General features: G+C 45.3%; 5 protein-coding genes and 1 long non-coding RNA gene across 13 annotated transcripts in view; 1 reads left to right on the top strand and 5 right to left on the bottom strand.

The window, feature by feature from the left end:
• Nucleotides 1–3,598: 3,598 nt before the first annotated feature.
• On the top strand, nt 3,599–97,513 carry BICDL1 (BICD family like cargo adaptor 1). 2 transcript variants are annotated; one of them, XM_081287432.1, is made up of 10 exons: nt 3,599–4,167; nt 11,240–11,455; nt 70,883–70,999; nt 73,762–73,908; nt 80,699–80,878; nt 81,428–81,646; nt 82,930–83,073; nt 87,865–87,995; nt 93,265–93,385; nt 96,264–97,513. In XM_081287432.1, exons 1-10 carry the CDS (start codon nt 3,730–3,732, stop codon nt 96,423–96,425), a joined length of 1,875 nt encoding a protein of 624 aa, XP_081143558.1. In that variant the 5' UTR covers nt 3,599–3,729; the 3' UTR covers nt 96,426–97,513. The 2 variants fall into 2 exon arrangements, with proteins under 2 accessions (XP_081143558.1, XP_081143557.1); XM_081287431.1 differs by lacking the exon at nt 82,930–83,073.
• Nucleotides 85,533–91,803, bottom strand: LOC308645376. Its single transcript, XR_014021185.1, has 3 exons — nt 91,695–91,803; nt 86,996–87,228; nt 85,533–86,418 (listed from the first exon to the last, which is right to left on the bottom strand). It is a non-coding gene; the product is annotated as an uncharacterized lncRNA (long non-coding RNA).
• A 1,449-nt stretch (nt 97,514–98,962) lies between the features above and the next one.
• RAB35 (RAB35, member RAS oncogene family) lies at nt 98,963–114,767 on the bottom strand. Of its 2 annotated transcripts, XM_081284445.1 has the most exons (6): nt 114,519–114,759; nt 109,278–109,328; nt 106,409–106,532; nt 101,846–101,970; nt 101,644–101,768; nt 98,963–100,574 (listed from the first exon to the last, which is right to left on the bottom strand). In XM_081284445.1, exons 1-6 carry the CDS (start codon nt 114,568–114,570, stop codon nt 100,446–100,448), a joined length of 606 nt encoding a protein of 201 aa, XP_081140571.1. In that variant the 5' UTR covers nt 114,571–114,759; the 3' UTR covers nt 98,963–100,445. The 2 variants fall into 2 exon arrangements, with proteins under 2 accessions (XP_081140571.1, XP_081140570.1); XM_081284444.1 differs by lacking the exon at nt 109,278–109,328 and having other exon boundaries at nt 114,519–114,767.
• A 9,454-nt stretch (nt 114,768–124,221) lies between these two features.
• GCN1 (GCN1 activator of EIF2AK4) lies at nt 124,222–187,085 on the bottom strand. Of its 3 annotated transcripts, XM_081283944.1 has the most exons (59): nt 186,802–187,084; nt 181,376–181,478; nt 176,984–177,047; nt 175,637–175,768; nt 175,080–175,188; nt 171,448–171,546; nt 171,225–171,359; nt 170,330–170,398; nt 170,081–170,189; nt 169,415–169,489; nt 168,801–168,929; nt 168,226–168,276; nt 167,813–167,911; nt 167,403–167,576; nt 165,086–165,238; nt 163,362–163,454; nt 161,658–161,733; nt 161,354–161,513; nt 159,927–160,116; nt 159,705–159,829; nt 158,722–158,900; nt 158,331–158,424; nt 157,042–157,155; nt 156,725–156,923; nt 155,567–155,722; nt 155,002–155,183; nt 153,752–153,832; nt 153,312–153,455; nt 152,224–152,351; nt 151,870–152,059; nt 151,611–151,681; nt 150,495–150,660; nt 149,972–150,166; nt 148,715–148,961; nt 148,174–148,295; nt 147,713–147,827; nt 146,682–146,861; nt 142,782–143,002; nt 141,302–141,370; nt 140,983–141,121; nt 140,697–140,893; nt 140,408–140,550; nt 138,549–138,666; nt 138,232–138,447; nt 136,834–136,998; nt 135,341–135,502; nt 134,981–135,073; nt 134,574–134,717; nt 134,206–134,475; nt 133,858–133,971; nt 133,176–133,406; nt 131,044–131,237; nt 130,803–130,917; nt 129,017–129,031; nt 128,125–128,221; nt 127,577–127,725; nt 127,002–127,109; nt 125,473–125,691; nt 124,222–124,939 (listed from the first exon to the last, which is right to left on the bottom strand). In XM_081283944.1, the coding sequence occupies exons 1-59, from the start codon at nt 186,865–186,867 to the stop codon at nt 124,814–124,816; spliced, it is 8,079 nt and encodes a 2,692-aa protein (XP_081140070.1). In that variant the 5' UTR covers nt 186,868–187,084; the 3' UTR covers nt 124,222–124,813. The 3 variants fall into 3 exon arrangements, with proteins under 3 accessions (XP_081140070.1, XP_081140071.1, XP_081140072.1); XM_081283945.1 differs by lacking the exon at nt 129,017–129,031; XM_081283946.1 differs by lacking the exons at nt 124,222–124,939; nt 125,473–125,691; nt 127,002–127,109 and having other exon boundaries at nt 127,587–127,725; nt 129,017–129,027; nt 186,802–187,085.
• Nucleotides 187,086–188,740: 1,655 nt separating this feature from the next.
• RPLP0 (ribosomal protein lateral stalk subunit P0) lies at nt 188,741–193,082 on the bottom strand. The gene is made up of 8 exons (XM_081286813.1): nt 193,035–193,082; nt 192,635–192,736; nt 191,410–191,585; nt 191,212–191,299; nt 190,950–191,096; nt 190,651–190,836; nt 189,520–189,660; nt 188,741–188,964 (listed from the first exon to the last, which is right to left on the bottom strand). The coding sequence occupies exons 2-8, from the start codon at nt 192,686–192,688 to the stop codon at nt 188,803–188,805; spliced, it is 954 nt and encodes a 317-aa protein (XP_081142939.1). The 5' UTR covers nt 192,689–192,736; nt 193,035–193,082; the 3' UTR covers nt 188,741–188,802.
• A 3,424-nt stretch (nt 193,083–196,506) lies between these two features.
• PXN (paxillin) overlaps nt 196,507–243,793 on the bottom strand; it is a 48,054-nt gene continuing 767 nt past the window's right edge. The window contains exons 2-15 of one of the 4 annotated variants that reach the window (XM_081283933.1): nt 208,311–208,537; nt 207,882–207,997; nt 207,310–207,446; nt 207,019–207,220; nt 206,147–206,282; nt 203,799–204,668; nt 202,234–202,509; nt 201,670–201,969; nt 200,972–201,067; nt 200,532–200,702; nt 200,272–200,445; nt 199,343–199,424; nt 199,069–199,217; nt 196,507–198,628 (exon numbers count right to left, since the gene is read on the bottom strand). In XM_081283933.1, the coding sequence (XP_081140059.1) occupies nt 198,362–198,628; nt 199,069–199,217; nt 199,343–199,424; nt 200,272–200,445; nt 200,532–200,702; nt 200,972–201,067; nt 201,670–201,969; nt 202,234–202,509; nt 203,799–204,668; nt 206,147–206,282; nt 207,019–207,220; nt 207,310–207,446; nt 207,882–207,997; nt 208,311–208,537 (3,203 nt within the window). In that variant the 3' untranslated portion in view covers nt 196,507–198,361. The remainder of the gene's footprint in view (nt 198,629–199,068; nt 199,218–199,342; nt 199,425–200,271; nt 200,446–200,531; nt 200,703–200,971; nt 201,068–201,669; nt 201,970–202,233; nt 202,510–203,798; nt 204,669–206,146; nt 206,283–207,018; nt 207,221–207,309; nt 207,447–207,881; nt 207,998–208,310; nt 208,538–243,793) is intronic. The other 3 variants (XM_081283934.1, XM_081283935.1, XM_081283936.1) reach the window with 3 other exon arrangements.

Below are 243,793 nucleotides of genomic sequence, written 5' to 3'. Positions count from 1 at the left end.
GCTTATAAGGAAAAAGAGTTTATTTCCCAGTTTTAAAGTTTTCCATACATCATCAGTTGGCTCCATTACTACGGGCAGGCAGCACAGCATGGCAGGAACGTATGGAGAAGCAAAACTGCTCACCTCAGTGGAAGAAAAAGAGAGGAGAGGGGAAGGGGCAAGGGTCTCAAAATCCCCTTCAAAGTCACACTCTCAGTGGTCTACAGATCTCCCGTTAGGCGCCACTGCTTAAAGGTTCCACAACCTCCCAATAGCACAGCACTAGGGACCAAGACCTTACCACATAGATCTCTGGGGGGACACTTAAGATCCTAACTATAACAAGTACCAAAGTGCACTGGTAGACACGTTGTTTGTTCTTTACGCCCACATGCTCATGGAAAGAAAAGAGAAAGCTAGTATCACTTACGAACATCCTCTATTTGCAAAAATAAAATAATACAAACCTTCTCATTCATTTGTTTAAAATTTGGGGATATACCATTATCATTCAAAAAATATCTTCATACATGTAATAGGCTGATTATAAATCAATATTTTTAATTCTTCCATATTTTAACTTTGGTGTGTGATATTGGGGATTGAACCCAGGGCCTTGTACTTGCTAGGCAAGCACTTTACAACTGAGCTACATTCCCAGCACTGTATTTTAACTTTTTATTTATTTATGTTGATACCAGGGATGGAATCCAGGGGCACTTATCCACTGAGCCATAACCCCAGTCTGCCTTTTTTTTTTTTTTTTGAGACAGAGTATTGCTAAGTTACTTAGGGCCTTGCTAAATTGCTGAGGGTGACTTTGAACTTGCAATCCTCCTACTTCAGCATCCCAAGTCACTGGAATTATAGGCATAAGCCACCATGCCTACTATTTTAATTTTTTAAAATATTTTAATATTTTAGCTGGACATAGTGATGCACACCTACAATTCCAGTAACTTAGGAGGCTGAGGCAGGAGGACTGCAAGTTCCAGACCAACTTCAACAACTTAGCGAGGTCCTTAAGGAGACCTGTCTGAAAATAAAACATAAAAAATAGGTTGTGAATGTTTAAGCAAGTGTTTAAGCTACCTTGGGTTCAATTCCCGGTTTAAAAAAAAAAATCAAATATCAATATCTACAGCTATGTAAAGTAAAATTTTTTGATGTCGTCAATAATTTGGGGGAATGTAAAGTGATTCTAGGGCCAAAAAGTTTAAGAACCATTATTCTAAATAGTTGTCCAAACAAACTGATCCTCCTTTGGCCATTCTCAGGAATATAGTGCTTAGGGCCAAAACTACAGTAAGAAATGCTTGTTTCCTATTCAGTGTAGGCAGTAGAAGATTGTTAGGGAAAACATTTAGGAGCTAGAGTTAGCATGCTAATAGTTCATTTTCATACCATGTCTAATAGATCAGGACCACTGAGTTAAAGGGAGTCAAGCCAAGGTCTCTTTTGGAAAAGCAGGCTGCCTGTCTGCATGAAGGAAAAAAACATCAACAAATAAACAAAACTGAAACCCCTACTGATAAGAAACCATGTTTCTTCTCCATATATTTGTCTTCTTATTAAGACAGACAGAAATGTGTCCTTGTGTCATTCAAACAAGACAAAAGGAAGTAGCAACTGGATCTCCCCAGGGCCCACAATTTCTGCTCAGAGGAGACCATAATAAAAAAGTGAGAACATTCCAATGTTTCAACAGCAAGGGCCTGTGCACACATTTAGCCCTAAGAGATGTGGCAACCCCTCTGTTCAGTCTATCTCCTTTCCAAAGCCAGCCCTGAGGCTCAGGACCTTTTGGATTCTTAATTTTCCATCAGAGGACAGATTGTGATACCCAAATATTGTTTGGGTTCTGCATTTAATAAGAAATAAGAACCACAGAAACCATTTGACCCACTTCAGCTTCTTGGTATTCTGAAATTTCCACCTCACTGGAACAACAACAACAAAAATCTACCTATGATATAACTAAAAAAACGTGTTGTCATCCAAAAGGAAAAAGAAACAATAAGGACCAATACTGGCTTCAGATGGAATTGTTTCTGAAAACAGGCGACACAGAGCATCACCAATGAGGTAAAAGCAAGAGCAGACTGGAAGTCAGCCAGTGGACTCTTCAATCCTTTAGATCCTTGCAAAAAGCTTTGCTTCTATATTGAGCCAGTCCATCTTGGTCATAAATTACCACTATCTTCTTGAAGACCGGTCATATGTGAAGAAAGTAAAGGATAGTGATCTCTGTGAACCCTAGAATCAGCCATCCTGGATTCAAATTTTAGGCCTCAGTTTCCCCCACTGTAAATTGGGGAAAGCAACGGTACTTTAGATAAAGCCCTTGTGAGGATTACCTAATGCATAAATGCATAAAAAGCACTGAGTACGACACTGGCACACACGAAGTGACAAAAAAGGGGGGCAGCTATTATTAGGGGGATTCTTTGCTTCGTATTCCCATCTGTGAGCAGTTTTTTTCCGTTATGTCTCCACATGAACCCTTTCTCTCCGAAGCATCTGGTCCTTCATATTCCTGAGTCATCATCATTAAGATGCCGGGTTTCCGAAGTCATCCCTCCTCCTACTGCTCTCTAGGGCTCCCTCTCTTGACTGCTTAGCTCTCGTGGGGGCTCAGACCTAGATTCCGGGACTGCGAATCTCTCGGGGCTTCGCCACCTGTCTTGGAGGAATGTCCCCAGTCTCGCTGACCCACAGACCACATAAGCGACTAGAGTGGAACCTGGCCAGCCGTGGGAGCGAGGACTGGGAGGGGGCGCGCCGGGGTGGGAACGAGGCCGGGGGCGGGGCCGCGCTCGGCCGAGGTGAGTGCGGGACCAGGGTGAGGCCACACCCCAGGTGAGCGTACGGGGCGGGGCCGCGCCGCAAAGTGGGGCCGCGACCGGGGGCGTGGCCGTGCCCGAGGGCAGCCGGGACCGTTAGGGGTGGTGCGCCCTCACCCCCGCAGGCGGCGCGCGCAGCCGGCCGCGGGCGGGAGGCAGCGCAGGGGTTACGGCGGCCGGCGCCACCTGGGCGCTGCTGAGGAGACCCGCGAGCCGGCGAATCCCGCGCGGGCGCGGCGAACAGGTGCCCGCGCGCGTCAGGCGCCGGCGAGGGGCGGGGAGAGGGGCGCGGCCGGAAGCCCGGGGCGGGGTGCTGGCGGCCCGGTGAGCTAGAGGAGCGGGGAAGGCAGGAAGGAGCTCCCTGGGCTGCGCGGCGCGCGATGTGGAGCCGCCGCCTCGGCCCCTGCAGCAGCAGCCGCCGCCGTCGCCGCTGCTGCTGGGGCTGCCGCCGAGTCGAGGGACATGGAGCGCGGCTGCAGAGAACGGCCGCCGGCAACAGCAGCGACAGCGGAGCGCAGCCCGCCCCGTGAGACGCCGCCTGTCCGGCGGCGGCAGCAGCAACAGGGCGGCTGAGAACCCGGTGGCGGCGGCGGCGGCGGCGGCGTTCCTCTCGCAACCTCCCCTCCCGCTTCGGCCCCTCGGCCTTCCCTTCCTTGGCCTTCCTGTTCTTACCCCCCATCCTCGTTTTCCCCCCCGGCGCGCGCGAGCAGCTGAGCCCGGAGGCGGGGGCGCGTGCCGCCGGCGCGGGGGAGGGGCGGGCCGACGCGCGCCGCGCCCAGGGCTCGCGGGGACCCAGGGGGCGCGTGCCGCGGCGCGGGGCGCGGGGCGGCGCGGCGGGGCCCCTCCCCCCTGCAGCCTGGCGCGCGCCGGCCGGGCCGCACCGCTGCGGGCTCCGCGCGCGCGGGCCATGTCCGCTTTTTGCCTGGGCTTGGCCGGCCGCGCTTCAGCACCCGCCGAGCCGGACAGCGCCTGCTGCATGGAGCTGCCCGCCGCGGCCGGGGACGCAGTCCGGAGCCCCGCCGCCGCCACCGCCGCCGCCCTCGTCTCCTTCCCCGGGGGCCCTGGGGAGCTGGAACTGGCTTTAGAGGAGGAGCTGGCGCTGCTGGCGACCGGGGAGCGGCCCTCCGACCCCGGGGAGCATCCTCAGGCCGAGCCCGGGCCTCCGGCCGAGGGGGCCGGACCACAGCCGCCACTTGCCCAGGACCCTGAGCTGCTGTCGGTGATACGGCAGAAGGAGAAGGATCTGGTGTTGGCGGCTCGTCTGGGCAAGGCACTGCTCGAGAGGAACCAGGACATGAGCCGGCAGTATGAGCAGATGCACAAGGAGCTGACGGACAAGCTGGAGGTGAGGATCTCTCTGAATGGGTGGGAAGTAGGAGCAGGCCAGGTACCTAGGTACCCCTAGTTCTAGGCAGTTTGGGGAGCCACTCACTCTCTCCCCTTCCATTGCTTACGCCACCTCAAAGAAAATAATCGGGTACAGGAGGTAGGATAGAGGGTTTCTAATTATTAATTCAGGATATTCATTGAACCAACCTGACTTTCCCAGCCCGCTCACGGCAAATGGGTCCGTGCATGGCTTCACTGCCGTTCTATATATGTACAGTACACAGTATCTAAAATAGAGCTTACAGTATGACTAATTTATACAGCACTGAGATGATGTCTGCACACAGAGAAATGAGAAAGTCGGTAAGCATTTAAGACATGCTCCAGGTTTTCAGGGAAGTAGTTAATCTCTAATCGGGGTGTTAGCCTAAAGCTTTCCAGTTTGAGCATTAAGGTCTCCAGATGCCCTTGTCTTAACTTCCTGGCAGGTCAAAGTTATGAGAAGCAAGTGCCCATACAGAAGCTTTATATAGCCTTCAAACACTTGGGGATTAGGAAATGTGGTTCCATTGCAGAAACCAGGCAAGGGGTTCAACATGTGACTGCTGGTAGTGGATTTAATTTGGGCCTCAATATTTATTTGTAAAAAGCCATACTTTTCCGTGGTCTAGGTCTCAGGCTTGGAGTTGTATGCCATGTACAACCTATGAGAACTGTATTACTTGTAACTTTTATAAATAAATATCTTTTAAAGTATCTGTAATGTTTTTGAGTTTCCTAGACCAAAGTCTTTAAGAGCTATGCTTGTTTGTTTTCTTATTCTTAACCAGAAAAGAGCCTTAGATGAAGTACAGAATATTAGCATTGGCAAATATTAGCATTTCTGAAAATTACACTTGCAAAAAAAAAATGGAGAGGGGTTGTCATCTACAATAGTGGAGACAAGTTTTTCTTTTCTGACTGCATTTGCTATTGTTACTCAGTTACTGATTGCTGCCAGTTCTTTCTTTATTTACCAGAGAGAGGGGAAAAAAAAAAAAGTACAGACCCGAATAAGGTCTGAAATTGACCCTAGTTGGGTTTCATGTACATCACTGCTACTGGTTGAACAGTCGGTGGAATCAGAAACATTTCTATAATAAGATTTTTGTGTGTCTAGTCCAGAGGCATATCAAAAGTAAAATCAGGGAAAAAAGGAAACTAGTGAGTGCCCTGTGGTTCAGCTGGTCTGTTAACTGGGTCTGCCTGTTATGAACTCAAGATTCATCTCTGAAAAGTTGTTTGTGAAAGCTATGTGGAGACTGCCAAAAAGCAACCTAATGAATTGAATTGTTTGATTTCACTTGAAGTAGAGGTCTAGAAATAAAAGAGTGTCTTCTTTTCCCTAAAGAGATTCAGTTACTCGAGTCTGTAAAGAAGTACTACTGCTGAGATTTATACTTGAGATTTGAAATTCCTTCAGTGAGGTAACTTGATTGAAGAGACAGCTGACTTGAAAGGAACATCGTATCAGTTTGATTAGTGATAGATTTCATAGTAATCCTGAGTGTACAATTACATCCTGTTTTCCATATGGAGTCTTTATATGTTTCTTCAAAAGGAAAAAGATTTCAAAATTCCACGCCAACAAAAAGTGTTATTGTACAAGAACAAATTACCTTTGACATTTTGTAATTGGTTTGATGGGCAAAAATAAAAACGTTTTAATCTCTCAAACTATTATTTAAGGTCTTTACTCTTCTGCGAGTCAGCATATGAACAGTAGTGATAAAATTTTTTTTAGATTCTGGACATTGGTGCAAATGTCATGAATGTACTTAACACAATTATATGCTTAAAAATGGGTAAAATGGTAAATTGTATATTTTACCACAATTTTAAAATAACCAAATTAAAAATTTTCAAGTTTATTTATGTTAGTTCTTCTAGACATAGTTGAAATTATGAAAGTATTCTAAGTTTTTTTGTTTTTTGAAACAGGGTTTTGCAGTGTTGCCCATGCTGGCCCTGAACTCCTGGGCTTGAGCAATTCTTCTTCCTCAGCCTCCTGTATAGCCAGACCTACAAGTGTGCACCACTGCACCCAGCTCTAATTTTTTAGTGAATGTTTTAAAAATCATTTAAAATATATTAACATTTAAAAACATATTAACATTTAAAAATATTGCCATTAGTTGCTTTTTTTTTGTATGTGTGTGCACATGGTGCTGTGATTAGGACCCACAAGCTCTCTACCCTGAACCATACTCCCAGCCCTTGTTAATTCTTTTAATGTTAATCAATTTTGCTACTCTCGAATTTACATTGGACTGTTTCATTTGATAACTGCAAATGAGTTTTCCCCACGGTATAGTTTTTGAAAACACAGTTACTGTGTTTTCAATCAAATTAAACATTTGGGAGTAAAGAAAGAGCCCTTTCTTTAAGAAGGATTTATGATTTTTCCCAAAATTTATACATTGGAGTCAAACACATTTTCTCACAGGTTGGTTTGAAAGATATATTTGAGTGGAGACTGGGCATGAGGGCACACACCTATGCTACTAGCTATTAGGGAGGCTGAAGCACGAAGATGAGTTCCAGGCTGCTTGTGCAGCAACAATTGAAACCGCATCTCAAAAACAACAACAAAAAATGAGTGGACTCACAGAATGGTAGTTTACTCTTAGATGGGTTTTATTTTATTTTTTAAAAAATATTTTTTAGCTGTTAATGGACCTTTATTTTTATGTGGTGCTGAGAATTGAACCCACTGCCTCACACATGCTAGGTAAGAGCTCTAACACGGAGCCACAACTCCAGACCCTAGATGGGTTTTATTTTAGTGCCATCTGTTTCCTTGCTACTTCAGAATTGGCACCTTCCTGCCAGATATAGTGGCAGGAAGGCTTGGGAGGCTGAGGCAAAGAGGATCACAAGTTCAAAGCCAGCCTCAGAAACTTTGTGAGGCCCTGTGTAACTTTTCCAGACTGTTTCAAAATAAAATATCAAAAATGGCTGTGGTTTTGGTTCAGTGGGTAAGCGCCCCTGGGTTCAATCTCTAGTACCCCAAAAAAAGCCCTCAGGACAAACAAGCCTTTTTTAAAAAAATATTTATTTATTTATTTTTAAATTATTTCTATGTGGTGCTGAGAATCGAGCCCAGTGTCTCACACGTATGAGGCAGGCGCTCTACCAGTGAGCTACAGCCCCAGCACCAAACAATCCATTTTCAAGATTTTTCCTACTTATTCATGAATTCATAGAGTAACTCTCCAGTTCTGTGCCAAACCCAAGATTTTGTTTCATTTTAAATATCAAGTACCTGAGCCTACATTTCTCTAATTAAAGGTATACTGTTTAAAATCTTTAATGGTTTAAAGGTTAACATAGAAGTTGTTTAGCTGTACGTCTCTCTTAAAATGAAAGTTCAAGTTAACTAGAAACACTGTTAGGTTTTGGCCATTTTTCTCATCCTCAAATCAACAAGACTATATTCTTTCATGGAATCATATTTTCATATGCTTTAAGTTCTAAAGACTTTTTGTTTCTACTGCATCTATAGCCCCTTTGATCTTAAAAACATATCTAACCAAGTCCTTAATTTTTTCCCCAGAATATGAACTAAGAAACTAACTTGTATTTCTATACTTGTATTCTTTAGGGATTCAAATATTTGTTGTTGTACAGTACCCAATTTTTTTCTCTTATGGCTGAGAGTGGATCATCCCTTACCACAGAGGTAGTCTCTTCCTTCAGTTATATTTTCCTTCCTCCACTCTCAGCCAATTCTTATGATTATAGTAGTTTTTTGGTTTTTTAAGGGGAAGATGGTTGAAAATGTGTATCTGGGAGTCACTACCAGATCTAGAGGCGCAAACCTCGGGGTACTGATTTGCACTCAGTGCTTGCTCTTCTTAGAGAACAATTCTTTCTCTTTGTATTTTTCAAGAACCATGTCCTGGACTTATGATCATAGTGACACTTTTTTCTTACTCCTTTTTAATTTTTTTCAGAGATATTTTGGTAAAGATGTATTTTATGTATGCTAATGATATTTTTGGTTTTGGGGAGTTTTAAGTAGACTGTTAGAACAGTTGGTTTTAGATTTATGGGAAAATTGGAAAGAAAGTACAGAGAGTTTCCATGTACTCTGCATCCAGTTTCCTCTTGCTAACAATAGTATGATACATTTGCCACAATTCATGATACCCCTGAAGTCCTTACTGTATTCTGATTTCCTTAGCCTTTGTCTAATGTCTTTTTCTGATATAGGATACCACATTACATTTGGTTTTTGTCTTCTTAGGCATTCCAGGATCCCATCCAGGGTCCCATATTATATTTAGTTTTGTTTCCTTAGGCTCTCCTTAGCTGTGACAGTTTCTTGGACTTTCCTTATTTTGATGAACTTGACAATTTTGATATTAACTTTTAAAATACTATATAACCCCGAAAAAGGGGAGAGCATAGGTGACCCTGATATCTATGCTTTCCAACATTCTGCTTAGAATTTTCTGGCTAATTTAGCACTTAAATATATAATTCCCGAAGAAATAGGGAGTTTGTCTCCTGTTAAAGGACAGTTTAGACTGATCAGCACCACCTGTCCTCAGCCCCTCCCCCCACGTGGATTGGATTGTTTTAGTTGCTTGGTTGGGCTGTTCTCTAGCAGCTGTTTGCTGAATATTTTTAAGTCTCTCTGTTCTTTTAGAACACAAGCCCAATTTATCTGGCCTCTCAGTAACACTGATTACTGAGTTCTTGCTGTTGCCTTCTGCTCGATCTTTCATTTTGGAAAAATTCAATAAACCAAGTATCACAGTTTTAGTATTGCAGTTAGCATTTTTTTCTGCATTCTATCTTTATGAAATTTCTATATTGACTAAATCATTCTCAGTTTTGTAAGTTTAGCAGTGTCAGGGAAACACAGAGCAAAAACTTCTCAAGCTGGTGAGTAGAAGCCCATGCCTTGTTCCTTTTTCCACATGCTCCAATCTGAGATTGTATTATGTATAAAAGTAAAGTGATGTGACTTTTTCAACAAATATACCAGCAGTAACCAAACGAGTGGTCTCCTTAAAGTAGTCATCTTGGAAGCTCTCAGAGAAAAATCTTTGCTAATGGGCTCAGAATTTTAATTTTGGGTTGCTGTTTTTATCTTTCAACATATTCTTTTTGCTGCCCTCAATTGTGGCACATTTTCCTCTGGGAGGGGGTAAATTTGACTTTCAGAAACATTCATAAATCACTCAGAGCAAAGTAAGGGGAATTAGATAGCAGGGTGAAATGGGATAATTTCATTTTTAGACAGACCTCATATGTAAAACAATGGGAATGATTTTCTTACATGAGGATAAGCTATCCCTGAGGCTTCCCAAAAGAAGCATTCCAAAAATATTTTGAAAGCTGAGAACTTCAATCAAGTAAGAGTGTAGCTGTCTAAGAAGAGATGACTGAGTACTCTAAAGGAGAATGCATGTGCTCATTTTAGGTTGAAAGAGCACAACAGCTCAGGGCAGCAGAATTTCCTGTAAAAATCAAATACATGTACCTGTGTTTATATTCATACATAGATGTCTAGACCTCATTTCATTCCCAGCTGAATTACAATCTTAGGAGTGGGGATGTGGTGTGGGGTGTGTGTGTGTGTGTGTGTGTATATGCATATATATGTCATATACATACACATATATATTTGTGTGTGTGTGTTGCTGGGGATTGAACCCAGGGCCTTGTGCATGCAAGGCAGGCACTGTACCAACTGAACTATATCCCAAGCCCTGGTGTGATATATTTTGAACAATCATTAGAACTTTTCTGAGAGCACCAAAAGGTGAGGATTCTTACTTTAACTTGCTTGAAGTATGCACTCTTTTATTGTACATAACATGCTTTTTAAGTAGGAGGATATACTTGTGTCTGAAAAGAGGTATCCGTATTTGTCTCACAGAAGCAAAATATTTCCTGCAATCCACAGGGATCTTTTTTATTGAGTTGCTCCTTAAACCATCTGTACTTTTCCTGCATACCCTTTATCACACACAGTTTATTACTTCTTCAGTCTCTCCCATTGGAATTAAAACTCCATAAAGGCAAGAAGCTTGTCTGTTTTGTTCATCACCATGTCCCCAGGAACATAGCTCTCAAGAATGGATGAATGGACCAGAAATAAATATGCAAGGCTTATTAATAGGCCACAATTTAAAGTAGACCTGAATCTGAACTTGTCTTAATGACTTTGAAATATATAACAATACAGAAATACATAAAATACAGAACATATATTTATTAAGCTATAATTTAGAGCACTAGTCATGCGACTTGGACACAAATCCCAGCCCTGCTATTTACTAGTACTGACCTTGAACTAGTCACTTAACTGCTTCTGTTGCCTTATTTGTAAGAAGAAATGATTAATCTGAAGCATCTTTGAAAATTCTGCAGTTGTAAGGGTCTGATATTAAGGCATGCATAATAAATAGTTCCCAAGAAGACCCCTTTAAAAAGCAATGAGTGGTCGGGCATGGTAAATCATACCTGTGATCCCAGCGGCTTGGGAGGCTGAGGCAGGAGGATTGAGAGTTCAAAGCTAGCTTCAGCAGAAGCGAGATGCTATGCAACTCAGTGAGACCCTGTCTCTAAATAAAATACAAAGTAGGGCTGGGGATGTGGCCAAGTGTCAAGGGGCCCTGAGTTCAATTCCTGATTACCTCCAGCACCCCCAAAAGCAAAAGAGAAAGTATATCATCCCTGGTAAAACTATGAATATTTTGTTATAGGACTCATTTTTAGTCGTTTAAATATACAGTTCACCAAATCATGAGTTGACTTGTTGAATCCCAAGTGAATTCCCAAGTCTAGAATCGCATGCCAAGGAAAGTAAACATTAAGTATTTCTAATACAAATGATGTTTCCCCTGTGAAGCCAGCTCCTCCCTTGCTCTGAAGGAAGGGAGTATTTATGTAGCTGTGAATTGGGCAACTAATCCTCCGTGGCAGGTGGTTTGTTGTCCTCACTGACTGCGAGAGGAAAAGTTAAGAATATGAAAAGACAAAAAAGACTGGAATTTTTTTAAGTTTTTAATCCTTTTTTGCTTTTCACCTAGCACTTAGAACAAGAGAAACATGAACTGAGAAGACGGTTTGAGAACCGAGAAGGGGAGTGGGAAGGGCGAGTGTCAGAGCTGGAGAGTGATGTGAAACAGCTACAGGATGAGTTGGAGAGGCAACAAGTTCATCTTCGGGAAGCAGATCGAGAAAAAACACGGGCTGTCCAGGAGCTATCTGAGCAGAACCAAAGGTTATTGGATCAACTCAGCAGGGTGAGTCACAAGTTAAGAATTTATGATCTAAAATATTAAAAGCAGAAACAGTTTCTTTGTATTATACATTCTGATTTTTACTACCTTTGGTTTTGATACCAGCAAGTTAAGTATCATCCATCTCAAAGAATTTATAGGAGTCAGGAATCAAGACCCAGGCCTGTGGTTAAACATCTGTAAGACTTTGCGAGTCTTAACGTTAGCATCTTCTCATTTTTAAAATGAAGCTGTTGTGCTTAATGACGTCTGACTTCCTTATAACTCAGAGTATATGATTTATGATTCCTTTGCTAGAGAAAGTCTATCATTCCTGGTAAAACTATGTAAGTTCATTTAGTTCAAATATTGAAAGGTGCTATCTTTAAACTGAGTAGCTCAGGGAAATTTTCTAGAGCAAGTAATTTTTCGTTTATATTACATTTGTGAATGTGCATTTTGAAAGAAGACATTGTATCTACATTAAAGTTTTTGTTTTATTTCCACATCAAGTAGAAATTCTTATGCCTTTGTAAGGTGGTATCATAAAGAATTAATTAACCAAGGTCAAGACTATAAAATCATTGCAAAAAAGAAGGCTAAGGACTGAATGTGTAGAAATCTAATTTAAATTCTTTCCATGTTTTTTATTGGTCCATTATAGTTGTACATAATGATGAGATTCATTGTTATATATTCATACATGCACACAATACAGAACATACCTTTTTAACAAATCCAGGAATGTTATTAATGCCTTCATCAATAAATCCACCTTCTTCTGAAAATCAGTACCTCAGTCTTCCTTGGGTTTTGAAAATAAATCTACTAATTCTTCAGTTATCAGAAGAATTGATAACTGAATTATCAATTCAGTTATCAATTCTTCTTACTTCATCCCTAAGTGCTACTTACTTTATCCCTAAGTGCTACTGCTCTCATGAGCACTGCCCGGTCCATGTGGTGGTAGTTAGTGTGTTGGTCTTGGAGAAAGGCTTAGCTCTAGGGCAGGGTATGGTAAATCCCTGGATCGTCCACTGATTTGATGAGTGACACTGTATGAAGTAATTTCATTTGTGTCATAGTTGCTTCCTGTTGGAATTCTGAGAGAGGTGAAAACTTTCATGCCTCACAAGGAAGTGGAAAGTATGCTTCCAGTAGAGGAGGGAGGAAAAAAGAAGGAAAACGATGCTTAATAATAACTTCAAAAACATCTAGTTGCATGGAAATATCAGAATATGTGTGAAAGGTGATGATTCCAGCACTGAAGGTCTTGCCTGTGAGTTTCTCATCTAGAATATCCAATCACCATTTGATTGGTTGGAAAGCAAAAACTGAACAGTTCCAGAAATAATTTCACAGGTCCACTGAGTAAAAGCATTCCTGAGTCAATTCTAAAACCTTTTTTAGCAACTGGAAAAGGAATCTCTATCCTTATAAAAATCTTATGAGTTTGAGTCTTTTCATTCATTATTCATGAAAGATTAATGAGAGGTCTGGCCAGATTGATTTATTTGCTGAAAAATATTTGTTTAATGCAACCATCAGCAAGAATTTCTTATGGAGACTTACAGAATGAATGCAACCAATCGAAACAAGCAAAGGGGAGATTAAGAATTCTTGGGGGCCAAGTTCATGTTGTGAAAGCAGACTCAACCCTTTTTTTCTAATCTGGTAAAAAATAGGTACCAAGATGGATGAAGAGAAAAATGCTAACAAGGCATGGTATAAAACCACAGAACTTGGAATTGACTCTGCCTCTCATTAACTGGATGACTTTGTTTCTTTAGTTTCCTTATCTTTAAAATGGGGGTAAAAATTTATACTATATACGAGTACTATTGAGGTGAAAATGAATAGTGTGTTTGTTGAGCACCACATGAAGGTAAGGGTTTGTTTTGGTGTTGATGGTTATTTTATTAAAGCAATATCTTATAGTTGTTCCATTACCTGATTTCACTATAGAAAATCCTGATAAGCTGCTCCCAGAAGAATATAGGAAGAGGTGGGTGTGGGGGTGCATGCCTGTAATCCCTATGGCTTGAGAGGCTGAGGTAGGAGGATTGCAAGTTCAAAGCCAGCCTCAGCAACAGCAAGGTACTAAGCAACTCAGTGAGACCCTGTCTTTAAATAAAATACAAAATAGGGCTGGGGATGTGGCTCAGTGGTTGAGTGCCCTGAGTTCAATCCCTGGTACCAAAAAAAAAAAAAAGAATATAGGAAGATAGCACTTCCACTAGATCTAGAGTCTTATTATCCTCTCTGGCCTTGATTATAGGCCCTTGGTGGTTTTATGGCTTCTTTCCCTTTCTCTTTTAAAGCAGGACAAGTCCCTGGGGTTTCCATCAGCAGAAGTTTAGATTGCATTTTATTATCATTTTATTAACTGGGTATTCAGGAACTAGAGGAGTTAAGTACTTTGAAGTGAATTAAGATTCTCCTAGGACAAGATGGCAGCCAAGCAGAGATAGTAGAAGGCCATGCTTTTGTGCAGTGTATATGATGTATTTTTATAAGCATAAGCATGAAATGCGTAATATTTAAAATGTAGTATAATATGTTTGTGAAACTTTCATCCAAAGTATTTTTACATTTAGTTTGGCTAATTGTTCTTTAAAATATATTTTTAAAAACTTTATTGAGCTTTATTCACACACCCACCATAATCCTCACCTTTTAAAAGTGAAAAATTCAGTGATTTTTTTTTTTTTGCTGTATTTACAGAGTTTTGCAGTCATCACCACTATCTAATTAAAGCACATTTCACCTTCCCCCAAAAGTAACCCTGCACCCATGAGCAGTCACTTCTCATTCCTTATTACCCAGAACCCTCACGTCCTAACCCTGACAACCACTAATCCACCTGCAGTCTCTATGGATTTGCCTATTTTGCACATTTCATATAATTGAAATTGTACATGGATGACCTTGTGCACATGACATTTTTAGCTTAGAATCATATTTGCAGTATGCATCCATGTTGTAGCATATATCAGTACTTAATTTCATTTTATAGCTGAAGAATATTCTGTTGTGTATATATAACATATTTTGTTTATCCGTTTACTAGCCAATGGACATTTGGGTAATTTCCACATTTTGGCTAATGTGAATAAAATTGTCATTAATACTCATACATGTTTTTCTGTAGCCATATTTTTTTTAGCTCTAAAATAGGATGCTGTTTGTATATATCCATGAGCTTCTGGATCCTCATCAGGATGAAGAAAGGAATAAGCATTGTTCTTCTTTCGCATCTGAAAAAACTTGAGTAACAGAAAGATACATGATTTGATTAAATATCTTTCAGTTCAAGACTAATCAGATTTTCTGTGCCTCAATTTCAAGCTTCTCAGGCAGCAATTAAGGTCACAGGCTTTGAAACCATACAGCCTGGGGATCAAACACCAATTCTGCCATTTACTAGCTGGGCAAATGTGGGAAAGTTATTTTACCTTTTGCTTCCTCCTGTATTTACTGGAAAGAACTATATTATTAAAATTGCCTGATAGCATTATGAGGACTAAATGAGATAAACCATGTAAGACTCAAACCACTGTGTCTAGAATACAGTAAGTGCTTGATAAATGGTGGTTATCATTATGATTACCATGTCCTTTTCATGTAAGTGGATTGCTGTATCTGGTCATTCTTTGATTCTCTTTTTGGGAAGTGGGGTAGTGGGGATTGCACTCAGGAGACTCTACCGCTAAGCCACATCCTCAGCCCTTTTTTTTATGTTGATCAGAGTCTTGCTGAGTTGCCCAGGCTGGTCTTGAGTTTGTAATCTTGCCTCACCCTCTGGGATTACAGGCATGCACCACCGTGCCTGGCTTGATTCTCTTTAAGAGCATAAGACTCTAAGATGCAGAAGTAAAAAAAATATTTTATTCTAAAAATTCATGTGAGTTTTGCATTTTGGGGGGTATTTTTTTAATTTATTTATTTTAATTAGGTATATATTACAGCAGAATACATTTTGATTCATTGTACACAATTGCAGCACAACTTTACACTTATATGGTTATACATGATGTAGTGTCACATCATATGTCCAGTCATACATGTACCTAGGGTAATGATGTACATCTTATTCCACCATTTTTCCTGCCCCCATACCTCCTCCCTAACTTCCCTCCCCTTTGCCCAAAGTTCCTTCATTTTTCCCTTGCCTCCCACCTTGAGTTTTGCATTTTAATCCATATGATTTATTTGTTTTAACACATCAGTGCACAGTGTTTTGTTTACCAGTTAAACTGATATTCTGAAATACTTACATAAAATTGGCCCTCCCAGGAATTGAGTCAGATTTAGTCTATGATATCTAGTATCCACTGAGTTCTCCTGCATATACTCTGGGGTTATCTTTATCCCAGTTTATTTGCTCGTTTAGACAAATTCTCTAAGTTGTCTTTCAGTTACTAAGATTTTGTATCATTTTCTGAAACTCAGGCTGACATTTTTGGGGAAAGTATTAAGTCACTTTCTAAATTAGAAAGTAATAGGACTATGGCATTGACAGTAGAGTTTGGTAAGACTTGTTAGACATGTCTTTCTAACTATCAAAAGAGTACAGTAGGACTTGCTTTCAGGGAGAGGAGAGAGACACAGAACCTTGCTTGTTGCCTAAGATTGAGTGTCTCCATATAAAGATTAAAGTGGAGGATTTGTCAGAATCCTGATATATAACATACCTGTCTGCAGCAGAAGTATGGATTCTGATCAGTGTTGGTAAATCCTCAAGTGATTTTATGGCTGATGTAACCCCCACATCATGGAAAGCTTATAGAGTCTATTTGTGCAGCTGCAAGCCAAAGCCATGATTTGAATGATATAGAAACAGTTTTGTTCATAAGAATGATAGCAGTAAGACAGGCTTTTGCTTTTTTTTTAAATTTACCATCTTGACCATTTTTTAAAAATCTTTGTTTTTATGTGGTGCTGAGAATTGAACCCAGTGTCTCATGTATGCCAGGCGAGCACGCTACCACTTGAGCCACATACCCAGCCCCAAGATAGGCTTCTTATTTAGCCTTTTCCACAAGCAGCTGGAATAAGGTGGCATTTTCAAAATGAATCTCAGTGATAAAAACTTCAATAGCAGGTAAAAGAAGGCATTTTCACAGTTCTTACTATTAAAACACTGCTCACATAATCTTGGAAACATTAAGGGCAGACTTGAGCACCAGTTGACCAAAGAATGGGAAAAACCAATTGATTTCTAGTAGAGAATGAAATTTAAAATTGCTTGGGGACTTCTGAGGTTTTCCTCCTGCAAGATGCACAGTTCTAGAGTTTGTAGAAACTGGTAAGGACATTTTCTTACACTTTTCTCAGGTAGTTTTTTATGTGATATCAGCCACATCTTTCCTTTTCCTTCCCTCACCATAATCCACCAGCCGAAGAATTATGTGTTTGGTTCTAATCCCATTTTCTTTCCCAGGACCAGGGCTTTGGTTTCCTACAGCACTGAATATATACAGTTTTAGTGACTCTTGGAGATTATTAAGTAGATTTTCACTTTGTCTGTTTGAAAAATCATGAGAAGCAGGATGTGGTAGCCCATATTTCTAATCCCAGCCACTTAATAGGCTGAGGCAAGAAGATCCCAAGTTGAAGGCCAGCCTGCATAACTTAAAGATACCCTATCTCAGAATGAAATAATAAGAGCTGGGGATGTAGCTGAGTGGTAGAGGGCTTTCCTACATCTATAATTACATAAAAAATAATGATAAGATATTTCAAGCATATAGAAAACCATATATAGAGAATAATATTAATCCAGGTTTTAAAGTATTGTTTTGTCCTAGTTCAGATTTTTAAGGGATATAAAATATTATTTAATAGTTGAAGCTCTCCTTTCATTTGTATCCATTTTTCTTTTTTTTTTTTTTTTTTTAGAGAGAGAGGAGAGAGAGAGAGAGAGAGAGAGAGAGAGAATTTTTAATATTTATTTTTTTTAGTTCTCCGCGGACACAACATCTTTGTTGGTATGTGGTGCTGAGGATCGAACCCGGGCCGCACGCATGCCAGACGAGCGCGCTACCGCTTGAGCCACATCCTCAGCCCTGTATCCACTTTTCCAGAGTTAGCTTCCTTCCCATTCATGTTTTTGTACTTACAGTATGTATATGTATGTACATGGACATATATCTCATGTATCTACATGACATATATCTCATGTATCTCATGCATCTATTAACAATGTATAATAAATGGCAGTATAATATACATATGATTCTGCAACTCATTCTCTTTGACTTCATGCTGTATTTGAGTTCTACTCATGTTAATAAATGCAGTTTCAGTTCATCCATATTAACTCTTGTTTAGTATTCTATTGTGTAAATATACTATTATATATTTATGTATATATTTCTTTTGTTGGTAAACATTTTTTTTTCTAGTTTTCACTATTATAAACTTCCCTTCAATGAATATCTGTGTGTGAATGTGAGTGAGTAAGAAAGAGACAGAGACAGAAAGAGACAGAGATACATTAAACTCAGGGTCTCGGGCATACTACCACTTAAGCTACAACCCCAGCCCTTTGAGGCAGTTTTACTAAGTTGCCCAGACTGACCTCCAACTTGTGATCTTTTTGCCTCAGCCTCCCAAATAGCTGGGGTTACAGACATGCACCACCATGCCTGTCTTGTAATGAATATTCTTGTGCCTTTTCTTCTTGTGTACTCTGGGGATAAACCTAAAAGAGGCATTGGCCGAGTCCAAGAGTATATATTTCTTAAACTTTTTGAGATAACAGCCAAATTATTCTTCAAAGTAGTTGTACAGATTTATATTCTTAACAATGCTGGTTAACCAACAGTGAGTGTAAGAGCTAGTGCTTGTGTTCTTCACATTACCTACACTTTGTTGCTGTCAGATTTTAAAAATTCTTACCAATTTGAGATGGAATTTTTTTTTTGAAAAAAATTTTTTTTAGTTGTAGATGGACACAATACTTTTTTTTTTTTTAATTTGGTGCTAAGGATCAAACCCAGTGCCTCACACATATGAGGCAAGCACTCTGCCACTGAGCTACAACCCCAGCCCTGTGAAATGGAATTTTTATTGTTTAAATTTCCTTTCCATGAATTACTAGTGAGCATCTTTTATTTGTTTATTGTAAATTGCCTGTTTATATTCTTCACCTATTTTATTGGTATGTAAGAGGTTTTTTTTTTTTTTTTAAAGAAATTTAGCTCATGCTTGATACTACTATAGTTTAACTTTGTAGAGACTTTTGCTAACCCAAAGTATGTACTTTTAATGAAATCAAATTTATCATTCATTTCCTTATGATTTGTTCTGTGTTTTGCTTAATCCTGTCCTCTAGATCATAAGGATATTTTTCCATATTCATTAAAAAAACTTAGTTTATTTCTTATATTCAGATATTTAGTCTATCTGGAATTTATTTTTTAATATGATGTAGGAATTCAATATGCTTTGTTACATGGATTACCATCAAAACTATTTATCTCTTCACTGATTCTTAACACTATGGATTTTTTTTTCTTTTGGGCTGTACTGGGTATTGAACCCATAGCTTTGCTCTCCTAAGCAAGCATTCTACCACTGAGCTACATCCCCAGTTCCTAGCCCTTTTTATTTTTTATTTTAAGAAAGGGTTTCATCTCTAGCTAGAGCAATTAGAAGAGAGAAATTAAAGGGGTACAAATAGGAAAAGAACTCAAACTATCACTACTTGCTGATGACATGATTCTATATTTAGAAGGTCCAAAAAATTCCACCAGAAAGCTTCTAGAACTAATAAATGAATTCAGCAAAGTAGCAGGATATAAAATCAACACCCATAAATCAAATACATTTTTATACATCAGTAATGAATCTACTGAAAGAGAAATTGGGAAAACTACCCCATTTGCAATAGCCTAAAAAAAAAAATGGGGCAGTTCATCTAACAAAAAAGGTGAAAGACTGCTACAATGAAAAAACTACAGAACACTAAAGAAAGAAATTGAAGAAGATCTTCAAAGATGGAAGATCTCCCATGCTCTTGGATAGGCAGAATTAACATTGTCAAAATAGCCATACTTCCAAAAGTGTTATACAGATTTAATGCATTTACTATTAAAATCTCAATGACATTCTTCATAGAAAAAGCAATCATGAAATTCATTTGGAAAAATAAGAGACCCAGAATAGCCAAAGCAATCCTTAGCAAGATGAGTGAAGCAGGAGGTATCACAATCCCAGACCTCAAACTATACTACAAAGCCATAGTAACAAAAATGGCATGATATCAGAACCAAAACAGACACATAGACCAATGGTACAGAATAGAAGACAGACAAACCCAAATAAATAACAGTTATCTCATACTAGTCAAAGGTGCCAAAAATATGTAATGGAGAAAAGGTAGCCTATTCAACAAATGGTATTGAGAAAATTGGAAATCCACATGTAACAGAATGAAATTAAACCCCTGTCTTTCACCCTGTACACAACTATATTAGAAGTGGATCAAAGACTTAGGAAGTTGAACAGAGATACTACACCTAATAGAAGAAAATGTAGGCCCAAATCTTCATTATGTAGGCCTAGGATCTGACTTCCTTAAGACTCTTAAAGTGCAAGAAGTAAAATCAAGAATCAATAAATGGGATGGATTCAAACTAAAAAGCTTCTTCTGAGCAAAGTAAACAATCAACAACGTGAAAAGAGAGCCTACAGAATAGGAGAAAATCTTTACCATAAGCACCTCAGAGCATTATCTCCAGGATATATAAAGAACTCAAAAAAACTTAACACCAAAGAAAAATAACCCAGTTAATAAATGGTCTAAGGAATTGAACAGACACTTCACAGAAGAAGGAATACAATAAATCAAAAAAATATATGAGGACTGGGGTTGTGGCTCAGTTCCAGAGCACTCGCTTAGCACATGCAAGGCCCTGAGTTTAATCCTCAGCATCAAATAAAAACAAATAAAATAATAAAGGTATTATGTTCAACTGCAACTAAAATATACATATATGAATGAGTGCTGGGGTTATGGCTCAGTGGTAGAGTGCTTGCCTAGCCTGTGTGAGGCAAATCAAAACTACACTGAGATTTTACTTCACTCCAGTCAGAATGGCAATTATCAAGAACACGAGCAACAATAAATGTTAGTGAGGATGTGGGGAAAATGTACTCTTGTACACTGCTGGTGGGGCTGCAAATTGATGCAACCATAATGGAAATCAGTATGGAGATTCCTTAGAAAACCTGGAATGGAACCAACCACCATTTGACTCAGCTATCCTACTCTTCAGTTTATACCCAAAGCACTTAAAGTCAGCATACTACAGTGACACGGCTACATCAATGTTTTTTTTTTTTTTTTTTTTTTTTTAAAGAGAGAGCGTTAGAGGGAGAGAGAGAGAGAGAGAGAATTTTTTAATATTTATTTTTTAGTTATCGGCGGACACAACATGGTTGTTTGTATGTGGTGCTGAGGATCGAACCCGGGCCGCACGAATGCCAGGCGAGCGCGCTACCGCTTGAGCCACATCCCCAGCCCTACATTAATGTTTATAGCAGCCCAACTTACAATAGCTAAACTATGGAACCAACCTAGGTGCTCTTCAACAGATGAATGGATAAAAGAAAATGTGGTATATATACACAATGGAATTTTACTCAGCCTTAAAGAATGAAATATTTGCTGGTAAACAGTAAATGGTTGGAGCTGGAGAATATTATGCTAAGCGAAGTAATCTAATACCAAAGAACCAAAGGCTGAATTTTCTCTGTTATGCAGATGATAATTCACAATAAGGAGTTGTCTAGGGAAGAATAGAGGTGCTTTGGATTAGATGGAGGGGTTGAAAGGAGGGAAGGGGGTATGGAAGTAAGAAGGACAGTAGCATGAATTGGACAGTTTTACCCTATGTGCATATATAATTACATGACCGGTGTAATTCTGTATCATATGAATGAGAAGTTATACTCCATTTATGTATGATATGTCAAAATGCATTCTACTGTTATGTATAATTAATTAGAACAATTTTTTTTAAAAATGGGGATTTGGGCCTGGAGTTGTGGCTCAGCAGTAGAGCACTTGCCTAGCACATGTGAGGCCCTGGGTTCAATCCTCAGCATCACATAAAAATAAATAAATAAAGGTTAAAAAAAAGGGGGGGGGTTGTTAAGTGGCTGAGAGTAGCCTCAAACTTAGTATTCTCCTGACTCAGCCTTCCAAGTAGCCAGCATTATAGGCATGCACCACCATGCACAGCTCTGGATTTTTAAAAGATTTATTCTAATTTGTTATACATGATGGCAGAATGCAATTCATTTCATATTATACATATAGAGCACAATTTTTCTTTTTTAAAAAACATTTTTTAGATGTAGACGGACACAATATCTTTATTTTTATGTATTTATTTTTATGTGGTGCTGAGGATCGAACTCAGTGCCTCACACTTGCTAAGTAAGTGCTCTACCACTGAGCTACAATCCCAGCCCTAGAGCACAGTTTTTCAAGACATTGATTGTATACAAAGTATTTTCACACTATTCCCGTCACATGTATTTAGGTGAATGATGTCTAACTCATTCCACCATTATTCCTACCCCTTTGCCCCCTCCTTTCCCCTCCCTCCCTTTTGCCCTATCTGAAGTTCCTCCATTCCTCCCATGTTCTCCCCACCCCATCGCCATTATGAGTCAGCATCCTCATATCAAAGAAAACATTTGGCCTTTGGTTTTTTGGAATTGGCTTGCTTCACTTAGCATTATATTCTCCAACTTTGTCCATTTACCTGAAAATGCCATGATTTTATTCCTTTTAATGTTGAGTAATGTTCCATTGTGTATATATGCCAAAGATTCCCTATCTATTCATCTACTGAAGGGCATCTACGTTGGTTCCAAGTTTAGCTATTGTGAATTGTGCTGCTGTAAACATTGATGTGGCTGTGTCTTTGTAGTATGCTGTTTTTAAGTCTTTTGAGTATAAACCAAGGAGTGGGATAGCTGGGTCAAATGATGGTTCCATTCAAAGTTTTCCAAGAAATCTCCATACTGCTTTCCAGATTGGCTGCACCAATTTGCAGTCCCACCAGCAATGTATAAATGTGTCTTTTTTTTCCCCTCACCAACACTTACTGTTGTTTATATTCTTGATAGCTGCCATTCTGACTGGAGTGAGATGAAATCTTAGAGTAGTTTTGATTTGCATTTCTCTAATTGCTAGAGATGTTGAACATTTTTTCATATGTTTGTTGATTGATTATATATCATCTTCTGAAAAGTGTCTGTTCAGTTCCTTGGCCCAATTTATTGATTAGGTTATTTGTTTTTTGGGGGATTAAGGTTTTTGAGTTCTTTATAGATCCTAGAGATTAGTGCCCTATCTGATGTGCTTGTGGTAAAGATCTGCTCCCATTCTTTAGGCTCTCTATTCACCTCACTGATTGTTTATTTTGCTGATAAGAAGCTTTTTGTTTGAGTCCATCCCATTTATTGATTATTGGTTTTAATTCTTGCGTTACAGGAATTTTATTAAGTTGGGACCTAATCTGACATGATGGAGATTTGGGCTTACTTTTTCTTCCATTGGGTGCAAGGTCTCTAGTTTTATTCCTAGATCCTTTATCCACTTTGAGTTGAATTTTGTGCATGGTGAGAGAGGTTTAATTTCATTTTGTTGCATATAGATTTCCAGTTTTCCCAGCACCATTTGTTGAAGAGGCTATCTTTTCTCCAATGTATGTTTTTTGGTGCCTTGTCTAGTATAAGATAACTGAAGTTATATGGGCTACTCTGGGTCCTCTATTCTGTACCATTGGTCTACAATCTATTCTGGTGCCAATATCATGCTGTTGTTATGATTGCTCTGTAGTATAGTTTTATGTCTGTAATAATAATGCCACCAGCTTCACTCTTGCTAAGGATTGCTTTGGCTATTCTGGGTCTCTTATTTTTCCAAATGAATTTTATAATTGCTTTTTCTATTTCTATAAGGCCATTGGGATTTTGATTGGGATTGCATTGACTCTGTATAGTGCTTTTGGTAGTGTGGTCATTTTGACAATATTAATTCTGCCTATCCAAGAATAAGGTAGATCTTTCCGTCTTCTAAAGTCTTCTTTTTCTTTCTTTAGCGTGTTGTAATTTTCATTGTAGAGGTCTTTCATCTCTTTCATTAAATTTGTTCCCAAGTATCTTTATTTTTTTTTGAGGCTATTGTAAATGGAGTGATTTTCCTATTTTTACTTTCAGTGGATTTGTCACTGATGTACAGAAATGCCTTTGATTTATGGGTGTTGATTTTATATCCAGCTACTTTGCTTAATTCATTTATTAGTTCTAGGAGATTTCTGGTGGAATTTTTTGGGTCTTCTAGGTATAGAATCATATAGTCTGCAAGCAGTATAATTTGAGTTCTTTGTTTCCTATCCCTATCCCTTTAATTTCTTTCATCTGATTGCTCTAGCTAGAGTTTCAAGAACTAAGTTAAATGGAAGTGGTGACAGAGGGCATCCTTGTCTTGTTCCAGTTTTTAGAAGGAATGCTTTCAATTTTTATCTATTTAGAATGATGTTGGCTTGTTGTCTTAGCATAGACAGCCTTTACAATGTTGAGGTATGTGCCTGTTATTCCTAGTTTTACTAGTGTTTTGAACACAAAGGGATCTAGCTCTTTTTAAATGAAAAAATTCCTTTGATTGAAGAGCCAGTATAACTTAAAATTTTCAATAATTTTTTCTAATTAAATATAAAATTTAAAAGAATACTAATAGGGACCAAAAAAAGGTTAAATTTAGAAGATTTTAGAAAACTGTACTATTTGCTAATGCTGCACTTAACCAACAGAAATTTATTGTCTCACAATTCTGGACTGGCAATCCAAGATCAAGGTGTTTAGGTTGGTTCCTTGGAAGGGCTGTGAGGCCTGTCCTAGGCTTATAGAGGGCTGTCTTATGTTTCTTTACATTATCCTTTCTCTGTCTCTGTTTCCACATTTCCTCTTATGAGAACACAAGTCATATTCAGTTAGGGCCCTCCCTAGTGACCTCATTTTAATTTGATTACCTTTAAAGAACCTGTCTCACATTCTGATGAGTGGGGTTTGGACTTCAATATATTAACAGGGGAGGAGGACACAATTTTTTAACCCATAATAAGAATCTTGCCAGTAGGGACAAGGGATCCTAGCGAGTGTTGTCTATGGGAGGTATTCACAGTGGTGCCATTTCATTGGGATCCTTTACTATCAATAACATCCACACGCTGAAGATATATATGTCTAAGGGCTGCAGTGGTCAATGGGAAGACATTAGAATCCTTTATTTTATTCTTTGAAAAACTCTCAAGTCTGCCTCTCATTATTCCTTTCTAATGCCAGATCTACTTTTCATTCTTCTGAATAAAATAGTGAAAACCTTTATGTTTGTATGTACTTATTTGCTTATTTATATGTGGTACTGGGGATTGAATCCACAGGCCCTCTATCACTGAGCTATATCTCTAACCCCCTTTTTTTAAAAATAATATTTTTATACCTTTATTTATTTATCTATTTTTATGTGGTGCTGAGGACTGAACCCAGTACCTTGTACATGCTAGGCAAGTGCTCTACCGCTAATCCACAACCCCAGCCCTCTAGCCCTTTTTTTGAAAGTTCATTTTGAGATGAGCTCTAAGTTTCCCAGGCTAGTCTTCAACTTGGTGATTCTCCTGCTTCATTCTCCCCAGTAGCTGGGATTACAGGTATATACCACTATGCCCAGCTATTGTTTAATCTTCAACAGTCAGCAAGGGGCTGGGGATGTGGCTCAAGCAGTAGCGTGCTCGCCTGGCATGCGTGCGGCCTGGGTTCGATCCTCAGCACTACATACAAACAAAGATGTTGTGTCCACCGAAAAAACTAAGAAATAAATATTAAAAAATTCTCTCTCTAAAAAAAAAGAAAAGCAAATATTTACCGAGCAAGTCACTGCGAATATAGTAAAGAACACAAAACCTCTATTTTATGAAGCCATTAAAAAGAGATTCTATAAATAAACCCACAAGTTGTAGGTGATATGAAGGGTGATTTATGGAGACTAGAAGAAGGGGGAACAGGGAAGGCTTCTCTGAGGAGATCACATTAGAGATGAGACTGGAAGGGTGCTTCCCCATTTCCTCACACCCAAAACTGGTCACTTTGGCTTTGAGTGCTTCTAATTGTGTCAAAGTGAAAATCTGTTTTGGGGGCAATATGGAAGAGTCAGGGAACCCACATTCTTTTTTCATTTTTTTAATATTTATTTTTTTTAGTTGTACATGAACACAATATATTTACTTCATTTTTTTATGTGGCGCTGAGGATCGAACCAGGGCCTCACATGTGCTAGGCAAGCACTCTACCACTGAGCCACAACCCCAGCCGCCTTTTTTCATTTTTAAAAAATTTTTTGTAGTTGTAGATGGATAGAATGCCTTTATTGTTATGTGGTGCTGACAATTGAAAACCCAGTGCTTCACACACGCTAGGCAAGTGCTCTGTCACTGAGCTACAACCCCAGCCCAGGGAACCCACATTCTTAAATGAATACTATTAGATTGTAAACTCAGCAGAGACTACCTCTGTCTTTTTCTTGTAAATTGTTATCTAGCAGAATCGGCAGTCGATAAAAGATTGTTGAATTTGTGTGTGTGTGTGTGTGTGTGTGTGTGTTTTTAGCAAATGATTATTTTTAAGGTACTTAATGTTTGGAAATGATACATTTCTGAAATACATGTGCTGTTTGAAAACCAATAGCCAGAGATACCGTGGATGTCTGCCTTAGCAAGTAAACTGTAGATAATGGTGACTCAGTTGCCCCCAGAGCTAGTGTTGCCTTCATGGATCCTGGAATTGCTTAAAAACCTCACCTTCCACGAACTGAAAAGAGTACAGGTAGAGCCCTTGTACCCTGACTTAAAACCTCAGGTCCTTTTGTGTTGCATGATACTGTATTTCAGTGGTCTGTGGGTTGAGCAGGTACCGAGTGACTGGCCGTATGTAGTCTCACCTTGCTGATGGATGTGAAAATGAGTATTTTAGCTTTTATAAAAAACTCTCATCTCACGGGTGTGTTGGCCATTATTTGGGCATTATTATTGCTTCCCCTCCTTCCTGGAAGCACACACTGGACAGAAGAACTCCCTGTCTCCGACTATATGTCATCTTTTTTGTTTTTACAGACCAGAATGGTCAGAAGCTGGGAAAGGAGGCAGCCAGAGCTTCTCCTTTGAAAAGCTGAGTAGTGACTGCTGCTGAACAGACGCATCAAAGATATATAGCTGCTCCCTGTGTGACTCTGATGGCTTCTTCCCAGAGTAAAACTCTTGGGAATCCACCTTAAAATCATATTTTACCCCTTAGCTGGTTAGATATTATGCTGTATTCTTTTTGCCTTTATTTTCCTAGGTACCTCTCCATTAGTCCTATTTTTCCCCCTTTGTCTCCCTACAGGTGCGTCCCCATTTCCTCACACCCAAAACTGGTCGCTTTGACTTTGAGTGCTTCTAATTGTGTCAAAGTGAAAAGCTGTATTTGGGGCAATATAAGAAAGTGCTGTTCCAAAGGCTGAGTGAAGCCAAAAAGGGCTATCACTGGAATCACTGAGATGGGAAAGGGTAAAAGCCTTCAACAGGAACTTAGGAGGCTTAGGTCCAAGGCCAGGAGAAACCAAAGCCTGCATTTTAAACTGGAAGCACTTAGATCAAGAGATACCTGGAGGGACTGTGTAAAGATCAGTGATGGAGAGATTGAAATAAAGATCCATTGTGGTTCAGGTGAAGCCAGACAGTTTGACATCGTGAGAGCTTGGTGCCCAGTGGGAGGTTGTTCTTGTGAGCTTTGGTTCATCTGGCTAGGATGGGGTGGCTTCTCAAGGAACTAAGCTCTTTGTAGAGATTAAGAAATCCTAATTTTGCCTCTATCCCACGTTTATTAAGTTTTATATATTTTTAAGTTAAAAATGTGTACCTTTATTATTTTTTTCTGATTGCAAAAAAACTCATATGCACAATAAAGTAAAATTGAGATAGTACAGAAATGTTTGATGTAAATGGTGAAAATTTCCCATGACTCTTTCCTAAAGAAAAATTAATGACAGTTTACTGTAAAATTTTTATGTGTTTCCATGCATGATACACATGTACACACATGCATAATTTTTATTTTTTTCATTTTTGTTGCAGTACTGGGGGAACCTAGGGCCTTGGGTGTGCTAGGCAAAAGCTCTACCAATGAGCCATGTTGTGGCCCTCAGGCTTAATCTTGTGTGTGTGTGTGTGTGTGTGTGTGTGTATATATATATATATATACAATATTTTTAGTTGTAGATAAACATAGTACTGTTATTATATTTATTTTTATGTGATGCTGAGGATCAACCCAGTGCTTCACACATGCTAGGCAACAAGGCATAATTTTTCTATTCTTGCTTTCCCCCAAAAAAACAAAATGGTTTTATTTTTTTTACATACTTGATCTTGTACTTTTTTCATGCTTTTAATGGTTGTATAAAATATTCTATACAGTGTATATGGATGTGCTACAGTCAGTATAACTATTTGCTTTTGAGGAGTATATGTACTGTTAATAGTGACTTGGTGTCACAGGCACTACTGCATTGAGCATCCTTGCACTTTCTGCACTCTTATTAGCATTTCTCTAATAGCTTCCTACAAACTGAGTGGCTAGATCAAAGGATACACATGTTGAAGTTTTTAATAGCTGCTCTCATATTGCCCTCCAAGAATATTTTAATTGTCTATACTCTTGTCCCTGATGTCTCTTGTTAAGACTGAAAAACCTATCATTCTGCATATGAAAGTAGTATAAAAACAAAGAGAACAGGTCATTATTATCACAAAATTCAGCAAGGTGGTTACTGGGGAGCGTGTGTGTGTGTGTGTGTGTGTGTGTGTGTGTGTGTGTAGGGGATGATTGTTGTCAGGAAATGAGCCTGGGAAGGAGGCTCCTGGAGAGCTTGCAATGTTCTACTTCTTGACTTTGGTGATTATTTTATGGGTATTTGATTTATAATTATTTGTTAAATAATATATTTTATATATTGACATGTTATATTTTACAACAAAAAAATATCAGTCATTCTTTTTACAATATTTGTAATGTACACCTACTATGTATGTTCTGGCCAAAGAGAGATTGCAGTAAAGAAGGTAAATTCCATGTTCCAAAGGGAGGGTGACAGTAAAGAAGGAAACACATAAATAATACTAATCAGGTAGTGATAAGTACTGTGAGTGAAATGAAGCTGGGTAGGAGGCAGAGAGTGGTAGCTGTAGGAATGGCTGGTTTTTGATAGGGTTGTCAGGAAATTTGGGTGGAGGTGAAGTTTGAGCAGAATAAAAAGGGGGAGAGTATTCCATGCAAAGAGAACAGGATGTAAAAGCCTAGGAATGAATAGAAAGGTTGTTGTGACTAGGGTGCTGTCAATTTGGAAGAGGGTAGATGAGGTCATAAGGACTGGCAGTGGCTGCATCTTGTAGGGCCTTGCCAGCTGAGATACAGAGCTGGGCTTCTTTTGGGGGTCTGAGTGCTGGGAATCAGCAGTGTGTTTGGGGCAGAGGAACATTGTGACCTGATAAATGTTATGAAGGGGTTATTCTAGCTTTTGTGGGAGAATGGATCAGGGGGCCGAAGGTAAAAGCATGAAGATCTGTGAAGCAGCAACTCTGCAAGTGGAGATGATGGTAGCTTCGATCTCGCAGGTGTTGAGAGCCATTAGATTGGATATGTTTTGACAGTGAACCAGCAAGTTTTCTAATAGAACAAATGGGTGTGGGAAGGGGGATTAAGGAAAGATAATCAAAATGACTCTTAGATTTTTGTCTTGAGTTGCTGGAGGAATAGGGGCTTTATTAACTTGAGAGACAAAAGACTTGAGGAGGGAAGAGGGGTAGGCTGAGGTATAGAATCAAATAATTCTTTTTGGACTGTTTGGGCTTCCCTTTAAACATTCATTTTAGTGTCAAATGAGTCAAACAATGAGAATTCTGTTGCATGGAGGTGGAATATTGAGTTAATTTCTACAACATCTGAGGTCTTTCAGGAGCTCAGACTGTTCTGGTACTCCCATTAGTTTGTTACCCAAGAATTTACTTACTCAGAGTCTCTGACTACAGATCAGAAGAACCCCCACTCCAGCTCTGCCCCAACCCCTACACTCTTAGCTCCTAGAAGAGCCACTCTTTTGGGATCCTGTCTGGGAGGTTGATGCAAGCAGGTGCCTTGTTTCCTGCCTGTTGGGTGCTGTCTTGACAGAGAACATGGTTTGCACACTAGCTGAAGTTAATCTGTCCTGAGAAGACTAATTTTCCTCTGAAGAGTAAACAGCTCATTTTGGATTAGCAGCTTTGCATTGGGTGCACTCCTTGAAGCAAATCTCTAGGGTTCCTTTTTCAGGGTTAAAGGCTTTAACAGTGTTACTTTTCCTCTGTTGGGAGACATGTTGCTCTCCTTGTTTCTGGGACAGTTTACAGTGAACAACAAACAGCTGCTTATCAAAAGTGGTGTTAATTGCTAAATGGCCTTTGATGCCTTTCCAGGTGGGTGCCATATTACTTGTTTTCTTAAAGCTCACTTCACTTACAGATGATATTGTAGGAAAAGACATGATAATTTTCAGCCAACCTATCCTTGAAAGAAGTTATGGAAACAAGTTTATAAGCCCTGGGGATGCAGCTCAGTGGTAGAGCACTTGCCCAGCATGCATGAGGCCTTGGGTTCCATCCTCAGCACTGCTCAAGAAAACAGATTATTTTCTAACCAAATAATGGTGACTTTTCCAAAGGTCACTCACATATATGACCTTCTCTGATCTCATCACCACCTGCAATGGAAGGGGTGGTAATCATTATTTAGCAGATAAGGAAACTGAGGATCAAAAATTTAGTGACCCTTTCCCAGGGCCTTACAATGGTTACAAATTAACTACTGGCTTGAAAATTGGTTTTTGTACATTTTCAAGGATGGGTAGTCAATCAGAATAAAATACCTCTTTGTGTGTTTTTTTCTATCTTGTTGGTTTCACTGTTTTTTTTTTTTCAACCAAGAGATTTTATTGGGGGGCTGCCCAAAGGAGAAGTTGAGAGCAGGGGGGGGGGGCAGAAAGAGAGAGGAGAGAAAGAAGAGGAAAAGGGCAGAGAGGAAGAGGGCAAGTTTCATTGGTTTTTTAATTGATATTTGCTGTGGGTGATACTGTTTTGGACGCCCTTTAACTTCAAAGTCACTGGGTAAAAGGAATATAGAGGTTTGGGATTTTGTTTTAGCAATTTCTGTCTGATGTCAAGGTGTGCCAGAAGGATTAAAAGCAGTGTGCTGAGACAGTCTCTTCAGCTGAAACACAATAGGGGCTTTTGTGAGTGGGAGTGTCCTCTGAAGATGGCACTCCAGTATTGCTAGACTGGAACTGTTTTTAATTAGTAGTTAAACACACTGGCTGGTAACTGCTTATTCTTTGAGCATGTAGGTGTATTTATTGGTAGAGTCTTCTTTTTTTTTTTTTTTTTTTTTTTTTTTTTTTTTTTTAAAGAGAGAGTGAGAGAGGAGAGAGTGAGAGAGAGAGAGAGAGAATTTTTAATATTTATTTTTTAGTTCTCGGGGGACACAACATCTCTGTTGGTATGTGGTGCTGAGGATCGAACCCGGGCCGCACGCATGCCAGGCGAGCGCGCTACCGCTTGAGCCACATTCCCCAGCCCTGGTAGAGTCTTCTTGATTATGTGAGCCTGTTCTTAATTATTTACCCAGGAGAGCCATGCCTGATTTGAATCTTCAGGTTGGTTTTATTGGTTATAGCTGTATATAGTTCTGCTTTTCTTTTTTAAAAGAGGAGAGCCTAAAGTTTAAACATATTAAGTCTTAATTTTGGAGGGTATAAGGCTGAAGATTCCTCTAGAAATAGATCTTCATGTTGAAAATATCAACTTAATACGATGGCAGTTTGCCTTTTTGACATTGAATACCTAAGTCCCTGTGGACAGCTCAATGGATCATATCAGAGAGGTAAAACAGTTGAATGAGCTGCCCTTGCCTGGTGTAAGGTGGAACCCCCAAATTTTGAACTTGCCAGTTGGGTTGTAGATGGTAGGAAAGTTGGAGTTTATAGTCAGAGAAAAAAATATGGGTAGCAGACCACACACTGTTGGGTTACCTACTTACGCTGGTCAGCCTCTAGATCTGGTCCCTAAATATTATTGCTTTGAATAATAAAATATTCACTGAATAAACAATCTCAGCAGAAAAGCAAGTGATACTTTGACACTGACTACATCTTCCCCATTTTTCTTCATTAGTCTGAGACAATGATCCAGTGCTATCTTACAATTTAGAGTTAAAAGAGAAATTCTAGTCTATATCTGGATCAGTGATATGTGAAATGTTATGCAAATTTATTGTTTTTAAAATTTGTAACACTTTGAAGAATCATACCAAAACAGACATCCCGTGCTCCCTGGTGATAGCGGCCACACATTCACTTAGCTCGTGAGAGATTTGTCTATGGCTCAGCTTGCCCTGTTTGTGGCTCATCTTGCCCTTGTGGAGGCCTCTGCCATCTCTGTTAACTAGAGAGTGTCAAGTTGGGCTGGGGTTGTGGCTCAGCGGTAGAGCGCTCGTCTAGCATGTGAAAGGCCCTGGGTTCAATCCTCAGCACACATATAAATAAATAAATAAATAAAGGCATTGTGTCCACACAACTAAAAAAATAAAAATTAAAAAAGCATATTGTTGGGCTGGGGATGTGGCTCAAGTGGTAATGTGCTCACCTGGCATGCACGGGGCACTGGGTTCGATCCTCAACACAACATAAAAATAAAAAAATAAAGATGTTGTGTCCAACGAAAACTGAAAAAATAAATATTTTTAAAAAATTATCTCTCTCTCTCTTAAAAAAATATTGTATTGTGAGCATTACACAACTGGTTGCATCTGAATTTTTAAAAAATTGTTTTCAATGTTTAAAACCAAAACTAAATCCATAAATATATCAGTAATAAGATTGCCACTCATTATCATTGTCCTTCAATTTCAAATCAACTTGAAAAGGCCTCTTTGCTTTTATTGAGATTATAAACTTTATTCATTTAAAGTTTTTAAATACTTAACATTAATATAAGATTGATTTATCTTTTCTGTTTATTGAGGCTTCTCATCAGATTTCATATGGAAAAGGGCTGGGTTGCCAACAAAACAGCCACATAATTTAGAAAACCATTGGTTTAGGTCAGTGGTTCTTGGGAGTCATAGGTCTCCAAGAGGTGCCTCAGGAACAGTTGTGAGAAGCTGAAGGAGACTTTAAGCTGGCAAATTCCTGCTCCTTTCCCCATTTTAATTTCAGCCTGACCCTTTTTATGTTTTATATATTGAAGTTCTGCTTAATATTTTATTTGGGGAAAAGGGTAGTTTTTCAGCTATGTATTAAAAGGAAAAACTGATTTGCAAATCATTAATCTATTACTAGTTAAGGAAGATGAGCCCCCAGGGAAGTTAAGTGACTTGCTAAGTCCGCAGTCCTAGTCTTTTACTACTTCCAGTGGGGCTTTTATTGGCTCAACAAGTAAAACAAGTCATCTCTGTGGGAATAAATAATTCTGATTAAGAAAAAGGGTTGTATTCATGGGGCTGGGGTTGTGGTTCAGCGGTAGAGCGCTCGCCTTGCATGTGTGAGGGCACTGGGTTCGATCCTCAGCACCACATAAAATAAATAAATAAAGGTGTTGTGTCCAACTACAACAAAAACCAAAATATTAAAAAAAAAAAAAGATGGGCTGGGGATGTGGCTCAAGCGGTAGCGCACTTGCCTGGCATGCGTGGGGCACTGGGTTCGATCCTCAACGCCACATAAAAATAAAATAAAGATATTTTTAAAAAGAAAAGGGTTGTATTCATTTTTTGTAGAGAGGTAAGCATAGTTATGGTTTTGTCAGTTAATATTGACATTGCTGTAACAGATAAATAACCAAATCTTAGTAGCTTAACAAAGGAATTAAAAATGATATTCCTGATTGATGAGCTGTGCTCACTTCAGGCAGCTCTCCCCTTCTGTCTTGTGACTGCCATCTTTAACAGGTGGTTCCAAGGTCATAGAAGAAAGGAAAAAGCTTGGAAGGTATCTATGGGCTGTGCCTGGAAATGGTGCACATTGCTCTGATCCTTGGCTGGTTAGGTCTCCATCACAAGGCCATACTCAGTTATGAGAAAGGATGGGAAATATAGGCCTGCTCTGTGTCCTGGAGAAGGAATGGATAGGTGAACAACCAGAACCTCGGCTACATCAGTTTCAGTAGAGTCCTGAAATTCCCTTCCTGGGCTTGAATTTTCTGAAGGGGTTAGAGTGGCAGGTTACAATATCTTTTCATTTCTGACTAGGTAGGATTCCAAGGCAGACATAGTGTATGTACACATACACTGCTCTATCCCAAATAGAGAAGCCTTTTAGTCTTCTATACTCAGATAATATCCGATAATCACAGAGTTGGATAAATTCCTTGGAAATTGATCCAGAATCCCTAAAATAAAAAAGTAGGTATCTTTTTCAGATTGCCTTAGGGTAGGATAGACCTATTCATAGTTACGTTAGGTAGGGTAACACCAACTGTCATGATAGCTAAGCCCTACCATCTCAATAGCTTCACATAAAAGGAGTTTATTTCTCATTCCTATTAAGAGTTTCTGTTTAAATATAAGAAGAAAAGTAGCATTGTGCTTTAATGGAAAGAATTAGCCTGGAAACCAGAAGACCTGGGTTTTTGCCCCTGCTTAGTCACTAGCTTTCTGACTTTGAATAAATCCTCACTCTGGACCTCAGTTTCCCTGTCTGTGACCCTCCAGACATCCGAATTTTGTGCTGCTTAGGAGAAAGAAGAAAGAAGATTGTGGAGGGCTGGGGTTCTCATGTGATATAGTACATTGTAAATCTTGTCAGGTTTGTGATGCCACTTTCTTTGCATGCAGAACATATTCCAACTTCTCTGTGACTGGGGTGTCTTCTCATCCAAATTCACTGCCTCTGTAGATGGAGAAAGTAGAGGTTGAGATGACTGTGTCTCACCAAAATTTATTTTCCATTCCACTCATGACACATAAAGTACTTTCCATGCATATGATGGGTGGTATTGGGAGTGAGGAGGTGTTGCTATGCTTTTCCTGTTTGAAGCTGTATGTCTTAGTTCTGAGGTTTTGTGAGGCTGACACTCCCCAGCTATCCACAGGTAAGTGATTTTCCACATTGCCTTCATATGATTAGTTGCATTCAGTGCTGTATGTTTGTCATTTGCAGAGCTGGAAGAATTCCCCTTACACACCTCTTGTCATCAGTTGCTAGGTTACAACTTTCTACATGGTTCCCTTCTGGTGATGTTGCTATGGATACCAGTTATTCCTTCTCCTGTGACACTTCTAGTCAGGTTCAGAGTGCAGGCAAGACGTAACTATGATGTCAGAGAAGTCATAGCAGGTCTTTCCTTTTACATTAATGATTAAGGCAGATATTGCTTCCATATATTCTAATATATAAATTAAAAGCCTGAACTGAATTCTTAACACAGTTTATCACTTAGGACCTGTTTTCCATCATTATTGTACAGAAAAAAAGACTAATTATAAGATATGAATATGAGACCTGCTGTACTGTGTGTCCAGCTCACGGTCCCCACAAACCAGCATCCCACCACCTACGGTAGTGGCAGTACATGGAACATAATCATTATCCTTGACATTGCCCACCAAAGGTAGGATATTTGGGGATGCTTTATATCAAACTCTTAATTTATCTAAATGATAGAGCCTATGGTCTGAATTTTTGTTTGTATTTTGTTTTTGTTGTCTAAATTTTTTTGTCACTTAATGTTGTACCTCATGTTTGTTTTCCTCCTAGGTTTTTTGTTTTTTAGTACTGAGGATTGAACCCAGGGTTGCTTAACCACTGAGCCATATCCCCAGCCCTTTTTTATATATTTTATTACGGTCAGGGTCTCACTGAGTTACAAGTGCTTCACTGAGTTGCTGAGGCTGGCTTTGAACTCCCAATCTTCCTGCCTTAGCCTCCCAAGCCACAGGGATTACAGGTGTATGCCACCATGCCCGGCTTCCTCCTAGGTTTTAGATAACCTGAAGGGCAAAGACTGTGTCTTTAACTGGTTTTTATCCCCAACAATGCTTAGTGCCATGCATTTGGCAGGGATCCAAAAAAGGCTATGAATTTATTCTGAAGACTGAAAGAGTAGGCGATTACTAATTTGACTAAATTTTAAGGTGAGAACCCAGAACCCTTGGTATTTTGGTTGTTGAAGGATGAGGTTAACCTGTGTAATCTAGCCTGACCCTTTGATCTCACAATTGAAGAAAGAACTAAGGCCCAAGAGGATATGATTCATCAAAGGTCAGAGAGCCAGGGAAACTATGGTCAATGCAAATGTGTTATGAAAATCTTTGTCAAATAACAGGGTTAACAGTTTTTTCAGTAAAAAAATGTTTACTGAAACAATAGGTTTTGTTTTATACAGTCTGTTTACATAAAAGGCTGCAGACAGACATATATTATTGAAGAGGAACTTCAGTGTTTAACAGGAGCTCTTTGAAGAGCATACCAGTTATTATTTCAAGTCAACTCAAAGCCTTGCCTTCTACTTAAATATTTGACTTATTTCTCAAAACTAAATTGAAATTGAACACAATGTGGTAGAATTGAGGCCAGTCTTTGAAAATTAACATCCTGTTTCAAAACTGACAGAGTTTGAATTTAAAAGCCTTTCTTTTCCTGTGATGGTTTATCCTTAAAGTGAAAGGAATTTGTGTATATAATAGTCTTTTTTTGTTTAAAAACAAAAAACAAGAATGAATGAATGACAATGTGTCTTCCAAAACATGGGGCCCTTTAAAGGTGTTTGTTGGGGAATTAAACTGTCAGCTGGAGAGACTGACTTATTAGGGTAATTCAAGGTGAACTTCCCCACCCACCCAGGGCCAGAGAATTGAAGAGTCTGCCCCCTCCCCCTTCCCTTCTCACTGGCATACTTCTTTGCTGAAGGATTGATTGATTGATTGATTGATTGATTTTTTTAGACAGTTTCTTGCTAAGTTGCTGAGGCTGAGGCTGACCTGGACCTTGCAATGATCCTCCTGCCTCCTCCTCTCCCCACCCCCCCAGTACCTGGTAACAGCCGCCCTCTTCCGAAGTTCCCTGGGCCCCCAAGGCTAAGCTCAGTTTCCATTTCCTTCCTGTGGCCTTTGTTCTTCTGCTAGCACCTTTCTTTTGTTTTTTACACTCTGCATCTGTCCTGTTGACTCTGCTCTCTGGGCACCTCCTTCTGAGGACTCAGCACCTTGTCTCAAAGTTCTGTAAGAATTAGAACTAGACTCAGGAGTCAGAAAGCGTGTATTACTTAGTTCTGTAGTTGAACTGTGTAGTGCACTGGACTGTTTACTAAAAGGTTTACTCATCAGAGAATTAATGTTTTACTTCCTTTAACACATACTCACTCACTGAATTCCTTTGCCTTTCTCTCCATCACTGATTCCCAGTCTTTCAGCATAGACTCCCTGCTTTTTAAAACTAATTCAATGACTTTTCACAATATTTTGAAACAGCCTTATTGAAGTATAATTTAATTATATTACAACTCAGCAAATGTATAGAATTGTACAGCCATTGCTGAAATACAGTTTTAGAATATTTCAGTCACCCCAGAAAATTCCCTCGTACCTCTGCAGTCAGTCCTCACTCCTGTCCCCACCTGCAAATAATGATATGCTTTCTGTCTGTACTGATTCCCATTTCTATTTCATATAAATGGAATAAGGCAATATGTACTCTTGTAGTCTTGTGTTTGACTCATTTCACTAGTGTATTTGTGAAATTCTAGGAGTGGAATTACTGTATGGTATGTCTTTTTAGTATTTTTTTTAAGTTGTAGTTGGATACAACATCTTTATTTACTTCTATATGGTGCTGAGGATCAAACCTAGCACCTCACACTTGCTAGGCAAGTGCTCTACCGCTGAGCCACAACCCCTGTCTCTTAACTTTTTTAAGATACTGCCACACTGATTTTCAAAGAAGCTTGTACCATTTTACATTTCCACTAATAATATATGAGGTAATTTTTTCACAAAAGAACATTTAGACATAAAAAATTGTAGACTTGATATTTTTAATAGATGTGTTAGCATTGATAGATTGATTTTAAAAAAAAAAAGTGCCAAGTGATACATTGTTAGGGTATGTTCTCAGTAGGATTTGTATTCTGTAACCACAGCAGCATCTGTCGAGGGGGTGTGCTCAATCTGCACTACCTTCACTCAGAGCAGCTTGGTATCGCCAAAGGATCCATGGCTTTTAAATTGTGAACCCCTGATAGATGACTTGTTTAGAAATAAATGTAAGGTATCTTAGGTCTTTTGGGGGGGAGGGCGGGTACTGGTGATTTAACTCAAGGGCACTCAACCATTGAGCCACATCCCCAGCTCTTTTTTGTATTTTATTTAGAGACAGGGTCTCACTGAGTTGCTTAGTCCCTCGCTATTGCTGAGGCTGGCTTTGAACTCGTAATCCTCCTGCCTCAGCCTCCCAAGCTGCTGGGATTACAGGCATGCACCACCTTGCCCGGCCTCTTGTGTTTTTTTATGCATCATCTGTGTAATAGAAACCTATATTGGGGGTTGGGGATATAGCTCAGTTGGTAGAGTGCTTACCTCACATGCATGAGGCCCTGAGTTCAATACCCAGCACCACCAAATAAAGAAAAGAAATCTACATTGTAAAATTGAAGACTACATGAAAATGTGTCAAGCCTCCTGACAATTGCTTAGTCAGTGGTGGCTATTGTTGGTGAGAAGTGTGGGCTGAGAAGCCATCAGGTACATTCTTTCTGACTACCTGAGTCAGACTAGACCCATAATGATCTCTTTCCTCAAAGCTCTCTTGGAATGGAGACTCATAGATACCTGCAAATACTTGTTTCTATGCTTGATCCCTCTGACTTCAGATTGCTGTTTATATCTACTTATTTTCACCTTTTTTTTTTCTTAATAAGAATCTTTTCTCAGTCTATTCAGAGTGACTTAGTAAATAATAATTCTTTATTCTAAAGCTGTAATTCTCATTTCTGATTGCTCAACAGCTGAGGAGATGTTAAGCCAAATACCCATCACTGGGGCCAACCCAGAGAATTGATGTAACTGCTCTGGGATGTGACCTGGGCATTGGGATTTTTAATATCAGGTGATTTTATATCTTGTAGCCAAGGGTGGGAGTTACTATTTTAGTATGAAACCAGGATTGGGGTCAGCTGTTCTTGCCTGATTCAGTTTCAGCAGCTGATGTTACAAGTGTCTTATTAATTCCTTCATCTGTAAGGAACAAAATGGACTCTTGGATTTTTTTGTTAGATTGACACCATGCCATGGAGGACCCTCCCAAGTAAACTTTTCTTCCTCCTAAGTTCCACAGTCAGTGTCTGGCCAGGAAGTTGTGTAGAATAAAAGCAAAAACCTTAAGCCTTGCTGAAATTAGGGCGTATTTCATCTGTCACTCTTTCTAAGAGGCAGTCTAGCATAGTGAAATGGGCACAGGTTTGAGTACAAAATGAATCAGGGTTTACTTTAGCTCTTTTGTTTACTGACTGTGCTGGTTGAGGTTCAGGGAGCTTGAAATTGTATATTTTCCTCATCTGAAAAAGTAGGAATCATAAAAAAGTAAAATAATCATGCAGGATGACTTTCAAGGTTGTTAGAGTTGTGGATGGTATAAGTACTTACCTGGTTTAGTGAATAGTAACTGTATTTGAGCTACTGTGTTGCATCTCACCAACTAGGTATTAAAGCTCAGGGACTATGAAACTAAGGACTGTCTTAGACTTATTTGTATCTCCAGTGCTATTCATTGTATCCTGGGCTCAGAATGTTATAAAACTTGATGGTGATGTAGAAAGCAGAAAATTAATTTCTTTTTTTTTTTTTTTAAATCCAACGGATAAGTAATTAACAGAGATAGCATTATAACAGTGGTGCTCAGCAATTAAGTGATACTACCCATTGTTTTAATGGCATTATAACTTCATTTTTGTTTAATGAAATTCATTAATTCATTCAAAGTTATGTAATGTCATGCAACCTGGAACAAAAATAGTAGTACCTTAGTATTTAGCAAGAGATGCTTCAGTAGTGACAAGTATGATATAAGTAAGAGAATGACTATGAAGGATAGCAGGAGGAAATACCCTCAAAAGTAAAGAGGTCAAAATGGATTAGGTTGGATATAGTAGGAGTAATGGGCATCTGTAGTACCAGATCTTAAATTCTATTTATTCCTTACTGAAAGGAGCTAAGGTTGCTCACCAAAACAGCTAATTCCAGGTCTGAAACAGGAATTGAGCCTTAGCTGTCATGTGTGTCAGACGCAAGGATGCTTCCAGTCTAATGGAATAATCATTCCTCAATTTAAAACAAACTAATGAGATTGTGTCAAAAGAATACAGAAGCCAGTTTAAAGAGATTTTATTGGCCAAAGGGGGGACAACTGGAAAATTGGCTGCAATTGATTTAAACATACAAATGTAGAAAAATCCAAAAGTTTATAATAATATTCAGAAAAGAGAATGTTCCCCTAAGGCTGGAGGTATAGCAGAGTGGCAGAGCACTTGCCTAGCATGTGTAAAGCTCTGGGTTCCATCCCCAGTACAACCAAAACAAATATAGTAAACCAAAGAAGACTATGTGAAAGAGGTAATCTATGGCCCACAAAGCTAAATGTTTATTTTCTGTATCTTCCCAGAAAGCTTGTCAACTCCTAGGTTAGAGACACAAGTCTATTGACTTAACAGCAATCAAACAAATCCAGAAAGTGGACATCCCATAGGACAGGCACCTGGGTCTGTTCAGTTTTCATAGAAAAAGAGACATAGGATGGGAATTTAAGAAGGATTTAAGAGACATGAAAGCCAAATACAATATGTGGATCATTGTTTGAATAAATTAGCTTCCAAAGATACATTGGGGACTTTGACTTCTAGCCAAGCTGAACTAACAGACCAAATTTGCCTTCCTACCAAAACAACAACAAAACCCCAGAACCTATATGAGACAGTCTTTTTAAGGCACTAGGCATTGGGCAGTGAGGGATAGTGATCCCTGAAATAAGAGGTGAGGTGTACAGTTTCCCTCAGCTTCTTAGGCTTTCCAGGCTGAGGCACCAGAGGCAGGGTCTAAAGCAGAGCCCAGTGGACTCCCTCAGCTGATGTGGAACTGATTTTTGGGCATAGAGCAGGGTACCAGAATGACAAGAAACAAGAACCCCAGAGACCTGCAGAAGGACTCTCTTGAGATGCTGATCAATAAATCCATGTAAGCAAATGACTCAAGACTGGGAACTCAAAGGGAATAAAATGGTGTCCAGTGCTCACGGGGTAATAACAAAAGTACTTGTTGCTATCAGCCAGATAGGAAAATTTCATAATTCATGGGGCATTGGGTAGAGAATACTTTGGAAAGTCTTGCCTTAGTTGTAGGAAGTAATTAGATCCAGAATGAGCACTTTCTCTGGGCCAGCCTGACAAATCTTTATTTTTTTTTAAACATTTATTTTTTAGGTGTAGATGGGCACAACTACAATGCCTTTATTTTTATGTGGTGCTGAGGATTGAACCCGGGTCCCGGACGCCCGTTCTAGGCGAGCGCTCTACGGCTGAGCCACAATCCCAGCCCAGCCTACAAATCTGAAGGATCAAACTAAAGTAGTTTAACTGTATCCCATAGGAAAGGTCAGGAAAAGCTGTAAGAACACAAAATATCCAACACCCTACATAGTAAAATTTGTAACAGCCAGCATTCAAAGATTATCAGGCATGGAAAGAAGCAGAAAAATGTGATCCATGAAAAGGAGAATAGTCAATCCACTGAAACTGACCCAGAGCTATAGATGGTAGAATTAGTATAGAAGAATATTAAAGGAGTTATTATAATTGCATTTTTGTATGTTCCGAAGTTAGAAATGTGGAATACATAAACACAGACCAGCTTCTAGATGAAAACTACAGTGTCTCATGAAAAATTCACTGGATGGCATTAGTGGCAAGTTAGATGCTATAGAAGAAAATATGAGTAAATTTGAAGGCATAGCAATAGAAATTAACCACAATGAAACACAGAAAGGAAAAAAGAGGGGAGAAAAATGTCAGTGAGCTATGGAACAACTTCATGTAGTCTGATGAGTATAATTAGAGTCTCAAAATAGAAGGGGGAACAGAATAAATACTTAAAAGAAGTAGTGGCTGAAAATTATTCAAATTTGATGAGAAATATAAACCCATAGATCCAAGAAGTTCCATAAACCCTGAACTCAAGAGAACTATATTATGTCAGTTATCAGTTTTCTACCCCTTAGCTCCTGATGTATGCTCTAAAATATCTTCAGTATGTGCTCTAAAATAATTCCATGTAAGTCATGATGTTAAATTTTCTTAGTGCAGGTTGCTGAAGAGAGCCTCTAGGAAACAGAAGCTCCTATTTCTGCCTTTTCTGGTGCAGGCTGAGGTCAGAAGTATGTATGTAAGGACATCTGGTGGAACATATCCCAGAATGTGGCCCCTCTGCAGGGATTGTACCCTTGTCCTTTCTTCTCTCTCAACCTGTAAACTAGAGCACCCATATCACTCTGTGCTCTGAAGACTTCTTTGCTGCACTGACACTCAGACCCCATGCCATTGATTGCTGATCACCTCTGCCACCTGTGCTTTAAAGATGTACAGTTTATCGTGTATCAATTATATATCACTGTTTTTAAAATAAGATATAGTAGTATAGTGGAATACTCACTGGGTATCAGGATATTAAGGAATTTTTTTTTTTTACTTTTTATAGATTGAAATGGTATTATAGTATATGTCCTATAGAAACCACATTCCTTTTTCCATATCTGTCTCTTAAGTCTTCATATTAAAGGATTTTTGTAGAAATTCACAAGTGCTGCTTATCAATTTTTTTCTGAAATTCACATGAATATGCATTTGTAGAGACAACATCCTAACTTGATTATGTAGAGATGATATCCTTATTATGATTTATTTTAGGAAAAAATGACAAAGCAAACACTGTAAAACATTAACATTTAATACTTTGATGTGTTGGGCATGGCAGCACTCATAGAATATTTTCCCTAGTTTTCTATATTCTTAAATTTTTTTCCTCATCAAAAAATTTTGATGAATTTAAAAGAAAATAGTATCACTTAGAGCAGTGGGTTATAAGCTAAATAGGTGAGAATGTGGAAGATGATAAATAGAAGGCTTTGCCGAGTCTAGACCAACAGGAACTAGGGACTCTTGAGGAACAGAGTAAACACAGTAGATTTTTAAATGCCTATAACAAGGAAATATAATAACAACTGAGGCAAAAGCTATGTTTGGCTCAGAAGGTTTTATGGGCACCTACAGAAGGAAGGCCTAGTCACGGTTGCAGCTTCCCAATACTCCCAGCATGTGTTGGTGTGTCTGCTTTGCTTCCTCGATGACTCTGTGGCTGAGCTCCACCTACCTGCCCAGCGTGACTGTGGGATCCTGTGCTATAGCATGACAAAGATCTGGAACTACAGAAAGTAAGCACCCCCCACCCCGCCCTATCCAGCTAAGTTGGAGTTGGTGTTAAATTGAGGTGGGAATTCCATGGGGAACTGGAATTACATAAAGAATTTTAATTATTGGCTCTTCCGGCTTGAAATGAGAGAATTGGAATGGTGATGTCATCTTACATCCCTTTGAAATGATGTTGAATCTCCCTCCATTCCTCTCAAGGTACCACTTTGTCTTGAAAATGCTTAGTAATACGTATATTTTTGTGCTTTATAACTTGAGCTATTTTCATATATTATCTCATTTGAGACTCATAACTGTATTATTAGTTAGATATTATCATCCCTTATTTGCAGTAAAGAGACTGAATTAGGTGTTGTTATCCCACTGGTAAAGGCAACGACACAAGTTGATCAGCTATCATGACTGTTTTTCTTCAGACTTCTTTGAGATCTCTAAAAATCCAATTTGTATTCCTCAGGTACTGTTGAAAATATGACTTTTCTTGTAGAACAATTTATATCCTAGAATTTTCTCTTGGGTATAATGTAGTAAGCATCCAAAATATCTTTGGTCCCCATAGGACAAGTTCAGCTGTTTTTATCTTAGAGGCTGACAACAACATTCCTAATTAGCAAACCTGTTTACTTTTAATTTGTGTTTATAATACAAAATAGATGAACAGAAAAAGATTCAGATTCAGAGGCACTAAAATGTTGATTGTCATGTTCCTAAATGTTTTTTTTCTTAAAGGCAAAGTTTTAATTGAGGCAGCGGTTGGTATTAATTTCATCCTTTCCTTCCATCCCCTTATGCTGTTAATGACTCAGAATTCATCCAGGAAATTTGCTATTTGAAGACTAGCTATCCATTGGCTTTGTTCTTCTCATAATGTTTGATCATCAGGGTCCTGACTGTTTAGTCAAGGATCTGGAATTGGAATGTAGCTCTGTCATTATCCAGGACTACAAGCTTTATTAGAAATACATATGGAAGTCTCTCTAAGTCTGCTTTTCACTAGAGTTTTAATAAGAAAACATCTCTGATGTTATGTGTTTTGCTCTTTACCTTTTTTTTTAATCTTTACTTTGTTTATTTTTTTTTTTTATGTGATGCTGAGGATCAAACTCAGTGCCTCACATGCACGAGGCAAGCGCTCTGACCCTGAGCCACAACCCTAGCCCCTCGCTCTTTACCTTATTAGAAAGGCCCATTGTCAAATACCTATCCAGGAATTGCCCCTGCTAAAACAAAGAAGGACAGGCCTATTTTGTGTGTGTATACAAATACTAACAACAAATCCCACCATTATGTACATCTATAATGCACTCTGGAAGAAAAAATAAAGCAGAAGGATGGATACTGAAAATTAACAAAACATACTAGCTTATGAAATAGGCATAAGTGGGTCAGGACTGGACAGGAACCTAGTTATTTAGGCAGAATCTCCTGATCCCATGGTCATAGATAGGCAGGGAGTCAAGTTGAAAGGTAGCAGCTGACTTAAAAAAAAAAGCATGCTGCAAAAAGGATGATTGAGTTTAGGTCTAAGATGTCCATGAGGAGGCTCTCACAAGGAACACATGTGGAGCAGAAATCACCCCTGTGCTGAGGATGTGGGGACCCTAGAATGTGGCTCTTGATGCTTGTGGTAGAGACCCAAAGTGGATCCTGCTCTAAGACTGCAAGTGTGCATGAGTGAAGATCATTTCAGGTGCACACAGAATACATTGTGGAATCTCAGGACTCTATCTGCTCCCTGCTCTGAACTACGTAGCTGTCTTTTTTTTTTTTTTTAGGTGAAGGAATTTATTTAAAAATTTTTAAAAGAACCTTTTCTATTTATTATTTTTAGGTATGCATGACAGTAGCATGTATTTTGACCTATTTTATTTATTTTTTTATATATATATATATATATGGAGTTACTTATTCTAATTAGGATCCTGTTCTTATGGTTGTACATGATGTGGAGATACACAGGTCGTGTACTCATATATGAACATAGGAAAGTTGTATCTGATTCATTCTACTGTCTTTCCCATTTCCATCCCCCCCATGGAATATCATTCAGCCATAAAGAAGAATGAAATTATGGCATTTGCTAGAAAATGGATGGAACTATAGACTATCATGCTAAGTGAAATAAGCCAGTCCCAAAAAAACCAAAGGCAGAATGTTCTCTCTAATATGTTAATACTAACACACAACAAGGAGGATGGGGAATAGAGTAGAAGTTCATAGCAGTCACTTTGCTTAGAGGTTAGCACCATTTTCCCCTCCATAGGCAGGACAAAGATCCCTTAGTTTCATTCTGTGACTTGGTGATTATTACAACTAAGTGTTCTTTTTATTTTTAACTTGGTTGCCATTCCTAGATCCTGAATTGAAATGTAGGTCTATTTAGAATTTTCAAAAGTGTTTACAGCAACTTTCTTCAAACTGTGCTCCTTGTAGCATCAATCTCAAGAAACTGAGAACAGAAAAGGTTCTGTTCTTGAATGAATCCAGGAAACACATGTAACATTCTATACCTCTCTTGGAGATTTGCAGTACATATTTGTATACTAAAAGCTTTTGTAACCCAGTGTTTTCTGAAATTTTTGATACTTTTTTTGTTGCTAATTTGTTGTTCTTATTGTTGTTGCTAATACCTACTAACTTAAGTTAGGGTTTTTTCTTTCCAGCTTTATTGAGATATAGTTGAAAAATGAAAATTAAATTAATACATGTATACATATTTAAATGATTACCACAATCAAATTAACACTTCCTTCATCATACTTAGTTACCATTTGTGTGCGTTTTTGTTTTGTGTGTGTGTGTGTGTGTGTGTGAGAGAGAGAGAGGGCACCCATTATTTAGAGGAAAGTTCAAACTCTTTTTAGGGCAATAGATAAACCCCAGAAAGGCACTGATAATGACTGTCTGCTGTATTTTCCCAAAGAGATGGTTGTATTTTGGAAAATGGAACAGGCCTGTGTCATTTGGAGCTAGCATGATGTTGAGGTACCTCCCATTTATTTTATGCTCTAAGACTTACAAAACTTACTGTTCTTTGGTCAGAACCTGTGCAGTAGAATGGTAGATATTGTTCCTGTTCGATAAGAGAGGGACTTCAGAGTAAATGACTTGCCCAAGCCCAATGACATGGCTAGGAACAGTAAAGCTGGTGTATGCGGGACTCCGGGCTCCATGTTCCAAATCCAAGTTTTATACCCACATCACATTTATGCCAGGGGCTTTTCTCTACGCTGTCTCCCATTTACTTTCTTTTCTCCCTCCTGAGTACTTCTGGTTGCTTCTCTACCCTAGGTTCTGTTTGTTTTGCTACTTCTGTGAACAATGAACATGGTCTGTATATAGCAAATTCCCAGCTTGTCTCTAGGCTAGAGTTTTGTTTTCAGAGGATTAAAATTGTTGGACTTGACTAAATTTAAAATTTCTTTTAAAGAAGATGCTTCAAGGCATGAGTTGATTGATTGATTGATTGATTGATTGCAGTACTAGGAGTTGAACCCGGGGGCACTCTGCCACCAGGCAATGTCCCCAGTCCTTTTTTTTATTATTTTAAATTTGGAGGCAGGATCTCGCTAAGTTGTTGAGGCTGGTCTTGATCTTGGAATCGTTCTGCCTCAGCCTCCTGAGTCCCTGGCCTTAGAGGCATGCACTACCACGCTTAATCAGGCATGCATTTAGAACCTTCTGTGTTTAAACTTTTTTAGTTTGGGTTTTCATAAATTCAGCAAATATTTATTGAAGAGTATCAGCTATAGGTAAGGTATGAAGCTATATTTATTTTCCCCCAATACTTTATTCTGAAATTTTTCAAACATACTGAAAACAAAACAAAACAAACATACTGAGAAAATGAAATAATGAATAATGAATATCATGTGCCCATTCCTGTATTTTACTTTATTATTTTTCTCACCTGTATTGTCTATCACTTCATCATACTTTTGCATTTCAGAGTAAGTTGAAGATATCAGTACTTGTCACTCCTAAATACTTTGGAATGTATATCATGAGCTAGAGCTTGATGTTTGTTTACAGTTTCCTTTTTGTTTGTATGTTTAACTCTTTTTTCTTTTGTGTGTGTATGTGCTCTGGGGATTGAACCCAGGGCCTTGCAAATGCTAAGCAAGCACTCTACCACTGAGCTACATTCCCAGCCCTGTGTGTTTAATATTTTGTGTGCCAGACACATGGTAGAGGCTTATCAAATATGAGAGAGACAACTGGAGCCTATACATTTATGAACGTGGCAGGACACTATGTAGTTTGAAAAGGCCATTTCATGTCTGCTGTCTTAACAGTCTCAAAATAAAATTCCTTCCACCACACCTTCCCTTCACTTCATTCCATATACACAGGACTCCACACATACCTGTGTTAGAACATTCCATTCTCAAAGGCAAAACATTCCATTCTGAGGAGCCAGGAAGAAGAAATTTTTTAGTAAAATGAAGCCAGAATACATTGCTGCTTCTTTTCATGGTAGTAATGAAAAGAAGTTCTGGGGTCATGAACAATGATAGAAACAGAAGTAGCTGGATAGGACTAAAAGGAAGATTAATTTCCTCCCTCCCCCACTGGCCTAAATATCTCATGGCTAGCCAACCCATTGTTCATATAGCCCTATGACTTTTAGACTGACTGGTGGAATAAAGAATTTTTAGTTTCTACTTGCCTGAATTTTACCCATTTTCCAGAGTCAGCTAAAATTCCTCTCCTCCATGAAGGCTTCCCTCACTATTCTAGCACACAGTGATAATTGCTTCATTTTCTGAACTCATCATTTACTTAGCACTAGTCATATGCTACTTGGAGAGATTTTGTTTTATTTAACTAACTTTTAAACCTGTTATTACAAAAACCAGTACATATGCACTGGGGAGGGGGAGACACATAATTAAAAAATAACAGCATCACACTTAACACCTTCTCGAGATCACTACTGAAGCAGCTCAGACTAGATGTTTAGGGACTTTCTAGCCATAAAAATACATCTATGAATTTTAAAAACAAACTTATATAATATGTTGCGTGAACTATTTTGTAGTCTGCGTTTAAAATAGTGACCTCCACCTTTCCATTTCAGTAGTTTTCGTGGTTTTAATTCTAAGTTATATCCAAATTTCTCCTGATGGACCTTAGGAAGTCCTGTGTAGTTTTACATATCAGACTCTAATCCAGAACCAAGCATTGTGTCTAGTGCATCCTGCCTGGTCCCTTAAGTATTATTCTAGGACAACCCTGCTCCTTTTCTGTGCCCGGTGCATGTTGAAGTAACTGGTCCAGTTTTCCTGCAGAGAGTTACGACGTTTCAGTTTGCCTGTTTGCATCCTCATGGTGACATTTAGCTTATTCTTCTGTTCCCTGGTCCTTCCAGTTAACTAGAGATTTGTATGTGAGGATTTGTTGGATTCAGATCAAACATTTTTGGCTAGAAGCTGTGAACTTTCTGATAATTTACATCAGAGGACAGGTAGCTGATTGTCCCTCAGTGAAAGTAAGATTAACCCCTGAACTATTGTGATGATGTAAGAGTCTCCATTGTTCAGTTTCATTATCCCCCTTTTGATAAGAAGAGTTAATCTATGGAGCATTCAGGTGTTGGCTTTGAAAGATTCTTCTTTGAAAAACCAACAAATGCTGGAACCCAATTTCTCATTCTTTCTTGTCATTGAGCACTTTGGTAATTTGGTTAGTGAAATGTAACTTTACTACATGATTTTGGTCCATGTAACTTGCTGGTTCTGATTTTAGAAAATGAACCAGAATTATAGACTAGTAGAAATTATGCTTAAATCAATTTGGGAAAATTTATAAAATAAATCTGAGATCTACCATCTTTAGAAATGACAAACCAAGGGGCTGGGGCTGTAGCTCAGTGATTAAGCACTTGCCTTGCATGTGTAAGGCACTGGGTTCGATCCTCAGCACCACATAAAAATAAATTAAGATACTGTATATTCATCCATAACTAAAAAAAAAAAAAAACATTTTAAAAAAAAGAAATGACAAACCAAGAATTATCATTTAATGCAGACTTAGGAACATTCAAAATACAATCAAGATTACTTTGTAACTCAGAAAGGCATGGCTAGACTATATTTAACTAAAATTATACGCAAATTAACCCGAACACTAAGGAGTTTGAGAGCTACTGTCTGGCAGTGGGTCTCCTTTCCTGGAGTGGGAACACTGAGATTGCACAGGGGCATTAGGTCTTGGAAAGGGCAGCACCATGACTTTATGATCTGGCACAGCTGTCTGCTGCTTTCTCGGGGCCAGCAGGAGCACAGCTTTCTGCTATTTCCAGTGTCTCAGTTTCACTTAACCTTTGACCTTTGTTTGAATTATTGTCTGTCAGTTCTCTGGAAATACACTGGAACTGTGTGGATTTCCCCATTTCTGCTTTGCCTATTTGTGCTTTACACAAAGAAGGTGCTCTTGGTTGTGTTGTTTCTGTAGCTGTTCATCCAGGGTAAGAATAACAGCAGAAAAATATTGCATAGTACCACACACTGTGGTAGACACTTTCATTTGATTACCATGTCATCCCTGTGTGGTGGGCATTCTTCTCCTATTTCTTCAAAACAAGATGCAAAAAGTATTGCCTAAGCACACAGCAAACAGTGGCTGAGCTGGGATCCACATCAAGGGCAGCTTGACCCTGAAATGCTGCTCTTCAACCCTGACTAAACTGCTTATTGTAAGGAATGCCCTTATGCCTAAATCTTTTTTTATAAAACCTATCACAACTGTGAAACATACAGAGGGAGCATAAAACATACACATACATATTAATGAAATGCTGCAATAAAAGCAAACACCCAAGTAACCACCACTCAGGTTGGGAAATAGAGCATTGCCAGCCCTTGAGAAGCACCTCCGAGAGTACAGCCCTCTTCTCCCCCAACTTCATGGGAATCATTTTTCTCCTTTGCTGCATAGAGTTTCACCTGCTATGTAGCCATAAAAAATGCCATCTTTTTGCCTGTTCTGAAATTTTATGTACATAAATCATGCAGTGGGGATTATTTTATTTCTGTCTTCTTTCACTGAACATTTTGTTTTTATGGTTCATACATGTTGATGCATGTAGCTTTGTTAATTTATTTGCTTTGGTGTGTTATATTGTTTTATAAATATTAACATGCCTGTTTCACTGGTGATAGGTATTATAGGTTTTAGCTATTAACAAATAACATACATAAGACTTCAGGTCCACTTTAGCACACATTTATATAGGTTATACACCTTGGAAATTTCTAACTACATAATCAGCTTCTCTGATTATTTCCTTAGGATAGATTCCTAGTAGTAAAATTAATGAATCAGCTGTAATCATGGCAGAGTGCAATGGTGCACACCTGTAATCCCAGCCACTCAGGAGGCTGAGGCAGGAGGATCGAGGCCAATCTGGGCAATTTAGACTGTGTCTCAAATACAAAAAAAGGCCGGGTTATAGCTCAGTGGTAAAATGTTCCTGGGTTCAATCCCCAGTACAAAAAGAAAAGAAAGGAGTGGGGAATAAAGGAAGGAAGGAAGGAGTTGTAACCATGGAAGATGATTTGAGAACTGTGAACTTACTCCATTAATAAAGTAGCCTTTATTCTAGTTTAATTCTTTCTGCTGCAGTGTAAACCAGCTCCACTGTAGAAACAAGCTGTAGAATCAGTAATCAGTTTTCTTGTACTGGGAGCATTAGATTAACTCCCTCTGAATTTCATCTCTAATTATATGGGGTGGGGGCAGCACCAGGGATTGAACTCAGGGGAACTCAACCACATCCAGCAGTGTTGTTGTTTTCATTGTTGATTTTATGTAAATCATTTTTTTGTTGGCTGATTGTTGTGATCTTTTTGAATACTAGAGAGTTCACAGAGTAAATTGAGCCACTCTTACCTTTTGAGGACATAAATCATCCCTAGCCCTATTCTGTACTTTTTTTAGAGACAGGGTCTCACTGAGTTGTTTGGGGCCTTGCTGTTGCTAAGGCTGGCTTTGAACTCGCGATCTCCTGCTTCAGCCTCCCGAGCAGATGAGATTACAGGTGTGCACCACCGCACCTGGCTGGAATTGTATTTTATGTTCCCTAAAACCCATTCTTTTGAGTTTATGTAGTAATTATGACTGACTGCCTCAAAAGATTAGAATTATTGGTGGGTCTCATTGTATAGAAATATATCAAAATTCACCATCATCAAATGTATAATGAAGGAAATTTTTTTAAAAATATATTATGCTTACATTTTTTAATACCTTTAATTAATTAATTAATTAATTTTTATGTGGCGATGAGGATTAAACCCAGGGCCTCACCCATGCTTGGCGAGCGCTCTACCACTGAGCCCCAACCCAGCCCCATGAAGGAAATGTTTTAATCAGCTTTCTCGCAGTTCAGTGTTTTAATGTATGTGCTTCTGAGTTGTTGCTTTTATTTTGTCAAGTGTGATCCCTAATTTGTTCACTTAAGTTTTTTGGGGTCCTGATTCAAATGTAGTGCTGTGTCTAATTTGGTGGCCAACGTGCCTTTGCCTTGCCTAAGGTGTTCATTAATCCTGTTTTTTCAATGGTGTTGGTTCATTATTTGGAATGGTTGTCTTTGTTGTGTCTAGTATGTTAGATTTATTAATAATCATTTTTATTTATAGAGTGCCTTCTTTCTCATCTGGGAGCTCTGAGGTGACATCTTGTTTGTCACTGATTCTTTTTGGCTTGAAGATTATTATTCTGGCGTTTAAATGAGCCTTAGTCTGGAGGCTCCAGATTTTCATTTTTATCTTTTTAAGCTTCCCTGCTCCTGAGAATTTTCAGGCTTATGAGAATGCAGTTCATTAATATTCTCCATCATGACATCCCAGATAGACATGGAAGTTGACTGACAAAATGGAAGCAGAGGCAAGATTAAATAGAATGGTGTTTGGCAGTGAGACAGCGCCTTATACCTGATAGTCTGCCCAGACGTTAACTAGTCAGTTCGACAGCACCTTGGAAAAGTAGGAAATGGGTTTTTAGTTTTTATTTAATAGCTGAGAAAATGAGATGATTTTAATCTCTTAATTCCTCCTGAGAAGTTGATGTTCACTTGGAAACAACTTTAAGATCATGGAGACATTCTGGTTTACGTAATACATTTCCACCTTTTAACTGAATTTGTTTGAACATTTCATTCTTTGGCCTTCCATTTTTCTCAGAAAACACCTGAATCAACATCAAAGCTTATTAGTTTCATGTCCACAAAGCCAGTCCACAAGGCAGTTTCCAGAAGGAGCAAGCTGCCCCAGTTCCCTCACCATCCTTGGAGAAACAGGAAATAGAACAGTGCAGCCCAGAACACTAAGCAGCATCTTGCTGCCCCAAGAGTGAACTGGCACCTTTCATCCTGCACTTCTGAAGGCTCGAGGAGGCAGAGGCCAGATTGCTTAGCACCTTGCTCTTGTCCACCCAGTGAGCCAACAGCAGTAAGGAATAGATTCCAGTAATTCGGGATCCCTGTCCCAGTACTTTTTCCTTATATCAGCCCCTCTTTTCCTGTTTTCTCTCAAGATGGTGCTCAAAATGCTCTGTAGTATTCAGTTTGCTCAGAGGGCTCCCTGTAACTACACCTTCTCTCCCCCATTGGAGAAAATATAGTAAGCATTCTGAATTTGCTTAGTAATTTTTTTAAAGTAGAAGATTGACTTCATTACTTTATTAGTAGAAACAAATGACTTGTGATGTATCTCACAATTGATCATGACCAGACACCAGTATGTTCATTATTAAAGAGTTTCAGATTTTTTTTTTCTTGAGAGAGAGAGAGAGAATATGAATCTTTTTTTTTTTTTTTTTTTTTTTTGGTAGATGGACACAACACAACACAATGTCTTTATTTTTATGTGGTGCTGAGAAGCTGAGAATCAAACCCGGGTCCCGTCCGTGCTGGGCGAGTGTTCTACCGCTGAGTGTCAATCCCAACCCCAACATTTTCAGATTTTTAAAAATAGTATGTGGACATTGTCCACATTCTTTTAGTACATTTGAATTCTTATGCCAAAAAAGAGGGGTTAGGGACATAATTCAGTGGTAGAAAGCTTGCATATCATGGGGAAGGTCCTGGGTTCAGTCCCTAGTACTGCAAAAACAAAAACAAAACAGTGATCTCCCTCTTCCTATCTGATCACATCCAGTTTTTTTTTTTCATTGTTGATTTTGTTTAAATCATTTCTTGGTTTTTGTTGACTGATTGTTGTGATCTTTTTGAGTAGTAGAGAGGTCACAGGGTAAATCGAGCCACTCTTACCTTTTGAAGAACCTACAGATTAATGTAAGTGAGGAGGCTTATTGGAAAATGTTGCAATGAGAAGTCAGTTGATCTCTTCAAAGTTCAGTTTCCTCATCAAAATAATAGGTTGGAAAATAAAAATAAATAGTGGGTTGGTAATACCTGTCTAACAAGTATTATTATGAGAATTTCATGAAATACTTTAACAGCACTTGGCATGGGTGCCTGCTCAGGGTAAATGTTCAGTAACTGATAATTCGTTTTGCATCTAGAGAACCATGCAAAACACTATCATTAGATGCTTAAATTATAGGAAGACCTTTTTTTTTAACTATGAATTGAGAGAAATGAGAACTGGAAGCTGAAATTTATAAGCAAAGGCTTCATGCAAGATGTAGGGTTTAGCCAAGTATGGTGGCTCATGCTTTTAATCCCAGTGGCTTAGTAAACTGATGCAGGAGGATCACAAGTTCAAAGCCAGCCTCAGCAACTTAAGCCCTAAGCAACTTAGTAAGACCCTGTCTCAAAAAAATAAAACGGGGTCTGGGGTTGTGGCTCAGTGGTAGAGCACTTGCCTAGCACATGTGAGGTGCTGGGTTTGATCTCAGCACCACATAAAAATAAATAAATAAAGATTAAAAATAAATAAAAAGGACTAGGGATGTGGCTCACTGGTTAAGTGCCCTGAATTCAATCCCTGGTACAAAACAACAACAACAACAAAAAAAAACCCCTAGGGTTTAAAGGACAGAGGCTTGAGTTTAGTGGCAGCATAAGGATAAGGAGTGGATGAGATTGATCTGTTAGGAGGAGTTTGGGCTCTCCTACTCTCAGGCAATCTCTCTGCCTTTTTAAAATTCCCACATACTGTCTGTGTTGCTTCCCCAGTGACTTCACAGGAAATAATTCTGCACCAACCCTATGGGGCTAATCCTTGCTAGCATTACTATTGTTTCCAAGGCAACCATCAGATGAACCATAATCTGTGTGAGGCAAGATGTTAGAAGTATTTTCATCAATAAATGCCCACTTTTCCTGGAAGAATGTTCCACTGGGAGATCACCAGGCTACTTAGTTGCCATATCCAAAATCTAAATTCTGCTTTTCCATATTTCCATGTTTGAACATTTAGTAGGAAATACTTTTCAGGGGAAAAAAAATCATGCTGTAGATTTTTTTTCTGTAAGGAAATGGCATTATGCTTGAATTCTGTTTGAGTAGTTTATGCAAAATGAACATAGTGAGATAAATCTGATAGGACAAAAAGGATTTTTATCTAATTTGAGTAGAGTTTTCATGATTGTAGGTAGGTAAATGGGTGAAAATGTAAAAAATTGAATGATTGATCTTTAGCCCATTTTACTTAAATTATGGGGAAGATTCAAAGATAAAATTCTTAACATTTAAAAATAAAAATTTCCTGCTGAAAATGGAACCCATTATGTAATATGGGTATTTTACATAATTTGTTCCCCTTTTTAGACAACCTTAAGTGAGTTCATATATACCTGTTTTCCTGTATTCAACAAATTTGTCTACTATAGGCCTTGTGTGGTTTTGAGTACAGGAGATATGGCAGGAAACCAAACAAAGGCCCAACGTTTTGGAACTTATATCAAGGGCAAAGAGAGAGGCAATAACTCAGTTAACACACTATATATCAAGTATGATAAATGGTATGAAGAAAAATTAAACAGAAGGGAATAAAGATTGACACAGGTAGGGATAGGGTGAAATGTCTCAGTTCATTTTCTGTTATTGTAACAAAATACCTTAACTTGGGTAATTTATAAAGAATGGAAGTTTATTTGGCTCACAGTTCTGGAGGATGGAAGTCCAAGAGCAAGGTATTGGCCCCTGCTCAGCATCTGGCAGGGGCCTTCTTGTTACTTCGCGTGGTGTGGCAGTGCAAGTGTCCCCGCTCAGCTCGCTCTCCTGCTTTATTTTATTTTATTTTATTTTTAGATGTTGATGGACCTTTATTTTATTCATTTATTTATATGTGGTGCTGAGAATTGAACCCAGTGACTCACACATGCTAGGCAAGCGCTCTACCACTGAGCCCCAGCCCTGGTTCTCCTTTTTCAAAAGCCACTAATGCCATTGTGGGGGCTCCACCCTCATGACCTCAGCTAATCCTCAGTATTTCCCCAAAGCACCACTTCCATAAGAATTTAGGAATTACATTTCCAACACATTAAAACTTGAGCAACACATTCAAACCATAACAGTGAACAATGGAGGCCTCTTTGATGAGATGACGTTTGAGAAGAGCCCTGAGTGAAGTGGGAACAGGCTTCTGGATACTGAGGGAAAAGAGGCCCAGGCTGAGGGATCCTGGTAGAAGATTACATTGCACAGGGCTGAGGACAGGAACCAAGAATGTGGTGGATAAAGCAGGATAAAGATGAGGTACAGTGGGGGAGGAATCTTGTAAACGCAATGAGCCATAATAAGGACTGTACTGTATTTTGTTCTGAGATAGAAAGTTTCTAGAGGATTTTGAGCAATGATGTGATCTTACTTGTATTTTAGAAGACTGTTCTGGGTCGGAGGGCAAGGATGGAAATGGGAAAAAAAGGATTTTTTTTATAATCCTGGTTAGGATTATAACCAGGATTAACCCACCAACTACCAACTGCAGGCTGGTTAGGGGGCTCTGCAGTTGGTAGTTGGTGGGCGATGTTGCTGGCTGGAACTGGGGTGGGAGAGTGGAGGCAGGGAGAAGTGGTAGGATGTTAATTTACTTAATAAATATAGCACTAGGGGCTGGTATTGTAGCTCAGTGGTAGAGCTCTTGCCTCATATGCATGAGGCACTGGGTTCAATCCTCAGCACCACATAAAAATAAATAAAATAGAGACATTGTGTCCATCTACAAATAAAAATAATAAATAAATAAATAAATAAATACAGCACTTATATGTTAGGCACTACTCGAGTGGCTCGTTTCATTCTCATAATAATCCTCTGAGGTGGACTTCCAAGGTTGAGTCCTCAGGATTTGTGGATTGTTTGGATGTAGTTTATGAGGGTGGGGAGGACAAGGAATCAATGATGATTTCTGTTTGGGGCCTGAAATTCCTGAAGAATGAAGTGGTCCTCTGCCAAGAAGGGGAGACTGGATGTGGAGCATGTTGGGGTGGAGGCCCTAGAATCAGGAGTTCAAGTGTCGGACCTGTTGAGTTTTGTGAATCCCATTAGCTGTCAAAGTGGTGTGCCAAGAAGGCAGTTGAATATAGGAGCCTCAAATCAGGGGAGTCAGGACTGGAGACACATTACAGAAGATCTCCAAGCATTCAGAAAAAGTACCAATTTGATGTCTGATTTTGCTGCTAACCTAGCCTGAAAGGACATGAAGCAGTCTTTTCCCTTGGATATCATTGGCTTTGGTATCAGATCTGCATTTGAATATAGCGCCATCATTTCCTAGTTAAGTAATCTTATCTATGTGTCTTACTCTAGCTTCAGTTTCTTTATCTGTACAATAGGTTAACAGTTCTTATCCAATAGCTTTAAGACAAATCGAAATAACATGTTACATAGAACAATGCTTGGACACAGAAAGTGCCTGATAAATATTTCTTATTTTCCAGTTCCTGAGGTGTAGTTAGTTGCATTCAACTCAAACTAACAGAACACAACCTTCCCTTCTCATGTGAAACAAGGATGAATGTATAGTCTACTCATACTTTTGGAGGTTGCCTACTTAATGACAAGCTCCAAAAAAAAGAATTTCAAGCTGGGAGTGGTGTGTGTGGGTGAGGGGAGTGCCTGTAGTCCCAACTACTTGGGAGGCTGAGGCCTGAGGGTCACTTGGGGCCAGAGGGTCACTTGAGCCAAGGAGTTTGAGGCCAACCTGGGCAACATAGTAAGACTCTGTCTCAATAAATAAATAATAAGGACTAAAGGTTTAGCTCAGGGGTACAGTGCTTGCTGGGCATGCATGAAGTCCTGGATTTGATTCCCAACATTGTAAAAATTAGAAAAAGGATTTCGGGGCTGGAGATGTGGCTCAAGCGGTAGCGCGCTGGCCTGGCATGTGCGCGGCCCGGGTTCGATCCTCAGCACCACATACAAACAAAGATGTTGTGTCTGCCAATAACTAAAAAAAATAAATAAATATTAAAAAATTAAAAAAAAGAAAAAGGATTTCAAGTCCATCTCCTATAAAAATAATGACCTTATAAAAGAAAGGACTTTAGTGAGGTTTTTAAAGGGCATGGGGTTCTGAGTAATAAAAGGTTACTCATGCAAAAGCAGGGTGAAGTAGAGGTAGAAGCACTGAGTAACAAATCCTTGGATTGGTCATGGGTAACTTACATCAAAGCCTGAGTAAATCTACTGGAACCATGGCAGTAACCCCTGAGAGGAAACTGCACTTCGCCACGGAGGGGCTATTTAAGTCAAAGGGAATTGCCTCATTAATTCCCGTCGATCCTGGTGGAACCTTGCTAAAGGGGCACTTCTGGGGTGCTCCTATACTTAATCCTATTTCTGTTTTCTGTAGTCATTGCTGGACTATCACAGAAAGGACTCATTCATGATTTGGATTTTATCTCACAGAGTAAACATTTGAGCACCTACTATGTGCTATGTACTTTATTAGGGAAACAGATAGGATTAGATATGACAGTTATTTTCTGAGGGAGTCCTAAATGTGGCCCTGTGACATCACGTGTCTTGTAGTGGAGGCTGAGGTGTGCCACAGCCCGTCCCCATCACTGTCCTGGCTCACAGGTTGCTGTGTGGAATGCTGTTCAGTGTGTGACCTTCCCCCAGCCTTTCTGGTTACCATGAGAAGGTTCTCAGTTTCTTTTCCAGGGATCTCCATGTAATCTCCTTTTGAAAGCATAAACAGTTCACATTCCAGGAAGTCCATAGTACTGAGTATTTTCTACCCTGAGGAAAGAAGGAAGCCTGTTCCAGGGTGGATGTCTTCTTGGAGACTGTGCAATGCTGTATTTCTCCCTGGCTCCCTAGATATTTTTCAGGGTTTCTCTATTTCACCCATCTCTCATGGGTGAAAGAGTCCCTAAATTCCTTACAACTGCTCATTTGGGGCAGTCATTCTTTCCATCCTCCATCACTTCTTGGGCCAGATTTCCTTAGCTTTTTCTTCTGTATCTTGTTTATGTTTAATTTGTTAGTCTGGCTGTGGCTTGCAGTCATGAAGATGAGGAAGACAGTAACACAACAGCAGTCCTAAGCTCTTTCCATGTGTTAACTTCCTTTGCAACCTTATGAGTCAGGTGCTACTTTATCTTCATTTTATATTGAAGAAACCAGGACATGGAAAGTGAAGCAGTTCTCCTGAGATCATGTGGAGAAGAAAGATCATGTTCTTCCTAGATTTCAAGGTTGGAAGACTTTTCCCACAAGAGCTATATCTTATTCATCTCTGAATCCTCAATTCAAAACATAGTTAAGCAAATAGTCCATCCATGTAGGAATTAGTGTAAAGGGCTAGGCCACCCACTTAACACACCATTGGGTCATTTGGGTTAAAAAAAAAAAAAAAAAAAGCAAACACACAAAATTCAGAGTAAATCAAATGCTGTAGTTGTGAAGACAGTAAGTTGGAAATATCTGAGGCTGATTTTATGAATTGTTTTAAAAATGTTCATTTTGTAGTTGTAGTTGGACACAATACCTTTATTTTATTTATTTTTATGTGGTACTGAGGATCGAACCCAGGGCCTTGCATGTGCTAGGCGTGTGCTCTACCACTGAGCCACAACCCCAGCCGATTTTATGAATTCTTATAGAACTTTTTAAAAAATAAAATTTAAATATGTATTCTTTCTGACTGCAGAAGACTTTTTCACTAACTAGCAGCAGGGATCCGACTTTGAATAATCGTCCTCTTTTCTGAAACAAAGCAGATTAACCAGATTAACAATTGTCCTTTTTTCCCCCCTTAATTAAAGCTTGTGCTGCTGGAGTTGCTGATGTTTTCTTCTGAAGGATTATATTAATGATAGTGACTTAAAGGATGATAGCAACAAAACTGTTATTGTGCTCTAATTTCAAAGTTAACTCAAATAAAATTAGACATAGGGACTAGGGGGCTGGGGATATTGCTCAGTTGGCAGAATTCTTGCCTCACATGCAAAAGGCCATGGGTTCAATCCCCAGTACCAAACAACAACAATAAACAACAAAAAACACCACCAGCTCTTCATTTGACTGCTCTTTTGTTTCAGAATTATTTATTTCTGCACTAATCTTTCTTCTTTCCTTCTCCAAATTTTGAATTTGGATTGTTCTTGCTTTTATAGTTCCTTGAGTTGCACCATTATGTAGTATATTTGAAAAAAAAAAAAAAGTTTTTAAAATGTGGGCACTTAGAAGTCCCTCAGGGTTTTTTTGTGATTGAAGTTATTTTCCTTTTTTTTTTTTTTTTTTTTTGAGGCGGGGAGTACCAGGGATTGAATTTAGGGGCACTGGGCCACATCTTCAGCCCTATTTTTGTATTGAATTTAGAGACTGGCTGTCACTGAGTTGCTTAGTGCCTCACTTTTGCTGAAGCTGGCCTTGAACTTGTGATCTTCCTGCCTCAGCCTCCCGAATGGCAGGGATTACAGGCATGTGCCATCATACCTGACTGAAGTTATATCCTTTTGCTCTTAGTATAGGATTCTTTTAGGCCTTTCTTCCTTCCTTCCTCCCTCCCTTCCTCCCTTCCTCCCTTCCTCCCTTCCTCCCTTCCTTCCTTTTCCAGTGGTGATGGGTTCCCTCAGTTTTTGCTTGTCTTGGAAAATCTTTATTTTTCCTTAATTTCTGAAGGATACATTTCTGATTTATTTTTGAGTTGGCAATTTGTTTTCTTTGGGGACTTTAGAAATATTATCCCATTGTAAGTTTCCTGAAGAGAAGTCTACTGTTAGTCTAATGGAGATTCACTTACAAGTGACTGGGTGCTTTTCTTTTGCTATTTTTAGAATTTATCTTTTACTTTTGATAATTTGATTATAATAAGCCTTGGAGAGGATCTTTTTGGTCAAATATAGGAGGTCCTTTGTGTTTACTGAACCTGGATGTCCATATCTTTCTCAAAATTTGGAAAGTTTTCAACAATTATGTCATTGAATAGGTTTTCTATGTCTTTTCCCTTTTCTCTTCTCTCCCTGGAATACCCATGGTGTAAATGTTTGTTGACTTAATGGCATCCTGTAGGTCTTGAAGCCTTTTTCAATTGTTATAATTTTTTTTCTCTTTTAATCTGACTTGATTATTTCAAAAGCTCTATCTTCAAGCTCAGAAATCTCTGTTTTACTATTGAGGCTCTCCACTGAATTTTTAAATTTCATTTATTGAGTTCTTAAGCTCTAAGATTTCTGATTGGTTCTTTTGTATGATCTCTGTCTTTTTGCTGAATTCTCATTCATATCATGCACTGTCTTTGTAATATCAATGAATTGTCTGTTTTCACTTGTATCCCCTTGCATTTCCTTAAAAATCATTTGGAATTCTTTGTCAGACAATTTGTCTATTTCCATTTCTTTTGGAGTTTGTTGCTGGAGAGGTACTATTTTTCTTTGGAAGTTTGTTGTTGTTTTGGAGATGGTGTCTCACTGTATTGCCCAGGCTGATTTGGAACTCTTGGGTCAAGTGATTTCTCCTGCCATAGTCTCCTGAGTCACACTACAGGCATATACCACCATGCCCTGCTTGAGGTGTTATGTTGCCTTGTTTTCTCCATGCTTCTTGTGTCCCTACATTGGTATTTGTCCATCTGGCAAGTCACTTGCCTCTATCAGCTTTATGGAGTGGTCTTCATAGTAAAAGACTTTCTGGGGGAAATGTGTCTGTCCTATGTATAGATTGGGTATGTTGTGTTGGCTGTAGTCTCAGGTGGGTGCTTGACTATCCATATAGATTCTTTAGCTATACTCAGTGTTGGCAATGTCTGCAAGTGTCTGTGGCCTAAACTGCAGAAATTGTGGAAATGCATCAACAGCTGGGATGCAGTGCCATTCAGTGGGGAAAATTTGCTGGCAGATCCGGTTACAGTGTGCCCAGCTGCTGGTATAGGGTACCTATCAGTTTCCATGTGTCGTATGAGGTGGGGCCACCCCACTGGGCAGAGTTAGGTGTGGTGCGTCATGCCTACTAGTGAGGTCTAGGCTGCACTAGTGGGCCTATTTAGAAACCTGTCCGCATCTAAGATCTGCGTAAGTGACTTTGCAGGGCTTCTGGGGATCACCCTGCTCAAAGAGTCTTTCTTTCTTTCTTTTTTTTTTTTTAAAGAGAGAATGAGAGAGGAGAGAGAGTGAGAGAGAGAGAGAGAATTTTTAATATTTATTTTTTAGTTCTCGGCGGACACAACATCTTTGTTGGTATGTGGTGCTGAGGATCGACCCGGGCCGCACGCATGCGAGGCTAGCGCGCTGCCGCTTGAGCCACATCCCCAGCCCCTCAAAGAGTCTTTCCTTCTGCTTCCTGTGGGAGAGTGAGGCTGAACCTCTGCTTCTCAGGGTCTCAGTGTGCTGAGCCACTGAGAAGGGCTGCTCAGTTTCATGGGGCATCATTCTCCAGACAGTATCTGTGCTTTCCTCTATGAAGTATCTAGGGGAACAACTAATCTGGGATTTTAAAAACAGAATTAGACTTTTAAGGAGAAATTGCAAAAACAATACAAAAATTCTCATACAGCCTTCGTATCCAGCTCCCTTGGTATTAATATCTCAGTAATCATAATACTGGTTATCAAAACCAGGAAATTTATATTGCAGCATTATTATAAAACTGTACATACTAGAATTTTGCAAGTTCCCCAAAAATGTCCTCTTTCTGGTCCAGGATCCAGTGTGAACTCCCATATAGCATTTAGTTGTCATATTTCCTTTCTCTCCTCTAATCTCTGATAGTTTCTCAAGTTTTCTTTGTTTTTCTTGTACTTGATAGAGTATTGTTTAAATTCTGTAGAAAATCCCTCGGTGTGGATCTGTGTGTCACAGATAAGCCAAGGTTATATGTTTTTGCCAAGAGTAGCATAGAGGTTCAGAGTTACATTCTCTTGGCATATCATATGGGGGATATGCAGTGTTGCTATGTCTTTTTATTGGTGATGTTAACTTTGATCTCTTGGTTAAGGTAGTGGCTGCCAGTCTTCCCCACTGTATAATTACTATTTTTCCCTGTGAAATTATCTTGTGGGGAGATACTTTGAGACATTGTAAATATCCTGTTTCTCATCAGATTTTTTTTTAAGAGAGAGAATTTTAATATTTATTTTATTTTATTTTTTTAGTTCTCAGCGGACACAACATCTTTGTATGTGGTGCTGAGGATCGAACCCGGGCCGCACACATGCCAGGCGAGCGCGCTACCGCTTGAGCCACATCCCCAGCCCTCTCATCAGATTTTTGCCCACTAATTTTAGCATTCATTCTCTGTTTCTTGCCTACAATGGTCTTTACTGTAATGCTTGCATAGTGATGATTTTGTTTCCATCATTTCTTCTTTGTATTCATTAGAATCCTATAAGGAAAAACAGCTCCCTTTCCCTCCATTTTTCTGTTCAATTATTTGTCAATGTGAATTCATGAATATTTATGTTATCCTGTGTATCTTAACCACATGATTATTTGTGTATTGATAATGATGGTCCCAGCCCTAGCCATCAGGAGCTCCTTTGGGTTGACTTCTGTGTCAGTTCAGTGTATCACTATCATTTTTAAAGCATTTTCTTTCTGTCTAGTACCATAAAATGTTCCAAGTGCAACTTGTATTTTTCCTGCCCCAAACCTGGAACCAATCATTTCTCCAGGGAGTTTTGGTTCATACATTAGACAGTGGTATTTAGAAACTAAGATCCGAGCACCAGGTGTGCTTATTGCTACTAGGGTGTCATTGCTTTTAGGCCTTCTCAGAGGACAGAGCTAAGAAATAAGTGTGTGTGCCCTAAAATACACACACAAACACATCTGTATTAATTTCTCAGTCTCTCCATATATATTAAAAACCACAAGTTCATGGCTGCTCTCTCTGATTCCATTCCAGTACTGTGTGGTTCATTCTAGCCTTCCTTCTTATTTGTAACTTATTTTTCTGTGAGAGAAAACACTGATTCTCATGATCCATGGTATATTTACTCATTTGTACAGTTTTAATAAACATGAATCAGTAGTTTCAGAATTGCTAACTCATGTTCCTGAGAAACAAATTAACTACAGTGCAGCATCTTTTCTCTTGAACCTTGTACTGTGCAGTCAAAACAGACTGTTTCCAGAGTTATATGGTTAGTATTTTCTTCTCTAGCCCTTCAAGGGTAGTTATGTTACTCATTTGTACTGCAGTTCAGTTTGTTTGGTTCTGTTGTTGTTCCATTGACTGGTTGTAATTATTTGCATGTGTGAAACATGACCCATGGCTCTGTCATTAACTTGTCAACTCTTTGATGCTTTTAAGTGTGTTCTATTTATCTAGCATTTTTTCAGTAGGAGGGTCAGTCCAAATAACCTTGTCTTCCTTATTACCATAAATGAAGAATTTCCTTCGAAAATCTTATTGTCTTCAAACATTAAGGAAAATAGGAGCCGGGTATAATGGTACATGCCTGTGATCCCATCTACTTGGGAATCTGAGGCAAGAGAGTGGAGAATTTGAAGTCAACTTCAGCAATTTAATAAGACCCTGTCTCGAATCAAAAATAAAACGGGCTGGGTATGTACCCTAGTGGTAGATCACTACTACATGTGATCCCCAGAATAAAAAAAAAAAGTATTAGTAAACTAAAAATACATGACAGACTTCACTTCTGAGCTTTATTTTTGAAAGGCTTTTTGGAGAGTTAGCATACTCGAGCCTAACAAGAATAGTAAACTATTTTTTGCATTTATTTATCATCCAGTAGATAGCTATCATTTTTATTACTATGAATACCTAAGAGAATAAAGAGGAGGCTTATCCTGTAAAATGTTAGCAATAGGCTCATGGTATCCATTGCCAAAATTGAAAGTTTTTAATAGTAAAACCTTGAAAATCAGAAAATACAGTCATGGTTAATTGACTTGAACTTGCAGTTCAGCAAAAACTACTCAGAAACTCATTTTTGGTTCACATTTGGTGTAAACTTTTTCTAATATATGTTCATCTACCTTTCTGACACAATAAAGAGGTTGTCCATTCCACTTCTTACACAAATGTAAGTTCTATCACCCAATGACATGTGTTTATCAGTGCATGATAATTGCAAAATATGGGGATATCCCAGATGCTGAACAATTGGGAGGCTTATCCTGTAATATGTTAGCAATAGGCTGTTAGCAGTAGGCTCATGGCACTTATTGCCATGAAAAAGTAATTATAACCCATTGGAAAGGAAATTATAATCCATCTACATGATGGAATATTATGCAGTCATAGTGATAATTAATCAGCAATAGTAATCTGGAAATGATTTTGATAAAAAGTATGAATAGTATGATTATAACTAATAATACACATACAGAAAGATTGGAGGGAATCAACTAAATGTAACAATGTTTTTAAATACCTATATTCTGTAGAAGGTTTTGTTACATTTAAACTTTTTAAAAAATTAATTACTTGGGCTGGGGATATAGCTCAGTTGGTAGAATGCTTGCCTTGCATGCACAAGGCCCTGGGTTCAATCCCCAGTACCTCAAAACAAACAAATTAATTACTCTTTAAAAAGTGTCCTAAGGTGCCAAAAACAAACACTAGAGAAAAGCCTGCCTTTTTAACAAATGGCACTGGGAAAACTGAGTATCCATATGTAGAAGAATTAAACTAGACCCTTAGTTCTCACCCTGCACAAAAATCAACTCAACATGGATCAAAAACCTAGAAATTAGACCAGAAACTTTGCAACCCTAGAAGAACATGTAGGTCAATACTCCAGCACATTAGCACAGGCATCGACTTTCTCAATAGACCCAGGAAAGCTCAGGAAGTAATGCCAAGAGTTAATAAATGGGATGCCAATCAAATTAAAAGGCTTCGGCAGAGCAAAGGAAACAATTGGGAATGTGAAGAGAAAACCTACAGAATGGGAGAAAATCTTTGCTAACTACTTATCTGACAGGATTAATATCTAGAAGACACAAAGAACTCAAATAACCCAATTAATAAATAGGCAAATGAATCAAACAGATACTTCTCAAAAGAAGAAATACAAATGGAAAACGTTCAACAGCATTAGCAATTAGAGAAACACAATCAAAACTACACTGAGATTTCATCTCATGCCAGTCAGAATGGCAATCATCAAGCATAAAATTAATAATAAATGCTGGAGAGGATGTGGAGAAAAAGAAACTCTTTTATACTGTTGCTCAGATTGTAAGTTGGTATAACCACTATGGAAATCAGTATGGAGGTTCCTCAAAAGACTAGGCATGGAACCACCATATATGACCTAGCTCTGCCACTCCTTGTTCCGGAAGAATTGAAGTCATCGTACTCCAGTGACACATGCACACCCATGGTTACAGCAGCACTATTCACAGTAGCAAACTATATAACCAGCTAAGATGTCTATCAACAGATGTGTGGTTAAAGAAAATATAGTATTATACACAGTAAAGTTTTATTTCATCATAAAGAAGAATGAAATGTGTTTTGTAGGAACATGGATGGAACTAGAGACCATCGTGTTAGGGAAATAAGTCAAACTCAGCAGGTTACAGGCTATATGTTTTCTCTCATACGCAGAAGCTAGAGAGGATAAAAAAAAAGTGGGGGTGGGTCTCAAGAAAGTCAAAGGGAGATCTGTAGAGAAAAGGGATCAAGGTGGAGGGGAAGGAGGGAGGAGTAACGGGGAGTAATATTAGCCAAATTATGTTGTGATATTGTGTGCATCTATGGATATATAATAGATCTCATCAGTATGTACAACTATATGCACAAATAAAAAAATGTGGAGAGCCATATGTGGTGGCACACACCTGTTATCCCAGTGGCTTGGAAGGCTGAACAAGGAGGATCACAAATTCAAGGCTAGCCTCCACAACTTAGTGAGGCTCTAAGCAACTTGGTGAGACTCTGTCTTAAAATTAAAAGTAAATGGGGCTGGGAATATGGCTCAGTAGTTAAATGCCTCTGGGTTCAATCCCCAGTATCAAAAAAAAGCGGGGGCGACATGGTCCTAGAGCAGTAGTTCTCAACCACAATATTTTTTTAAAATTCTCTTCTTAACTAAAATTAGGGTACTTTAAAGGTTGTTGCTGTAATGTCACTTTCAGTTTGATAAGCATTTTGAGTGAGGAATGGAATGGAAAGGGGACACTCTTGTGTCAAGTCTGAATAGAGGCGGCCCTTGAGGTGAGAACCCTAAATCCAGCACTTAGCATTGCCAGTAGGACTTACCTCAGTCTCCGCAGCTTTAAGTGGGAAACTTCAGGTTCCTACTACTACTTATTATTATGAAGATTAAACAAAATAGTAAATGTGAACTACTTAGATCCAGGTCAAGCACATGACAGATGCTCAGTGTGTGAACTATTGCTATAGCTGTCATCATCCTGTCACTCTCACTGCCACTCCCAAGGTGCCCATGATCCGTCATGCTTTGGTAGCAGACAGATGGAAATTTTCTATACTAAAGTAAGACTTGGTTCTTCCAGCATAATATTAATATGATAGATCTTTCCTGCAATAATTTCTAAGTTAATTGTTTCTTTTTGTTTTTCCTTTTGACAAATGAATGAATGTGGGTAAATAACGCAGTTTCCTTTCCTCCATTTAATACAAAACATATAGTTAACAGTTTTGCCTTGGCCAGTTTAAACAAACCTAATCTAAATGTTTCAGTTTGGGAGAATGTTCATTTGTTGCTGGTCATGTCAGTAAGAAAAGTAATTGGGGAACATCTCTGCACAGTATAGAGGAGGTAATGTGTCTGCAGTGGTCCTCTGACCGAATTGCCCCATCAGGGAGAGAGAACTCACTGTCAGAGTGTTTCACGCTGGAGGATTGGTTGAGTAACAGTAACCCAAGCACTAGGATAGGTCAGGACCATGTGAGTGTTAAACTTCTTGGCATTCTGTTAACAGAACTAGAGTTATTTCTAGAACATTTTCTGTTTTCTGCATACAGTGAAAGTTAAAGAGATTTAAGGTTTTAAAGATACTGGAAATAAGTAAAGATTAAATGATTTCATAATACCCAGCACAGTATTGAGAAGTAAGCATTTTGTACAATAAATTGATGCCACAACCATGGAGGAAAGTTTTTTCAGTACTTGTCAGAATGAATGTGCATATTTTTTTACCTAGAGATTTTACTTAAGGAATGTATTTACTTATGGGGTATTCTACAAGCATGAAGATGAGTGAACAAAAATGGGTTTTGCAGCAATATTTATAATAGCAAAATAATTTTTTGGAACACTCTTAAATGTTCATCAGTAGGAAATAGTTAAATCATCATGTATTTATAATTTAAGTTATGATATACTTGTTTAGCTATTAAGAAGAATAAGACAGCTGGTCACAATGGCATACGCCTGTAATCCAGCAACCTGGAAAGCTGAGACAGGAGGATCACAAGTTCAAGACCAGCCACAGTAACTTATCGACACCCTATTTCAAAATCAAAAGGGCTGGGGATGTTGCTCAGTGGTTAAGCACCCCTGGGTTCAATCACCAGTACCCACCCCCCAAAAAAAGGCAGATCTACATATTGAGATGAAAAGATGTTCATTTATATATAATACACACATGTATTAAACACAGGGTCTTGTGTATACACACTACCACTGAGCCATATCCCCAGCACGAAATACATGTATTTTTAAAGGGAAGGTTTTAGGTATTGTTATACATAGGTGTGAATAGAATAGAAACTTTCTAGGAAGATCCACAAGAAAAATTTGTGATAGTGACTACCTCTGGGGAGTGACAGTAATGACTAGGGGTAAGTGGAAATTAACTTTCGTTTAATTTTTTATTTTTCCCCTCAATCTGAATATCTGCTGCTTTTATTATAAGGGAAAGAAATTTGAAAAGGACAAATATCTGACTAAAATCTTGGCATCTATTTTACATTTACCCATAATTACAGATGTTGAAAGGTTTTTTTGTTTCGTTTTTGTTTTTTAGTTGGACAGATGCCTTTATTTTATTTATTTTTTTTTTATGCGGTGCTGAGGATCAAACCCAGTGCCCCACACGTGCTGGGCAAGCGTTCTACGCTGAGCCACAACCCCAGCCCCTGTTTGTTTCGTTTTTAATGATATTTTTAATTGTACAGAGTACCATATAATTCAATACACGTATACAGTGTATACTGAGGAGCTCAAAGGCACAAACATGAAGTGCTGAGAGAGAGATGGAAATGCTAATTACCCAGATGCTGGATTTTGCTTCAACTCTTACTTGCTGCCTAATCAGGGACAGTGAGTAAAACTCATGATTTGAGAAGTAAACCATGCCTGTCATTTTCTACTCTATTTAAGAATGAACCTCCCACCACCCCCAGGAAAGGTCTGCATACAGAGGCCAGTGATTCCTGCTTCTTCAAGCTAATAGAGATTCACAAGAGAAATGTAGATTAAAAGCCTTTGAAAGTCGTACATCTCTAGGCACATCTGAGGAGTCACGCATTGAAAGGAAACATAGTTTTATAGTTTAGTGGTTTAAAAGTCAAACTGCTTGGTAAGAAGAGACAGATTTCCATTTCTAGAAAGATCACTTTGAGCAGAGACTTGTCTACAGAAGCATTTCTTAGAATAGCTGAGCTTGATTTGTAGACTGAGCACATCACTTTGGCTTTGAGAGTCAAGTCAAGGGGGTGGTGCCAGGGATACCATTAGCTACCTGAGTTACCCAGTGCTTTGCAAATTCAAATATGTTTAAAACCCCAGAATTATGTACAGGCAATGAAACTGTAGCACATGAAAGGGTCCTCCATTCCATTAGAAGACATTCCGGGAGCCTTAAATGAAATTGCTTAGTATTTAAAAAAAAGACAAGACTAAATTGAACTCATGTAAAGTTTGGTTTGGGTAGTGAGCAATGGAAAAGCTATTTAAAAGTGCAAGAAGGCAATATTGCAGTCCTACTCTGAGAGTGAGAAGCCCAGAGTTTATTATCCTGATGGTCTCACCTGCTGAAGCCCTGGGCAGGTTCCTTCACTAACCTGAATATACTCCCTTGTTGGTGAAGAAAAGGGTGACAGGTGAGAGAGAACATTGAAAGCATTTAACATAATAGTTCTTGGCACTTAATAAGTACTCAGTAAATGTTGACTAATGTTAAACTAATGTTTAAGTGAGACATCTAAAACAAGCCAGTGGTGTCTGAAATTAAACTTGGAATATAAAAGAAAAAGGTGTTTTAATTTGGTTTTATTGTTTTGTAATTCATTGTTTAAAAAAATAGAAATAGGTTTCTTATGTGACTCTCAAGTGAGGCCATGTGTGCTGAATCTGTGGAACCAAAAAAGACAATTAATTATATAGCACTTGAAAATAAAGAGAACTGCTGAAGATGTGACCATTACAAAGAGAGGCTCATTAAGCAGCTAGCCAACCATTTCAACATTATGATCACCATCCCACCTCCTTAAAGCCATTTCTAACCATCCCAGTACATGGTGATCTCTCCCCAAGAACCCATAAAGCTCACTGACCCCCATCTGGCCTCAGAAGATCACTGAGGCAGTTACTTGGCTTGTCCAAGGCTCTCTGTAGGGCAGCCTGCAGAGCCCTCTGCAGTGGGGTCAGTCTGAGCCTTCAGGAGGCCAGAGTTCATGTCTTACTAAGGGAATCTTCTTTCAGAGGACCCCCTGCAACACTAGAGAATAAGTGGGTGGAATGGAAAAGAAGCAAGCACCTCAGTCAGCACTCCCTCAGAATTATGTTGCAAAAAACAAAACAAAAATGTTCTTGGGGAAGGAATGGCCAAAATCTTAACAGATTCAACAAGGAATTTCAAATAGTGACAGTGTTATTACACTCTTGGTGCACACTGGTAATCCCAGAATCTCGGAAGCCTGAAACAGAGGCTTACAATTTTGAGGCCAGTCTCAGCAATTTATGCCCTAAGCAATTTAGCAAGATCCTGTCTTGAATAATAAAAAGGGGTGGGGATGTGACTCAGTGGTTAAGCACCCCTGGGTTCAATCCCTGGTACCAAAACAACAACAACAACAAAATAGTACCAGTGTTGAGTGGAAGTAAGAAATGCAGGCAGAGGTGATTTGCCTGAACCCAGCCAAGCGGGTGGATTGGAGAAATAAAGGACTCTTAAAACTGAAGGTGTATCTGTCATTACTTCATGTTAAATACTGAGGCTTTCTCTTAAGGTGAGGATGTTTGCTGAGTTTCTAAATATGCAGAATAATAATGATAACATTTAAGAGCCCTTTCTCCTGGACCTGTTGCTTCTAGTTGATAAGGTGGTCTTGGCCCTAGACAGTCATTGATGGTGGGGGTGGGGCGTGTCCTGCTTTGGTGCTACAGAACAAATGGATTGTGGGTGGGAAGGCAACTTCTCATCTGGAACTCCTTATGGAATGGAAAGTGCAAAGAGATGCTTGAGAAATGAAAGGCAGGCATGCTGGCAGACTTCCTCCCCACCTCCGAATCGGCTCTGAAGGTCTCCTCTGTTGCAGGCATCAGAAGTTGAGCGGCAACTCTCCATGCAGGTCCACGCCCTCAGAGAAGACTTTCGGGAGAAAAACTCGTCAACCAACCAGCACATCATCCGGCTGGAGAGCCTGCAGGCCGAGGTGAGCCTGCTGGCAGCCGCGCATGGAGGGAAGCGCTTTTCTCCTTGGAAGCTCTGCACCAGAGTCTTTGGATAAGGAGCGTCTGAGCTGGGAAACAAAAGCCTGCTCTCTAGAAAAGGGACTAACAGTCTCTGAAGAGAGACGTTTCTCTGAGAAACTGAGGAGCCCTTGATGCTTGCTCCTCTGTTGTCTGGAAGAATAAAGGTGCTGAGAGTTGCTGAGGGTGTTGAAACCATGGGTGACCTACATATTACTGAGTGTGTCAATCCCTCCAAAAATACCCTTGCCAGCCCCACATAAAAGCTGGGGAGGGCATCTTCCCTTTCTCCACTCCTCCTTAGTCCAGTTCAGTCCACCTTAGTAGGGTCTGCTATTATTCCTGTCTGTAAAGTGAAAGTAATAGAAGTTTCTGTGTCTTAGGACTTTTGGGAAGATTTGCTAGTTGAGTACATAGAAAGCACTATGTATGGTCCCAGGACACAATAATGTCACTGAAAGCACAAGAGAGGCCAGGCATGATGGCCAGGGTCTGTGACCCTGAGTGGGTCACGGAGAAGAAAGCCACACTACAGGAGCAGTACTTGATCATCCAGCCCGGGGGTAAGGAGAGGATGAGGGTCACTTCAGCCAGAGCAGGGACTTGCCCAGGGGAGGCTTCCACCCAATCTGTTCCAAGAACCCCTAATCCCCTCTGGCTAAGTCAGACTTTGGGGGATAGTCTAGAGCCAGACAGAACGAGCACCCTCCACTGGGCCAAGGAATCAGCCATTGTGGGGCCTGAGAAACCTCATCGGCTCCTTCTCTGCTTCATAAATGACCTGAGGATGTTTTTCCTAAAGCCTGTCAATATCTTCTCTTTTCTTCTGCCTCCCATCCCCTTCCTTCCTCCTTTTCCTTGGCTTTCCTACTGGTATTGAGCAGCAGGTTCTTGAAGTAAGTAGAGTTTGTACCGGTGGGGTTTGGCATGCCTGTCTGTGACTGTGCGTGTGCATGATTTGCCATTCAGTTGCCCTGGCCGGGCTCTGGCTCCTTCCAGTTGCCCGTCTTCCTCTTTCCCCCACTCGCTCATTCACTTTTTCTAAACCCTCAGGAACAGGGTCATTCCCAGGAATGTCTATTGCCAGATTTGGTCATGTGTTTCAGGGTGTGTAGGGTGGAGTGAGGGAGTTGGCAGCATAGTGCCAGTTCCTTACTTCATCCAGTGACACTACCACTGGAAGACACGCTGTGAAATTGTTCATTTCAAATATATTACTTCATGTAACTCTGCACTTCTAAGAGTCTGTTGTATACCAGAATCACGTTACCTCGTTACTCTACCACTCCACCGAGGGAAACTTGGGAAACAATGATCCATGGGAAGGAGAACTTGAAGATCAGAGGGTATTTAAGTGAAAATGAGCTAGAGGGAGAATTCCCTTCATACTGGTCACTGTGTTCCACTGTCAGGAATAGTGAGTGGTTCCATTCACGAAAGAGGCTTGCTCCTTTTGGTCTTTTACTCAGGTGCACACTTGAGAGACAGTATTTCTTTGTTACCTGCCATCTGATCTCTCTGGACAAAGGCCACATACCTCCTTTCCCCAGATCAGAATCCTCTGATTGATTGGTGGCCCTGTGAGCAGAACTCTAGTGCAGAGAGTGAGAACAGCTAAGAAGCAGGGGGGAAAGGGTTCTCAAGATCCAGAGCCATTCCAAAGTCTCAACCTGAAAAGGTCCTGAGGCTGGTCCCCAGAACTTAAAAGCATGATTCTCCAGACCACGTAAGGAGTATTACAGATGTGCAGCTGAATACGAAACCAGCCTAACAGGGAGCTAATAAATGGGAGGAGCTGAGGGGTCAGAGACCTGCAGGACCCCAAAAGTTCCCCCAAAGCCAGTACTGCTTGAGAAGATGAGAGGGCTTTCTGGAGTCCCTGAGCAGAGTGGTGTTTTGGTGAGGCATTGCTGGCCTTGGGAGCATCGGCTTAGCTTTTCTTCCTGCAGACCTAGAGGCCAGAGAGGATTAAACATCTCTTTCCTCTGCTTTCTCCTTGACATTGAGGAGGTAGACAGACCTTTCTACAAGAACATGCTTGTAGGAGACTGACTGGGTACTCAGTGGGTGAATTAAGTCAGCCTTTTTCACAAAAGGAGAGTTTGCTTCTATTTACAAATTACTTGGTCAGGTAAAAGGCGCTCTAAGTAATCAGTTACCCACAGTCCCTCTCCTGTCCTTTCTGGGCACGGGCTGATGTAGGCATCACTTTGCCTTCTGCACCCTGCTCTTTCCTCTGTTAACTCAGCACCCCAGGTCTGAGCTGTGACTTCTAGTGCCCAAGGAGCCAACTGTGGGATGAGGATAGAAGAGAGCCAGCAGTTGTGAGCGCACAGTGGCTTCAAAAGCTGACCTGGGCATTCTCTCATGCTCATGTCTTGAGAGGGAAGAATAGTTCAGAAGATCAGGCTCTCCCCACCGCCTCTGAGGCCGGGCCTTTTCTGTCTTATCTCTGGAATTTCCAGAGCACTAACCATCCCTTCCTCTGCCTGGCAGCCCACATTCCAGCCCTCACGGCTGACTCCCACCCCCACCAGATGGTTTTCTAGAGGGGAGGGGCTTTCTCTTCAACCCAGGATTTCATCACTCTTCTCTCTGAGGTGGTGGCCCTCTGAGTCCTAGGGCACAGCACTGAGAGACACGTGCCTTTGTCACTGGGGCTAGTCCCTCTTCTTACGTGCCAGGTGTAACTCCACACCACCCCTCTGGCTTTTCGCCTTTTCAGATCAAGATGCTGTCAGATCGGAAACGAGAGCTGGAGCATCGTCTCAGTGCCACCTTAGAGGAAAATGACCTGCTACAAGGGACTGTGGAGGAGCTACAGGACCGGGTGCTGATCCTGGAGAGGCAGGGCCATGACAAAGACCTGCAGGTACTGGGCAGAGAGGTTGTCTTTGGGGGACCAGGGCCAGACAGTAGGAGCAGTTAGCCAAAAAAAAAAGGCGTTGGTGGGAGCAAGTGACACAGGTTTCACTGAGGACCTGTTGTAATTCCCCAGGACACTCACTAACTAGCCCATGGCCAGAGAAGTGCACTATAGGTCATCTTTCCCATGTGTTCTGAGCCACTGGCCCCTAGACAGTTTCATGCAGTTCTTTCTGGGCTATTAACATGGCTGGAACACTGGGAGTGTCGTTCTGGCCTCTCTGCGTCTGTGAAAACTGCTAGATTTCAGAGGAAGCCTGTGGTTGTCTGTCCTCAGCCCACGGGGCTGGCTGTCCTCAGCCCACAGGGCTCTCTGCTGCTGCCTTTCTAGTGGGGGATTTAGTTGGCTGGCACAGAACAGAAACCAAGAAGCTGCCCACCGAACACAGCAAGACATAATTCTGTTTCTGCCAGTTGCCAGGAAAGGCACAGCCTGACCCTTTTGTGAGTCTAATGAGTCTTTTATTTTTTTTTTAACCTTCCTAAAGAAAATGGTTCCATAGCCATATTTGTCCTTATTTGGGAACTACCACCAGGTCTCAGATGAATCCCCAAGCTTGTCAAGAAACAACCCCAAACAAAATAAAACTTTGACAAGAAACAACCCCCAAAACAAAAGTGCATTTATTCCTAGCCTCTCCAGAGGCAGGTGTACATGTGCTACCAAGGTGCTTTGCTGGGCTGGCCTGGGACTGGAGATGAGGGTGCTCACTGCCCTTGGGGCTCCTTGAGCCTGGCAGGAAGCACACTGGATTGCAGCAGTGTTTGCACAGAGGTGGCTGGCCAGGTGATGCTTGAGCACCCCAGGGGTCCCTGCCCGAAGACCAGGCCATGGAGTTCCCACTGGGCTCACGGTTAGGCTGTTTGGAAGCCTATGTCTTGCACTAATATCACCTATCAGCTGCCGCCTGAATGCTGAGCCCCCTTTGAGGGACAGTTAATCAGCAGTTTTTATCCTCTGGGTTTTTATATCTTTGGCTGGTAACTTTTCATGTAGTAGGACCCAGTAGACATTGAGTAGAAATTGGGGCTGCAGCACAAGGCCCTGGATTCCATTCTCAGCCCTAAAAAAAAAAAAAAATTAAAAAATGGTGCTAACTAAAGCCTCAGGGCAGTTTTCTAAATGGAAAGAAGTGTCTCATTTTTCAAGGTTGATGGTGATAGTAGCAGTGAACACTGCTTGTCTGCAGGGACAGAGGCCTTCATGTGCATCGTAAAGCTGAAGCTTAGAGAAAACAAATCATCCAGAGTTCTATACTAAATCCTTGGTAGAATCGAGACTAGAACGCTTCCACCTGGTTGACCTCTTGCTTACCTGCCCCTAAAGTCATCATTTGACCATCATTTGTTATCCTGTTAAGCACTACTGAGGGCTAGATGGAACATGGAGAGGAAAAGGGAAAAAAGCACAGAAAAAGAGAAAAATGGTGCCTTCCTAGAGAGACTTTAGTCTAGCATGATTTCATAAGAGAGAAGTCCTTATTTCAAATCCGTATCTGGGAACCTAGAGATAGGATGAAAGGGCCAGGATGAGTATGGACCCCCAGGTACTACTGGTACAATGGGCTGTGAGTCCTGTAGCAGCAAGAATAACAGGTCAGACCACAGGCACATCCTCACCATCTGCCTGTCCACTCTCTTCTGACTAGACTGTAGAGTGAGAGCTAGGACAAGTCAGGCAGTTCCCACTTTGTTTGGAAGATCCACATTTCCAGCTAAATTCTTATCTTTCCTGTTTATAAAAAACTCTTCCTAAGCTGCAGCAGTAGTTACAAGTACCCTCCACAGAGTCCCGTCTGTTCCTGAAATGACCTGCCCTGACAAAGGAGTAAAAATTCCATTTTACTCGGGTAACATGAAGTTGTCCTAAGCCAGATTTGAGCCAGTGGCCTTGGAATGCATTTAATCCTATGATCTTAAACCCTCAGTCAAGGGGGAGCAGAACACTGAGCAGGCAAGGTAATGGGCCTGCCTCCACCAGGGGAGTCCCCTTTTGATCTCTTTCACTATGGGATTAGGGGTCCTGCTGTCAAAAACAGATTTTTAAGCTACTGACCTGATACAACTGAGTACCGAGTTTATAGCAAGCATTTTGCTAAGTTCTTAATACCCAGTAAAAAGAATCTGAATTGTTCCTCTAAGGACAACTTAGCTGCCCTGTTTCATAGATGTGCATGGGGCCTAACCCCAGCATGGTGGGTTTCACTAGGAGAGCACCCACCCTCAATCACTGCAGGTGACCTAAGAGGCAGGTGACCTAGGAGGCAGGTGACCAGGGGCCATGTGCCCTAAGGTACATCAAGTTACCTCACACTGAAGTCAGAGAGGAAAGTGCCCCCACTTCTGCTCACTTGAGAATTATGAGCATAACTTTGTATAAACACAAACCATTTAATGTCATCCCTGTTTATACCTAGAAATATACTTGGTGTCATCTTCATTGTACAGAAGATGATACTTATTATTTTAGAGAGTTCTCACAGTTAATGGACTCTTCCCTGGTGTGGTTTGGCTTTTCTACACATATCTGCCCAGCTGGTTGAATGAATCTCTGACCAGAGAACCAGACCTTTCTTGATCTTTTGTTCTTTTGCTGTTATAACTAATTAAGCACCTTTGAGGGTTCATGAGTAATTGAACTAATTTTGTCCAGTGCATAAGAACCGTATTTGTCTGTGCGGAACTTCTCCTGCTGAGATGTACATGGAGTTGTCTAGAAAATAATTGTAAAGCATTTTGCCAGCTTAGTATGCTGTTTGTAACTGTGCCAAATGCTTCCTAGGAATGCCTACACACACACACACACACACACACACACACACACCAGTAATCCTGATTGTTTTCTTGCTGAATTTCCTCAGAACCAGAGCTGGAGGAGTCCCCATGGTGAGCAGGTATTGCTAGTCCATGGGAACCAGGTAGAGCAGGCCTACCAGTTCCTTTTTCCTCCTCTGAGCAGCCAGGCTCCAAACCCTTCTAGTTGGGGCTCATTTAGGCCAATGGTTCCATTGACCAACCACTTCCTGTCACTAATGGGTGAAGGTGAGGCTCCCAGGGCACCTAAAGTACTGGCTACAGGCCTGGGAGTTTGCTCCCTCCTTGAGAGCCAGAGCTCTGAGTTGCTGCTGGTGCCCCCCGAGTCTGCCTCTCTCAGGAGCCACAAGATGACTTGGCCAAGAGTCTGGAAAGTCCAGTGCAGCATATTCATTCATATTCATTTCTCTCTCTCTCTCTCTCTCTCTCTCTCTCTCTCTCTCTCTCTCTCTCTCTCTCTCTCTCTCTTCATTCATATTCATTTCTCTCTCTCTCTCTCTCTCTCTCTCTCTCTCTCTCTCACACACACACACACACACACACACACACACACACACACAGGATTGAACCCTGGCCACTTTACCACTGAGCCACATCCCTAGGCCTTTTTTATTTAGAGACAAGGTCTCCCTAAGTTGCCTAGGGCCTTGCTGAGTTACTGAGGCTGGCCTTGAGCTTGGGACCCTCCTGTCTCAGCCTTCCAAGTCACTGGGATTACAGGTGTGCAGACCACTCCCAGCCCCCTTCTCCTTTTAATGGAACAAAGATGGCCCCAGGAAGTTCTTCTCCCAGTCCCCAGAAAAACATCTTTTAAGGTATGGGGAGGTGCAGTCCATGAATCTGTGAATGTGACAAGTACAAAACACTGTCCCTGTGCCTGGCCACTAGCACACTGGCGAGGACTCTGCAGCTAGGGACTGCTGTGTGAGGAGTGCACAGGGAAGAGGGCAGCACTTAGCAGTGATGACTGGGTGGTCCCTCCTGTGCAGGAGGGGTGACCTATCACCAGAGCATGGTTCCCAGTGTGGACTCCATGAAGAATGCGGAGGGGCCAGAGGAGTGGTGGTGAGAGCAAGGAGGAGCCTTGCCAGAAGCTGTGGACCCTGCATGGCTGTCCCTCCCTTCATCTGGTGACCCTTCCTTTCTCTGAGCCTCAGTTTCATTGTCAGGAACATGAGATGCTTGGGTTCATTGATATCTGGGGCCTTGTCAGCTCTAAAAAATGTAGGCTTACGGGAAAATCTCTGAACTGTTTTATAAATCAAAAAGCAATCTATGGGAAAAGTCAGAGGTTATATATCTAATATTTGGCTTGCAAAATGGAAGCTATTTGAAAAGCTCTTGAAAAGTAACATCTCTACGTAATTATTAACCCTCTCCAGTCTTCAGAAAGGACAAGAAAAGCCAGGCACAATGGGGCACACCTATAAATCTAGCTACTTGGGAGACGGAGGCAGGAGCATCATAAGTTCAAGGCCAACCTTGGGCCTTCAAGACCCTGTCTCGAAAAAATAAAAAAGATTAGAGATGTAGCTCAATGGTAGAGCACTTGCCTAGCATGCACAAGGCCCTGAGTTCAGTCCCCAGTGCAACAAAAAGAAAGAAAAGGACCAGGAAAGAGCAAACAGCTTACTGTACAGGATGCAGGACTAATGTTAGACAGGCTAAGGTGACGGACATTTCTGCCCATAAGTGTTAGTTAGAACTGAAACTATGGGACTTTGTCTTCAGAGATCCTTAAGACAGACTTAAGGAACTGCTCATCTGTTGGAGGCAAGCAAGCAAAGTGTGTGGAAAGTGAGAGCCCTGACTGGGAGTCTCAAGTCCAGCTGTACCTCACAGTGGTATTGGGAAAGCTCTCCTCACCTGTGGCTCAATCCCTCATACGGGAATGAGGCAGATTGGCCCTCTGCCCTAGGGCCTCTTTTAAATGGTTAGGTGTGACACTGAAAACAGGAAGACACGGTTTTTTCCCATGGGGCAAAGCTTTTGGCATCACTGCCTACATGTTATTCCAAATCCCACCCCTGCTCCTGTCCAAGCTACCTTTATTCTCCTTAATTTTTTCATGAAAACATATCATTCATATAGTAAGGTATACAAATCCTTAAGTAGATAGTCAAGTGAATTTTTACAAACATGTACATTTGATAACCCCCTCCCCACATCTGGGTCAAGATAGAAAATATTGCTAGTGTGGTGGCACATGCCTATAATCCCAGCAGCTCTGGAGGCTGAGACAGAAAGATTTCGAGTTCAGAGCCAGCTTCAGCAAGAACCTGTCTCTAAATAAAATACAAAATAGGGCTGGGATGTGGCTCAGTGATTGAGTGCCCCTGAGTTCAATCCCTGGTACCACCCCACAAAAAAAGAGAATTTTTTCCCCTGAATTTTTATATTATCAGCTCCCCACAAGCAATACCCTGCCCCTTCCTCAAAAGCCAGCCTCTTGCTCAAGTTCAATCTATCTCAGTGAAGTTTTTAATAGAAACTTTTTTAAAAATTATCTTTTAGTTGTCAATGGATCTTTATTTTATTTATTTATGTGTGGTGTTGAGAAACGAACCCAGTGCCTCACACATGCTAGGCAGGCACTCTACCATTGATCCACCACTCCAGCCCCCTAATGGAAGCTTTCTAATGACAGAATTTTATATTATGTACTTTTTATGTCTGGCTTCTAGCCATGTTGTCGTCTGTGGTAGCAGCCTGTTCCTTTTTATTGTATATGTTTTTCCAACATATGAACATACCACAATTTATCCATTCTGTTTTTACTAGCATTTGGATATTCTCCAAGTCATGACTGTTGTGATATCCTGTGTCTGTCTCTTGTCCTCATTTTATAATTGGGGGTGTGCAACCAAGAGTGGAGTTGCTGGATCATAAAGACCACCAGGCACTTTTCCAAAGTGTGTATACGTTTTCCACTCCCACCAGCAGTGACAGTTCTTATTATTCCACACTTTCATCAACATTTGGTATTTTTTTATTTTAATGTGGTACTAAGGATCGAACCCAGTGCCTCACCCGTGCTAAACAAGTGCTCTGCCACTGAGCCACAACCCCAGCCCCAAAATGGCATCTTACTTGGGAGGTGTGTTTGAATCTTTCATTATGGAGGGTTCCGCAGACCCAGCCGAGGAGCAGTGTGTTGAAGCTCGTGTGTTCTGCCGCCGGCTCTGACAGCCAGCAGCCCCAGCTGGGCTGATCCCACTTCATGATGTCACTCCTTTTTTATTGCTTGGAAATTAGTCCCAGGATTTCAATAAGTGTAGTTGTAAATAAAAGATACTTCAATGGAACACTTATTCTGTTTTATAGAGTGAAGTGTTACCTGATCCTAGAATCAAGAATAAAGCCAATGAAGATTTTTAAACTATAAATTATAATTTTTGTACTTTGAAGATACTTTTTTCACTGAAAAAATATATGTGGTTTGATCCTCAGCACCACGTAAAAAATAAATGAAATATCCAACTATAAAATAATATTAAAAAATATATATGTATACACACACACATATAAAACCCCAATACTATATATCTTTAAATATTAACAGTATGTCCTTATCATAAAAAATCCAGTGAATGTTCAAATTTCCAATTGTCCTATAAATGTGATAATTTTTTATATTTTTTGTTTGAATCAAGATACAAACTAAAACAGGCCTACACATTGCATTTGGTTGATATGCCGCTTGAAATTTCTAGTTTCCTCCTTTTGCTTCATTGAGGAAATGGAGCTCTTTGTCTTGGGGAGTTTTCCAGCTCTGGGTTTGGCTGGCGGCCTCCCGGTGCAGTCTGCTCCACTCTTCATACCTCTGTGTTTTTCTGTGGGCTGGTTCTAGAAGTGCAGGCTCAGACACTTCTTGCTGGTTTGGTTGGGATGAGCCTCTCTAGCTTCTGCTCTCTCCTTGAAAGCTGCACCAAAGCCAGCTGGAGCTGCAGGAGGTACGGCTCTCCTACCGACAGCTGCAGGTGAAGGTGGAGGAGCTCACTGAGGAGAGGAGTCTGCAGAGCTCTGCGGCCACCAGCGCATCCCTCCTGTCGGAGATCGAGCAGAGCATGGAGGCTGAGGAGCTGGAGCAGGAGAGAGAGCAGGTGCTGACTTCCCGTCCTCCCAACACTCTGCTGTCGCTTGGTGAAGGCTCCTAGGCCTGCAGGCTGGGGCAGAATGCGGTGGGCCCTAACTGAATTCTGTCCCCAGCCCTCTAGTTCCCACATACTTGTCCATCAAGGCCTTGAGCAGAGCTTCCAGAGGACAGTGTCAGAGGCAGAGACACACCTGTTTGGTCTCACCTCGTACTCTGAGGAAATGCTGTTGACTAAGGTTCAACCTTACTCCACCCAGTTGGCTGCTTTTCATGTGTTTCATCCTCCTACAATCTCTCATTCCCCTGTCACTTCCTGACTCCAACTAAGGACTGATTATAAAATAAAGAAGTGGCAAAAAAGAGAGCAGGACAGGTGAGAGTTGGCAGGCTGGGTAGGTATAGTGGGCCTAAAATGAGTCTTTCTTGATACAAATGATTTTAGAAAACAAAACCAAAATCTTTTCTCCTAGAACTGGTGTCCTTGGGTTCAGATAGTAGACAGAGATGGCGAGGATTCTCTGGAGTCCATAGTCAAGAATATTTCTTTGTGACACAGCTGAGACTGCAGCTCTGGGAGGCCTACTGCCAGGTTCGCTATCTGTGCTCACACCTTCGAGGAAATGACAGCGCTGACTCGGCTGTGTCCACGGACTCCTCCATGGACGAGTCTTCAGAAACGTCGTCTGCCAAGGATGTGCCAGCTGGCAGCTTGCGCACTGCCCTCAATGAGCTCAAGAGGCTGATACAGAGCATCGTGGATGGCATGGAGCCCACGGTAAGAGGAGAGAGCAGGGGTGGGCCCAATGCAGCAGGTGATGTCAACCACAGGACCAGAGTCTATCTAGTCTATGTCAGAATTCCTTCCCCTTAGTTACATCTGAGAACACTGAGTACCTATGATCAGGCAGAGGGGCCAAGTGCAAGGGAATGGAGGCTCCTAGTTGTCCTGCAGGCACCAGGGTAAAGAGTTAACTCAAGTGTGAGGATTTCCCTTGGAAACTGAATAGACAAATAAGTATCAAGCCAGGCGACGGTGGCACACACCTGTAATCCCAGCAGTTTGGGAGGCTGAGGCAGGAGGATCAAGAGTTCAAAGCCAGCCTTGGCAACTTATCGAGGCCCTAAATAACTCACTGAGACCCTGTCACTAAATAAAATACAAAAATAGGGCTGGGGATGTGACTCAGTGGTTGAGCACCCCCTGGATTCATTCCTCAGTACCAAAAAGAAAGAAAGAAGTATTCAGGTAAAAACATCAGGTTGCTCTTCTTAGCCTTTTGGTCCTGGTGGTGGGATGAGCTAAGGATAGGCAAGCTTAGAAGACCTAATGCTTCTGCCAGAAGAATGTAAGCAAAAGCTGGGCACAATGACCATGCCTGTAATCCCAGCAATTTAGGAGGCTGGAATGGGAGGGTTGCAAATTCAAGGCAAGCCTCAGCAATTTAGTGAGACTCTGAAAATTTTTTTAAAAAAGCACTGGGGATATGGCTCAGTGGTAAAGCACTGCTGGGTTAAGTCCCCAGTACCAGGAAAACAAAAAAGTGTAAGCAAGCACAAAAAGCTGACAGATCAATGCCAGGGCCCTCTTAGAATTTCAGATGTGGCTCCCTGTGGGGATGTCACGTGCATTCTGTGCAGACTGGCCTTGCCTCAGCTTCCTGAGATCCCCCTGACTGCATTCCCAGCCCAGCTCTAGAACTTTCTTCTCAGGCTTCACCCCCTGCAGAATAGCCGTCTTTCTGCCTCTACTGGGTGGAGTAAGAGGAAGGTGGCAGATGAGCCTGGGGGTGTCGGCCAGGCTGTGTCGCTGTGAGTGTGCAGATCACTGTGGGAGGTGGGGGCTGTCAGCAAGCGCACCATTCACACACATAGCTTCCTCTCCCTGAAGCCTGAAATGAAAATGGATGTCTCGCTGTGTCTTGAAATGAACTCAAGAGTCTCTCTCCCTAACTACCTCTCTCCCTCCCCTCACCATCTCTTCTCTCTCCTCCATCTCCTTTCCATCTCTCCCCATTGTCCATCCCTCCCTTTCCATCTCTGGCTGGCTTCTGCTGTCAGAGCTCCCGGAGAATTGATGAGGACTCTTTAGAAGAACAGATAAGGCAGACCAGCGAGGACTCGAGAGCCCTGAGGGAGCTCATGGAGGGGGAGAGGGGTAAACTGAGGCAGAGCCTAGAAGAGCTGCAGCAACTCCACAGTCAGGTGAGCACCCCACCCTCAGCCTGTGTGGGGAATGTGCACTGGTCCCCCAGCTCCCCCACTTCTGTGTGAGAATCGACTCTCCTCCATCATATCCTCAGGAGACTGTGACTGAAGTTAAGGTGAACAGGGCGTCCTCAGAGGAAACCAGTCCTCTCATTCAGCCTTCAGTCCCCTTGGTAGGACTGAGAACAGCTGGTTCTCCACTCCAGTGACATGTCTGCAGAGCCAGGCTGATGGGTGCAGCTGGCAGTTGAAAGCCCTGCTTCCAGGCCCCTTGCCGTGTTCCCCGTAGCCCCTTGGTAAGGAAAGGGGCTGTGGCCCTCTGTGTGAGTGCCGTCACCACCGCGAACCTGGTCTTCAGCTTGAGGGAATTTTCTGCTGCCTGTGCTGTTCCTTTCCTGTTTGATCATGACTCCAATCTCTGTGAATATGGAGTGAACATGGAGAAAGACATTTATAGTCTGATCTGAAAAATTTTAAAGGACTTAGGAGCAGTCCTAACCAGGAAGAGCTTCTAAAGCCTGTCCTATGAGACAAATAGAGACTCTTGGTTTTGACCATTCTTAGGTGCCAGTTCTGTCCTCCTTGGGTTGGCTGCTGGGGGTCACAGCAGACAGTGGTTTACACCCTGCCTGACTCAGCCTGTTCTTTCCTGGTCCAGAGGGTCCTCCTCCCTTCCTTCTCCGTGAAGTTTCTGTGGGATAGAATTGGGGCCAGCTCTTCCTTTAGTTTTCTTACACTCAAAATTTCTGAATAGAAGTAAACTGTCTTTTGGGGTCATCTAAGTAATCTTACCAGTGTGATCCTCTTAAAAGATTGTGGGAGACCCCCCCTATTGCCATCACTACAATACAAAAAAAAAAAATTTTTTTTTGTGGTGTTGGGGATTGAACCCAGGGCCTTGTGTTTGCAAAGCAAGCACTCTACCAACTGAACAAAGACAGGAAGATGCTATTTAAAGCTGAGGTTTATTCCTGGCCAGACCCTGGGGAGTGAGCTGGACAGCCAAAGACATTCTCTTCCCTAAACTCTCGAGATCCTCAGGTAGTCTTACAGAGCAAGGGAGAGCAGTTCACATGTAGGGACAAATCTTCCAATCTGGAACAATAAAATGCAAGACAGAGTAGGATCTGAAAGTTCTTTGTGTTAAATAAAATGATATTTTATTATGTCTTTTTAAAAGTTTTTAATTTTTTGTGTGTGTGTGTGGTACTGGGTTAAACCCAGGGCCTTGTGCATGTAAGACAAGCACCCTATCAATTGAGCTGTGTCCCCAGCCCTAATTTTAAAAATTTTTGACATAAAATCTATCTGTATCACCCAGGCTGACCTTGCACTCCTGGGCTCAAGACCCTCCTGCCTCAGTCTGCTTAGTAGTGGAGACTATAGGCACATACACTGCATCCAGCCTATTTATTTTAAATAAGCTTTTGCTTATCAGCTCTTTGGTATTAACTGGTTTGGGGGGTTTTGTTTATCAGGATTATAAAAACTAGAAATTTACCAGAGGACATTATTTCACTCAGAAATACAAGCAAAGAGCAGATTGCCAAGAGTCAGATGCAAAACTATTTAGGAAGCCATCTCCACTGAGGAGGCTGCTTACGAGTTCAGCTAATGACCAGTTTAGGCAATTCCCGTGGACCCTCTTCACATAGCTCACCCAGCAGCTGTCTGGACTCACGTCTCATGTGGGTATAGATTGGGCTTCTCCTCCTGTAGGTCATCTCTTCCAGATGCTCAAAGCAGAAAGCCTTTCTGCCATGCTACATCCACCAGAACTGTCCCATGGGAGTCATGCTGACATCCCAGAATAGCAGCAGTTGAGGTGTAGATTGAGTTCCAGAGTGACCTAGAAACGGCGACCAACATAGTGGGCAGGACATTCCTCATCAGGGTTAGTTTGGCATCTGCCATGCCCACCGGTGTGCCTCGACTCTGAGGAGCACAAAGTGGCTGTGTAGGACCCTTGCCGTCCAAGACTATACAGTGTCACAAGGGCAGTCAGAGCCATTTCTGGACCCTTTGGGGGTTCTCAGCATTTTCCCATTCTACTCTCCTGGCCCCTGCCATATTTCAGACCCACCCAGACAGGGTTGGCTGGGACGAAGATTCTAGCCAACAACTCCTAGACCAGGGTCAGGCTTCATATGATGAATGAACTATCCTCCAAGCCTGCTGCTCTCCTGTGTGAGAGTGCTCTTCCCTCCTGGGAACTACAAGTCAGATGTGGGTATAGGTGAGTGGCCAGTGGTACCCCACCCCCTCAGAAACTTACCCAAATTTTTTAATAAAACAAAGCTCAAGTTTAATTTGACTGTTATCCATCTGAGGCAGAATCCCTGGGCAGACCTGAAGATTGCCCAACTCCTCCTATGATATCAGTGGCAAAGCACCCCCCTCGGTGCTCCCCCCCCCGCCCCAGCCCCCCTCACTTGAGTGACTGTGGAGCAGCTGCCAGGAGGCAGGAGGGTCTTTAAGATTAGTCTGCAGAATGTGAAAACCAGTCCTCCAGGGGCCTCCAGCTCAGTCCAGGGGTAGGAGGCTCAGTGCAGCCTCACTGGGGTCCTTCACGCCTGCCAGCAACTCCAGAAGGAGGCTGAGCCCAGGAGAGCGTGTCCTGGAGCTCCAGAATGAGGTGGTGACCCCTCTTCTTCAGGCTCTCCGCTCTTCCCACTCCACTGTCCCGGCCCCTGCCCTGTTTCAGACCTGCATTCATTTGCTGCAGTCTATCTGCTTTCCTGCACATGATGGATGACCTTCCTGAAGAGTGACATGGAAACAGGATGCCCCTTGCCTATAGGTGGCTGGCTCCTATTCTCAGGTCAGGGAGGCCTGGGCCCCGTGGCCAACAGAGGGGCTGTGCTCTAGCCACAGTCTCCTGCTCTCTCGTCTCTACCCCCCCACCCCGCTTTTGTGTTAACACAATTGAACATGAGCTCTAAAAGGGCAGAGCTGCACACTCCTCAGGTTCCCCACACGGAGGCCTTCTCTCCAGCTCACTACCTACCTTCCTCTCACTTCTTATCTCCACCCACTTACCCTTCAAGTTCCAGGGCAGGCTTCACTTCTTCCTTGAAACCCTCCTGAGTCCCTTCCTCAAGAGAGCCCCTGGCCAGTTCAGCTTCGTATTCCAAGGCTGCCTATGGCAACACTCAAATAATTGTTAAATGGAAGAGCAGATCCAGCCCTTGGTACATGGCCTCAGGGCATTGTCTTTGATACTATTTAATTGTGCAGATACCCACCTCATTTGGAAAAAGTGGGACAGGGGGTGGATGTTACCCAAGACCATGTGTAGTCAAGCCAGATCTGTTCTCACGATGACTGTTGACGTCACCTTGGCTGGGAGAAGAGAGTGGAGCCCACCACCCCACCCTGGCCCTTGGTGAGCTAAACTAAAGCTCATTTGATCCTCTTAACAACTTGGTGGTAGAAATAGTTTTGGGTGTTTTGTTTTGTTTTCCTAATTTTTGTGGAAAGTATATATGGCTCGAACATGAAAGTCCCTTGCCCCTTCTCCTAAGGCAGGTAGGTGGGCTCTGGCTTATCTAGGGTTTCTGAAAAGTTCTTCTGGAGTTTTCTGTGGAGCAGTTAAATGCAGGCCTTTCCTGCCCAGCATGTGGCTTTCCCTGATCCTTAAACAGCTGGCTGAACCACCACCTGGCCTGAGGCCCTGTCTAAGGAGGTCCTGCTGCCTCTGCCAGGTGCTTTCTGGGTCTTGAGTTCCATCCATCTGGCTGCAGAACCAACCTGCTGCTGACTAGCAGGAGGCTGGGCATCTCCGGGCACCTTGTCTGCCCCAGGGCAAGTGCAGTGCGAGCCCGGTCTCTGCAGTTGCCCCTGTACTTCCCCTAGGCTTGGAGCCCTGTTCACTTAAACTGTCTTCCCCACCCCACCCACCCGAAAGTGAGTTACCTACCAGACTCCCCAGAGTTCATGGTCCATCGCAACATCAAGGCAACAAGTTGTCCTCCTACTCCAGCTCACTGTTCAGGGTCCTCTGAGTTCTCCCAGAATGGCTGCCCCTGCCTGTGCTCCTAGGGCTGGCAGTCTTGCCTTTTCAGTCTGGGGAGCTCAATCTTCAGCCTTAGTCCTGGGGATTTGGCTCAGTTTCGTTTTATCTGAAGATGATTAGACCCAAGACCTGAAAAGCTGAAGAGGGTGCTGAAAGGTGACATCTGTCCCCATATGGAAGAGAGGCAGATCTGAATAAACTGATTCTCCTTTGGAAAACTGTCAAAGTATGTGTAATATTTAACAAGAAGGTGGGGTCAGGCATCCCAATTCATTTCTGATCCTATCAGCCTAGAAGAAGGGGCTCCCGCCCTTCATTGCCTAACCCACACTTACTGAAGCTCTACCAGGCAGGGTTTCTGGTTGCTGACAACAGGAATTTCTTCTGAATGCATTAGAATTAACTCGGATCGCTCACGGAACCCATGGGAAGAAAAGTGGGAGAGCTCAGCTGCCAAACAGGAGGGTGCTGTGGGGAGGGGACAGCAGAACCATTCTGCTGCCTTGGGAATAATCCCCACTCCTGCAGCCTTGCTCACCTCCCAGGAGCAGGGAGTGACTGACCAGTCTAGGTCACATGCCAGCATGTGGCTCCTTTCTCAGGAAAGAAGGGCCCTGCCTTGGAGCAAGGCAGCAACAGGAGGACACCCGTCCACTCGCCACATACCCAGGCCTGCCTGGGGATTCTGGGTCCTTTTTCCCTCTTGGAAGGGAAGTCACCCCGGCCAGCAGCAGTGGTATTATCACACTCATCTTTCTTTGGTCTCCTGTTAGGTGACACTGCTGAGTGTGGAGATGACTGCACTGAAAGAGGAGAGGGACCGACTCAGAGTGACATCTGAGGACAAGGAGCCAAAGGAGCAGCTTCAGAAAGCCATCAGGGACCGGGATGAGGCCATTGCAAAGTAAGTAGGGATGTCTCTTTTTATTTTATTTCTACAATAAAATTAAGCATATACAATTGTTTACATGCTGAGTTTTAAAAATTCAGTCATACAGAAGAATACAAAGGTGAGAGTGAGTTTCCATGCTACCCACCCTCCCCCACAACCCTGCTCTTCTCCCCAGGTATATTCTACTGTTCAATAGTTGGGTCCCCGGTGAGGCTGCACACGTGTATAATCCAAGCCACTCTGGAGGCTGAGGCAGAAGGATCACAAGTTCAAAGCCAGCCTCAGAGAGGCCCTAAGCAACTTAGTGAGACTCTGTCTCAAAATAAAACATAAAAAGGACTGAGGGTATGGCTTTGTAGTTAAGTGTCCATGAGTTCAATCTCTGATATCAAAAGAAAGAAAGAGAGAAAGAAAGAAAGTTGGGTGTCCTGTGCATGTGTAGGCATGTATGTTAATAGTTGTGTATTTTTAAATAAAAAACAGCAGCAGGATGACATTCTACATGTGTTGCCTTTTTTTTTCCCACTTATGTGTTAGCTTTCCAATTTCATTACATGAATCTATTCCATTTTTTTTACTTTTTTAAAGTGGATATTTTCAAGCATACACAAAAGAAACATAACAGGAACCCCTGTCTCTCCATCTCTCAGCTTCAACACTAATCAGTTTGTACCTCTCCATGGGATTGTGTTAAACAAATCACAAGAGTCTCCTCATCCACAAACACTTCAGTGTGTGTCTCTACCAGAAAGTTTCTTCCTTAAAACATATAACAATACAATGAAATTGAAAAGAACAATTTCACCAGCTATGGTGGCACATGCCTGTAACACCAGAGACGCAGGGGTATTCAAGTTCAAAGCCAGCCTCAGCAATTTAGTAAGGCCCTAAGTAACTTAGTGAGACCGTGTCTCTAAATAAAATATAAAAAGGGTTGGGGATATGGCTCAGTGGTTGGGCCCCCTGGGTGCAATCCCTAATACAAAAATAAAAACAAAAAACTTTTTTTAACATCTAGTAATCTAGTATCCAGTCGGTATTTGTAACCCAGTTATCCCTTTAATGTCCTTTTAAAATTTATTAGAATCTGAATCCAGAGTCCACATATTCTATTAAATTGGTAGGTCCCAAAAGTATGTAATACCTCTCCCTTCTTATTTTTTTTCTTTTTCATATTACATTTATTGAAAAATGGGATAAATTGTCTTTCTAGTTTTTCTACATTCTGGGTTTGATTGCATCCCATAGTGTCATTTACCAGTTTCTTCTGTCTTCTCTATTTCTGATAAATCAGTCATTTTTTAAACAGTGTTTTGGGTTTTCTTTTACAGATAAGAAATGCATAAATGCATTCTCTTATATCCAAAAACTTGGAAATACATAGGCACAAGCCATCTCCCCATCTTCCCCGTCTCCCTGTGAATTATTTATCATGGAATCCATCTTCCCTCTTCACCGAGCTCATGCGAGGCTATAAAAGTTAACCAAAATGCGGGCTAAGGTTGTGGCCCAGTGGTAGAGCACTCGCCTAGCACACGTGAGGCCCTGGGTTTGGTCCTCAGCACCACATAAAAATAAATAAATAAAATAAAGGTATTGTGTCCATCTGCAACAAAAAACAAATTTTAAAAATTACTAACAACGTGTTTTCTTACTTACAGCTTGTTAATAGCCGTATCTGTAGGTCTCGTTCTTGGTCATACAGTAGGGTACCCTTTCACCCTCCCAGCCTCAGGATGAAGGAAAACCTTTGTAATACCTGTTTTACAGACAGGGAAACTGAGAGGTGCTTTCCTCAGGGTCACAACCAGTAGACTCACCAGGCTCTGTCTTTAGGCCTCCGGGTCTGGTCATCAGAGTTCTCTCCCCTCTGCATTGCTGCTTATCAGGAAACTGCACTGAGCACCTTTGAAACAACTTCTAAATTAGATGCTCTGTGCTTTTTTTTTTTTTTTTTTTTTTTTTTTTTGGTACTGGGGAGTGAATCCAGGAGTGCTTAACCATTGAGCATCACCCCCAGCCCTATTTTGTATTTTATTTAGAGACAGGGTCTCACTGAGTTACTTGGGCTTTGCTATGATGATGAGGCTCGATTTGAACTCAAGATCCTCCCGTTTCAGGCTCCTGAGCCACTGGGATTACAGGCCTGCACCACTGCACCTGGCTTTTGCTATATGCCTTCTTAAAAAACAAAAATGGCACACACTTCAGTGTGTGACTTTAAAATCCCTCACACTGTAGCAACCTTCCCCTTTCTCATTTCTTCCCATGCTTTTCCTTTCTCCTCTGTGTCTTTATGTTTTCATCTTCTCCATTTCTTAATTTACCTTTGGGTTCCCTTGTCTGTCTGGTCACAACCTCATAACAGGTATCTATCAATTTTGGTTCATTTTAGAAATTCTACTCGGTGAGGCTCACAAACCTGTCTACGAATGTGTGTTCCTTGGATTCCTGGGATGCTTAAATGGCAGCGTGATAGGAAGGGGGACATACCTTTACGAATAGCAGAGGGCAAAACTGTCCAAAACAATGAGGAATAAAACAGTGAAGTTAAGATGCTAATTGAGAAAGCCCATTGGGAATGAAAAACAGAATGAAGTTAATAGTCCAGACACATTGGTCATCCTCTCAGCAGAACAGAGAAGAGGCTGAATGTGAAGATGTGAAGATCTGACCATGTTCTACCACAGCGTGAAGGTGGAAGAGAAAACCAGAGAAAGTGTGAGGTGCAGGAGAGAAGAAGAAAGTTGTCTAGTCCTCGGAAAGAAAAAGAAAGTGGAGGGGCAGCTACCCAATCTTGTGATACATACCCTTGCCTGCCACTAAGGGAGGCCCAGCTAGCATTCTGGAGCTCCACCAGATTTGCAGTGCTCCTTCCTGGAAGGATGAAACCTCCCCCTGCCCCATAAAAGGGAGAACTCTGGAGTGAGGGCTCAGTTTTCCTGGACCCCTGTAGGCAGGGCTTAGCTGGGAAGGGAGAGTGATAGACCACTGTGTGGGGAGTCGGGGAGGTTAGTTCATTTTCTCTTCCTTGGAAATGAAAATCTTGGTATTAGGAGAATTGAGACAACAGGCAGAAGGAATCCGTTAAAGTGGAAATCACACCCATACTGATTAGGACCTTGGTTTACAGAATGCTTTCATATACATTACCTCGGATTCTCCACACTGGCTGCACATCAGAATAATCTCCTGCAGGTACCAGGGCAGCCCTCCCGAACAGTTAAGTCTGAATTCCTGTAGTGGGTGACTTTACCCAGTGAGTTTAATGTGTACTTTGGGGTGAAAATCCCTAAGAAAAATAACGTCTCTTTCTTCACTGGGTTGTAGGAACCTTAAAGTGTATCTTATCCTATACAATAGATAGGTTTCAAGAAAGTTAGATAATTTGAGGTGAAAGGCCCTCCCTAAAAACAGAAGTAATTCTTGGGCTAGGAATCTGCCTTACAACAACAAAAGAGGTACTAGTGGGTTTTATAGTTTGGTACCAGGGATTGAACCCAGGGGCACATAACCACTGAGCCACACCCCCAGCCCTTTTTATTTTTTATTTTGAGACAGGGTCTCACTAGTTTGCTTACAGTCTCGCTAAATTGCTGAGGCTGGCTTCAAACCTGTGATCCTCTTGCCTCAGCCTTCCAGCCTCGGGGTTACAGACGAGCACCACCCGCGTGGCTAGTGGTTCCATAAACAAAGGAACCCTTCTTGTACCTGGAAACATTCCTCTGTAAAAAATAATTACTATGTTGATCAGTGGGCGACTTCTGTAGCTGTGCTCTCCCGGTCTGGGGCTTCTCATGGATGACAAGCCCCGATTCTGTGGCGAGCCAACCTGGGCTACGGAGGCCAGAAGACCCCGCTAGGGGCGCACCACCGGCCATCGGGCCCTGCAGCGGCATTAGTCAGCACATTCCTGGGGGCTCGGCTGCACACGGTGCCACCTGCCGGCGGAAGCTCAGGCCTCCACTCCCCAGCCCAGCCCAGCCCAGCCCAGCCCAGGATCCGTGCTGACGTTCTGGCTGGGACTGCGGCACGGCCAGCGTCCATGGCAACCGGCTCCACGCGAGGATTTCCACTGTTCACCGCCAGCCAATGGCAGGGGCGTGACGAACTGCCTCGAGTCCCACGCCCATTGGGCAGGCTCAGGTCCTATCCGGGCTGTCGGCAGCCACAGTGGGCGGGGCTGGCGGGCACCGTCGCCAGAAGCCGCATCTCTAGGGAAGGCGGGTGGGTGACTGAAGACCAGAGAGGAAGTGCTGGTCACAGCGGTGACTTGAGCGCTTAAACGGGACCCACCTGCCCCTCCTGCCGGCTGCTACTAGTGCAGACAGTGTCTCCAGGCTGGAGCAGGGGAGCCCGCCGTCTCTGCAGGCGGATCCTCTCACTGTCCTTGGGCCCTGCGCCGTGTACAGCAAGGACCCTGAGCTTTGCCATTTGAGTACTTGAGGGAGTGGGAGACGTGGCAAGAGCTGAATGAAGCGCGTTTCCATGGCTGGGCAATCGGTGCCTCCTCTACAGAGGCTGCCGTTGGCTCCCTTCCGCTTTTATTCCCATCCCCGCCCACCCCAGGATTAATTTCCTCCAACATTTAACAGCTGTAATTTAGGAATATTGAGGGAGGAAAACGAAGTAACACGCGAAATATGGGGTATGTGAAAATGTAAAAGACTGGGGAGTCACCATCAGTGATCGATACCCAGATAACCAGCAAGGGTTATGAGTCTGTCCTGCGACTGGCTGGGGATTTTTAGTTCACAAACCTAGAACTTGTTTTCTGGATCTTTTTTCCACAGAGCAATATCGTGATTGTCCGTAAATACCCTGTTTCATAGTGACTATTGCTGGCGACTGTATTCCATCTTCCTTTTTACCAGTTCCCAGTCGTCAGATACCAAGCTATGATGGGTGTCCTTGTGTGGCTACCTTTGCACACATCCATAACTTTGGGACAGTTCCCTTAAGGGAAGAGTACTTAGTTAAAGGGACACCCTCTCCATGCCAGGAGGTCAAGAGCCTCACCCCCCAGGAGGCCCTGGTCTGGAGGGGCAGATGAGTGGCTCCTTGGTGCCATGTGAGGCCTTGGTTTCCCTCTGGGCTCTGTCCTCATCTAAATGTCATCCTCTCAACTGCGCTCAACCTTGTTTCTCACCTGTGAGATGGAGTTGACAAATCATCCCTTCCCCTGCAGCTTGGTTATAAGGGGCTTCCTTTCCCTGTGGGCTCCAGATCCCCAGGACAGCTGGCACAGGGTGTTGGTGGGCTCACTCTTGTCTGTTTACAGGAAGAATGCCGTGGAGCTGGAACTTGCCAAGTGCAGGATGGACATGATGTCTCTGAACAGCCAGCTGCTGGACGCCATTCAGCAGAAACTGAACCTCTCCCAGCAGCTTGAGGCCTGGCAGGTAAAAAAGAACAAGAACCTGAGCCCCAGGGCAAAAGACTTCAGGAGGGTCTTTGAATGGAGCATAGTGTAAGGACAGTTTGCTATGTAAGGGTCCCACACAACTGGGCGAACCCCCATCTTTACCTGAAGAAACCCAGAGTTCTTGTGCTCCCATTTCCTGGGGATAATTCCTGAGGGTGCTTTTGGGAGTGGCAAACCCCAGGCTGCTGCTGTAGTGCCCCCCCACACCTGGAAGGAGGCCCTATTTCAGCTGGCCTTTTGGGCGTAGTTTAAACTAGAGAAAGAAACAGCTGTTAACACGGAGGTGCTGGGAAGCCCCGTGTGACCAGGTGAAAATTCACAGCTGGATGCGGTCCTCCTCAAAGGCCTGCGGCGCCCCTTTCCCAAAGAGCATCGGCTGCACTGGGAAGAATGAATTGCCCTGTTCGTCTCTGGGACCACCATTCTTAGGGTCCAGTGCAGCTCCCTGGGGCCAGGCTGTGACCGGCTTTGCACTAATGACCTGGCTAGCATGACAGTGGCATAGCCACTGATGTTTCTCCTCAATCCCCACTAGATGGATGCAAAGCTACCTGAGTGAGCCCCTCTGGAGGGCAGGTTAGCAGTGATCCTTCCTCTCAGGGCCCTGTGGGGCTAGCCGCATTAACCCTGGCTCCACAGAGTGCTGGTCACTGGCCCCTTGGCTCCTGTCCAGCTGTCAGCTGGCCAGGCCCCAGCTTACCGCCACTGTTCTCTCTCTTCTCTCCTGGCTACAGTTTGCTTCCTCAGGGCTTTTTACTATCTGGCTCCTTTGGTTTCTGATCTAGTGGCCTTTCTCAGTTCCCGTATCAACAGCTTTAGTTGTACACCCCTCCTGCCTTTGAGGTGAGATTGAGCCCTGTATCCCACCTGCCCTTTCCCCACTGCCATTGCTGTCCTGCCCCTGCCACCTCCCCTTGTGGCCCACTGTGTTCTGTGTGCCGGAGCCTGGCATCATCTCTGTGCAGTGTGACGTGTCATCGAGCCCCAGCCTCCTTCCTCCCATCACCATCATGTTCAGCAAGCTCCTCAGCATGTGGCCCACAGTGACAGGCTGGCTTGGTTTCTCAGTGTTACCACGTTGTAGTGGACTGTTTTGCCCCCAGAAACGGCAGCAGGTGTGGAGTTATGAGCAGCACGTGAGTGTCTGTGAAGTTCCAAGATCCATTTCGTGGCATTAGTGAGCCGATTTTGGTTGCTTAGAGTATAAAAGTGCAGTTCGTAATGAATGTGCCAGAAAAAAACATTGGTAGCTTTGAATGGATCCTTTTTGAAGGACCCTTTAACATTCCTCTGTTGTATTTAAAAGCATAGATTTTGCCAGGTGCAGTGGCACACGCCTGTAATCCCAGTGACCTGGGTGGCTAAGGCAGGAGGATGGCAAGCTCGAAGGCCAGGGATGTGGTTCAGTTGTTATGCACCCTGGGTTCCATCGCTGGGACCAAAAAGAAATCTTACTGAACACGTCCTAAATGCAGGGTGCGGTGTTCTCACCCGGCCTCGGAGGTAGGAGCCACGTGTTGGCAAATACCTGGCCCAGCGTCCGATTTGAGGGATGAGTAGAAAGGTGGACTAGGAGGCAAGAGCAGGAGGCGAGCAGGAGAGGTGCCAGGAAGGACTGGGGATGTGGGTGGGAGGTCAGGGTGCAGCACATTAGGTCAGTACTCACCACCACCTGGTGACAAGACAGGAAGGTCCCTTCATTTCACCCTGAAACCTGAAGATATTTGAGTGACACCTCCAGGTGGAAGCTTGGGTGAGACAGGTGAGGGACAGGCTGGTCAGGCAGAGGCTCAGACATCCCAACTTCCTGCCCTTATCTTGTGAGTGGCTGTTGAGAGCTGCAGAGGTCATCTGCCCCCCTGGAGGGGCCCCACCGGAACCCCGGCCTCACCTACCCATGCTTAGAAGCCAGTGGCTGACTCGAAGGGCTCAGGGCCTTTTCAACAGCACATCCAGAGCCACTGCCGGGTTCCAGGCTGAAGGAACCAAGATGCTTGTTCAATTTCCTGCCGATGATGACTGCAGGGGACCACGGATGTGTCTTACCAGCAGTTGTCGGACTGTGTTATGACAGAGCCCTTTTGTCAGGTGGGATCTTGCACAGAATCAGATCAACTAGAATGGAAAGAGCGGAACTACTCTGTCCAGAAGCCTCTGTGGAATAAAAGGTGCTGCTGTGTAGGACAGGGCAGGGGTAGTTTCTGGGCAGCCAAAAAGTTAGAAGGGATAAGGTCAGACCCTGGGAAAGAAGCTAATAGAACTGGACCAGAGTGGGCACAGACAGCCCTGAAGGCCACGAGCATCATGGCACTGCATCATGGCATATCATGGCACAGGGGTGGGGTGAGGACTGCCGGGAGTTCGTGGGCATCAGCAGCCCAGGCTGCAAATAATTTGAAGGCAGGAGGGATGGCAGAAGCCCCCTGAGGCCAGGCTTTGGGCTGGAGAGTGGCACACTCAGGTTCCCCTGGGCCTTCTGAGCGTGGGGCCAACAAACCAGACCACAGATCAGGAGGCAAGACAGGTGCTGGTCACCAGGGAGGCTGCGTGTGCTGTGAGGGCTACATGGTTCTCTGGGCCGTTTGTGACAGCATCTGAGTGATCAGCCAAGGGAGTGGCATGGGGACACTGGTGAGAAGCCAGCTCAAGCCCTGAGGAGACATCGCCAGGTGGCTCCTGCGTGTATCCTGGCATCGTGCCCACTCACTGCTTTCTTGGTCGGCAGCCCCGGCCACTGCTGCTCACTCATCTCACCCTCATCCTCATCTCTCATCCCAACATTGGCCTCCTCCCTGCACACCCCCAGGGCCAGGCATGCGTTGACCTTCAGCCCCGTCCACTTTCCCCCTCTGCAGGATGACATGCACAGGGTCATTGACCGGCAACTGATGGACACGCACCTGAAGGAACGGAGCCAGCCTGCTGCTGCCGTCTCCAGGGGCCACGGTGCAGGGCGGGGCGATGAGCCCGGCACCGCTGAAGGCAAACGGCTCTTCTCATTCTTCAGGAAAATTTAAGTTGGGAGGAGTCGGCCACGGAGGACAGGCAGACTGGAAGCAGCTAGAAGGCAGTGTGAGCAAAGGCCTCCCCTGTGGCCTAGGGGAGCTGCACTGCCCGCCCACACTGGGGCCCAATAGGTCCCAGAGAACCCACTCCCTTTTGTCAGTGTGGATAGACCAAGAGGCAGGGGCCTCTTGGCCTCTGAAAGCTGCTCTAGCCAAGCCCAAGCCTGGGCTCCCAGGATCCCATTATCGAGCAGGGGTCAGGCCACCTTCCAGAGCAGCCTGTGGGTTGGGATCTGCTGCTCAGACCCACTTGTTCTCAGCCCACCTGGCAGGCACTGCTGCCTCCGCAATTTTAGATAATGGGCAACAGAAGAAACGGAGGCCCTCATCTGCATGCCTTGGAAGGCGTGAGCCTCGGGGGCCTGCCTAGTCCTGCAGAGCAGCAGGCCCGGCCTACGCCTCCATTCTTGCCCCAGCCACTGGCCCAGAGTAAGGGGAGGTGCGGCCCCTTACCCATGTGCATGCACCTCTGCTGGGGCCCCTCTGCAGGCAGGAGGCCCAGCCTTCGGCCAAGGAGCCTAAGAGCTGGGGTTTACCCAAGCTCGGCTGAGGCCATCCTAAGCCCCAGGGAGGAAGGAGGGCCCTGCCCCCTGGCCACAGCCAACTCTCCTCCCCAGCCTTCTCCAGAGTAGTCCTTTACCCTTAGCGAGGCCTGGGCCAGATGGCGTTCTCACTGGTTGGCAACAGGCATCAATTAGTGGTCCAGTCCTCTCTTCGTGGAAGGCCCAGGGCTGAGAGGTCTCATCTTGTTTCCACAGCCCCCTGCCCCTCAAATATAATTTCTTGGCCCAGTTGAGCAAGTCCTGGCCACAGAATGTCCTCACAGGGGTATGGCCAGCCACCCCCTCCTCCAAGGCAGCACTGACACCATGGGTGTAAGAGAGGCTACTGGGAGCCTCCACATACTGTCCACCGGGCCTGCAGAGGGCCAGGGCCTAACCCTGCTGCTTCTACTCCTTCCACAGCAGCCACCCTACTGTCTCTGTTGAGGCCCTAACTCGAGGCTCTTCAGGCCCAGCCTGCCCTCAGCTGCTTACCACTGATTCAGTCTCCCTCGCTCCAGGGGAAAAGCACAGCAGGGATGAGCAGAAAGAATGTACCTATAGATATGTACATACCACAGTGCTGTAATTTTGTATGTAGCAAACGTGTAAATACATGTATGGATTTTATAATATATATATAAATCTATAAAGGCATATTTTTAGAAAAACCGCACCACTGCTTCTTTTGAAAATAGTCTGAATAAGAATAAAACAAATTTCTACAGAGCTTTCTGCCTCAGTCACTGGGTATGTGGAGGGGTCATTTGGTCCAAATGTGGCCTGCTCGTCAGAACCACCACTGGCTGCTGATGAAGAGTAGCAGTGGCTGGGCCCACACCTGGGAGGCCACCTCCTGCCCTCTGATACCATCAATGGATTGAGCCTGGAAGGGGCTCCTTTTCTGGAAGGTGGCGGCATCCTGGCCTGGCCTGTGCCTCTTCCATCAGGTGTGGGCTCCCCGCCAGAACTCCAGTGTGCAGACTCCAGACAGCCCTGCCAGCACTGCTCCCAGGCTGAGAACAGGGCCCTGGGGCTTGGCAGAAAACATCCAGAGAAATCATTCCAGGCAAAAGCTTCCACTGCGTCCTTCTGGCCTGTGGAGAATAAACACGGAGCCTCCCCTGGCACCTGCCCACGCGTGCTCCCAGCCAGTGCTTTCCGTCCAGACTGATGCTCGACCCTGGACCAATTGCTCATGGAGAAAATGGACTTGGCTTCTTAGTGTCCCAGGGCCTTGACACCTGTACAAGACTCAGGCTAAATATAAGAGCTGGACATAATAGGTGGGAAGAAGCCAGGCCCACTCAGAGCAGAGCAAAAAGACCCTGAAAGAAAATTTGGCAGCTTGAACCTTTATTTTTAGTGATTTTTTTTAAAAAGCATAATTAGAAACTTTCAATACAGAAATAATCCTAGCAAACCATTTAAAAGTTGTTGTTTGACAGGAATTTCACATCAGGTCCACCAGGACGACGGTCTAGCCCTGAGTCCCCCACCCCCACCCAACAACCCCCCTCCCCCACCCCCCCACCCCCGTTCATGCGTGTGACACTCAATGGGACAGACACTGTCGTCACCAAAATTAACCCACCACCTGCATCTGGGCGTCCAGGTGCCAGAAGCCACTGCGGCTTCTGTCCTGGGCTGGAAGCTCGCAGGATCACCCTTATTGCTTGAGTTTGCAAGCACTCCATACGGCCTCACCTGAGTGCTCAGAGGCAAGTATGACCCCTGGGCTACAGGCTCCTGGTCAGCCAGGACAGTCCTGAGGGCAGAGACCCCACTTCTGTTCCCAGCTACCCCAGTCAGATGGGGCTGCCTGCAGCACCCTCCACGGCCCCTGCCTCCACCACCCATGGCCCCATGACCCCAGCCTGCAGCTCCAAAGCAAAGGCCTGCCATGGAACCCCGGCTTTTGGCGGTTTGGACAAGTGGAGAGACAGGTGAGAAGAAACCCCCATTTTTTATTGATTAAAAACCCATCCACAGTGTTAACACGGAAAATCTGCAGTGTGATCTGTGATGTGATTGTCCAATCAGGGCTTTACCTGGAAATCGCCTAGGAAAGGAAATCTAATAAAACACTTCATGATGCTGAAATCAATTCTTCCCAGGTTACGTGATCCTTTTAGGGGAAGGGGGAATGATGTGTCCCACAGAAGGGGAGAGCAATAATCAAATGTAGACACCCTGGCTTTTCACCAGGGGACTGGGGTAGATCAAAACTGGCTGCCCCAGCCAGCCCCGCTACCATCCTTGCCGTCTGCTAAGCAATCCTTCCGCCTTCATACTACAACAGTTACGTCAGTGATCCAAGGTCTCCTGGCCCACTTCAGAGGTGTCCTTCCCATTACTCAGCAGCCCCCGGTGCCCACCCCCTATATCCAGAAGTGCCTGGTGCTGTATCATAGACTTCTGGCTCTTCCCAAGAAAGGGCTAGGAGCCCAGCCCCACAAGGACAGAAAGCCATTTGCTTTTTATAAGAACACTGGACCCAAAGTGGGACAGCCACAACTTGGGCTGCTGTGCCAATCAAACCTCAGGGAAAGAAAATAATTGTGAGGAACTTGATTCATTTGATTTGGCTTCATATTCTTTATCTGTTAAAATAATGCTCCTATAGCCCCCTGAAAGCCCCATCTCTGCACAAACACACCCCTACCTTTCTGTTGGAACAGAAACATGTGGGTTCTAAGAAGACACAGCACCTCTGGGTTTGTACCAGAGGCATCTAGAAGGCAGGAAAAGAAACCTGTCAGCCAGAGGCCAAGACTACCTGCCTCTGTGGAACCAAAGGCATGGGGCCAGCAGAGGGCAGGGCTGCCTCAAGGCCAGGTTTCCCCAGCTCCCAGAGCAATTGTGGGGTCAGGAGAACAGCTGGCACAGACCCTGGAGAGGGGTCAGAGCCTGCATGGCAGGGACAGAAGCCACCAACCTGCAGGAGAGTGAGCAACACAGAGCCCACACCAGCCCAGGTCGGCCACCGACGCAGCTTGAAGGAGACGCTGCCTCCGCAGGAAGCTGCTGGCGGTGGGGAGGGCTGGGAGGGCTGGGAGGGCTGGGGAGGGTCTGTTGCAACAGGTGGCATTAAGGAGGCCAAGGCCAGAGCAAAACAAGGGTGTGCAGCTGGTTAAAGCAATATACACTATGTACAAATTGGTTAATCAGTCCGCTTGGCTGGCAGCGTCCTCACCAGGTCCAGGCGCCTCAGCAGGGAGGAGGGCACCAGTGGGAAGGGCGGGCTCGTCCAACACCTTCTTGGCACTCGAGAGGGAAGGGGAGGAAGTGCCGATGGCGCCTCCCAATAAAAAACGTGGAGAGAATTCTTTAAATAACGGCACGAAACTGAGACTGTCCCCCGAGGACCCCTGCAGGCCTCGGGCTCGGGGAGGGACCGCAGTGCAGTCTCTGCGTGGCCTGAGGGGCATTAGCAGCAGCGTTTCTTTCGTTTACTGTTCTTCGTGAGCTTCACGACATCATTTTGTTGCTGCTGCTGCTGTTTCGCCAGGTTGTCTTTCTTTGCTCGGAGAACAAGCTCTGTGATGCAGTTGAACATCTGCAAGGCGACACGGTAGGACTAGCCCAGACCCAGCGGGAGGCCCGGGCAGGCTGGTACCGCTGCCCCCCAGGCCCAGCTTTGTTTCTGCTCGTGAAGGGCTTGGCAGGAGTGTCCTCCAAACCCTTTCTAGGAGGAGAAGGTGGACTACTGAAAGGTCAACAGGGGACACTAAAGACCCACAAACTGTGTGAACAAGGGGAAGTCACTCTCGGGGGTCTTCCACTGACGGGAGAACCCCTTTCTTCTGGAGCTGGAATCTTCTGACAACACAGAGCTGCCCTGTCCTGTAAGCAGACAGGAGGGGACCCCAGTCTGCCCGCCCCATGCCACCTCAGTGTACGTGGGGCCCCGAGGTCCTACCCGGAAACTTTCCCGGACCTCCCAACACCATTCCAGTGCCAGGGTCCAGTGAAGCTCCATGTACCAATGCACAGTCCTCTCCACTCTGCCCAGAAAGGCGGGTAACAGCGACCTCAGTGGTGGGAGCAGAAGGCACGAAAAAGCCCAGCCAGCGTCTGCCAAGCATGTACTTCCTGCTAAGCACTCGACATGACTCGACTCACTCAATCTTTGCAAGGCAGGGCTCACATTCCCCTCAAGCTACAGATGAACAAATGAAGTCCACAGAGGGTGGCTCTAGGATTGGGGTTTTGGCCTGACTCTGAGGAGTCTGTGTTCCCCACCATGGTGTGGCCACCCAGCCCCGCTTGCTCTGGAAGCCACAGGAAAGGAACTAGGTCCCCAGGAAAGCCAGAGCAGAATGATTTGACAGTGGAGGGGTGAGGGAAGGGCCAGGGGTGGGCAGATCTAAGTTTGAGCCTCTTATTAGCTGAGTGATATTCTGGAACCTCGGTTTCACCGATTAGAAATGCAGATGTGGTACCTGTCTCAGAGGACTGCGGAGACACCAGCTAAGACCTTCTGAGGGCCCGCACCCAGCAAGCACCCGACAGACGTTAGTCACTATAATGTTTCCACTGCTCACTCAGAGGCCGTGAGCAAGCTGGGGGAGGAGAGGGATGTGGGGGTCGAGCAGGGCCACCTCTCCCGCTCCCCAGGGACTCACCTCCTCCACGTTGACATTCTCCTTAGCACTGGTCTCAAACAACTGGATCCCCATCTGCCCGGCAAACTTGTAGGCGTCTTCCGTCTCCACCACCTTCCGCTCGGGGTCATCGTTCTTATTGCCCACTTCAAGGCAAGGCAGAGTCAGCCGTCCCTGTAAGGCCACCTCCCGCCACCCTCCACCCCATAGTCCCCAGCCTCACCTAATATTCGGCACACATCATCACAGTTCTGGTTAATTTCGTGAAGCCACCGCTTGACATTGACAAAGGACTCAGCACTGGTGACGTCGTAAACAACAATGACCCCATGAGTCCCTCGATAATACCTGTAAGGCCAAGGTGTATGTCAGGGCTTCAGCCCGTCCCTATGACCCGATGACCTGCCTGCCCACAGCAGGACAGTGGCGGGGGAGAGCAGTCATTCCGGCACTCGGCAGCTGGGCTGTGCACCTGGCCTTGGCCACCATGCCCACGCCAGGCCTGCATCAGCAGCATAGGCTCCTCACACCTGTCCCCAGGGTACTAGCAGAGGAGGGGTGGCTGCCCTGAGGTGGCAGACCAGGTCAAAAGAGTCACCCCAGATGACTCAGTCTGCCACCAGCCGGAAACTTCTACAAAGTTCTCCTTTTATTTTTAGAATTCAGACAATTTTTGTATTTGACATCATGTTATCACTATCCCTGTTTAAACATTCAAAAAATTTTCCTTCCTCAAATCTGATTTAGTAAAATGCCAATCCAAGAAGCTGCACTATTCATGAGCCCTAGCATATCTGTGTCCCCTCCCTCAGGGGCAGGTGGCACTTCCCTTCCTGCCACTCTTGGCTTATCCATTCTAATGGCAGGGACAGTGTGGGAGCTGTGTGGGCACCAGGGTGCCTAGAAAGGAGGCCAGCTACACCACCACCCAACATGTAGACCCAAGCTGGTCAGGTCTGGAAGGAAGAAGGGTATCAACGTTCCTCTCCAGACACCTGGTAGGGACCTTCAGACCAAGCAGCCACATTCACACCAACAGTCGAGGGGACGATGAAGACCGTGGAACAAGAGAATGGAGCTTCACACTTCCCTGAAACCCTGGCCTTAGAGGCCAGGAAGCACCCTGTCCCAGCACTATGTAACCCCCAACAGTGTCCCTCTGCAGCTCTCCTCCCCAAAGCTGCAGAGATTTTTCTGTCACTGGGGGCTTCTTACGACACCCAGGAGGCAAACCCTGAGGGGACAGGCTGCTTCCTCCCGACCTTCTAGCAGCTGCCTGCCTGGCCCTGAGCACCTGCATGCTCCTGCAGCACACCTGGAAAGCAACTCCTTCCCAAGTCCTGGTTTTGAGGTGGCACAGGATACACAGGCTGAGAAAGGGTGCAGCAGACAGGTGGTGGGTACAGCTTGTCACCTACCTGCCCACCAGCTCTCTGAGAAGCCTTCACATTCATGGCCAGTCTGAGGACAAAGAGTAACCCTAGCTCCACCGGCCACAGCCTCAGTTTCCACAGCTATGAAATGGGGATATAGGCACTTAACACACCACCACAGGGCTGGGGAGTAGGACAGAGTGAACACTGGGGTGCTCTTTATTATCTCCATGGCAATCTGGGGCCCCAGATAGAGGTGGCAGGAAACCAAGAGACAGCTTGCTGGAAGAGGAGCCTCCACCATGCTTGGGGTCCTGTCTGTCTCCACCCCCCAGACATCCCAGGAGATCTCCCAGGACGCCTCATTCTGTCCAGGGTGCAGCGCTCCTTGGCTGTGAGGAAGCCTGACAATCCCATTGTCTCAGCTCTGGGCCCAAGAACCAGCCCTGGCCCTACAGCAGCCCGGTGCCAGCTCAGCACACCAACCAGCTTGGTGGACGCCTCCAGGGCGGGTGCGGGAGTGCCTGCCGGGAACCATGAAGACAGGCCACTGTCCCCTGCCAGCAGAGGAAGCGCTAGCAGCCTCTGCAAACCTCCTTTGCCCAAGACGGCTAAGATGCCAAGAAATGCCTCCAGCCATGGCCCCAGCACAAACCCCTGCTGCTTCCTGGGAACCTCAACGGCCCTGGGGCCCAGGGAAAAGGCTCAATCTGAGTGGAGCTCTGGTCTCCGCAGGAGCTTGGGCTCAGGGCTCTGGTGCTTCTGGGCTCCCACACGGTGGGAATCGCTGCCCAGTAGGAATCACGTCCCAGCAGCAGACATTTGGCCCAGGCCAGGCAAGGGCTGAGCACTCTGCATCCACCACCTTGTTCATCTTTGCAAACAACATGGCCCAACAGGTGTCAGGACAGCCATCTCACCAGTGAGGACTCCAAGGCTGAGTGGAATGTCCAGCCTGATATCCTGGTCCCCAGGTCTGACTCTTGGGCCAGCACCAGGGCTCCTCTTCCTCTTCACTTCCTCCCTCCATCCCACCCCTCCCCCAGCCACACCTTTCAGGGGCAGCAAACCTCAGCATCCGTCACAGGATGCAATTTTGGTTTCTCTTTCAATGCCCCAGGTCAAAAAAGGTCATGATTCTGCACCCTGACTGTCCCTCCCTACTCCTTCCTTCTTTGTCAACCGCCATCATAAGGCACAAGTCTCTGTGGCCCCTGGGTGGGCCCTGCATACCTCCCACCTCAGGGGCTAAGGAACCCTGAATGAGGACAACCTTTATCATCCCCAGACACCAGGGACTAGCCAGAGCCCAAAGGCTGCCAGTACGCAGTCACCCACTTTCCCAAGCACCTTGGAAAAAACACACACTGCCCCAGGAGCTGGGCGACCCCTCCAAAATCTCCCCAAGAGAATGGAGGAGCCAGTCCTTCTTCCCACCCCACCCAGTGCCGAAAAGAAGTGACTGTGTGGCAGGGGAGCAGCAGCAGGAGCCTCTGCTGAAGGAAGGGCCCAGCTCCCAGCCCCCAGCATCTCCCAAGGGCACAGGTCTATTATCTCTGCTGCCCTGAAGCCCCCAACTGGTTTTAAACCCCAGAAGGGAAACACTGAAGGAGGAGCTGTGCCCAGTCTGGGGGGCCACAAGACCATGAACTAGGTAGAGGCCTGAGCTTTGGCATCAGATGGGCCTCAGTTCTGATCCTAAGAAACTGAGCTATGTCACTTTGCCCTCTCTGGGCATGTTTTCTTGTGCATAAAATGGAGATAATCCCAGGGGGCTGGGGATATGGCTCATTGGTAGAGCGCGTGCCTGGCATGCACAAAGCCCTAGGTTCAATCCCCAGCACCACCAAAATAATAATAATAACAGTAATAAGATAATCACAAACTTCTTCATTGGCATTAAGTGAAATAAAGTTGGTGATGACCTAGCGACATTCCTGGCCCAGAGTAAGGACAAGTGAGGTAAGTGGCCAGACCTGGTAACCCTGATGCCCCATGTGGGGCTCGTACATGGGCCTATAGGCTCCAGGTAACCCAAAGTTTTCAACATCAATCCTGACACCTAGCCCTCCCCAAGTCCTCACTACACTGTAGGGACACCGGCTGACAGCCCCCACTCAGGCAGCTCAATCACTGCGTCCTGCAGGACTGTGCCCAGGCAGCCCCAGGTTTGGGAACCGGCAGGGCTTCAGTCATTCAGGGCTATGACATTCATGTGCTCAGCACAGGGCAAAGTGACTGCCCCTCCTGCCCAGCCAGTAGCCCTGCTCTGCCCACACTCCCAGCTGCCATGGCGCGGGTGCTTCACCTTCACTTCCCCACCCTCAGAGGCTCCTGAAGAGCCTGGGATGGCACCGGCCTGGCTCCACCCTGCTTCCATGCTGAAGGGTCTCTGGCCAGGGAACTTTCTCATAGCCTTCCACGCCTTCTCAGGGGAACTGCCCTGGGGTGAAGGCAGCCTCCCCACTGTAGAACCAGGGCTCTGCCATCACTGGAAGCAGACCACTTCTGTAAAATGAGGATAGCAGTAGCACCAAGCATAGAGAATTATGGGAGAATTAATGGAGGTGACCCACAAAAAGCTCAAAGCAGGGGATCTGGACACAGGTCCCAACATTCAAACAAATCCTAAAAATAAACCCCATGGGAAACTGAAACCCAGAGAGTTTAGGCAACTTGCCCAAGGACACACAGCAGAACAGAAATTTAAATTTCAAACTGTTTGCCTTCAAGCCCTGCGTTCCTGGAATCTGACCCATCGACAGCCTAAGAACCAAGAGCCCCTGCACAGGACCTGGAATCAGGCCTTGGCTCTCTCCTGTCTGTAGCTGAGAACCACAAAGGCACCGCAGTGACAAATGAGGGAGGACGACACACTAGAGACTGACTTTCCAGGCGAAGCTCTGCAGGGAGAAAGGGGCTCCCACATACCCACGTTCTTCCAGGCCTCCCAAGAGAGCCACCTCCGAGGAGTCGGCCTGAGTGAGGGGAGCCCGCACAGAATGGACACCTGCCAAGAGGAACTGCCACTGACTCAGTGTTCACTTGGACCCGGCACGTCACAAACACCTGGTAAGGCAAACACCACGGCTATTGCCACTCTGAGGGTAAAGCTGAGTGTCCAAGGGGAGGGTACACAGTCACTGTCCTGCCGGACACCAGAGCCAGGGTGCTCAGCCACTGCCTGCCCGCCCACCCCACAGCAGCCACAGCACTTCCCCACGTCCTCTGACATCTTCAGGAAGGGGAAGGGCACAGCCAAGCCCCACCCACTGAGGTCATCAAAGAGCTCAGTTCCCTACAGTCTTGGGAGCCACCCAGTGATTTCTACGACCAGCACTCTACTCAACTTTGTGCAAAAATCCACAGTGTCTGAGGCAGGGGCTGCAGGTGGGAGTGGGACGGGGACTCACGTGGAAGTGATGGTGCGGAAACGCTCCTGCCCCGCCGTGTCCCAGATCTGCAGCTTCACTTTCTCCCCGTTGATCTCCACTGTCCGAATCTTGAAATCCACTCCGATGGTGGTGATGTAGCTGCCTGCACACACACCAACATCAGCCAGGCCCAGCAGAGACCCTGTCTCACACTGTCCCACCCACAGAGTGTCCCACCAAGTCTAGACCCCAGAGACCCAAGTAAGATATGGCCTGCCCTGAGGGACCCCACAATGGAAGTGAGACAGGATACAGTGAAAGAAACTGAGAAAGACAATTCACAGTGATAAATGCTACAAAGGAAATAAAAATCTAGGATGGTACTGAGGGAAGAGGGACAGACTCTGTTCATTTGGCCAGGGGTGGGGACATTCAGATCTAACCTGAGAAAGGGCCAGACCTGTGATGCACTCTGGGTTTTTCTTTTCTATTCTATTTTTTAAAAGAATTTAAGGATCCACAAAATTAACTTCCTAAACACAAACAGGACCGAACCCACAGTCTGAAAAGCACTGCTCCGGGCAGGAGAGACAGTAGCAAAACAGCAATGGTGCAGGTGAGGCCACGCCTGTGGTGGGAGGCAGGTGGAGGGCCAAGGCCAGGTCTCTGGGCCTTTGTGCCATTTTCGAGAATCTGGACTCTCTTTGTGCGATGGGGAGGCAGTGAGAGTTTTAACCAGGGGCATGAGCTGCATGTTAAGCAGCTTTCTTGGGGCATCTGTGTGAAAGATGGATTTGAGTAGAATGCCCAGTGAGTCGGTCCAGTCCAGACTCACAAAGGTGACCACAAAGAAGAACACAAGTTCTCCCTCCCTTTGGAGCACCCCATGTAACATGATGTAGGAAATGAGACACACAGATGACCGTGTGAAGCAAGATAAAGGTCAAAGCTCAAACAGAATGCACCTGGTGCTCCTCTGGTCTTGGACAACGCCAAGGTATGCGGAGTCCTCACACAGTTAGGCACTCAAAAAACACCTTGTAGTTGAATGAGTGGGGAAAAAAAAAATTAAAAACCAAAGAAAGAATAAGCAGTATGAGCAATAAGAGAAAGAAAGCTGGAAACAGATTATAAAGACCAGTGGTTCTCAACCAGGAATGACTTTTAAGTCTGGAGACACTGTTGGTTATTACAACGCAACTGGCCACTTGCTGGGTAGATCTAGCCCAGGGATGCTGCTTAAAATCCTTCAACACACAGGACAGCCCCTCAACACAGAGTTATAAGATGCAAAGTATGAAGAGTCCCCAAGTGGAGAAACTTGCTATAAACTCTGTTCAGGTGAGAGAGGGCCACCACGGCTACTAAACAGAGAAAAGAACCTGCCAGAGATGTGTGGATTCAGAGAGTAGCAGAGTGAATTCAGCAGCGTGAGACAAGGGCAAGTGCTGTCATGATGCCTCCAGCTAAAGCCAATGCTTTAAAGCCAAGCTACTGGTAGCACATTCAGAAAGAAGAGAGACTGCAAAAGAGTCACCCAAGAGCAGAAAGCGGATTTGATGGGGAGTTATAGGGACTTCATGGAGGAAGTTTTCCAGCACAGCTAGAGGTTGATCAGTAATTATCATCCTTGAACAGAAGATAATGACAACCACAAATAGCTGGTGCGTACTCAGTGATTACTTTGTTCCAAGTACTGTGATGTGCACTCTCTCAGGAGATCCCACAACAATCTATATCAGAGGGACAACCACAATTTCTACTTCACAGATGAACTGAGGCTTAGTTGCTACATCAGGGTAACAGAGAGAAGCCAGTTTTTTTCCAATTCCCCAACACCAGCGGAGCTGCAGAGCCATTTCAGGGAGAGGAAAGGGGCAAAATTCCACTTCTCCACCAAGAGAGAGGCATTAGCCATGTAATAACTTCCTAAGTGTAGCTTGCCCTCAAACACAGCAGAGCAATTCCCTGTAAGATAATCACACTTCAGTTCTTACTCAGGCAGGCCAACCCAACCTGAAGCCCCTGTATCATGATGTATTTAACAAACAAAAACATGCTCAACCTTACCAGTGATCAGGGAAATACTAATTCAAACTTTACATCACTTTCTGTCTATCAGTTTAACAAAAATGAAGCCCTGATCAAGTTGACAAGGGATACTTTCAAACCCTTCAGTGGGACTACAAATTATCTCAGCTTCTTTGAAAGGCAAGTTGGCATTATCTACGAAAATTGTAAATGTACATACCTTGTGACCAAGTAACTCCACTTCTATGGAAACTGCATGTACAAGAACATATACACTGTATCCCAAGTAGTGTAGCATCAATTAAAACAGAAGCAAACCAGAAACCACACACATAACAAGAGCACTGGTAATGAACTGTGGTACATCCACGCACAGTGCAGCGAACTTGAGAGCACTAAAAGGAACCAGGGAGGTCCACACACAGCAACGTGGAAGCACTTTTGGTAGACTGAGAAGGAATGGAATCCGAAAGCAGCTGAAAGGTACATCCCCCATAAACACAGGCTCCTGGGGCAGCAGAGGGGCAAGTGCAGGGACAACTGGTATTCTTCACATTAGTAAGTCCTTCCTATTGGAAATTTTATTTTAATTTAAGCATGACTGTCTTCTAAATCTTTTTAACTTTAAATAAAAAAAAAAAGTTGAACACAAGATGATGCTGGACAGGGAAAAGATGAGTGGTAAAGGAGATTTTCAACAAGATGGATTAAGGCGGAACTCAGAGGCCTCTGACCTAAGCCTCCAGCCCTCTTCTTCCTTCCTCTGAAAACCAGAATGAGAAAGTTCCCCACATTAGGCAGAAGCCAGTGTGTTCTGGTGCCAGGGAAAGGGGTTTCAAAATCCAAATGTCCCACCAGCACCCAGGGGAAGACTCACCTGAGAAAGTGTTGTCTGCGAATCGTAACAGTAAGCTGCTCTTGCCCACACCTGCAGGAGAGAGCGCCACGATCAGCAGGCTGGAGCGTTCCTCCCTCCAGCCCCATCCTTCCTCAGGGAGTTGCTGCCTGAGTCCCCACAAGGAGCTTGGTGGTGCCAGCTGTCTGCTCAAGGCTGCTTCCTATCTCCCCAACCAGCCATACACCACGCACATCTCTTCACTCAATCCCTGACCTTCTCCTTCATCCTCGTGTAAGACAAGCTGCTCCTAAATCCCTTGGGGGAGATGACAGAGGGTCTCACTTCTCAGCACTGCTGAGAGCTGTCCTGGCAGTCCAGAGGGAGATAAGAGATGACAGACAGACACAGAAGGAGAAAGGTCAACCAAATGAGACTCGTCCCCCTGGTGCATCCAGAACATGGTCTCTAGAAAACCACCCACCACATATGGAGCTTGAGTTTTCAAGGAGCTTGAAACAAGGAATTTTAGAACTGAAAAGAACCCTTGAGATCATCAGGGCTATGCTGCAGGTGGGGAAACCGAGACCCACAGCTAAAAGCATCAGACACCTTCCCCTGACTGAATCACCACCAGCTAGGTGGGTGGCGTGGTGGACTCTGCAGGATCCTATCAGGCCACCGGCACACAAGTGCTCAGGCCACAGCACAAACTGTGGAAGCTCCTGGCTGCTCATTCCACAGACAGAACTCTCAGAAGCCTAGCTCCCCTTGATCTCGATACACGGTGGCTACAACCTGTTAAGTGCACCTATCCTGTGACGTTCTGCCCTCCCGCAACCCATTATCCTTAAGTCCAATCAAACTCAGAAGAAAAGAATTAACATGCACTGACTCTGTCTGCATGGTGGACACTTTGTTGCTCCCAGAATCCCAACTACATCCCCTCAGATGAGGAAGCTGCAGCTCCCAGAAGCCAAGCAGCTGACCTAAGGCACCACCACAGGAAGCAGCAGAGCAGAGATCCTAACTCCAGGGCTCTGCAGTGCCTCCTGATACCTCCTGCTGGGGAAGCCTTCTAGCACCTGTCTCAGGAAGCAGAATTAAGTGATCCCAGTGGGCTCCTACATCTTACTCTTGCTCGACTTTTAATGGAAATGCCATCAAAGCTATGAGATATTAACCTAGGATCTCATAAACACCCTGCAACTACATGCAAATTTTGAGTACATATGCCTATTTGTGGGAGAAGCCCAAGGCTTTAATCTGATTCTCAAAGAGGGCAGGGCCTCCACCCCCACTCCCTATTACCCAAAGCTGTAAACCACTGCTGCACACTAGCATTTGTGTTTCTCTTAACCTAACCCCTGACATCCTCCTGGGCCAGTCTCCTCTAAGGATCTCTCTGGGGACTTCAAGTGAGTTATCCAGGGTTGTCCAGAAGAACTTGTTTCTCTGAGCACAACCAGGTCTGCCTTCCCAAAGACAGGCTGGGGTGAGGCTCCCTGAGACAGGTGTGTGCCCCTAGCACCTGCTGCTCAGCCCCAGGCCTGCAGCGCTCTCGCTCAACACCACTTCCTCATTGCTCAGCCATGAGGCTTCCTGCTAAGCCCAAGGAAAGCCCAAGTGGGGTGGGTCCTCACCAGCGCTCTGCCTGACACTAACACCCCATTGGCGCTGCTGTCTCCTTCGCTTTCTCCTAGAGCCTTCTGGGACCAGCTTACTCAGCTAAATGCTTGTGTCTGGGCCACTAGGTTGTGAGTTCCTCTAGTACACAGACCTGGCCCTCATCCGCCCTGTGAATTCAGTGTGTAAGCTGGGCCCAGCACTAAATAGGGACCAACAAAACACTGCTTCATGAATTATGACTGGAAAAATGCCAATCTCATTGACAGCTATGCTACCTAATGCTATGACTGCAGAATTAACAGGAGCCAAAGCAGCATTGTTCAAACTTTTGGGCAGCAGAATCTTCTTTAAAATTAAAATTTATCCAAATCCACATATCTGCAAAAAGACAGCGGGTGGTACTCTCTGCAGTGTCACAGTAGCATCCCCTTCATTTACCCCCCAAGGTCCTCTACAGAGCAGCTGAAAACCATTAGGCTGCAGAGAGGCCACGAGAGTCACCGCATGGTCTGCTGCTTTGGACCTGACATCAAATCCCACACTGCTCTCCCTCTAAAAGGAACAGAAACCCACTGAGATGATCCCTCCCAAATATCCCAGGAGGAGGCTTTCTTGAGAAAACACACCGCTCTGCTACCTACAGTACTGGCCTTGGGAAGAAGCAGAGGGTATCAACCTACTTTTGCCATGGCCTAAGGTTCCGAACCTATGGCCACCTCCAGCAAGAAACCTCCAAATCCCATCATCTCCTACCCTGCAGAAGAATAGGCCCCAGCAGCATTCAATGCCTCTTGGCAGCTGGGTGACACGACACTCAACTGTCACAGCACTTGCCTGCATTCTGCCTCTGGTCCTTCTCATGCCAGCCACACAAAAGTCTTCACCTTGGCCCTGGTCCTACCCTGGGCTTCTGACCCCTTGCTCCTCTTTGCTTCAATTCCAACCTGTTGCAGACCCTTAGACCTTCAAGTGAAGCGGTCTCAATTTTAGTCGTCTTAGCAACAGCCTCACTGTACAGCCTCAGACAAGTCACACATCTCTGAGCCTCAGTTTACTCATCTGTAAAGTAAAGGGCTTTAACTAGGTCTCTGAAAGCCACTCCAGGTTCTAAGAATGAGGATGACTAACCCAGTGGATGCAGATGAAATGTGGTTACAAATCTGAGCCAATGTCACAAAAAATAAAGAAGAAGTGTAGAATCACAGGCATAAAAGAAGAGATGCAAAAACTGAGGGAATACATTCCAGAAGCATGTGCAATGTGGCAGAGTGGAAAGAAGAACTCTAGATTTATAAAGAAAGAAACTAACATTCATTGAGGACCTACAGTTTGCCAGCCTAACACCAGATGCTCTCACCCATATTAGAAGGATGTGCATTAATTCCCAGCTTTGCCTCTGATAAGCTGTGTGATTTTGGGCAAGCCAGTCACCTCCTCTGAACCTTAGTTTCCTTATTTGACAAGCTGCACGGGCGATGGGTGAGAATCAGATGAGAAAGTATCTGTGAAATCATTTGATACGCCCCTAAGGAAGCACACACACAAGGAGGTCAGTGTCGGGTAGTGAGGATGTCAGGTTCCCCACTCAGCTGCAAAGCTTAGTTTGAACTCCCAAGGCTACCATCTCCCAGTCTCCTAAGTGTTCAACTTGGAGTATCAACTCACTGTCAGGAGAAATCAAACAGCAAAGCATCTAGCTCCTCTCCACAAGCCAGGCCTACATGCTCATACTGAAATAGGAGCCAGACCACATAAATCTTGACCCCATGAGTCTTCTCCCCTACCTGACTTCTGAGCGCAAAATCAATACCCCAGGCAAAGTGCACTGTTAAGAAAGAAGGCCAAAATCATCCCCTGGGTTTTTTGGGGTAGAAAAGCCAGCAAGCTGCATCTTCTTGCTAACTTTAGGCCTTTCATTTTTGGAGTCAAGCTGAAGATGACTTGCAGGGGGTAAAGACCTTTGACCATGATGGGCTAACTTTAATTGCAAAAGGAGAGAAATCACCTTGGGCCAGCTGCTCAGAACCAAGGCCAGAGCAGAAAGTAAATCCTATAAAGGTATAAGCCTCAGGACCTTGAGGAGTGCCAAAGGCCATGTCAAAGTACAAGGCATCACAGCTTATCTAGTTATTTCATTCAAATCATAACCAATCAGTCCTCCACCTTTCTAACTCCATCCCCAACCACAGTGACTCCTCCATCTTATTGGTTGGTTAGCCCCCAACTCTTCCCCTTACATCTCCCCTCCATCAGCAACCACAGAAACCCCAGCCATCTTCCACCAGATCTAAGCCACCAACCACATTCCCAATCCCACTTCATAAGTGAGACCAAAAAACAATCCATTTCTACCACCCATCTATAACACTGCATCTAATACCCGCACACTCTGAATCTTAAAAGGGATTTGGTTCCCTCTCTCCTTAGCAATCCATGGGCTCTACCACCAATCTGGCCTCTGCTTCTAATCATCACATGACCAGCTTCCCCACACTCAACTCAGGTCTGGTCTGTAAACTTAGCTGCTCCCAAGCCTCCTTCCTGGACATCATATAATCGCAGCACCTCAGCTATACTCCCATAAACCTTCTGGGGCCTGCCTTGGTCAACCCATAAACCTGCTCACCTGTCGCACTCCCAACTCCTCTAAAACCCTTCACTCTTGCCAAAACTTAATCTACCCTTTGTGCAGACACTCGATGTTCATTCATTCAACAACTATTACTGGCTGCCAGGCACTGTTCTAGGAACTAGAGATGGAGCAGCCATCTGAGCTAGGAAGACTCAAGGAGTGTGCATGTGGCCCACATTTGTAATATTGGCTAAGCCACCCCTAATTTTCCTCTGGTTCATAGTAGGGTGGGGTGACAGCAAAGACCACTGCTGTTAGTCAAGCACTGTACTGAACACTACATATGCAGGATCTCACTGAACACTCACATCAGCCTTCTGAGGTGGATTTACTACTATTCCATTTTAGAGATGAGGAAATTGAACAATGCAGACATTTAATAATAATTCAGCAGAACCATGCTGAAGCCTTCACGTGCCTTACCTCATTTAAACCTCACAGCAATCCCATGAGACACGTCTGGGAATATCCCCATTTTACAGAGGAGTGAGTCTTACAAAAGATACGGATGATGATAACAACAATAGCTAACACTGAATTAGAACTTATTTTACGCCAGAACGGGCACTAAGCACTTTGCCCACTTTATCTCACTGAATACTCACTCACACCACCCAGCGAGGCAAGTCCCCACTTCTCAGATGCAGGAACTGAGGCTCAGAAAGGTGAAGCAACTTGCCCAAGGTCACAGAGTGAAGAAGCTGGTAATCCCAAGACTCGAACCCAGGTCTCTCCAACTCCAGAAAATACGCGACTTGACCAAGGTCACACGTGAGGCAGGAACAGGCGCGGGGAGTGAACCCCGCGCGGTCGGCCCCTCCGCTATGCAGCCCGGCGCCCCGACTCTGCTCCGCGCCGCCCGGAGCCCCTCGGCGCGCCCCTGGGGCCCGCGGCCGCCGGCCAGCCCCGCCCGCCCGCCCCGCGCGGGCCGGGACCTCCCCGCCCGCCTGCCCGCCCGCCTGAGGCCCCCGCGGGCCGCGCCCGGCAGGGCCCGCGCCGCCTCCGACCGCTGCGGCCCTCACCGCTGTCGCCGATGATGAGCAGCTTGAAGAGGTGGTCGTAGTCCCGGGCCATGGCGGGCGGGGGCGGTGCGCGCGGGCGGGGTCGGTACTGGCCTCTTGATCCGCAGCTCCCTCCGGGCTGCTCCGGCAGCGGCGGATCCACTTCCCGAACAAACAGCCGGAACTGACAGAAACACCTCCCTTCGCTCCCCCTCCTCCTCCTCCTCCTCTTCAGCAGCCGCCGCCGGTGCCACCGCCTCCCTTCTTCCCGCCCCGCCCCGCCACTGCGCAGGCGCAGGGCCTAGTACCGCCTTTGCGCAGCCGCAGCCCCGACCGGCCGCGCCCTCGTCACGCACGCGCACCGCGCACGCGCTCTAGCACAGTCCCGGCGAGCGCGGGCCCGCCTTCCTTGCGTTTCCTAGGGGAACGTCGCCGCCGCGGCTCGCGGTCCCGAGGGCTTGCGGAATAGGGTCACGGTCCAGCTCTAACTGACAGAAGCCGAGGGTGCCAGAGGGCCTTCTTGGCCGTGGACGTTCTCGCTCCCTCACAGACCGCACGCGCTGTGGAGAGGAAATGACAGGCGCGCAGCGGCCGGGGCGGGCTCACGCCGAGCTCCGGGTTTCTCCGGTCCCGGGATTCGAATGGTGAAGACAGACTCGTGTGGCTGTGGAAGACGCGGGCACCTCGCCCCTTGCTGCGTCGACGCCACCTCGGCGGTGCTGGCTCGGGACCCCCAGTGCCCCAGGCCCGCCATAGAGGGTGGCAGGTGGCTGCCGAGTTCAACAGGGACAGGAATGGCCTGCCGGAACGTAGCTACTAGAGAGAGACCTTGAAGTCAGCGATGGGGCGAAATCACATCCCAGCTCCGTGACCCTTGGGGCCTGAGATGTCCCTTTGGTAAAATGGGCAGAGTAGTTCCAGAATCGGAATCCGTCCAGCTTGAAGCAGAGCCTGGGAAAAGAGTGACCCAGTGTGTAAGACGCGTCCAGACACTGAAGGCGGCCGCTCTCGCCTCCAATTTCACACCACCTAGATACTCATATCAAAGTCTTGTGGTTAGGGAGGCCCGAGCAGCTGAAAGTTGAGCCCAGGTTTTTCCATTTCTACAAGTGAGTTCTCACCTGTTCTACCCCTTGGAGTTGAAATCAGGATGTTACCACTGTCATCCTCACTGTAGAACTAGGGAGACTTTAATGTCCTTATTACCTGTTATAACTCTCCCTTTCTAGTCACACATCTGCTGAACAGTTCTACTCATTTTATCAATCTTCGTTTTCTTTGACTTAATAAAAAGCAATGCTCCTGGTTTTCAAAAAAATGTACAAAACTTACTGAAAGTTCAAGTTATTGGTGCTTCCTTCTGAAGCACTTCTCACGGGCAACCCTTGTTTAAGTTTCTTGGATACCTTAAAATGCTTAACAAATAGTAAACGTAAAATGCCATGTGAATTTCGTTTATACACATAATGTATCTTGCTTTTTCTCTGAAGATATATATATATAAAATTTCACAGCTGCATGGCATCAGCCTCACCCAGTGGTTAACGATACTATCATTTAACCACTCTGCTGATAATAAGGAATCATGTAGTTCATTATTTTTGTTGTTATAAACAATGTTGCAGGCAAGATCCTTGAACAGCACATGGAGTGTCTGACTCAAGCCTTTTTTTTTTTTTTTTTTTTTTGGTAGCACTGGGGATCAAACCTAGGGGCACTCTACCAACCCTATTATTTATATTTTGAAACAGAGTCTTGCTAAATTGCCCAGGATAACCTTGAACTTGTGATCCTCCTACGTCAGCCTCCCTAGTCGCTGGGATTACACGCATGTGCTACCATGCCTGACCTGATCCAAGTCTTGAGTTTTTCCAAGAGTAGAGAAGATGCCAGATGACCATGGGCTTGGAATCCGAAGGCAGTGGTGGGGAGAGAAACTGCTCATGTGCTCTTGGTTTAAAAAAAAAGAAAAGAAAAATCCTTGGTCTGGAAACAGTACCATTCCCTTTGAACCAGCAGTTTTAGGAAGTAGAACTTTGTTTTCAATGCCAAGTTTAAAATCCTGATTGTATCCCTGAAAAGTTTTTGAGTAACACATATGACACTATCTTAGAGCTCCAGCTTCCTCACAGAAAACTATAGCTGTATGTAAGTGACCTGGCACATAGAGGCCTGTGAAAAACAGTAGCTAATATTAATCAAGGTCATTTCACACCGACTCACTGATACTTTAAGCCATTTCCTATTGTAGACACTCATACACATTTCCAAGTCAGCTTCCTAATATTAGGGCTACAGGACACTTTGCAGGGAGGTAACTCAGAAATGGCCATTATGAAGATGGGTTTCCTGATTTTGCCTGGATGTGTCATCTGGAATGCAATAGGCATTAATTCCTCCATTTACACAGTGACTATTTAATGAATGCTTACTGTTATATGCCACAGATTGTACAGCATGTAAGAACAGATCCATTTCCCTCCAAGAGCTTACAGTCTCTTCAGAGTTAAGACACACTCAGGAATTAAAAATACATGATAATATAGTAGATAGAACAGCTGTCAAATAAGCCATCTAGACTTCAGATCAAGAAAACTATCACTGTTGGCTAGAATGATGGGGTAAGGATTTCATCATGAAGATTTCATGACGACACTGGAATATGAAAGTGCTTTAAATGTCAGGTGTATTTAGACAGCCGCTGTCACAGCCCATAAGAATCACCAATTTGGGCTGGGGATGTGGCTCAAGCGGTAGCGCGCTCGCTTGGCATGCGTGCGGCCCGGGTTCGATCCTCAGCACCACATACAAAGATGTTGTGTCCGCCGATAACTAAAAAATAAATATTAAAAAATTAAAAAAAAAAAAGAATCACCAATTTTGGCTTGGAGGGGGAATTCCCTACAGGCAGGGAACTGTGCCTGGCATCCTGAGATGAACCTGAGCATTTTCCTCAGAAACATTGTTTTACATTTGTTTAAGCTACAATTCAGTGACGAGCTGTTAGTCTCTATGAAAAATCAAAACAAAACATGTATATACATATATGTATATGTGTGTGTTTATATATCCCATATATATATATATATATATATATATATATATATATATGCACATCATGAACTGTGACTTGATTGATCTGTATGTGCCAATGAGAAAGTTTTTCCACTGTTCTGAACAGCTTGCAACAATGTCTGTTTTATACATTAGAAACTACAAGGGGGAGGCACTGGCAGTTGTTGAGCAGAAGAGCAATATCAGAATATTATTTTAGCTAAGTAATGTGGCAACATGTGCAGGATGGATTTCAGCTGCAGAGCTTTGAAGGTTATTGCTGAAGCCAAGGTGGAGGTCACAGCAGGAAGGGGAAGATGCAAAGGACAATATATAAACAATAGCAACCCAAGCAGCTTTTTTGGGTACTGGAGACTGAACCCAGAGCACTTTACCACTGAGCTACATCCCCAGTCCTTTTTATTTTTTGAAACATGGTGTTGCTAAGTTGCTTAGGGCCTCACTAAATTGCTGAGGCTGGCCTTGAACTTTCAATCCTCTTGCCTCAGCCTCCCAATTTGCAGTCGTGAGCCACACCACACCTGGCAAAAGCAACTTTAAAAGAAAATAACTGTCTGGTGCAGTGACCCACACCTGTAATCCCAGTGGCTTGGGGTTGGGGGGCCGACACAGGAGGATCACAAGGTCAAAGCCAGCCTCAGGAAAAGCAAAGCGCTAAACAACTCAGTGAGAACCTGTCTCTAAATAAATAAAATACAAAATAGGGCTGGAGATGTGGCTCAGTAGTCAAGCACCCTTGAGTTCAATCCCTGGTGTCCCCCAAAACAACAACAACAAAATATATAATTTATCTGGAACTGGATTCATTCACTAATCCAAAACATCCTTATTAGGTGCCAGGCACTGTGCTGAAGATATAAATGTAAAACATGAACAAAACAAAGCCCCCGTCCTTACAGAGTTACAGTATAGTGGGGAAAGACGAGTCATTCATTCTTTCAACAAAAATATGAGGGCCTGCTATATGCCCAGCACTTATCTGGATGATGGGGATTCAACAGGAAGCAAAATTCAAAAATTCCTGCTTTTAGGGAGCTTCCATTCTGGTACAGAACATAGGCAACAAATGTGTTAGCAAAATAAAGCAGAGTAAAGGGGACAGGGAGTATGCAGAAGTTTACAGGAACAATGAAGCCAGGGATCGGGCAGGTCTCTGCCATCCCTTCAACAAGTTTTGGCAGTGAATGAAGAGAAGGGTTGATAGGGAGCAATGGAGCTGAATGAAGAAAGCTTAGCAGCCAGTGAGCAACAGAGATTGGAAATTTCAGGAGAAGATAGGCTAAGGACACTTCAAAGAGCTTAATTTGGCAAGGAGGAGATCTGGGAAGTAAGGTGTCACCAGTGGGAAAGCTAAGGGGGTCAAGGAGAGGGGGACCTCAAGGCAAGGCCTTGTAGACAGACAGCAGTGCCCTGAGGGCAGCAGCAGCAGGAACAAAGTTCAGTGCTGTGGAGGTGGCGGGCCCTGGAACAGCCAGATTTCAGACTGGTCAGCATCGTGGATTCTCAACTTGCTAAGGACACATGCTGCAATCATACAAGAGGTAAAGTGGGTAGCAAATCAATTCAAAGATAGGTAAATGATGATCGGGACCTTGAATGCCAGTGGGGCATTATTCAACATGCTTTTTCAAAAGGAAAGGAAATTGCATCTGGTCTTTCCCTTTGATGGGGAAGTGGAAATTAGCCCTTTCTCCATTACCTGCTAGCCTGATGCCATTTCCAGACATTTGGCAGTGGGCCTTGCCCTGACATTATCTGACCCCCAATTACATAACAAATTCTTTGATTGCAGGAACCATGTCTTATTCATCTTCATGTCCTTTGGAGACTTAGCCCATAGCAGGTGTTTGATGTCTGTTGAATTAAAGTGAAGCCACATGTGGAATTTAACAGTTGGGAGGAATCTCAAAAATAATCTATTAGAACCCTCTGAGTTTGCTTTCTGTGGAGTGTGGGTCAAATTGAGGGGGTCTAACCTCTCCCTCTCCTGTCCTCCAAACCATTCAATAGGATTTTTACCCCCTTCATCTCTTGGAATAGATTAGTGGCTTTTCCAAAGGTGGTCTAGAGAATCTCAGAGCTTCCCAGGACCCTTTCAAAGGATCTGTGAAGTGAAAACATGTTCATAACACTTAAAATTTTTTTGCCTTTTCATTCTCATTCACTTATGTAGTGTTTTCCAGAGTTTATAAGACACATGATATTGTAACAGATTGAACGCAGAAGCAGATACGAGAATCCAGATACGAAAGATTTATAAAAATGCCAAACAATTCCTCTCCTCACTAACATGGTTTTTGTTTTGGAAAACATATCTGTTATTGTTATTTACTGCTAACATACAGTGGGTTATTTTTTAATGAATAATGTGAATGTGATTTCTAAACTGGCAAATGTCAACAGGTAAAATGTACATAAGCAAGAACCCTTTGGGGTCATCAGTGATTTCTAAAAGTATAAAGGGCTCCTGAGGCACAAATGTTTTAGAAAGGCTGGATTAGACACTGTGGAACACCAGCTTCCCCACCTCTCTCTTGTGGGAACCTGAGTGGTAAGGATTGTCCACAATTTTCTCTCAAAGCAATGGCACAGCTCTGAGGAACTTCTGATGCATTCACTGTCCCTGTGACGAGCCTGCCTTTTCACTAGAGAAACTGATCTTAGAATAGTATCAGAAGGGGCCCAGGGTCTTCCATTTGGGTACAAAAAGGTCTTATCCAGAAATTCTACTGGGGCAATAATACTCTTGGGCCAGCTTTTCCAGTTTCCCTCTGGCAGGCCAGGAAGCCAGGAGCCCTCATAGCAGAACCAGGGGACAGCTCAGTACCACCCAATGAAGCAATCAGGCTCCACCTCTCCTGAAAAGTGAAATCCAGTCACTCTGCAAAGCCACATGCCAAGAATCTGACTAGTTCCTTTTGTTAAATTCACCTTCCAAATTATTTTTTATAGAATGGCCCTGGGGCTTGGTGACCAGAGAATCAAGAAATATGGGTTTTTTTCTAGTCCTGCTTCCAAGTGGCTGCATGACCTCAGAAATACTCCTTCCCATCTTAACTTTACTCTTCCTAAAATAAAGATGGCAATTGTGTGGAAAGGGTGATAGCCAAGCCTTCCGACCTGTGCACGGTGGAGACCCTTCCATTTGCTGATGTACCTTCCACCTAGTATTCTTTTAAAGCTTTTTTGTTGTTGTTGTTTTTAGTTGTAGATGGACACAACACCTTTATTTTTTAATTGTTATGTGGTGCTGAGGATCAACCTAGTGCCTCACATATATGAGGCAAGTGCTCCACCACTGAGCTACAACTCCAGCCCCCATCTGGCATTTTGGATAGTCAAAAGTCATCATTAGGCCAGGCACAATGGTGCACGCCTCTAATCCCAGCGGCTCGGGAGGGTGAGACAGGAGGATCACAAGTTCAAAGCCAGCCTCAGCAACTGAGTGAGGCCCTAAGCAACTCAGTAAGACCCTATCTCTAAATAAAATATTTTTAAAAAGGAGGGGGGGGGATATAGCTCAGTAGTAAAGCACCCCTGTGTTCAATCCCTGAAACAAAAAAACAAAACAAAAAAAAGGTCATCATTACATCATTAGTCTTCCAAAGAAATGGATTTCATTATTAGCTTTTTAAACTATGGGTTCAAGAAACTGAGAATACATCTGAGTCCAGCACTGAATTCCCACATGTGAAAATACTGTACTACAATACGTCTTTATGTGGTAATAGGCTTCTCTTTTCCCAGACACATTTTTCTTACACCCTCCACATATCAAGAACTTCCTATGTGCCTGGCTTTGTGCAGAATGGATTGTCATTCAATCCAGACAACCCTGTGAGATTGTACAATCACCATAAAGATGAGGCAACATGCTGAGAGTCCATGGAACATGCCTTAAGACACAGAGCTTGATATTAAGGAATAAAGATTCAGATCTGACTTCAAAGTCCCTGTGACTCCAGTATACCATAGCTTTAAAGCAAAATGGTGTCTACATTTCCTTTGAAATACTTTAGAGTCTAGACCTTCATATTAGACTGGTTCTTCTTTTTTCTTAATGTTCTAATTCTGAAAGACATAAAGCAATTTAAGATAAATCCACAGGCAGGGGTTGTGGCTCAGTTGTAGAACGCCTTGCCTGGCACGCGTAAGGCACTGGGTTCAATTCTCAGCACCACATACAATAAATAAATAAAATAAAGGTACTGTGTCCATCTACAACGAAAAACAAATTTTTTAAAGATATATCCACACAGAACCATACTTAGAAGAAAAACACTCCTCTATTCTTCCTAGCTGCCCCCCCCGCATTATTGTGAATTAGTACATTCCTAATTACCTATCATGTTCAAAAATCTATCAGTAAAATAATGTCTCTAAATTGCTGCATCCAAAATGGTGTCAGTCCTGCAGTTTCCCTGTTCCTCTCCCAGGCCGTCTAGCATTGCAGTGTGGATGGGGAGAACCGCAGGTTTGGTTCCTAGAAGGGGCATCTGAACTATGTCACACTACCCTACGCTTTAGAGTCATCTTAATGCTCATGATCTCAGAAGCTCCTGAGCTAAAAGGTTGTGAATGCCATTTAGGTTTTCTATGCTTAGAAAGGACACACTATTGTCACTGACTTTCAGACATGGGCAAGAAAAAGATGGGACAAGTCTCCCCTTCAGAGAATCACTGAAGGTCTTTGACAATAACCTGTCTTCTCTAGAGACTTTCCTAGCCAGTGTCCTGTAAACGGGGTGAGGTACTGCTCTCTACACCTGCAGAGCAGGTGGGAGGGCCTGGGGTGGATGGAACCCCTGGGCCAGTCTTCTGATGCTGGCACATCCCTTTACCCAGGGTGCTCTACATGTACTTTCATTTCCTGTGAGTTGGGAAATGTCTGGAGGACTTGTTCTAAAAATGTTGAAGTCTAACCAGCCCAGGAGAGATGAGGGAAAGGCTAAAAGTAAGCTCTGGGGACAGACTGCCATTTTGGGGCCATATGATCCTAGGCCAATGACCTCTGTGCCACAATTTCCTCCTCTGGAACACAGTAGCAAGAACCTACTTCATAGGACATTTGTGAGGATTAAATGAAATGATGTTGAATGTTATCTGTTGCAAGTACAAATAACACCTAAAGGATAACTGAAAACAATAGATTTTTAGAGCTTCTATTCCAAATTCCTCATTTTACAGATGAGAGAACTGGCCCAGAAAGGTTAGATGACTTGCCCAAGGCTAAACAGCACTACCAACTAGCAGGACAAATAGCTTCTGCTTCTCCACTGCAAGCTTCACTTCCTCCAGGATTGCTATGACTCCAGCCGGACAAGATCCTTTTGCCTGCTCCACTGTCATTCTGTGACAGCCCTTTGCCACTCATTCCCCGAGTGCTCGCAATCTCCCTCCAGACTCAGAGAATGCAATTCAGCATGCTCGAGGAGCCTTTGAGTCATCACCGTCTGTGAATCAACCTCCAGCCATCTATTCTGAACACAGAGATCTCATCCTCCTCCAGTTTCTGGAACTGGAAGCTGGTGTTTTTCCTTTGGATTTTGCTTAATGAATGTCTTCCACCTCTAAGCATGTCATGTTGCCCTCCAGTTGCAGACTGGGGACTGAAAGCCAGAGGCAGATGTAAGCACCTAAGACCCTGAAGGAAACACTGAAGACAATCTCTGGGGCTCGGCGGAGGCTTCCTAGTCATGTCCCCTTGTAAGGAAAACTTCCTGCTCTTCACCACAGTTGCCTGGGAGAGGTGAACACATATTCAGACAGCTTGCTGGATACATGCCCTAGGCAGCTGGGAGGACACTGATGACCATCTGAATCCCAAAAGCAGGGAACAGTTACCATGGCTACCAAAAGCTGAAACCATTGGCTGTCTGGCTGTAGGGACCAATTCAGCTGACCTTCAAGGTCCTTTCCAGCCCCAATTGGGATTCTACAATTACCACGAGCCAGCTGAGACCAGGTCTGCTGCAAAACAATAGGAAGTCCTGTGACATAAGACTCAGGCATAGAAAGCAAGGATTTCATCAGAATCACCTTAGAGGTCACCTTGTCTTATTCACCAGAAGTGTTGAGTCACAAGCCTACTTTCAACCTCTGCTGCATTATTAATAAACAATGCTTGTTTTTGTTTTTCACTACCACCACTCTGTATTTCTCTTCCTTTTACAGGCCTGGCCAGTAATTTTGATAGAGGTTTGTTCCGTATTGTGACCAGAGAAAAGCCCAGAAAAACTTGCGTCACTAAGGCCCAGTGGGGTGTGCTCCCTCAGACAGGATGTGGATGTCACGAGCCTTCTAAGAATCAGGAGGAAGGAAGTCATTCATAAAAGAGGCAGATGCTGAACTGCAACTCCAGTTTCCTCTTGCAAGTCCCTGGACTGTAGGAACATTACTCCACGGGGGATGGGTCGCTACAGCTTAACCCCCAGGGGATTCCCACCTTCCCAAGTCAGGACAGAGCCAGGAAGTGGCCAACCAGAGCCCCACCTTCCGCAGAAATGTCTGTAAGGATCTAGGGATCGATAAAGACTTCTGAAAGCAGAGTAGAGGGATGCCCAGAAATCAGTGTCATCAACACCACCAAAAACAGTTGCAAACCCTTCCTTATTCCAGATGAGGAAGCTTCATGATTAATGGATATTTGGAGATTATAAAAGATCTGCTTCTATTCAGATTAAATCAAAGCCTTTATTAAACATTCCTCCTTCAAACAGCCCGCTCAAAAACCCTCCCTTGACCTGGGAACTGACAGAGCTACATATCACTTTCACCCAACAGAGGTCAGATCCACCAGGCCGCACAATATTGAAAAGCCAAGCCAAGACATACCAGACTCGGCAGAGCTCTGCAGATCTATGTCCCACTCAGGATCTAGGCAAAGGTTGGTAGCGCCAGGTCTTGAACCAGAGCTCAAGCACAGAAGAGGAACCTGAAGTTCGACCCTCCTGATCCTAGACACGGCCTGCTGAGATAGATGGCCGGCCTTGGGCTGCCATTTGCTGAGGCTTACGCATGTGCTTTTCCTTTTCCTCTTCAAAGAAAAGGGTGGGATGGAGGAGGCAATTTTCAGTTGTGTGTGGGTTTGATTTAAGGCTTTGGCTGTGGTCAGTTGATATATTAAAATACTTTCTGGGAATGCCACCTAATAAGCTCCCCATCGGAACAAACATATTTTCAAAAATGAAAACAGTGAACAAAGATGTGGAGCTGAAACGCTACAGCAGGGCCCAGGCCTATCACGTCAGAATGGTGTCATCCACCTGCTCCGTGGAGTCTGCCTGGCTGGCCAGCTTCTTCAGGGACCTTCGGTTGCACTCATTCAGCACCTCCAAGCTGGCCACATCCAGGATCTTGGAGAGGGACTGTAAGGAAGAGTGAGCGTGAGGAGACATAGTCAGAAAACAAGGCTTCAAATTCCCAGTCACATCAAGACAAAGACATATGCTAACCTCAGAACCAAGCCACTGAGGCTGAATCCGGCAAAAAATAAGCCAATCAGATGGGTCCAGGGACAGCTCAGGAAAACGCTAGATGCATTTTTCCTAAGCTGAGGGAGCAGATGTCACAGCTTTCAGTGCTTTGACTGCAGGGGCAGGGGGCTGAGGGAACAGGACTCTAGGCCTCAAAAAGGCCACTCCACTGGGGTCTGTGATACATGCTTGGAAGCCATGGAGACTTTATTTGAAGAAAGAGCTCTACTTCTGAAAAAGTCTGAAAACCAAGATAAATCTATTTTCAGGCACCAGGACAGTCACCTAACTCTCAATCTGCTCCTGAAGGCTGAAACCTACATGGTGGTAGAGAAGAGAATGGGGCCAAGTACTATCATGCAGAAGAAAAACAGCAAGCCAAAGGCCGCAGCATGCTCTGGGAGGCACTCAGGCCAGGTTCCCACCTGAAACACCTCGTCGCCCCGCCTCATCTTGAGCAGGTTGACAATTGCCTGGTCACTGTAGGCCCTTACGACAGTGTTCTTATCCTTGGTGTTGTCAAGAAGAGCCTTCAGGATAGGCTTGATAGCCTGGGGCTCCAAGGGAGGCAGTGGGTCCTTATTTGCCCACCAGATCATCTTCTCAGCCACCAATCTGATGTCACTGGATGGGTTCTGCAGACACTGTGAGAGGAACACACACACATGCAGTCTGTATCTCAAAGAAGCCCAAATTTTCAGCCTTGACACTTTCCCTTCATCATGGTCATTGACCCTACTGTTCCTTTCCAATGTTGTCCCTTCCCAAGAAGGTGACAGCATGATCCAGCCCCATCTACCTCCCCACCTCATCTTGTGCCACCCTCCCCTTGGCTCACTACTTCTGGCCCACACAGGGTTTTAACTTCCTCAAACAAGCCACTGCCCAAGTTGGCCCCCAGATCTTCATTCTGTCGATTCCTTCTCATTCTTCCAAGGTCTGTCTCCCTGACAACCCAATCCAAGGGCCCTCCCCATAGGCTCCAAGATCTCATCCACTTTGTTCCTCCCTACTCCTTCAGGGTCCAGCCCAGCAGTGGGTACTCAGTGCTGAGTGAACAAGTGAATACAAGTTGATGCCATCACAGAGGGCAGATCTAATTAGGGCTCCTAGAAATCCCAGTAGGGAGCCAGGTATCTTTGGAACCTCATTACTCAACAAGATCTGCACACAGCTGGAATCACACAGGAGCTGGTAACAGAGGCAGAGTCTCAGGCATGGCCCTATCCCATTAAAATGCAAAATCTGGTTCTGATTTCTGGGCACATAATTGCTTGAGAAGCAACATCACATTGTCTGTGGGAGTCCCACTGTTAGATTCCATGGCTTGTCCTATTAGGGCCTGGAATGGATGCCATAACCATACTAATAAGTGGCATGCCACTAAGGAAAGGAGGCAGGAAGGGAAGAGTTATTAATATTTGTTTTGTTTTTGTTTTTGGTATCAGGGATTGAACTCAGGGGCACTAAACCACTGAGCCACATCCCCAGCCCTATTTTGTATTTTATTTAGAAACAGGGTCTCACTGAGTTGCTTAGCACCTTGTTATTGCTGAGGCTGGCTCTGAACTCGCAATTCTGCTGCCTCAGCCTTCCAAGCCACTGGGATTAAAGGCGTGCGCCAGTGCACCCAGCTAGATTTATTAATATTTGAACCCAAGTTTGTCCTTAATTCTATAAAATCAGGATGCTTACAGAGGATGCCTGAAACAGTGGTTATTAACTCAATTGGGGGTCACAGGTCTGAGAATCTGCAAAAACGCTGGACTCATCCTGAAAAAATTACACACAGAAACACTCTGCTCTCCATTTCCAAGGGTCCAGAGGTCTCCTGGAGGCCATTCATGGAGAACTGGAATCCAACTAGTCAGGGGCATATTTCCCATGTCTTCCAGCTCTAGGCCTTTCTCATGAGCCAGGCTTGGTGGGTTGTACAAGGCCCCTTCCTACTCACCTTAATGAACAGACTAGAGAGTCTGGCTGGCAGCTGTCCCCCTCCTGTCTCGATGTGGTACTTCATCAGGAAGCCCATGCCCCGGACCCCACTCACCGCAATGGGGATCTGTAAAGAAAGGAAAGTGCTAGACAGGCAGAGGCATCCCATTTCCTCCTTAACGTGGCAGAACCAGATTCCCCAGGAATCTCCAGGACCCTTCACCACTCATCTCATCCTTAATACTTTACACCAAGGACACCTTGACATCTCTCATTTAGATGGGCTGCCCTGGCTGTTGAGGAGATGAACAAAGTCACTAGTTGCCAGGAACAGAGATCAGAGAACTTTTGACCAGGAATGGACATCTTCTTCCTCCAACTCAAAGTCTTCATTGTTTAGATGATGCAACTAGAGCCCAAAGAAATCACCTACTTGTCCCAGGGCACAATAAGTTACCAGCCACAGTAAAATAGAACTCATGCTCTGAAGACCCAGCTGGGGACAGATGTCCCCTGTGCTGGGTGAGCAGAGCCATGGCTGTGGAATACTTGCTAGAGGATGGGAGGGCTGAACCATCAGCCTGAGAGCCTTACCCTGTCTGCCACGGCACTGCTGAGAATCATTTCCTGAACTTCACTGCTGTATCTGCCTGCACAGAGTCTGCTGGGAGCCACGTTCACAGCCACAGACAGTGCTAAGCTCCGGCCATGCCGAACCATCCAGTCAATGCCGGACACATCCGCTGGGTAGGAGGACACAACTGAGGTCAACTTGAACTTTATAGCACACCCCTACTCATGGAGTCCTGGGAGCCAAGTCCCACCAAGACCATGGTGCAGACTTAGGCATGGTGGAAACCCCAAGCCACACTGTGCCCAACCTCCCCACTTTTGTAGCAAAAGTTCCAAAAAGTAGCAGAGAAGTCTCTCACAAACTGCTCCCAGCTTCTGGCTGTATTCTTAGAGCAGAGATACTCGGGGCTACTTTCTAGTAGTGTGTTAGCAACTGGTCCCAAGGAAGGGGTATTCCAGGTGCTACAAGATCATCTGAGGGGAAGGGGAGACTGGTGCCCAGGGCCTCTTCCCTGGGGCTAAGGGGCCCAAGCCCATGAAGGGGAACTCCCTCCATACAAGAGACTTACCCAGTAAGCACTGCTGAAGGACAGTGTTAAGCTCCTCTTCCGTCAAAAAGGCACACAGCTCCCCCAGGCACCCAGCTGAGGAGATCCGAGTATTGTCCTGGAGAGCAGAATGGGGAGTGATAGGGAGTAAGGCCAGGGCCCAGGAGGGAGGGCAGAGAAGAGGATGGAACAAATAAACTCAGCAACTCTGAAGCCAGGCCTTACTCCAGGCACTGTGTTCCCAGTACCAGATTGGGACTGCCATTCACTGCAACTGCCACTTGGTGGAGAGTTAAAAATTACATGCCCAGCAAGCACTTCACGTAATTATAGAAAACTCCAGTGTGTGTGCATATGGTAATCATCATCACAATAGCAACAATAACTGTATTTACATAGCACCTTTCTCCTCGGGAAATCTGAATGCTTTACATTTAGTCTCTCAGTTACTCTCAACAGCCCTGAGACAGAAGGGGTTCAGCTGGGAAAGACCACAGCACAAAGAGGGGAGCCACCTGCCCACGGCCACCTGGGAAGGCAGCAAGAAAACAACCACTAAGCCCCCTTTTCCCAACAAATCTGTGTGTCATCTTGTACCCAGATGACTGTCTGCTGCCTCTACTGGGTCACTACAGCCAATGGGTACTTGACAAATGCTTCCAAAATGGACAGGGATTATGGAATTGGAACAAGCATAACCAGGAGTCAGAGCCTAGATTCTGGACTGTACAAGTGTGTGAGTGTGTGTGTGTAAGAGTGTGTGTGTGTGTGTGTGTGCGCGCGCGCGTATGCACATGTCGTATGCGGGGGGGGGGGGGGGGGGGGGGGGTTCTGGTTTGTTTGGTGCCAGGGATTGAACCCAGCCGCACTTAACACTGAGCCTCACCCTCAGCCTGAATTGCTAGCACTTCACTTTTGATGAATCTGGCTTTTTTTTTTTTTTAAAGAGAGAGTGAGGGGGGGGGAGAGAGAGAAAGAGAGAGAGAATTTTTTTAATATTTATTTTTTAGTTCTCGGCGGACACAACATCTTTGTTGGTATGTGGTGCTGAGGATCGAACCCGGGCCGCATGCATGCCAGGCGAGCGCGCTACCACTTGAGCCACATCCCCAGCCCGATGAATCTGGCTTTGAACTCAAGATCCTCCTGTCTCAGGTTCCTGAGTCATTGGGATTACAGGCATGCGCCACCACACCCAGCTAAGTAAGCGTTTTCTATCAAAATCAAGGCCAGGTACACAAAGAGCTCCTGGTTACTCCCACCTTGGCTAACTATCTCTAGAAAACAGAGGGGATTTTATATGCTATATTATTAGTAGATGCCAGCTTGACACGCATCCCTCCAAACCAACAATCTGCGGGGAAGCCGATGCCAGGCCAGCACCAACTGCCACCTTCAATCCAACTGGAAGTTCTAAGGGGAAGAAGAAGCAGAAGCCTAGGTAAGCAAGGACAAAGCCAGCTCTGATGCCCACTCTCTCCAAAGCAAGCTATTTTAAGCTCCATTGTGGTAAACTGCAAATTTGTTTAAATACTAACATTTGTGTTGTTCATGACCCTGTAAAAGCCCTTGTTGACTGTGACCAAAAGAGGACAGATGCTCTCATCTGTATCCACAGAAGCCAGGGCTACAGCCAGATGGCAGCTGAGGACCAGAACCAGCCTTGCAGAGCTGTGTGAACAAACACAGCAGCAATGGCTGGCCCAGGTGTATGCACACAACGAAGTGTGAAACCACAGAACCCAAAGGCATGTTCTCCTAAGATTAGCCTTATAAATGTAAATTAGGCTACCACAACAGAATTGTTGTTAAAAGGGAAAAAGAAAAGTCTTACCCACCCCCCGACTGGACCTGCAGTGCTTGGCAGCTAATTAACAAATGCTTCCAGACTGGACAGGGATAACGGAATTGGGCACAATCAGGAGGCATAGGGCCTGGATTCTGGGTTGTGTGAGCGAGTGAGAGAGAGAGAGAGAGAGAGAGAGAGAGAGAGAGAGAGAGTGTGTGTGTGTGTGTGTGTGTGTGTGTGTGTGTGTTGCTGGGAATGGAAGCCAGGGACTCGAGTATGATTGGCAAGCCTCTATCACTGAATTACACCCCCAACTCTTCTAAAAAAATTTGAGACAGGATTTCACTAAGCTATCCACACTGGCCTCAAACTTGCAATTCCCCTGCTCCAAGTCCCTGGAATTACAGATATGTGCCACCACGCTCAACTGGATTCTGGTTTTGATTCTGTAACTGGATAAAGTGTGGCCCCAGACAAGTCTCATCCTCTCTCTTGGACAAACAGCAAAGATGATTTATCCTACCAGATTTTTAAATTTCTTAATGTCTACAACCACGAGGCCTCATACACAAGGCCCTTCATTTCTATAAATGTTTCCTGAACCAAAAAATGAACATCTTTGATTTACAAAGAGAAATGAGGGTAGAGAGGGAAAGTGACTTAAAATTAGAGAACAAAATGGTGAGAGATCTGGAACAGCACAAATATTACTTGCCTTATCTATAGGATAGAATCAACAGGCTAGGGGCCCTGGGTCCTATCTCTAGCACCAAAAAAATTTTTTTTTTAAAGCCAGAATCAATAATATCAGTAGAGTGGTCCAAGTAATAATATAACATGGAAAAGCCACTCAAAGAAAGGAGATAAGAAACAGCAGAGCCCCCAGCCCAGCCATCCATTGCAGCTGTACCTCATCGTGTCCCAGCATGCTCAGCAGGAGCGAGACGATGTTCTTCCGGATAACAGCATCCACTTTGGCACCTGCTCCCTGAATCACAAACCTCAGGGCCTGTAGCATGGTGTCCCTAGGGAACCAATGCATTGACTTAACCCCTGCCTCTTCCCCACCATTGCCTTCTACCTGCACAGGCACAGCCCAACGCAGCTGCCTTGTCTCCTGGAGGCTACACACTCCCTCAGAAGCACCTTACCTGACACCTGGGTCCTCTATGACTCGGATTCCATTGAGCAGCTCTGTAAAGAGGGGATCCACTTTGATATGGATGGAAATGAGCTTCCCAAGCGCATCAGCAGCCTTCAGGCGCACGCCCCGGTTGGAATCCTGTAGGGCCTTGGTAAAGGTGGTCTGCAGCTGGGGCAGGAAGGGCTTCAAGGCAATTCCAACCTGTGGGAAAAACACACACCCACAAAAATCATAGTTGTGGTGGACTCCAAGGCCACTCCAAGGCTACAGGAATGAAAGCAAACAATAATTACAAACCACCTGGAGTTAACCAAGCTCTCACACAGGCTAGCAATAACAGCAGAGACAGGTTCTGCTCAGCCTCCTCATCTGTTTTCAGCATCCTTCGTCACACTAGAGAAAGCAGGAGGAAGAGGAGGCAGTGGAGCAGTGACTGTCAGAGGGAGCTGCCTTGCAGCCCTGGCTGTATCACAGCTTAGCTCAGTGAAACCCATCTAGAAGGATAGCATCTCAAATCCTCCTCCTCTGAATCCATTAAAAAGCAGGGTAGGCGGCTGATGGTCAGAAGTACAGTTCTCGTACCATGGCAGGGAGATGTCCACATAACAGCAGGTACCAGCTACTAAACAATAGATTTGCAGGCCAAGCTCTCCACACTGAGCCCTTGGAACAAGCCCATGACCCAAATGACCTTGGAGAATCCACCTGATACACATGTGCATCCACCTCAATACAACTCCAACTCACTCCCTGACTATACACAGAAAACAGGCATACTTAAAAAAAATACACACACACACACACATAAATATATATGGTTGCAGATGGAACAATTACTTTTTTTTTAATTTTTTGAAATTGTTGATAGACTTTTATTTATTATTTATATGTGGTGCTGAGGATCAAACCCAGTGCCTCACACATGCCAGACAAGTGAACTACCACTGAGCCCTAGCCCCAGCCTGTTTATTTTTACATGGTGCTAGTGATGGAACCCAGTGCCTCACATGTACTAAGCAAGTGCTCTATCACTGAGCCACACCCCCAGCCCAATAGGCACACTTTTGATAAAACATAGTTGGAGCCAGTGAAAATTTAGTTCTTGTAAAGCAGGAATCTCCCTGTGTCTGTCTAAAGATTCAATGCCAATAACATTGAACATCTGGAAACACTGGATTCAGACAGATTTGTAGGCTGCTCCAAGGCACGCAATAGGGGAAGATGGTAAATATGAATCAAAAACCTCCTGCCCATGGGTGACAACTGACTCAGGTCAGGGGCAAGCTCCATGAGGTAGGAGCTCCATTTGTGTCTAGAGCTCCAAAAATACCACAGAAAAGAATATAGCACAGAATGTGAGGTGAAGATGATATTTAATTTTGTTTAAAAAAAAAAGTCACAAAATGAGGCTGATACAATCCCATTTGGTAGCTGGGGAGTTGCTCTCACTTCCAAAGGAAAAAAACTACAAACCTTAAGTGTGCATTTGCTTCCAAACCTTGTGTAAGATTTTTTTAAAATAATGAATTTTGGCTCCATTTATACTCTAAGTCTAAGGGGTTTAATTACTACCCCCTAAGAACATCTGAAACAGTTACCACATTAAATCTTTGCTTCTTATACTTTTGGCAAAAACTGAAGTCACTTTGGTTGTTCTCAAATGTCTTTTTCATTCTTTCACCAGATTCTTTGCGTTTCTCTTTATGTGGCTATAATAAAGAACTCAAGCAACTTTAACAGTGTTTTCATTGTCTTTACATGGCCCTGAATTTTTTACTTTAAAACTGATTCTTCAAAATAACAACCATCACCATGTACTGAGTGCTTAGTGTATCAGGCACAGTGTTTGGCATTAGTTCACCTAAGCCCCACAGAAGGTAGGCAGTGTCATCAGTCTCAGACGTCAGAGGCAGGCTCAGAGGTTACATGGCTTTCCCAAGGGCCATGTAGCTACTAAGAGGAGGACTTGGAATTGGACACAGTGTAGTCTGAGTTCATGGGCTCAAGTCCCTCTGCTATGCTGTTTCTCCACAATGAAGCTGTCACGTTACTGCCAAGGGTATCGCACATCAGTGTCCTGAAGATATCTGTTCTCTAAGATTTGAGCAGACCAAAAGACCAAAACTATCACTCACCCACCTTGGCCAGTAAGAGGCTGAGTGTCTCCAGCAGAGCTGCCTTCACATTCCAGCTGAATCGGTCCCCCAGGATGCGAATCAAGGGGCCAGTGATGCTGACCACAGAGGGCCTCAGGGCGTCAGCGGAGGTCAGGCGGATCACCAAGCCCAAGGCCTTGGCGGCTTCTTCCTTCTGCTCAGGACTGCCAGTAAGGACTCCTTCCCTCAGCACTGGAAGGATGGAGGTTACCCCCTGACAAGGGAACCACAGCTGAGAGTCCAATACCAAAGGCCTCAGGCCCTCGTGTCTCCCACCCAAAGCACAATGCTCCTGACAGTCATCCTCTAGTCAACTAGGAGATGACAATTTAGGCTGGCTGGGGAAGAGGCTTAAATGAATGGTGACAAGAGGGCAAGCCCCAACAGACCAAGCACACAGAGGTAACAAACGCTGCTATCACCTCTGCAACCCATTTGGTCTGGATGAGGTGGCCTTGACAGCTTAAACCAAGGGAAGCACGCACCCTGTCCCCATCTGGCCACCATGGCAGAAGCACGCTGTATGTGAAGGCGCTGAAGAATACTCAAGCATGAAGACTGACTGACCCGCCACTGCAATAGCGCACACTGCAGACCCAGGCCAGGGGTGAGGACACAGGAAGGCAGCAAGCTGCAGCACCCTGCACCTCCAGGCCCTGACCTACCTTCTTTGGGAGGCAGAACCCTGGCACATGCTCGCCTTTGCTCTCGTTGCCTATGAGCCGGATCTCCTTGTGCAGTTCTTCAATCAGTGCCAACTGGTTGCCGGCATCCAGCTTCTGTGGGAATCCAGAAAAAAGCAGTGATGATCTGCAGCCCTCCCTCTCAGGACTGCTTCAAAATAATGCAGATGTGGGAAGGGTTGGGGGGTGGTAGAAACAGAACTAGCCACAGTTGATCAGTGTTGAAGCTGAGTGATGGGTACATGGAGGAATCCTGTCAGAATCTATTATTATAAATGTCTGGAATTTTCTCCAATAAAAAGCTTGTTGTGGGGACAGTGGTCTCCTCACCTTGGTAATGGCATTTAGGGCGTCCCAGCTCTCCTCCAGCACCACAGGACTGGAGTCGTTGAAGAGGCGGATCAGGCCTGAGAGCAGGCTCCGCAGGTGGCTGGTGTAGTCGGCCTTGGAGCGGGAGCAGTAGATGTTGAGGATGATGGCAGCAGCCTGCCTCATGCCCACCTCAGGGCTGCGGGTGGCTTCCAACAGATCTTCAATGATGATCCGGTGCCCAGTGTCATCCTCTACTGAGAGGATCACGGCCTGACAATTTGCCATCTCCTAAAACCACAGGGGACAAGTGTGCTGAGCACAGATCATCAGGGACAGGTAAGGATGGCTGCTAATAAATGATAGAGGAATGATCGTGGCCCCCTTACCAGCTGCTCGTCTGGGGTCCCTAGCTTCTCCTTCAGGGCCAACATGACTGCCGGAAGGATCACACCAAGATGACGGGTCAGAGCGTCACCTGCCACAGACGAAAGGAAAGCCAGCACCCGGGTATTGACAGGTGGCGTAGTCAGCTGGTGGAATGATGAACAACAGCAACCTGATGAATACTGCACCTGCTCAGTGCCAGCAGTGGCACCGGCTCTTGAGGATGGAATGGCAAGCAAGGGAGCCCACACCCCACTCAGAGATGAGGGCCTGCTCCAGCAAATCTCAGGACCCTGTACTCCACCCACTACCAGCCCCCAATCTCTGCACTCAGAATTGGTCTTCACAGCAGGCCCAGGACTAACAAGGTGGATTCAGGGCCTGGTGTTTGCTATGTGTTGAGATTTACCTTAGGCACGAGGTAAGGCAGCACCACACGACTCTTAATGGCCATAACTTGCTTCAGACCATCCAAGGCAAATTCTGATACCTCTTCATCATCCTGCAGAAGGACATTGAGGACAACCCTAAGAAGCTGGCTCTTGCCACATCTCTGATGTCTGAACCTGTTACAAACTACCTCCTTACCCCCCACTGTACCCATATTTCCTTACTGTCCTAGGAAAAGCACAAAGTCACTTCTGGTCTTGCTGCACCCACTCCCCCTGGAGGCCCACATTCCACTGCCTTGGCAAAGGCAACCTACTGAGTTTTACTGCTACGAAGACAGTAAAAGCCACATTGATAGGTGTGCGCCAGATCCACTCACCAGCTGCTTCAGTAAAAATGGGAGGATGTCCTCCAGAGCCTGGTGGCCAATGGTGGAGTGCAGCTGCTCAAAAGTCTTGGCTGCTGCCTCTCGGACCTCTTCCAAGGGGTCACACAAAGCCTTCCTTGCTGTGGGCACAAGGGACTCGGAGAAATACAGCACCTGCAACAGTGCAAGCACAGTATATTAAGGCACAAAAAGCCTAGGGGGAGGGGAAATAAGGAAGGGGACTCAGGCCAAGGACTATAAGCTGGTCAAGCCATGACTCCCTATGTTGGACTTTTTGTTAAAGCAGAGAGGACCAGGGCTGTAGCTCAGTGGTAGAGCACTTTCCTAGCACATGCCAGACCCCAGAACTGTGTACACACGCGCACACAGAGGATACATGACACACCTTTATGAATGCCCCACCCAAACTTCATAATTAAGAGCTTTAATGGCAAGACTTCTAGGACCTGGCCCCCTTCCCCTGAACTTTTTCTTTTGCTAATCTTCCTGGAAAACTCTTAAGTCCTTCTTCAAGACTCAACCTAAAGATTTCCTCCTCTATGAAGTCTTTGGGTCTCCAACAGCCCAATGATGGCACTGCTCCCTAGGCAATCAGTTCCACCATAACGAAGCTCACTTTGATGTGCCAGCCTTGCCACTGGACTATGGGTAGCTCACAGGCATGACTCAGCCTCTGAAGGATTCAGTAACTTCTCAATTATTCACAACTCTCTTGGGTGACAGAATTTCTTTTGATTCTTTGCCAAATGCAAGTATAAAAAACAAATGTAAAACCTACACTAATAAGACACAAGAGGAGACTAGAGACTAGTAAACCAGACTAGAATGCTGAGGCTGAGAAACTGGCTGCTTGCTTACATTTCTAACTGGTCATCCACTTATTGCTTCTGGATTGCCAACCAAATCAAGGCCCATTACACACTACCAGTCTACTCTCTAGGAGTGTTTCGAGGATCAATGACCTTAGAAAGTAAGGTCAAACCTTAGAAATAGAGTACTCCAAACCCCTTGAATGCTGCTGCTATGGAAACAGAATTACTGCTAGAGACAACACATTTCCACCCACTGGGTACTTCAACTCTTATGACTCCTCTCCTGAGAACAAGTGCACACCCCTCCCCATCTCTGCCACCCTCAGCCACTCGAGTGCACACATTTCCCTTCCCACTAAGGAGGCACCACACACTTTAACCTAGCTGGTAGAGTGACACATGAAAGGGACTGCTCTGAAGCAACCTCAGGAGTACTGAATCATTTCCAGTTTCCAAAGGCCACTCAAGGAGCCTTCCACATGGCTTAGTTCTTAGCCTGCAAAACTGACAGGAAAACTAAGAGGAAAATTAAAATCTGCAAGTGGCCTGGCCAGCACCCCGCTGCCAACAGCCCCTTACAGAGTAAGGCTGGTGAATCTCTGGGGGCAGGGCTCCTGTGATCCCCACCCTAACCCAGAGACAGGCACTGCAGGGCCCTCTGAAGATACTCACAGCGTCACGGCTGGTGGACTTCATAATTTCGCTCAGCCCGATGCACACACCCTGCCTCTCATCACTTTTTTGAGACCTCAGGCCTTCCTCAAGGATGGGGATGATCTCAGGGAGGATTTTCTCCCCCAGCTTCCGGACAAGATCTCCCAATGTCCTTGCTGCAATCTGTCAACAAAGATCAAGTCAAAACATGAACTCCCAGACAGGTACAGTGGCGCATGCCTGTAATCCCAGAGACTCGGGAGGCTGCAGAGGGAGGATTGCAAGCTCAGAGCCAGCCTCAGCAATTTAATGGGACCCTAAGCAATTTAGCAAGACCCTGTTTCAAACATAATACATAACCCTGGGTTTAACCCCTGGTACCAAAAAAACTAAAAATATCAACTCCCTGAAAAACCCAGGGCACCCAGAGAATAACTCCAGAATGAGGACCTAGAACCTCCAGGCTTTATCTGAGTCACTAACCTTCTTCAATGTCTTACCATAAAGAGCCCCACAGTGCTCAAAACACACTATGAAAGAACTCTGTTTCACACACATATACATACCCTAAAACAAGAGCAGGCACCTTATATATGAACATGAAATTCATCACAGGATGCAAAGTCAAGGCCAATTTCCCTGATCATTGAAAACGTATCTTGGTTACTCAAGGGGAGCCAAATTTGGAACAAATGTTTTAAGGGAAAAACCCATCTCCTCTCTAAGGTCTCATGCAAACCTTTCTTCAAATCAAATACACAATCTGCTTCCCAAGGTCAGGGACTATAAGTGCACCAAAGGGGGACTGGCAGAAGTGGTCATCAGCCCAGACTGGGTACCTGCTCTCAAAATCACTGAACCCCATTTGTCCCACCCGGTGCACAAGCCTTCTCATGCCAAGCTTGCTCCTCCCTGATTCCTCGCTCCAGCCACAACGGCCTTGCCTAACCCCTACTATGTGCCATGGTCTGCTTACAATGGGACCTTTTCATACCCTGGCCTTGTATCTAAAGCACTATTCCCTATCTAGAATATTCTCTCACCACCACCACAGCTGGCTAGCGCTTACTCATCTTTCACCTTTAAGCATTCTTTCTTCTGAGAAGCACCTGCTGACCCTCTCTCTAGGCCACACGCCCCTAGCGTTAGCAAGTATAACTGCATGCTGCACTTGCCAAAGCTGCGCTCAACATCTGTTAACATGCATCTCCTCCACCAGAATGAGGCTCTCAGGATAGGGACTAAGTCTGCCTTTCTTCTCCATATAGTAAACATTTGCTGAGTGACTAAGTAAATAATTAATGTTCCTCTGTTAAAACAGAGGACCCTTGGCTCTCTCCCAGGCTCTGCAGTGCAAGGAGCTCTGAAAGAAGGCATGAGGGGCTGCTGGGCCAGAACAAGGCCTAGAAAGCTTACCGTTCTCTTATCCGCACATGTGCTTGCCAGGAATCCCAGCAGAAGCCCAAAAAGAGTAGGCAGGATCTCACGCAAGGTGCGGGGGGTATTGGAGACAACAATCTTCCAGACATGCAGGGACGCCTGCCGCACCACCAGCTGGGTGTCTGAGCGGCCCATGTAGAGGCCTGCCAACACCCGGTTCCGCCGGTCAACTCCCAGAGCAGTGATGATCGCCTATAGCCCAGAGAAGGGGACAGAGAACATGGGTGGTGAAGCCTCCAGAGCAAAGAAAGGCCCCAGGGCGTTTCCTCTGCTCAGCAAAGCTAACTTCCCACCTTGTTGGACTGGGCAGTTCCAAAGTTATCATCTTCAGAGGCAGTTTCTGTGGTCATCTTCCCTGTGACCCCTGAAATATGGAACAGGAGGTCCCCAAGTAGCTGAACAGAGCTGAACCTGAAAAGGAAGCCAAGAACAGAGTCACACTGCCTCTAGTATGGGGCACAGCCCAGCACTACACAGAAGAAAGACTAGACGGAAATGTGCCCAAAATATTCAAGGTGGTGGTCTTAGGAAGGTAAGTTAAGGCAGTTTCCACTTCTTTACACTCTCCCATATATTTTCCACAAGTTTTCTACTAGTGAACAAAAAAGAAATAGGGCTAAGGTGTAGTTCAATGGTACAGTGCTTGCATAGAATGCACAAGGCCCTGGGTTCCATCCCCTGCACTGCAAAAAAAAAAAAAAAAAAAAAAAAGGAATGAAGCTTGTGTGAAAATTTCCATAATAAAAGTCATGAGAAAGAGACAAAAGGGAAGAATTAACAGGAAACAAGTACGACAGAGCATTACAAGTGAAGAAACCTGGAGAAGCCTAAAAGGATGAACTTTACTGAATTAGGGTTATAGCTAGGTGTGGACACCTACAATCCCAGTCACTTGGGAGGCTGAGGCAGAAGGGACTCAAGTTTGAGGATAGTCTCAGCAATCTAGCAAGGCCTTGAGCAACTTAGTAAGACGTTGTCTCAACATAAAAAAATCAAAAGGGCTTAGGGATGTAGCTCAGTGATAAGGCTCCTCTGGGTTCAATCCCCACCCAGTATCAAAACAAAACAAAACAAAACAAAACAAACCCATAACATTTTACAGGTTTTTTTTTTTTAATTTTTTTATAGTTGTGGATGGACAATATGCCTTTATTTTGTTTGTTTAATTTTTACTTGGTGCTGAGGATCAAACCCAGTGTCTCATATGTGCTAGGCAAGCACTTTGCCACTGAGCTACGGCCCCAGCCCCAGCCCCAGTTTTATACTTTTTTAATGGTTAGAAAAATAATAGTAATATTCAAACTGAAAAATCAAGAAGTGCAGAAAGAGATAAAGGAAGAAGGCAGGGCTCAGTGGCAGAGCGCTTGCTCAGCATGTGTAAGGCACTGGGCTCAATCCTCAGCTCTGCTCCATTTACAACTACAAAAAAAAAAAAAAAAATTAAAGGAAGAAAGCATAAACAATTGCAACCATCCTGATACTATTACCACCAGATAAGCACTTCTGTCTACACTGACACACACTCATATCCCATAACATGTGAAGTGTGCCTACACTACACATGGTTGGGCCACTACCTGCACTGTCCTGTGAACAGCAGGTTGACAAGCTCTCTGTCGGCCAATATTGTTACATACCATTCTTTGTAGTGGCTGAATAAAAGTCTAGTCTGTAGATGTACCATATGATATTTTTCAACTGAACTCCAAAGTTTTTCAAATGATAAGCAATACTGAAATAAACATCCTTCTGCATATAGTTCTAAGTACTTAACTAAATATGTTCTTGGAATAAATTCCTAGAAATGGAATTTTGAGATAAAAGAGCATTCATTTAAAATCTTTATATTTTTGCAGTTCTAGGGATTGAACCCAGGGCTTTACAAATGCTAGGCAAGCACTCTACCATTGAACTACACCACCAGCCCACCATGAAATCTGAATACAAACTAGGATTAAATGAGGAAGAACTGTTTAAAACAGAGTCAGAATAAAGATGCTGCTCCAGGAATTCGAAGGTGACAAAACGGTTAAAATCAAGAGTCTGGAGATAGCCGAGAGAGTTCCTGACAACATTCTGCCCCTCATCCCTCAAGGGGAGTTCCTAAATTGTAAAACCTAGGCCCACTAGGCCTTTTGGCCAAAGGTCTCACCGAATTCTCCAAAGGTCATCAAAGAGGCCTTGCTCCAGCTGGGGCAGCAGGAGTGCAATAGCCGTCTCAGCATACATGGAGATGACTCGCTGGCCTGCACGTAGGGCAGTGTCACGCACAAACTCATTCTCATCAGCCAGAGCCTAGATATGCAGAGGGTGGGTCAGCAAGGGCTTCCATTGGCACCCAGACTCAAAGTGGCCCCAGAGACAGGCAGCTATGGCTCTCTAGGAGAACAGGGGCATACTGCTCTCATTCCTTCGTCCTTAGAGGGATCACTGGTACCTACTTTGAGGATACAGGGAATGATGGGTCCCACATAAGGGGTGAACTTGTCCCCAAAGGTGATAGGCAGGTAGTTGAACATCATGATGTAGCCATCTCGGACATGGGGCGCGATGTCCACTTTGCTGGCTGTTGCTACAATTTCTGGCATCAGCTTCTCCAACTTCTCCACCCCCAAGCCAGCCATGACCTCAGCCAACCCTGTGACACAAATGCAGAATGAATCCACTGGTTCTGAAGGCCCTCTGAAGGCATTTCCAGTCTGGCCCCTGCGCCAGCTCTGGCCTCACCTTGTGCAGCGCCTGAGCGATCCACAGAGCTCTGCTCATAGGTCAGTGTCTCCATCAGCCATGGTAGCAAGTCCTCAAAACATGACTCCCCCATGCCCTTCACCATGGCCCCCAGGGCCTTGGCAGATACTGTTCGTACCTGTTAGGAAACCAAGAATGGGAACAGTGAGGCAATGTAGTTCAGTATGAGTAGCCATGAAGGAACAGGGAGGGACCCCAAGCCTCCTTCCCTTTGCCCAACAGGAATAAAAGCAGCTTTGGGGAAACAATTTTCTAGAGGCTGGGCTAAAATCATGAGCTATTCCCTCCCCAGACTCACCTCAGGCACAGGGTCCAAAAGAGAGGCTTTCAGGCCAGGCGTCACACTGGGCAGGTAGGGAGCCAAGTCCTGCCACAACACAAGAGACAACTCAGGCAGAGGCCCAATTCCTGTTTTCTCTAGGCCCTGTTCTGTTGTGGATTCTGATCTCACCATTCTGTTAATAGAGAGCACTTAATGGGGCCCCAAACATGAAAACCTAACTTCTCACAGAATGGGTGGGATAACTAGCAAAGAGCAAGGGACCAGGCCTGTGAGAACACCAGGCAAACAAATGATCAGGGAAACCTATGAAGGATGCTCAGCCCCTCCCCATCAGGTCAGACAGAGCCACCAGCTACAGCCCTTCTCTTGGGACCAAAGCCTGCCCAAAATTCTGGAATCCTTAGGAAATATTCCTGGTACTTTCTTTTCAGAATTTCTGTATCATCTCTTTCTTCATCTCAAAATGTTTATGTCTCTTGATGTAGCATTCAACTTTGGGGAATAACTTTAAATATAGAAAATGCCTTATGTTCACTGCAGCCTTCCTTTAAAATAGTTTAAAAAAAAAAAAAAAACAACCTTGGACCCTTAGGACCAATGATAGAATTATATAACTTATGGTATATAAACATGTTGGGACATTATATAACTACTAAAAATCAGTTTTATGAATAAATTGCTATAATAATGTTCAGGAATCTAAATTTTTTAAAAAATAGAACATAAAAGCATTAATTATTTTAGTGCTGGGGGACTGAGGGTAAAATATTTTGTTTTTCTTTCTTTTTTTTGGTAATAGGGATTAAACCCAGGGACATGCAACCACTGAGCCACATTCCCAGCCCTTTTTTATATTTTATTTTGAGACAGGGTCTCGCTAAGTTGCTGAGGCTGGCTTTGAATTCATGATCCTCCTACCTCAACCTCCCAAACCACTGGGGTTACAGGCGTGCGCCACCATCCCCAGCTGTTTTTCTAATTTTTCATTTTCTCAAATTTTCCAGGATTGACATAACATTTTCCTTTATCTTCTTTTGTCCATCAGTGCAGAGTTGTGATAGATGCTGAACTCATGTGTGCAAGCTTTTGGGAGCAAATAAATGAAAAGAGGCTAGTCTCCCAAACTAGACCAAACTCCTCTAAGAGGTTTACAGTAGTAAACATTCATAACAAAAAAAAAAAAAAAAAAAAAAACCACTGTAAGGAGGGAAAGCAGCGGCTACTTTATTAAAACTCCTGAAAGGTCCAAGGAAAAGGTGCGTCTTTCCTCCACCTCAGTCTGTAAAAGGGACCTACAGGGTCAATCTCAGCTGAGGACTAAACTAGTAGATACTTGAACTGCCACACTCCTGAAGATGGCCCAGAGAGCCCAGATTTCTACCTCCTACCCAAAGTGGCCCATTCTGCCTGTAAACACAATCAGGGCCCAGTGCCCACATTCCTTCTTATCTGCTGTGGGCAGATCCTCTGCACACCAGCCCCAGATGGTTGCTACCTTTTGGTCTGTCAGGGAATACATGTTGCCAATAATTTGTGCTGCCATCTTCCGTGTGTCTGTAGAACGGTCCTGGAAGGCTCTCTGGACAATGGGCATGATGAGGGCCAGTGACGGGGCATCAATGAAGTGGACAAATTTGGTGTCCAACAGGGTCTGTAGGCACTTCTGGGTCTTCCTTGAGGGGTCCGTCAGGGCATCCAGCAGGACTGGGGCAATGGCTGCAGATCCACACAGGAGAGAGGCTGGTTTATACAAGTCTATGAAGTGGCAAAGTCACAGTGTCTGCAGAACTAAAGAACAGGGAGACTGAAGCACCTCCTCCCTAAAGCCCTACCAGTTGTCAGCTGCAGAAGCCAGTCTACCTACAGAAAGCAATCCTTGCTCCACTTGCAGGACAAGGAGGTCACTGTGTTGAGGTGACAGCCGTCACCCTTCTGCACTGCAACTGGTGATAAAGCAGCACTTATGGGCTGCTTGAGTGCACTGAGCTACAACCAAAGTGCTGCGCCTCAGCAGGGTTGTTTCTTAGGAACCAGGGAGCTTATTGGGAACCAGCAACCAAATAGTGGTTTTGTGAAAAAACCTGTTTAATGAAAGTGCTTGAACCACTGTTGGAAATGAAGTACTCAATACTTAGAACAGTCAAGGTGAGATAAAAACGAGTTCTCGGGCTGGGGATGTGGCTCAAGTGGTAGCGCGCTCGCCTGGCATGCGTGCGGCCTGGGGTTCGATCCTCAGCACCACATACAAAGATGTTGTGCCCGCCGAAAACTAAAAAATAAAGATTAAAAAAATTCTCTCTCTCTCTCTGTCTCTCACTCTCTCTTAAAAAAAAAAAAAAAAAAAAAAAAAAAACGAGTTCTCAAAAATTCAGCATCAATAGCTCAGCAGAAGAAATTCCAAAAGAAATACCTGCTTATCTTTTCCACAAGCCCAAACAGTTTAATCACTATAAAGATCCATGTTGGCGGGGCTGGGGTTGTGGCTCAATGGTAGAGCACTCGCCTCGCACGTTTGAGACCCTGGGTTCGATCCTCAGCCCCACATAAAAATAAATTAGTGAAATAAAGGTATTGTGTCCAACTACAACTAAAAAATAAATATTAAAAAAAAGATCCATGTTGGCCAACAATAAAAAAAGAATAACCCAATTAAAAAGTGGGCAAAAGATCTGAATATACCATTCTCCAAAGAAGACATACAAACAGCCAATGAGCACATGAAAAGATGCTCAAAATACCTTATTAAAAATGTAAATCAGGGGCTGGGGATGTGGCTTAAGCGGTAGTGTGCTCGCCTGGCATGCGCAGGGCGCTGGGTTCGATCCTCAGCACCACATAAAAATAAAATAAAGATGTTGTATCCACTGAAAAACTAAAAAAAATAAATTAAAAAAAATGTAAATCAAAACCACAATGAGAGGCTTCTTCATACCCACTAGGATGTCTATAATCAAAAAGAGAATAACAAGTACTGGCAACTGAGACCCTTGTACATTGCTGTTGGGAATGTCAAGTGGTGCAGCCATCTGGACACTGAAAAACAGTCTGGCAACTCTTCAAAAAGTTTAACAGAGTTGTCAAATGACCCGCAATTCTATTCCTAAGTGTCTAACCAAACTAAAAACATAACATCTAGACAAAAACTATTACTCAAAGGTTCAGAGCAGCATTAAGCTTAAGCCAAAAAGTGGAAATGACCCAAATGCATGTTAATGGATAAATGGATAAACAAAACGTAGCATATATTCAGCTGAACTTTGGAATGTTATTCAGCCATAAAAAGGAACGAGTGATATGTGCTACAGCATAGATGAAACATCACACTAAGTGATTGAAGTCAGACACAAAAGGTCACTTACGTCTTCTATGGTTTGTATGAAATGTTCAGAATAGGAAAATCCAGAGAGAAAGAAAGTAGATTAGTGGTTGTCAGGGGTTAAAGAGGGGAAGGGGGTTGAAGAATGACTGCTAATGGACATAAGGTTTCTTTCTAACTGATGAAATTGCCCTGGACGGTGGTGATGTTTAAACAATTTTGAAATATTCTAAGTACTACTAAATCATACAATTTAAGAGTAAATTTGAAATTATGCAAATTACATATCCATTAAAAAAAAAAGATTCATGCTCGATTCCTAATGTGATAAACATGAGACTGTTCTGGGCCTTAGAAATACCCAGGGCTATTGGGCACTATCAAAGTGGAACTCATAGGTGAAGAATAGACTAGTGGTTACCAGGGCTAAGGAGATGTGGGTCAAAGGGTACAAAGCTTCAGGGGGGTAGGGTGAGTAAGTTCTGGAGATCCAGTGTACAGCATGGTTACTACAATTAGTAATATTATGTTGTACATTTGAAATTTGTTAGGAAAATAGACCACAAAAAAGTAAGCTATGTGAGGTGACAGATGTGTTAATTAGCTTAACTGTGGTAATCATTTCGTAGTATATGCATGTATCAAAATATCATGTTGTGCCTATAAACATATAAATTTTTACTTATAAATATATGGTAAAGCTGAAAAAATGTAAATAAAAGCAAATAAAAAAATTAAAAGCATGCATTCTTACTAAATTTTATCTGTTTGCCTATCAGTCATTGAGAAGTGTACTGTATTCTCTCATTATGACAATGGATTTATCAATTTCTCCCTATAGTTTTATATATTTCAAGGGTATTAAATTTAGAATTGTTATATCTTCTTAGAAAACGAAAATATTTCTCACTATGTAATGGCCCTCTCTACCTTACAGAAAACTTTTTTCTCAAAAAAAGAAAAAAAAAACAATTCTCAGGCTGGGGTTGTGGCTCAGGAGTAGATCTCTCATCTCGCATGTGCAAGAGCCTGAATTCGATCCTCAGCACCACATAAAAATAAATTAATAAAATAAAGGTATTGTGTCCAACTAAAACTAAAAAAATAAATAAATATTAAAAAAAAAAAAAAAAAAAAAAAACAATCCTCAAACTCTATCCAGGCACAGTGGTGCCCACCTGTATTCCCACCAATGTGGGAGGCTGAGGCAGGAGAACAGTAGTTCAAAGCCAGCCTAGGCAACTTTGCAAGGGCTGGGGATGTAACTCAGTGATAGAGCATGCCTGCATTCAATCCTCAGAACTACAAAAATAAATGATTTATTTATTTAAAAAAATCCAATTCTCCCAAACTCATTCCTTAAAAAAGGGGGGGGGGGCTGGAATCATAACTCATTGTTAGGCTCTCTCAAAAAAAAAAAAAAATTTTTTTTTTTAAAACCTTCATTATTTTCTAAGTTAGCAAACATCTAATAAACACACTAGGCAAGTGATGCCCCAAGTTTAAAATGTTAAAATAAGGGTTAGACATGTGGCTCAATGGTAGTGTCTGCCTAGCATGCATGGGGCTCTGGGTTTGATTCCTAGCACCACTAAATAAACAAACAAATAAATAAATAAATTGTTAAAGTGATCTGCCAGTCCAGGTGGCTGGCTGGATTTGGTTCCTAGCAATCAGCCTCTTCCCATTCCTTAGAAAAAAATCAAACTAAACAGCATAGTTAAGGAACTCACCTTTCCCAGCCCTCTATCACAGGCCTGCTATAATGAGATGAAATAATCAGTTCCCAATAATCTAACACTCACAATGGTGCTTTTGTGGTCCACACTGCTGACCTCACGGCTCAGCTCAGTGCATGGGGAACTCTCCAAACCAAGCTGTTCCTGAGCCAGTGACTCAGTGTCCCTTTGCATGCAGTCAATGATGCCTGTTCCAGAACAGTGCAAGAAAAGACTGCTTCCAAACTCCTTTCAACTAATTATTCTAGGAAAAGGACTTTTTAGCATTTAGAGGTTATTTCCTGCAGTGTCCAAAGGGGAGGGGGCCACCAGAACAAGTTCCCTCGAGGGAGAGGCATACCAAGGATCTCCGGGTTCCTGATGACGGAGCCAATCTGCCTGAGTGCCTGCTGTCCAGCCTTCTGCACTTTGACGTGGGAATCAGTCAGCACCTCTGTGAGCTTGGGCACAATGTTGGGTAGGCAGGACGACAGCTGCTTGGGAGCACAGTATGCCATTGCTCCAAGCAGTTCCACTGACCCTGCAGACAGCATACATGCTCAGCACTGAATCACTGAACACAGGTCAACAAATCACCTATGATTGCTGCAGACTGTGCTCAAGCAGTCCAGGAAGGAAGGCAGAGACAACAAAGGCCTCTGAGGCCTGCTAAGCTGTAGGGTCCCAGGTAAGGGGGCAGGTAGTACGAGGCAAAGGGACAGAACCAGGAAGGGAGAGACCTGGCTTAGCCTTGCATTACCACTCAGACTAATTCACTAAAATTCTCAGGCCTGTTTCCTCCTCTCCAAACCATAGTAACTCTGCTTGTATCTATTTTGCATATTAGGGTTCCAGACCATGATTATATTTCTAAAAAGAATTTACTGGAGGTAAACAGCTAAAAGCCACAGAACAGCTTTCATGCTCGGGATTTCCTAATTTAGGGCTGTGGCTCAAGTCAAAGACCTGTTCTGGGCATAATAGCACACAAAACCAGCCAAGCGTGGTGGCGCATGCCTGTAATCCCAGCAGCTCAGGAGGCTGAGGCAAGAGGATCTCAAGTTCAAAGCCAGCCTCAGCAACTAAGTGAGGCCCTAAGAGACTCAGTGAGACCCTGACTCTAAATAAAATACAAAAAAGAGCTGGGGATACAGCTCAGTGTTTGAGTGCTCCTGGGTTCAATTCCCTGTACCAAAAGAAAAAAAAAAAAAAAACAACAACAAAAACCACACACACACAAACCATAGAAGGGCCCTACTGCCTAAAGGCACAGAGTCTTGGCTTTGCCCCTGCACTGGGGACCACACACACACAGAACAAGAACTGTGGATCTCTATTGAGGGCAGTTTTCAAAGCAGAAGTTAAGGAAGACACAAAAGGGAGTGGCCTTACCAGCTTTGGTCCGCCAGGATTCCTCCTCCAGGGCAGCCAATAAGGAGGGGAGCACCAGCTTCACCCCGTGAGCACTCAGGTTGCTCATCACAGCTTTGGCACAATCATCTGCAGCCTCAAGGGAGGAGAGAAGATGTTCAGAGGTGTCCTTACCCGAGCAAGGGACAAGGTCTGATGCTAAAACTAATGCTTCTCCAATGACAACACATATTGGGTCTGTGGGCAGAACCCATGCCACAGCCTACAGGGACAGTGAAAACACATCTTGTAAAGCTTCAGTACTTTAGAGAATCAGAGGGGAATCCATACTAGTCACAAGTGCCCCAGGTGAGGACCTGAGGGGTTCCACTGGTAGGGGCTCTATGTCATTTCAGAGGCTCTGCAGGCCAAGGCTCATACCCAGCAACCACCCCAAGAGCAGTGGTTCTCACATGCTTCTCCCACACAGCCTTGGGACTTACCTCACGCACGTACTGATTCCCATCCCCAAAGCACAACAGCAGGTGGGGCAGCACATGGACCACATAAGGCTCGAAGAGCTTCCCCAGCATGGTGCAAAGCATCTCGAAGGCAAAGAGGGCTCCTGGGGGCAGAAGGCAAGATAGCTGGGAACAGAATGTCCTCTGGGGACTGCCACAGGAGACAAAAAGAGCCAGTAACCTCCTGCTCCTTCACTCTATGGAAACACTCAGGGAAGCCATGGTACTAGAGTGTAGCAATCACTGTCTCAGCACCCATAGCAGGCATGTGGCAGAGTGGAGGGGAGAAGAAGGCAGGGAGCCATCATCACTTCCTGGGATTAACAACTGGAAAGGCAAAACATCTCTCAACTAAGGGTCCTGCTGACTTAGAAATTACAAAGTCCAGCCAAACCAGAAAGGATGGGGCTGGGATGGGTCACACACCCGCCAGTCAGCTGGGAAGGAAATGCCAGCTTCCTTCCTCTGGCAGCAATGGGCACTGACTTCCCGTGTGGGCAGCACAAAGCCCAGAGATGCTCACCCTCACGCCGGCGGAAGTTCTTCTTATCCTGGATGGCATCAGTCAGTGCTGCCATCATTTCCTGCTGTTTCAAAGAGAGGATGCCCAGGCCCTTCACAAGGCCTGCCAGCCCATATGCAGCCCCTTTACGCTCTGCATACTTGTCTGACTCCAGCAGCTGCTGCATGAGCCGCTGGATCATCCCTCCAGCGTCCTCCTTGATGGCTGGCACCAGAGGCGGCAAGCAGCTGGCCACGGATTCCTGAACCTATCAAAGAGGCCCACCTCATCAGTGCCTCAAGCTCAACAATGGCTGGTTGCTGGCACTCAACATCCCCATGCAGTGCCCACCACTTGATACCCCAAACCTCATCTCAGCCACTGCTGCACATGTCACAAGGCAACAGAGGAGCAGCATTTCATATACTCTCATACCACACACGCACTCCATCAGGGCACACACTATGACCTATTAGTGACGAGAACATTCTGGTACTGTTTCTAGTCTAAATGAAGAACTGAAATGGGAAACCCCAAAAGATGGGCCCACCCAGAAAAATAGATCTGAGAAAAGTAAACTTCTGAGCCTCTATATAATAGCCTGTGTATGTGTTCCATTTCCAAAACTTAGGTCACAGGGAAATCAGGCTGGGCCTTACAGGACCAGGGCCAATTTGGATGATACCAAAAGACTCCTGCCTTCCAGTCATAGCTCATAAGGCTCAACTCAAGATCAGCAAATCTTGTCATGCAGCCCTTTTGCAGGTTGAGCTTTCTAATACTATCTGACCACAATTTTGGAAATTTGTTCCCATTTATAAATTTTGAAGACATTCTGGTTGGCCTAAAATGCAAAATTGCAGAACTTATATGTAAATGCATTTTTGTCAAAGAGAAAAAGAAAAAAAAATGCTACATGCACAAGGCTCTGGGTTCAATCCCCAGCAAAAAAAAAAAAAAAAAAAGCTTTACACCATGGTGCATGTAACCAAAGAAAGGGCCAGGAGACGCCTTGACAAGGAAGAAACTCATTTTTACTTTTTTATATACTAAGCACCAAAAAAAGTACTAACAAATGAGTATAAAAAGAAATGAAATACCTAGGAGATCCATTAGAACAAAGTTCCCTCCCCTAGAGGTACTCTCCACTACAAACCTCTGTGGAAGAGGAGTCGACTGCTTGCTGATCTCCCCACTCAGTCCCTAGCATCCCAGTCTATCCCCAGCAGGTGCCCACTTCCCAGCTGGCTTGTGGGCCATAGGCCAGATGGCAGATACCTGCTGGGAGGGGGTGGAGAGGGCAGCAATGAGCTTGGCAACAATGGGCTTCACTTTGGGGTCACTCTTGTCCAGGTGCTTGGCCAACGAGCCCATCAAGACCACCACACTCTGCCGCACAGCATCGTAGCTGGCATCATTGGGAGCATCCTTCAGGAACTCTTCAAACACTGGTAGCAGCGAGTTGACATTCTCCTGGAAAATCCAGTCCCCCAGAGCTACAAGTCAACCCTAAGGTCTATATAAGGATGACAGTCTCTGCCAATGACCAAGCCCGAGTCTAGCTCTGGGATAGGGATCCTCACAAGCCAGCCAATCAATGACGCTAGCAGGATTTCCAGTTTTCTGGCAGGACTATAGGAGACTTATAAGAATTTAACATCCTCCCGGGGGCTTTTTGGCTCAAAAGAAATATAAATAAAATTTCCCATCAGGGGCTGGTGCCCTGCCAGGATTTCTAACACTCAGCATCTCTGTGCCCACTGATCAGTTCCATCTCCTCAGTTAGCCACAACCCTCTTACCTTCCCATGGGCGTTGAGTGTTGCAAGGGCAGCATCTAACATGCACTTTCGGACGTCTGGATTTCGGTCATTGAGGGCATCAGGGACAAAAAACTGAAAGAGTGGCTTCACCTGAGAGCTGTCCAAATACTGAGAAAGCTTGTTCAGGGCCAAGGCCAGGCCACACCTAGGAAAGAGGCAGGAGCATGTGGGCAGGTAAGGGCCAGCCAGGGGCCTCCTGTGCTGATGAAATATGTGCCAGCAGAGAGAGCCAGAGCATAGTAAAAACCCTTTCCAGGGCAAGGCAGGGCACAGCACAGAGTCCACAACTCAGCGCTTGCCCAATGTGCTAGAACTACCCATGGAGATAAGCCATCTGCCCTGAGTTTACCTGATACTATGAGGTATCCTGTTTCCCCACATGTGAATACAATGCCCACCCCTCTATCTCCAAGGCAGGGTGTCAAAGGACAAAGTTAAAAGAAACTGATAAAGGCCTTCAAAAGGGATCATATTCTCCCAAGGCAAAGTGGTGTTGTTCTTTACTATTACAGAACAGTAAGAAGATCACCAGAAGAAAGAATCTATGTCCTATCCCTAGCTGATGGCCTGGAATGAAAAACAAAGAAACAGAGATAGGCCTATACACCACTCCCCACTGACACACAAAACAGCACAGGAGTGGAACATGCAGGGCCTGTCATTCAGAAGACCACATATTTCATGAAGCCTGCTCTGTGGGCAGTAAGTTTCTTCCAAAGTCCCACTTGCTGTCAGACACCTGCCTAACCCTCCAGCTGTTATCTATGGGAACCAAGGGGAAGGAAACTAACATTTACTGAGCCTTCACACATTGTCAATGGACTAGTCTCAATACCCTGCAAGGCAGGTTTTGTTACTGTGACTTTCAGACAGGTGAGAAAACAGGCCTGGAGAAAAGAAGGACCATGCTCTAGGGCACACAGCTGACACAAAACCCACCACTGGAACTCCAGTCTCCCTGACTCTGACAGCAATCTAGCTCTCTCCCTCCACTTATCCCACTGCCACATGCTGCCTCCTCATGGCACCCACCCCAGCCAACCTGCTACACCTCAGAAAGCCTGCAGGAGAACAAGATCGGAACAGGATTTATACCTGGCTTCCCACTGATCTGGAGGAGATTCTGAAATAACTCGTCCCAATGCATCCAGCACCGGGGGTGGCCGCTGCAATAGAAAAGTTGGTAAATGCCCAGCCAGGCAGACCAATGGCCTTGGCACCATGACTGTGAGGTGGGAAACCAGTACCAGTCACCATGAGACCCAAGACTCCTTTTTAGAGTAGTCAGGAGCAAGGCAAAGTCCAACATAACGTCACACCACCCAGACCACAGCAGGCTGCCCAGGTCACTCACGTAGAGTTTCTCCTGGTAAATCTCCATGAGCCTGCCCATGACCTCAGCCGCCTGCCGCTGGTACCGCGCCACTGCCTGGGAGAGGGCTTCAGCCCCAGCCTGCCTCACGGCTGCCTCGTGATAGATCACATCGTTGATCAGCAAGGAACAGAGGTCTGGCTGCAGATCAAGGCCCATGGTCGCCCAGAGCCTGCAGCAGACCAAGGGCAGGGCTGGTCAGACAAGTTACTGCAGCACCTGCCCCTTCAGCCCCAGCCAGTCCTTCTCTCTCTGGAGGCTGAGCAAACTGGGTGTGGTTATTTCCTAAGGGAGAGAGGACAGGGCAGGAGAAAGCAGTCTCCCACTGGCTCTCACCTCTCAGCCAACTTGCGGATCTCCTCCTCTTTGTCAAACTTGACTACCCAGAGCCTCCGAAGCAGGTTCAAACCATTCTTCTCATCAGTATCAGGTGCTGGCAATACCATATGGAGTTCCATCAGCCCCTGGGAAGGGGAGAGGGAGGGGTAGGACATGTGAGGCTCAGCCTCCAACATCCCCGGGGCTCCTCCTCTCTGGGCTGAACTATCCAAGACATAACCACTAGCTAAATGTGGCTATTTAAAGCTAAATCAATTTGAAAAGTAACTAAGTTACTCAGTTGTAACCACCACACTTCAAGTGTTCAATAGCTACAGGTGGCTACTACGTAAAACAGCACAAAATTCCACTAGACACTGTTGCTCTAGAAATTGCTGAGAATCAGCTCAAATTATTATCTGCTCTGTCTCTCCTCAGGTAGCTTTAGGGGGGTGGGGGGAGAGGTTTGGGAGTGTAGCACAGTGGAATAGCACAAGCTTAGCATGTGCAAAGCCCTAGGATCAATTCAACACCAGAAAAGACGAACACCCAAATTTTTATCTTTTGTGAAATGATGCTTGTATGGTGGTAGAATTGTTTTAATGTAAACCTAATTTAACTCTAAATTTAAAAAGAAAAACAGATTAAAGCTCAGAAAAAAAGTGTATCCCCTTTGTTAATTGAATTTGTAAAAATAATTTACCACACTGCCATGTTTTTTCACATTTTGCCAAGTGCTAGTGAAACGCTGTCATGCAAATAGCAGGAGGCTACAGATTATCATTTGGGAACCGGTCTCATCATTCCAAGGGGACTCTTGAGTTGTGGTCCAAAAGCCACTGTATAGGTGAGGAAATGCACTAATGCTGGGAGTTAGGCTTCCTTTAACAATACCAGAATCCACATTCCAGCTTCAAAATTAAGTAAAGTCTTCCAAGGTAAAGAAAAAAACAGACAGTGATACATCACATCTGCTTAGCTTTTCATTTTTTTAGAAGCATACCAAACCCACCCTCAAGTGCCTATCCTATGCCTATCCTATAGCTCAAACACTTGCAAAGTGACAAGGGATGCTGCAGTGGCCCCTTGAGGGAGGGGGCACATACCCGGAGTGCAGTCTCCCGCACGCTGGCACATGGGGACTGCAAGGCACAAAGTAGCACATCCACCTCCTCCTGCTCTGCGAAGGCACAGCCATCTTCGCCACTGCTGCTGGCACACAGGGTAGTCAGGGTGTCTGAGGCCAGCACCTATAGATATCAACCCACTTGTTCAGTTCAACAAATCATTTACTAAGGGACCAACCAGGCAATGGGCTGGGGGTGCCCAGCGAAGCCTCTAAACTGAGAACACCCACCCAAGACCTCAGGCACCAGGCCAGTGGCAGGATTCAAGGGAAACCCCTCACTAGCTGAGAAAGTCAGGCTGGCTTTACTCAAGTTCAAAAGTGAAGGCTGAGAGAACTATGAACTAACCATTCATGCTAGGACCTAAAGTCAGGGTCACAAACTGAGTCCCAGCATCAGCCAAAAGAAAAGCAGATTACCTGTAGGTGGGGTGAGCCCGTCCCAATCACCCAAGTCAGAAGACGCAGCATGGCCACACGAGGCAACAACTCTGGGCCATTCTGAAGAGAAGAGCAGATGAGTCGGGGTGAGGCTATGGGGAAGGTCAATGACCAAACCTTGGTGGGCAATCAATGGCATCCTCTCACCCACAGGACAGCATTCTGACTACACTGTGAAACCTCATTAGGTTTACAACAAACTCCACAGGTGCTAACCTCAGTCAACCATGATCCTTAGGAATTAAATATGAATAAATTCTAAAACTGTTGAGAAATTCACTATGAAATACAGATGGATCATAAGTATATGAAGAACTTACACCTTTACAAGTAAAGAAACAAAATAAAATACATCACTCATCATTAACAATACTCATGCTACCTGAGGTTGAATTAGGTTTGAAAAAAAGGAAGCTCACTCTTTATTTTTCTCTTCATTTCTTTTTTTGGTAGTAGGAACTAAAAGCAAGGGCACGCTACCACTAAGTTACATCCCCAACTTGTGATCCACCTGCCTCAGCCTCCCCAGTTGCTGGGATTACAGGCATGCACCATCACACCCAGCAGAAAAGGGAACTCTCAGTGAGAGGGTAGTCAAAACATGCTATGTACCCCAGTGATTCCACATCCAATATATATCCTACAGAAATGCTCATGTTGGGCGCAGTGGCACACGCCTATAATCCCAGCAGCTTGGGAGGCTAAGATAGGAGGATTTTGAGTTCAAAGCCAGCCTCAGCAAAAAGCAAGGCACTAAGCAATTCAGTGAGACCCTGTCTATAACTAAAATACAAAATAGGGCTGGGGATGTGGTTCAGTGGTCAAGTGCCCCTTAGTTCAAACCCCCATAGTCCCCCCAAAAAAGAAAAGAAATGCTCACATTGGTTGTACTGGGCATATATACACATACACATCATAGTGCTGCTCAAAACAGAAAAAACCTTAAAATATCTATCAATAAGTGAAAAGTTAAACATGATGTGTGTATAGCATATGATCTCACAGAGTCAGTAAAATCAATAAAGTAGGTCTGTACACACTGACATAAGACAGAAATCCAGAGTCACAAAAGAAACAGCAAGCCCGTCACACCATGTATGTGGCTGTATAAATACAAACACATGCCCTCTACTTTCCCACCAAAACTATTCATGGGTCAAGAAGTATCACAAGCACCTTCCCCAGAGAAAGCCTCTCAAAACAAGGGGAGAACAGAGCTCCCTGCCAACCTCGTCCACACGTCCAGGTGGGGTGCTAGGTGAGGCCCTCAGCTGGGCATGGACAATAAGGATCTGAAGAATCTGAGCCATCCGCTCCTCCTCCTCTTCACTGTGGCGGGGCATCTCGGTCAGCACCATTTTCAGCAACGGGAAGACCAAGGAGAAGGCTGGTGCAGATAAGGGTGCAGCATCTGCCAGAGAAAGTAGCAGACAGGATGATCCTGTGGACAGGGCACGGCAAGGCAGGGGGGCAGGGGAAAGCTTGGAGACTCTCCTGATGCCTGCATACAGCAGGGATGGTGGCTGGCAGCTCAGGACTAAAGCCAATGAACAGAGAAGCAGATGCCAAAGTAAACCCTCAAAAGGGTCACAAAGACAGAATACCAGGATTGGACTTTGAAATCCTCCAACAAGTCCAATCCCTCATTTTTCACATGAGGAAATCAAGGCTGAGGAGGGAAGACTCACTCAGGGCCAAGACTCAGGAAGCCCCAGTGACACTGCCATGGCTCCTATAGAATTCCCCACACCAGATCACACTGCCCTAAGCCCTGGGTTCCATGTCATCCCTTACCTGGCTCACCCTTGCCCACCCTGCTGGTGATAGTGTGGACATGCAGCAGTGTCACCGCCCTCTTCACAGCCACTGATAGCTCTTCCTGGCACCAGGACTTATCCAGAGCACATTCTGGCTTCAGCATGCGCAGAGTCACGTGGCTCACCAAAGTGCCTGCAAAGAGACCCAGCAGGACTAGCCCACACAAAGACACAGCATCTGGCCCTGGCACAAACAAGGGACCCAGAGCAGAAACACCTCTTCCCTCTGAATTAATAAGCTCTTCTGCTTCACCAAAATGTCTCCAACCTAATTTCTCATTTGATCTTTCTGACAGTGACACAGGATAAATAGGTCAGCAAGGAGCTGCCCTTCTGACACTAGAGAAATTCTAAATGTGCTGAGAGAAGCATGAGCAAGAGTTATTCAGCCAAGAGTAAAACTCAAGCCACATGGGGCTACCACCTTCTATGTAGTAAGCCCTGTCAGCCAGGTGATGCTTCTGGCAGCTTCCATACAACCAATGAACTTTTCCACTCAGAACAATCCACAGATTTCAGCCTCACCCATGGGACCATCCCTTTTGAGGTAGGAAAGAAATCTGCTTAAGGTCAGTAAATAACCCATAAAGTTAGGCCACCATAATTCCAAGCTACCCTCTCTGGTCTTTGTTTCTTCAGAGCAGAGCTAACAGAAAGCTAAAGGTGAGCTGGTGATATAGCTCAGTTGCTACAGTGCTTACCTTGCATGTACAAGGCCAGCACCACAAAAAAAAAAAAAAAAAAGAAAGAAAGAAAGAAAGAAAAAGAAAAAAAGAAAAAAGTCTAAAGGTAACAGGGAATCTCTGATCACTACTGACACATAGCTGCTCAGAAGCTCTGAGCTGCAATGACTGGACACATTGTACCAAACCAACCTTACTACCACTGAACATCTGACTTCCTAGTTTTAAAACTCCTACAGAAAGATGAGATACTGGCCAGGCTCTACAACTTGATCCTGAGAGTAAAGAGGAGGTAAACATACCCAATTTGAGGATTCACTGGTGGATTCCATGTGGAAACAAAATTCAGCAGCATAGGTCATCACATGCCTCATCACAACCACTAGGGGGCATCCCCAGCCCACCTCCCAAATTGCTGGGCTTATCCCCGTAGCCAGCAAACAAGGACTAACCCAAAGCCTTGAGCCTAGGCGGCATGACACAGGCAGCCAAGGACAGGAAAGGGTTCTTGATCCTGGGAGCAGCCAGGGGAGATTTCAGCAAGGGCAGGAAAGAGTCAACCAACACAGGAATATACTGGGTCAGACCAGACGGGTTCTTGGCCAGGATGGTGTCCAGCAGTCCTAGCGCTGCCTCCAGCTCCCCATCCAGCTGCAAGTAGAGTAGCCAGGATGGCAGGTCAGAAAGGCTCCAGTGGGGGACAGCAAGGAATGGGCCTGGGCTGCCCAGCACACTCCTGTCATGGTGTGTGATGGTGGCAGCCACTTACCTCCTGCAGCCGCCTCCGGATCTGTGCCTCCTTGTCCAGCTGGGCCTGCAGCATCTCCTTCTGCTTGCTAGTCAGCTGCACCTCCTCTTTTATACCTTTTTTCTTCTTTATCTCCTGAAGGGTCAGGGTTAGCAAACCAATTCCATCTCCAGGGAACAGACCTGCCTCCCTACCAGGGGACGGCAAACCTGCTTCCATAGAGAACACCAGGACAGCTCCACATCTGTGACTGGAGCCCCGGAGCCCATCATGCAGCCTCCCTCACCCCCTATAACGTCGACAGTCACTTGATGTTTCCATAATTAAAACAGGGGTAGAGAAGCAAGTTTTTTTCTTTTCTTTCTTTCTTTTTTTTTTTTGAAACTGGATTCTCTGCTAACAAATGCAAGGAGGACTTCTGATATGATAAAGAAACAAAAGGTCCCTCAATATACTCCAAAGCCAATTCTGATGACCACATGGCTTTAGATTCAAAACTTCAGCCTCCCTTTGGGCCCAGATCCTGCCAACAGCAGCTCTCCCACAGCATAAACTGAAGCCTGGACAAAGCCGCTCAGGTAGCCAGAGATGACAAGGCAGAGAAATCACTCCCTCTTTCAGCAAGTACTTAGTGAGCACTGACATCATGCCCCAGAGGCACTGTTCCAGATGCTAGGGATACCAGGGGCAAGAGATGAAGTCCCTGCCCTTGTGGAGCTCACAATCTGCAGGTGAAGGCAGACAAGAAACAAATGAACAAATACTAGACACAAGGCCTGTGGAGCATGAGAAATATTATGAAAGAAGTGAGTCTGATGTAAACTGGGAAGAGAGCAGGGCCTACACCACAGCTAGGTGGATAGAGGGCGGGGTGGGAGGTGGCCTCCCTGAGAAAGGCCCAGGTGGGCTGAGATATGAAAGATGAAAAGAACTCAGCCTACAAAAGACTGTGGGCAAAGCACAGTCTGAGACAGGTGAGGGTGACACGTGTACATTGTTCACACCAGAACCAGCTGTTCAAAACTGAATGTGCCAATCGACCAGGACTCCCCACAGGTTCCACTGGACAGGCCTGTGCCTGCTGTTAGGGCTCAAGACAGGATCCTTTACAGAAACAGGTGAGAAACTAACACATTTTCTTTGGGGGGGGGGGGGGCGGCGGGGCAGAAGAAGCTGGCTAGGACAAGTGGGGAGTGTGCAATGAGCCTGGAGGATGATCCAGGGAACAGTCTATGTGCAGCAGAGACAGCCAGCAGACAGACCACCAAGCTCAGTTTCAGCAGCCACACTGAAGTGCCTCCTGGACTTACCTCCTTCAGCTCCAGCTCAATGATCTGCTCCTTGAAGGAGTAAGCTTTGTTCTCTCGCTTCATGTTGGCTTTTTTTATGCTGTCCTGCTGGGCACTGAAACAGAGAGGTATAAGTCAGCGCAAAAGAGCCGCTAGTCCCTTCAGCCTCCTGCCAGCCATGCAATCCCAGGTACTGTGTGCCAGGACAGCACCAGAGGTTACATACACTCTGGTATCCAAGGCCTAAGTGCCAGATCTGGAATACAGCAGATTTTTGCCCAATGAATGAGTAGGTTTTATTTGCTCCTCACAATAACCCCACAAAGGAAGTGGTAACTCCATAACGTTTCCTAGCAAGAAAACTAGGAGTTGGAGTAGAAAGGCGATTGAACCCACAGCATAGCTCACTCACCTCTGGATGATGGATTTATCATATAGCTCCCCAGCAGGGGTCTGCATGATGGCAAACTCTTCCCTTGTCACCAGGCGTAGTGCAGGGTTCTGCACAGAGGCTGTGATGGTGCTGATGAGCTGCGGGAGGACCCGGTCCGGGGACAGGATGGAAAGGGAACCCATGGCATTCATGGAAGACTGAAGGACAGATATAGATACAGTCAGAACTGGCATGAGAGGAGGGTCCTGCCATGCTTACATTCTCTGGCAGTTGGCTCCCTTTCTTCTTGCCACTGCTTTTTCTTTCTGAGCACTGTCCACCACAGCAGGTGACTGTAGTACCTGCCTTACTCAGCTAGCATCTACCCCTCAGTCTGGTAACAGCAGAGTAATAGTCTGACCCTGCGGATACAATTTTTTCACATTCTGAATCTACATAGACCAGGTGGAGCTGTGCTCACCCTTTCTAGAGGTAGAAACATGACCCAGACCAGAAAGACAAGCTTGGGGATGAGCACAGGACCTCCGTCAGATCTACTAGAGGCAATGAGACCCCATGCCAGTTGACATTACCAGAAAAGACATGCTTTTCCCACTGGAGCCATCAGAAGGATAAGAAGTCTGGAACTAGTTCTTTTGCCACCAGAAAAAGAAAAACTGAGAGTGGATTTCACAGCATAGAAAGCAGAGGTAAGAGACAGATGGATCAAAGTGAGAAACACAACACCCACGCAATCCAATGGTACCTGAGTACCAAGGTACCATTGCTGAGTCCCTGTAGCAAGTTAGTCACGTCCTTGGACTGTGCAGGTATATGAAACATTAAGTCCCTCTTTCTGCTTAAACCAGTTTGCATTTTCTGGAACATATAACCAAGAGCTCAAGCCCATATTTCACTACTCCTCCTCTTGTTTCTTTGAGCCCTCTTTTTCTTGCACCATAGAAGGGAAGTCCATCCCCCATGTCCAACCTTAGGCCACAACCAGCTCATGCATGCATCACCTGGTTCAGGGGACTCTGTGTGGTGATCCTGGGAATGATCTGATCTAGGTGCCTGGTGATGAAGGCTTCAGGGTCAATCTTCATCTTGGCGAGAAGTGCTGGCCAGAGTCCAGACTGTACTGCCACTGAAGGGGACAGGGCTCTTTGAAGCTTTCTGCCCAGTCTATTCTCAACCTGCCCAACAGAGCCCCTATCTCTCCCATACCAACCATGGCCACAGACCTAAGGATGGGTGGTGGGAGATGATCAGCATCTCCCGGGCCAGCTGTTCAGTGTTAGTGATGTCACCCTCAAGCCCTGGCACACCAGAAATGACACAAAGAGCCTCCTGCAGGACCCGTGGAGGCACATAGGCCTTTCCCATCTCAGTCACCTCCCCAGCATCAGTCACCAGAGCCTCTGAGGGCAGCACCTGTGTGGAGACAACATGTAAGTCCCTACTGCTCAGAGACCTGTGCAGGCCTGGCATCCAGGATACAATATGCCAGGGACACCACGCCTCTCACTCCTATTGTTCTCTGGGGTCCCTGATGGAGTGGGGACTGATGCCCAGCTTCTTTCACTGGAAACTTCAGGCTGTGAGCTGTGCCTGGAAAGGTAAAGCACCTGTGATATGCACCTAAAAAGCCTTCAGAAAAAGAAAATGAAAATTAGTTCAGGAGACCTGGCGTAAGACCGCCCACATGCCTCCAACAAGCTTAGGGAGAAAAGCAGTGAAGCACAGATAAAGAGCATGCAATAGGAGTCAGGCCCTTGGGGTCTCCCCTAAAGAGGTCTTCCTCTCACTGGCTAGGAGACCCAGGCAGATCATTTCAGCTCCTGGAACCCTGGAGAGTCCATAGAAAACAAGAGTTATTAATCCCAACTGCCTTGATAGGTACTGTGAAAAATCAAAGGGAGAATGGGTAAAAAATGCTTTAAAAATTATTAAGTGCTTTAAAAGCATAAAGGTGAAAACATCCAAAGAGAAAAAGGTAGAGCTGCATGTCTAAAGGCATGAAGAAAGCTGGAAATAGCAGCACACACCTGTAATCCCAGCTACTCAGGAGGCCAAAGCATGAAAGCATAAATTCAAGGCCATTCTGGGAAACCTAGCAAGACGCTATCCAAAAATTAAAATTTTTTTAAAGGGCTAAGGGGGGAAAAAGGGATAGGAGGCTGGGGATGTAGCTCAGTCGTAGAGCACTTGCCCAGTATGTGTAAAACCCTGAGTTCAATCCTCAACATCACAGGGGAAAAAAAAAAGGCATGGACTAGGCACGAGGCCCACACCTCTAATCCCAGCAACTTGGTAGGCTGAGGCAGGAGGACTGCCAAGTTCGAGGTCAGCCTTAGCAACTGAGCAAGACCCAGCCTCAAAATAAAAACTAAAAATAAATTTAAAGGGCTAAGGATATAGCTCATACGTAGAGCACCCTTGAGTTTAATCCCCAATAGGTGGAGACGTGGGAAGGGAAAGAAGAGACTCTGAAAAGAAAAAGAAGTTCAAAGACGTTACCACAGCTTGGGGGCAGGATAGAAGGTTCTAGCATCACACAGGATCTGAGTGAGACAACAGCCCAGGAGTCGCCCAGCCAAAACCCCAGGGCATAAGCAGGGTTGGCTGAGTGGGTTCAAGTGGCCCAATTCCAGGGTCCAGATGTCCTCACCTTATGAGAACTAAGGACAGCCTTCAGCTCCTCCAGGAGTCCGTAGGCCAGCTTAAAGCCCCCAAGAGAGGACAGCAGCTTCCGAACTGTCTGCTGAGCCTGCCTGCGGACATGCCAGGTGCGGCTCAGGAGTACCGCCACCAGGGCACGGTGGTACTGCCTGCAAGCAAAGGGGCAGATGGTTCTGAGAGGTCAGGGAGCAGGGTTTTCTACAGCCAGCCCTCTTACACACCCCACTTCTCAGACTCCTGCCAGGGTTTGCCTTGTTTGGCCAAAGGGACAAGATAAGCAAAGCTTCACATACTGAACTTTGTTGCCGGTGAGTCTATGTGGGTGATCAAGGAAAAGTCTCTCTGTCAAATGCAACACAGTACACAGGGCTGAAATAGACAAGAAACAGTTTTTAAAACAGGCATGTGTACACACATATGCATATATGCACTCAAAAAGAACTGGAAAATTAACACCAAAATGTAAACGTGATTATCACTGGATGTGAAATTGTAGCTCATTTATATTTCTTTCTTTTTGCTTATTATAGACAAGTGCATTTTAGAATGTGGAAAAGTATACACTTTTTTCAATAATTAAAAATTACTAGCCAAATGCAGTGGCACATGACTGTAATACCAGCAGCTCAGAAGGCAGAGGCAAAAGGATTGCAAATTCAAAACCAGTTTAAATAATCAATAAAAAAAAAATTAAAAAAAAAAAAAATTCAAAACCAGCCTCAGCAACTTAGCAAAGTCCTAAACAACTTAGTGAAGACTGTCTCTAAATAAAATATAAAAAAGTTCTGGGGATGTAACTTGGTGATTAAGCGCCACCCTCCCCCCACCGTTCAATCCCTAGTACTAAAAAATAAATAAATAGACAGATAGATAGATAGATTGATTTACTATGCAGTTTGGGGTTTTTTGTGTTTTGTTTTGTTTTGTTTGGGGTTCTGGGGATTAAACCCAGGGCCCTGTGCATCCCATGCAAGCACTCTACCAAGCCCTACCATGCAGTTCTAAAAAAGAACAAGAATGCTGATTATATATTGGACATGAACTCATTTCCAAGCCCAGGATACACAGTGTATACAGCAGGCAGACTACCATTTGTGTAAAAGAAAATAGAGAACTAGCATATAAAGTTATTTACTTGTGTATTTATAAAATACCAAGGACACAAAAGCACCTGATGGGGCTGGGGGTTGTGGCTCAGCCGTAGAATGCTCGCCTAGCACATGCAGGCGCTGGGTTCAATCCTCAGCACCACATAAAAATAAATAAAATAAATGTATTGTGTCCAACTACAACTAAAAAAAAAAATGTTTGGGAATTAAAAAAAAAAAGCACCTGATAACACTGGTGATTGATGGATAGGAGAAGAGAGTAGCCCAAGATCCAAGCAGGGGTATGATTTTCAGTGTAGACCTCTTTGTCTTTTATTTTTGAATTATATGAATACACCATCAAATCAAAAGCTAACTAATTTTTTTTAAAAAAGCTGGGAAGTGACTAATAGTTGTAGCTCATTTATAGGATGTTGTGATTTGTGAGTCAAAAGATTTTTCAAATCACTAATTAGTGGCAGACTCCTCTTAAGGCGACCTAGAATTTTACATATACATTTAGAGATCAACTGTTCCTTTTCTGCCAGGATAGAAACTAGTAGTTTCTTTCTGTGTCTCCTGGTGGGGGAGTAGAGCCTGCCACACTCCACTAGAGCTTCTCAGCTGCTCTTAACATAACTCGAGACAGCACCAATTACCCAATCAGCTATAATTACAGCTAATATCCCAGCTCCACAAGCATCACTGACTGCTATGTCTCCACAATTCACCAAAGTCCCCCCACTTCCTGAGCCTGACACTCCCTACAGGAATGAGTTCATTCCAACCACAGTCAAAGCTGTAGATCTGATTGCTCTAGTCTAGGTTTCTGCAGAGCTGACTGGCCAAACAAGTGGTCAGAGAAGGATACTCTCTGAAGATGCACTGAGAGATCTCCAAATAACTCACCATCCTCGGAAGCCATGAGCAGGAATTTCTCAGAAGTGAAAATCTGCTTCTTCTCATCCACAACCAGTTGCCAAAAACTGTTCAGTTTGGCCTCTGCAAGAAACCAATAGTCACCCCATAATGCAGTGCACCATATTCCCCAGGACAGGGCCCCTCCATTCTGAAGCTGCCGAGCAGGATCTGTAAAGGACCTAACGGGGGTGAGTTACTCCTAGGCTCACTGCTCTCCTGTTCTGAGGACTAACCTCAGTCCTTCTGGCACTGCTTCCTGTACGAAAGCCTTCAGTGGTTCTCTGCTGCCCACAGAAGCCAGGGCGAGCTGCTTGTCATCTGAAATTCCACCTACCCAGATACCAAGCTGGAATACTTGAGGTTCACACGTTATGGCTTTCCCATTCCCTCATGAGAGAATAAAATCTTTCCAGGCCCTTAGGGCTCTAGTTCAAATGTTTCCACTTTCTGAAGGATTTTCCAACACCCATCCCCTAAATTAAAAGCAATCTCTCCTTCAAAATTGCTCTAATGCCACATATTGTGTTAAACTACACAAGTATTTTTGCATCTCCCTGCTCCTGCTATACAGTAATAAGCACCCTAAAATTTGCAGAAGAGAAGTCATGTTCATCTCTGCATCCTCCAGGTAGCCCAAGGTCTGGGCATACACCCAGTGGGCACCCAATAACATATCAAGAGAGCTGAATTCCATTTCTCACCACAGAAACAAGTTCAGGCATGTGCACATACAGAATGACAGGTTGCTATAGTTTGGATCTGGAGTGTTATTGGGAGATGACGGAACCTTCAGGAGATTTCACTATCCCTCACAGTGGAAGTAAGTTAGGCAACTGAGGGCATGCTCTTCAAGGAGATATTGGGTCCTCGGATCTCCTCTATCCCTTCTTTGCTTCCTGGCTACCTTGAGGTGAGCAGCTTTGCTGTACACATAAGCTTTGCTCTCTGCCATAATATAATTGTCTCACCATAGGCAAAAGCAACAGATCAACCAACCATGGACTAAAATCTCCAAAATTGTAAGCCAAAATAAATCTTCCCTCCTTTAAGCTGATTAAGGGATAGAAATCAAATATAAAGGTGGACTAAAGAAAGCATGGAACATAGGCTGGGGATGTAGTTCAGTGGAAAAGCACCTGCCTAGCATGCATGAGGCCCTGGGTTCAATCCCCAGTACTGGGGGGGCGGGGGGAGGGGGGGGACAGACATGAAAAACTAGGTAGCCACAAAAAAAAAAAAAAAAAAAAAAAAAAAAAAGAATGAGGAGCATCTTTTTGTCCTTCTGATTTGGAATTATTTACAAGATAAGCTCAGGATATAATATGATGTATACGGTATGTCACCCAGCATGTTTCATTACACATTGACTATATCTGGACATAAAACTGGCAATGTTGTCCAAAGGGAGAAACGGTGGCTGGAAGAAAAGGATATAGAGAAACTTTCACATTATACACTTCTGTACTTTTTGAATATTTTACCCAATGACTATATAAGAAGGTAAGACAAAAAAAGTCCCAATACTAAGCAGGTCATTCTGGGCATTATCTACAAATCATGTCCCAGAGCAAAGGAGAACAGTGACAAAGTACCCTGGCTGTATCCCCACTCTTGCAGGTGACAAGCAGCCCTGCAACTGATGAGATGATCCTAAACATCAAGGCACTCATCCCAAGGACACTAAAAGAGTCTGGACATCTCTGGACCCTTACCAGCCTGTGAGTCAGCCACCGAAAGCTTTGAGAGTAATAAGGCTGCAGCAGCGCCTTCAGTGACTGTCAGAACCTGAGTGCTCTGGGAGGCTGCCTTCTCCACTGTCTGGATGAGCAAGGACAGCAAGTCCAGGGCCTGCAACAGCGTGTCACCTATGGAGAGAGGACATACACTTTAAGGAACATCCTGACCTCCAGAGCTGACAAGATCACTTGAGAAAGGAGTTATCCACCAAGGTGTAAGCCTGATGACTTAAAACCCTTTGGTTAATTTGTCAAGTATCTAGCTGAGTATGGTGGTGCACACCTATAATCCCAGTGACTCAGGAGGCTGATAGAGGAGGATTGCAAGTTTGAGGTCAGCTTTAGCAACTCAGCAATACATTACCTCAAAAAATAAAATATAAAAAGGGCTAGAGATATAGTTCAGCAGTAAAGCACCCCTGGGTTCAATCCCCAGTACTTGGGGGGTGGGGGAAGGATTTTGTCAAATATCTCTAAAGAACTGGACCAGTACTACCCACCCCACCAAAATCCAACATTACAGACAATTGGAATTAGAATCTGAGCTCATTTCAAACTTTATAACCACAAATTTAGACACAGAAGGATCCTTATTAATCCAACTATCCAGACATTCACCTGATGGATTTGGAACAGAGGTTAAGTGAATTGCCCAAAGTCACACAGCTAGTTGACACAGAGCCAGCACCAACTTCAAACCTATCTGTTTCTGTCTGGTGCTCTCCCTATACCAGATGACCCCTGGATCCAAATTCTAAAACCAGAATTAGTCTGCTGATCTATAAATTAAACCCATTTTTTAAAAAGGAAAAAGCCAATTCAAACTATAGTTAAATTCATGTTTTCATATTACTAGCTGAGTACATCAGAACATGTCATAGTAAAACCATTATACTATCATGTATTTGAATCCAAAAAATGATTATTCTAATGATTTATATTGTTTGTTTATTTGCAGGATGAGGATCGAACCCAGGATCTCGCACATGTTAGTCAAGTGCTCTACCACTAAGCTACATCCACAGTCCTATGTTTACTTGCAGAAGTAACTCAAGCTGAAGATTCAAGGTTAAACCAAGTCAGTCTCTACCATCAACAAGTCAATCTAAAAATCAAGGCTGATCAATACAGCAAAAATGCAAACTGATATTTAAATATATACTTTATACACGTAAGAATATGAGCCCATTATATCCCTAAGGTAACTGACAATGTATTAATTGTACATTGACATCCACAGGAATCTATGACTTCAATCAGCATTATCTGTGGCTTTGCATAAACCTCACAAACCACCACAGGAGATGAGTTAAATCTCTTCTGTCACATTCTTTTTCACTAATCATTAAGAGATGTGTGGATAAAAGCTCATCAGTCCAGACACATTTTCACAGAAAAGTATCTTCTCTCTAAGGGAGGTTCCAGAATCTCTTAGATACTTCTTTAAACACAACTTATTATAAATTTAAAATGAACATAATTTAAAAGAAACACAAGCCTATGTTGAGGGCTGTGGTGCACACCTGTAATCCCAGCATGTAGGCTAAGGCAGGAGGATCACAAGTTCAAGGTCAGCCTCAACAACTTAGTGATACCCTTTCTCAAAATAAAAAATAAAAAGAGCTGAGGATGTAACTCAGTGGTAAAGCACCCCTAATAACAAAAGATAAAAAAATAATTTAAAAAATACAAGCTTGGGCTGGGGCCGTGGCTTAGAGGCAAAGCACTTGCCTAGCATGTGTGAGACACTGGGTTCGATCCTCAGCACCACATAAAAACAAACAAATAAAGGCATTCTGTCCATCTACAACTACAATTTTTTTTTTTTTTTTTTTAAATACAAGCCTATCTCAGAGACACAAATCATCATTAGATAGATTGATTGTGGATCAAGCTTCTATACAACTTTCTCCTAGGTCTGCTTGGGACAGAATGGATGCCCATGACATCACTAAAGGGTGAGCTAGAGTAAAGTTTACGTGAAGATGAACCTTTTAAATCAGTCTTATGATCTTTCTCCATGATCTCAGACATTGCCATGACAAGTTCTGAATATGAGTTCTCTCAGAATAAACCTCTGGACTTGAAAGTCTGATAAGGGGAGGAGCCAGGAGTTGTGAAGACTGGGCTCTGATTCTGGATTTATAGATGACCAAGAGGTCCAAAGGCACAGGAGGAAATGATACAGAACAAACTGAACCATCAGGAAAAGCCTAGGATGGTGATAATACCCTGAAGACTCAGTCACCCCTATGCAGGAGGCCTGGACTCTGGCCCACGGGCAGCATCTTACCTCGGAAGGAGGCCAACATACACTGCAGGTAGGCATGCCGCACTGCAGAGGTGGAAGTTTTAAGGCTGAAAGCTTTCTTGAACCAGTCGATGAGCTTCTTAGGTACTTCCGTAGTGAACCGGTTACACCAGAGAGCCAGGACAGAGACAGCATGTACCAAAGTACCTTCATGAACTAGAGAAAGAAACAAAGTCTCAAGAGTCTGATATGTTATAACCATGTCAAATCACTGCAAGCTACACAAGAAAGCAAGCCAGCAGAATACTAAGGGGAGGAAGCAAAGATACTTCAGACTACTCCCAGCCAAAAGAGGTGTGCCTTCAGGAGGTAGTTATGGAAGGCTCCCACTGTGGAAAACCACAGTTGAGGATGAGTCCAGACCGCATGCTCCCCATGCTGCACAGAATTACCTTCCTGCTGGAGGAATGGGATGAACAGCTCAGCCACGGTCCCATTCAGGACTTGACCGAAAGGCCCAGACACCACATGATGACTGACGCTTCCAATCCCTGAAAGGCAGATTCCCTGCTTAGCCCTCTTGTCTGCAGAAACCACATCAGGCAAGTCTTCCTGCCACTGCCACCAGATTCCCCAGCAGCCATGCCTCTCCTCTGTCTATTACTGACCCTCCCTCAATTCACAGTGCTGAGTTTTATAGCAGCCAAGCCTCTGGCCAGGTTGCAGAGTCTTGGGAGGCAAACTGGCCTGGTCAAGACAGCCAGAGATGTCAGGATCCAAAAAGGGATTTGGCTTGCTCAAAGGATATGTTAGACTTCACCCAATACTGCACCACACTTCTAGGGCCTGGAGAGAAATCCCATACCTGAGAGGACACTGATCTTCTGGGCTACAATAGTTAGCTTTCCCTCCGAGCCTGAGAGGAGAGAAGCAAAGGATTAAGTTCACATCAGCCACACTTCCCAACAACAGTGCAGTCAAGAGGTGACATATGATACATTACAGACTCCAAACGGAGCCTTTCTGGTATAAAACTGGGTTTAAGATAACATTTACTAGTCTCGGACTAAAAAAAATAGTATGTTCTTAGAAAATAATTTGAGAAGCAAAAAATATGAAAAAAAATATTATTAAATTACCCATATTCCCACTACTCAAAGACATTGTTAATACCTTGATATATCATCTCCTTTAGTTGGTTTTTTATTTTATTTTTTTGCAATGCCTACAGAAGGATATATACTTAAAAATACTAAGATCACCCATCTACACTTCCTTGAGTGTACTTTTGCTCACATCATACATGCACACTTCAGTGTCCCCGTGGCCACATGGTCCTGTCACAAGCAGACTCAGAACCAAGTTCCCACCAGATCTGGGGTCCCAGAGAATGCTGGGGTCACACCTCAGCCATTCCCAGGGCAAAGAAAGCCTGCTCACCTCCAAGGATCGCAAACAGGTGCCTGGTCAGGGCCTCCATGGCTGAGGAATCGCTGCACTGGCGGGCCAGATTGCGCAGTGCCAACACAGCTTCGTCCATCAAGCGGGGACTGTTGGATTTCAGCTGATCTAGACACACAGAGTCACTGCTCAAGGGCTGCAGACAGCTGAACATTCATACTTTAGTGTGTTACTTTTAGGCTCCCAGCTCTTCACTCATTATCTGTTCGCATTAGAGCCCTCAAGAAAGAAACCCTACTTATGTAGGTGGCTAAAGTCTTATTTCTTTTTTTGTTTTTGTTTTTTGATACTAGAGATTGAACTCAGCAGCAGTCAACCACTGAACCACATCCCCAACCCTATTTTGTATTTTATTGAGACAGGGTCTCACTGAGTTGCTTAGTGCCTAGCTTTTGCTGTGGCTGGCTTTGAACTTGTGATCCTCCTGTCTCAGCCTCCCAAGCTGCTGGGATTACAGGCATGCACCACTGTGCCCAGCTGAAGTCTTAATTCTAACCTGAGCTGACCCCTACTCCCTTTTCAACAAGAAATGTAACAAATACAACCAAAATCCAAGGTACACTGAGGGGCCTGCCAGAGTTCTGGATACTCACTGGCCAGGCCTTTCACAATATCCAGGGCATACTGGCTAAGGTCAAGCGTCACTGATGCCAGCAGACTGGAGATGGCTAAGGGGAGAGAAAGCATTGTCAGGCGAATCTTAAGGATCAAGAACTGTTTTGCCCTACTCCCCAGCAAATGCCACCAGGTCTGCTCTCTAGCCACATGTAAACATGACCACCTTCATCTCTACAGGGATAAAAGAGTAGTCACACCCTTGAACCAAAGCTCTGCTGAAAAGTTATATGCTATCCCATCCCAAATAGCAAAAAATCACCCCTGCAACATTCTAACAATACGTTACCAATTGAGTCAGGGAGAGACTCAACCCTCATGCTTTATTGTTTCAAGTGACACCTTTACACTAAGTCCAAACTGTCTGGAGAAAAGGTTCTTAACCTGAATGATCCTAAATCACTAAAATCATATGCAGCATTCTAAGTGGATATGTTTTTGTGTGTTCTTTCAATAAGAAAGTCCATGACTTTCAGCATATTCTGAAAAGGATCCCTGATCTCTCTCCCAAGGTCCCAAAGAGGTAACAGTGAATAAATACATCTCCCACTCCCAACTCGCATATGCTTCCTGCTGCCAATCATCAGGAGTAGAGCTGATGCAGCAACTCGCCCCTCCCATCATCCTGTTCAGCTGGAACCTACTTTCAATAACATTTTCTGGACTCCTGAGTAAGGACTTCTGTATGGTGGGCAAAATCAGATCCTTAAATTCTGAGTGGGACATGTACCGGAGCAGAGGGGCACAGTTATCCTACAAAAAAAAAAAAAAAAAGAAGTCAAGACACCCAGCCCTCATGGGAATAGGAATAGAATAAAGGGCAGAGCTGTGTCCTGGAATTTAAAATGGGACTTGAGGTTTGTCCAGGCGAGTAAGGTACACCACCCACTCACCAACAGGTACTTCGGAGGCTTTACTTTGCTCATCAGAATGTTCTTCACGTAGAAATCCAGCAGCGCACTCTAGAGGACATAAAGATCTGGATGGACCCTGGCCCTTTAAAAGTGTCTGGCCTACAGTGTAGATCCTCTTGAAGGAGCCCCCAAAAAACACAAATCAGTACCCCAAAATCTCAGTGGTAAGCACAGGGTCCCACTGATCATTCCAATCCATTTAGAAGCCCTCCAAGGTTCTCCATGGCTCCTGGGATAAAATCCAAAGATGGTGGCATAGCTTATAAGACCCTGCCTGCCCCCAGGAGGCTGTACCTTGCACCTCTCTCACCCACACCTGCCACTCCAACCCCATAAACCTCATTGCTCCCCCCACCAGCTGACTTCTCTGCTCTTCCTCACCTCTTCACCTACTAACTCTTCTTCCACCCTCAAAGTTCCTTCACCCACGATGTGTTCCCTGGGCCACAGCCTAGTCAGGATCCCCCAATGCAAGTGTCGCAGTTTCTCACACTTTTCCTTGGTAGCACTTATCACAGTTATGATTATCTAGATGCTCATCACCTACTGTCAGATTCCTTTTCAGATTCAGTTCTGCAGGAATCATAGATCCCTTACTCCCTGCTGCATCCCCAGCACCTGGCAGTTCTGGCACATGGCCACTGCTCAATGGAGGTGAATAAATGCCTGCATGAACAAGCAAACTACTATTCTAATAATTACACCAGGATTCACCACAAGCTAGACTACAGAGAAAACTTTCCAATTCCCTGAAGTTCATTATTATGGCAAAAGGCCAAGGTCTCATGGGAGAAAACCAACAATGTGAGATGAGACCAACAGCTCAGGCCACAAAAGCAAAACAATACCCATTGTCATTGTGCCTGGCACTTACCTTGTGCTGATTGACCACATCCATTTCCTTGTGGCTTGTGCAGAACTGTACCAGCAGACCCAGCATGCCAGCATAGTTCTGGTTGGGTTCTAGGCTAAGAATGGCTGACAAGTACTGTTCCACCAGCCCGGGGTTCTGAACAAGAAAGCAGAAGTCAGATGTCTCAAATGGCAGCAAGGACATGGAAGAAGGATTGCCAGCCACCTCCTGCCAGCCCTGTCACCTCTTTCCATAGCTTAGTGAGCTTCTTCACAGCACCATTCACGGCATGCTTGTGGGAGCCACCCAGCACCTCCAGCAGGAGAAGGCACTGTACCTCCACCTGCCAAGACAGGGAAACACATGGGTCAGGATGTGATAAGGAAGTGGAGGTCCTGTGACCCTCACCGTCTGCCAGAGACCTTCCTCAGGTCCTTGGATCCCGGCCTCTTCCATTCAACTCCATCCTGATTCTCCCCCTCTAGGCCCTTTAATTATGCTAGCAATTATTTAATAAATATTTTAAGTTGCCTACTCTGACTCAGACAAAAGGGAACAAGACATACAGGGAACAAGATAGAACTGAGGAAGAAAAAGATATTAAACGAATATAGACACAAGTGAATACATAATTTCAGTGAGACAGGTGCCATGCAGGAGAAAAACAAGGGTCCTATCTCATATACTCCTTATCTGCCCTGACTTTCTTTCATTAAGTCCATAAATGCCTGCTATGCAATGACCAAACAGCAGGCACCATGCTACACACTATGAAAGTAAAGCTCAAAATAGTTAATTCTAGAAAACACAAAGCTCATTATCCAACCCAGAAGGCACACAGAGGTACCCAACTAAAAAACCTCAGAGACTTTATGCTTCATAAGACACCCAAAGTTACTGGGGAGCAAGGGCGATTTGCCACCCTGAGAAAATGGATATGCTTGTGAAATCACAGCTGCTGAATTTCACTTGCCCATTTATAAAATGACACACATACAAGTTATTCACTGTAGCATTGTATCAACAGAGGACTAGGTATAAATATTATGTAATTACAAACTATATGCGTTCTGGGACAAAATCTAAGACTAAAAAATGTGAAAGAAGAAAAGTATGTACCGTGTGCTATTATTATTATTATTATTTTTTAAAGAGAGAGTGAGAGAGTAGACAGAGAGAGAGAGAATTCTTAATATTTATTTTTTAGTTCTCGGCGGACACAACATCTTTGTTGGTATGTGGTGCTGAGAATCGAACCCGGGCCGCACGCATGCCAGGCGAGCGCGCTACCGCTTGAGCCACATCCCCAGCCCCACCGTGTGCTATTATTTTTTTAAAAATATTTTTTAATATTTATTTTTTAGTTTTCAGTGGACACAACATCTTTATTTTATTTTTATGTGGTGCTGAGGATCGAACCCAGCGCCTCGCGCATGCCAGGCAAGCACGCTACCACTTGAGCCACATCCCCAGCCCCACCGTGTGCTATCATTTTGTTTAAAAGAATATTTGGGGACTGGGGCCTTAGCTCAGGGGTAGAGCGCTTGCCTAGCATGCCTGAGGCACTGAGTTCGATTCTCAGCATGTAAATGAATGAATAAAAAATAAAGGACCAACAACAACTACAAAAAAATTTTTTAAAACATGTACAGAGAACATACCTGTATTCAAAAAATTATTAAGGGAAGGAACCAAGGTAGCTAGGCACAGGGGTTGGAGGGCAACCAATATAACCTTCTATACCTGCTGGATTTTGAACTTTTTGGTAATACAAAAATTTTTTAAGTTTGCTGATATCACATTCAGAACTATACTGCTGTTCTCTCTCCTGGAATGTTCTAACCCTTGATCTGGATATGGCTTATCCTCTCATATCCCTCAGGTCCCTGCTCAAATGACACCTCCTTAGAGAAGCCCTCCTGCCACCTGCAACCATTCTATTCCCTCACCCTGCTTCTCTCAGCACTCCTATGTTCTCTGGAGCTGGGGTTGTGGCTCAGTGGTAGAGCGCTTGCCTGGCACACGTAAGGCAGTAGGTTCAATCCTCAGTGCCACATAAAAAAAATAAACAAAAAACATAAAGGCATTTTGTCCATCTATAACTAAAAATGTGTTTAAAAGAAAAAAAAAAGTATAAGCTCCATGGAAGCAAGGTGCTTCTCTGCCTTCTTGTTGACACATGAGCCCCCACTTTGAGAACAGCGCCAGCATATGACAGGCCCTAAACCTATGCTCGGGCAACTGAATGAAACTCAACCAGCAAAGGAGAATCCAGATTCTAGACACAGAAAAACTAAGCAGCCACAAAAAACCTGATGCGTTCCTCCCATACCACAACACTCCAGGGCTGACCCTCTCTATCCCACAAGCTGGGTGACTTACCTCAGATACCAGTTATAAAAATTCACTGGAGGTAAGCTATGAGCTCACCCAGGATGAACCATCTTATAAGAAACTCTTTTGGTAACAAAGAAATGCTCCATCTAAAGGGGTTCAAGAGAGTCCCAGCTCACACCAATTACAGCACATACACTACCTGGGAGATTTAAGAGTTTTAATCCATCATTAATTAATTGCTAAAGGCTACTCCATGGCTGCCCCCTGAGGTGTGGTACTACATAAGCTCCCAAGGATGTAGCCATCTATCCATTTAACTTGCTGCCTGCTTCATGGAGAGGTGCTTCTGGCTTTCTAACAGCACTTGTCATTTACAGTCACCTGATAAGTACTCTACAGTTTCTATGGCCATTTCACATGTGTTAACTGAGCCTCTCTCTCTTTTTTTTTTTTTAAGAGAGAGAGAGAATTTTAATATTTATTTTTTAGTTTTCAGCAGACACAACATCTTTGTTTGTATGTGGTGCTGAGGATCGAACCTGGGCCGCACACATGCCAGGCGAGCACGCTACCGCTTGAGCCACATCCCCAGCCCTAACTGAGCCTCTCTTAATAACTCCTTTTCTTTTTGCAGTGCTAGGGATTGAACCCAGGCCCTCACACTTGCTAAGTGCTCTATCACTGAACTACATCCCCAGCCCTTTTTATTTTGAGACAGGGACTCACTAAGTTGTCCATGCTAGTCTCAAACTTGCAATCCTCCTGCCTCAGTCTCCTCAGTTGCAAGGATTACAGGAATATGCCACCATACCCAGCAATAATGACTCTTAGAGATGTGTGGGTGAGTGGTACTTTTTCCCTTTTTGCAGATGAGGAAACAGGCTCAGAAAATTAAGTGATCTGGCCAAATCTCATGGCTAAAAAGCAGATCCATACCAAGATCTTCATATTCTTTTTCATTAAACCATAAACCATTTCTCTTGACCTATACTAAGCATAACTACTCATTCAAAAGAAACTCCCCACCTAGCCTATTTAGGCCATCTCTAGTAAGTAGACATGTGGGAACAAAATGTAGGGAATGTGAAAGGGAGGAGAAAATTTAGGGACCAAAAGGCAGGGCAAGAATTCTATTCCACTAGCCAGTTCAACATTGAGATCCAAATACAAGAAAAAGGATAATTATCAAGAAAAAAAAATTATTTACACTACTATGGTTTATGGTTTGCTTGCTTTTTGGCTATCTTTCCCACTCCAGCTTGTCAAATCTTCCATACATGCCATGAAGGCAGGGACCATGGTCTTCTTGTGCATCACTGTATCTCCTGTACCTCAAAGAGAAGCTCAAAACCATATTGTGAATTGATGAATATGATTATGTTGACACTTGTGCCCAACTTCAAAAGTCACATGCCTCAGGGTAGGTCAAGTTCCTTGTCACAGGTACCTGGAAGAGCACTTGCACATCGAAGGTACTAAAACACCCCTAACTCCATGCAGAAAGCTGACCCTCACTTCTCTAATGACCTGGGAACCTACCAGTTTATTCCAGATGTCTCCTTGCCGCTTTGATTTTGAGGGAAAGACAATGCGCACTAGAAGGCAAGTCCAGGTCAGAGCCAGCAAGGCGGCTGAGCCGCTGCTCTTACTGTAGAGGAGAGGGGAAGAGAGGGTGAGTGCAGAGAACAAATATTCACCCCCACAGCCCTGCCTGGTACATAGGACCCTCTCTTGACCAAAGGGGGCAGAAACCTCCCTTTAAATCACCTATGACAACTAAGGACAGAATTCAAGTCTCATTCGCCAAAGTTCCATTTCTTGGCACTTACGATCATAAAAACAAAAGGATGGCTTGCCCTGTCCAGTGCCTTGCTTCCACCAGTTTCCAGCCCTGCTTCTCAGGAAAGTGTGATTCTCCACTGAGTTGCCCATCCTCACTCCTCCCTCCACCAGAGGCTGACTCCAAGCAGACTCAAGGGCCATTCAAAGAGCAAAGAGCTAAGAACAAGGTGTGCCAGTGAGGTTCATCTGCACTAGCCTAGCCTACCTGAGCAGGACCCACCAATCCCTAAGGAGCCACAATCTTTACTGCTTACCTGGGAACACCTGCTTTGGAGCCAATGCCTGAAGACTGCAGAGAGTGCAGGAGGTTCTTGGCAGTGGCCTCTGGCTGGGCCTCAGCCAACTGCTGGATGGCTGCCTGCAGGGCCCTGCGGGAGGCTGCATCTCTAAGAGAAAGAATGAAGCGGAAAGGTGAGTATGTGGACTTGGGCAGGGACAGGACTGCTTAAACCAAGCACTGGCCTTTCTCAGAAAAAACACAATCACACTATATTCTAGAGGACACAGACGACAGGATTAGGAAATAACTAGAGAAATCCACCTCCTCCCAGAGTTTTAAAAGTAGCTGACAAGGGCAAATAAACCATTAAGAGTATAAGGGAAGGGGCTGAGGCCATAGCTCAGTGGTAGAGCGTCTACCTCGCATGTGTGAGGAGCTGGGTTCGATCCTTAGCACCACATAAAAATAAAGAAAGATACTGTGGGGCTGGGGATGTGGCTCAAGCGGTAGCGCGCTCGCCTGGCATGCGTGCGGCCCAGGTTCAATCCTCAGCACCACATACCAACAAAGATGTTGTGTCCGCCGAGAACTAAAAAACTAATAAATATTAAAAAAAATTTCTCTCTCTCTCTCTCTCTCTCTCTCTCTCCTCTTTCACTCTCTCTTAAAAAAAAAAAAAAAAAGATACTGTGTCCAACTACAACTGAAAAAATATTAAAAAAAAAAAGAGTATAAGGGCAGAGCTGGGATTTGGGCTAAGCGGTAAATCGTTTGCCTAGCACATACAAGGCCCTGAGTTCAATCCTCAGCACCACATATAAATAAATAAAGATATTGTATCCAACTACAACTACAACTAAAAAATAAGTATTTAAAAAAGTTTCTCTTTAAAAAAAAAAATGGGCTGGGGATGTGGCTCAAGCAGTAGCACGCTCGCCTGGCATGCGTGCGGCCCAGGTTCGATCCTCAGCACCACATACAAACAAAGATGTTGTGTCCGCCGATAACTAAAAAATAAATATTAAAATTAATTCTCTCTCTCTCTCTCTCTCTCTCTAAAAAAAAGAGTATAAGGGCAGCACCTACATTCATGGAACACATATTAGGGCTTCCAACCAGGCCAAGTGCTTTAGCATGCATGATGAAGGATGGCATACACTGAGCACTTAGGACGAGGCAGGCATGGTTCCATGCCTTTATACTACCACCTCCTATATGAGATAGACAACAGCATCATTCCCAGTCTGTAGATGAAGAGACTGAGGCACAGAGAGGTTAAGAACTTGCCCAGCAGCTTGATATGGACCCAGGTCTAACCACTACCCCATACCATCTCTCTGTATCAAGTGCTCCAGGCACTGAGCCTCTGGTTGGGATTCACCTGTATCGATGCAGAGTCAAGCAGAACAACTTGCAGAGCCCTTTCACTGCTCCCTCTGGCAGATCTGAAACCCAAGATCACACAGAAATGGATCAATAAAAGACAAAGTGAGCATTTGCTTAAGCCAAACATTCTGCCAGCCAGGGTCTTGGCCACTGGATGCTGACACTCCCCACATGTGGGATAAAATCCTCAGGAGGAAAAAAACAAAAAGATCAGACCCTAGGAAAATGCCTGGTACAGAAAAGCTTTAGGGAGACATTTGCTAAATGAATGAAAGAAAGGAAGCACAAGTGGTTTCAAAATACTCCATGCTGGGGCTGGGACTGTGGCTTAGTGGTAGAGCGCTCGCCTAGCATGCATGAGGCACTGGGTTCGATCCTAAGCATCACATAAATGTAAAATAGATATTGTATCCATTTAAACCTAAAAATAAATAAATAAATACTCTATGCTCTCCATGGAGCAGAGGTCTGGGAGTTCTGGACTATTCTGCTTCTTGTTCTGGATGCTGGTAACACGACATGTTGGTGTGTAATGATTCAGCAAGCTGCTTGTATTTTTCTTTATGTACATCCTAATAAACAGTTAAAAACACAGTACAATCCAGGCATGGTGGTGTGAACCTACAGTCCCAGTTACCTGGGGAGCTGAGGCACAAGGACCACAAGTTAGAGGCCAACGTGGACAATTCAGCAAGACCCTGTCTCAAGAAAAGAAAAGTCAGTAGCACAATTCTGTAATCCCAGCTACTAGGGACACTCAGTCAGGAAGATCCTGAGTTTGAGGCCAGGCTCAGCAATTTAGGGAGACCCCGTCTCAAAAAAGGGCTGGAGATGTAGCTCAGTGGTAGAGTGCCCCTGGGTTCAATCCCCTGTACCTAAAGAAAAAAAGAAAGTATTAAAGTACCAGGACTAGAAAAGGAAAGAGACCTTAACTGGAGTGGTTTCTGAAAGTCTAAAGGACCTAAGGATGGCCTGTAAGTAGTCAATAGAGACGTGCGAAGAGAAGGCAGCACATGCTCAGTGCTATTAGCAACATGAGCAGACATGCAGGGCACTGAAAGGAAGGCCCGCTGTCCCCCAGCACTCCATCAGTGCTGCTCTAAGCACTTCACACTCGTGAACTGATTTAATTCCCACAAAGAGGGCTCTATTATTAATAAGCCCTCTTTAAGGTGAAGAAAATGAGCAACAGGAATCCAAGCAGGCCAGCCAGAGGGAATCAAGCAGTTTGGTCCACCAAGAGTGCTCAGGAATGTTAGGAAGCCAGCATGTAACAAGTGCTGCAGGCCAGACCAGAGACTGCAGACAAAAGTGAGAGGCCCTCAAGAGCAAGAGATCCATGAAGGGCTCACAGGGTGCCTGCATTCCAGGCACCCAAATGAGGAAAGAGAAATGAATGAGGTACAGGGACCAAGTTCCCAGAGCTCTTAATACTGTGTTGTCAGTCTGACTTAGGACTACGGCAGTAATTAAGGGAAAAAGAGTGAGAGTAAACAGGGCCAGAAACAGGTGGTGACTAAAAGAATGGCAAGAACAACAGCTAATATACCCTACAAGCAAACCACAGCCAGGCGATGCGTCAAACAGCATCAGGTGTGTTTTTACTTCTCATACCAACGCTGAGACAGGTACTACTGCCATCTCAGGTTCAAAGACGAGAGACAGGCTCAGAGAGGTAAAGTGACGAGGGCAGGTCACACTACCTGTATGTGGCAAAGGCATGGCTAGAACACAGCTGAGCCTCTCATCACTGATTATTGAACTAGAAAAAAATTCAGTCACAGGAAACACTGCCTCAGTGAGTCTTCCATTCAGGTCTATGGAGACAAGAGTGGGGAGAGCAGAGCCGCCTCAGAGGCCTCAGGTTCAGGTTCAGGCTCAGGCTCAGGCTCAGGCTCAGGCTCAGGCTCAGGCTCAGGCTGGGCTGGGAGATATGCACCAATGGCCCCCAGGATTAGCCAGCTCTGACAAAGTCCTCAACCCCTCACCCTGGCTGGAAATATCTTACCCCATCTTTGGTTGACTTACTTGATTATCTGTTACCATACACTATACAACAGCCTTTCCTTGGACTCAAAAATAAGAATACCAAGAATTAATGATTTCATGAAGGAGTTGGTTAACTTTCCACAATCAACTTATACATCAAAGTCTAAGCACTTCACAAACACAGCCCACCCTAAACTGTAGAATTTCAGGGTGACAAAAGAGTAAAACCACCCTCAAAAGGTCCTAAGTAGGGGCTGGAATTGTGGCTCAGCGGTAGAGCGCTCCCCTAGCACGGGCAGGACCCGGGTTCGATCCTTAGGACCATATCTTCACCCCAACAACTGGGACAAAGTGGAGAATGTAGTGATCAGCAGTCATTTCACAGGGAGAGTCAACCATTATGGCTCCGCACACACATACAGTGATAACATCACAACCTGTCTTTAATAACTAGAACCATGTTGAGAAAAAAACCTCTGAGGAGGCCGTAAACTCATACACTAAAGATTAATACACAGGCAAAGTTCTCAGAAGCTCACACACAGCAATTTACCCCATTTATACACCACTTTAACAAGCTTGGGTATGTTGCTCAGACAACAGCAGTTGAGAAGCATCAAAAGAGGATAGGGGGGCTGGGGATGTGGCTCAAGCGGTAGCGCGCTCGCCTGGCATGCGTGCGGCCCAGGTTCGATCCTCAGCACCACATACCAACGAAGATGTTGTGTCCGCCGAGAACTAAAAAATAAATATTAAAAATTCACTCTCTCTCACTCTCTCTCCTCTCTCACTCTCTCTTTAAAAAAAAAAAAAAAAAGAGGATGGGGTGGGCTGGGGGTGGCTCAGTGGCAGAGTGCTTGCCTAGCATGTATGAAGCACCGGGTTAGATTCTCAGCACCGCATATAAATAAATAAAATAAAGGTCCATTGACAACTTAAAAAAAAAAAAAAAAAAAAACCAACAGGGGTGAAGAATGGTGGGAAGTAGGCTCTTCACCAATTTGAGTAGGAGCTGACAAAAGGGGAGACCCAGTTCCACACAGCCAAAGCTCAAACTTGAACAAATCAGGAATCTCCTAGAGGGCTCAAAACCCACCCCAGGGCTTTCTGAATTGTTTCTGAGTTGCTGGTGGAGCTGAGAATCTCTGTAATAAGTTCTGAGGCAATGCTGATGCTATCAGTCTAGGAACCACATTGTGACAACCAATGCTGTACAATAAAACAAACACATCAAGACAAAATTTAAAAAACTAATGAGGACTTATTGAATGAAGGCAAAATGATCTTACACAGCCCCATAGGTCATAGAGAAATCTGTCAGTTAGTAGGCAGGATGAGGACAACTAGATGTGCCTGGCATTTCCCACCACATGCTCCCCAGGCCCTGGGAAAGTAAGTTTTCAGCAAAAAAAGAGGTTCAATGAAAATACTATATTAAAAAAAAACACTTAATAGGGCTAGGAATGTAATTCAATAGTCAAGTGCTTGCCAAGTTCTACAAGGTCCTGAGTTCAAACCTCAGAATTGCAAAAAAAAAAAAAAAAAAAAAAAAAGGGTGCAGTGGCATCCACCTATAATCCCAGCAATTCAGGAAGTTAGGGGCAGGAGGCTCTCAAGTTCAAGGCTGACCTCAACAGCTCAGCAAGACCCTGTCTCAATAAAAACCAAAAAGGAGTGGGGATATAGCTTAGTAGTAGAGCACCCACAGGGCCAATCCCCAGTACTTAAAAAAAAGAAAGAAAAGAACACTATTAAGTGTTCTTTTCAAAAACAGTTTGTTGTAAATGTCCCAGATGAGTATGAGAAAACATCTCCCAAATTTACTGGAATTCTTTACTGCTCAATCATCTGCTACCATCTTGCTGACTTACATGAACACACATTGAGAAAAACTGTGCTCCAAGTCACAAGGATGCTTTTGTACCCATATTCTAAAGAAAGACTGTTGGGTCAGGTAGAGCAGTGCAAACCTGTAATCCCAGCTTCTCAGGAAGCTGAGGGAGGATCACAAGTTCAAAGCCAGCCACAGCAATTTAGTAAGCCTCTGAGCAACTTAGCAAGACCCTATGTCAAAATAGAAAAATAAAGGGCTGAGGATATAGAGCAGCGATAAAACACCCCTGGGTTGAATCCCCAGTACCAAAAACAAAAAGAAAGAAGGATTGTTGGTATCTTCTAGAAACATTTCCAATTGAAATGTATAAAAACTATAAAAAGCTTTGACACCTGAATGAAAAAAGTCTCCACTAACCCATATGTTTCAACTGTTTCAATGCACATTATAACAAACAAAGTGAAGGCAGAAGTTGTGCAGAGCAAGAAAAAAAAGATCAGAGCGCTAAGAAGAAATTATTTTTAAATGGAATAGTATACAGGCAATAAGATGGTAAATAAATACCTTTTCCAGCAACACACTTTCCTAGTTCACCCAGGATTTCTCTCCGTTCCTTCACACTGGCTGTTGTTACCTTCCCCGCAAAACGTTTTAGTGTCTCGGAAACCTGTGAAGACCAAGCCCACAAAAACAGTTTCACCAGGTAGACTACAGAACAATGAGCGTGTATGTGCACACGAGTGTGTATGTGCTGGAACTGTGCACAACTGGCACTGAGGCTGGATAATTCTTTGTGGGAGTGTGTTGCCTTTACCCCTTATAAGATTTTACTAGCATTCCTGGTCTCTACCCACCAGCAGTCATTCTCCTCCCCAAGCAGTTTTTGTCTTTGTGGTGGTGCTGGGGATTGAACCTAGGGCTTCATGCATTTGAGGCAAACACTCTACCAACTGATCTATATCCCCAGCCCTTCCTCCAAGCAGTTTTGAAAATCAAAATCTCCCAATGTTGTCAAATGACTCCTGGGGAACAAAATCATGGCCCAGCTGAGATGCACATTTTAATCCAATCAGTCAATATACCTTGCTTAGACTTGGGCCAAAATAGGAAGGCAAAGGGCAAAAACCTGTTGACAGAAATATCTTTTCAGAACTACCCAAAACCTAGAGAAGGCCTATGTGCCCAGTATTTTCCTTTTACATTATCCCACTTTATCATCTCACAGGGGAATGTCAGTATCCTGGCCAGTCTAGCTGAGCACAAGTACACTGGCTAAAGGTAAAAGATTAAAAGGTTGGAGCCCAGTTCTGCCCCTAATTAGCTGCAGAAACTCAAGTCGAATAATGTCACCTCCTGATCTTCAGTTTCTTCATCTATCCGGGACAGATTATAGCACCTATTTCATATGACTGCTGTGGCAATTAATGAGTTAAAGAAATACAGCATTTGGGCTGGGGTTGTGGCCCACAGGTAGAGTGCTTGCCTAGCATGTGTGAGGCACTGGGTTCGATCCTCAGCATCACGTGAAAATAAAGATATGGTGTCCACCTATAACTAAAAAATAAACTAAAAAAAAAGAAACACAGCACTTACTCATCTTGAGCCCAAACTGGTTACTAACACTAACAAGATTGCAAGAGTAGCATCAGTAGCCCCATCTCATTAGTGATGAAGGAACCACCTCCAAGAGGGGAAGTCATTGCTCAGAGTGCAGCCCAGAGTCACAGCATCTGCATTTTTGAAACTAAGCCTGAAACCAAGTAAGTGCACAAACTGATGCCAAATCTTTAGCTTTCAACAGTCATCTGAGTTAACACAGCTATAGTCCCCTGCTAGGGACATAAGCATAAGATCCAGGGAGGGGAGCTGTGTGCATATATTTCTGAAAGCCCAAGAAAATCTACTTCTGAGCAGTATTCTACAAGCCACAAAGTGGGCAGGTTGTGGATTCATGAGCGAGCAGTAGAGAAGGACACGGTAACACATAAGGGCCATCGTGGTATTTTTGAGGATATTTCACAGGCAGCTCTCAGTAGTAGTATAACTCAATGGGGCCAGAGAAATAAAATGAGGCTGCATTTTTTTTCTTTTTCTGCTTAAATCCCTGTTCTAATTCTCTTGGCAATGAACAAACTGATGTCCAAACTTCTATATAAATGATGGTTTTAACTTAAACCAGTCTTTACCCTCAGTCCATACCTCTAAATATGGAGGCAATGTTGCTCATGCTGATTCTTCTTGATTTTTCAGTTTCACTGTTTTTCTACCTTCCTCCTCGGACCCCACCACAGGCTCTCTACACTTCCTCAGTGTAAGTTCCCAGTGTTGTCATAGGGACTACATAAGAGGTCAGTGTTTGCGTTATATATAGGTATTCAACTTCCATGTCATTAACTGTTTTGTCTTTTGCAACACTGGGGATTGAACTCTGGGCCTCCTACACACTAGGTAAAATAACTGTTTCTTATCCTGCCAGCATTTTGATCTTTCTGGAGTTAATAACCATCTCACCTCACTTCGGTTTGCTTTATCTATTCTTACTAATAATTCAAAACTTTCAGTTGTTTCAATTTGATACATTTAAGCAGATCAGGAATTTCAGCAAATTTTATTCTCCTGAAGGAATGTCTTTTGATTTTCTGTCCTTCCACAATCTGGTAGGTGACCCTTTACAGTTGAAGTCCAGTTTATCACCTTGAAAATGTACTCTTTTCTTATTACTATCCAGGTGACGAATAAACATCCTCCATTCTGAGGAGTTCTTGCAAGTCTGAAACTGTTCTAGCCTCACAGGTGACCAAAGTTTGTCTAGACTCAGAATTCTAGGTTGCACTCATTTTTCTTCAGAATACAGAAGACATTTTTCCATTGAGTTCTAACTCTCAAGTTGTGGTTGTGAAGTCCAACGTCATTCATTTTTTGTTTTGTTTTTGTCTTTGTGTGTGTGTGTGTGTGTGTGTGTGTGTGTGTGTGTGCGCGCGCGCGCGCTGGGGATTGAACCCGGCGGCACCTTACCATTGAGCTACATCTACTGCTTTTTCATTTTGAGACAGGGTCTCACCAAGTTGCTGAGGCTGCCCTCAAGCTTGCGATCCTCCTGCCTCAGCCTCCCATATTGCTGGAATTACAGGAGTGTGCCACTGTGTCCAGCTTCTGACTTTGGATTCTCTGGGTAAGACCTGATTTTTCTCCCTAGAAGCTTCTGGATTTTCTCTTTGCTTCAGGGTTCTGAAATTTCAGGATAATGTACTTTGTTCTGAGTCAATTTTTACCACTGTGCTGAGAATTTTGGGGTTAGAAACACATCCTTCACTTCAGAGACAGTTTCTTGACAATTTCCTTGAATATTAGTCCTATACTAGTGCTCCCAGAGCAGTGGTCCTCTGCTCTACAGTCTCCATAGAGAAAACCTTTAGTCTTTTGCGAGGAACAAAAAATCTAGGAATCTGGACTGAGGTTGTACAGCGCTTGCCTAATATGGGTGAAACACTGGGTTCCATTCTCAGCATGGCATATAAATAAATGAATAAAATAAAGGTCCATCGACAACTAAAATGTGTGTGTATGTATATAGTTAAATTTTAAAATAAATTATAGGGGCTGGGGATGTGGCTCAAGCAGTAGCGGGTTCGCCTGGCATGCATGAGGCCCAGGTTCGATCCTCAGCACTACACACAAACAAAGATGTTGTGTCCACCAAAAACTTAAATAAATAAATAAATAAATAAATAAATAAATCTCTCTCTCTCTCTCTCTCTCTAAAAAAATAAAATAAAATAAATTAAAAAAAGACCTAGGAATCTGACTGCATCTGAACATGGCTTTCAGCCAGTCCTCCTCAACCTAGCTCCTCCTCTAACCCTAATTCAAGGTTAGCTGATACCATCAATCCCCACTTTCAGAGATTCTACAATGTATTTTCAGGTTGATTCTCAGCTTTCCTACCTGCTAGGATCAGGATTCATTTCCTTGGATCTGCTAAATCTTTTACCACTCATTGACACTTTCTAGCTTCCAAAAGTTTACTGTTGCTGTCTGCTTCCCTTCTCCCAATCCTTATGGGAATTGAGTTGAGAGAGAGAGAGAGAGAGAGAGAGAGAGAGAGAGAGAGTGTGTGTGTGTGTGTGTGTATGAGAGAGTGAGAGAGAGAGAGAGAATATGTGTGTGTGTGTGTGTCTGTGTCTGAGATTCAAATCCAGAGCCACCTGCATGCTAGACATGTGCTCGACTACTGAGCTACATCCTCAGTCCCAATTTTTTTTTTTTTTTTTTAAATAACACTGGGGATGAACCCAGGCCCTCACACATGCTAGACAAGAACTTCACCACTGGGCTAGATACCGAGCCCTTTTATTTTATTATTTTTTTTAATATTTATTTTTTTAGTTTTCGGCGGACACAACATCATTGTTAGTATGTGGTGCTGAGGATCGAACCCGGACTGAACGCATGCCAAGCGAACGCACTACCACTTGAGCCACATCCCCAGCCCAACTTTTTATTTTATTTTGAAACAGGCTCTTGGTAAGTTGCCCTGGCTAACCTCGAACTTTCAATCCTCCTGCTTTAGCCTCCCAAGCAGCTAGGATTACAGGTATACACCATGCATCCAGTTTGAATTTAACTTTTTTCCCCCAACTCCTTGTCTCCCCATTCACAATACAGACCAGGCACAGAGCCTAGGGTGAAGTATACTTTGCTTCCTCTTTATATACAGTATAAGAGCGCAGGGGTTGAGTGTGTAGCTCAGTAGAAGAATGCTTGCCTAGCATGTGCAAGGCCCTGGGTTCAATCCCCAGCATACCTCCCCACCAAAAAGGAAAAAAAAAAAAAAAGTACTATACACAATAACACATCCAGTGGTGAGCACCAAGATGCCTTGATTTTATACTTTCATTTATTTTATCTAACTTACAAAGCCACATGCCTAGTGGCTACCATACTGGACAACACAGCTCTAGAGAAAAAGATTCTTTTCTGCCTGAGTATTAACATTACATATTAAACATATCATTCCCTCTACACCCTCTAATAATACCCAATAGACTAAGATACTTTTCTTCCTAGGATTTAGTATAACATAACTTTAAACAAATTAACAGCCTCTGGCATGGGAAACCCTCACTAAAATTCTCCTGAATGTTCAGGTTAAGTGATCACTTTTCTGCCTCGCAGCCCGCGCACCCACACACATCAATCTTCTCAAGTGGAGATCAAGTGAGCTAAATTGTCCTTTAGATACTGGTTTCTTTTTTCCCCTGGTATTGTTTTTTCACCCTTAAATGCAGCTACAAAGGAGGCTAGATGGAGGGAAATGGTTTTCCCAAGTCTTTCCTGAACTACAAGAAACCCACAGGTGTTAACACTCAAGAATGCCAAGACTCTTCTCGGGTAGGGTCAGTTCTTGCTGTAACCCTGCACCTAATAAGAACAACCCAAACATACCAAACCCTCCACTACTGCACTGAATCGCACCAACAACCCTATACAATAGGTGCCATTTCAATCCCCTCTTACAGACGAAAAGATTGAGTCTTGGCAAGGTGAAGTCCCTTGTCTAGAGTCTCACAGAAATCGAAGAGGTGGGACCCAAACCCAAATCTGTATGAACCCAAAGATTTCCCTACACATAGTAGGTGCTCGAAAAATACTGAATACAAAGTTTAAAGAAGACCCGGCGCTGGCCCGGAGCTCACAGCTTTGGAAAAACAGAGTGGAGACTCCGAAAAGTGAACTTCTGCAACTGAGAGGTCAGGGCAAGGCCCCGCAGGGCTCCAGCTGCTCAAGCCGGAGCTCCTGCCTCCCCGAGTCCGGGGTCGGTCTGCGCCGCCCGGGCCGGGTCGGGAGCCGCGAGAAGCCGGCCCGAGGCCCTCTGCGCCGCGCCCTCCACCGGCGCCATACCCCGCACCCTTAGGTTGAGCGGTCTGGCCCGACGACTATGGTCCGCGCCCAAGCGCTGGCCGCGTTGGCCCCGCAGCCGCCCACCTCACCTGCGTGTCGGCCGCCATCCTGCCGGCGCTGACTCCGGAACCGCTTCCGGAGCGCTTCCGGGTCATAGCGGGGCCCACGCGGCAGGGCGAGGCCTGGAGTGCACTGGGTCCTTGGCGCCCCCGGGCGCGATGGCGGCCGCAGCAGCTTTTGCGGACTCAGGTACCCAGGGCGCTGGCTGCCAGCGTCTGTTCTTCCGACCCGGGTCCCAGCTTGTCAGCCTGGCCTGGAGGGAGACGAGGGTCTGAGCATTTGTAACGTGGTGAGACCGCCCTGCAGCCCCCAGCCACTTAGAGCCGCAGGCGCAGCCAGGACACCCCCTCTTAGGCCTTCCTGGTAGGCTGCATTCCGCGAAAACCAGTCTGTCGCCCGCGAGGAGTTTGCAGTTCCTTGGGGAATGACTTGGAGAGGGCCTGAAAATGGGTAGATAAGGCATCAAGGAAAGATGCAGGAGCCGAGAAGCCTGGCCTGGGTAAATGCTGGACGGCCTAGACTGGGAGTAAAAGTAAAGATCACGAGGTGGGAGAATGCAGAGGGTAGGAAGAAGCCCTAGCGAGTTGCCTCAGTTTTACCCAATATGGTTGCTCTCTGGAGGATCTCCAGTTTAGTTTGGTCCAGGACTAGCAGTGGCATTCAATCTTTTTTGACAGCCCTAGTTACAAATATATCATGATCCAGCACAGATCTGTACGTGAACTCGAAGCTTTATGACAAAATACCTATCCTTTCAATTGCCAAGTAGTAAGCTCTCCAGAACTGACCTGGCATTATTTGAATGCCTATCTTAAGTAAAATACTCCTTAGAGGAACCCATGTAAACAAGAATTCTAGTGTAAAAATAAGAGTAGTCCCCCTTCATCTTCAGTTTTGCTTTCAACAGTCTCTCCCCCACCCCAACTATTATCTGAAAGTGTGGAATAGAAAAACCCCAGAAACATTTCATGTTTTAACTTGCATGCTGTTTAGTGTGAATATTGCACCCTCCCTACTGGGACATGAATCATCCCTGTCTATCCAAACTGAAGGTACCTCAGCAGCCATCTTAAGACCCACTGCACAACCAGGGTTTATATTCCAGTAACCCTTATTTTGCTTTAAGGGCCCCAATTTAATTATAGCTTAATTGCTCCATTTTATTAGTAATAACCTCTAATTGTACCAAACTTCATAAATGAAAACTTAGGTCTGTAAGGAAAAATCTGTAATCAGCCCTCAAACTTCAAGGCTGGGGATGTGGCTCAAGCGGTAGGACGCTCGCCTGGCATGCGCAGGGCACTGGGTTCTATCCTCAACACCACATAAAAACATTGTGTCCACCTAAAACTAAGTAAATATTTTTTTTAAAAAAATTCAAGGGTTCCACATGTAGATCCAACCAACTACATATTTTTAAAAGCTGGCTCTATTTAGCATGTGTTCATTATTCCCTGAATAATACATATTACATTGTATTAGGTATTAAGTACTCTAGAGATTTAGATTTAGGAGGGTGTCTATAAGTCATATACTAATATATATATATATATACCATTTTATGTAACTTTATAAAAGGACTTAAGCATTGGCAGACTCACATCCAAGGTCCTAGAACCAATCTCCTCCAGATCTTGTGTAATTTTTTACATCAAACTGAGGGTTTTGAACATATCCCCTGTGGATGAGGAAGAACTACCATACCCTAGAAGAGCAGTATTTTCATTCAGACTCAAAAAAGAACCCATCCAAATATCAACCTCAGAGCTAGGAAGTAGCTCAGTGGAAAGCACTTGCCTTGCACACACAATGCCCTGGATTCAATCCCCAGTTCCAAAAAAAGGGACAAAAAGAAAACGCAATTATCAACTCCAAATACAAAGTACTCATGTTCATACCATTGCTTTAGTTTTTAGCATTAAGTACTATAAATCTCAAAATGTAGAAAATGAAGAAGAGTTCAGAAACTTAAGAAGTAAGCCTTTATTTCTTTGTTTTGCATATAAAGCTGAGTTGTTGCTTTTTGGTGATTAGTCAAAGAGACCAAATCCCATATCCTCATCCGATTCCTCCGACTCTTCCTTGGCTTCAACCTTGGCTGGGGCCGCAGCAGCAGCAGGAGCAGCAGTAGTAGCAGCAGCCACTGGGGCAGCAGCCACAAATGCAGATGGATCAGCCAAGAAGGCCTTGACCTGAAGAAAAGCCAGTGGTCAAAGTGGTCATCCACACCCCTCTACTACCCACAAGCTTCCTGCCTTTGTATGGCTCAAAATAAATAACTACAACGTCTAAGCCAGTATAGCCTTTCTAGTCAAATCCCTGCAGGGGAACATGGGTATGGCCTAGTGAGGGAGTTTAAGGCCCAGCTCTTGCCCACAGCCCACCTCTCTGGATCTCCTATCATTTCTAAAGTGAGAATACATTTCCCTTGTCCCCAATCTCTTTAAGCTCTTAAATAAAGGAGCTGGGCGTGGTGGCAGACACCTGTAATCAGCTTCTCAGAAGCTGAGACAGAAGGATCACAAATTTAAAGCCAGCATCAGCAAAAGTGAGGTGCAAAGCAACTCATTGAGACCCTGTCTCCAAATAAAATACATAAGAGGGCTGGTACCAAAAAAATAAATAAAAAGGCTGGGGTTGTAGCTCAGTGCTTAAGCATCCCTGGATATGGTAACAAAAGGACTAACTCAATAAAGCTACTGTTTGTTACCCTATCAGGCCCGCTGTGGTCCTGGGTGAAATCTTACCTTCTCAGCAAGTGGGAAGGTGTACTCAGTCTCCACAGACAAAGCCAGGACCCTCTTGTACCCATTGATGATAGAATGGGGTACTGATGCAACAGTTGGATAACCAATCTGCAGACAAACACTAGCAACATTGCGGACACCCTGTGGGAGAAAGAAAGATTACATTTTAGTGAGATACCCTAAAGGAAAAAAAAACAGTGAAGACCAAGGAAAGCTTGATATGGAAATACAACTCATAGCAGCTCAATCTCAAAGGAGACATTTCATCTTACACCAAATGCTCCTGGCAGGGCAATTCAAACGGATGAGTTTATAAAATGTTTTTGCACTTATTCCAAACCCAGGTATTCCATACACCATGCTGGTGGTGGCTACCTGAAAAGTCACCATTTTGTGAAAAAAAAAACTGTTAATAGTCATTGACTTCGATATATGAGATAAAAACTTTAAATACAAGTGCTCTCTCCATATCCACGGAGGACTGGTTCCAGGACCCCTCCACAGATACCAAAATCTGTGGATACTCAAGTCCCTCATAGAAAATAGTGTAGTATTTGCATATTACTTACAAAATCCTCCTTATACCTTAAATCGTCTTGAAATTACTTTTAATAACTAATACAATGCAAATACCATATAGTTATTATACTATGTTGTTTAGGGAATGACAAGGAAAAAAAGTGTGCACACATTCAGTACGTATTTCCTTTTTAGCAAACTTGAATTGGTTAAACCTATAGATGCAGAACCCACAGATACAATTAAAAAGGAATTACATCTTCTATCATTATTATTCCTTAAAGACATTTTAATGGCAGAATTAGGCACAACAATCTCAAAAATAAGGACAACCAGTCATCCCCAACAAAGGGCACTTGGCAATGTTAACTTTTATCTATTAAACTGTCACTTCTCTTTCAAGTCATGACACTATTCAAAATTTCATGTCTCATCATTGCAGGCCCTGGAATAATAACCTTTACTACATGCCCAGCATTTTTCTAAGGCCTTATCCTCATTAAATCTTTCAATAATCTTACAGTATACAAGAGTAAATAACCTGCCCAATTCTGGTACTTGTCATGTTCCCAACTATTAACATAGGAAGGAGCGGAGCTGGGTAGCACATACTTCCAGGAAGCGAGAATGCAGAGTCTCCTCTGTGATGTCAAGCACTTCAGGGTTGTAGATGCTGCCATTGTCAAACACTTGCTGAATGATCAGCCCAAAGGAGAAGGGGGATATGTTCAGCATGTTCAGCAGGGTAGCTTCGCTGGCTCCCACTTTGTCTCCAGTCTTTATCAGCTGCACATCACTCTGAGGAATAAGGTAACAGTGCGCAATTAATACCTAGACATCCAGCAGTCCTACAGCCTCCAGGAGAAGCCCCCCATATGCCCAGCTTGCACTGGTGAGCCTAGTCTACTCACCAGGATTTCAATGGTGCCCCTAGAGATTTTAGTGGTAATGCCCAAAGCCTGGAAGAAGGAAGTCTTCTCGGGCCCCAGACCAGTGTTCTGGGCTGGTACGGTGACTTCACATGGTGCAATGGCACCAGCACGGGCAGCAGCTGGAACCTGAACAATGAACAGTGAGAAAAGTCTCTCCTCTGACACAATATGGAAAAGATCAATTTTGCTTTAAGAAGCCAAACTCAAAAAAATTTTTTATCTAACCTAATTCTCCCCTTACCTTATTGGCCAGCAGCATGTCCCTGATCTCAGTGAGGTCCTCCTTGGTGAACACAAAGCCCACATTCCCCCTGATATGAGGCAACAGTCTGTAAAGAGAAGTTCACAAGAGATGTTACCTGAAAGCACCATTCTTCTCCAGGAAAAGGGAGAAGGGCACTAGGAAAGGAGGATAAAGTTGACAGAAGCATTGACTGACTTCTCTAGAGCTGGGTTGTTTTCCAGATGCCCTCGAATGGCCTTGCGCATCATAGTGTTTTTGCCCATCAGTACCACAGCCTTCCCCCGGAGGGACATTCGGATCTGCTGCATCTGCTTGGAGCCCACATTGTCTGCTCCCACAATGAAGCATTTTGGATAGTCATCCAAAAGTTGCTACAAAAACAAGCCAGAAACAAGCAAAAGTTTAGCAGGAGGAAGGCAGAAAAAATGTCAGCAGAAACTAAACCCCATAATCACTCATTTCCATCTTCTTTTCTTCCAACTTTTTGAAGTCCCACTATATTGGGCCAGTCATATCCACCAGATCCTCCCGAATTGTAACACTATCATATTTGATCCTGATTTTCTTGCTATGTATACTAAAAACTAGCTTTCTATGTTTAATCAAAGCTTTTTAAATGTACATTTAGTGGGGCTGGGGTTGTGGCTCAGTGGCAGAGTGCTTGCCTGGCATGTGTGAGGCACTGGGTTCAATCCTCAGCACCACAAAAAATTAAATAAGAATAAAATAAAGGTATTGTGTCTATCTACAGCTAAAAAAAAATCTTTAAGAAAAATAAATATACATTTAGTTTCCATTGTTCTTTTTCCAATTGTGAAATGTTTCTGATTCATCAAAATGGCTGCATTAACAGAAAACTGTTCCCAATAAGTTGATCATCTGATGACATGGACTTTAGGCAATCAAAACATAAAGCAAACACTGCAAAACACCCCTTGTAGAATGTACATTGTGTACTTACAGATTAAAGTTTTTTGTTTGAAAACCTTCATGATAAAAGTGCAAGACTAAAATACAGACTAAGCTCTACAATGTGGCCTAGAGTTTTGGACTAAGGAAGCCCCACCTCAAAAGCCATTCAAAATAAGTCACTGGACACTGAATTTCTTGACTGACAGGTTCTAAATGTGTAATAATATGGCTCTTTACAATGAGTCACTCCTTGTCTCAGATCTCCCCAAAAAGGTAGACAAGGGAACAAAGTATGACATGAGCTAAGATAAACTATTTGACTTGCCTGAGCCTTTTCATCAACAAAGCGCGCGGGGGGGGGGTCATCAGGGGAAATTAAGACTATAGGAGATATACCCCAAATTGCCTAATTCAGTAGCTGTCACCAAGTAACAGCACCTGGCAGGTGACTGTCCCTATTAGCGCCCAGGAACACATGATGGTTGGCCACAGCCCACTCCGCACTTACGATGATCTTAAGGAAGTAGTTGGACTTCCAGGTCGCCCTGTCTTCCCTGGGCATCACGACGGTGCGTCAGGGATTGCCACGCAGGGTTTAAAGACGATGTCACTGAAGGGAGAAAGGGAGCTCAGACCCCGCCAACCCGACACCTGTCCTTTTGGTCTGAGGCCTTTGCGGTGCTAACCACGCGCCAGCGCCCGCCGGGCCTGGACCAGCAGCCGCCATCAGCTGTGGAGCGCGATCCGCCGCCGAGGTCCCAGGCGGGACTGGTCGGGGTCCCATAGTCCCCAAACAGCGCTCCACCACATACATACACACACACGCGCGCGCACAGACACTCCGATCACCCAAAGATCCCAGGCTTCCTGCCACCAGCCCACCGCATGGAACAGGCGGCAGCACAAACCTCTCACGAGGACGCCTGGCGAGAAAAGGGCCGCGCGCCGGCGCGTGTCTTTTATATGTTAATGAAGGAGCCAATCAGAAGCCGAGGACAGCACCCCTGCGTATTGGCTGGACGAGCCGAACTAATGTAGGCAACCATTGGATGACATCACTGCCACTCTGGCCAACCGGAAGCCACCTTTAAGCAGGGTAGTTAAGGAAGACGCTACCTTATGTAGGAAGAGCTCAATCTTTTTCAGAGCCTCTGCCCCCTGCTGGGGTGGAGTTAGTTACGTTTGAATAGGAGCTACATCGTGTGAATTAAGACTCGGTGTGTCCCATTGCCACTTGACCAACTCTGCAAACTGTAGGGTATGACGACGAGTTGAGAAATAAATCGCAACTACCTTAGAAACAAAATGGTTTGTTGCCTCCTATTCCACCAAAACCGGGATCCTTTAAAACCTAAGTCCTTATCTGCTCAAACTCGTCAAATCCTCCACACTTAACTCAGAGTAAAAGCCTAAAATTTACCCAGTCTTCACCCCATAATCTCATCTCTCTTCCTACTGATTCTTTCACCATCATCTCATGTATTTTCCCACGGACTTTCACTTCTAACTAAACCATTCTCAATTTGCTGCTTTTCCAAAGTACTACTGACTTTAGTTAGGGCTGTTTGCATGGCTCTTTCCTCCATCTGGACAACTCCTAGCCAGTGTCCACCGAAAGAATTCACCTACACCAAGTCTTGAGGCTAACATCACCTGCTGAATGTGGCATACACTGACTTCGGTATTTAAAATTACAAAAAAAAAAAAGGGGGGGCTGGGGACGTGGCTCAAGCGGTAGCGCGCTTGCCTGGCATGCGTGCGGCCCGGGTTCGATCCTCAGCACCACATACCAACAAAGATGTTGTGTCCGCCGAGAACTAAAAAATAAATATTAAAAATTCTAAAAAAAAAAAAAAAAAAAAAAAAACCTCACTCCTACTCTCCCTCACTCTGCCCCCTCCCCCATACACTTACATCTTCTCACTCATTATATAATTTATCTCATTATTTTTTGTCTGCCTCTTCCTGCAGGAATTCCAACTCCACAAGTGCAGACTTATGTCCTATGCGAGGTGTAGTAGACATATAGTAAGTTTTTGCTGAATGAATGAATGCAGGACTTGCAGCTAGATGATTCTGCCACTTACTAGCTGTAATGTCATCTTAAAAAGTGATTCCACCTTGCAGACCCTGTTCCCCCGACCCTTCCCCACTCCTGGTACCAGGGATTGAACCCAGTGAGCCACATCCCCAGCCTCTGCCCCATTTATTCATTTATTTATTTATTTATTTAGGTACTGGGGATTGAACTCAGGAGTACTCGACCACTGAGCCACATCCCCAGCCCTATTTTGTATTTTGAGACAGGGTCTCACTGAGAACCTTCTAAGCACCTTCTAAATTGCTGGGGCTGGCTTTCAACTCTCCAGCCTCAGCCTACCGAACCACTGGGATTACAGGCTTGTGCCACCATGCCCAGCCCCCAGTCCCTTTTTAATATTATATTTAGAGACAGGATCTCACTGAGTTGCTTTAGGACCTCACTGAGTTGCTGAGACTTGAACTGATGATCCTCCTGCCTCAGTCTCCCAAGCCACTGGGATTATAGATGTTCACCCCTGCACCCCGCCTATTTCCCATTCTTTAACTGTAAAACAGGGATAATAATTATACCCACATTCTAGCATTGTTATGAGGATTAATTATATGTTAAGACAACATATTTCCTGGGATAGAAGAAAGTCAATAAATGTTACCTTATAATTACATTGAACAATTATTTCAATAATTGTATTATTTGAATAATTGTACAATAAAAATTTGGGGATGTTTCACCCTATCTTCACCCTCTTCACTTGACCAAGTTAGATATTTCCATTGAGTTTATCTGGACCATATATGACCAACAAACAGTTGGCTATAACTGTATACAGTCCCAAGTTCTGTGTCTAGAAATTTTCCCCCAGCAAGGCTGGTCTAAAGGTGAAGTTCTGACATGCCTATCTTGCATCTAATTTTGTTATGGTGCCTCCTTGGATAGTTATTCATGAAGCCATCTTTTTGCATCACAGTTAACAGGAACTATTCCCAGACCTGACCAAATTCATCTACAGGAGTAGGATCCATGAATGTGTATTTTAATTTTTTCTATATGTGGTGGTGCTGGGGATTGAACCCAAGATCTCAAAATATGCTAAGACAAGTGCTCTACCACTGAGCCATACCTTCAACCCTTGTATTTTGTTTTTAAGTCTCCTAATGCTTCTCGTGATCAGCCCAATTTGAGAATGTCTAGATTACTGCTAAGATTTCTTTTTAATGACAATGTATTTCTGCACACTCAGCATTGTGTTAAATACTTTGTGCACAGTCCTAATAGTAAATCTTTACAACAATCCTCTGAGGAGGTAAAATATTAGTATTCCCATTTTATTCATCAGAAAACTCAACAGAGACATAAATAATTTGCCCAGGTCTCTCAGCCAATAAATGGTGGTTTCAGAACTGAAATCCAGGACAAGTTCAAAGCCCCTGGGCCTCAATATGCTATACAGTCCCTTCCAAACTCTGAGTCAGTCCCCTCTAAGTGCACTTTGCCAACATACATACTCTCATGGTAAATTTCCAAGGACATCCTGTCTCTGACAATATATCTAATTGCAGCACTTCAATATAACAATACCATGAAGACATTAAAAAGTGATGCAGATCTATATTCACTGACATGGAAAATTATCCACAAAGCAATTTTGAGTGAAAAAGCAAATTACAATGAGATGTGCCACAGCCATTCCTATAAACAGAATGACCCCAAGATGGTCTAGAAGAATAAGTTATTATCTTTGGGTGGGATTGAAGGTAATGTTCACTTCCGAGGTCACTGTGAAACAACCAGGTTTTAGGCTTGAATTCAACACACTGCTTCTGGAGGACTGTTTCAAATGACAGGGAAACTGAGGCCACAGCTCAAGGTGGAATAATGCCATCCAGACAGCTTGGCTGCCTTGGATCTGGCAAGTGCATAGAGGAAGCATGCAAATATGGACATGACCACAGGGAGGCAGTAGAGAGCCACTTGCAACTGTATGTCAGGGGCATTCTGCCAGGAAGGGGCCGCAGCCAAGGTATTGGGCATCTGGCTCCACAGAAACACAGGCAGGGGCATGTCCTGGGCTCCCATCATGGCTCTGTGGGCCCTGGGGATTGCCTTGTACATGTCAAGATCCTCTCCAACCTCTTTCCACATCTAAATGAGTGGAAAGACACCCACAGGTCCTCAGGGATACCCTCAGCGGATCCACGGGACAGCAGCACATAGTAGAGCTTCCAAGGAAAGAACACCAATGATTTTCCCTCCCTCTGAGTTTGGGGAGGGTTCAGTTTCTCTTCTGGGACCACTTGGTTGTCAGATCACCAAGAAATGGCACTAGCACAGGTGAAAATAATGGCACACTTTATTGGCATAAATCACAGGAATTGAAATGGAAGAGGCCAGGTTAGAAGTTTATAGAGAAAAAAAATCAAATGATCAAATAACCATTGACCCAGAGGGTTGACTCCCAGAAACCCCAGTCCCTCTTGAGGAGGGACCTGGAGTGGGTCATTGTAAACAGAGCAGTAAGGCCTGTGGTGGGCGTGGAGATGTCAGACCTTTGGAGGACCTCCCAGACCTAGGCAGCTCCCAGGCCAGCCCCGAGGAAAAGATCCTCTTCTGGGACCGCAGCATACTCAGCCTGTGCTGGGAGGCCTGTGGACAGGTCTGAATCCCTCCCAGTAGACCACTCTGGGGTCCCTTGCCCTAGACCAGGAAACCCAGGCCTGCCTGTTCCTGCTTTATCCTGGGAAAGAGCTCTGGGGCTTCCTGTCGCTTCAGCAGGACCCTGTCCCTCTGCCCCAAATCCTCTCAGGCTCCCTTGCACCAACCTGGGGCCTTCTCCCCAAATTGAAGTGCCAATCACCCCTGTAAAGGGGGAGGAGCCTGTGCCAGTCTCCAGGGAGGGCAGGAAATTTGAGGAAGGAATATGCCCAGTGGAATCAACAAGACCAAAGAGACATTTATGGTCTTCATGGTCAAAATCAGAAACCAATTTTTCCTGAGAAGACAGGAGAAAGCCCCAGAGAAGTAGTGAGGAGGCCAAGAATGTTCAGTGGGTTCTTTGTTGCCAAAAAGCTCCTACTCAGACAGGAAGCAGCCCCTCAAGTATACTTTCCCCTTCTCCTCCCTTAGGAACAGGACAGATGAGGTTCAGAATTCCAGGTCCCAAAGGGTCAGACACACTCAGGCCAGTTTGAATTAAGAGCTGCTGGCCTGGGCAGAAAGGAAGGGGTTCAAAATACAGCAGTTTATAAAACAGTCCTGGTGAGCCATGAAGTTACAGAAGAAGAATCACAGAGCTGCTCCCAGTTCACCTGCTTACGCTAAGAAAAAAATAAAATACAAATTGCTCCCCGACCCGGTACAAAGCAAACTCCAAGCCAAAGCCATGGTCACTGACAGGACCAGCAGCAGTGGATGAGGAGGAGGAGAATATAAAAGGGAACGTCTTTAAAATCTCTTCAAAATCATCTTGTATCGAGAAATAAAAGCAACTTGGGTGACATAATTCAAACCTCAGTGTAGAAATCTATCAAAGTCGGTACAGTGTCCAGGCCCAGGCGACACTCCCCACGGGTGCTGTCCTGGGAGATGGAGGAAGTGGCTATAAAACATTATTGCTGGAGAGGCCTTTCTCAGTAGAACCGGAGCAGTTATAAAAGGGGCAGTTGGGAAAGGGGACAGTCACCCAGGCCTGGGGAGACTGAAAGGCGAGAGCCCAAGAAACCTGCAGTCCCTTGAGCACTTCCACCCTTGGATGGATGGGTTTATGCTGGCATTGTTTGGAGGGAGCAGGGAACCCCCCAATTCTCTCAGGACAGTTAGACTGTGGTTTGAGGGGATAAGGATAAAAAGAGACTCCATGTAACCCTGCCAGCCCTTCCCTCCCAAGCTCTGCTGCTGAAATCCGAGTACAAGATGGTTCCAGTGTGGGTTGCTGGCCGGGCCGGGCAGGTTCATGGGGACACATGTCGGGTGGGATGGAGCCCCCAGCCTCCACCTCCAGGAGGATGAGGAGTGGGCAGCCTGGGGAGAGCTGTAGGAAGAGGAGGGAGGCCCAAGGCTTTGGTGGGGGCTAGAGAAGCACACAGGACCCCCATGCCCCTTGTCCCATCCTGTGCCAGCTGAGGATGAGGGTTCCAGTTTCCACGTCTCTGGGTCACAGTAGCAATCAGGGCGGCGGGGCTGGGGAAGGGACGCCTAGCAGAAGAGCTTGAGGAAGCAGTTCTGGCAGTAAGGCTTGTCGTTTTGCTCCTTGAAGGTGCCCTTGTTCAGCTGCTTGAGGCAGAAGGCACAGACAAAGTGCTCCGGGTGGAACTTCTTGGCCATGGCGGTGATGCAGCGCCCTGTGATGGGCTTCTGGCAGCCAGAGCACAGCGAGCCGCGCCGCTCATGGTAGTGTACCTCACAGTACGGCTGCCCGTCATGCTCAAAGAAGCTGCCGTTGATGAAAGGTGTGAAGCATTCCTGCCAGACAGAGAGGGGGCACGCTGGAGGACAGGGGCTCAGAGGCTGGCCCTTCTTGCTGGGCCAGCTCCTGGCATCATGCACAAGGACGGTCCAGGTCATCACACTCTTACTGACCCACTTGCCCAACATTTCCTATGTGCAGAGTGCTGAGCTACGTACTTGCAGTTAAGGGACCAGCCCAAGGTCGTGCAGCTACTAAGGTCATACCCTGCATTCAAACAAGGTTGGATTCCTGGGTACCTAAGCAGGGGCTGTGACTGTGTTGCCAGAAACTCTGGTGCTGAAAAATGGGATCTGTTCTTGGACTCTGCATCCTAGGTCACTATTTGGATTCACATGTGCATTTAGAAGTTTCCCAAACTTATTTGATCAGAGAACCCTTGATGGACCCCCAGCTGCCTCTTCCAGCCCCTCCAGATGCTTTGAAGGCTCCTTACCCGGCACACAAAGCACTCAGGATGCCAAAGGGTGTTGAGGGCTGAGATGTAGTTCTCCAGGATGGCCCGGGCACAGCCACCACACTTGGGCGCAAACATGTCGAAATAATCCTTTCGGCAATAGGCCTTGCCATCCTTCTCATGGAACCCTGAGGAACAAGGGATTTGGAGCAAGTTTAGGGCCTTCAGAAATGGAGTTATCCTTACCCCAACCTCAGCAGAGTCTCCCAGCCCTCCGAGGGGACAGTGGGTTAGTCTTCCAGTCCTGCCGTACCTTCAGGACCAAAGAAGGCTCCACATTGGGCACAAAAGAAGTGCTCAGGATGCCAAGTCCGGTCAAGGGCCGTCACCACTTTCTGTGAAAGCAAACAGTAGGAAAGAAAGTTCAGCTGCCAGCCAGGTGAGGTGGCGCCTGCCTGTCATCCTGGCACCTCAGGAGGCTGAGGTAGGAAGATCGCAAGTTCAAAGCCAGCCTCAGCAACAGGGAGGCGCTAAGCCACTCAGTGAGACCCTGTCTCTAAATAAAATACAAAATAGAGCTGGGGCTGGGGCTCAGTGGTCAAGGGTCCCTGAGTTCAATCTCTGGTCCAAAAAAACAAAAAAGAAATTTCAGCTGCCACTCACAACTGAGACTCAGGTGCCACTGTCCTTCCCACCTTGTTTCCAGCTCATAGCCAACGAGAGTAAAATGTTCCCAACAAGGTCTCTCCTACTTACACTCAAAAACTCAATCTAAGAGTTCAGATTTATTAAAAGATGTGACATGCCAGACCCTCTCTCTTTTAATCCTCACAAAGGACTGAGATCATAGGTTCACTGACTCCTATTTTATAAGTAAAGAGACTTAGGCTCAGAAAGGCGAGGCATTTCCCTAACATCACACAGCAGGAAGAGTGAGACGGCTGCTGTTCAGCTTCATTTGTTGGTCAGCGCTCCTAATTCCTGGGAGTCTTGCAGAAGGAATTCTGGACAGAAGTGGAGGGGAACTGGAGCTACCTAATGTGCATCAGGATGACCTGTGGATCAAGCCTGGGTTTGAATCTTAGTTTCCACCATTTCTCTGAGCCCGCACCCTCTGAGGGCTATGGCAAAGATGAAATGAGCTGATGCAGGCATCGTGCCCAGATAAGGTGAAATCCTGGCTGCCACCCCCGCCCCCCGCCCCCCCCCCATCCCACCACTGTGCCACCAGCATAAGCTCACATCCAGGATGGGACCGTTGCAGTAGTAGCAGCGTGGGGAGAAGAGGTTGTGATAGTCCTTTTCACAGTAGGGCTGTCCATCCCGCTCGAAGAAGTTCCGGGATCCGATCTCTTCCTGGCAGTGGGTGCAGACAAAGTGTTCAGGGTGCCAAGTCTTCCCCATGGCAGTCACAACCTGAGGAGGACGATGGAAGGTGGCTCAGGGAGAGGAGAGGAGAGGAGCGGAGCACAGGGCTCTGTGCCCACCTCCCCACTCATCACCTGCCCGGCGATGGGCTTCTTGCAGGCCCCGCAGACTCCTTTGGCAACCGTGGCAACCCCCAACTTGTTCAGGTCAGACTGCAGGCTCCCCAGCATGCTGTCCAGCTGGCTCCCAGGCTTTGGGGGTCCCCCGGGGGGTGAGCTGCTCCCAGTCTTCCCCTGAGCCATGAACTGTGGAGAGGGAGGGGGGCTGGTCAGGACGTCTGGGGTATGGGGTCAGCAGGGCATCTTGAAGCACTGCAGCCCGGAGGCCGCTCTCCCTCCTGTACAGGTAGTACCAGTGAGGCAGGGGCCTGGGGAGCCCTAAACATGGGAGTGACATTTGCAGGCCATCCTGGTGGATGGGGGCTCCCAAGGGATAAAAGAAAGGGCTGGTAGCACCCTGCTGCACCCAGGGAAACACCACAAACAGGAGCTCAGCCCCCGGCCCTGGCACTGACCCCTCCCTCGTCCTGCCCTTCAGGGCTGCTCTGCCTGCCCCCTGGAGGCCAGCTGGAGTGCCACTCTCCATCCGCTCTTTGTTCCAGGCTGTGCATCTTAGATAGGGGAGGAAAGGAGAAGAAACTTTTCTTTTTAAAAAACTAAAGAATAAGAGACATTGTCATCGGGCTCTTTCACACAGGGAATTCAGGATGAGCTACGAGGATCTTTCCCTACTGGCAATACCAAAACCAGGAGACAGAAATCTAGAGAAACCCAGAGAGGAAGGCCCAGGAGAGGGAGGCAAGCCACCCAAAGGCACAGGACGAGAAAGGGAGGTGATTAGGGCCAGAGAGCAAAGAGGCCTCACCAGGTACTGGGCCTATGGACCGGAAGGGGAAGAGATGGGCTTTGGGTTCCTCTCTGGAATGAATTCCTCTGTGTCAATACCCGAAGGAAGTAGGGAGGGGTAGGCAGAAGGGAAGCCTCACAGGAAAGCAAGAAGTCAGTTGATTTCCTGAGAGGTGTGGCCAGGGTCAAGGTCTAGGGAAGGACTGTGGTGGTTCTTGTACTAGGGCTGTGGATGGAGGGAAACCCCTCTGTGTGTGTGTGTGTGTGTGTGTACGCGCGGCATTTGCCCACATGCAGAGTGGGGGGTGGCACAGGCACTAGGACAGGGAATGAGCAAGGTCAGTGCTGGGGCCCCTGGGAGGCCTGCCTGCATCGGGGAGAAGAGTGGGTCCTCGTCCGTCTGACAGCCCACGGACCTCACAGTGTGGGCTGCGCGAGTGGGAGAGGTGGCGCCCTGCCCATCCTCATCACGGGGTGCTTTCCCCGCACTCTGGACCCCAGGAGAACCATGGGTACAAGCTGAGGGCCCCAGAGGGGAGGAAGAGGATAGGGGAGAAGAGCTGCTGGCCGAGGCGTCCTGGAGATGCTGCGGCAAAGGGACAGAAGGAGGAGCCAGAACAGAGATGGTTCTTCTGAGGGGAATGGGAGAGTCGGGAGGGAAGACAACCTGGGAAGAGGAAAGGGGAAGAGAGATGAAGGAGACGGAAGAAATCATCAGCCCAGGGAGCAGGGGGACTGGAGAAGTGAGGTCCCAGATCCCCCCAGGCCTTCCCACTCGGCACCAAAAGTGAGGCCAGCCTCCCAACAAGGTCACAGGATGTAAGTAACCACCCCACCACCCCTAAGTCCCTCCTCTAGCCGAGGAGAGGACCAAGGAAGCATCTGGACACCTGCTGCCCAGGCCCCGACCTGCCCAGCATCTCCTGGCTACCTTCTCTACCAGCTGCCCCCCAGCCCGCCTCCCGCGTGGCTGCACGGTGATGACAACACCCTCGGTCAGCCAGTCCTGCGTGGAGGGCCCTGGTGGCCCCGCGACCTCCTCCACCTCCGGCTGGATGCCCAGCCGGCCCTGCAGCTCTGCGATTAGCTGCTCCTGAGATGGGGTCCTGCTCAGGGTGGCGGGGTCCAGCCGGCGGCGAGGAGAGGGCTCCCGGGACATGGGGTGCGCGTGGCCCGTCTCCCGGCTCCTCCTGATCACAGAGCGGATCTGGGGGTGGAGGGGGAAGCTGTCACTCTCTTTCCAACTCTGGGCTGGCATGATGCCACTCAGTCCACCGCACTCAGGAGTCCCAAGGGAAGGGAGGGCAGAACACAATGGCCAGAGAAAAGCCAGGCGGAGGGGGTGGCAGCAGGAGGCAGATGGGGTGGGCTCAGGAGTAGAGGCCCCAGGAGAACCTTCTGGCCCAGCATTTACCTCCAAGTGGGCCTCTGACCTTGGGTAAGACCCTTAACTTCCAGGGACCTCCGTCTCTCCATCTTTAAAATGGGGTAACAGTGTTTTCTTGGCTTCACTTACAGGTTATCAGAGAATTGAAAGGATGTAAGCAAACGCTCTTGACAGGCTTTAAGGCTTTTTCTTTTTGATTTACAATAGAAAAATGCAGGCTTTCCTTTTCAGTAAATCTCTTAATTAGTTTTCTTTCGTGCTTACTTTATTACTTACTTGTTAGTAGTTTTTGTTTTGTTTTGGGTTTTGGGGGGCGGCTCTTCTGTTGTTTTGTTTTGGGAAAGGACATACAGTTTTAATTAAGCAGGAATAAATAACAACTACAGTAACGGCAGCAATGGCTTGTGCTACTTCTACATACTTTCCAAGAATTTTCTCATTCAATCCTCTGGACAACCTTGATGGAAAGCTGTCTTATTATTACCCCATCCTAAAGATAAGAAAACAAGCCAGGCATGGTGGTGCATGCCTGCAATCCCAGCAACTAAGGAGGCTAAGACAGGAGGATCACAGGTTCAAGGCCAGCTTCAGAAACTGAGACCCTTTCTCAAAATAAAAATTAAAAAGGACTGGGGATATAGCTCAGAAGTAAAGTGCCTCTGGGTCCCATCCCTAGTACCACACATCCACAAAAGGGCGGGGGTTGAGAGAGAGAGAAAACTGAAGCACAGGGTGGCTGCCCAAGGTCACATAGGTAGCAACCATTGGCCACAATATGGTTTGCATTTAGGTCTACGTGGTTCTGAAGTCCAGCTTTCAACCATTCTGCACATCAGAATGTCAAGGGCAGCTCAACCAAAGGGAAAAGTCTTAAATAAGCAAGAAGTGGGTCCTCACTATGAGGAAAGTCAGGGTCCAGCAGGGCTCTGTTGGTCCCACAAGACCCACTGCCAAGCACTGGTGGTCAGGGTCACAGGCCACAGCACCTCAGCATCTGCTGCCCAGGCAGACACATGTGGAGTAGCAGGCTGCATGCAGTTAGCAAGGAGCGGCCCACACTCAGAGCTGCTGAGGGCCATGCCTAAGTAGCTGCGCGAGCCAGTGCCTGCCTGGCCAGAGGTGGAAATCCTCTCCGTAGTGTTGGCTGTGCCCGTGACCATGGCATGCGGAAGCTCCAGCTGATCCTTCCTGGCCTTGGAAACAGCTTCAGTGGTGCCCTCAGGGCTCCTTGGGGTCTCAGGGTCCTGGGTTGGCTCCCTCAGGGTTCCCCTGTGGGGCATCTCTCCATTTAACTGCTCCTTGTGAACCGGGGCAGAGCAGCTGCTTCCCAGCACCCTTGGCTCTGGCCTGGATCTCCCCTTCTGCTGGCCATAGTCCTCTGTGAGAGTCCAGGTATCTGGGAAGACGGCCTGACGGTCCACGGCCACCACAGGTGGCTCCTGAGAGTCGCAAGCAGCTCCACGGGGAGCTTCAGTCCTGGATACCTCCAAAGCCCATGGCCATTCCCAAGTGGCAATCTCAGCTGCCTCTGAACACAAAGTGTTAGCTGGGGGCCCCCAGGGACCTCCAGGCTCCTGGGACCCTGTGCTCCAAGCAGGGGATGGAGTACGGCAGAGGGGAGCCCTAGAAGGCTCACTCATAGGGTTCAGCAGGTCCTTCCTAACTCCATCCTGGCTCTCTGCACAAAATGACCCCGGAGGACCCTCCACAGAGGGAGAGCTTGAGTTGCAGGTGTCACGTGTCACCCTGAAGCCAGCCAAGTCAAGCCAGCTGGGGGCCACAGGAGGTGGAAGACCCTGTCTATTTTCTTCAGTGCAGAGAACTTCTGGGGTGTGGTGTTGGCCTTGAGGGGTGGGTTTAGAGGTGGATGGCAGGAGTACAGAAGGCAGGGGAGGAGAAGGAGGAGGAGCGGTGTGGAGTGGGGATGGAGCTGGGCAGGGCAGCCCCAGGGAGCGCAGGGCCACAGCAGAGGAAGTGGTCTGGAGGAGAGAGACAGGGAGAGGGGAGAAAAGAAAGAGCAAGCTGGGGTGAGGCGAGGAAGGACAGTTGCATCAAGGGTTGAGTTGGACTTAGGGCTCAGAGACCCCCCCATCTATACTGACCCAGGTGCAAAGGTGAAGCACAGGGGTGACCCTTGAAGACTCAGAGCCCCCCAAAAAACTTTCCCGGGCTTCATATCCTGCTTGGCCTTCAAGAAACCCAGGCCAGCAGAAAGCAGCCTTGATGCCATACCCACAGGGCCACCCACAGTGGGTAAGATGAGGTGCATCACAAGGGGACAGGTGGCCACGGAGATCAGCCTCAGGCACAAACCAAGGCAGGGTCAGCCTCTGGCAGCCTGCTCAGTCCTCCTCAGATGGTGGCTCAACTCTTAGCCCTATCCTTCCTAGACAATCCCAGCTTGCCTAACGTCCCCAAGTCCTTGCACTAAGAGCACCACCAAGCACCAGCGGCTGAGCTTCTCTTCACCGGGCCTAGGGACACAGACCATCTCAGAAAGCAGTGACAGCCTTAAGGGCACCAGGGCAGGGCTCCCTCAGGCCAGTGCCTGAACCCAGCTTACTGCCTCTCTCTGGCTGCTCAGAACTATGGCACCCAAGACTCACAAGGCCAGGTGCAACCATCAGCCCAGTGAACTCCCATCCTCCAGGGTAGCCCCCAGACAAAGGACGAGGAGGTAACATTAGGCCAGGAATGCACTGACCCTTCCCATACCCGCTACACCCAGCCCCCAAGGTCTCCAGCTGACCTATGTGGAAGCAAAGTCAGCAGTTACTGGAGAGTTCTGTCAATATCAATCCCCATCAAGGCACTGCATCCTCTAAATAAAACATCACGGGCTCGCAGGATGGGGAGGCCCCGGAGAGGGGCAGGGCCAAGTCCTGCAGGACCAGCCCAGCCTGGCAGGTTAGGTTTCCCACACGCAGGATTCGTGGGAACTCTGAGGCCCAGTGGCCTGGCCCTGGAGGGACAGGGAAGGGTGGAAGGAGGCTGGCAAGGGAGGCCTGTGAATTCAATTGCCAGAAGCAGAAAGAAAGAGGATGTGTTGAGGACAACTAGCGTGGGAGATGAGGCTCCAGCGCAAGTGACCTCTCAGGCATGGGATCCTGAGTCCCACATGGCCCAGCAGAACACACCCTCCCCCACTGAGAGCAGCCATCAACACAGGGCCCTTTGTCCCAGTCCTGGCCTCCTGATCCCCTCAACCTGGGTGGCTGAGAGTACCCAAGGAGGAAGGAATGTCCCAGCGGAGTGCCTCTCTGCTGCTCTGCAGCTCAGTCCCACATTCCGTCTCGCTTCCCTTCCCCAAATCCTGCTGCCCTGGCAAGGCCAGAATATCTCAGAGTCATATTTGGACAAGGCACCCAAACACTGAGGGACCAAGGTCCAGCTACTCACACTGAGGTAAAGGAAGAGAAGGACAGAAAGCATGGAAGACAGAGGGGCTACAGGGCACCTTAAAATCTGACAGCGAGGCCATCAGCTCGTCCAGCTCCCTGGTGGCAGAGGAGGCCGAGATGCGCGTCTGCTGCTGGCTGGAGGTGACTCTCTGTGGGCTGCTCATCTCGCCCTGGTTCACAGTGATGGCCGGGCTGCAGGGCAGGCATGGTGTCAGTGGGGAGCCCAGAGGCCAGCCCCAAGCTTCACAGGGAACTGTGTCAACACCTCAGCTCTGACTCTGGAGTCCCAAAAACCTCAAGCTCAGGGAAAGAGCACCAGTGCCCAGTCTTTCCTGGGGACCCACTACGGGGAGAGGGCTGTCGGCTAGGGGACAGCACTGAGGTGAGCTGACTTGGGAAAAGACAGAGTTCGTACACAGATGTGAGAGTACGACAGCCTAACACTAATAAGAGTTAATGTTATTAAGTACTTGTCACAAGTATTACACACGATGAGCCAGAAACCATTCCACGGACTTTATGTGTATTATTGGTCTCAGCTCTGGTAACATAGTCTTATAGTCTTAGCCCCATTAACCCACAACCACTTATCCCATTTTACAGATGGGGAAACTAAGGCTTGAGAGCTGACACACAGTAACTGGCAGAATCACGACTTAAAACCCTGTCGACAACTCTGAAGTCTGTGCTAACAGTCACTAAATTGTAGGTGGCCTCTGTGTGTACAATGTCCGCCTTTTCTGATGGACAGTGGCCAGTTGAAGACAGAAATGATGTCCACACGACTCACCACTGTACTCTCAGGGTCTGGCAAACAACAGGCACTTAAGGGGATGGGTGACACCAGGGCTAAACAACACAACACAGAGCCCAGGGACAGGCTGAGGAAGATCTGCCCCAGCGTGGGGAGAGTCCAGTGGATACTCACACAGGGCTGGGCACAGAGCTCTCCAGTTCATCCAAGAGACTCTCCACACTAGGCCGAACGTCCTCCAGGCCCCGGCCCCCGTTCCGCTTGGGCTTCTCTTTTGTCAGGGGCCCAGCTTTGACTCCCACAGGACTGTTGTTCTCTGGGATGCCATAGTGAGGACTCAGGGCCCCCGGGAGTGGAGGGCTTGTGTTGGTCTCCTCTTAGAGAGAAGGAAAGAAAAAGGTCGCTTATCCCTTGAGCCCTCTGAGGATCCAGAGGCAGCAGACGGGCCTGGGGAACCAATCCTACCTGCAGGGAAGCCTGGAGAATTATGCTGCACAGCATTCAGTTCTAACAGCAGACGGTCAAGTTCAGAAAGGTTGCTGCCCAGGGAGGAGCTCATTACAGTGGGTGAAGGCTCGGCTGACTTCTGCTTGTTGGGGAAGCTTTGAGAGCAAAGGGAAGAAGACGGTGAGCGCTGCTCCGCGGCCGGGCACTGGCACTCCCTGGATTCTCCGGAGCATAGAGTGGAGGGGAAACAAAGCAAGACGACAGAGACTAGGGAAGGGATGTGGTAAGGAGGGAGGAGGAAGGAAGTCTTGCTTCAGTTCCTCTACCACAAGGGAACGCTGTGACAGTCCAGCCCATCCGCTACATGGAGATGTTAGTGACAAGGTGGACAGGCCAATTAACAGGCATATGAACTGGCCAGGAGCCTTGGGGCCCTCGGTAGACTAAACCAATGACGCTGGAGGCAGCACCCTCTGAGAGTCAGTTGCCATGCCTGATCCCCAGCCTCAGCTGCCTCTAGCCCAGGGCGGGAGGGCTTCCCAGAATTTCGGAGCAGGAAGAAGGACGCCTGGGGGGGGATGAGGCTGTACCTGTAGACGTGCTCCTCCTCACTTGCTCGTGAGCACGGAGAACCAACACCGTCCTGGGGGTTGGAGGCACCGGAAGTTTTGGCACTGGAGCCGTACACAGGTGATGGGGATGGAGGCTACGAGAATAAAAGTGCTCAGAGAACTCTCCCAAGGGGAAGGAAAGAATGGGGGACAGGAGGAGCTCGAGTCACCCCCAGGTGGCTCCTGCTCACAGTCAGTCTCACCAGGGAATTTCCACACTCTGACTGGGACACTGGTGATTAATACTTGGTCACTGACCCCCTCACGTGGTGGGTGGGATAAGCAGTGTCTGCCAGGGGACAGGCAAGTCCCCTGATCCATTCCTCCACTGGCTCCCCAAGCCTCTGATAGATAAGATCCTTTTGCCCCCAGGGCTTGGGGATTTCCCAGGTCCTGTCCCCTCCTTACCTGCTGATGAATGAGTCGGGAGCCACTGGACTGCCACTGGTCTAAGGGGTCAAGGATTGTGCCATTGAGGGCCTCGCTTGATGGGGGTGGAGGGACAGGGGGTGGCACTGCAATCTCCTGGTAGGTGTGGTTTCCAGTTGGGTAGGAGTAGGGGGGCTCCTCGGACAAAAACACAGGCCGCTTGGAGATGTGGGAGGTGGTGGACTCCAAGTCTGCCAGCAGGGCGTCTGCAAAGAGAAGGCACCAGGGGCAGGTGAGAATAAGGCACCTGCCTGCCTACACCTCAAGAGTTAATGACTTCTGGGCATCGGCCCCACCCAGGGGAGAGATGACCAGCCTCAGGAGAGGAAGCTGCCAGCCCAAGAGCCTGGCCAAGAACAGGCTCCCAAAGCTGTCCTCTTCTCCCCAAGGCAAGACGGAAGGTGCTCTGGAGCTCACTCGGGGCTGCTCCCTAGGGCTCTCCTACCTCTGGATGTCGGGCACCTGGCTCTGCGTTCCTCCCCACAGGACTGTGCCGCTGGCTGGTGTGAGAAATGCCTTCCTGGAACTCTGACTCTGCAGAGCAACGCAGAGAATGGACAGGAGGGGCCCCACGTCATGGGGAGGGGCCCCTGCGCAGCGCCAGGCCCTCAGTGAACTTCCAAGAGCTTATGCTTCCTAGCCCACGGGTGGGAGGGGACACTAAGCAGTACCTGCCCTCCTGATCACATAGAAGCAGAACCCCAAGTTCTAAGATCCTCCTGAGGCTCCAGGCTGTGGGGTAAGGTGTGTGGGGACACAGGGGGTGGTACAAAGTCAGTGCAGTGGTCCCCACCTCCTGGTAAGCTTCTCGGCTGGTTGTTTCTGTAGGAATCTGGCAAGCAGCCTGGCCCCAGAGGCTCCAGGGCCCCACTACTTTGCTTTTAACAGGAGGAGCCGAATCAGCCCTCAAGTGTAAGCGTCCATTCTCCTGGCAGCCGACAGGAGGGGTGGGGATGGGAACTGCTGACCTTCTCACCTTATCCCCCCACCACACACTCCTGGGACCCTTGACAGGCCCATAGTCTGGACGGGCCAGCTCCAGATGCCACACCCTCATTCCTGCCATGCTCCTGGACTTGCTCACCCTGAGCTCCATGGTGAACTGCTTGATTCCTGGCCCTCAGGATAATTGGTATCAAAAAAGCAATGGCTGCATTTTTTTGCCATTTACTACCAACAGGCACAGGGCTGGTGTTTGCATACATGGTCCCAGTTAATCCTCCTAATAACCCAAAAGGTTGAAATTCTGATCTTCCCTATCCAGCTGAGGAAGGTGGGCTTGGAGAGGCGGAGGGATCTGCCCCAGCAACAAAGCCAGTACCTCAGGTAACAAAGCCTGTGACTCCGCAGAAGCCCCAAACCCAAATACCCAGCCTGCACTGCTGTGACCAAAAAAAACGATGCCATGTTGTGGTATAACTTCCTGAATGTCAGAAGCCCAAGATTTGAAGGCTACCAGCCTGATCCTTCCTATCTGCTCTCATCTCTAGCCCCACTTCCCTGAAGAGAAGAGGGAAGTAAGGCCCTCACCCAGGTCTGTGGCGCCACACCTTGTCCCAGCTGTCTGCTCTGGTCACCCACCCACTGTAAGTTGGCCACACCTACTCCAGGCTCTTGTCCAGATGGTCAGAGGGGAAGCCTGTTCCAGGGTCCAAGAGCCTGGGTCCTGGTCGCCTACTTCAAAGGAAGACCAGTTCCCACTGCCCTCTCCCACTCCAGGCTCTTTGGGAGAGGTTCGGCTTTTGGTCTCCAGCAAACCGGAACCAGGAGTTGCTATGTATCTAGATAAGCAGAAAAGGAACCACCAGTCTCCAGGGCCACACTGCTGCCTTGGGTTCCCACTGTGTCCCCATTTCCTCCAGGCCCAACCCAGCAGGGACAGGGCCCCTTTTTCTTCATCATGGGCACAGCTGGGAAACCCCACAGTGGGCTCTCCAGAGCAGACAAGTGCAGCCCTAGGACGGTTGGCAGGAGCAGCCACAATCCTGAAAGCCCAGCAGGGCCAGGGCTTCATCTGTGTTACCTGCCTTCCTCCTTATAATGACACTGACACAGACAGCAAAACCAGGGTTCAGAGGCAGTCATGTCCCCCACTGCCAAAGCTGGCTGAGGTGACAACACTGGTCTTTGAACTCAGGTCTCTTGGGCTCCAGACACTCAATGGGAGACAAATGTTCTACCTTCCGTGGTCAACATCTGAATCCGAGTCTACTGCCCCTCACCAAAGCCACATGGGATGACTGTAAGTCTGGCTTATTGGTTTATGGACTGGATTCTGGTTTAAGGTTTCAACAAAGATGCCTATGTTGGTCAGACTGTTGCTTGAAGGGTGCAGTCCTTGGGTACAGAGACAAGAGAACACTAGAGGGGCTGAACCAGACCTGAGTTCAAGTTCCAGCTCCTCCATCTACTATATTCATGCTGGGCTTCTCTAAGCCTCAGTCTCCTTGGTAAGCAGTGTCTGTATGGAGTTTATTGGGATAGTTAATGCTATAGTACATGGGCAGATCTTATTTGCTTTATGTAATCCAGAAAAAGATCTTCCTCCAAGAAGGATAGGAGGCAAAGTACTGACTTATCCCCGCAAGTCTTTGCTGGGCAAGACATGAAAACACAACTTTGAGGAGGAAAATACAGTAATCCACTAACATTCAAAATGTAGTACGTGTAGCTGTCAGGGAGAAGGCACACTGTCTTCCAGTTTTCTCCAAACCTGTGTCTGCCTGAGTGAGGAACCCCAGCAGGAACCTATGCAAGCCACAGGGTCTCTGGTGTGACATCCTTCTCTTTCTCCACCTTAGTCCTCACCTGTGACCTGGATAGGGCCTGGTGTCACTGTCTTCCAAAACCCACAAACCTCACAAACCACTCAAGGAAAGGGTTCAGAAATACAGAAAGGGCCAAGGCGTAGATTCTGAGGTTGACTTTGGATTCTGACGGCTACAGATGCCCACTATTTCTCCACAGGCTGCAAAATGGTTAAGGGCCAAAGTCTCCTTGCCAGCTCAGTGAACTCCTCCCCTGGCTTGAGTAAACAGGCCAAGAGCACACAAAGGAATCCACTTGTAGGTAAACCCCCATCCCAGGGGGTTCCCCAAAATTTGAGCTATAGCTACAACATTTTTTGCTGTTTTTTTTTTTTGTTTGTTTGTTTTTTGTTTTTTGATACAGGGCTTCACTGTCACCCTAACTAGCTAGGAGGCTTCAAACTCCCGGACTGAAGCAACCCTCAGGCACAGCTGGGAGTACAAACATACACCACTATGCCTGGCTATAGCGACAGCCTTTGGCTCAGCTCTAAACACTGAATGGCAGCCTCAGACATTCCGCCTATCCGTACCCTAAGGAAAGGCAGGGGGCCCCTCCTCAAAGACTACTAGAACCCTGAAAGACCAGCAACATACCCTCCCTTCCCACATACTGACGGACACGTTCCAAATGCCCTGGCTGGAAGCAGTTATGGGGTCCTCATTTAAGCTATGGGAGACCTCAAAATTCCTCAGCATCACTCCACTAAGTTGCTGGGTCCAGGCCTGAGACCATCTTGACTCAAGTCACCCTGAGGGAGGAAGCCACCTGAGGTGGCTTTATCTTCTTTTTGGAGGAAACCACCCTGGGATCTGCAGTCTTTTTGCCTCTCTGGGTCAATGAAAACACACCCTGACATTTGAATTCTCAGAAGAGGAAAGCCAAGATCAGTGAGTGAGACCATGCAATCTGTGTGTTTGGTGGTAGGATGGGTGTAAAGGCCCCACTGGCCAAGGGCAAAGGTCCGACTAGGTCCGACTAGGAAGGGATGCAGACCATCAACTGCTACCACCAGAGGGCAGCACTGGCCCACTGTCTTCCTGCCATTGGGCAAGTAACCAAAGGTAACCTGCAATCAACAGAATTTGCAAATTGAGCCTAGTCAGGGAAGCCCCAGGAAGGAGTGTGCTGAAGTTTCAATCCGGTTTTTTTTTTTTTTTTTTTTTTTTAGTTGTGTATGGACTCAATGCCTTTGTTTGTTTTTTTGGTGCTAGGGATTGAACCCAGGGCCTTGTGCATGTGAGCTATATCCCCAACCCCCTTTATTTGTTTTTATGTGGTGCTAGGATCAAACTCTGTGCCTCATGCCTCACACTTTCGACGAGGCAAGTGCTCCACCACTGAGCAACAACTCCAGCCCAAAGTTTCAATCTTGGTACAAGATATGACGGTTGAGCTGGAGGGGCAGCAAGCTACCAGAAGCAGCACCAGGTGGCCAGGATACCAAGACTCCAGGACCATGCCTGGAACACACTATCATTTGAAGGTACAACCCAAGGGTGATACGCAATGTGGCCCAAAGGGACATACTCTCTCACTTCTAGGGGTCTCTCTGAAAATGTAATGCTGCAAGTACCCCATTTCAACCCATGGCCATGCCTGGTCCAAGCAACAGCTTGGAGCAGCAGTGGCTTTGAGCCAGGAGGCTGACCAGAGCTGGTGGCAAGATGGGCATAGTGCACAAGGGGCCAGACCAAGAGGAAGAGGCCATTCCCTGGGCCACGGAGATCAGCTGTAATCCTTGGAGATCAGCTGTAATCCTTAGGACTGGGTGGAAGCCTACAGGTCTGCAGCCCCGAGAGGGTGAAGATGCACGCATCCCTGCCCCCCCCCCCCCACCTAAGGAGGGAGCCAGTCCGCTAGCATTCCTAGGCAAATGATGGTACAGTGCACCTCAAGTTTCCATACCAGCCCACGGGCACAGGGTGGAGGAAACCAGGGGTCCCCTCATACCCCCAACATAGGCATGAGCCTCAGACTACCCTTTAAATACCCAGGCTGACCCATTGACAGGCAGCACTCAGTAATGGGTTAAAGAGGATCAATGGGGTGGAGCTCAGTAGTAGAGCTCCTGCTTAGCATACAGAAAGCTCTGAGTTCAATTCCCAGAAGGAAAGAGAGAGAGAGAAAATATAAATCAATGAACCTTTCCACTCCACCCCCAGGCAAAGCAAAGAAAAAAAAGTCAGGGTTCTTTCACAAGCTGGGCTTTCTCTACACCAGGACCAGCCACGATATCTTAGTATGTGATAAAGTCTGTCAAGACCGGAGGACTGGAGCTGGACAGGTGCCAAGAGAGAGAGAGAAAGGTCCATCCAGGATGGTGTGTGAGAGGGAGGAGGAGCCACAGCTATTCCACTCTCCCCTCCAGGCTCTAAGGACACTAGAAGTTATTAGCTTGCACAGAAGGATTCCGAGCTACAGTTCTGCTCAGTAGCTGAACTACTTGGGTAGGTCACTCCAGGTTCTGGTGCCTTGGTTTCCTTGCCTGCCCCATAGGAATGCCACCATTTTACTCACAGGATTAAGATTAAACAAGAAAACAGACATAAAGCACCTACTTAGCACGGGGTTTGAAACAGCACACTGTCAGTAAGTGGGCCGCAGGAAGCAGACTGGAGCTCTCTCCTAGAGAAATAAATGTTCAGCCCTAGAAAGAGAAAGCACCTTCCACCCTCTCCTACCCCTGAGGGTAAAGGACGCCACAATATAGTGCTGAACCAGCAGGAAGGGCACCATTCTGGCCAAAAGCCTCCTGCCAGATCTTACCCTTGAGCCCACAGCTGAGACAGGTAAATGTGGGGCACTGAGCCAGCTTTCTCATCCCTTCCTAGGGTTTGAAGGTGGCCCTTCCTGGGCCCTTGCCACCTGGCCCACCTGACTCACCCTGCCACTCCTCCAATAGTAGCCCCAGTAGCTCCAGAAGAGAGATGGTGTCTGGCCACCAGGAATGCCTACCCAACCCTACCATGCCTGTTACCTAGGGCCTGGCTGAGAGGCCACAGCAAGCACAAGCCTTGAACACATTCTTTCCACAGGTCAGTTTAACTCAGCTTCCATGGCCCCAGGCAGGGCCTAGACCAGCTTCCTTAGGAAATGACAAGAGGAAGGAGGGGTGAATGTCCTTCTTTAGTTCCTGACAAAGGTAGCACAGGGCCGCCACAGCTAAAGGGTGGTCCCAATAGTCCTAGGCCACCGTCTATACCTGTCCTCCTATCAGGTGAAACCCGGACTTCCAGACAGATAGCACCAGCTCTGCAAATGCCCACCCTGAGGAGATTAGAGAAGCCAGCCTTAGACCCCCTCGGTCTGAGCAAGGGAGGATTCAGGCTCCCTGCTGACCACCTGGGCAGTCTTGGTGGCTTCAGATATCACAGATCTGATGGGCCCCCTTACAGCTACACAGACCCTCATCCCCTTTGGTGAGACTCTTCCAGATTAGGAAGGAGAGCAGGAAGGCAGGTCTTCCCCCTCCCCTGGCCCCAAGTCCCTATCCCCTCCCACATCCCAGAGCACATGAGCAGTTAGAGCAGTAATCTAATCCGCAGGAGGGTGCTTTTACTCTGTGAGTAACACCCTAGGAATGGGGAGCTGGGTATATTTATCCTGATAACCGTCCTGTCCTCAGAGGAAAGGCAGATCTGTGGCCAGTAAGGGCCAATCCACAATTAGGCCAGATCGGCTCTGCCCCCACCCAGTCCAGGGACCTAGGGCCTGGACACTGATTAGGAACTAAAATCTCCAGGAGGAGCCCTCCCTGCCAATTTGGGTTCTTGTCAAACGTCTCCTTTCCAAGAATTAAACTCCAGCGAGCAGGGACCTTGTCTACCTTACTTGATGCTTTATCCCCAGCAGCAAGAATAATGAATGGTTGAGTGACAGAGGGACTGTGAAGAGCAGGAATATGGAGAAGGAGGAGTGGACAGGGAAAATAGCCAGGGCCAAGCAGAAGCCAGGGTGCCATGCTCCAGGCCCAACCTACTGAGTGCCCATCAGTGTACTGGATAACCTCTCTGGATGTCTTCCCTCTCTGTAAAATATCCCCATTCCTGGTAGCAAGCTCTGAGGAAGGGACATCATTATGGGTGGGATTTATATAGCACTTGTGAGCTCTTTGGGAGTTTGTCTAAATCCAAGATACTGCTATTATCTGAACCCCAGACAGGAACTGTTCTCCCTCAGGGAATGGATGAGAAGCCAATCAATACCATAGTGTCATTTAAATATTTAATAGCCATGCCTGCAGGTTATAAAGACTCAGCCACCAAGTCTCCTTCGCTGACTCATGCCTCACTCAACAGGAACTGCCATTTTACTCTCAGCCCTGTAGGAAGTGTGGGCTGGGGGTGACACACAGGAAATGAGGGGAAAAGGCCAGAGAGTTTTCCAATCTGCCAGTGGGGTGTGGGGGGCCTGTTTGTCTGAATAAGGCGGTTCCTTCCTGACTTCCTCAGTGCCAGAGGCTGGTTTCCTGCCTGCTGACAGGCCCTTGCAGAGGTTGACACAAGATGAGTGTACAGACAGGTTCACTTTCTTCATTGGGTACCTGGCTTGTGCCCAAGGTCACAGGGCACAGGTAACAAGAGAGAATAAAGGGGGCTGGAGATGTGGCTCAAACGGTAGCGCGCTCGCCTGGCATGCGTGCGGCCCGGGTTCGATCCTCAGCGCCACATACAAACAAGGATGTTGTGTCCGCCAATAACTAAAAAAAATAAATAAATATTAAAAAATTTTCTCTCTCTCTCTCTCTCTCTCTCTCTCAAAAAAAAAATTAAAAAAAAAAAAAAGAGAGAATAAAGGCTGAAAGGCAACTCAAGAGGTCACCCTGAGCTCCAGGCAGAAGCCCAACTGTGCCAGGTCCCGCCTGCATCAAACACATAGCACCCTTGCAGGGCCCACATACCAGGTGCCTGGCTGCAGGGGCTTCCTATCAGACTGGGCTCCAGGTCGTTAAGCAGCAGCAGGTGAGAAGAGGTGGAGGAGGCCCGTTCCGACTCTGAGTACATCCACATGCCTTCCACAGCTAGAGGCTCAGCCACACAGTCCAGGATGGCAGAGTAGTGGATTCTCCTCCCTTAAAGAACTCATCCTCACAGCCACGATCACAGTCCCTCTCTCAGAGCCACTCCCTCCCCAGAGGTCTCAGAACACCAAGGACACATTTCCTTCATAGATTTCATCCACCTCTTCAGGTCTCCCGGAGACGCAGGACCTTTTAAGGTCAAGTCTAGGGCCTCACAAAAGGCCCATCCCACTGTTCCTTCAATGGGTAAAATATATTCATACACAAAAAAAGTCAGACGGCCTCGAGCCCAGGAGACTCATGTGCTGGAAATGTCCTCAGCAGTTTCAGATTCACTCCAGTCCCTTCCTGCAATTTGTTGTGCTTCCAGGCAAGTAGGTCTGTTGCAGAGCAGGGCAGCTCCAGGGGCCTCTCCCCCTGCTAATCACCAACAGAGGTTAGGAGGGGCTGAGGAGTGAGTCATCACCCACCCCACAGAGACCCGAACAAAAAGTTCAAAAGTTTGCCTGTTCCTGGGATGAGGCCTTTTGTGATGTTTATGGCTTTCGGGGCACTAGTTACCCACTCTTTTGCTAGTCAAATTCTGACTAATGAACACAGCCCAAGAGGACCAGAGACCAGGCCCATACTTCCCTTTTCTCAAGCAATCAATTATTTTCTGAACCGGCCCTTACTTCCTCGATTTCCCAGGTTCTTCTTTCCAAAGTACCCTGAACAGTTCACTCCTCTTTTAGTTCCCACATGTCCTGGTCCCGATGTGGCATTAATTTCCTTCACGGGGCCTCTCTCCATTTAACATGAACCTCCCTTTCTTTCCATCAGCTGCAGCCAATGACATGGACTCAGTCCCTCTTCCCAACTCACTCGCAGACCCCACTCTGGATTTTTTTTTTTTTTTTTTTACTCTGTCCCTTCTCACAGACACCACCCATTTGATTTTTGGAAATGCACCTTTTTTGTGTGTGCCCCACACTTCAGTTTCCTATTAGACTGCACGCCCCCCTGTGAGCAGGCACTTCCTTCCCCCTCCAGGATCCCACAGCATGGACACCCTGGTAGGCCTCTCAGAGAGAGCTGGAAAGACTGTGCGCTGAGCAAGGGGCAGTCAACAATACAGTCCCTGGATACCAACTCCACAGAGGCTCAAGTTCCTTATACAAAATGGCAGTATTTGCATATAACCTGTACACACCCTCCCATATACTTAATGAGTTTTTGAGATGGGGTTTCACTCTGTTGCCCAGGCTAGCCTTGAACTTGTGATCCTCCTGCCTCAGCCTCCCAAGTAGCTGGGACTACAGTCATATATGACAACATATCGGGCTTTCCCATATACTTTAAATCATCTCTAAACTACCTAATACAATGTAAATACTTTGTAGATAATTATTATACTGTATGGTTTAGGGAATAATGACAAGGAAAAAGTCTGTACATGTTTAGTACAGATGCAATTTCAAAATTTTATTTTTTTTCAGCACAGGGGTTTGAACTTGGGCAGGGACTCTCCAACTGACCTACATTTCCCCCCTTCCCTGTTCCTTTTTTAAAGAAAGGGTCTCACTAATTGCTGAGGTTGACCTCAAACTAGCAATCCTCCTGCCTCGACCTCCTGAGTAGCTGGGATTACAGGTGTGTGCGTACCAGAGCAGCGGGCCTGTTTTTTAATATTTTCAATCTGCAGTTGGGTGAATCTGCAGGTGCGAGACCCACAGATACAGAGAGCAGGCTCATTCTATTAGTGGTTCTTTGCCTACATAGAGCAAATGTGCAACCTGGGGTTGACAATCTGTTCTTGAGCCTTCACTCCCTGCTCAGGCCCCATCATTGTGACCTGCCTCTCAAACCAGGCTCTCCTTTCCCTTTCCTCAGCCATGACCCCTATCCTCAATACTTACCGGCACCTCCATTTTTTACCCAAGATGTCCGCACCTCCAGGGGACAGTGGGAGGTCAGGCCCACAGTAAGTCATCTCAGGATAAACCCAGAACACCTTCTGAAGGTCAGATTTACACAGAAGCAAGAAACTCAAATCACTATCTTAAATTAAAACAAGCAATGTTATATTTTAAAGCCAAATACAAAATGGAAGTGAGATTGTAAAACTGATAGAGGCTTCAAAGAGACTTTTTGCACATGCACTTGGGGACTTTGGTGGACCGTTTTACACAGCACCACAAAGCCCCGACTGTCTGCACATAAAGCTACCCCTGTCCATACTGCAGATTTGGCTGCACTGGTAGCCGTGGGGGCTGGGACAGTCACAGAGCTTTTTATATACCCTTCTGGTATCCCACCCGCCTGGCAGTGTGGTACAGTGAAAAGAACGAGCATCCCAAGAGAGGCAGATGGCTTCAAATCCACCACTCGCTCGCCTGATGAGAGCTGACTTGACCATTCCGGGCTTTAGTTTATTCAAACACCTCACAGAGCACGTGGTGAGTAATAGATGAAAAAGTATGATGGGCTGGGGATAAAATAAATGTGAGCCTCCCACTCTGACACAGAGGAGACACTCAGTAAATAAATCCACATCACTGATTTTCATCTCCCTGAGGACGGGAGGGGGAGGAGTTGGAGCCAGGGACTGTGGCCAGGGATCCTGGGAGCTGTGACAGGTCGTCACCAGCTCAGGCCTTCTTGCTGAGCAAACCACTGACCTCACCCCTCTGTGCCTGGGGTTCATTCCAAGTCCTTCTCAGAGAACATTAGTTGAGCCCAGAAGCCTCCAACTTGCTGCCTAGCAAGGGCAGAGGCAAGACAGAGAAGCTGCAGGGCTTTAGCACTCGCCCTGCCAGGAAGGCACAGCTCCCCAAGATCCCGTAGCTTAGAACCCAGAGTGGAGACAATAGAAGAAGCTGCCCAAGCCCCACGGAAGTTCCCAGGGGAACAGGCCCAGGAGAAAGAAGCCTTTGCCTCTGCCAAGGAGTTCTGAACCCAGCAGCATGTCACAGAGGAAGCAAAGACAGGGCGATGGGGCAGAAAGAAGTTCAGGAGGAGGGACAGAGGGCAAAAGGGAAATAACCCTCCCTCCGTGGGCATCCACAAGGAGCCCCACCTCATGACATTTCACAGATGAGGAACAGAGGACCAGAGCTGAGGAGTGCACCCTCCAGGCAGGCAGGGTTCCCCCAAGGACAGCTCTGCCTATTCACAAAGTCCATCCCAGGACACCCCACAAACAGAGGAGGAGCTGCACAGCAGCTGTCCCTCATTCTGCTGTCAGCACTCCCCACTTCCACAGCATCAGTCCCCCAAGCCCCTGGAGGAATCCAAGAAAGTGAGCCATTGTATAGACACCACAGTGTCTCCTTCCCTCTCCTCTTCCTCACCTTCCACCCCAGGCAAGGTTCTGAGCTACTGACAGTCCCTAGGGATGGCACAGGGAATGCAAGAATTCAGAAGAGGTAGAAAGACTCCTCACTCCAGCTAGACTTTCTGCCGTACCAGGCTGTCGTGCAGGAGCGTTTCCTTCCTGCACTCTAGGCACAGTGCTGCTGCTGCCATCTGAGTACCTTGATGCCAGACGGGGCTGCCTCAGGCACTGATGTGTGGTCTCAAAGAGGTAGCTCAAGAAGCATCGGGAGACAGGACTCCACTGTACACACCAAACCAGCCAACTGAAAGCGAGATGGAAGCAGCTGGCCTGGACTCCCCAAGCCACAGAGAACCTAGATGTTCCTCCAGTGGACAACCCAGGGCCTCCCCCAAGCACTTACTCTACAGAACAAAAAAAGCAAGCGGTTCCAGGTTTCTTCCACTGTGAATGCTGTTCCTGCCTGCCCTGCGTCTCAGGCCTAGAGGATGCAGTCGACACGAGCACACTGGAGAAACAGGCCTGAGCTAAGGGCTATTCTTGGCCCCTGATTCTCAAGTCTGATGCGTAGTCCATCAGTCATAAGATGTGCCACCACCCACCCTTGACTAATAATCATCAAACATTGACACGTGCAACTGATTTGCTTTTACTTTGAGAAAGTCAACTGAAGTGGGTTCAAGATGACTCCATGACGGTCAGCCCCACCCACGTCTTCCAACGAGCTTTCTTGAGAGAAAACTGGAGAGTGTGCAGAACCCTGAACACACCCCAGGAGTCATTCATAGGATTGAAAACACTATTTCAGATAGTCAGGAGCTCTGAAAAGAAGAGGGGGGAGGAAAAGAGCCAGCCAGCCAGCTGCCCCCTGGGTGCACCCCCAGTTGACCCTCAATGACACTTTGGCTTCCCTAGAAGCCATTTATACCATTCAGCCCTGGATCTTTTTGGTCTCACAAGATTTGGAAGCCATCTGCTACTTTCAGGGCTCCAGGAAATGCTGGAGCCCCTTGACAGCTGGTGTCACCACAGATAGTTGTCACCTCCTGAATAAGGTCCCATCCCACGCACAGAAGTTCTAAGTCATCACAGTCCCCCACCCCCATGCTTCCCAAACTTGCTCATAGGTAGCAGGCCTGACCCAATATGAGGCCCTAGTGGGATGATGACACTGATCTACAAAGAAGGATACCTCCAGCTAGTGTCCTGAAGAGGGCAAGGCCAATTTAGCTGGAAGCTGGGATCCTTGCTGACTCTCTGCACTGGGAAATCTGCCTCTTCCTGGACAGGGAGGAAGCAGATGGAAGCTGAAGAGTCACACTGGAAAACCACAATTGGAATAGGGAAAACAGTTTTTCCTGAAACAAAACACACCCAGGAATCTCCGGGGTCTCATTTTTGGTACAGCACTCATATGTAGGGACATCAATATACAGGGAATGACACAGTGGGAACAGAACCAAAATAAAACCCTGAAGTGGGCTGGGGATGTGGCTCAAGCAGTAGCGCGCTCGCCTGGCATGCGTGCGGCCCGGGTTCGATCCTCAGCACCACATACCAACAAAGATGTTGTGTCCGCCGAGAACTAAAAATAAATATTAAAAATTCTCTCTCTCTCTCCCCTCTCTCTCACTCTCTCTTTAAAACAAAAAATAAAAAATAAATTAAAAAAATAAAAATAAAACCCTGAAGTCAGCCTGCAACAAGCCCACCAAACCCAGAGCTGAGACCTCAAGTCAAATAGTCCCCAGGCCTCATGCTTGAACTGAGCAAAGGAGTCCGTGCCCTGGGGCTCAAGAGGCAGAGAAGGTTCTAGGACTTCCACCTGGCTTGGCATGTCCAATCCAGCTGGCTACACCAGGAGATAGACTGGGGCCAGGATGGGAGGGATCCACTCCACTCCTGATTTGGATTTTATCTCAGGAGACACTCAGGGGCTCTGGGGAACCAATCGAGCAGAGCCAAGACAGATGGCAACAGCAGCGTCCGACTGTAATACCTAAAAACAGCGCATAGGAAGTCACCAATGTACGCATATGGAGCATTCCAAAAGTTGTTTGGAAGTTGGATTTTGAGTTGTAGAGAATGTCTTCTAACAGAAGCAACACTGAGGGCAGATCAGGGCCACTATTCAGGTAGACCATTCACACCACTAGTCCCATGTGCTGGATTTTGCCATGTTTGTAAGGATTTCTCTCTCACTGAGGTATGAAGCAGAAGGTCACTCTGAGGAAGGGCCAGGCCACATAAATCTGGAGCACTTGAACCCACAGTTCCTGCTCTGTGCCATCCATAGGGGCACAGCTGTCCTAGTTGCTCCTGGGTTAGACTTCCCAAGGACAGATTAGATAAGAAATGCTCTGCTTCTGGTCCTTCACAACTATATGCAAATCAAGAACCCTCATGTTTAAATAGGTATCCTCTGCTGGAACAAAACTCAGCTGGGGCTGCCTCATCTCCACCCATCTTCACGTCCAGACAGGAAATGGTCACATCAGAAAGTGCCTATCCCACAACTACCCTTTTTGATGCAACTTGTTTCTGCTTTTTAAAGTGTAGAAGTTTGGGGGCTGGGGTTGTAGCTCAGTGGTAGAGCGCCTCCCTGGCACATGTGAAACACTGGGTTCAAACCTTAGCACCACGTAAAAATAAATATAATAAAGGTATTGTGTCCATCTAGAACTAAAAAAATATATTTTAAAAATTTCACTTAAAAATTAATAAACAAAGTGTAGAAGTTTTGGCTGGGTGTGGTGGCGCATGTCTGTAATCCCAGCAACCCAAAAGGCTGAGGCAGGAGGATTGAAAACTTGAGGCCAGCGCCAGTAACTTAGGAAGACCCTGTCTCAAAAATAAAAATAAAGTGTAGAAGTTTCTGTCCTCTTCCACCCCTCCCTGGTGTGCTCCAAACTATGCCTTACTCTATGGATATCATCCCTTGGTGAGAGGTGCCTGGCCCCACATCTGAGAGGTCAGAGTCAGGCTATTGAGAACTGTCAAATCTCCCTGACTATGAACAAGGACTCCTATTTCCACATGAAAAAGATGAATTTCAAACCGAGGCACAAACAGAAGCCACAACACTTTGTGTCCAGTCCCTCTGAGTAAAAATTCCAGGGACTATGCTACCCTTAGAGTGAAAGGCAGCTCAATGTAGGGTAACAGACAGCAGGAAATCCCTGTGGCCTTTGGGGCAGGAAAAACAGGAGCCCAAGGAGCTGGTGGGTGGGCAGAGCAGAGCTTGAAGCCCAAGCCTAGACTGCTCCAACTGACAGAGAGTCTGGAATGCAGTCCTGCTGCCCAACACTACAGTTCCTCTCTTCTCTGGGCCTGCTTGTCTTTTTCGTGAAATAGGAATCATAAATGCCTAAGGGCTGGGCTAAAAAGACTTCAAGACCTCTTTGAGAGATAAACTCTTTGACTATTCTCCTTCTGGAAAGGATTCTAGAAGGAGCAGAGCCTGGGGAAGGGAGCAAAGGGAGGCAGAGACCCCAGTCTGAAGCCTGCAGGTGAAACTCCTGACTGATGTGTTTGTACTTTTTAAGAAAGCTGAGTTAATCTGAAGAAACTGAGAGACTTCACGTGAAAACCAAGAATCCTAGCTTCTTTGGAGGAGCCAAAAGAGCTGGCAATACAGATGGTCCCTGACATATAGTGATTTCACTTACAATTTTTCAACTTTCCAATGATAGGAAAGCAGTACACACTCAGCAAAAAACATACTTCAGGGACTGGGAATGTGGCTCAAGCGGTAGTGCGCTCGCCTGGCATGCGTGCGACCCGGGTTCGATCCTCAGCACCACATACAAACAAAGATGTTGTGTCCGCCGAAAACTTAAAAATAAATAAATAAATAAATAAATAAAATACTTCAGATTTTAAATTTTGATCTCTTCCTAGGCTGGTTACATGTGGTACCATATGCTTTGGAGATGGCTGGCCAGTGACAATGAGCCACACTATGACAAGGGGGAATAACTGACACTCTACTGTGTACTGTGTTGCTAAGCAACAATATTCAGCAGGTTATGTGTATTAAGCCTGGAATTTTTGACCAGGCACACCTGTAATCCCTATAACTCAGAAAGCTAAGGCAGGAGGATCGCAAGTTCAAAGCCAGTCTAGGCAACTTAAGCAAGACCCTGTCTCAAAATAAAAAACATAAAGAGCTGGGGGTATAGCTCAGTGGGAGAGCACCCCTGGGTTCAATCCCCAGGACTGAAGAGAAGGGGAGTACATTTTCAACTTAAAATATTTTCAACTTATGATGCATTTTTGGGATATAACCCCAACAGAAGTTGAGACACCCTCCACTGGTCTACTTTCCTTCAGGGTAATTATTAATAATGGCTGCCTTCTCTGGATGCAGCATGAAATCTAGTTCTTTTTCCTTTTTTTGCCTACTTCATGCATTCACATCACCTGCCCAGCCTCAGCAGGTATATGAGTTTACAACAAATGTAGCATGGGTTTTGTTGCTCAACAACTTAGGTTCAAGTCCCAGCTCTAGCACTTGCTAGCACAACACCTCTGAGCTCTTTCCTCATCTGTTGACTGTTTATTAGCAGCCCCTTATATCATGGCAATTACGGGATTCCCAAACCTCACTCAACCCATCTGGAAGAACAAATAAGATAATGACAAGCAGGTCTGGAATATCAAAAGCATACAATCCAGATAGATCATATTGCCTGCCTCCCCAGGCGAGGCCAGGTGACAGATGGGAATTGAGTGTCCCACCCACAAAGCTGACATCCCTGACTGCCCCACCTGAGCAGGTATGAGAGTGCCCAGTACTAGAAGCCTTGAGCAACAGCATCGAGGGGGCTCTGAAAGGTATCAGCTGGGCAACTCAATTCTCCCGCACTGCCCCAGCTCCACTTGTGAAAGAACTGGGACCAGACCATTGGTGTCTGTTACAAGGAGTCTGGTTAAAAACCTGAGAGGCTTTCAGGACCCAACCAAAACTTCAATCTCTCTCCCTGGCTTCAAAGTCATCTCCAAGTTCAAAGGGTTGCCAAGTGGGAGTTTCCAGAGGCCCCTATGCTCAGGGTGTAGGGAGCTCAGAGTACAAGACCAACACAAAGAAAGGTACTGCTCATCTTCCCAGGAGTCTGGCCCAAAGGCCAACCTCTCAGCCCCACAGCACTCCCAACAAACAGCTCCCAACGACGCAGGGTCCAGCCTATGGAGAGCCATCGACATGCCTGAGTGTCGTATGAGGAGTACCCACCCACCTGCACCTGGCCCGGCACTCCAGCCTTCCTCTGCTGACTCAGTTCGGCTCCCCACCCCAGAGCAAAAAAATTCCCTACTCTCCTTTCTTCCCTTTCCATCTCAAAGAAGAAGAGCCCTCCAGGAAAGGAATTAAATCTTACACCAGAGGTCTGAACCTGGCATCCCTGGATGACTTTTGGGGGATCAGTGAACTACCTGAAATGACACATAAAAAATATTGTGTATGCATCCCTATTACATTACTCTGGGAAGGGGGCTTCCTATAGTGACAGTCCAAAGGGAATGGGAATCCACAAGGGGAAATCACTGCCCTAGATCAGAGCTAACAGTGCCAGCCCTGTCCCTTGGAACTCACTGCTTGGTCCTTTCAAGACAAGTCTGATCGTCTGGGGCTGAAACTGCCTCATCTTCACTTCAATCCCAAGTGACTAGAATTTCCCGAATGGATCTGTCTGCTCAATGGCCCAGGCAGCAGGCACTCCACTCCAGCAAGTCCACCAAAGTTCAGGAAGCACAAGTCCTTCCATCCCTCTCTCTGGGGGCTGCCTCACCTTTAATGGTGGCCCCACTGATGTCCACAAACACATGTCAAGCACAGAAAACACAAAGATACAGCGTCTGTCCCCAAGGCAGGCACACTAAATACTGGGAGACTATTAAGGTAGGAAGCACAAAGGGGTCAGTAGAGGACTTGAGGGAAATGGAAGGAAGGGCTTTTCAGGCAAAGGTGAGAAACAGCCTAGGAAACAGCCTAAAGAGAGGGGAGAGAAGCTCAGAGTGCAAGTCCCAGCTTGATGGAGGGCAGTTGAGGGCCCAGGGCCTGCTGGAGCCTGGACTTACAAGGACAATCCACAGAGGGCAGTCAGCAAGGGAATGCAGGACCAGGCCTGCCTTTTACATCACTCAGACAGCCAGTGTGTGCAGAGAGGGAGGGAGGGGAGGGAGGCAGAGCTCAGCTGGAGGAAGACCAAGAGTTGCAATGTTCTAAATGCAACAAGGTAAAACCAATGAGACCCGGTAACTGAGTGAATGTGGAGCAAGAGGGAGGAGTACAGGATGTCTCCCACATTTGTTTCCTGCAGGAGGATGGAACAGCCATCAGATGAGACAAGGAAGACTGGAGGGGAGCAGGGCCCAGGGGAAGAAGGTCCCTGGGAGGGGTCAGAGTGAGGAAGACAGCCAGGACAGAAGTCAGAGTCAGATCAAGGACAGGAAAATTCACAGGGCAACCTGAGGGGGGCCCAAAGGCCTTTCTTCACCTGGCCTGAATCTTCACCTGAATCTCTCAGGGGACCAGGAAGAGCAAATTGCAAAATGACATGGTGTTCACTCTGGTTGCCCCTCTCTTGAAAATAAGTCATCTGCCAGCCTTGGGGAAAGTTCCAGAGGATGCACATGGCCTGCTCCAGAAATGCCCAGAGTACTCAGGAATGCCAGGGCTCCCACCCACCCTCTGCCCCTCCCAACTACTCTGAAGCCAGCCTCGGTACCTACACACAAAGCTAGCCCTATCTGACAGTCCTTCTCCAGGAAGAGAGGAGAAAGGCCGAGCACATTATCAGAGGAGCCAGGTCCTTCCTGCCACATGAGCGCACAGTTCACCGCTGGGGCCAACAGCCCAGGGCACAATCTCAGGCCCCAAGTTCTCATGGAAATGCCCTTCAGAACTGGCTTAGGGCCCCAGTCCAGCTGAGCTGAAAGACTTTACACACTGGAGGATAAGAGATGCACCAAAGTCCTAGCCCCATCTAAACTGCCATAACAAAGGTCATTCTACAGAGGAAGCAAAGATCAATGACTATCCTTGGCTTTATGGTCCAGGCTGTTTGAGTCACTTGAAAAATCCAATTAGGAAGAAGCAGGGTATGAAATCACAGCATGCACATATATACATGTATACATGTGTGCCTCCTACCTCTAAGCCTCTCCCAAAACTACTGTCTTCTTTAGCAGGCTGAGTTCTTACTTATTCATTGAAACTCATATAGCTCAGTTTCTCTTCTGTAACACCACAATACAAAGGGCCTACTTTGCCTTCCAAAAAAAAAAAAGAAAGAAAGAAAGAAAGAAAGAAAGCCAAATCCCAGCTACTCAGCAGGTTAAAGTAAGAGGATTACAAGTTTGAGGCCAACCTCAGCAATTTAGCAAGGTCCCTGGCAACTTAGTGGGACTGTGTCTCAAAAAAAAAAAAAAGTAAGGAGGGCTCGGGATGTGGCTCAGTGGCAGAGCACTTGCCTAGCAGGTGCAAAGGCCTGGGTTTAATCCCCAGTACCGCAAAAATAAAACAGAAAAAAAGGAATGTGTTAATTTTATGCTGGGGGGCCCAAATCTTGGTACCATTTCCTCCAGGAAGTCTTTCCTGAACCTCATTCCCCACACAGAATTTGAGGCCCTTCTCCTTTGAGTTCCCAGATCATCATGCACTTCCAAACTGGTATCAACTGTATGCCAAATTGGTGCCTGCCACAGCACTAACCAGTCCACCAAGGGCAGGGAGCAATGCTTGTCTTCATCTCCCAAAGCCTAGCACAGAATAGGTGCTCCATGTAATGAATAAATGAATTGATGACTGCTCCCAAGCCATCTGCTGCAGAGGTCTGCCTCCCTGCTTCAGTTCCTGCCACCTCCTGGTCCTCCATGAGCACTCAGTACAGGCAAAGCACAAAGCAGGAGAGTAACACAGACCATATGGCCTAGGTCTTCCTTCTCTTCCATCCCAGGAAATGTCCTATTTACTGTGATCTAGTTACCACCTCCCCCTCCAACCAGCACCACCCCTACTCTTAAAAAGAAAAAAGAAAGAAAAAAAGAAAAGAAAAAGAAATCAAAGGAATACTACACAAGACTTTGTGCCAGAGTGCAGTCCCTTGTGGGCACTTAAGGTTTAAACTCGCTGTGTGGCCTGCCTGGCTTCCTTTGTGGTGGGGGAGGGGAACTATGAGGTGGGCTCAATGCATAGGAATGAGACAATGGGAGGGAATGTGGGCACCAGGCAGAGTCAGGGGCTGGCACTGGGCAGCACCTTAGCTTGGTACTCAAGAAGGAAGAGGGGAGCATTACCAAGTGACAGGACAAGAAGGAAGAGAGAGTGGCAGCCCCAGCATCCTGGGGATGTGGTCACATCTCTCCCCATGGAGCAGAGGACGCAGAAGATGTGAGCTGGAATGTGCAGAATCTGTGAAACCTGCACTGCTGGAATGTGTTAGCAACACCCACCATGGGCTCTGCAGCCCAGAGACGCTGATAGCATCGCTGATTATCATGACTGCATCTGAACCACAAAACTGCACCGATTAGTGAGGCTCAGGGGGGCCTCCGTGGGCAGGGAAGCTAGCCAAGGAAGAAGATACATTTTTACAAGAACTATCACAAGGGAGAAGAGGAAAAAGTAATGTCACCCCAACATTTCTGTTAATTTCTTTAGACTTTTTATGTTGCTATTCATTTATTTTTAATTATTTATTTTGGGGTGCTCATATATGCTAAACACATTCTACCACAGAACTACACCCCCAGACTTTTTTTTTTTTAAGTTTCTTTTCTTTCTTGCTTTGACATGAGGTCTTACTATGTTAAGTTGCCCAAGGTAGTCCCAAATTTCTGGGCTCCTAACTTAGCATCTCCAATAGTTGGAACTATAAGTATATGCTACTGTACACAGCATACTTTAATTTCTTTAGACTTCAAAACATTCTTTGTGGCTGGGGTTGTGGCTCAGTAGTAGAGCGCTTGCTTGGAACATGCAAGGGCCTGGGTTCGATCCTCAGCACCACATTAAAAAAAATAAAATAAAATAAAGGTATTGTGTCCAACTACAACTAAAAGAATATTTTAAAAGTCCTTTTTACAAAGGAATAAAAAAATGCAAGACAGTAAATTTGAGGATAAATATAAAAGGTTAAAACAGAAAGTGAGACTTGTAATACATGTAGAAGTAAAAGACAACAACAATACAAAAGAGGAAGGAAAAATGGAAATTTACTATTATGACATTCTTATATGTGAAATGGTATAATACGATTTGAAGGGAGGCTGTGATAAATTAAACCTACAAACTAAGAGCAACCACTAAAATAATTAAATAAATGAAGTAAACAGCTAAATAAGCCAAGAGAATAGGTAAATGGAATCCTGAAAAATACCCAATGAATCCAAAAGAAGCCAGGAAAGAAGGAAAAACTACAGATGGCACAAACGGAAAACAAATGGCAAGATGGTAGACTAGCTGGGCATGGTGGCACTCGCCTTGGGAGGCTGAGGCTGGAGGATCACAAGTTCAAAGCCAGCCTCAACAACTTTGTGAAACCTTGTCTCAAAATAAAAAATAAAAAGGGCTGAGGATGTAGCTCAGTGGGAGAGCACCCCTGGGTTCAATCCCAAGTGCTACAAAAAATAAATAAAAATTAAAAAAAAAAAACTTTTTAAATGTCAAAGTGACCTCTTGAGGAAGATGAAGGGCAGCTGCTGCAGAGCTCCAGGCTAGCCTCGCCTGTTCCTGATTCTCAACTGGTTTGCTCTCATCCAGAAACAAGCTGGTCAGGAAGCCATGTCACAGCCAAGGCTTTGGAAAGCACCATGGAACCACAGGTAGCAAGTCACAGAACAGGAATTACTCCGCCAGCTTTAAGGCAAGAGCCCTGGAGAATGTGCGAGCTGATTTGATCAGAAGTGCAAAGGAAAAAGAACTTCCAAGTGAGAATCACTTGAGTGAGAGTCACCAGAAGAAAACTGTGGTAATGGTTCTAAGACACGGGATTGTTTCCAGATGAGGATCGCAAGCAACTCACTGCGAATCCTCCCAAGATTGTTGAACAGATTATGCCCATCTGGGTTGATCCAGGAGTCCAGGCTGAAGTCACCACTGCAGATGCGCCAATCAACTATTTTATCAAATTGAATATCAGGAAGGGAGGAAGAAGAGATGAAGAGAAGGAAGGGAAAGGAAAGTTAAATTTAAGTGTTTTTGTTAATAACAGACCAGGTAAACTTCCAGAGAGGAATGTTATCAGAAGTAAAGAAGGCCGTTTCATATGGTGTGTGCCTGTAATCCTAGCAACTCAGGAGGCTGACGCAAGAGGAGCACAAATCCAAGGCCAGTCTCAGCAATTTAGTGAGGCCCTAATCAAATTAGCAAGACCCTGTTTCAAAATAAAATATTTTTAAAAAATGGCTGGGGATAGGCTCAATGCACCCTGGGTTCAACCCAGTATCAAAAAAAAAAAAAAAGAATTGGAGATGAAGCTCAATGATGGAGCACTTGCCTAGCATGCACAAGGCCCTAGGTTCAATCCCCAGGACTAAAAGAAAAAAGAGAAAGAATTTTCTACACAATGAACATGTATAACATAACATTAATAATCGATTTTAAAAAAAAGATACTAAAAGGAATGTCAATGTAATTAGTTCTTCAAAAGACACATATTTATAACAATGTAAAAAAAAGAACTTTAAAAATAATGGGGAGTTTTTCCAAAGGCCAAATGTAGGCTGGGGAAATAGCTTGATTGGTAGAGTGCTTGCCTTACATGCATAAGGCCCTGGGTTCAATCCTCAGCACCACAAACAAAGGCCAAACATTCTCTCTGATGAGTGGATGCTGATCCACAATGTAGGGCAGGGGACTGTGAGTGATTTGGCAAAGAGAAGGGAAGAGAAGGGCAGGGACATGGGGGCAGGAAAGATGGTGGAATGAGATGGACATCATTACCCTAGGTACATATATGAGGCACATACAGAGCAATGCTACATCATGCTACATAGTGTACAACCAGAGAAATGAAAGTTGTGCTGCTTGTGTACAATAAATCAAAATGCATTCTGCTGACATATATACCTAATTAGAATAAATAAATAAATAAAATTTTAAAATGTGGGGAATGGGCTGGGGTTATGGCTCAGCAGTAGAGCACTCACTTAGCACATGCGAGGCCACATAAAATAAATAAATAAAGGTATTGTGTCCAACTACAACTAAAAAATAAATATTAAAAAATAGTTGGGCTGGGGATGTGGCTCAAGTGGTAGCGCGCTCGCCTGGCATGCGTGCGGCCCGGGTTCGATTCTCAGCACTACATACAAAGAAAGATGTTGTGTCCGCCAATAACTAAAAAATAAATATTAAAAAAATTCTCTCTCTCTCTTTCTCTCTCTCCCTCTCTCACTCTCTCTTAAAAAAAATAGTGGGGAGTTTTTTATTGTTTTTGAAAATTTCAATTTTCAAAACTGATTTTTTAATTTTCAAAAAAAAATTGAAAATTGGCATTCAAATAAGTATGTGTATATAAATATTTATTGAAGCATTTTTCACAATAGCCAAGAGGTAGAACACAATCCAAATGTCCATCAACAGATGAATGAATAAACAAATTGTGATATAAATATACAATGGAATATTATTCAGCCATAAAAATGAATGAAGTATTGATGCACCCTACCACTTGGATAACCTCAAAAACATGCTCAGGGCTGGGGGTGTGGCTTAGTGATTAGGCACTTGCCTAACATGTGTGAAGCAATATGTTCAATCCTCAGCACCACATAAAAATAAATAAATAAAGGTATTAAAAAAAAAAAATCTGAGTGAAAGAAACCAGACTCAAGAGGACGCTTATTGTAGGATTACATTTCTATGAAATGTCCAAAACAGGCAAATCTATACTGACAGAAAGTAGAGTAATGGCTGGCAAGAGCTGAGGGAGATGGAAGGAAAAGGACTATTTAATGGGTATAGGGTCTCCTCTGAGGGTGATAAAAATGCTCTGGAACCAGACAGAGGTAGCTGCAAAAAGTGTGAATATATTAATGCCACTGAATTATAAACTTCAAAGTGGTTGATTTTACACTATGTATATTTTGCCTTGGTTAAAGAAATAACAAAACAATAACAATGAAGGGTTTGCACTTGATATGCATGCCAATATATTTAAAAATATATAGAAAATGGTTGGGAAAGATACACATCAAACAAACTACTAACAATAGCTACCCCCCATATGGGAAGAAGAAAGATTTCACTTCTGTACTTTTCTTTCCCAGCAACTTGTATTTTTTTAACCTAAATGACATGAGAGCAGTACAGTGGCTCATGCCCATGATCCCAGCAACTCTGGAGGCTGAGGCAGGAGGATTCCAAATTCAAAGTCATCCTCAGCCACTCTGCGAAACCTTGTACCAAAATTTTAAAAATTAAAGGGCTGGGAATGTGGCCCAGTGGTTAAACCCCTTTGGGTTCAACCCCCAGTACCAAAAAAAAAAAAAAAAAAAAAGACATGAGAAAGGTAATGGGGGTACTGAGATGCTGAGTTCTAGAGAGGACCCCAAACACTCCTGAAAAGGAAGAAAGCCCAGGCCTGATCTGCAACCAAGTATCCCAACCAAGTACTTTCTCCCTGAGCCCAAAATATATCCATCTGTAAAACAAGAGGTTGAACTTAACAAGTGCTTTTCAAAGTTCTTACATTTTTATTTAAAGCCACGAAAAGCCCTTTTGCAACTGTAGTCTTAGATGGAAACCCAAAATGAAAACAGACCAAAAAAGAAGTGAGCAGAGCTCTGACAGAGAAGGTGATGGCCAAAGACCCCTAGTCACAGGAACGAATGGCACCCTAGGCTCCTCCCAGTTCTGAAGGTACAAAAGGGTCATGTTGACTGATCCAACCAACAGAAAATTCAAAGAAAAGTCTCACAGTCAGTCAAAACAGAGAGGGGAGGAAGGACAGAGCCAGGACAATGTCCAAAGGAGCTGTCAACAGTGTCTTCAATATCCAGCCACCAGCAAACCACGCGTCCCCTAGAGGGTAGATGGACAGTGACACCCTGGCCCCATGCTTTCTTTGGCCGAGGTCAGGCAGAGAGCAGCTGTCTCCTGGTCAGTGTTCCTGCTGCTCCAGGGGCACAAACAGGATGTTTGGAAACAGATGACCACAAGTGACCACAGGCAGCCATGACAACAACCTCCAGGTGATGCTCCGCTTTTTCTCTGACTTGTTTCTGGCTTGTTTCCAGCTTGACTGTCTCGGCAAACCAAGCAAAATGACTACACGTGCTGACTTCCAAGAGAGGGAAGGGACGGGAATTCTTGAAAAGTTCAGGGGAAGAGGCCGTCTGAGGTGGTGAGGCAGAGAGAAGAGAAGGCTACAGCTATCCAACAGCTACCTCCCCACAAAGACACAGCTGATTCCGAGGGTGGAGAAACTACAGATCTCCTCCTGGGGACAGAGGACTCTCCAAGACAGGCAGAGTGAGAGACCAAGCAGGCTCAGGAGGGCAGGCGGGGTGGGTCTCTGAGGAACAAATACAGTGTTCCAGGCTTCGTGGCTGCTCCTTCACACCCACCCCCAGAAGCCAGCCCAACCCACTGTCCCAAAGTGCATGAGAGATGAAAAATCACAGCAGCTGGCCAGTGGAGCCAGGAATCCACAGGGGACACGAAGTGAGGAAACCAAGTGCAGGCCACTGGACACTCCCATTCCCACCTAAGGAAGAGGAATGCTCCTGGAAACGGAGACAGGAAAAGGCTGGCCAGCACTCTCCGAGCCAAGCCAAACTCTCAGAGAACCCAGGGAGACCCACCTGCTCTAAAGGGCATAGAGTCTCCAGGCCAGCTTCTATCTAATGGCTGTGCTTGCTCACTAGACACCTGCCACAGTTCACAGAAAACCAAACTCCGTTTTTCTATAACACTAGGAGCCTCAGTGGCCAGCTCACCCTGGGAGGCTTTACAGATGTCACAAGATGTTCTAAGAGTGCTAGGAGAAGCCCAGGGCTGATATGAAAAAAGATTCCCAAGCAGCTCACTGTGATAGCTCTCAAGTATTAGCATTAGAGGAGCAATCAGTATCAACCAAGCCGCTGAACAACCTCCTCCCCCTACCACTTCCTCCTCAAAGCCACCAAAGAGGCTCAGGGGAAATGAAATGTCACAAAACCCAAACCTAACCTAATACCACCAGCACCCGGGTTAGACCATTTCACCTTCAGATCAGAGCCCCAAACATTCTCTAACCCACAGGGCCACAAAGTGTCCTATTACATTGTTTCAGAAAATAACCAAAGTCAAATTCTTGCCCTAAGCAGTGGAATGGCCAATCATACACACACATGCATTAAAGGACCACCCCCAAGGCTACAAAAAAACAGGGCCAGCAGACATATGAAGTGGAAGTTTGAATAATGGGGGTGACACTGAAAGCTGAACCCACAGAGTAGAGAGTGTCTAGATGATTCCAAAAACAAATGCTAATCATTACCATGTATGGAGCACTTTGAAATGCACCCGTTTCATAGATGAGGGGACCAAGGTTCAGAGTGTAAAGTGACCTGCTGAGGTCACACAGAGAGCAAGTGGCAGCATCCATACTGACCAAGGTATGGCTGATAGCAGAGCCTGGGTTCTGCCTGTGGCATCAGGCTGCCTCCCCACTGGGCATTAGGAGGATTTTCCCCTCAGATTCTCCAGAGGAGGAAGCGGTTTGCTGGAAGTTTGGAATTACAATGGGTGTCCTCACTTCATACCCATTTAATCATCAACCACCATCAAATATTTATCAAGCAACCACAGAGAGAGCAGAGCAGTACTTGGTGGTTAGGAATAGTTGAAAGGAGGTTAAGATTCCTGTCCTCAAGGTGCTTACAGGGCAGAGGGGACACAAAGGAAGCCCACTTCACAGAGGTCTGTCAAGCTATATCTACACGAGAGGATCAACCCATTGGCTGGTCTCACTCAGGAAAGAAAAGCCTTCGGAAAAAAAGGTGGTTTCAAGGGTGGGGCTGAGGCTCAGTGGTAGAGCGCTTGCCTAGCATGTGCTGGGTTCAATTCTCAGCACATCGAAAAATAAATAAATAAAATAAAGTCATTATGTCTAACTACAGCTAAAAATATTTTTTAATAAAAAGGTGGTTTCAGGGCTATGGGTAAAGCTCAGTTGGTAGAGTGCTTGTCTTAGAAACACAAGGCCCTGGGTTCAATCCCCAGCACCAAAAAAAAAAAAAGGTAGTTTCACCAAGTTTTTAAGGAAAGATGACATGAGGAGACAGAAGAGGGGAGGGATTCTAGTTTCTGCCCCTTGGACAAATATCCAGCACTCAAGCTCTATGCTTGGTATGGCCAGAAGTCAAATCTGAGTGAAGAGAATACAGTTCAAGAAACCCCCAGATTTGGTAGCTGTGTTTATTTTAAATTTGGGGCGGGGAGAAGAACCCTCCCAAAGCAGGGCCAGGTAGGCATATGTAGGAGGGGAGTTGGGTCCAGAAAGAGACAAATAGGAGGGCTGGGGCTAAGGAGGGTCAACCAGTGGTATAATAGGGGTGTGCGTCCAGTGTAGCCAAGCCAGATTTTTCAAAAGAAATGACATATATTTTAAGATGTGATCTCCTATTGCTCTAAATATTGGCAACTGATTAGGAATATTTTAAATACCAGGAAGGCCAAACACAGGTCTTCGGATCAAATCCAACCTGAGTTTCCTATCTCTGTCACAGGGTTTCCAGTATGAAAAAAAACAAAAAGAAACTGGGTCTGGTGCCAATGACCTAGGTTCAAGTTCTTGCATCATTATCTGTGTTGATAATGATGGGTGTGTCCCCTTCCCCTAACTCCTCTGAGCTTCAGTTTAGCTTCCTCATTTGTAAAAAACTGCCACCTACCATAAAGGGTTATGATTAAGTACATGAAAGTGTTCCCTCAACCTTAAAGGGACGCATACATGTCACCATTTAATACAGGCCAGGAGGAGAGAGGGGGCCATGATGGGGATATCAGACAATAGATGAGGCCTCCAAGAGAGTAGAAAGGAAATGAGTTGGGTTCATGCTGACGAGCAGAACGGAAGAATCTAGACAATAGAAGCCACGTCAGGGGTGGAAATAGAAATTTGGGAGTTGGCGGTACACAAGTTATAAAAGAGGTCATGCAAGTAGATAATTGGACTTAGATACCTAGAGAAAAACAGGAGTCCAGAGAAATCAGAATCATCCACACAAAGATATCAGGGAAGCATCAATTAAAAAAAAATGTGGAAAGGAAAAAAATCAGAAAAGAAAGTAGGAAAAGAAGGCAGAAAAGTTCTGTGGAGAAAGTTAAAGGGAGGGGAAAATATGGCCACTAAAGAGTGAGATGTGTATCAGAAAGTGTGGAAGAATAGGCCAGGCTGTGTTGAAAATAGAAAAAGTAGTGAAGTAAAGAAGTGAGGAAGGAAGAAAGATAAAAAGAAGAAACCAGAAGAACAAGGGGTCCAGGCAGGACCTTCAGATAGAAACCAGGAGGTTGCATAGGCCACAGACAGCTTCGCTGATGGCAGATGGGTGGGGGAGAGAAGGGAATGTGGCGGTGGGGTAAAAAGTGAGGTGAGCAAAGAGACCGTCAACCTGAGGGCCCCACTAGTGTGTGTGAAGCACCTCCGTGCTCCTCACTCCCTCAGCCTCCCAGCGTCCCAGAAGGCAGGCACTGGGCCCATTTTACAGCCTACTTCCAATATGGTTTAGGTTTTGTTGGAAGAGGCCAAAGTCTCCATGGCACATTCAAAAGACACACAGGGGCTGGGGATTGAAGCTTGGTGCGAGAGCGCATGCCTTACATGTGCAAGGACTTGGGTTCCATCCCCAGCAAAACACACACACACACACACACACACACACACACACACACACACTTGAGCTGCACTAGGAAGGACTCCCCGGAGGCTTCTGCCCACCTTGCTCAGCTCACCCAGCAACCTACAATTCAAAACAGCTGGAAATGTGTGCCCTGTGCTCCCCAACAAGAAAACAGAACAGAACATGGCTGTTTCTGCCAAGCGAGTTCTGAATAAGCTGCATTCCATTTCATTAAAACAATTACCTGAGCCCCAGCCAAGAATTACATAAAGCTTCCTCCCAGCACCTCCCCTCCCCCCATAAAACACACATCATGCTGCTCTTCACATAGGCTGAGTAAGGCCCTGATACACGCTCCCAGACCCCATGATTCCCCCCAGGTGTCCAGCCTCTGTCTGTATCCTTCCAGGCTGACAAATGTGAGACTCACAGAAGACCTTCCCATGAAGCACTCCCCTCCCAAGGGCCTGCTGGCAGCCCAAAATGTTTCTAGTAAGCACCAGGCCCTCAGTTCTGCCTTTGAGCCTTGGGGGCCACTGGTGCCAGACTCCAACTATTTCCCTAAAATAGATGAGAGGCTCAAGTGGCTAGTTTTGAGTCAACTCAAACTAGAAAAGAGGGATGTAGGGAGTGGAGATTCCAGGAGAGTGAGCCTGAAGGCTAGAGAACTGGATGGGCCAGATCTGAGCTACAAGCAAGAGTCGAGCTGCCCACAGGCTAGTGGTGTTCCTCGGACATAGATAAGAGATTCATGATGTGAAGCAAAAGGCATCTTCTCTCCTCCCCCAGGGCTCCAGCTGCCCAAAGGCTGTTTGTGCATTTGTAAAGGCTTCCGGTGCATCCCACCAGCCCAAACAATACCTTCCAACTCCAACCCAAAATCAGCATCTCTCTTGCCCTGACCCTGGTCTGATTAATGTCACTATACTCAAAGTAACTACTGAACTAACTCCACACCAAAGGAAATGTACTGTCTCTCTGGTCCTATCATTTCTTCTGCATAGGTCACAGCACTATGCACCCACCTCTCCAGCTGTCAGTAGTCACTGTCACTTGAGGCCTCTCTGGCCCCTGTTTCAGTTCACTGTTCTGTTGACCACCTGTGCAGTAACAGGAAGCTAAGAGTCACTCCGGCCAACCACAAATGGACACAGGCCAGCCCTCTGGGCCCAGCAACGCAGAGCCCACCATGGAAAAGCAGGATTTATTACTTTTTTCAATGACTTTTTATCAGGAAAATGTCTAAACATACAGAGAAGTTGAAAACTATTACAAAGAACACCCTTGTACTTTCTGCTTCAATTCCACTATTAACACTTTGCCATCTTGTGTAAATCTCTCTATACGCACACACAACTCATCCTCCATATTCACAGGTTCCACATCTGGAGACTCAACCAATAGAGCACTAAAAATACTCAGGGGTGGGGGTGACTGCATCTGAACTGAACACATACATTTTTCCCCTTGTCATTATTCCCTAAACAATACAGTATAACAACTAATGACATAGCATTTACATTTATATCTAGAGATGACTCAAAGTAGACAGGCACCATGGCACATATCTCTAATCCAAGCAACTCTGGAGACTGAGGCAGGAGAAACACAAGTTCTAGGCCAACCTCAGCAATGAAAAGAACTGGGGTTCAATCCCCACTTCCAAAAAAAGAGAAAGGAAGTATATAGAGGATGTGTGTAGGTAATATGTAAATACTATGACATTTTATATAAGAGACTTGAGCATCCAAGGATTTTGATATATGAGGGGGGTCCTGGAACTGATCCCCTGCAGATACCAAGGGATGCCTGTATGCATGTGTGTGCATATGTGAGCATGTATTTTTTTTTTACTACGTTACTTAAAACTACATTGCAGACAACTTGACATTTCACTCTTAAATACTTTAGCACGTACCTAACAATATTCTCCCATAAAACCACAATACCACAATCACACAAGAAATAAGCATTAAAAGACCATCTTTAAGGGAAGACTTGGCCACTGAGGCTCTGCTAGGCCTGGCCAACCACACATTCTGCCTGCCATTGGCCCAGCGTCCAAGGCCTCCCTGGAGAGGGCAGCTCTGAGCCCCACTGGTTGGGCAATCAGTTAGTTAGCTGGAAGATTTACCAGGATAAGAATGCACACTGAGGCCAGATGTGAGACAGTGATTGGAGGCTTCAGGAAGAGACAAACCTGACCTCCCATTTTAGTAAGTTGCTTTTTTAATATTCCTGAGAAAACTCAATTTCCTTTTTTTTTTTAATATTTTTTTTTTTTTTTAGTTATCGGCGGACACAACATCTTTGTTGGTATGTGGTGCTGAGGATCGAACCCGGGCCGCACGCATGCCAGGCAAGTGCGCTACCGCTTGAACCACATCCCCAGCCCCAAAACTCAATTTCCTAATTCTTCTCCTCCCTCCTTCCCTCCCACAAGACATCCTCCATTCTCCATCCTGACATGTTCAACATCTTCCTCTGCTGGACACAGGATGATGGCTCCAAGCGGTAGTGAATGTATGTACATCTGAACAAAGGCAAAGAGAGTATCTGTGTGGGAGAGGGCAGGGGGACAAGAAGACTTCTGATTCCCAACCAGAAGTGGTGGGCGAGGGGTCTAAGAGGAGTGACCCAGCCTCTCCCAGTAGCTGTGCTTTAAGCCCATAGCTGTGTCTCAAGGGTGAGAGGTGCCTGGACAGGTGGCCTGTGAAGGCAGAATGGGGTCCTACCCTAATCAGGAGACTACCACCAGCACCCTCTGTCCCATCCTGAGCATGGTGTCCCCAAGAAAGGACAAAGGAGAGGGAGGATACCACAGATAACAGGAAGACAGAAGTGAGGAGACTGAACAGAGAATGAGGAGTATGAGAAACAGAAAAGATTTTTGGTGTCCCAGAAATGGAAAGCAATCAAATCAATAGGACAAAGATTAAATATGGTAGCATGAACAGAATTGTAAAGAATAGTTGGTTATAAGTTTGATTCTGCAGACAAGCTGAATTCAAATCCTAGCCCTGCCTCTCACTAGAACTTGGGCAGGTGAGCTTCCCTCCCGGCTCCTTAGTTTCCTCCTCTGTAAAATGAGTATTACTGTCACTACTAATACTAAAATTAACAGAACCTGCCCCATACAACTGACATGATTCAATGTGACAGTGCATGTAAGGTCCCCAGCACAGTGCCTACACATAATAAGTACTAAATAAAATTTTTGGAAGCTTGCTTTCTCTCTTTCTAACCCCCTCTCCCTCTTTCTCCCCCTTTCCCCCTCCCTCTCTGCTTCCTGGTTGTCATGAGCTGAGAAGCTTCCATCTGCCATGCCCTTGTACCATGATATTCTGCCTCACCTCAAGTCCAGAGCAATGGAAAGTGCCAATCACAGAGACCTCTGAAACAGTGAAACAAAATAAACCTTTCTTCCTCTAAACAAATTTATAGAAAAGAGTTCTTCTGGGCTGGGGATGTGGCTCAAGCGGTAGCGCGCTCGCCTGGCATGCGTGAGGCCCGGGTACGATCCTCAGCACCACATACCAACAAAGATGTTGTGTCCGCCGAGAACTAAAAAATAAATATTAAAAAATTCTCTCTCTCTCTCTCTCTCTCTCTCTCTCTCTCTCTCCTCTCTCACTCTCTCTTTAAAAAAATAAATTATTATTTATTATTAAAAAAAAAAAGAGTTCTTCTGTAAACACTGTAAAAAAAGAAAAGTATAAAGCTGGGCATAGTAGTACACACCTATAATCCCAACTGCTCAGAAGGCTGAAGCAGGAAGATGGCAAGTTCAAAGCCAGCCTGGGCAACTTAGACACTATCTCAAAATAAAAAGGGTTGGAGATGTAGCTCAGCAGTAGAGCACCCCTGGGTTCAATCCCGAGGACCAGGAAGGAAAGGAAAGCAAAAAAAAAGAAAGAAATGGAAAGGATGGGTCAGGCACAGGGTATACACCTATAATCCCAACACTCAGGAAGCTGAAGCCAGAAAATTACTGGAGTCCAGGAGTTCAAGACCAGCAAAATAGCAAGACTCCATCTCAAAAAAGAAAAGTATTCTATAGATATTTATTTTATTAATGAAAGCACTAAGATTAGGACAACCCAGGGAAAGGCTGGTATGAAGCTGGGAAGATGTCTTTCAACATCTCTGGCCTAGGAACATGATAAAGACCAGAGAGAAGATTCAAAGGCCAAAAACTATGTGCTTTGAATAAATGGGGGAGAGAGGTACCCAGAGCCTCAGCTGTAACTCTGGCCCTCCATGAGGCTCTCTGGTCAAGGATCCACCTAACCTGTCTAATTCATGGCCATCACTAGGGAACAGGAAAAGGAATACTGAGATATTCCCTCAGAAGACCTTGACCCCATACTAATGGAGCTGAGGCCCCCTAGGGCACTAACCTCTCCACTCCATATCTGAAAGGGCACTTGCTTAAGAATCAAACACACCAGGGTTTGAATCCCAGCTTGGTCTCTCACTAGCATCCATCTGACGAAGCACCCACCAGGAGGGTACCATCACTCCACAAGCAAATGCTGCCTCTGCCATAGGCCAAGCAGCTGGGTGCCCTGACCCTGGCCTAACACACAGAGACACCACAGACGGGCAAGCCCAAAGTACAGACTTTCCATGGAAATAGGGAGGTTCCAAAGCCCGGAATGCCCTAGGCAACTCCCCTGCCCCCCTAGCACTGCCCCCAAGGACAATGAGGCACTGTTTTCCAAAGGGTCAAGACTGCTGAGAAGCTGAGAGAAGACATGTCCAGATTCCAGCAGCAACGGGACACTGCCAACAGCTGGCTGTCCGTCCCCCGCCCCCCCCCCCCCAGTGAATGGGAAGGCAAAACTATCAAGTCCTGAACTGGACCCACCCTTTGCCATACATGCCATTTCCTAGGGATGCCCACAGGGCAGAAATTTTCAAGATAACTATTGAGTAGTCAGCAGGCCTTGTGGCTCATCCCCTGGCTGGTCACTGGCACCTACTGCCTTATGATTAAGATTACCAGATCTGGAACTGGATCAGCCTGGATTCAAACCCCTGTTCCACCACTGAACTTCCCTGAGCTCAGGTTTCTGCATTTGGAAAGCAGAGATAAAGCACCTCCCTCTTGCACAGTTGTAAGAGACCTTGAAAAGTTCTAAGTATGTTGCCTTTCTCCCATAGAGCACACATGATCATGGTTAGGCCACAGCCGGGGTCACACACTGTCCCCCCTCTCCCCGTACATTAGGAATGAGAACAAGGTGGGAGAGAGGAGTTGGGGCAGAAAACATAATCAGAGCACATAGCAGTGTTGTGGGAACTCTGTCCAGGAAACTTCGGCCAGACCCGAACAGAGTGAACTCCCAGCCAAACCAGCATCTAAACAGTAATGAGAAAAGCCACCAAGCAGCCACCCAGCAACCCGAAGTGGAGAGAACACATAGAGAAGGGCAGGACATGCTGTGTTTATGTTTTTCTGCCCAAAGAGCTATAAATTTGTAACTTATTAAACAGCACATGGTGATTCTGTCACCAGCCACTATAGGGAGGGGAAGAGTTCTCCATTTTTTTTTTAAGACCAGAAAACAAAGTCACAAAGGGGGCTGTGCTCCCGGTAACCCTGCCACAGGACAGACCAATGTAAACTCTCACCTGTGTTAAGGACCAAGAGACTCACAGCTGAGAGCACTCTCCGAAGCAAAATAAAAACAAGAGGCCTGGCCTTTGTGTCTACCCTAACTAAAGAAAACAGCTGACAGGCAGTGTCTCCAGCAACCATCCAGACAGCTGACGGGGCCTAGGCTCAGAGGCAAATTCCTCTCCCCTCCTGCACACCCCATTCCTCCCACCCCAGGCTCCAGTCAGCCAGGCGTGTCTGGCCCCCTGGGAACACAGGCCAAGGAAGTCTGACAGCCCAGATCCAAGCAACTGGAGAGTCTGGTGGACAGGGGGAAGGGGGAGCAGCACAGAAATCACAGGTGGCAGCCGTTGCCCACTGCAACCCCTCTTCAAGGGCCTGCTTGCCCCCGCCCCAAGAAGAAATGTTTATTGGTAAACAAGAGCTGTAGATCAAGGAGCTAAGGAAGGGACTTCCACTCCTGCTTTTGCCATTTCATGACTGTGTAACCTGAGGTGGGAGAATCAGCCTTTGTCCCAATTTTTTCTATTTGTAAAGACAGGTAGTCATGATGGTAATGGCCTCAGAGAGATCTCCCAAAAAGATTGTGAGGATGGGACAAATCCAGGTATAGAGAAGTACTCCATAAATAGCAAGTTTCAATTCCTACAATCCTCTATGCCAGTACACTCTCTTTCTTTCAGAAACTAACTCAGTTTCCTGGCCCTAAATGGAAGACCGTCAGAAGACAGGAATTCCGGACTTTGCGAACTCTACAAAGACTTTCTCAGTCCTTCAAACAGCCAGGGGACTGTCCAGAAGCAACAGAACCCCACCAGCATGTGAGAAACTGTAACTCTGCTCCCTAGTTCCCACTGGGAAAGCAATAAGACTTTCAAATCCTGATTCAAAGCACATCCCCAGCCTCCATTCAGCTTAGTTATTTTTATGTGAACAAAAATACCTGCCTGGAATCCATGCCAACCTTGAGTACATTGGAAAAATGGGTGCCAAGCCTGACCCAAAAGCAGAACTATGCTTGGCAACCATTGCACTCTGCAAAACAGGCAGGACCCTACACCTCCCTCAGCTCCAGGACCTCTCAGGGGATCCCTGACCCCGCAAGGAAGCTACAGGGAAACAGTCAAGTCCAATGCATACAAATAGCAAGTCTTAACTTAGTGCCCTGTGCTGCGTGGGAAAGCCCCATCAGTCCTGTCTGATGAATCTGCTCCTCAGAGCTTGGGACAGAAGAGGCATCAGTGGTCACACAAGCCACCCACAGTCCAGAGAGGGAAGACAAGGGTCCTACAGAGAAGAAACCTTCCCCCGGCATCACCTCTGCATCTCCGAAGGGAGAGACAGACATTGAATCTTCCTGTCTGGGATTCATGCCGCTCAAGGCTTTCCTAGAACCCTGGCACCAACTCCCTTGGGTTTACAGTTGGCTTCCAGGAGATACTTTCTTTCCCCTGTCCTAACCAAGACTGGGCTGAAAAAAGCAACCTCAGATCTCCAATAACATGAAAACAGTAAAACTCTGTTCTGGGCATCCTGTCCTCCTTACCTGCATAGCTCCAGCAGCACCTGATGCTAGGAGTGGGGGACCCTGCCAGCCAGGACGGGTTCGGGATGGTACACCTTGCGACCCACTTCCCACCTCATTCCTCTGGCATTTCACCGGGGCCTGGGGAGGGGTCATGACTCCCCATCTTGTCCCTCTAAGGTGGGGCGGTCTGTGATTGGACAGCTGGTCCCTACAAGGAAATGGACCACTACTGGATCCATGAAACCTTGTGACCAGACTGAGGTGGGGGCTTAGTGGTTAGGAGAGTAGACTGGGAAACTTGTCATTGCATTGGGGGTGTGGTCATGGATTGCTC

This window comes from Spermophilus citellus (genome assembly GCF_964194105.1).
Source record: "Spermophilus citellus genome assembly, chromosome: 3".
NCBI lineage: Eukaryota > Metazoa > Chordata > Mammalia > Rodentia > Sciuridae > Spermophilus > Spermophilus citellus.
This window is presented reverse-complemented; position numbering and strand designations above follow the sequence as displayed.

Bases quoted from the DNA above. Each gene is read 5' to 3' on its own strand.
- RPLP0 (XM_081286813.1), bottom strand. From the start codon at position 192,688: ATGCCCAGGGAAGACAGGGCGACCTGGAAGTCCAACTACTTCCTTAAG. The intron at 191,300-191,409 runs GTCAGTCAATGC...TTCTCTTTACAG, and splicing joins AACAACCCAGCTCTAGAGAA to ACTGTTGCCTCATATCAGGG. The intron at 188,965-189,519 runs GTAAGATTTCAC...GCTTTTCTTCAG, and splicing joins CCTTCCCACTTGCTGAGAAG to GTCAAGGCCTTCTTGGCTGA.
- BICDL1 (XM_081287432.1), top strand. From the start codon at position 3,730: ATGTCCGCTTTTTGCCTGGGCTTGGCCGGCCGCGCTTCAGCACCCGCC. The intron at 73,909-80,698 runs GTACTGGGCAGA...TCTCCTTGAAAG, and splicing joins GCCATGACAAAGACCTGCAG to CTGCACCAAAGCCAGCTGGA. The intron at 81,647-82,929 runs GTAAGAGGAGAG...TTCTGCTGTCAG, and splicing joins TGGATGGCATGGAGCCCACG to AGCTCCCGGAGAATTGATGA.
- RAB35 (XM_081284445.1), bottom strand. From the start codon at position 114,570: ATGGCCCGGGACTACGACCACCTCTTCAAGCTGCTCATCATCGGCGAC. The intron at 101,971-106,408 runs GTGAGTCCCCGT...TTGGCCTTACAG, and splicing joins TTCCGCACCATCACTTCCAC to GTATTATCGAGGGACTCATG. The intron at 100,575-101,643 runs GTGAGTCCCTGG...GTCGCCTTGCAG, and splicing joins AGAATGTCAACGTGGAGGAG to ATGTTCAACTGCATCACAGA.
- GCN1 (XM_081283944.1), bottom strand. From the start codon at position 186,867: ATGACCCGGAAGCGCTCCGGAAGCGGTTCCGGAGTCAGCGCCGGCAGG. The intron at 177,048-181,375 runs GTATTTATTTAC...CTTGGGTTTCAG, and splicing joins AAAGTGTGTTGCTGGAAAAG to ATCTGCCAGAGGGAGCAGTG. The intron at 155,723-156,724 runs GTTAGTCCTTGT...GTCTCTTTGCAG, and splicing joins GCCTAGGCTCAAGGCTTTGG to GCACTTTGGTGAGCCACGTG.